Below are 260,518 nucleotides of genomic sequence, written 5' to 3'. Positions count from 1 at the left end.
GCGGGAGCAGAAGGTGGTGGCAGAGGGTGAGATGGTTGGATGGCATTGCCGACTGGATGGACATGAGTCTGAGCAAGCTCCGGGAGTTGGTGATGGACAGGGAGGCCTGGCGTGCTGCAGTCCATGGTGTCGCAAAGAGTCGGACACGACTGAGCGACTGAACTGAACTGATGTTTAGTAAACGTTGAGGTCGTTGCTGTTACGTTACGGTCTAGGTAGTGAGGCTTACTGAGTGTCTGATAATACCTGCCAAGCGTATAACATATTCCAGAAACGCTGTAGAGTGTTAACCAATGAGGAAATTGAAACATATTAAAGGATTTGTCCAAGAACAAGTAGCAGTGAGTACAGGAGTCTGTAGGAAAGGCTTCCCAGGCGGCTTGGTGGTAAAGAATCGGCCTGTCAGTGCAGGAGACAAGGATTCGATCCCTGGGTGGGGAAGATCCCCTAGAGAAGGAAATAACAACTAACTCCAGTATTCCTGCCTGGGAAATCCCATGGAGAGAGGAGCCTGGCGGACTACAGTCCATGGGGTCGCAAAAGAGTCGGACACCACTTAATGACTAAAGGGCAACAGGAGCGAAGCCAGGAGTCAGTCAATCATAAAAACTCTTGCTTTATGTCTTGAACTTTTTCTAGGACACTAAAGTGTAAGAGGCTAACAATTTTTCCAACTTATTCAAACAAGGAAGATTTTATGTGTTTAATATCTACTGCTTCCTCTTTGCTTGCTCTTTTATTTTATAGCCCTTCCACTTTCAGTCAGTTGTGCATTCTTGTAAAAGGACATAGGTATTTATTTCACATCTAAGACTTCATTTTGGCAACTGTTCATTAAGGTTTCTATAATAGGATGTAAGATTTATGTAATAAGTTGGTCATTAGGTAATGATGAGTAAGAATTTTTCTGCCAGTGACTCCTCTTGTATATCCATTTGCTGGTACTATGGATTTCCAATCATGGAGAATAGCATAGAGAAAAGAAATTGAGGTTATTCAGTTAAAGGTGTTTAAAAAATAGCTCGTTTATGTATCTGTTCTGGTTTAGATGTGGTACTTCCTACCGAAATATAGTGATGAGTGTGATAAATCAGTTCCTAAAGCGCCTTTCAGTTATATATCCACCCATGTGTGCTTAGTCAATTCAGTCATGTTGAACTCTGCAACCCTATGGACTGTAGCCAGCCAGGCTCCTCTGTCGGTGGGATACTCCAGGCAAGTATACTTGAGTGGGTTGCCATGCCCTCCTTCAGGGGCTCTTACCAACCCAGGGATCAAACCAGTGGTGTGTCTCCTGCATTGCAGGTGGATTCTTTACCACTGAGCCACTGTGGAAGCCCTATATAATCCTGTAATTCTAGCTAAAATGTATTTCATGGAACACTAATGCCTTTCAGAACTTTCAGTATAGTGACTAATATGAAGCATTCTTTTTTTGAGATATATTGACATACAACAGTCTATTAGTTCCAGGTGTACAATATAATGGTTTGAGCTTTGGATACATTATAAAATGATCACTGCAGTAAATAAAGCATTTTTGATCGTGTCTGTCTACAGATATTTAATTAATAATTAAGACTGGGCCCACTTCTTATACATGACCATAAGCAAGGTAAAATAGTACATTTAAGGGTTTGAAGAAACATAAAGGAGTAAATATTAAAATAAGTTAAAAAGGATTCTTCTAGATGCTCCTGCCTTTACAATTATAGGGAAGCCCCTGGGGGCTCAGATGGTAAAGAATCAACCTGCAATGCAAGAGACCCAGGTTCGATTGCTAGGTCAGAAAGACCCCACCCCCACCCCCGCCCCGAAGAAGAGAATGGCAGCGCACTCCAGTGTTCTTCCCTGGAGAATTCCATGGATAGAGAAGCATGCAGGCTACAGTCCATGGGGTCACCAAAAGTTGGCTAACACTTAACTTGCAAATATTTTAAAAGTCCTTACTGTCATGTCATGTAATTGACACTGATGTTACAGAGCATTTTTAAGCTACTCAGTCTAGTGTGGTAAACAGATATGTCAATTATACTCAGTAAAACTGAAAGAAAAAAAAACCTGAAACAGTACACTGTATATGATCAGCAGCAAGTTTGTTCATATAATGGGACCATCGATATGAGGGAAGGGAGTCACAGCACTGGATGAAAGGTGAAAGCGATGATTGAGGCCAACTTGAAGGTCACATCTGCCGTGCAAAGGAGTTTGTACTTTGTTTTGAACCCACAAAAACCATTTTTGTATCAGCTACAGTTTGATTCCACAGCTTCCCTGGTGGCTCAGACGGTAAAGAATCCACCTGCAATGCAGGGGACCTGGGTTCAATCCCTGGGTTGGGAAGGTCCCCTGGAGAAGGGAACAGCTACCCACTCCAGTATTCTTGCCTGGAGAATTCCACGGACAGAGGAGCCTGTAGGCTACAGTCCATGAGGTTGCAGAGTCAGACATGACTGAACGACTTTCACAGTTTGATTGCAAAAGCAAAACTACTAAGATTGATACAGTATAAGAGATTAATTGTGGGGATTAGAGTTTCCATGACTGTGGGAGGCCTCTGGAACACTTCACCTCTGTTACTGGACCTGATGCTAAAACGGTTCTAGATCAGCATATCTTTATAGTCAGGAACTCATGTGAAAGACAAAAACAAACTGAAACCCCCCCCTAAGCACAATCTGGAACCAATGAGGACAAATTGAATCCAACATGACCTCTTACTGCTTCTAAACTCAGTGACATGCACAACCTTCAGAACAAAATGGTACCAGTCTCCGTGGAGATGAACTCACCCCTGACCTAAGACTCAGAGCAGTTGTGTGTCAGCTGCTACTCCAGCCTGGTGTCTTTCAGAGCTGCTTCACTTCTACCTGCCAAACATCACATAAGTTCATCTGGGAGACACAGTTCTAGCCTCTCTAAGAGTAATGGCCCAAAACAAATTCACCACAATTATTATTATTCTTTGAGTGGCCAGTTTCTACTCCAGAAATATATAGAAAGATAAACATTAAAAACTTTAACATAAATCAAAAGAGAAAATGAAAAGACAAAAATCCGATCTTGGCTGTTATTCGGAAATACTATCTTATGGACTGCATGTTTGTGTCCCCCAACTTCACATGTTGAAGCCCTAACCCCTAGTGTGACTGAATCTGGGGAGAGGACCTATGATAAAGGTTAAATGAGGTCATGGGGTGGACCCCTAATCCAATAGGCTAGTGCCATTATAAGAAGAGGAGGAGACAGCAGCTCTCTTTCTCTCCCATAAGCTAGCATCTTGATCTTGGGCTTTTGCAAGAACCAAAAGAAATAAATTTATTTTGTTTAAGCTGCCCAGTCTATGGTATTTGTTTATTACGGCAGACTAAGTTGCAAAGAGCTGGACACGACTGAGCGACTGAACTGAACTGAACTGAAGTGAACAAAGGCACCACGACTACTTGTGAAAGACAGCCAAAGAGGAAGAAGAAATGAGGCATAAATATGAGACAAAATTATTTTTGGATAATAGAATTGTCGATCTAGAAAAGTTATATTGAATAGGCTAAAATGCTATTAAAATTGAGTTTAGGAAGATGAACAATTTGGGACAAATATACAAAATCTATAGCTTTCTAATGTTGAAATGCAAAAATTAAGCCCAGATAGAGACTTAAATATAAAAAGCAAAACTACAGATTCTTAGAGGATAAGGCAGACCTAGCTAATACAACAAGAAAGAAAAGTATGAATGAGATACAATGATCAGGAAAGAAAAAGTAAATATTTCATTATTTGCAGATGAGATGTTTGTCCACATAGAAAATCTAGGGCAATTATTACAATGAAGAAAGTGTCCAGCAAGCTTGTTGAACATAAAGTCAATCAATAATGATCCCTTAAACCAACAATAATCAATTAGAAAGTGTAATAGAAAAATACTGACAATAGCAATAAAATTCAAAATACTCTGAACAAAGAAAAATATGTAATACCTTTATGGAGAAAAATTATAAAATTTATCAATGGGCATGAAAGACCTGAATAAATTGACACATGATGGTTCTACTCAAAGCTACAAAGATGAAAACTCTTCTCAAATTAATGCGTAGATACAATGTAAAGTCAGTTATAATCCTCATAGGACTCTGTGGCACTTTATAACCCAACTCTTAAAAACCCTACAAGAAAGTCTAGAACAGGCAAGATGATTCCAGAAAGAACACAATGGAAGGTTATATTAATCAGAGTGGGCTATCTGCTACAATCAACTCCCGCAGTATCTCAGAGGCCTAACACAATGAAGTTTATCTCTCTGGTAGGTTGGACTCTGCTCCATTTAGTCATCCAGGAAGGTAGGATTATCAGCCTCCATCATCCCAAAGACCTCTGAGTCCTCCGCTGGATCTGCGGCCTCAAGCCAGAAGAAGACACTCAGAAAGAAGACACAGTCTCAGGGGAGATTTTTAGGCGCCAGCTCTAGAAATGGTGAATATCACCTTGCCGCTCTGAAAGTGGCAAATATGGTCCCACTTCACACAATACTAAAAATTTTTAGTCTACTTAAATGTCTACCTAAAAGAAAACTGGGCTTACTGAACAAAGAGCCATCTATACCACAAAATATTGGCACTGCCAAATAGCATGCTTAAGAATAATTGATAATTAATGAGTGTGATATTGACTGAGGAAAGCTAGTTTAATAGGACAGAATAGAGAAGCCAGAGATAGACAGGAATTAAAAATTAGTGGAGAAAGAATGAACTATTAAGTAGCAATGAAACAATCCCACATGGAAAACAAAAATATTAAGATCCTTACTTCAGAAACACACATAATAAATTCCACACAGATTAAGGATCTAATGTATAAAATGTATCTTTAAAGTCCTTAGAAGAGAAATAAAACAGCTGCTGTGTCTCACAACCCCAGAGGGTACCATTCATGTTGTGATTAATTGATGTTAGCTGATGCCCCCTAAAGTCATGCAGCACAGTGGTCTTGCTTATGATTAAGTGTTAAGGAAAAGTTTACATAACAAACCCTCAAAATAGAATTGTAAAAAGAAAATACGGGGACTTTCCTGGTGGTCCAATGGTTAAGACTCCATGCTCCCAATGCAAAGGGTGCAAGTTCGATCACTGGTCAGGGCACTAGGATCCCACATGCTGGGTGGAACAGCCAAAAATAAATAACTTTTTTAAAAAAAGAAAATATCGATACTTATCTTAGGCTTGTATTAACTACCTACCATACACTGAGTGACTTAAACGGCAGACATTTATTTCTCACAATTATGAAAGCTGAGAAATCCAAGATCAGCATACCAGCAGCCTAGGGGTCTTGGTGAGAGCCCCTTTTCCTTGGCTTGCAGGTGGCTACTCTTGCTGTCCTTTCCTCAATGTGATGCACGCTCATAGAGAAGTCTCTTTCCCGTCATCTTCTTATAAGGACACTAATCCCATCATGAGAGTCCCAAGTTCATGAACTAATCTAAACCTAATTACATTTCAAAGTCCACACCTCCAGAGCCATCACTTTGAGAGATTAGAGTTTCAGGTTTCAGCAATGAAAAAACAATGGAGCATATTCGACTCTGAAGCCTAAGAATTTAATGTGAAGTGGAAAAAAATCAATTTGAAGAATATATAAAATACAAAAACAGAATTGTGAATTATTTATACAAGCTTAATATGTAAAATTAGTTTTCAATAGAAAGATAAACACAAAATTCATGCTACTGATTGACGGGTGGAGGGACTGGATATGGTGCACCAAAGGTCTACATTCTTATCTGAACATTTTATTTCCCTTTACAAAGCAAATACTAATATGAAAAGTGTAATAATATATAGTTTTACAGAATTTTACCCAGTTGCCCCACATTGCTTATTGAATAATTCATCTCTTTCCACTTTCTATTTGAAATAACCCCCTTTAAAATACTAGTTCCCACAACTCAGCAGCAGCAAAAGGAAACAGATTTTAAAAGAGACAAAGGAGTTGAAGAGACATTTATCCAAAGCAGACATGCAAGTGGCCAATGAGCACTTGAACCGATGTTCAACATCACTAATCAATAAGGGAATGCAAATCAAGATCACAATGAGATACCCCTTGACATCTATTAGAATGGCTATTATCAAAAAACAGAAGATAGCAATTTTGGGAGGATGTTGAGAAGTTGGAACCATTGTGCATTGCTGATAGAAATGCAAAATAGTGCACCAGCTCTGGAAAACAGTATGGCAGTTCCTCAAGAAATTAAATATAAAATTGTCAGGACTTCTCTGGTGGTCTGGTTCAACACTGCACATTCATTGCTAAGGTCTGGGTTCAGTTCCTGGTCAGGGAACTAAGACCCTGAAAGACGTGTGTGTGTTTAGTCGCTCAGTTAAGTCTGACTTTGCGACCCTTCAAGCTATAATCCACCAAGTTCCTCTGTCCACAGGATTTTTCAGGCAAGAATACTGGAGTGGGTTGCCGTTTCCTCCTCCAGGAGATCTTCCCGACCCAGGGATCAAACATCTCCTGTGTCTTCTGCATTGTAGGTAGATCCTTTACCCACTGAGCCATCTGGGAAGCCCAGAAATTGAGTCCAAATCTCTCTCTCTCTCTTTATATTAGAACACACATATATATTAGAATTATCATATGACCTAGCATTTCACTTCTGGGCATCTATTCAAAAGTATCAAAAGCAGAAACTCAATCGTGTTTATAACAAAACTAGGCAATAACTGAAAGGTGGATCCAAGTGTCCATGAACAGATAAGTGGACAAATAATATGTGGAATATACATATAGTGGAATATGATAAATAAAGGAATTTCTGATGCATGCTACATGGACAAATGTTGAATATGTTGTGGTAAATGAAAATAGCCAGTCACAGAAGGAAAAATGTTATACATCCATGAGGTAGAACAGTCAAATTCATTTAGACAGTAAGTAGACTGCTGCTTGCCCGGGGCTGGGTGGAGAGGTGAATGGGGAGCTATTATTTAATGGGAACAGAATTTCACTTTGGAAGAATGAAACAGTTCTGGAGATGCATGAAGGTGATGGTTGTACATTAGCGTTGTGAATATACTTAACAGTACTAAATTGTATACTTAAACTGGTAAATTTTGTGTTATTTATATATTTTGTCACAATAAAAACTCAACTCTATAAGTTATACACCCTTGGAAATTCTGAAAATACTGAGAAAATGGAGAAATCCTACTTTACAGAAATGAATTTTGCAATGCAAATCTTTTTTTTTTTTTGGAAAATTCAAGGCTTTGTATTTATTTCAGCAAAGCCAAATCCAGTAAACTGTTTTTATCCAGGATTAATCAGAACTAAAAGGTTGGACTGTTTTTCTCTCCATAATAGGCCAGTGTGTTTTAGATGAGTAAATGGATCCCGTGGAGGAAGAAATGACAACCCACTCCAGTCTTCTTGCCAAGGTAATCCTGTGGACAGAGCAGTTTGGTGAGACTGTAGTGTGCATGCTTAGTCACAAAAAGAGTTGGACATGACTGAGCACGCACCCATGTGTGTACATAAGCAAACAGAGCAAACAACAAGCAAATACAAAGTTTCATTATATTTGAGGGCTTCTTTCTGGACTTTCTATTCTTTTTGTCTCTTCATGTGCCATTACCAAACCATTTAAATTACAGCAGCATCTAAATATGTTTTAATAATATATAGGGCTAGATTTCCTTATGTAAAATAAAAACTGTTCACTGCAGGATTGTGGTGATAAAGTTTGAAGACACTTTAAATGTCCTTCCACTTGGAACTGAGTGAATAATTATGGCCCATCCATTCAGTGAAATACCATAAAGTACGATGGGACAGTTTTAATGTATAATATAGAAAGATCTCTATGATATGGTTAAATGAACAAAAAAGCAGGAAGACAGAACACCATGTACAATTTAGGTAACAAAAAAAATTGTTTTTATGTGCATAGAAGATCTACAAGGTCTATAAGAAATTTATAACAACTGTTGCCTCGGAGGCTGGTTGCTAGAAGTCAGGTGTGATTCTTAGTGCATAATTTTTTAAAATATTTCTTTATTTGGCTGCACTGGGTCTTAGTTGTGGCACATGGGCTCTTCGATCTTTGTTGCAGCATGCAAACTCTTAGTTTCAGCATGCAGAATCTAGTTCCATGACCAGGGATGGAATACAGCCCTCCTGCATCGGGAGCATGGAATCCTAGCCACAGGATCACCAGGGAAGTCCCATGTGAGATTTTTTATTTTTATTTTTTGGCGGGGTTTTTTTTGAGATTTTTTAAAAATTATTTTTCTCTATACACTTTTAAAATAAAATATAAGATGCTTAGTGCTTAGTCACTCAGCTCAGTCATGTCCGACTCTTTGCAACCCCATGGACTGTAGCCCACCAGGCTCCTCTCTCTATGGGGATTATCCAGGCAAGAATACTGGAGTGGGTTGCCATGCCCTCCTCCAGGGGATCTTCCCAACCCAGGGATTGAACCCAGGTCTCCTGTGTTGCAGGTAGATTCTTTACCATCTGAGCCACCAGGGAAGCCCAAAATAAAATATACGAGCAGTAAATTGTGCAAAGCACACCACTTTTAAGAGTAAGTTTGAGCTTCCCTGGTGTCTCAGTGGTACTGGGTTTGCCTGCCAATGCAAGAGACACAGGTTCGATCCCTGATTTGGGAAGATCCCACATGCTGCTCAGCAACTAAGCCTGTGGCCAGAACTATTGAGCCTGTGCCCTAGAGCCCAGGAGCCATGGGTACTGATCCCATGTGCCCTGGAGCCTGTGCTCTGCAACAAGAGAAGTCACCACAATGAGAAGCCTGCACAGCACGGCTGGAGAGTAGCCCCTGCTCACTGGAACTAGAGAAAAGCCTGGGCAGTAATGAAGACTTAGTGCAACCAAAAATAAACAAATTAATTAAATCAGGAGTATAGTTGGATGATTTTTATTTCCATATGCACCCCTGTAACTTCCAACCAGATGGTGAATAGATGTAGAATATTCCTGGTGCCCCAGATTTCTTCATGTTCCTTTCTAGCCCATCCCTTATAACAACTAACTACAATTCTGAATGTTGCCATCATCCATGACTTTAGCCTGTTTTTGAACTTCATAGAAATGAAATCATACCCAATGTACTCTTTTTTTTTTTTTTGGCAGCACTGTGGGGCATGTGAGATCTTAGGTCCCCGACCGGGAATCGAGCCCATGCCCCCTGCCTTGGAAGCATGAAGTCTTAACCACTGAACCACCAGGGAAGTCCCACCACAATGTACTCTTTATGTCTGATTAATTTTACTTGATAAAACATCTTTCATCTCTGAGAGTACACCTAGTGAATCAGGCATCCGTGTTCCTGCATTTATCAGTAGTTTGGTCCTTTTACTGCTGCATGTATTCATTACATGAATATACCACCATTTATTTCTCCTTTCTCTTATTTATAGGCTTTTGGTTTCCATTTTTTGGCTATTATGAATGAAGTTGCTTTGAACATTTTTGTACAGGTCCTTTTGTGAATATACATATATATATGTGTGTATATATATATACACCGATTTTTCTTAAATAAAAACCTAGAAGTGAATTGGTGGGCCTTAAGGAGGTATTTATTTAGGTTTAACAGGTATTGCCAAACAGTTTTCCAAAGTGACAGTGCCTTTTTACACTTGTATATTCATATATACCCGTGTGTGTGTGTGTATGTGTGTGTGTGTGTAATATGCCACCGCTGGGTACTGTTGGTCTTTTTTGGGCGGGGGGGGCAACATCTGACCTCTTTCACTTAGGAAAAGGCATCTGAGATTCGTCTATGACTTTGTGTGTATAGTATTACATGTTACATCATTACATATTACTCATAAACTGGTTTGTTTATCCAATAACTGAAGGACATTTGAGTTGTTACCAGCTTTTTTTTTTTTTTTAACTATAAACATTCATATGGTTTTTGTGCAAACATAAGTTTTTGTTTCTCTTGGGTAAATATCTAGGAGTTGGCTTGCTAGGTTATTTATTAAGTATATATATATTTGGCTTTATAAAACTTTGTATGTCTTCCAAAGTGGATGCACCATTTTGAATATATGAGAGCCCAGTTGTTCTACATTGTGAGTAGCAGTTGCTATTGTCAGGATTTTTTATTTTAGCTTTTCTAATGGGTGTGTAGTACAGTCTTTTAAATTTTACACTACATTCTGGTGGTTTTCCTTATTATGGTTTTAAGCTGTGTTTCCTTGGTAAATATTGAGTTGAGTGCCTTTTCATATATTTATTGGAGTGCAGTTGTCTTTTTTTTTCCAGTTGCCCTCTTTTATCCACTTCTTTTTTTGCGTTGTCTTTTTTTTTCTTCATTGACTTGGAGGAGTTTTCTTGTTTTGTTTTAATATAGTTCAAATATAAGTCCTCTGTCAAATGTATGTGTTGTAGCTTAGCTTTTCACTTTTAATGGTATCTTTTCATGAGCAGTGTATTAATTTTAATGGTGGCTCTAGTAGGTTCAATGATGGCCCACTCAAAGATGTCCGTGTCCTAATCCCTGAAAACCGTGACTGTATTATTAAGGAAATATATTTTATTACCACCTAAGCATGGCAAAAGGGACTTTGCCTATGTTATCAAGTCAAGAATCTTGAAAAGAGAAGATTATCTTGGATTATCTATGTGGGATGTCTGTAGTCACAGGGTCTTTACAGGAGGCAGGTTGATGGTCAGAGTCAGAGAGAAGGGGTTGTGATGACAGAAGCAGAGTCAGAGAGAGCTTTGAGGATGCTGTGCTGCTGACTTGAAGATGGAAGAAGTAGCCATAGCCTAGGGAGGCAGGTAGCCTCCTGGAGCTGGAAAAGGCAAGGTAATCCATTCTCCTCTAGTGCCTCTGGAAGGAAAAAAGCCTACTACTATCTTAATTTGAAACAAACAAGACCTCTGATCTCCAGGGCTTTAAAGATGATAAAATAGTGTTGTTTTAAGTCACTAAATTTGTTGTAATTTTTTTTACAGCAGCAATAGGAAATGAGTACAATGACTTAGCTTTTCATTTTATTAAAAAGCAGTTATGCACAAAATAAAACAAAACCGTAAAACAAGTGATTTATCTTTTCTTTTTTTTCCTTTTTGTTAGTGCTTATTGTATTCTGGTTAAGAAATCTTTGCCTGCCCCAAGCTTGTGAAGTTACTCTGTGTTTTCTTGAAGAAGCACATTGCTTTACCTTTTACATTTGGAAAGTGATATATCCTAAATACTGTTCATGGGGTTCTCAAGGTAAGAATACTGAAGTGGTTTGCCATTCCCTTATTTGTCATTTCCACAGTATAATCGTAAGGGATTTGATTTAGGTCATGCCTGAATGGTCTAGTGGTTTTCCCTACTTTCTTCAATTTAAGTCTGAATTTGGCAATAAGGAGTTCATGATCTGAGCCACAGTCAGCTCCCGGTCTTGTTTTTTCTGAATGTATAGAGCTTCTCCATCTTTGGCTTGGAAGAAAAGTTATGACCAACCTAGACAGCATATTAAAAAGCAGAGTCATTGTTTTGCCAACAAAGGTCCGTCTAGTCAAAGCTATGGTTTTTCCAGTAGTCATGTATGGATGTGAGAGTTGGACTATAAAGAAAGCTGAGCACCAAAGAATTGATGCTTTTGAACTGTGGTGTTGGAGAAGACTCTTGAGAGTCCCTTGAACTGCAAGGAGATCCAACCAATTCATCCTAAAGGAAATCAGTCCTGAATATTGATTGGAAGGACTGATGCTGAAGCTGAAACTCCAATACTTTGATGAAAAACTGACTCATTTGAAAAGACCCTGATGCTGGGAAAGATTGAAGGCGGGGATTGAAGGGGATGACAGAGAATGAGATGGTTGGATGGCACCACCAGCTCAATGGACATGAGTTTGAGTAAACTCTGGGAGTTGGTGATGGACAGAGAGGCCTGGTGTGCTGCACTCCATGGGGTCACAGAGAGTCGGACACGACTGAGTGACTGAACTGAAGTGAACTGATATCCTAAATAAATTTTGGAGTATTGTATGTAGATTCAGTGTTCATTTGAGAAAAAATATCCAATGGCTCCAGCACATTTATTGAGAAAAAAAGAATCCTTTCTCCCTTTGAATTTCATTGGCACTTTTGTCATAAATTAAGTTTCTGTGTATGTTAGTGTCTGTTCCAAAGAACTATTTGTAATTTCTTCACCAAGTCCGCTTTGACCTAATTTCTGTAGTTTTTAAGTAAATCTTGAAATTTGATAGTGTATGTCCTCTAACTTCATTCTTCTTTTATCTCGGTTGTACTAGGGCCTTTGCACTAAGATAAGTTTTAGAATCACCTTGTCAATCTTTACAAAAAACCTGTAGGATTTTAATTAGGATTGCACAGGTTTAATTGCTTTGATATAGCAATTCAGATTATTTACTTTACTTTAGCTAAATTTATTCTATTAAATCTTTGAATAAATTTTTTCTGCTCTGTTAATAACTGTGATTTTTAAAAATTTATGACAAGAAATTTATGATAATAATACATGCTTAGTAAAGAATCATATTTGTTTAATTTAGTGGAAGGAAAAAATTATTTTCAAACTGTGGGTTATGATTCAGTAATGGATCATGAAATCAATTTAATAGTCCTTACCACCATTAAATAAATTGAATTAGAATAGGAAAAATCAGAATACCATAATTAGTTTGGTGAAACTTTTATACCAGCATGTATATATATATATATATATATATATATATATATCTTGATTCACTTTATATAATATTATTTTTTATTTTGAGTTGTGTCAAAAGATATTGAAAACCCATGACTACAGTATGGTGCTGTGTTTTACAGTTTTATCCCCACAAATCCTATTTTAGTGTTAAAGGAAATATTGCTTTATTACAGACTATCATTATAAGGAAGACTAATTTTTTTAAATAAAAATACAAGGTTAGTATACTTACTTACCCTATGAGGGATCACTTCATTGATTAGACTTTATATGAACCATAAATATTCTAAGAGATGGTTTTAACTGGAAAGTAGAAAGACCTCTAATCTAAAAGTCAGAGAACTTGACTACTATTTTCAAGGCCGTTAGCTAAATCTCTAAAGCAGTTTAGCTAAACCTGCATAAACTTGAATTTACTTTTTTGGTAGCGACAGAAAAAAGCTTTAGGTCATTTATCTCTCAGAGTTGTAAGCATTAAAGAAATCTTACAGGATTTTGAAAACAGTAAAGCAGCATCACCTGCCCAATCATTCTCCAGTGTTTTTGAAATGTTGCAGTGTATGGAAATGCTTAGTGATTTCCTTGGTTAAATCTGGCTCATGTAGAGACCAAATTAAAGAATATAAAATTTCAATAACTTGGACTAAATGATGTGTGGATTAATGATAAGTAGTAAAGAAAGACTATTACATCTACCTTGGATTATTATGTAGAGTATTTCATTTATTGATTTATGGACCTTAGAATCCTTGATTCGGGGAATTCCCTGGTGGTGCATTGGTTAGGACTCAGCACTTCCAGTACTGACCTGAGTTCAGTCTGGTTGGGGAACTAACATCCTGCAAGCCGCATGGTCAAAACAAAAAAAAAAGAAAATCTGGTGACTGGGAGTAGTTACCTCTTTCAGGTAGGAGACATGAATTTTCCTTGTAGAGGGCTGAATGTGTTATGGCCCCTAGGAAAGGAAATATCCAATAAATAGCTACTGATGGGTCAATTTTTAAACATTCGGTTGTCAGGTTATTATTCTTATAGTTACTGTGGTTCTAAATGACTTCACACAGAGATGAAAAGATGGAATTTTAAGTGACTTTTAGTTTGTTTTTCAGTGTTTGGACAAAATTTTTCATAGTCCATTATATTAAAAGCATTTAATGTTTCTCTTGAAATATGTTCTTTAAGACTATTTTAAAGCAGCTGATGATTTTTGAAAAAGCAAAATGATCTTACACGATGTAGAGAACCTGTACAAAACTTCAAAAGCATAGGGACATACACACACATTCTCCTAAAGAATGAGCGATTAGGACGTGATAGCAGTAAAAAAAAAATGTTTGTTTTTATTTTAAAAAATTAAAAAAAATTTAATTGAAATATTGTTGATTTACGGCTTCCCTGCTGGCTCAGTGCTAAAGAATCTGCCTGCAATGCAGAAGACCCGGGTTAGATCCCTGATTTGGGAAGATCCTGTGGAGGGCATGGCAACCCACTCCAGTATTTTTGCCTGGAGAATCCCCATGGACAGAGGAGCCTGACAGGTTATGTCCACAGAGTTGCAGAGCATTGGACACGACTGAAGCCACTTAGCAGAAGTAGCAAAGCTGATTTGCAGTATTATCTTAGTTTTGTAACCAAGCAAAGGGTTTGTGTGCTCATGGCTCAGAAAGTCAAACTTTGACAGTGGAAGTTTGCAGCAAAGCAAGGATTTATTGCAGGGCACCAAGCAGGTGAATGGGAGATGAGCCTCAGATCTACTCCAGCTTAATCTTTGAGTTACAGGTGTTCTAAAGGGGAGGAACGAAGAAACTGGGGTTACTCATTGCTCTGTGACATTTCTGTATCTGTGATTTTAGGAGTCAGAATCTCTAGTTTGAGTTTCTGACCAGGTGACTCCATAGTCTGTGAGCTCAACTTGCCCTAGTGAAACAACCTGAGTTTGTACCTTAATAGTGACCATGTAGCAGTGATTTTAGTGCATCGTTAAGAATGTTATCAAAAGCTTTTGCACAGCAAAGGAAACTATAAGTAAGGTGAAAAGACAACCCTCAGAATAGGAGAAAATAATAGCAAATGAAATAACTGACAAAGAATTAATTTCGAAAATATACAAGCAGCTCATACAACTCAATAGCAGAAAAACAAACAACCCAATCAAAAAGTGGGGAAAAGACCTAAACAGACATTTCTCCAAAGAAGACATACAGATGGCTAACAAACACATGAAAAGATGCTCATCATCGCTCATTATTGGAGAAATGCAAATCAAAACTACAATGAGATATCACCTCACACCAGTCAGAATGGTCCTCATCAAAAAATCTACAAACAACAACAACAACAACAACAACAAAAGTCTACAAACAACAAATGCTGGAGAGGGTGTAGAGAAAAGGGGAAACTCTTGCACTGTTGGTGGGAATGTAAATTGATACAGCCACTATGGAAGACGGTATGGAGATTCCTTAAAAAACTAGTAATAAAACTACCATATGACCCAGTAATCCCACTGCTAGGCATATACCCTGAGGAAACAAAAATTGAAAGAGACACATGTATCTCATTGTTCATTGCAGCACTATTTACAATAGCTAGAACATGGACACAACCTAGATGTCCATCTATAGATGAATGGATAAAAAAGTTGTGGCATATATACACACAATGGAATATTACTCAGCCATAAAAAGGAACGCCTCTGAGTCAGTTCTAATCAGGTGGATGAACCTAGAACCTATTATATAGAGTGAAGTGAGTCTGAAGGAGAAAGATAAATACTGTATTCTAACACACATATACGGAATCTAGAAAAGTGGTACTGAAGAATTTACTTACAGGGCAACAACGGAGAAACAGACACAGAGAATAGACTTATGGACATGGGGAGAGGGGAGGAGAGGGTGAGATGTAGGGAAAGAGTAACATGGAAACTTAACATTCAGTTCACTTCAGTTTAGTTGCTCAGTCGTGTCCGACTCTTTGCAGCCCCATGAACTGCAGCACGCCAGGCCTCCCTGTCCATCACCAACTCCCGGAGTCCACCCAAACCCATGTCCATTGTGTCAGTGATGCCATCTAACCATCTCATCCTCTGTCGTCCCCTTCACCTCCTTCCCTCTATCTTTCTCAGCATCAGGGTGTTTTCAAATGAGTCGGCTCTCCACATCAGGTGGCCAAGGTATTGGAGTTACATAGACAGCCAATGGGAATTTGCTGTGTGGCTCAGGAAACTCAAACAGGGGCTCTGTATCAACCTAGAGGGGTGGGATGGGGAGGGAGATGGGAGGGAGGCTCAAAAGAGAGGGGAGATACCTATACCTATGGCTGATTCATGTTGAGGTTTGACAGAAAACAACAAAATTTTGTAAAGCAATTATCCTTCAATAAAAAATTAATTAATTAAAAAAATGTTATCAACAGCAGTAACTTTAGTTATCTGATGCTGGTTGATTAGTGTTGTTAGCACAGGATTGAAGTCAAAGGGGAGGAAAAAATGAATAAAGTTTTGGGGAGAGAAATTAATCATAAACTCAATAAGAGAGCTTGGTTTTAAGGGGACTCCTTTTCAGTTTCACGTGTACAACATAGTGAATATTTTTTAATAGATTATATGTATCTGTTTGCTTTTAAATTGTGGGTCTTTAAAGGTACAGAGTGGGCCTCCCAGTTGGCACCAGTGATAAAGATCCCGCCTGCCAATGCCGGAGCTGTAAGAGATGGAGGTTGGATCCATGGATAGGGAAAATCCCTGGAGGAGGGCATGGCAATCCACTCAAATATTCTTGTCCGAACAATCCCATGGACTGAGGAACCTGGGGGAGGACTAAGCACGCATGCAAAGGTACAGATTATCCTTACTCAACTTGTACCCGCAATGTTTACTTCATGGCTTGGTATAGAGCTGGCAATGTCAAGTATTGACTAAATTTTAATTGAATTGAAGGCAGCAGAAGTCTAGACAGTAAAGCCTGAGTCGCGTTATCTCTAAAAAGATAGAGGAAGTAAAGGTTTGGAGTTCTCCATATTTAGTCCCTTTTAATCCTTGTCAGGATTAACTCAGCAGTGGCCACAGGACTGGAAAAGTTCAGTTTTCATTACAATCCCAAAGAAAGGCAATCCCAAAGAATGCTTAAACTACCGCACAATTGCACTCATCTCACACGCTAGTAAAGTAATGCTCAAAATTCTCCAAGCCAGGCTTCAGCAATACGTGAACCATGAACTTCCAGATGTTCAAGCTGGTTTTAGAAAAGGCAGAGGAAGCAGAAATCAAATTGCCAACATCTGCTGTATCATCGAAAAAGCAAGAGAGTTCCAGAAAAACATCTGTTTCTGCTTTATTGACTATGCCAAAGCTTTTGACTGTGTGGATAACAATAAACTGTGGAAAATTGTGAAAGAGATGGGAATACCAGACCACCTGACCTGCCTCTTGAGGAAGCAACAGTTAGAACTGGATATGGAACAACAGACTGGTTCCAAATAGGAAAAGGAGTACGTCAAGGCTGTATATTGTCATCCTGCTGATTTAACGTATATGCAGAGTACATCATGAGAAACGCTGGTCTGGAAGAAGCACAAACTGGAATCAAGATTGCAGGGAGAAATATCAATAACCTCAGATACGCAGATGATACCACCCTTATGGCAGAAAGTGAAGAGGAACTAAAAAGCCTCTTGATGAAAGTGAAAGAGGAGAGTGAAAAAGTTGGTTTAAAGCTCAACATTCAGGAAACTAAGGTCCTGGCATCTGGTCCCATCACTTCATGGGAAATAGATGGGGAGACAGTGGAAACAGTGTCAGACTTTATTTTTGGGGGCTCCAAAATCACTGCAGATGGTGATTGCAGCCATGAAATTAAAAGATGCTTAATCCTTGGAAGGAAAGTTATGACCAACCTTGATAGCATATTAAAAAGCAGAGACATTACTTTGCCAACAAAGGTCCGTCTAGTCAAGGCTATGGTTTTTCCAGTGGTCATGTATGGATGTGAGAGCTGGACTGTGAAGAAAGCTGAGTGCCGAAAAATTGATGCTTTTGAACTGTGGTGTTGGAGAAGACTCTTGAGAGTCCCTTGGACTGCAAGGAGATCCAACCAGTCCATCCCGAAGGAGATCAGTCCTGGGTGTTCATTGGAAGGACTGATGTTGAAGCTGAAACTCCAATACTTTGGCCACCTCATGCGAAGAGTTGACTCATTGGAAAAGACCCTGATGCTGGGAGGGATTGAGGGCAGGAGGAGAAGGGGACGACAGAGGATGAGATGGCTGGATGGCATCACCGACTTGATGGACATGGGTTTGAGTAAACTCCGGGAGTTTGTGATGGACAGGGAGGCCTGGCGTGCTGCGATTCATGGGGTCGCAAAGAGTCGGACACGACTGAGCGACTGAACTGAATCCTTGTCAGAATGAAATCTGATTGCTAGAGAACCAAATTCTCCCAAGCTTCACAGCCTTCTCGGGGATCCCGGTTCATTCTCTAGAATCACCCTGTAGCGCCATCTCCCGGAGCTGTTAAGAAACTTCGGATTTAAACCTCCACCCTCTTTCCAAGCTCTTGTATTACTCTCCTCCCGGGTCTTTATCGGAGGCTCCCTGGACGCATGCGCTTTTGATGGGCAGCAAGCCAGTGAGAGACTACAATTCCCAGAAGGCCATGCCAAAGCGGGGGGTGGAAATCCTATGGTCCGGGGAAGCGGGAGGGAAAAGCAGGAAAGCTCGCGAGAGGACGAGCTTGCCGCGCCTGCGCGAAGTGCGTGGAGGCGGGTGGAGAAAGTGAAGAGGAAGAGAAGGAGGTGCTGTCCCACAATACCAGGCGGGAGGGCGGGCAGGCGGTTTGTATCCGGGCTGTGAGGTGCTCGGAGCCGCCGCGGACCTTGCTGTTGCCTCTGTCTCTTTAACGCGAGAGGAAGCGATGCGGAGGGGTGGAAAATGGCAGAGCTGCAGATGTTACTAGAGGAGGAAATCCCGTCCGGCAAGAGGGCGCTGATTGAGAGTTACCAGAACCTGACCCGAGTAGCGGACTACTGTGAAAACAACTACATACAGGTGAGCCGCGCGGGCGGGCGGCCGGGCGCTGCCGCCTGGGCCAAGGACCCGCCACCGGCCGACCGAGTGACCAGCCCACTGGGCGGGGTGGGGAACTGCCTAACCCCAGCGGCAACCCCAAAGCCCAAACCCAACCCCAAGCTCAGCCGGGGCAGATAGCGAGCGGCCGGGCTCGGGGAAGTCGGGCTGTGATACAGGAAGTGGCTGCGGTGGTTGAAACCCCGAGAAGCCGAGAGAGAAAATGGGCGAGGGATCCCGGATCCGCGGGCGCCGCAGACCGGCGCCCCGCTGCCGTCCCCCTCCCGCGCGGGCTCGGCCCCCAGGACCGCGCTGCCCTCCAGCCGCCTTCCACCCGCTGGGCTTCCGTCCCGGAGTCCTCCGCCGCCGGCCGAGGGTCTCGGAGCGGCCGACCGAGCGGAGAGCCGAGGGCCGGGACGAGGAGAGGCAGGAGCCGGAGGGGAAGCGGGGGTGCATCGGGGGAGGGTGGGGTGGGGGCGATTATGTCAGTTTCAGCCCAGAGGGTGTGTCTTTTATTTATTTATTTTTTTAAAAAAATTGGTCATGAGTCACATCACATAGACCTCCCCGAGGAGAGGAGGAAGCGGGTGGGGAGCGAGGGAGGGCGTAGAGAAGTTAACCTCCGAATTCCCTTTAATTGAAGGTTTGTAAATCTGCCTGCCTGTCGGTTTTCAAGTCGGGTGTTTTTCCCTTCTCATCAATTTCACTTCCGCCCCCACCACTAATATGCTAGAGATTGTTAGGGCGGTCGTTAGTGTAAAACACAAATTATCCTTAACTACTGGGAAAAATGGCTTGAATATTCTCTTCCCTAAAAGTTCTTGAACTGGTGGCTTCTTAAGTAAAAATAGAACGGTATAATCTCCGGTTGCTTTTTTTTCTTGAGGTTTGCCTCTTTCCACCCTAAGTGCATGTATAGAATGAATCTCCGAACTAGAACTGTAACGTCAATTATGTTACTGTAAATTTATTAGAAAACTCTTGTCACTTTTCTATGACAGGGGTTGGTTGTTTGCTTTTATTTTAATGATTGAAAGTGAATTATGTTGTGTGATAGTTTAATTTGTAGATCTTTAACTGCGTGAACTTAACAGTTTGCAGTAGAAGCAAATAAAAGTAGCAGAGTCCTTTGTATCTATGTAATGGCACCAAAAACTCGCTTGTTAGTGGAAAGGCATGACCCAAACGTGCTTTGAAAGGTTGGGGTTATTGCAATTGAGAACTAAAGTATTTATAGAAATGCATCCCATGTGATCATCATTCTTAAGAACCAATCGTCTCTGTGTTGGCAAATACTTTTCCTCTTTATTTTTAGAAGGAGATACTGTTTTCAGAATATTTTGAATATTTCTCAATTCCCATATTAGTAACATTGTATTTTCAGTAGCACTACTAGGAATTTATCTCATAAATTTTTTCAGGCTTTTTTTTTTTTTACAGGCTTTTATTTTAGAAATTCCACTGATAAACTTGTTGAGTGCCTGCCACAACCACTGTATTACTTGTTTTTGCAAGCTTTATATTTGGCTTTTAAGAAAATATTCTTAAATCTAGTAGGAATGTGAATATAGTTTTCAAATAGAAACACTGACAGTTTATCGATATTAAAAATAAACACGTTTTATTCAATTTCACATGAAGAACCTTAAAATTGAGGTCAATCTCAGTTTGCTGCAGATATTAAAGATTTTGAAAGCCAAAGGAAGAGCGCAGGAAGTTAAATTACCCACATTCTAGAGAAGTCATTTCTTTGTGGAAGTCAGCAGACAGGCGCTTCATAAAGGGGTGGTTTCTTTTTGTTTTGCATGTTGGGAAATCTGACAAATATATGGTGTGGTAACTGCTACGTGTTGGCCAACGCAAACGTGTTTTAACCTGTCTGTTGACTATTTCTTGTTCAGGTAGTTGTGTGCTGTTTTTTTGTTTTTTCTTCCTTGACCCCTTTTGTTTTCCCTTCTTGCTACCATCATGTAATTTTGAAGCACTAAAATTTCGTTATAAATAAATAAGTCATTCTGTTTCTCTTGTAGTCTTTTAAGCATGTTAGTACCATGGTGCTCAGATGCCCTGTCACTGGCCCCAAGTTGTTTATTTTTGGTGATCCTCAACACCAGTGAGATACTCAGAAGTACCCGGGGGAAGAGGGGAAGGATGAAATTCACCCACAGCAGTGTTTATCTTTGTAGCTGTGGGCTCATGAAGCTGGTCACTAGCTGCTTTCCCAGGAGGCTCAGACAGGCTCCAAAGACGATGTGCACTTTGTGGGAGCTGATGTGGTGGTAGCTGGTTTTGTGATCTGCCATGGTGCTGTGGAGAGGGGACAGATAGTACTGGAAATATCTGTTTGGATGTCTTTTGAGATCTCTCTTTATCCTTTCTGTGACTGTTTGGGTAATGGCCAACACCCTGTGTAAACATAGCTTCACTTGGAGAAAGTATATGGTCACTTGTGTTTTGAGAATTTTTTTACACCCAAGGTGAGTTAAATTACTGCCTGAGTGATTTTTATCCTGAGAATTTAGTTTTGATTTTGTTTCTTTCCTACACTTTGGAAGTACAGTTCTGGTAAGGTGTTTAGCTGGCAAGTTCTTTTGGCTGTAGTGCAGTTGAGTCCTTGAGCACTTTGTTAGCTCTTTTGGTCCTGTTGACTTTATTAAATTTTATTATTAATAGCAAAACTCCTCAGAAGAGTCCTCTGTCTTTTAAAAAGGACAGGGCTTTTGAATTTCTTAAGGGAAATTAGTATTCAAAATAGAAAGTGTATTTTACTTAGACATAAGAAAAATCTTTGCCTTTTTCTAGCTTTAGTTTGAATTTTCTAGTGGTTATGTCAAAGACAGTCACTGTTCAACTCGAATTCATTTGTTCTGGCCAGTTCTCTGCACTCCACTTCAGGGTCCATACTGCGTTTGTCATAGGGACTCCGGGGGAGTAGGAAGGAGATATAAGTGAAAAGGAGCAGAAACTGCTTACGAGAGATTTCTCAGCATAGGTTGAGTTAGTAAGGACAGAAAAGTCTTTCTTACACTTAACTTTTTAATTTTTTCCTCTGGAATCGCCCCATAGGGGCTTCTTTTGGGTCAACAAGTATATCCTGACGTCTGGGAGGATGAGGGGATACCATCAGTGAGCTACTTAGTTTAGCTTGATTTCCTCTACCTGTGATGTTAGTTTGTATTCATTTGCTCATTAGACTCTTGGAAGGCAGGTAATTTTTTGAGTGGGAGCACTCTGGAGTAGGTAAAAACTGACTCTTTTGGTACTCTATAGTTTATTCCAGTTTATAAAGTGATGTCACTTAGGTATTACAGTAATTCTATGATCTTTTTCTTTCTCCTTTCCTTTTCTTTTTTAAACAAATGGGCAATCTGAGGTTCTGAGACATTGAATACCTAGCTTAAAGTTCCATATCCTGTATGGGATAGTGCCTGGAATCGAACCCAGATTTTCTGATTCTGTATCCTAAGTGGATAAAAAGAATGTGTGAAGAGGGTAATAGAAAAGGGAAGAGTCAAACACCTGTTTCTGCTTATTGAGTACCTACTCTGTCACAGTCTTTGCTGGTTGATTTGTATTATCTTTAATCCTTGCAAAAACTCTGTGATAGACAGTATTCTCTTACAGATGAAGAAATTAGGACTTGGAAAATGTAAATCAATTTTTATTTTATCATACAGTTAGGGATTGGCAGTCTAACTCTGACAGGCTCTAAAAGCCATACTCTTTCAATATCACACTGTCTAGAGATGCGAATGAGTCCAGAAATATGAAATAAACAGACTCTTGTGGGTTGTGTCTGGGATCCTCACAACTATTTTACTGTTGTTTCCTCTGAGTTCCAAGTTGTTATATAAGAACAGGTATGTTTGTAATTTGGGAACTTGCCTGAATCACAAAATATAGTAGCTTTGGCACTTGAAGTATTGAATTACAGGAATTGTAGGCTAGTTTTTCACTGAGCTCACTGGTCCCTTTTCCTTTCTTGTGTGTTTTTGCCTTTTTTTCCTCTTCTGAATCGGCTTTGCGATTGTGATAAGGAAATTTGTAGAAAAATTAGTAAGTAAGTGAGGTAAGTGAAGTTGCTTAGTCGTGTCCGACTCTTTGCGACCCCATGGACTGTAGCCTACCAGGCTCCTCCCTCCATGGGATTCTCCAGGCAAGAATACTGGAGTGGGTTGCCATTTCCTTCTCCAGGGGATTTCCTGACTCAGGGATCGAACCCGGGTCTCCTGCACTGCAGGCAGATGCTTTAACCTCTGAGCCTAACAAAACAAAAAACTTCTTGAAATATTTGGAATAGTTCTGATTTCCACACAAATTGTGTTCAGGTAAAGACAGTCAGAATGATTGCAGAGATGAGGACAGGTTAGAAATGGTAAAAATCTTAATTGCACTTGAAAGTTTGAGTAAAACAGTGGTTTGAAAAATTAGAGATGTGCTTTGGAAATCTATAATATGTGAATTAAACAAGGTTTAGTAATGCACAACATGGTGATTCTAGTTAATAATATTGTGTAATTGCTAGGAGTGCAAATCTTAAAGGTTCTCACTGTAAGAAAGAAAAAAAAATTGTAAAGTTGTGTGGTGATGGTTAACTGGACTTGCTGTGGTGATCATTTTGCAGTATATACAAATAATAGTGAATTTTTTTTTAATAGTGAGTTTTTATATTGTACACCTGAAACTAGTGTGTTTTTTTTTTTTTTTTGGAACTAGTGTTATAAGTCAGTTATATCTCAATAAACAAAATAAAATGGAATTTTAGGTAATTTTATGGAAGATCCTCAGTTATTTGCTAGATTGACCTATATTGTGTCATAACATTAATTGAACAGTAACGGCAACCCTCTGCAGTATTCTTGCTTTGAGAATCCCATGGATGGAGGAGTCCATGAGGTCTCAAAGAGTGAACATGACCGAGCAACTAACGCAGTGCTGCCATTAAACAGGCAGAATCTGACCTTGCATATTGGGTCTTAATGAAAGTCCATTCATAAGAGTGGAGTTTTATAGCAGTTCTTACTAATGTTCTCAAGAGTACTGAGTATTCTTTAGGGCTGTATATCATTTGAATGTTTGTATTAAAACAAACATCTTTTTTTCATTTTGTAACTACAGTACCACTAAGAACTTACATGTGATTCTGTGATCTAGTTCTGGTCTGTGATTAGATCTTCAGTTTTAGCTTCCTTTTGTCTTTTGGAGAGAAGTTTTTTTTTTTTTTTTTTAGAAAATTGTTGAAATAATCCCTTCAAATAAGAACACTTTTCTAATTCCTCTTCTATGTGTCTGCTTTCTCCAGTTGGTTCTGATAGGTGAAGAATGCTAATACTCCTTAAAGTAGAAGGATGTTTGGGCCGTTTGAGTCCTGATCAGTGCTATTTATTTATTTATTGACATGTAGGATCTTAGTTCCCTGAAGAGAGATCTGCAGTGGAAGCATAGTCTTAAGCACTGGATGGCCGGGGCAGTCCCTCTATGGCTATTTAGGATAACCCTTTATCTTAGGTTAAATTATATTTTAGGAATTAGACATTTGTGAGTTAACAGACAAGAATGTGTTAGCCAGAGAGGAAGATGCTAATGTTGGGATAAGAGGTTGAGTCAAATATTAGGAGAGATGTATGTAGACTGCAATTCCATGAAAGTAGTGGTAGTAGAGAAAGTGAGGTGAAGTCATAGTTAAACGCGAAGTTTGGAGCATTTAAAGTTTGAATTTGGGGGGAGCTGTGTATTTTTTCTAATGCCTTTTAGTGTTGATTATAATTTTTACTGAAGTTATGACTTGGTTTTTGAAGAATAATAGTCAAGCCCTGGGACTAAAAACTTTTTAGACCTTAATATTTATTTAATAAGACATCATGCTAAAAATAAGGGATTTTTTTAAAAAGTACAAAATTAAGAGGATAAGGCACTTGGAAAATGGTGATTACTGGATTTTGTTTTTAAAGCAAATAGCTGACATATACCTTAATTCCATAGAAAGGAGACTTGAAGTTTTTTAATGTACCCAAATAGGTATGCTTAACTAATTTACCAATTTTCTTCATTTACAAAATGAAATTTTCTGAGATACAGTTGGTAGTGAACTAGTATTTGTGAAAAAAACCTGAAACCAAAACATCCTAAGGAATGTTATGTGTGTTTGGCGCATGGGCTTAGTTGTTCCATGGCATGTGGGATCTTCCTGAATCGGGGTTCAAACTCACATCTCCTGCATTGGCAGGTGGAGTCTTTACCACTGAGCCACCAGGGAAGCCCCGAAGTCTATTTTACTAATTTTTAGTGTAGTAATTAAAACTCATTATGGAAAATTTCAAATGTACTCAAAAATAAAGAGAATAATGTAATGATACCCCCACATGTTCATCATCTGGCTTTAACGACTGCCAACTCATGGCCATCTATCATCTTCTCCTGTCTCTTTATTGTTCTTGTGAAGTCCATCTTTGACATATCATCTCATCCATAAATATTTTAGTATGTATCTCTACAAGATAAAAGTCTTACTAAATCCACTGCACAACTGCTATATGTGGGGGAAAAGATAATGAATGTTACTATAATTTATTTATGACAGTAAGGAGTAGAGAGCTTTAAAATAGTTAATATATTTTAAATTTACAACCAGTTTTGTTAGTAACTCCTGCCATAGATTGATTCTATATTATTTGCTTCATAATGCAGTTTTAGAGATTGAGCTATAAGTCATATAAAACCAGCAATTTTAAGGTATACAGTTTAGTGGTATTTAGTACATTCAGTGTTATGCAACCACTGCCTCAGTGTATTCTAAAACATTTTCATTGCTCCTCAGAAAAGCCTGAGGCTGTTACGCAGTTTGTCCCCATCTCAACCACCCTGCCCCCAGCACTTGGGATCCACCAATTTGCCTTGTCTCTATTAATTTACTTATTCTATATATTTCATATGAACAGAATTACACAGTATGTGGCCCTTTGTGTCTGTTTGACTTGTATTAGGCATAATGTTTTCAAGCTTGGTTCATTCACTTGGTAGCATGTGTTAGCACTGTATTCCTTTTCATGGCTGAATAATACTCTAGTGTATATATATTATACCACATTTTGTTTATTCATCTCTTGGCTCCTCCATTATGCTTCCCTGGCACCTCCTTACCCAGCTACCACTACTGACTGATCTGTACCACGTCCTGTTGATTCTTTCTCTTAAATATCTCTTTAAATTAGTCTATTCTGTCTCCATTGTACTACCCTACTGTAAAGCTTAGACACCTGCTCTAACTTCTGTCTTTACATTACCACATATCCCCTCTGATCACATCCCCATTATTCCACACTGTGGCTTGACTGGCACTTTGAAAATGGAAATCTGATCATGTCACTCTCCTGCTTAAAAGTTAGTCAGTGATTCTTCATAAATATGCAGTCTCACAGTGAGGCCTCTCAGGCCATATATGGTATGTATCCTGTCTTTCTAGTCTTGCTACATTCATCCCGTTGGTCTAGTCTTACCAGTCATAACGTCCGTTCAGTTTTTTGAAATTTCATTCTTCTCTACCTTTGCAAATGGTGTTCTCTAACTAGAAAACTTGTTCCTTTTGGTCTAAATATCACTTATGTGTCAGGTCTTGTAGTTCAGGTGAAAAATTACTGCATTCATTCATCATTCTTCATTTGATCAAAATCTTTTGAGTACCTTCCAGGTACCACAGATAAAATAGTGAGGCCAAGTTCCTCCTCTTAGGAAGTTTTCATTATAGAGGAGAGGGGACAGAGGATTCTCCCCCCTTCCCACAAAACAAAGACTTTCACATGAGGAGGAGTGCTGTTTGGAAAGTTAAATAGGGTGACAGGATGCAGAAAACTGGGATTGGGCAGGAGGAAGTGATACCCTCTGGAGATGACCTTTGAAATGAGACCTGGAGGATAGGGCGTCTTCCCTGTGAGGACCTAGGAAAAAGGCAAGTTCAGAGGCTCAGAGATGGGAAAAATCTTTCTAAGGGTTATGTCTACAGGGTAATGAGAAGGAGACTGGTGAGAGAGAGGTCAGAGAGATTGTCAGGTGTCAGACCACGTGTAGGCCTTGAAAAGTGGTTGGATTAAAAAAAAAAAAAAGAAAAGTGGTTGGATTTTATTGCAGGTGTGATGCGGTTATCATTGCAGTACTTAATTTACTTTTTGAAAGAATCATTCAGGCTACTGAGTGGAAAACATCCTGAAGGGAAAGCAAGAGCAAAATTTCCAGGAGGAAGGGTATTATTGTACTAGTCCGGGCAGAGAATGAAAATTGCTTGTATTTTGTTAGGGGGTGAGGAATTCAGGGGAGAGGTTGGCTTTTTTTAAGGCAGAGCTGAACAGGGCTTACTGGTGGATTGACTATGGGGTATGAGGGAAAGAGGGATTGAAGGATGACTCCTAGTAGGAATTATTTCCTAACTGTCAGTGGATGGCTGCACATGGGCGGGGGGCTGTCAAGAGTGCTCTTTGTGGGTGTGTGTTCGGTCCACATTAGATTAGACAATGAAGTAGATAGGCTAGGTAGATAGTCCTTCTCGAGTTTAAGGAGGAATCAGAGGTAGAGATCCATATTTAGGAGTCATCACAGAATAGATTACCACTGCCTCATAGAAATACAATGTGAGCCACATATCTAATTTAAAATTTTTATAATAGCCATATTAAAGTATAAAGAAATAGGTTGAAATTAATTTTAATAACATTTTATTTACTCAGTGCATCCAAAATATAATTATTTCAATAAGTAATCAACACAGTTTGTTAATGAGATATTTATATTCTTTTTAAAGTACCAAGTCTTTGGAATTTTATGTGTTTTTTATACTTGGAGCACGTCTTAGTTGCGAAACAGATAGTGAAAAACTGGGATGATTAGTGAATGGGAAGTCCTGTGAAATCTAAGGATTGTTGAAATTGAGGTGTTAGAGCAAGTGAACTGCAGAGATAGAAGAAGAAATTGGATGTTCAGAATACAGGATTTTTAAAAATCTAGATTTTTGAAAATGGTGTAAATAGTAGTGATGACCATGGGAGGTTTTGACAGTGATGAAGAAGAAAATGTTTTAGTTCAGGAAGTCTGGAGACTGCGAGGCCACGGTTTGGGGTGGGTTATCTGAGTGAGCGTTGACATCACTAAGAATAATGACAGGAATGGTGATGAATTAATGAGTCCTTAGCGAAGGAGGGAGTGATGAGGATGTTGGTAGATGACAGTAACAAGGTTACTTTCTTAGAGACCTCTTCCCTATTAGCTCAGTTTATACTCCGTTCAGTGCTCCCTTAGAATCCAGTGTGTTTCCTCTGTGCACTCATTACATTTGTTTGACACGATGCTGATCTCCATCTAAGAAAGCAGGTTTACCAGGTTTGCCTTGTTCATTCCCACATCTCCAGTGCCTGCCCATTGCCTGGTATATAAGCTCTGGAAAGTTTACATGGACTATTCAAGGAGTCTGGAAGGTTAGTTCTCATCCTCATTCTATCACGAATTAGTTGTATTTTAACCAACCTTTAACTCTTTTGTTGTTGTTATTTAGTCACTAAGTCCTGTTTGACTCTCTGCAATCCCATGGACTGTAACCCACCAGGCTCCTCTGTCCATGGGATTTCCCAGGCAAGAATACTGGAGTGGATTGCCATTTTCTTCTCCTCCTAACTCTTATCTTCTGTAAAAGGATGAGTTTAAACTAGATAATGTCCAAAGTTACAGTTCTGATGGTTTTTATTAGTTTGCTTCTGACTTTTTAGTCTTGTAAATCCGGTGCTTTTCATTAGTTTGTTTCTGAGTTATTTCTTCAATTTCCTCTAAAAAACCCTTCGATTTACTTCCACTTACTCCTTTTGTTTTGTATGTTGAAATGTTTACTTTGTCATAACTAAGATATCAAGACATTGAATAAATAGGTTCAGTCTTGGCTGAAGAGAGAAAATACAAGTGACATTGTGTTAAATTAGAACGTCTTTGTCTTTATCTCTTCACAGTATAGATCAACCGGACCAAAACGTAAAGGTCTCAGGAATCCTTTATACTCCTAAAAGAAGCCAAGGACCCCAGAGAACGTTTTTTAGAGGGGTTATATTTATCAGTATGTACTGTATCAAAAATTAAAATGGAGAAATTTAAAACATTTATTAATTCGTTTAAAATGACATGTGATAGGTTTTAACATAAATAATATAAATAGTAATTTTTTGAAAAATATCCATAGGTTTCCAAAACAAAAAAAAGTTTGAAAAGAGTGGCATAGTTTTATGACTCCAAATCTCTTTAGTGTGTGGCTGGAAGACAACTGAATTCTCATATCTACTTCCGCATTCAACCTATTGTGATACTTTATTTTGGTTGAAATATATGGGAAAAATCTGGCTTCATACAGTTAGGTAGTTTGAAAGAGAGAAGTATTTCAATAGTCCATGTATAGAACTATGGATAATTTTGTTTGATACTGTATCGAAACTCAGATAGTAGTTCTTAACGATTTGTTGCAGTGTGGACTCTGAAACAGTGTCAACATTTTATACTCCAGTACGTTAAAAATCATTGCATGGGTCATTTTGATGGAAAATATTTTTTCACTTAGTTATGTGGATCCTTCTGAGTGTTGACCCATCCCATTACAGGATACTAAAAAAAAAAATCACATTCATTAATATCACTGCAGATCTTCATGAGTCTTAAGTATTGAAAAGCTTCCAAGCTCACATTGGTGGATTAAAGGTTTCCAAAATTCTAATGTTTACTTGAAAGTTCGAATTTTACTGTTGGCAACAAACATTGCCAAACAAAACAAACAAAAATTTTCCTTGAAATGATAGGCTTACTTCATTCACTTTAAGGAAGGTGTCTGCCAAATGTCCAATATGATTAACCATAGTTTGTCAGTTGTTTTTTGAGGTAACACGTAGTTTGAAAGTTGTTTTTTGAAGTTCCATGGAAAAATGACTTATTTAGCTTGCACAAGTGCTTTTTCCTATTATACTTAGAATGCAGCAGAATTATTTGAAAGTATTTTTCCTTTTGTCACACAGAATATTAAAAGACATCATGTCAGAAGAAAAAAAAAAGACATCATGTCAGAAGAAAAGGCAAATAGCATTAGTATTATCATGAAAACAATAGTTTTGACCTTGTGAATCTCCTGAAATGGTGTGAGGGGTCCTCAGTAGCCTGCAGACCACACTTGGAGAAACTTCAATATGAATGTTTGGTTTAGTAGGCTTAACATCTTCCATTTAAGGTTATGCTGGGAGTCTGAATTTTAAATATCATTGTATAGCACTGTCTGTAGTGGGCATCTCTGACTAAAAGCTTGTGCAATACCTCATAAAAAATTTAAAGTTCCTTCTCTAGGAATTCTATTAATACAGCATATACTCTGTTAATCATTTTTGATAGTTTCTTATATTCTGGGTGTTATTCTTTCCTCTGTATATTTTACCTTTCAGCACTAATTTTCAAATAGTTTTAGTTTCATATATCTGTTTTCTCCAAATCTTACCCATGCCAAAAGTTTGGTAATTTGTTCGAATAAATTTATTCGATTAATAGGAAGTTGTTTACATTATATGATTTTTATGAAGTAATATGAAACACTGATCTTAAATTGTTTATAGTAACCATTTAATTTTTTTCTAATTTGAGTATGTTCCAAATTCGATTTGAAGAAATCTGTTGTTGATATTACCTATGGTACATATATCCCTTTTCTGTACTAATTTATTTATGTTTTAAAAAAAAGGAACCCAACTAGAGCAGGAGAAAAAGCTAAAAAAAAACCCAAAAACTGGCTTTTTGTTTCAGCTCTTTCTCTGGCATTTTTCCTCTTAGGTTTTTTTTTATACTTTTAATAAAAAAATTCTTTCGGGGGTTAATCCATTTCTTTTTCATAAAGGTTGAGAAATCTTTTTGTTTTCAGCTCCACGTTTCATTAAAATTAATTATCAATCATATTCAGAGTTTGCTTAGGGAGACAGACTGGTGATACTCCCATTCTTTCAGAATAATCAGAGAATGCCATAAAAATCCTAAAGAAAATAGGCAGATTTTTACAAGTTTCTAAGTTTGGAACCATAGGAATGCCCAGTAAAATGAAACATGCATAATTATAATATGTAATGTACTTCATTGTATTACAGAATATATTAGTTTGTCCTCTATTCACTTACTCAGCAATTTTTGACTGCCTGTTATGCCCTGAGTGTATTGTGCAAATCAGCTATAATTTCTGCCTCCCTCACTAATCAAATCACATACTGTAATAAATTTTATCTGGGGAAACTCATGTTGACATGAGAGTGTCCTGTCAAGTGGTTCCACCTAGCCTGGAATATCACCGAGGTAATGCTGGGGTTGAGATCTGAAGGGTGACTATATTGATAGTTAACCAAGAAATTGTGAGGGAAGGAACAGCGCTGTCCCTACCAGAGGGAACCAGGAGCATTGTATGTGCAGGCCCAAAGGTGAGGGAAAGCAGAATGATTTTGAATGAGTTATTAATATAAACCCTTGTGCTCTAGAGTATAGTGAGCAAAGAGGGGATAGTGATCTGAGAGGAGTTAGGTGAGGACCAGATCCTTAAGGTTTTATAGGCTGTGTTAAGGGTGTTGGTCTTTTTTTCTGAAGCTGATAAGACATTGAGAATTTTAAGCAATGGGATGACATTATCATTTTTACTTTTTAAAGATGACTCGTGTTTAGAGTGGAGAACATTGGAAGGAGGCTGGAGTACGTATGGATTGGAAGGAGCTCAAGAGGAGATGGGGGGGCTGGTCTTGCGCGATGGTAGTGAGGGGTGGTGAATTATCTGAACTTTCTAGTGCCTAGAATCATTGTGATAGGCTGTGACTATTTATTTTTCTTTGCTAGAAGGAAGAGTGTTTGAGGCTGTAGAGCTGTATTAAAAGTAACTCAACAAATAGTTATTTCATGCTCAACAAATAGTTACTAATTGCATACTCTGTAAAAGACTCTTTGCTAGGTGTTGTGATGTCAATATTATATGTAGTATAGTTATATGAAAAATCATTGAAGGTTATAAAGCCTTAAATTTAGGGAAGAGGAAACATTCTGTATAGAAGAAAATTGTTGCTTTCGAAAGATTTTTGATTTTAGTTTTGGCAGTCAGTAGCATCTTGCGTATGGAAAGAACAAATGTCAGGCAGCATTTTTTTTTTTTTTTAAGGAGCATCTAGGTAATGAAAAGATTCCTGTAAGAGTCTGATAATTCAGTTGCAGTCAAAGCAGAACCTAAAGTTCCCCTTCCTCCTCCTTCCCATATGCCTGCTCACCCCTCCTCCCAACCGCTGTCAGTTTTTGTGTCCTTCCACTTTTTCTCAGAGGAGGAGGATGCAGGGTGACCAGGTAGAGGACAGTTGCATCTGTCCACACATAAAGGGTATTTCTTGAATTGAGATAGCTGTAGTTAAGAGAGAAAAGGAGGGAACAGGTGCCAGAGGAATCAGGAAGCTTGGTAAAGGGGATACGGTGGATAGGAAAGGGAGAACTCAGAGATGACTTATTTTACCTGGAACTGTTCTCCAGCATAAAGCTGGCACGCCCACAGAAACTAATTTGCAGTCACAGAAGTGAATCTATAGACCTTCTCTTTTTCAGTCGTTAGTACACAGTTGATTCCAACACACTCCAGCTTTTCCTCCTCCACAATTGAATTGATTGGCAGAGCAGTGGGTTGGAGAATAGGAATAAGGCTTGATGTTAGCTGGCAGTGTGGGCAACAGTGGGGAGCAGGAGAGAGGAAAGGGAGGGACCCTGAGTTCTCTCTGGCTGTGTACTATTGTGTCAGGAGGCGAGGGGCAAGTTTCTCCCTCTAATGTTAACTTTGATGTTCTGTCATAATCTCCTGTTACAGATCGCTGCATTTTTAGACACTTAGAATCTTTTTATGTGTGTGTGTATAAATATCTTCAAAATATGTGTGACTTACACGTGGATTAAGAACTGTCCTTTTTAGAAAGGATCCTTTAGAGAGTATTTTAAGGAACAGTGCATTGTTTGGGGGTTTCAGGGAAGTTTGAAATGCCTCATAGCGTGAGTTTGTCTGAGTCATGAGTAACACGGAAGGGGAGGTTAAGAAGCAAGGGATCTAGGTAGTAAGTACAACATGCACACCAGGGCACATTTGAAAGAGCTGAAAGTTGTTTGATTTTGATAGTGTCAGTTGCCAGGGAGGGTAGTGGGGGAGATAGAAGGCTCGGTCAAAAATATCCCTGAACTACTGTCCTTAAACTGTAGAAAACCAGTGTAGTATTTCCCACCTTGGAAAACAGAGAAACCACATTTTAAATGTACCGCAACATTGTTAAGGTGAAATTATGCTTTTGCTGTGTCCTGATATATACTCTGTTCTTTTGTGTGAACACATTTGGTGTAATCAACAGATGCCATTCAAAAGTGGTTGTAAATGCAGGAGAAATGAATTATAGGTCTGAATAAATCACTTTTGTATCAACCATGTGTCATAACTTGGGGACTGCTTGCATTAGTGGGTTTATTATTTGTATTTAATAATGTGGACTATAGAGTCACCTTATCTCCAGTTTAGTGGTGCATTTCTTACACTCATCCTTATTCCCCCTCCTCCTCCTGCCTCACTCTCCACCCCACCACACCCAACCCCAAACCTCCTCAAAAAGAGAAGAAAGGCAGGCAGGGAGCATGGTACTGTCTGTATGAAATCCTGCCACTCTTAGGATTTTTGTTTGTTTTTTGGGGCTAAGAGGTATATAAGGTGTATAAGGTGAGAGGGATAAATGATATGTTTACATCACAGAGAAAAATTATAATAAAGCTTTCCTTTTACAGTCAGGCTGAAGTCTTAGGAAAAAAATTGAGTTTCACTAAAATGTTTTGACCTCATGGTTACGGTAGATCATGTAGTGACCTTGTTTCTTTATCTTTGCAGACTCTTTGTGGAGGTCAGAGCCAGACTTACGGCTCCAGTTTATCATGCAGTTCTCTGTGGTCTCTGTGTTAGGCTCCTGCCTTTATCTTCTGTATTACTGGGCATCCTGATTTTTATCTTGTATATTTTCCTGTTTTATTGTACAGATTTTTTCTGTTGGTATAGTAATAGCTAATGGTCCTACCCCTAGGCCAAGTAAATTATAATCTTTTTAGAGGGGAGGTAAGGATTAGGTTGGGTCTGGGGCTCTGGAATTTTTTAAAAAGCTCACTAGGGATGTCAATATCCACTTCAGGTTGGAAATCACTGTTTCAGAGCAAGAGTGGTCAGTGTTTTCCCAAAGGGCCAGGTAATATCATATTTTAGGCATTGCAGGCCAAGGGACCTGTCACAACTACTGAACTCTGTCACTGTAGTAAGCAAACCGGAGAGGCATGTAAATTAATAGGTGTGAAGGTGTTCTCGTAACACTTTGTCTGCAGAAGGTAAGTGTTTGGCCTGAGGGTCATAGTTTGTTGGGCTCTGTTCCACAGCCTGCACCAGTTACACTGCTGATGCATCCGAACTGTGCTTGAGCTAACATACTGAGTGAACGGATTTATTGTCTTCTCTTTCACTCTTTTTCCCCCAGTAGACTTTCTAAGAGCAAGTTTAGCTTCACAGCAAAATTGAATGGAGGGCACAGAGATTTCCATATACTGTCTGCCCCTGCATATGGACAGCCTCCCACATTATCAACATCAATATCAAATGTATCAGGATGGTATATTTATTACAATTGATGAACCTACATGGACACATCATTATCACCCAGAGTCTAGAGTTTGTTTACATAGTTTAGGATTCACTCTTGGTGTTGTATATTCTTTGTTTTTTATTTTATTTTTTTCATCCTCTGCGTTTTGACAAACGTAGAATGACGTGTGTCCACCACTATGCTATAGTACGGGGTAGTTTCACTGCCTTGAAATCCTTTGTTCTTCACTTATTCATCTCTCCCTCTTTCCTGACTCTTGGCAATAAGTGATCTTTTTACTGTCTCTTAAGGTTTGCTTTTTAAAGACTGTTATATAGGTGGAATCATACAGTTTGTAGCCTTTTCGGATTGGCTTCTTTCACTTAGTAATATTCATCTAAGGTTTCTCTGAGTCCTTTCATGGTTTGATAGCTCATTTATTTTTGGCTTTGAATAGTATTCCATTGTGTGGGTATACCACAGTTTATCTGTTCACCCAGTGAAGGACACCTTGGCTGCTTCTGCAGCGGCTGCTGCTAAGTCGTTTCAGTCATGTCTGACTCTGTGCGACCCCGTAGACAGCAGCCCATCAGGTTTCCCTGTCCCTGGGATTCTCCAGGCAAGAACACTGGAGTGTGTTGCCATTTCCTTCTCCAATGCGTGAAAGTGAAAAGTGAAAGTGAAGTTGCTCAGTCGTGTCCGACTCTTAGTGACCCCATGGACTGCAGCCTACCAGGCTCCTCCATCCATGGGATTTTCCAGGCAAGAGTAGTGGAGTGGGGTGCCATTGCCTTCTCTGTAGTTGCTTCTAGGTTTTGGCAATTATAAATAAAAGCTGCTATAAACATTCGTGTACTGGTTTGTGTACGTACCTTTGTTTTCACCTCTAAAGTGACTGTACAGTTTTGCATTCACATCATCAGTGAATGAAAGTTTAGTTGCCCCGTATCCTCACCAGCATTTGGTGCTGTCAGTATTCTGGATTTTGGCCATTCTGATAGATGTGTAGTGATAACTCATTTTGATTTGGGTTCCCCTAAAGATGTGGAGCATCTTTCCCTGTGTGTATTTGCTATCTGTGGCTCTTCTTTGATGATGTGTCTGTTAGGTCTTTGTTCCATTAACTTGGGTGTCCAAACCTCTCTCCAGATTTGGGAAGTCCTATGCTATTATTTCTTTAAAAATACTTTATGCCCTCTTCTCCATCTCTTCTTCCTGTGGGACTCCACTAATACACAAATTGTTTCTTTTAATCATATCCCCCAAATCATGTAGTCATTTTTCACTCTTTTTCATTCTTTTTTTTTTCTCCTGTGTTTGAAGTTTCTGTCTCCTGTTTCACAGATTCTTTCTCCTATTTGATCCATGCTGCTGTTGATGGTCTCTTGCATTTTTTATTTCATTGATTGCATTTTTTAGCTCCAGAACCTGTTTCTTTATTAGGATTTTTATCTCTTTGTTAAACACATTTTGTTCATGTGTTTACTGATTTCATTAAATGATCTTTCTGATTTCTTGTAGCTCATAGCGTTTCCTTGAAACACTATTTTGAATTCTTTATTGGGTAAATCACAGAACTCCTTGTCCTTGGGATTGGTTACTGGAATATTGTGAGCCTTTGATGGTGTCCTTTTTTCTTGAATTTTCATATTCTTTTTTTTTTTTTTAATTAGTTGGAGGCTAATTACTTTACAATATTGTAGTGGTTTTTGCGATACATTGACATGAATCAGCCATGGATTTACATGTGTTCCCCATCCTGATCCCCCCTCCCACTTCCCTCCCCATCCCATCCCTCTGGGTCTTCCCAGTGCACCAGCCCTGAGCACTTGTCTCATGCATCCAACCTGGGCTGGCGATCTGTTTCACCCTTGATAATATACATGATTCGATGGTGTTCTAGAAGAATACAGGACCTGACAGCCTTCAGGGCATTTTGATTCAAGTTCACAATGGACCCCAACACAGCAAGATTTCCCATAGCAACAACAGAAGTCCAGCCCGTCTCCCTCTGGCAGTGTCTCTTCATATTCTTTGAATTCTTGTGTTGCTGTCTTCACATTGAAGTAGAGCTGTCACCTCTTTCCGTCTTTACTAATTGACTGCAGGAGAGAAATATCTTGTCACATCTGCTAGGAATTTCAAGGCTTTGATAGATCTTCTAAGGATATGCCTGCTCTACATTTCTTGCTCCTCCTTGTGACAGAATTTTTAAGCTTGCTTGCATTCTTTTGATCCTGCAAAGTAACAGGCATCCTTTTTTGCTTTTCTGAGGGTGGTGCTTATGGCTCAAGTTTATGGTCTTTCCCAGGCCGCAGGTCCAGTCTGCCTCTCTATGCGTGCACACTGATCTTTTGCAAAAGCTCACTCTGCCACTGTCAGGAGCACTCACTGAGCCAGTTATGAGGTGGGGATATGGAAGGTTGGGCACGCGGGGCACTGTGGGCAAAGCATCTTCAGAAGCTTGTGGTTGGGTTTCCTAGTGGAATCTTTGACATGCTCAGCAGGATCCACATCCCATTTGTTGTGTACCAGCCACTCACCACCTCCTAGAGGTGCTGTTCACGCTTCAGTATTCTGGATGGGGCGAGAAGGAAATGGGCTTTGGCAGTGTGTCCCACAGCTGGGAAGCCAGGGGCTCCCTCATCTGCTCTCACTTGACCCGGCGGAGAAGTCATTGGTTGAGAAGGGCTCTCTTGGCACTGAGCTGTGCTGCCTTGGAGGGATGTGTGAAGTGGGTGAAATCAGACTGTTCTTCTTACCCTTTCCAGTGCATCTTATCTCACATTTCATTCGCTCCAGTGGTGGGCTGGAACTTCTCCGCAGGACTCCTGGACTTTCACAGAGATTCTCTCCTCTCTGGGTGATTGTCTAAATTAGTGTTCTCTAGGGGCTCCTGAACTGCAGCTGCAAGGAACTGGAGCTGGTTCACAGGTCAGTGCATGGTTCACCCCTGAGACTGGTGTCTGTATGTGTATTACCTGGTTACAGGTGGGTAAGAGTCCTCCTATGCCGCTGGCATCTGGTGCTGGTGTCAGAACCAAAGCTAAGTGGGGCTATAGCAATGGCTTCTGGGATAGAGCTAGTTTTAAATCCGGCTGAGACCATGGGTACAAGTCTGTTTTAAAACAGCTCTCCTTGATCTTGTACTACACCTGAGTTTTACAGTTTGTTCTCTGGATCCCACAGCTCCCTTTTGTCCAAGGATGGATGCAAAATTTTTGAAGGTAGATGTGATGAAGGACATCATATTCAGTTGTCTGACATCATCTTTCCCTATATACTTCATAATCACTTTGTCGGTATTCACAAAGTAACTTCCTCAGATTTTGATTGGAGTTCCGTTGAATCTCTAGATCAAGGTGGGGAGAAGTGATGTCTTGATAGTATCAGGTCTTCTTAGGCATGACCATGGATTCTGTGTTTAGTTTTTTTATTTCTTTCATCAGAGTTTTGTCGTTTTCCTCATATAGATCTTGTACATATCTTGTTAGATGGCTTTCTTTTTAATATTATTGTGTTTCCTTAATTGGTTTTTAGATTCCTAAATGGTTAACTTATTTGGTTTGTATTCAGTATGTGGTATTTTGTTAATAAAGTGTCTTTCTTTTATCTCTTTTTGTTTTATAACTGATGGATGGGAACAGAATATCCCTCTGTCCATGTCTCAGGTTTTTTTTTTAATTTCTTTGGTTTTTTTTCTTTTATTTATTTATTTATTTTTAGTTTTTTTGGGGGGGTTTAATACTTGTAAAAATGACTCTATGTCTCACATTTTTTGGGAATAGCTATAATTTAGAAAATTTAGCTGCTTTCAATAAGACTTGTTAACTGATTCTTAATACCACTGTAATTCTTACACTTTTATATAATAGATGAAAATTAGGGGAAAATATAGTTTGTCACATTATGTCATGCTAGTTGTGATTTTTTGGTTTGGCAACTGTGGTCAGTGAATCAGTCTAGGATGGAGACCGCCAGTACTGATTCTATGAGGCTGTTTTGTGAGCTGGTGTGAGGAAATAGGCAGTCAGTGGTAGCACAAGTTACTTTTGTTGATATTTACAGAACCTTGATTTTTGTTTGTTTGTTTTTTTTAAAGCAGGAGTGCTTTGTTTTCTCCACTCAGTTAGTTAATTAAGGGTGGTACTGATCGTGACAGTGTTAACTACCACCTTACCTTGTGGTTTGTGAAAAGATGCATTGTACTCCTTAAGTAATTACCTCGAAAAGTCACATTTATTTGCGTATGAATTAAAGATACGAATTTGTTCCTATATGAAGAATAACTTAGAAAAGTGTTAAAAAATTTTTTTTTCTTCTCCATTTATAGATCCCTTATGTAGAGCTTTAATTGTTCATTGGTCAAAAATGAACTATCTGGAGGAACTATTTCTCCTCAACTATCTGCAGAAAACTTTATCACTCTATTCCTTTTTTCCTTCCAGTTAATTAAAATTCATGTGGTGTTCAAATCTTGGAGGAAACACTTCAGTGGATTCACTGACGTTTTAAAACTGTACTTCGTTCACTCTTAGAATCATAGGCTGGGAGGCAGTGGTCTCCCCCATGCCATTTCTTTTTTTTTTTTTAATTAATTTATTTTTTATTGAAGGATAATTGCTTTACATATGCCATTTCTTTTTAAAAAGCAGGCACACAGTCATTTTATAACTTGCTTTTATTACTGAGTATTTTATGGACCTTCTCCTGTGATGCACACTCCACAAGGTGTATACTTAAGCTCCTGTTTCTTTGCTTCTTCCCTCTCAGTCCACACTTACGGCCTCACGAGGAGTCCCAGTTAACTGAGGAAGAAACAACTTAGGTCTAGTTTACAAATGGTTCTACACTAATATGCTGGTGCCAGCATGGACATCTGTGGCCCTATAGCCACAGTTAGCCGTGACCCAGAGCGCAGTGGTGAAGGGGAATTCCCTCTGTGGGCAGACCTTTCTGTTTTAATTGATGTATAGCTGATTCACAGTGTTGTGTTAGTTTCAGGTATACAGCAAAATGATTATATATGTATATATATATTTTTTTTCTTTCAGATTAGTTTCCATCATAGGTTATTACAAGATACTGAATATAGTTACCTGTGCTATATGGTAAATCCTTGTTGCAACTCACTGGTGCGTCTTTGAGCAGTGCACCTAGTTGTTTCGTTTTGAAAGATGGTTAGAGATGTGGACCCACTCAATTCATGGCAGTAGCTAATCGTTTGGCTAATTGATTACGGGCTTGGAAGGAACATAATTGGAAGTTTGGGGAATAGATATACAGACATACTTCCAAATGGACACGAAGTAATATTTGGGTTCATTGTGAATGCCCATCAAGGAGCAGCCTCAGCAGAGAAGGATCTTAATGACCAGGTGGATGGGATATCACATCTGCATTTCAGCCTTTCCCCATCTACCTCAGTCCTTGCCCAAAGTGCTGATGAAAAAGACAACACAGTGGCAGGCATTGAGATGGTGTGTATCCTCAGAAACATCACGACTGGCCTGGAGCCCACTACCGCTGAATGACCGCCTTGCTAATGGTAGAGTGCCACCACTGTGACCCCCTAGGATGACGCCATTCCTCTGAAGGGACCAGCCAGATATCTGGTGGCAAGTGGTTTGCATTGGACTACTTCCATAACAAAGAGGACAACACTTTGTTCTCCTTGAAAAAGCTGCTTGCTCTGGGCATGGATTTGCTTTCCCTCCCTGCACTGTTTCTGCCAGAACTCCTCATTGACTTTCAGAATGCCTTAATTATGGCTTAGTATTCTGTATCACATTGCTTCTGACCAGGCAGTTGATTTACAGCAAGTGAAATGTGGCACTGGGCTCATGTTCACGGAATCCCTGGTCTTACCATTTTCCCCATTAACTTGAAGCAGCTGAATTGATAGAACAGTGGAATGTCCTTCTGAAGACTCACTGCACCTGTTGGTGGCAGTTCTTTGCAGTGCTGGTGTAATGTTCTCTGAGAAGGGGTCTGGTCTCTGAATCAGTCACAGGTGTGTGGTGGGGTTTCTCCTGTAGCCAGCATTCATAGGTCTGAGGCTCAAGAGGTGGAAATAAAGTGACCTTTTCTCACTATCACCCCTAATGATCTGCTGGCAAAATTTTTCTTCTTTATCTTCAACTCTGGGGCATGCCAGTGTAGAGTTCTGAGTTCCAAAGAGGAATGCTTTTACTGGGAAATGCAGCATTGGTTTTGTTAAACTGGAAATTGAACACCTGGCCACTTTGCCTTCCTTGTGGAAGGGCAAAGCAGGAGATTACTGTTTTGGCTACGGTGATTGATCCCTTCCGTCGGTGATTGATCCCGTCCGTCGAGTGGAAATTGGGTTGCTACTACACAGTGGGGGTGGAGAGGAGTATGTCTGGAGTGCACAAGGTCCCTGGAGTGCCTCTTAACCACTCCCGAGTCTATACTATAAAAGTTGATGGAAAGCTAATGCAACACAATACAAGTAGGGCTGCTGATGGTAAAAGAGGTTTAGGTCACTGGACTTCCTTCCTCAGTGGCTCAGCAGGTAAAGAATCTGCCAGCAATGCAGGAGACACAGGAGATCGCTGGGTCCCGAACATCTCCTGGAGAAGGGAATGGCAACCCACTCCAATATTCTTGCCTGAAAAATTACATTAACAGAGGAGCCTGGCGGGCTGCAGTCCATGGGGTCGCAAAGATGCAGACACAGCTGAGCAACTAAGCACAGACACAGCAGGCAAGGAACAGTGACCGGATGAGATGAGTGCAGAGGGCAGACAAAACTGTGATTAATAGTGGGAGAAGAAAATTATAATAAACACTAGCTGCTCTTGGTCACCTCATGACCAGTTGTAGAATGAAAACTAGTAGCTATGAATATTCTGTATCTTTCTTAATATTTATGTATATAGTAACCACTTCTTCCCTGCACCGCCCCCCCCCCCCCATTCTTCTTAAGATTTTTATTACTGGTTAACCTTGTATTTCAGTATTTAAGTCACAGGATATCAAAGGGGAAGTACAACTCAGGAAAGGAAAGAACTTTACTTGAAGAGAAGATAGACTTTGTATTCTGTTTTGAGGAGATATCATCTTTTGAGTTGTGTAAGGGATGGTTACATCATGTTACACTGGAGTGTGATTTTGCTGTTGTTTTAATTCAGGAGTTGAATATGATGACAGAGGTGTGTGTGTACCATATTGACTGGGGGTGCCATGTAGTTAGTACTGTATCAGTTTACTTAAGCTGAAGCTGGGTATGGCTGCTGCTGCTGCTAGGTCGCTTCATTCATGTCCGACTCTGTGCGACCCCATAGACGGCAGCCCACCAGGCTCCCCCGTCCCTGGGTTTCTCCAGGGAAGAACACTGGAGTGGGTTGCCGTTTCCTTCTCCAATGCATGAAAGTGAAAAGTGAAAGTGAAGTCGCTCAGTTGTGTTCGACTCGTCTCGACCCCATGGACTGCCGCCTACCAGGCTCCTCCGTCCTTGGGATTTTCCAGGCAAGAGTACTGGAGTGGGTTGCCATTGCCTTCTCCGTGGGTATGGCTAGAATTGGCCAAAAGAGAATTTGTGTAAGCAGCCCTCACTAAACCTCTGAAGGTTTTTGTGGTGATATGCAGTGAGAGACATGGAGGTGTTGGTGAGGTCCAGCCAGATCGTGATCTCCTTTGCTCTGCCTCCAGCTCTTTTCTTCTGGTTGCTGATAGTTTGGTTACCAGCTGCGTCAGGCCCACTCACTTGGTGGGAGACCTGCAGCTTCTCAGATCTCCCCAGGAGTCTTTCCTTCGCAGCCACGTTTTTGTAGCTGAATGTGTCAGATGTCTCAAATAGACTCTCGTTGATGACTGTCTGATCTTCCTACTTCCCTTTGGGACCTTCACAGTTTTCCCAGCTACTTCTATAATTGTGTAAGGTGAAATTCTATAATTATTCTGTAACTCATAGTGGTTCTACTTCTCAGTTTGAATTCTAACTTAATGCATTTTCCTTGTTGGTAAATATCTAGATTACTTTTATTGACTACATGGTACTCTAATACATGAATATTTTAAACACCAATCATTGGCCACTTAGGTTGTTTCTAGTTTTTTTGTTTTTTCTTTTTTGCTGTTTTAAACAACGGTGTGGACATTCTTGAACATACAGTTTCTTTACCCTTTGCCTTTTATTTCTTTTGAGTAAGTTCCTAGAAGTGAAGAATATATACATTTTAAAGAACTGTGATACTTATTGTCTAATTGCACCCTCCAGCAGAATGTGAACGTGTTCAGGCTGTAGTCTTCATCATGGCTCTTTCAGTTTAATTCCTTTTAAGAAGAAATAAGATTATATGAGAAGATAATTAGTTAACATGGAAGGAGTTGATGGAACGAACCCAGTGTCTTGGACTCCTATGGAATATATTCTGTCAATAGTACGTTTAACTAATTTTGTGTTTAAATGTAGTTGCTCTTTCTAAAATTGGATTTTTGCAGGTTTTGCCTGTTTTTAATAAATATAATTCATTGATTGAGGCTATAATTAGGGTAAAACCTAAAATTTCAGAACCTAATTATCTAGTTATTGGAAGTGCCCTGGAGATATAAATTGACCTGTGAAGGTTTGAAAACATAATCTACGTTAGAGTTTAATTTGGAATGTTATTTAATGAGGATACTAGCTGTTGATTGTTTAGTATTCATTCTTCAGTTAAAGAAGAGCATGCGCCACAACTCGCATTCCTGTCCATCAGCGGCTGTGTGACTCAGTAGGCAGCAGAGGTTTTCCCTGGATTCTGCTGGGAATGAAAGGATCATAGGCCTGTTAGCAGCTGCTTAAGTGGGAGGTGGTGGGGAGGAGCTGTGCTTTGGTTACAGTGTCTAGGTTTCAACCTGAATTGTTCTGCAAAAAATTTATTCTTTTTGCTGGATATTTGCTGTAACCTGGTAGGGTTTCTTTTTATTTCCTTTTTACTTGTATTGGAATGGAAATTGTGTTGGAGAAAATTAGATCCTTTCAGTGTTAGCTAGGTATTGAGCGTATTCATAGCCTAAGCCCCATGGCTCCAGCCAGGATTGGGCCTGTGTGCTCTTTTGTCCCGACTCCTCTCATCCCTCCCACAAGGGATTCTGGATTCCCTCTGAAAATACTCTCAAGCCAGACCTTTCAGTGGCCTTCATTCACCAAGATAGACGTTTTGTGTATTTGTGTTGTGTTTTCTGTACTCTTCCTTATACGTATTGAAAGTTGACATTTTAAATCCTTCCTAATTGACAGAAACCTTAACCTTATAGAGTAAATTTTAGCAGTTCTAAGAAACTTCTTCCTCACCCCTACATTTTAAAATTTCTGTTCTTGGGATGCATTTTCAATTAATGTTGTCCTTAGAAAGCTATCAGCCAGGCAGCAGTTGTCATTGTTCCCACTTGTATGAATTTGGATGGTTTTACTGTTGGGGTAACTGGATTATTGCAACCTGTCATCAAACCATTTGAGAAAGGACTAGAGTCAAAACGTTTAAAGACCATTTCAGGAAAGAAAAGAGTCTCGGGTTTTGTCTTTAAAAAATTTTTTTTTTTTTTGGTTATCCCCTTGTAAGATAGCACCAGCGTCAAAGTTTGCAGAATTGGTGTCAGGAGTTTGGAAGAAAATTGTGGAAATAAAAGTGGAGCCTTATTTTAAAAGATGTATTGCTTATAGTGGGAAGTTTATAGCATCACCTATTATTATTGTAGCCACTCTGCTTAATCTGAATCTAATCATGAGGAAACAAACAATCAGACGAATCCAGATTGTAGGACTTCCTATAAGACAACTGGCCTGGAATTTTAAAACAAACTCTGTGTTTTGAAAGAAAAAAAAAAAAAAAGGTCAGGGTTGAAGGGGATTTTGTAGATTTAAAAAATGAATAGACATGACTGTCAAGAGTTGTGAGCGTGTTCGGTTGGATCTTGAATCATACAAAATAAAAGATATAAAGGGTTTCTTTTGGAAGTTGGATAAATCTGAAAATGAATCTATAGCTGGTATTACTGTATAATTAAGAGTGACATATAAAGCTCACCATCTAAATAAATCCCAAAGAGCATTTTCTGTTGAGTATAAAATAAAATTTCTTCATAAGAAAGCATTCTGACATAATGGAGTTGGCCGGTTTTTCCCTGAGTGGTACATAAAAATGGTGCATCTGACATAGCTGTTTTGTTGGAGTCATTGAAATATGGTGTGTTTTGGTAGATGTGGGTAATTTTTTAATGAATTACCATGAAATTGCTTTCATTCTATTAATATAATTGGAAAAACCTTATTTAAATATTTGAAATATTCTGTGGGAAAAATAACTTACTTTGGAAAAGTTGCTGGCAAGTTTGGATTAGAGTTAAGCTAAAAGTTGTTAAAAAGATATGATGTGGTGTCATTTCTACAAAGAGCGGGAGGAAAAGTAAAGACAGAAGCAAAATGGAGAAACTTTTTTTTTTAAAATGTGTGAGACCCCTGTTTTGTTACCTGAGCAGGATCATTAAATCACTTGCAGTTAAAAGTGCAAGTCGCTCAGTCGTGTGGATTTTTTGCGACCCTGCGGGCTATACACATACAGTCCGTGAAATTCTCCAGGCCAGGATACTGGAGTCGGTAGCCTTTCCCTTCTTCAGGGGATCTTGCCAACCCAGGGATTGAACCCAGGTCCACATTGCAGGCGGATTACCAACTGAGCCACACGGGAAGCCCTATGTCTTGCAGTTAAAACATGGAGAAAGATTGTTCCTCAGAGCAGACATAATTTTCTGATCTTCCTGTCAGACTTTAGGGAAGGGTTCAGGTGAGTGAGAAAAAGAACACTGTAATTTAACTTAAACTGTTTCTCTGAAATGTTATTAGACAGGCTAGTGCTATAGGACATGTGCCGGGTCTTTTCAGTAGTCGGGCCCTAACTTAGAAATGGTGTTCTTAACGTTGGCTTAGAGGTTAATGTTTGAAAATAATGCCACCTCTTGTTTGGTTATTTAGAGGAAGTTGGATTTGAATCTGCACACGTTGATGTCCTGATTAAAATCAGGGTCTTAACATTAGAGGAATTAAAAGGAGAACTGTCAGCTAATAGTTACTGCCATTATTATGTAGTTTTTGAAAAAGAATAGGAATAGAAGAATATCACATGGGGAAATGCTCATTATACATTTTTAAGTGAAAAGAGCAGGGTTAGTTTTACATTCTTGTTAGATTAAACAGATGTACTTGAGAGACTTGAAGAACTTATACTAAAATGTTAGTAAGGTCCAATGACAATGCATTTTTTTGTAAATTTCTCTCTCTGTTTAAGAAAAGGCAAAAATTAAACCATGTAATTTGTTTTCACCTAGAATGTATTACTTTTTAAGCGTACTTATGGCGAGGCTGTTCTTGTTTCTTTTGGGCTTCACGTACTTAGCTGTAATAGAGGGAGAGAGGTTTTTCTTCTGGTCATAGGTGGAAGTTGAGAATGAGGGCAAGGCGATGGGGATAAAGATAAACATATGGGTATGAGAGAGATTGCTTATGGCATTGTCATTTCCATTTTAAACAGTGAAAAATAAGAGATTACTTTGCCTATGTAGTCACCTTGAGGGGCAAGAAAAGGATGTAATAGGAGTAGGTACTGCTAGGAGTAGGAAAATGTTCTTTCCTCCAGCAAGCAGATCTTAACTCAGTAAAACTTGGTTTCCACAGGTGGATATGGGAGGAAGAAGACAGTTTTATATATGGGCTGTTGAGAAAATTCAGTTATCTAAGGAATTTCCTGTTAAGTTCTTGGCCTACATTATTTATTTCGAGTTTAGCTCTTTTAAATAATTACTTTTCTTTTAAAGCCATATGTTTATTTCCATTTTAAGCAAACTTCGTCAGTGGCATAAGACAGGGATGGCAGATTGGTTACAATCACATGTCAGCTCCTAGAGTGATTAGTTAAGAGTGTTTAGACTTTTGTAGGAAGACTGTTGTAATTGATTAACGATGTCTGTTTTAGCTCTGTGGAGAAGTCTTCTGGTTTATAATCCATTTTGTGTGATCCTTTGGATGTATTAAGGCTGCTTGGTAGTTAATACAGCAAAAGTATCAAAGAATGAGGGAGACCAACTATTGGATACTAAACTTAAGTGAAATAAGTGAAAACAGTAATTCTTGTGCAGGCTTAACTTTTAAATCCATGGTTTATAGAGGAAATTAACTGTGACTAGAACTGCACTCTCTCCAGTAAGGCCACAATCCATATATAACTCTTTAAAATGTGGCTAGTTTGAGAATATGAATTTTAAAATTTTATTTAATTTTAATTATTTTAAATTTAAAAATGGAAGCCATGTACAATGGTTTCTGTTAAATACAGCTTAATTTTTTTGATTCAGTTCAGTTGCTCAGTTGTGTCCAACTCTTTTCGACCCCACGAGCACGCCAGGCCTCCCTGTCCATCACCAACTCCCGGAGCTTGTTCAAACTCATGTCCATCCAGTTGGTGATACCATCATACCAATCATCATACCAGTTTTTTTGGTAGGACTGCATTTTACTTTAACCATTGCATCCAAACATGAGTGGGAGGCTTTTATGTCTAGGCCTGGAAGTGGCACGTGTATCTGCTATTGACAGTACTTAGTTAACACACGCATCACTTCATGTGTGTATTACCTCCCCCCGCCTCCTTGCTGAGGACATGTCAGGTCTGTCCTTAGCAAATTCCAATTTTACAGTACAGTGTTACCGACTACAGTCACCATTTAGGCTTTTTTGGTTAGATATTGATAAATGTGATACAATAATAATTAAGTTCAGATTAATGTTTTCAGCTTAAATGCAGAACCACAGGTTTTTTCTTCTTACATCAGAATGTCTTTTGAATTATGCCCCAAATCTCAGCTCTCAATGACCTGAACATATTTAATGACTTGCTTTATTCCACACCACACAAACAGCAGTCTCCGGGTAATAATTCCAAAACTACCATCAGCAATAAAGTAACTGAAAACAGATTCAGTATTTTTCTTCCTTCTTTTAATTGTTTTGTCCTAAGGATAAACCCCATTAGAGATGTACAATCAAATTACTGTGCTTTGAAGCCACTTGTAGGATATTTCCTCTCTGGTTAAGCCACTAATTGGATGCACAGTTAGGCCCATTTGATTAATTTGACATTTAATTTTGGGGAATTCCTTTTTAAATTTTAATTTTGTTTTATAATTGTGTAAATTGTTTGCATAGTTGCAAAAAGCAAATCTAAAAAACAAGGTATGTTTAAAAAATCTTATCCATATTCTTGCTAACTTATTGACCCGTGGGCCCATATGCAGTTATTTTTTAAAGATGTTATGTTTTATCCTTTTTTCTTAAAAAGTAAAAAAATATATTTTTGTATCTTTGCTCATTTCCTAAGTGGTAGCATTCTATAAACATTTTTTTTTTCTTTTTCACCTTACCACTATTCTGGAGATTGGGTGTGGTGGTAATAACAGTATCTCTCAACATTACTTCTTACTGCAGTGTAGTACCCTAATGTTTGGAGATCCCATAATTTGTATGACCAGTCCCCCATTGGTGGTTGTATTGGTTGTTTCTAGTCTTTTCCTATTGTAAATAGTGCTGTAATGAATAATTACATATATATTTTTGCCAGTGATTCTTTGAGATTCCTAAAAGTGAGATTATTGGGACAAAATATAAGCCTGTATGTAATTTTGCTGGATATCACCAGCAGTGAGTGTATCAGTCTTCCTCTGCAACTTTGCAGAGTACCTTGTCCTGCTTTTGGATTTTCGCTGGGTGGATAGATGAGAATATTATCTCATATTAGTTTGCATCTGCATTTCTTTTCTATGACGAGCAAGGTTGAATGTTATTAAATATTAAACATGGTTAAGAGTGGTTGCATTGCCTTTTTTTTTTTTGAACTCTTAGATCTGTTTCATTTTTTCTATCCCTGGCCTTTTTGTTTTTAGATTATATATTATAAGTTGCTGGCTACCCTGCTTGCTCCCCACCCATCACCTCCCTCACCCTCCCAGAGTTTATCACTTGTCTTTGAATTTTTCTCTGAACTTAGCTTTGAAATTGGTTTCTGAACATTTCTCACTGTCTGACTGAGTTGTGCACTGGAGTTTGGGGAAAATGGATGGGTAAAGGATGGGGTCATAAGATTACAGTAGTTTTTGTGGTGATGAGAAGCTTGGTTGTAATGGTTAACAGGTTGTTTGGATTTCTGATGTTCATTGATGTAAACAGAATTGTAAGGTAGAATGGATTTAGTCCATGTCATTGTACTAGTGGATGTTGTGATTTTTTTTGTTGTTGTTAAGTTACCGTTTGTTAAGTAGAGCCCTGGGGTATCATGGATGGTGACCTCAAAGTTCAACAAAAGACTGTAAGGGAAAGTGAAATGGAGAAATTTATGACTCACAGGTCCTGGAGGAGGTCATAGCTTGCCTTGAGGGGACACATGGGGAGGTCAGTGCAGGCAGAGAGTAAGTCAGTGGACTCGAGGCACCTGCCTTTATTAGGGTCGGAGGGTGGCGTGCTCTGTGGTTCATCAAACTGGTCAGGTAAGTTCTTTGATTCAGTTGGGCTTTTCTATTAAAAAAATATAATTCTAATGCTGCCTTTCTATAGAACAGATGTTTAATGAATGTTAACCAAAATAAATATTGGGCTTTTTTGTTCTTATTTCAGGCTACAGACAAGAGAAAAGCTTTAGAAGAGACCAAAGCCTATACAACCCAATCCCTAGCTAGTGTCGCTTATCAGATAAATGCGTTGGCTAACAATGTGCTCCAACTGCTGGACATCCAGGCCTCTCAGCTCCGGAGAATGGAGTCCTCCATCAATCACATCTCACAGGTAACAGCGTGTGGAAGGCTTCAAAGTCAGGTTTAGTTAACTAGCAGCATGGCAGGTGGCTTGGAGATGAGGATTCCTCACTCTTCTTACTGACTAGTCATCGTCACTTTCAGCTTCAGCTTTGAGTTTAGTGAGACTATTCTGTGTGTGTGTGTGGTAAGATACACACCCCAGCAGTTACTGCTCTGTGGCTTTGTGTTAGTACAACGCTGACCTTACCAAGTAACGTTAGATGGTGTTCCCACCTCTTCAGTTTTAAGCAAAGTGTGTGTAGAATTAATTGACTTTCATCTATTAAATTGATTTTCATTCTGGTCTTAATTATTTCTTTCTTTGTTCTTACCCATTTACCCTAAATGCTACATTTATTATGTATGTTGTTTTTTTTTTTACTGTATTAAGGGAGTTTTTGAAAAGCAGTAGATTGTATTGTTATTGGATTAAAAAATTTCTAGAATTTAGCACTAAACCTGTCATATTCTAAGCATTCAGTAGTGTTTGTTAAAATTTTTCTTTAGGAAGGATTGGTCTGTATACTATTCAGTATACCTGGAAATATTTAATGAACATTTGAATGGAGAAATAAGTCCTGTGAGCATGTCTTTTGGGTGGCATTGAAGGAGTGATGTTTAAGTTGGGGTTTGATGGGAGCCTGCTCATTTGATCATACGGACATGGAGTGCAAATGTGTTCCAGTCTGAGATAATGGTCTTACATAATAAAGTCATGATGACTTGTTCAGGGTGACTAGGATGTTTGTTTTGTTTAGAATGAGGAATGTACCTGGAGGTTAGTTTTGAAAGTTAAATCTGAAGTTCTAATTCATTTCTCTCTGATTTGTTTTCATTGATGAAGCTGAATAATGGCTTGCATTATGCTAGGGGAGTGGGTGTATCCTTTTGCTGCTTTCCGTATCTGCTTGGTGGGAAATACACAACTCCTGAATCAGAGCAGCATGCTGAGCAGAAAAAGAGAATATCCATCTTCCCTCACCATTGCCAGATGGCAGACTGATGTGATTCAGCCCTGAAGCAAGGATGGGCGTATCCTTCCGAAACTGAAGACTCTGTTCTTTACTTTCAAGGCAGACAGCAGGCTATCCTGCCTCTGTTCAATATGCTTTTTTGGAGAAATGAATCACCCAAGTCCACATTCTGCCTCAAATAATCTATTTGGGGTGTTGAGGAAGCAAACCTTCAGACTTCTCCCTACTAATCACAAAGTTTGAGCTAAACCATATTTTTATTGTTGTTTAGTCACTAAGTTGTGTCCAACTCTTTTTGACCCCATGGACTTGAGCCCACCAGGCTCCTCTGTCACTGGAATTCTCCAGACAAGAATATGGAGTGGGTTACCATTTCCTTTTCCAGGGAATCTTCCCCACCCAGGGATTGAATCTGAGTCTCCTGTATTGGCAGGTGGATTCTTTCCCAGCCATCTGGGAAGCCCAAACCATATTTTAGTTCTGTCCTGATTAATAGTAATAACTGAAGAGTGCTCTCATTTCACTTAGAATAAAGGCTACATTTTTCTAAAAAGGGGCTAGAGCCTTCCTTTCTTTGGTCTGATAATAAGAGGTGAGTTTGGGAATCTCTTTGCAGATCTTCTCACCTTTTGGTTGTCTGTTAAGCCGTGCCCCAGGCTACAGCTTGAACCTCCTAGTCAGTTGCTGAGTCTTTACAGTTGCCAGTCTTGTTTCAAAGCCTGGAAATGGTTTTTTGCTTCCTATGGTTTTAAACCTCAGATATCTTAGTGTGGTATAAAAGGCCCTTTGGTCTGGTCTCTTCCAACTCGCATCACATTCCTGCCATGCTCAACTTGTTGAAGTCTTCTAAACATAGCATGCAATTTTGTGCCTCTTTTCTGTAATCTGTTTGTCTTACTTGGCATGAACTTTGTCTGTCTCTGTTCTGCTTGACATAAGCACCATCTGAAGTCTTCACTGATCATTAGCACAGGGCAGATACTGCTGCTCTCCTTGTGCTATGCCATCTTACTTGTTCCCCCTGGTCAGTGACTTGAGCTCCATGTCTGTCTCCCCCTCCTCTCTTTAAAGGTAAAGACCATCCTGTGTAAGCACCATGTACTGACTGATTGTGCCCCAGGCGTTGTTCATCTTTTTATCCTCAGTACATAGTTAACTGGCATGTAAGAGATGATTTAAAAAGTATTTTTTGAATGAGACAGTGTGGTATAGACTGCTTTGAACACATAAAGATCTCAGTTTGAATCCTAGTTCTGTCTGCATGTGATCTGTTCAAATTACCTAACTTTTTTGTGTTTCGTTTTCTCATATGCAGAATTGGCCCATTAGTGCTGATATTAAAAGATGAAATAAGGAATTGCATGTAAAGAACTTAGCCTAATACCTGGATATAAAATGTTGGCATTATTAGTCATCATAGCTAATCATCTGTTCTCTCCCTTTAACATTTGACCTCTCTTTTATTAGCCCTCTAATCAACATTCAGCATTTTCCCTCCATCTTATAAAGAAGCTTTCCTTACCATACCTTTTGAGAGACTGCCTTTTCTCTCTTGACAGTTCACAGACTAAGTTCTCGAATCTGTCATCTTGTGGCAGTCTTCTCCCTCGAAACATATATATGTATCAGTCTATTGTGGTTTGATTTTGTCTCCTATCCTTGGATGTTGCTTTTACAAAAAGGAACAAGGATATTTTTGTTCTAATTCTAGAAATGCTTTTTCAGCACCTCTTCCTTGTTGCTCTTATTTGTGGCATGTGACAAATTTGTGATTGTGTTTGTGTGTTTACCTATTTAATGCCTGTTTCTTCTCTGAGAGGTAAATTTAGTGATGAAGAAACCTCATTTGTTGGGTTCATCACTGTGTCTTGTCCCTAGTGTCTCCTTTAGGGTCTGACAAGGAGTAGATCCTTGAAACTTTAAGTTACCCTGTGGCACTTCTAAAAATCTAGTCTTTTGTGAATGAGGACTAATTGTTTGTGAAATAGAGGAGAACAATAGAATGGAAAGACTAGCGATCTCTTCAGGAAAATTAGAGATACCGAGGGAACATTTCATGCAAAGATGGGCACAGTAAAGGACAGAAATGGTACGGACCTCACAGAAGCAGAAGATATTAAGAAGAGGTAGCAAGAATACACAGAAGAACTATCCAAAAAAGGTATACACAACCCAGATAACCACGATGGTGTGATCACTCACCTAGAGCCAGACATCCTGGAATGTGACGTCAAGTGGGGCCTTAGGAAGCATCACTATGAACAAAGCTAGTGGAGGTGACGGAATTCCTGTTGAGCTATTTCAGATCCTAAAAAATGATGCTGTGAAAGTGCTGCAGTCAATATGCCAGCAAATTTGGAAAATGCAGCAGTGGCCACAGAACTGGAAAAGGTCAGTTTTCATTCCAGTCCCAAAGAGAGGTAATGCCAAAGAATGCTCAGACAACCACACGGTTGTATTCATCTCACACTTTAGTAAAGTAATGCTCAAAATTCTCCAAGCCAGGCTTCAACAGTACGTAAACCATGAACTTCCAGATGTTCAAGCTGGTTTTAGAAAAGGCAGAGGAACCAGAGATCAAATTGCCAACATCTGTTGGATCATTGAAAAAGAAAGAGTTCCAGAAAAACAAGTATTTCTGCTTTATTGACTACACCAAAGCATCTGACTGTGTGGATCACAATAAACTGTGGAAAATTCTGAAAGATGGGAATACCAGACCACCCGATCTGCCTCTTGAAAAATCTGTGTGCAGGTCAAGAAGCAGCAGTGAGATCTGGACATGGAACAACAGGCTGGTTCCAAACAGGAAAAGGAGTACGTCAAGGCTGTATATTGTCACCCTGCTTATTTAACTTATATGCAGAGTACAACATGAGAAACGCTGGGCTGGATGAAGCAGAAGCTGGGATCAAGATTGCCGGGAGGAATATCAATAACCTCAGATATGCAGATGACACCACTCTTATGGCAGAAAGTGAAGAAGAACTAAAGAGCCTCTTGATGAAAGTGAAAGAGGAGAGTGAAAAAGTTGGCTTAAAGCTCAACATTCAGAAAACTAAGATCGTGGCATCCAGTCTCATCACTTCATGGCAAATAGATGGGTAAACAGTGGAGATAGTGGCAGAGTTTATTTTTGGGGGCTCCAAAATCACTGCAGATGGTGACTGCAGCCGTGAAATTAAAAGATGCTTACTCCTTGGAAGGAAAGTTATGACCAACCTAGAGAGCATATTAAAAAGCAGAGACATTCCTTTGCCAGCAAAGGTCCGTCTAGTAAAAGCTATGGTTTTTCCGGTAGTCATGTATGAATGTGAGAGTTAGACTGTGAAGAAAGCTGAGTGCCGAAAAATTGACGCTTTTGAACTGTGGTGTTGGAGAAGACTCTTGAGGGTCCCTTGGACTGCAAGGAGATCCAAGCAGTCCATCCTAAAGGAAATCAGTCCTGAATATTGATTGGAAGGACTGATGCTGAAGCTGAAACTCCAATACTTTAGCCACCTGATGTGAAGAACTGACTCATTTGAAAAGACCCTGATGCTGGGAAAGATTGAAGGCAGGAGGAGAAGGGGACGACAGAGGATGAGATGGTTGGGTGGCATCACCGACTCAGTGGACATGAGTTTGAGTATACTCTGGGTGTTTGTGATGGACAGGGAGGCCTGGAGTGCTGCAGTCCATGGGGCCGCAGAGTCAGACACAACTGAGTGACTGAACTGAACTAACTACTGTTGTTTTTAGAAAGTTCTCCATTTCAAAGGAAAATGAACAAACCCTAATGTAAATTTTGAATTATCAGTTATTTGATGCAGAATCTTAAATGTAGTACTCAGTGTGGTCACTGAATATATTTTTGCCTGCTTGTTCCTTGAGAAAGTCCAAGTATGAAGACGTAAGAGGCTGACGTGGGTGAGGCCCTGTAGTTAGATGTTATCAGCGTCTGCATTCATCTCCACACCTGCACTCCGCCTTGCAGTTCTTGTGAAACAGCTAGGCGGGAGCCGGTCAGTAAGTTAGAGCAAGAATTGCCTTTTACCATTAAGAGGAAAATTTCTTTGCCTGTTACTTTCATTAAAAACCCACCCATACCTCTTTGAAGTGATATCATGTCAGTCCTTACACTTTGCCTGCAGGACAAAGGCTGGTTGGTTAGTGTGGTATGGACATAAGCACGGTCTTGTCTCCCTTTGCCTGTCTAGCTTCGTTCTGTCCCTCCGTCCCTCCCTCCGCACTTTGGGCTTCACACATCCTCATTCACACAGTGCTTTAGCAGTGTGCCTTTGTTGTGGCCAGTCCCTTTGCTTGGAATGGGTACCTACTCGACTTCCTCTGCCTAATTCCTGGTCACTCTTCAGCTTCAGTTTAATTGCCTTGGCCTCATGGAAAGCATTTCCTTGGTTCCAGAAGAGTAGATTTGATCTTTCCTAATACTTCTGTGCCTGCTGCTGTATGACAGGTAACTTCTGTTTGATCTTCCTTGATTTTTGTCTCCCCTCTGGTCTTTGTCCTGGGAGGCTTACCGTATGGATTATGTCCATGGGCATCTGTGACTTCTGGCTTCAGAAAGAGTGCAGCCAGTGTGGACATGGACAGGTCTGCAGCAGTGAGGAAGGGAAGCTCAGAACGTTTATTTCCCTGGTTTCTTCCCAGTGGACTGGCTGTGTCCAGGCCAAGTCCCTGTTCCTCTCAAGGTGGCCTTGTCTGGGTGACTTCGTCCTCCTCATTCTAGTGATCCTCCTGCCCTTGTCCTTTTGGATTTAGGATTTTAGCTCTTCCTGCTGAGAACATTGGCTCCGATACCTCCTGTTCCCCTATCCCTTCCCATTCATTGTGTTTAGTCCCTCTGTTATAAATGCTCTTTGAATTCTTCTAATTAGAGTATCTCACTAGTTTCTGATTGGAAGTCTGGCTAAAGCAGCCCAGCTTATGTTATTTCTCATACTGGCCCCATCTCTTTTCTCCTGTTTTTGCCTTTGCTCTCACTTAGGGAAGCAGGAGGCTCAGCTGATGAAGTTCTAGAGCACTCTCTTTACACTTTAGCCAGGTTAGTGCTGCTTTTGTTTATATTACATATTGAGATTCTTTGTAAGAGTTGACTTGAAATTAGGATGAACAATAAAAAAGGTTTGGAAGTCAGTGACTGGACTGCAAGAATAAAAACCCTAAAATCTTTTTAACAGCATTTAAGTTTCTTTAAGAGGCCTGGCACCTGCCTTTATTTTTGGCTTTATTCCTTATTACTAACCCATCTAGGATTTTTAAGTTCTAGGGATAAAAATCTGTCTGCATACCTGACTTATATTGTTACAGGCTTGTTTCATCTGGTCAAGTCCCTCCCGTTCATCCTTGAGGTCTTACTCTGAATTTTATTACAGGGTGGTTTTCCCCAATGCCCTTTTCTGTCCTGTCTCCTACCTGTGCGCATATTATTAGAATTCTCTGCTGATTGTTTTTTTACAGCATCCTATAGTTCCCTTTCAAAGCATTTATTATTAGAATTATCTAGTTAATTTGTCCTGTTCTCTTTGCCTTCCGCAGGGTTCTGCTGTGATCATCCCAGTGCCTAGCATGCGTGCATCTGTTAATTTCAACAAATAAAAGGGAAGGAAATTATAGTGGAAGGTCTCAGAATCCCTTAGAGAAGCTCAATGCAAGAGACTTTAGAGCCATTGGAATTCATTATAGCTTTGAATGGGGCTGTCCCCTTTTAATTTCAGTTGATGGGGAAAAAAATCATTGTATCCTTATCTTAGAGAAATTTTTCTTGGTTGTGTTCCTTCATAGGTTAATGGAACATTGATTGCTAAATACCTCCGAATCAGTGAACTTAAGAAAAAAAAAATCTTGCTCTCATTTTTGTGAGTAAGTAGTAAAGATGACATCAAATATTTTTTTGGAGGGGAATGCATGACAATTTTAAACTCACAGAAAATTGCAAGTATAGGACAAAGAACTTTTTTGTTTCGAACTGTTTGAGAATAACCTGCTGCTATGGTGCCCCATCAGTCCTGAAATCTTGGGTGTGTATTTTCTAGACACAAGTACATGCTACTGCATAGCTGTTATACAAGCATCAAAATCAGGTGATTAACATGGATATATTACTACTCTCTACTCAAATTTCTACTGCAGTCTGCCGGTTTGTTCAGTAGCTTTATGGGAAATTGAGCCAGTTCAGAAGTCGTTTTGTGGAGTTTGCTCAGCGTTCAAATGATCTTTTGATGAATTTGTGGGGGAGAAAGTGGTCTTTCCGTCCTATTCCTCCGCCATCTTAGCTCCTCCCTCTGAGCCAGTTCAGAAGCGTTTAGTTATCCTGTCTCCTCAGCCTTCTTCAGTCTGCCACTGTTCCTCAGCCTACACTGGACTTTTCCTGACCTTGATACTTTTGAAAACTATAGACCAGTTAATTTGTAGAATGTCAGTGTGGATATGTTTAATGTTTCTTCATGAGTAAATTCATGTGATAAAGAGACTTTTTGGAGGCAGTAGCTTCCTATTTAAAAACCACTTTCATTGTTTTAATTTTGTTAAGAAAACTTTTTTGTTTACTTTTAAGTCTTTTTCTAAGTGTTTCTAGCATTAGGGCTTGTAAATTCATAATAATATCTAAAGATGTAGGAATTCTATTAAAGAATCTGGCATGACACACATCAAGGCATAACACCCCTAAGAATGTTTTGTTAGAGATCCAACAAATTTGCTGTCATAGGAATTTTTATTTCAACTTGTAAAAATAATTAATTGTGCTATATTTTGCCATTAAGATCATTGCACATTTAAAAATCCTTTGGTCTCTGAGTTATAAGTGGTACTTGAGAACTTCTGAGACATAAATAAATATATTTAATTATGGCAGAAATTATTTCTAAAATAACCCTCCTGGTTAAAAACAAATTGTGTGCATTTTAGCTCTGAAATAATTGGAAAATCCAAATGAAGGCAGTAGAACCACTGTTCTAAGCCTATTTTTAGTTATATTTCCTTTGAGCTGATTTCCTTTCTAGCCACCTGCAGTTTTATGTGCAGTCACACATACTTATTTTTTCTAAAATTGTCCCCTCCCTTCTCCAAGCTTGGCATGAAAGTAGCTTCTCTAATGATTTTAGTTTGTTCTTTTCAAAGAGCAAAGTATAAATTATAAAATCTCCATTGAGTAAATTCATGTAAATCTATTTTTGATGAAAGACAGCATTAGTATGGAATAAAATATTCTCTGGCCTAGAGTTTCTAAAAATTATAGCCTATTTTGTCTTGATACCATTAATATTACTACATGTTAACATACAGAATATACCCTTCCCTTTCTTTTGCTTTCAACTTTTTCCTTTTAAGATTTGTCTCTTCTAGGAATAACTGGATTTTATAAAAAAAATACAGTGTGGGAGTTCACTTGTAGACTAGTGGTTAGCGTTCTCCCAGCTTTCCCTGCCATGGCCCAGGTTCAATCCCTCGTTGGGGAGCTGAGATTCCACAAGCCAACAATAAAAAATTAAAAACAAAAATAGTGTGACATTTCTTTTAACTGGGGCGTTTATTGCATATGCACTTAATGTAGTTATTGAACTATTTGGTTTCAGATGAACCACCATTATTTTGTACCTTTTATTCATGTCATCTATTCTGTTACTTTCCTTTCTTCTGGATTAACATTCTCTTTCAGATTAACATTCTCTGGAGGCCTTACTGTGTAAGTGTGCACATGTATGTATGTGCATATGTGTGTGTATGCTGCCTCCCGCTTATGGTGAATTATTTCCTTATATGTTTTATAAATTTTGGTTGTGAGCCCGTCTTAAGATACCATCTTTGAGTTCTCTCTGCATGCTGAGGGTGATACATTGGTAAGATAAATTGAAGATGTATTCCTAGACAGTTTTGTTCTGTTACTCTGCCAAATGTTCTTGGGGTATGATCAATTCAGGACTATTGAGAATTTTGTACCTGAAAACATGGGAACTTGTTATACTTTCTTGGATAACTGCCCTCCCCTTCCCCCTCAGGGGTGTATGTGTGTGTGTGTATTAGTTTCCTAAACACTCTTGTGATGACATGAGCTCATATCAGTAATCCTGAATAATCTTTCTATCTCAAGATTCTTAATCACATCTGCAGAGATCCTTTTGCCATGTCACTTCTACCTTCCCACATTGAGCAAACCAAGACCTTCTATTTTGTTGCCATTTGAAAGTGAAAGTGTTAGTTGCAAAGTTGTGTCCTACTCTTTGCAACCCCATGGACTGTAGCCTGCCAGGCTCCTCTGTCCTTGGAATTCTCCAGGCAAGAATATTAGAGTGGGTAGCCATTTCCTTCTCCAGGGGATCTTCTTGATCCAGGAATTGAACCGGAGTCTTCTGTATTGCAGGCAGATTCTTTACCAGCTCAGCTACTAGGGAAGCCCTTGTTCCCATTTGGTGTAAGTCTTAAGTCTGTTAGTGGCCAGCAAACCTCTATGGAGTAACTTCTTTGATGTTTTCTGCTCTGATCTTTACTTCCCCCTTCTCCCTCCTCCCTGAATTTTGTTTGCTGTATTTAATATTGGACTCTGAATTTTTAAAGAGTCTATCAAGTATGTTTAGGCAGTTCATAAGTGAGAGTTTTCAGGTGTCTAATCTGCCAAATTGCCTCAGTTGGTATTCCTTTTTGTTTTCCTGTTATCTTTTAATTTTAAATGCTTTTAATTTAGCCTTGAAAAAAAAAACCCAACCCCAAAAACCTTAGTGAATCTCATCTTTGAACAAGCTTGTCTTTAACTGTGGTTAAAGTCAGTTTCTCTTCTTTGAGTACTCTGTTTTGCTCTTATCGACAAACTGCCTTTTTTCTTTTAATCTGACTCCACCTGTCCTGGGTTACTCTGTTTCTGATGCTCAACCAGACCAAGACTCTCTCTTATTACTTCCTGTTTCCATTCTTGACTGTCTGGTCAGGTGGTTCTCTTTCAGTACGAATTTCTGTTTTCTATTTTTCTGTCTCATTTGAGCTAAAGGCATATAGATAATTCTCTACTGAGCAGTTATCATTGGACTTCGTTTCACAGTTCCCTCCTCCTGTCTGATCGTATGTGAGTGTGCCCAGGCCAGCCAGAATCTACCAAAGGGATTATAGTGAAAAGCTGAGATCTGTTTTGCCCCTTTCTATACTCAGCCTTGTTCTCTAGAGCACTTTAATAGTAACTACTGTGTATCAGGCCTGCAATGCAGGAGACCCTGGGTTCGATCCCTGGGTTGGGAAGATCCCCTGGAGAAGGGAATGGCAACCCACTCCAGTATTCTTGCCTGGAGAATCCCATGGACAGAGGAGCCTGGTGAGCTACAGTCCATGGGGTCGCAAAGAGTTGGACACGACTGAGCGACTAAGACACTGCTGTGTATCAGATGTTTTACACATGTGAACACCTGTGAGTTAATTCACCCTCACAACAACTCCACTTCACAGATGAAGAAACTGATACTCAAAGAGGTTGTTTGACTTGTTCAGAATCATACATCTATTAAATGGCATTATTTGAACCAGGAAGTCTGGCTTTAGAATCTGCTTTGTTATCACTATGCTGGACCGCTTTGGTTTTAGAATGAAAATTATTTTCCCTCCATACTTTGAAAGGCAGTCTAGTCCATTTCTTCTAGCTTCCAGGATTGTCACTGAGATGCCTGATGTATCTGATTCTTTGTATGTAACTTGCCTTTTTCTCTCTGAAAACTTTGGAATATTTATTCTTGTTAGCTGTGATATTTTGAAATTTCACAGGGCTATAACTTGGTCTTTTGAAAGTATATTATGCTGGCATTTGGGGGATATGCTGCTGTATTTTGGGGTGCTATGTGTTATTTCTTTGTTTTCCCATATATTCTGGGAATATTCATAGATTCATGTATTCCCACTTTTTCTAGATTCAGATATTAGACCTTTTAAATTAATATTTTAGTGCTGTTCTCCTATCTTGTTTCTTTACCTTTGGAAGACATCTCAAAAATAAATTCCAGTGTATCAGTTACTGTTCTTCATAATTTTTCAGAATGTTTGTTTCTTTTTCACAGGTTGGATTTTTGTCAATGAATTCTCTTTTACGCTTCATATAATGCATACATATATATTTCATGTAATGTAAATCCTTTTCAGAAAAGGATTCCTCTAATCTATGCAAAATTTGGGGGGGGGTTCTTTTTTTTAGTTTCTGTTCTGTTTTAGGTCTTCCCTCACCCTGCCATGCTGTGTTGTCTCAGATGATCTGGTGGTTCTAGTCTTCTGTTTAAGGATGAGGAACTAAAATGCTTAAGTAGAAACTATAAATGTGTGACGGAGACTGTCACTTGATGGGGTGAACAGGCCTTACCCAAATCTAATAGACAGTTAATTCTCCAGCTTTCAGCTCTGTTCCTCACTTTTTTTTTTAATTTATTTTATTTTTTTAATTTATTTTTTTATTGAAGGATAATTGCTTTACAGAATTTGTTTTCTGTCCAACCCCAACATGAATCAGCCATAGGTATACATATCTCCCCTCCCCTCTGAGCCTCCCTCCCGTCTCCCTCCCCATCCCACCCCCTAGGCTGACACAGAGCCCCTGTGTGAGTTTCCTGAGCCACACAGCAAATTCCCGCTGGCTGTCTATTTTACATATGGTATGTAAGTTTCCGTGTTGCTGTTTCCCTACATCTCACCCTCTCCTCCCCTCTCCCCACGTCCATAGGTCTATTCTCCATGTCTCTTTCTCCACTGCTGCCCTGCACATAAATTCTTCTGTACCATTTTTCTAGATTCCATATATATGTGTTAGAATACGATATTTATCTTTCTCTTTCTGACTTACTTCACTCTGCATAATAGGTTCTAGGTTCATCCACCTAATTAGAACTGACTCAAAGGCCTTCCTTTTTATGGCTGAGTAATATTCCATTGTGTGTATGTCCACAACTTCTTTATCCATTCATCTGTTGATGGCCATCTACGTTGCTTCCATGTTCTAGCTATTGTAAATAGTGCTACAATGAACAATGAGATACAATGGAATGTCTCTCCATTTGTTTATGTCATCTTTGATTTTTTCATTAGTGCCTTGTAATTTTCTGTGTACAGTTCTTTTGTCGTCTTAGGTGAGTTTATTCCTAGATATTTAATTCTTTTTGTTGAAGTGTGAATGGAATTGGTTCCTTAATTTCCCTTTCTGATTTTTCATTGTTGGTATATGGAAATGCAAGTGATTTCTGTGTATTGATTTTGTATCCTGCAACTTTGCTAAATTCACTGTTTAGCTCTAGTAATTTTCTGATACTACCTTTAAGGTTTTCTGTGTCCAGTATCATGTCATCTGTAAACAGTGACAGCTTTACTTTTCTGGTCTGGATTCCTTGTATATCTTTTTCTTCCGATTGGTGTAGCTAGGACTTCCAGAACTATGTTGAGTAATAGTGGTGAAAGTGGACACCCTTGTCTTGTTCCTAATCTTAGAGGGAATGCTTTCAGTTTTTCACTATTGAGAATAATGTTTGCTGTAGGCTTATCATATATGGTGTTTACTATATTGAAGGTAGGTTCCTTCTATGCCCATTTTTTTGAAGAGTTTTCATCATAAATGGGTGCTGACTTTTGTCAAAGGTTTTTTCTGTATCTATTGAGATGATCATATCGTTTTTATCTTTTAATTTGTTAATATGGTATATCACATTGATTTGTGTATGCTGAAGAGTCCTTGTATTCCTGGAATAAACCCAACTTGTTCATGGTATATGAGCTTTTTGATGTGCTGTTGGATTCTGTTTGCTAAAATTTTGTTGAGGATTTTTGCATCTGTGTTCATCAATGATATTGGCCTGTAGTTTTCTTTTTTGTGGGTGTTGTCTTTGTCTGGTTTTGGTATCAGGGTGATGGTGGCCTCATAGAATGAGTTTGGAAGTGTTCCTTCCTCTGCAATTTTTTTGAAAGCATTTTCGAAGGATAGGCATTAGCTCTTCTCTAAATGTTTGGTAGAATTCTCCTGTGAAGCCATCTGGTCCTGGGCTTTTGTTTTTTGGGAGATTTTTTATCACAGCTTCAATTTCAGTGCTTGTAATTGGGTTGTTCATAATTTCTATTTCTTCCTGGTTCAGTCTTGGAAGATTGAACTTTTCTAAGAATCTGTCCATTTCTTCCAGATTATCCATTTTATTGCCATATAGTTGTTCATAATAGTCTCTTATAATCCTTTGTATTTCTGCATTGTCTGTTGTAACCTTTCCTTTGTTCCTCACTTTTAAAAGAAAAACAGTTGTATTGAGATAGAATTCACATACCATACAGTTTACCAACTTAAAGTGTATAGTTCAGTGGCTTTTGTTATATTCATGGAGTTGCACATGCATCACCACAGAAATTTTAGAATATTGTCATTACGTCAAAAGAAACCTCCATCCTCCTTAGCTCTCACTCCTCAGTCCCTGCCTTCTCTTTCCACCTAGCCCTCAGCAACTGGCCGTTTACTTTTTATCCCTATAGATTTGCCTGTTCTGGGTATTTCATATAAATGGTATCATGTAGTAAGTGGTCGTTTGTAATGTCTTCTTTCACTTAGCGTGATGTTTTCAAAGCTCATCCATATTGGAGCATGTGCCAGTGCTTATTCCTTTTTACTTCCAAATAGTATTCTGTTTTGTGGATATATCAAATGTATCCATTTATTAGTTAATGAGTATTTGTATTTTTTCCAGTTGGGGGTATTACGAATAGCACTGCTATGAACATCTGTGTACCAGTTTCTGTATGGACATACGTTTTCAGTTGCGTTGGTTATATACCTATGAGAGGAATTGCTGGGTCCTGTGGTAGCTCTGTGTTTAACCCTTCACGGGACTGCCGACTGTCATCCAAAGTGGATGCACCGTTTTACATTCCTGCTGGCAGTGTGTCCCGGTTTCGGTTTCTCCACATGCTCAGCTCTGTTTTATCTGTTTTTTTTTTAATAGCCATCCTAGTGAATATCAAGTAGTATCTCATTGTGATTTTGATTTTTTTCCTCACTTTTGTAGTCTAAAGAACCTGTTGCTTCCAAATTCTCAGCCTCTCAGGGGTCATTGTTTTTCTTTTAGAATAAATTGCCTTGCCATCTGTGGGTGTTTGGGGTTTTAGCTTCTCCTGTTGTTCTGCTCAGTTAGTTAACGTTGCCTCCATTTGCTTTCTGATATTTAATGATTTGTTGGATGTTCTTGTCCACTGATTTTCTCCTCTTATATCCCTTTGTCATTCTGGAGAAGAAAAAAAAAAACGTGTGTGTGTGGCAGGTGGTACGTACCTGCCAGGTGCAGGAGGCGCAGGTTCAGTCTCTGGGTCAGGAAGATCCCCAGAGAAGGAAATGGCAGCCCACTCTAGTATTCTTGCCTGGGAAATCCCATGAAAATCCATGGACAGAGGAGCCTGGCAGGCTGTAGTCCATGGAATCTCAAAGAGTCGGACACAACTGAGCACCTAAATAGCACAGCAGCATGATGTGTGTGTGTGTATAAATATATAAAACCAGTGTAATCAATTCTTTTAATCTACCAACTTGTACCTTAAAGAATTATTCTTTCTTTATGAATATCCCCAAATGATGCCCTTTCTTGTAAGAATTACAGGATCAAAAATATTCCTGTGATGAATATGAAAGAAATGAGGCTCGGAAGGGGTTATTATTAAGTACACGCCAAATCCCTTTGAAGTGTTGGGTTTAACCCTTGTGATCACACTGGTTCAATTTGCACTCCTTAGTATATGTTTAATATAGCTGGAATGTCTTAAATGAACTCAGTAACAATTTTTAATTTCTAAGATTGCTTGTAACAGTTGTATTTGGTATTGGCTGTAAACTTTAACTGGTTTAACACCATCTGATAAACTCAGTTAAACACTTGAGTATGGATTGGGGAACAAAGAATAATAACAATAAAAGCTAACATTAGTTTTTTCCAGATGATAGGCACTGTTGAAAATCCTTTATCCATATTAGCTCATTTAAACCTTCATATTAACTGTGTGAAATTGATAAAATTATTTGTTTTTAAATTGTCTGTTTGATAAGAAAACTGAGGGCATGGAATAATTAAGTAATTGCTCCAGTCTACACAACTAGTAAATGGTAGAGTTTACTTTTAGATCTATGCAGTTTGGTTCTTGAGTCTGTGCTCTTAAAGCCATTATATTACAACACCTGACATTTCTACAGAATTTTTAATGTATTATCTTTTTGAGAGGATAGGGACACTCCTGAAATATTAAGACATTTTTCTGGGCTCCAAAATCACTGCAGATAGTGATTGCAGCCATGAAATTAGAAGACACTTACTCCTTGGAAGGAAAGTTATGACCAACCTAGACAGCATATTGAAAAGCAGAGACATTACTCTGTCAACAAAGGTCCGTCTAGTCAAGGCTATGGTTTTTCCAGTGGTCATGTGTGGATGTGAGAGTTGGACCATAAAGAAAGCTGAGCGCTGAAGAATTGATGCTTTTGAACTGTGGTGTTGGAGAAGACTCTTGAGAGTCCCTTGGAGAGCAAGGCGATCCAACCAGTCCATCCTAAAGGAGATCAGCCCTGGGTGTTCATTGGTAGGACTCATGTTGAAGCTGAAACTCCAGTACTTTGGCCACCTGATGCGAAGAGCTGACTCATTTGAAGAGACCCTGATGCTGGGGAAGATTGAGGGCAGGAGGAGAAGGGTACGACAGGATGAGATGGTTGGAGGGCATCACCGACTCGATGGACATAGGTTTGGGTGAACTCCGGGAGTTGGTGATGGACAGAGAGGCCTGGCGTGCTGCAATTCATGGGGTCACAAAGAGTCAGACACGACTGAGCAACTGAACTGAACAACAGCAAGGAGTAGTAGTTGGGAATAAGTACAAGTTCATGACCTGATGTGTAGAAGATGAAGTGTGACCTAATGTTCTTTTTTTTTTTTTTTTTTCAATGTTTTGGGGGGAGAAAATTTTTTTACAGTGTTGTGTCAGTTTCTGCCATACAACACAAATCAGCCATAATTATATGTATATCACCACCCCCTTGAGGCTCCCCTTCCCCCCTAATGTCCTCTTAAAAGTTCATATTTACTTTAAATCCTGGTTTGGATAAAATGATTAAATCCAGCACATAACAAAAAATATATATTTTTGAGGTGGACACATAATTGCCATGTAGAGTGTTATAAAGTGTGCATTATATTCTTAAGCAGGAGGTTAGCGGACAGAAAAATGTCCTTGGGTTGTACTGAAAAATTGGGTGTAGGCCAGGGTGTTAATGACAGATTCAGTCTTTCCCAGGATAAAATATTTTGGAATAATTCTGAGTGTTTTATTATATTATGTTTTTCCACCAGAGTCTTATTTTGTAGCTCATCTTTTCTAAATAGATCTTTTTTATAGTGTGTGTATATATAGGTCATTCTGAATCAAGTTAACTTCACAGTTGATTGGGACCTTGTTTCAGGCTTATTGAACAAAGGCCTGTAACACAGAATTTTGGGCAGAGGGCCATTTCCAAAGTCTGCTCCAAAAGAAGCTGTAACAGACAAAGATTGTCTCTTTCTTGGCTGAAGGCTTTCTGTGTGTGGCTTGTCTCAGGCCTCTTTTACACTTTTTCTACCCCTTTCATACTCCTCCTCTTTCTATTCAGGGCAAAAGTGTTTTGGTTTTCATTCTGTAGTTACTCTTTCAATGAGCATTTATTGTGATTTTACTTACATACAAGTTTCTTTGGTTGAAACCTATAATGCCTCCCTGTATGGGCACTGGCATTTATGGGGACGGTACAATATGATAGTGTAGAAAATATGTGAAATATTAAGTAGTTTTGCTGTGTCATATTCTTCCCCACCTGTCTTTCGATAATTAAAAAGGATTTTTTTTCTGGAGAATATATTTAAAAGGAGCATATGCTTTCTTTCCTTCCTTCCCAACTTTACCCCCTACCCCCTTTACCACCTTGGAACTTCCTAAAGTGATAAGGGGGAGTATAGTTAAAACAATGTATTTCTGTACAATGACTTTAAATAATCATGTCTTAAAAGGGAACAAGACAAAATGATAATCTGTATTTAATCCGAGTGGTGTGTATATGGATGTTTGTTTTATCATCATACGTTTGAAGCATTTCATAATTTAAAATAGTTAAACCTGAAAAAAGGGCAATTTAAAAATCTTGTCTATTTGTGAAATTTTTCTTTTTTATTTCAACATTCATTTTAAAAAAACTTTTTCTTTCTAGATAGAATCACTCCTGGAATACTGTGCATGTTCTTTTCTTTGAACCTTTGCTTTCTACACAAGTTATTTTACCTATTCCTATTTACTTCCCCTTCCCATATTATTAAGGGCTCACTCGACCCTTTAAAAAGAAACCATCAAATTTGGTTTTCCAATTTTTTAGTCTTTCTTTAGTAACTCCTTAATGTGAGTACAGTTCAACCTATTTTTATTCATGCTCTTTTAAATTGTCTCTTATCTCTAGGCAGATGTTGTGTTTTCATGCCCCTTGGCCTTTTTTTGTTTTGTTTCTTTTTCTTGTTATCGTGTTCACCTCCACCTCCACCCCCACCCCCCACAGTCTGCTTTCTTCTGTTTGGCCTGCCAAATACAGCTGGCTAAAGTGAGGTTTCTTTTATGGAGTCTTACAATGGTGCTCCAGGAATATTAGTCATTTTTTTCCTCCCTGCTTTGTTTGTGCTTTTTGTGCAATTAAATACTTCAAAAAGTTATACTTAATAACATTCCAAAGAATAAATGTGATGTAACATAAAATTTATAACAATAAACATGTTAAACAATAAACGTGATTCTACCACCAAAGTTTACTAGAAAATGGTCAGTTCTACTGTGTGCTTCGGTCTACTCCCAAGGAGTGTTGTTATTTTCTTGCCCTTTTAAAGTTTATCACATGTATGTGTATCCTTAAATAGTTATTGTTTAGTTTTGTTTGGGTTTGAGTTTTATAAAAATAGATTCAGCCTATATGTAGTCAAAATCAAAACTCTGTATATAACTTGCTTTTTTAAATTCAGCATTATGTTTCTACATTCATTTATCTGTAATTTCATTTATCTGTAATTCATATATTTCATTCATAGTAGTTCATTCTCACTAATGTAATAGTTCAAATATAAATTTGCCACTTATTTGCATGTATATTTAATTAATCTGGAATTGGCTTTTCCTTCTAGTGAGTGTGAGGTAGGGGTCCATTTTCTGTGCTTCTTTCTATCTGGCAAACTAGTTGCCCTATTTAAGTAATGCATTCTTTGGCCCTGTGCAGTCACTGTAAGGTAACAAGGTTCCTTATGATCATGAGTTTGTTTCTGAGCTCTGTCTTCTGTTGAATTGGTCCATTTATTTACTCTATCTAAGAACTCCGCTGTCTTATTTACTTTGGCTTCATAATAAATCTGGTTTATTGTAGTGGTTTCACCTGAGCTTCATGGGGCCAGAGATTGCTGTAAGGGTGCTGCAACCTGGTAGTTCCTCTCAACTTGGGAGACTCTTGAATTTTATGTTTATTAGAATTGAAAATTAATTTTCTTTATATCAGGCTGCTTCTTTTGACATCTAAATATAAAGTGTGAAAGTAAGGAAATTCAAGTGTGAGAGGGAACCAGTCTCCCTGGGAAAGCTAACTTTGGCTTGGTGAACATAATCATGCTGACATACAGATGTTTCAGGCCTGTTCCCCTTCTGCTGCTGCCGTATTCACTCATCCTGCCATTTGGAGGGTTGTATGCCACTGATCAGGTAATGATGTGGACTTTCCTGATTCCCAGTTAGGAGACTGGTAAGGGAGTAAACTCAGAAAAATTTTTCAGATAATTGGAAATAGTGTCCTGAATAGTTCTACAGTGTTTGAGGGAAATAAGGATTTAAAAAAAGAGATGATTTTAAAGGGATTTGTGGACACCGTGATATTTGAGCCATTTTGAATTTTTTTTTCCCCATGAAGACTGGAAACTGTATGGGATGTTCTTTTAAGTAGGACTAAGCAGATAGCTTCAGGTTTTGTCATTTTGTCTGCAAGTTTAGTTTTTTTGGTGAAGATCACTGTGGTTATACTATGGAGAACAGTTGGAAAGAGGCTAGATTGGCTGCAAACGGACCTGTTAGAAGACAGATGCAGTAGCTAGGGTGAGAGATGATAGTAGATTGAGTAAATTGAAGTGTTGGAAACAGAAGGAAAGAAATTTCTGTTGCTTAAAGGAAAATGTGACAAGATTTGATGATACTGGATATGAAGTGAGTTGTAGATGTCTGAACTGTTTAACTTGATAGAGAACTGAAGGAGGAAGTGGGGTTAAGTCAACTCTGTATATTTTGTATATTTTGGGCACATGCATTTTGAGGTACCATTGAAATATTCAAGAGGAACATCACAGGTGTTCTTATGATTCTGTAGTGCAGAAGAGAGGTCTGAAATGGAGAAGAGCTTATGGATGTGTAGTAGTAATTTAGACCTGAGTGTGGATGAATTTGTCAGGGGCAGGTTGTAAAGGGGAAGAACCTATGACTAAACCTGGAGGCACCTTATCTGTCAGGTGACCTTGTAAAGGAGACAAAGAATGAGCGTTTATGGGATTAGGAGCAAACCGAGGTGATCTATCTTTTTTAATATTTTGATGAACTCTCAATATTTTCCCTTCTGTGGAGTAATAAGTAGCAAAACTTTAATTCCATGTCAAGCAAAATTTAGTTAAAATTTGTACTGGTTAATCTTGTGCTGGACCTGCTAGAAAAGAAAAGTGTTGAAGAGATGTGTAGGGGTACGTGCAGATGTGTGCACACACACACACACACACACACACACAAATTTAGCTAATTCCAGTTTAACAAGTTAGCTCCCTCCACAGTTTCATGGATGTTGGTAGAAGACGCAGACTTCTCAGTCAGAGACATAAGACTTGATGACTCATGACAGGGGCAGGAGCCAGAGTTGTTGGCATCCATGCTGCTTTTCCCAACCCTGAGCTCCATAGACTGTGAGGAGGGTGGGTGATGCTTCTGGATGTGTAGTATAATGTCTTACAGGAGAGGAGCTCCCCAGACTTGCATAATGGGCAGAAAGCCTGCCTGACCTTAATCCTGGTGGGAGATGACATCTTTTTGCACGAGACAGTGAGCAAACCTGCCTGTTGTTCCTGAGGGTGACATTTCTGTCCTTCCTGGCTGTTTACTATGTAGATGTACTTAAAATAGTCTGGAACAAAGAGTGCCTCTACCTACAAGATGTATAGAAATGTGATGGGTCCAAGGGTAATTGCCTTCCAACAATATTCATCCCTCATTTCTCTACCTTCTTGGCTTTTGGCACAATTTCCTATGATTGACCACCCTGAGTAATCTGTCTGACAGAACCTAGGACCAGAGCCATTCAGTTTATCTCATAAAACATGTAATACAGTTTACGTACTATCAGCATGGTAGCAGAATGAGGCCAAACTGCAATATTGACCTCAGTTTGGCTCCCCAGGGTCCTCGACCAGCCAGCTGAACAAACACCATAACCCTTCAGGGTCTGCTCTAGAGAGCCAAGTGGCTTTCTCTTCAAGTTTCTGCACTGACTTGCTACCTGATGCGAGTACTTCAGGAGGATGCTGGAGTGCACAGCCTCGGCTGGGTCTGCGGAAGGAAGTCTGGGGCGGTTCTGTCACCCGTAACAATACTGGCCTGACCCAAGTAGTTGACCCTGACCCGAATGGCTCCAGGGCTGGTATGATGTCATTGTTCACCTCAGCTTAAGTCAGGGACAGTTCAAACCACCCTTTCTAATTGGATACCTCCCATTTTAGGGTTAAGTAGTTTGGAGCAGACTGCACATAATTAACAAATCAGTTATCCCTCTGGGGAGCCCCTCCTACTAGTCAAGAATAGCTATACTTTGGAGAGGTCATAGCTGTCTGCAGGTACAGGATCTACTGGTGGTGCTTGCTTAAATGCTTGAGGGTCTCTTAGAACCACCCGTAAAGTACAAGTCACCACATTTCTGGAGGTAGGTAAGTTAATGCCTGACTTCCGTATAAGTACTTCTGTAAAGAATGTGTGTCCCGTCCTCCCCCACCCCCTGCAGCACAGGTGGGACCTACTTACGCAGCACAGACCAGCTGTTTCTCCAGTGTCCTCTCCTGCACAGATGGTAGGCATCAGGGCTCCCAGTTCAGTATAAATAACTGAATCTAGTACTTGTTTTTATTTTGGGAGGATTACCTGAAGGTGGTCAGTCAAATCTGTCTTACTTGCCTATGCCACCAGTCAGGTGGCATTCATCTGCCCCTTGGGGTGACTGAATGAAAAGCTACAGGAATTGGGGGTGGCAGTTGGAAAGACACCTGGAGGAATTGGCAGGTGGTTTGGCTGGAGTCAGCAGATTGCATCGGAATTGTAATACCATAACATGAAAGAGTGCCTTTGATGGAGAGGCACCACTGATGGTCTGAAGATGGGTTAAAGGTCAGATGTAGCTAGTTTGCCAGTGGTGGGAGATGTGGCGTCTCTCACCAGGAGACAGATAGGTCTTTCTCCTGGACTCACAGTGTGGGATGCAGTGGTTACCTCTGCGTAGTGATGGTCCACGTGTTGGCGCATCTGGAATGGTGATGGATCTGCTGGCAGTGATGGCGGCCTGGGCAGTGCAGGCTTCATCAGCAGCTGGACTGCAGCTGGCCTCGTCAGACCGTAGGCCCTTACCATGGCCATGTGTTAATGACCCACATGGTCTGATCAGCAACTACAATTTGTCTCCACAATTTATATGGCCCATGTTTAAGATGTCAGTCTGTCATTTTCCAAGTAGCAGACCCAAACAGCTATTCCCAATGGGTAACTGCCTCAGATTAGTAAAAATCTAACAAGGTTTATCATGGAATATCGGCCAAATCTGTGAGAACATCCTTGAGCTCCGCCCACGGAGCATAGCAGCCATACCCACTTCTCAATTCTGTGTAGCTGGCACTGAGGTCAAAACAGCACAACGGTCCATAGAACACCACAGGGTGTCAGCTTAGGTGAATTATTAATGTACCAGGCCCAGGCACTTAGAGGATCCTCTGTGTATCAATGGCATTGGTTTAGGTGGCAGTATGGAAGAGACATTTTCCCTAAAGATGTAGCTGCCACTCTTTCATGTAAAGCTGGGATGTCATAGGAGCTGGGCTGGCTGCATTCTTGAATACACCAAACCCAAGGGGCACCTCCAATGGAGGCTGCTCCTCTTGCCAGAGGCTCCAGTCCGTAAAATCATCCATGCACAGACACTTGTACTCAGAGGGGTCCTAAGGATGATGGGCCCTGGGACCACTAGTGCTCTTCTACATGCCACTCTTCCCAGTTGGCGTCATCTCCTCTGGCTCTTAAGAGCATTCACTGTGCAAGCATGAAAAATATCGATACCAATTATACATTGATTGGTGGAAGCACAACAGTAATCCATCGAGTTGGTCCCAAGAACTCCACCCAGAAGGACGCATTAGCTTCTGTTTCCCACTGTGAACCACGCCCAAACCTCATAGCTGAAAGCAGATACCCTCTCCCTCCACAGGATGGGGACGTGGGCTCCAATATGTATATATCAGCCAGCTATAAAATGTCCTGCCCAGGTATGATGTCAGACACCCAGGTATGCTTGGTCTTCAGTTTCCCTTGGGGACCCGGAGAACTTGGCCCAACCCTTAATCATCTTTCTCTTAAGGGTATATGGGGAGGTTGGGAGAGAGTGACTCTGCTCCCGTAAACAAGGTCAATTTATTTGTTTTGAGCAGTGCTGTGGCTGCAAGCATTTCTGGCCCACCTAAAGGCCTGCATTCTGTTTTCTGTGGCAAGGTCATCATTGCTGATGGACATCATCCATTTCTGTTGGGAACACCTTTATTCAGCAGCTACAGCCATATTACTTCTTGGCGGGGGCCATGAGTTTGTACTCTCTCATTGGCTTGGGCTTGATCTGCACGGTGGCATCATTGTTTTTAGGAGCTCGCCTTGTGTGGGCTCTTGGCTGCTCCTTTGTCAAAAAACCAGCTCTGTGATTCTTGCTTGATTTCAGCGTAGGACTGGGAGTTTCCTGAAGCTGGCAGGGGTGACAGAATTTAATCTTTGGGTGAGTTTCTCCTTCTCTGGTGAACTACCGTCATCATCCTTTAAAACCCAATTTAGGATGGAAGAGCCTGCAGGACGAATCAGTGCCCTTGGGAGATTGTTTCGGAGAGAGTTTCCCCAAAGGGCCAAAGCTGTCTCACAGCAGACAGGGCCCACTGTCAAAAATGCCGAGGTCTTTGCCGCATCTCGAATGAATAGAAGGTTGAGAAGACAAACTGCAGGAGGGACTGAGCAGGAATATAGCCAGCTGTTGCCTTTCTTCTTTAACAAGCATTATGCATCCCCTCCGACCCCTCAGTCTCCCAAGCAAACTAGCCAGAGTTCGAGGTTCTCCTGGTTCTGCTTAGAGTGGTTACAGTTTTCCTTCTTTCATGCTCAGTATAGATATACTGAAAGAACCTTATGTGCCCTTGCCTCCCTCTGCCGATAAATATTACTAGTTGTTTTCAGGGTCCATCAGGTGAGCTTAGTGAGTAGCTGGCAGTAGCCAGGGCATCATTCAGGCTGCTGCTTTTGAAACTACTTCCTGGTACTTGGCCTGAAGCTAACGCCCCAGTTCAGCCTCATTACTCAGCTGTGAGATAGAGGACCACATACTGCGTGGGGGACCACACGACTTGATCATGTTCACTCACAATTCCCATGGACTTCTCTCAATTTTCATTAGCTATCCTTTCATTCCAACTCTAAAAAGCTTTGTCTTTGTCAGCACTCCATCTTCATTACTGAAGCTTCAAACACTGTGAAGGGTTTGAGATTTTACCCTTCGCAGACGCTCACAAGTTGAGCCAGCCACAATTCCATAGATGTGAGGAGAAGACGTGAGACTCCAGGTGAGAGACCAAGGTCATTATTGTGGTCATAGTCAACACTGTCAGACACCGGCCCCACTTTCTACAGAATATGTCCCAGCCAGCCAGGTGGTGCCTGTACAGTCAGGTGTGTTCCCCGAAAGGAGCTCCCAGCTTAGGGGACCAGCTCTTTTCTAATGGGCAGTAAGCCTTCTGACGTTATCTTTGTTATACTGAACAGTAAGCCTGCCTTTTGTGATTTGAGGAGACACTGTATCTTCTAAGGCTGGGGAATCGGCACCTCTTCTCAGAGGGTGTGCAGAAATACACATAGCAGTAACCTTTATTTCCTGACAATACCCCCACCTCCAGCCGCTTTCAGTTCATTTCACGTGCTTCTGTTTTCTCACTGCTTTCTAACTCGTCTCATCCCAGTAGTCTTCCCTCTGTCCTCCTGTGCAAGAGGGATCTTTTAGAATGCAAACCTGATGATATTGCTCAATTTGAATTTTTTATTGGTTTTTTATTACTATTGGGACTTCACTGGTGGCTCAGATGGTAAAGAATCTGCCTGCAATGCAGGAGACCCGAGTTCCATCCCTGGGTCAGGAAAGTCCCCTAGAGAAAGGAATGGCTACCCACTCATTACTATTAGGCCAAAGCTTAAACTGTTGAGTGGTTGTGTAACTATTTCTTATGTGCTGACTGCTATCCAGTTTTTTTTAAAATACTGACAGTTAAATAAGAAAAACAAAAACCCACCTTTTTTAAAGCTATAAAGACCAGTACTAGGTAGGCTGCAGATGTGTGGGCTCCTTGGTGCTAAATCGTAACCCCTGGTCTTTTCTTTCCTTCTTAAACCTTTGTCTGTAATATGCTGTTCTTTTCGCCTTAAATAATTTCCATAATTTGCCTCTAATATTTCTGTTTATTTTTTTTAAATGTACTTACTCTATTAAAGCCTTCTCAACCTAGTTGGATATCTTGCTCTGAACACCTTTAGAGTAATTGCAAATAAATTGTGTGTGTGTGTCACTATAGTAGTTACTTCATCTAGTTGTAATTACTGATTTATCTGGTCTGTATCGCCACAAAACAAAGTGTAAGCAACGCAGAGTAGGAGTTCTCCCTTTCCACACATACCAGCTCTTTGGGAGAGAAAATCGCTTCCCTCAGAATCACTTTGGAATCAAAACCAATAGTTTAGTTGGTGCTTTTAATCAGCTTTAGAGATTCCATGTTTTGACGTCAAAGATATTAATTTGCTTAATTTTGAAGGGGAGCATGTAGTAGTATTCACTGGAAAATAGACATGTGATACAGTCTTAATATGCAGACATATATATTATTTACTCTGCCAAACAACATTTTCTTGCTTTGTTCAAATTTAATTTATAGACTGTGGACATTCATAAAGAGAAAGTGGCTCGAAGAGAGATTGGTATTTTGACGACAAATAAGAATACATCAAGAACTCACAAAATAATAGCACCTGCGAACATGGAGCGACCTGTAAGGTATATTCGGAAACCTATTGACTATACGGTTCTGGATGATGTGGGCCACGGTGTCAAGGTAAGTGTCTTAAAGGTTTGCAGGCTATACAGTTTCAGAGTAAACTTGAATACATAGTAGAAACAGTTAAAATTATTTGTTAATAATAATAGCTACAGAGCCTGGTTCATAACTGTGAAGGATTTTCCACATGTCTTTTTTTTCAAGCCTTGAAAAGATCATGTGATCTAAGGGTTGTTCCGTTTTATTAATGGAAACACTGAAGTTTTATAATACATAAGAATGGTGTTTTTAAAGGTTTCAATTTTATTAGAGGAATGAGCTGATGAATCATTTCAAAGAGGAGTTGGCATCTTACAGAGTTTCCTTCCTGTAGTATGCGAAGTTTATGATCTACTTAGGGCCTAAAGACAGGGTGGAATAAGAGAGTTCTATTGTTTTCAACCTTAGATTCCAGGGAGATGGTAAACGGACTCATCCATAAATGTAAATGTTAAGGAAATGAAGTGAGATCTTAAGGAAATGAAAAGCCTACTTTTATTTCCTTAAGATGTTTTATTTCTAAAACGTGCTTGGGGGACATTGAAGTGGAAGTTTTTAAGTTGCTAACCAATTACATTTTGAGTTGTAAGATATAGAGATCATTTCCTCCAACACTCCCAACATCTTTGTGTAAATTTACACACACTTAACAGAGGAAGCTGTGCTCCATAACAGGTTAAAGGTTACACCATTACACAGTAGCAGAATTCAAGTAAAATTTTTATTCCCAAATAAGTTGTCCTTTCACCCTTTCATTTGGGATTAGTTTATACTTGAATGCTATTTTTTGGTTTTCTCTTTTACTTGAAACATCATATGAGGGAAGATGTATGGTCATATTTAGAATATTTCTAAGTTACTTTAGTATTTAGTGTATTATAATGGTATCACATTAATATGTCTTTTCTTCAAAGATAATGAGGCTATTCAAATTTAATTTCTAAATCCAGGTGTGAAATGTAGTGGCAAGGTAGGATTCCAGACATTGTTTAATCTAGATAATAATGAGCCGTGTTATTCTAAACAAATGTTAAAGAATACCAAAGTTCTGGCACGGTTTCTAGCCATAAGAATATGGGTCCAGGTATATTCCATTTTTGGATGCTTTCCTTAATGTTGCTTTTACGGTCACTTGAAAAATGATAAGATACAAATTTAGAATGGCAGATGAGATGGAAAGAACTTGAGGGAATCCTTTTTTCTCCAGTGTAGAAAAAGACTGCAATCTGAAGATAATTTTCCTTAAGTGGCATGTTGCAAGTAGGCTGCCTTGGACATATTAGTTCGTATATATAAGCTGGCCAGGTTTCAAAGATGTAGCCTTTAGGATCAAAGCAGCTTTTTTTCAGTTTTGAATTTTGGTCAGACTTGTTCAGAAGGAAATTTAGAGCTAAAACAAACTCTATCTACTAGTGCTGGCCTCTTAGGATTTGGTTCTTAAGCTACAAGTGAGACGGTTTCCAGACCCTATTTGTTTGTTTGTTTGTTTGTTCCTTAATTAGAATTTGGCTAAGATGTTATGGTGCATTGTAATTTTGTTTTAAACCCTGAGTTGCTAGGTCCTTTTCTGCATTTGGAAGCAACCTGTAATTTTGGATTTTAACATTTACAGTTGATCACTCTTTAAAATTCTGTACTACCATTCAAATAATGAAGCGTGAGCATTCATTATCCAGTAGTCTTAAGGTCTGTGGACTGATGTATTAAAATAGCCATACATTTAATGAGGTATGCTGTTTGTATTTAAATCAAAGTTTGTTTTTTATCATCCATAATTCAGTTGAATTAGTTTGATAGGATAAAATACTGACCTAAGAAATTACATAATTTGCATGAGATTGGCATAATTAAGTGGTAATTTTCTTATGAATTATATTACTTTGAATAAATATGTGATACCTATGAATATTTCCCTACTGCTTGTGGATGACTTTTCTTTATAAAATACTTGAAATATGACTGGGTAAAAGCTTATTAACATGAATCAAGTAACTGTCCTATCAGATAAGATACCTAGAATTAATTTCTACTTTTTCCCCCCTTTTTTGCCAACGTAAAGTGGCTAAAAGCCAAGGTAAGAGATACTACTTATCATTTGATCCACAGTATTCCTTCTGTATTGATAGAGGCTGCAGAGCCACTAAAACTTGAAAACTTCTCCTATGTCTGTCTGCTTTTTTCCCCGTAGGATTTATATGGGTTAAATATACTCAAACCCAGTTCAAATCAGCAACATTTAGCTTGGATGTGTTAATATATCAAAGATATATTGACATCTGCATTTATATAGGAACATTAATTTTGCTAACATTTATTGCTTTGCTCATTTTTTGATAGTTGCCTTGCTTTTATTGACTTACAATTAGGAGGTTTCCCAGACATTACATGTGACTTTGTTACTGAGTTGTTGGGATAGAGATGATTTTTCAGATGAATATTTTATCAAGTTGACACTGAGATCTGTAGTTTATATTCATGCACACATTTTGAAAATTTCAGGAAACCGTATATTTGAATTGCAGATAAATTAGATCTCAGTGAACATGTATAACAATAAAATAATATATAAAATTCAGTAATCTCACCTGTATTTTGCAATTAATTGGCATGAAGGGTGCAAAATAATATGAAAAGCCAAGTGCAAGTGGTATCTTGACTTTTTAAAATATAGTACCAAAGTCTGTTATTAAAGCTGTCTGGGAATCCTTATTTCACATTCTGATATTTAAAAAATAATAATACATGGTGTCAAAACACCAAGAGAACATTTTGATATAAAAATAAAAGCATTTCTTTCCACATTTTAGCATGGAAATAACCAGCCTGCAAGAACTGGCACACTGTCGAGAACAAATCCTCCTACTCAGAAACCACCGAGTCCTCCCATGTCAGGCCGGGGAACGCTGGGGTAAGGACTCAGTTACATCTGTGTTCTTCAGATCCAATGAAGGAAATCCAAAATGAATCTGCCTGTTCTGTAATTTCTCTGAGGAACTCTGTACTAGAAAAGTTTTTTGTATGTGTATAAGTGAGCATTGTCTATTATTTTCCAATTCATTAAAAATTTTATATACATGTATATAAATCTGACCTTAAAATGAAATAACCAGAGGTTTCCGTATATATTGTCTTCACATGTATTTGCAATATTTATATTACAGAACTTTGAATAAGTGGCCTGTTTTGCATACTTTGGTTTGGTACCTTGCAGTTCTTCCATAATCCCCATTTCTGTTTCACCTGAGACTTGGAAATCTTTACTGGGAATCCTTCTAACTGTGCTTCTGCTGGTCATTTTGGGGCCCTTCATTCTAGAGTAGCTTTGTGAGAAGGCCAGTGCAGAAGTAGAAAAGATAACAGTTTGTGCCTTCTTCGTTCCCAATTTTCAATGCAATGCAAATACTGAATACTTGGTAAGACAGTCCTGAAAGATCATTCACGTTATTGTAGGCTATAGACTCCTAGTTTTTGGTGGAGGGGTGGTAGAATCGTTAACTTAATAGCAACCAACTTTTTTTGTAGGCTCTTAGTTTCTATTTTCATTTTGTGAACCCCTTGCCCCTGAAAAAAAACATGAAGTTGTTAAATAGAAAAGTTAAAATCATTTATTGAGAAATTAATGGCATCACAACTGGGACCAGAATGTACTTGCCCATATATTAATATTTCCATGTTGAGGTAGGAATAAATTGCAGAGGAGATATTCAGCTACCACAATATATAAGGAAAGTGCCTTGTGGGCTACTGAGTTGGGAATCATACATATTTCAGAGTTTCATATTACTGAGCATTTAAAAAGTTATAGCTATTATTTTTAGAAATAAGATTAGTTAGAACTTTTACCTTTCTCAGTGGTTTTCCTAAGAAAAGGTAACAGATTTTAGCTTTTGTTAAAGTAACAAAATTCATGTGTTTCAATTAAAGCATTTTTTAAAAACAAACTTTATTATTTAAAAAAATTGTGTTATACTTGGTAATAAAGGGATAGTCACAGATTTGGGGGAAAATACCATTTTCTCTTTCTCATCCATTACTCCTTTCTCTATTATGCTTCCTTAGACGAAATACTCCTTACAAAACCCTTGAGCCTGTTAAACCTCCAACAGTTCCTAATGACTACATGACAAGCCCTGCAAGGCTGGGAAGTCAGCATAGTCCAGGCAGGACGGCTTCTTTAAATCAGAGACCGAGGACACACAGGTAAATTTTTAGGTTGAGCCTTTGAACAGCTGAGAATGTATGTTATTGGTTGGTGACAAACTCCTGTAGAATTATAGGTAAAGTGCTCCTCTGATGCTAACATAGATGGTAAGGTTGAGGATGATACTACTGTATACGTTTCTGTACATTTATATCATGAACTTGTACTCTTTTAGATTTTTTAGTATCTATACTGCTTAGCAGATTGCTAGTATTTCCTCTTTTTGACAGAGATACATATGTACATTTGGATAAAGCCTAAAGAATTTTTTTTATGGTCATTTAGGAAAAAATGATCAAGATAACCACTGTGAAGTTTTTTGGGTAAATGGTTGAATATCAGAAACTATACAATGAGATTTAAACTTGAAGCTCTGAGGAAGAATTTCTTAGGAGAGTTGATAGACTATAGAATATGTTATTATATAAATTGGTTTTTTAAAAAGTTCTAGAAATAACTACCCAGTGAATTTCTTTTCCCCTTTATTTTTTAAACATGTGTTTTATTAGTTTTTGGCTGTGCTGGTTGCTCGTTGCTGTGCGGGCTTCTCTCTGGGGGAGGTGAGCAGGGGCTCCTCTCCAGTTGCAGTGCACAAGCTTTTCATTGTGGTGGCTTCTCTCGTTGCAGAGCATGAGCTCAGGAGTGCGTGGGCTTCAGCACTGATGGTGCGGGACTTAGTCGTTGTGGTTCTCAGATGCTCCAGCACGGGCTCGGTAGCTGTGGCGCCGTGGGCTTTTAGTTGCCCTGCCGCATGTGGGATCTTCCCAGATCAGGGATCGAACCTTTGTCTCCTGCAGTGGCAGGTGGATTATTTACCACTGAGCCACCAGGGGATCTACCCAGTGGATTTTTAAAAACTTGGTATGGAACATAACATGCATTTCAGAAAAGGAGATAATTTATTAATATAAAACTTGATGTATTAGTACAAACTGAATATAGTCATGTAACCATCACGCAGATGAGAAAATGGAATAGTACCAACAACCCAGAAATCCGCCTCAGGCCTTTCCCAATGATTGCTTCTACCTCCCTCCCCCTAAAGTAACTACTTTATTTGGGGAGTACTTTATTGTATAGTTTAATTTTTTAATTTAATTTTTACCTCTCACTTAATAACTTGGGCAGGAAACTGCTCTTTACCTTGATTTTTGGTTGGTTTTATTAGAGATATAACTAGGTAAAATTATTTTGAAGGATTCAGTTAACATAGGGCATACCAGGCTCTCAAATGCTAGGTAATTGTTATTTGTTGTTATTATTTCTGTTAGTAAATAAATTGTCATATTGATATCTGCAGTTACAGTATCAGTTACAGTATGAGTTCAGTGAGGACCAAAATTGTTTTTTAAATTGTTTCTTTATATGTTTATTATTGAATTATTACATCAAAGCATGATTTTTCTCTGTAGTGGTTGTAGTAATAGTTTAATCATATTCAACAACTAAGTTACTTCATTATACTAGGGATATACCAGTGAGATATGGTTCTTTTTTTCAGGAACTTGTTCTACTAGAATAGGGATCAACAAACTTTTTTATCAAGGGCCAGATCGTCAATACTTCAGGATTTGTGGTCCATATGGTCTCTGCTGCAGTTACTCAGCTGTGTCATGAGAGCAGCCATCAGCAGCACGTAAATGAGTGAGCATGGCTGTGTTCCAACAAAACTTAATATATGGCACTGAAATTTGAATTTCACGTAATTTTAATGTGTCATATTATTCTTTTGGTTTTTTCCCAACTAATTAAAATATAAAAAAGTGTTCTTAGCCCATGGGTTATAAAAATCACACTATGGGACAAATTTGGCTTGCAAGCTGTAACTTGCCAACCTTCATGTTAGAAAAAGGCATACAGATTAGTTAATCATACAGGCACATAGTGCATCTGTCTGTTATATGGTGGTGGCCCAAAGCAGAGTATTGACGAGCTTGGGAGGAGGGAGGCCTTCACACCAGAGCTATTTTTGTTATATAAATATTTTTTCCCCTTCTGTTAGTATGTGACAGTGTAATTATAGAGGGATCATATTGAAGAAAATAAATCAATCTAGACAGTGCAGATTATTACTCTGCTGGGTTTCTGGGCCTGTTGAACCAATGATGTTGAGTTTTAGAAATATAATATGGAGCTTCAGGATACATGGGTACATATGTATATTTGCATATATGTACATGTGCACTCCTAAAAGGAATCAACCCTGAATATTCATTGGAAGGACTGAAGCTGAAGCTCCAATACTTTGGCCACCTGATGCAAAGAACGGACTCATTGGAAAAGACTTTGCTGCTGGGAAAGATTGAGGACAAAAGAAGGAGGTGGTGGCAGAGGATGAGATGGCTAGATAGCATCACTGACTCAGTGGACATGACTTTGAGCAAATTCAGGGAAATAGTGGAGGACAGGGAAGCCTGGCATGCTTCAGTCCATGGGGTCACAAAGAGTCGGACATGGTTTAGCGACTGAACAACAACATGTCCACTTCACGTTACTGAAACTGGTCAGTGTGAGGTTGTATGCCTAAAGACAGTGAGTCCATAGAAGTTAAAATTTAATAGTATCCACTATTCTAGAATGTTCCTTGGTGAAATTTCATTATTGTCTTTCTTTTTCATTTGCTCATTTTTCCAAAAATTTCCCTGTCTTATTACTGTTCTTTGAGATTAATTAGAGGTGTGCATACCAATTTCACACTAAAGTTGGTTACCGTTTTTATTAACTTCCATAGCATCTTTTGTGACTTCCGTCCCACTATTTTTTAATGTCTGTTTTCCCATTCTCAGCCAAGAGTCCCATGACACTGTAGTTCATGTCTGCTTTGTTTACTGCTGTTTATACTAGGTTTTAAATAAATCCTTGCTGATACATTGTATATTAGATTGTATTGGTCATTTGTTTCTCAGTGATCTCTTACAGTTCTGAGTACTCTATGATTATATTGGTTTTTCAGTAGATGGAGAAACATAGTGAAACACACGGACTACTCTGTAGCTCAAATGGTTAAGAACCTGCCTGCGATGCAGGAGACCAGGGTTCAGTCCCTGGGTTGGGAAGTTCCTCTGGAGAAGGGAATGGTAATCTACTCCAGTATTCTTGCCTGGAGAATTCCATGGAGAGAGAAGCCTGGCAGGCTACAGTCCATGGGGTCGCAAAGAGTCGGACACAACTGAGCAACTAACACACACAGTGAAACACAAAAATCACTTCAGGTATTAGAGTTAAAATTTGTATTGGACAGTTAAAACGTTTCTTTCTGTGTAAGCGTATGTGTACGTATGCACACACACATCCATCAAAGTAGTATCTGGTGGCTTTGAGTTGATTATGTTTTTTGAAGGAATCCCTAGAATTGCTGTTTTCATGATTTTTCTCTCTCGCAGTGGAAGCAGTGGAGGAAGCGGCAGCCGAGAGAACAGTGGCAGCAGCAGTATTGGCATCCCCATCGCCGTGCCTACACCCTCGCCACCCACCATTGGGCCAGGTGTGTCATCAGCTGTCATACATGCTGGTATTTATGAGCTTTATTATGGACGTCTGAGGCAATTTAGTTACATTAGATAAAACTACTAATTAGATTTATCTGATTGTTGCCAGAATGAAAGCTAACAAATTTAAAAACCATTTTTTATTGGTTCTCAGAATCTTTAGAGTTTTGCAGCTGTTTCTCCTTACTTATTAAAAAAAATAACTTTTGGGCCATTTTGCTTTAGAAGTACTTGGGCACTAGTCAGAAATGATGATTATTATTTCAAGAGCAAACCAATATTGTTGATAATTCAACTGAAAGATCAGTGTCTTTAATGTGAATTATGTATCACTGAACTTTGATGTTGCCTTGTAGGCTGGTAGGTGTATCAACTCTGGTGATAGCTGGTTGTGACTTTCCTGTTTTTATGTATGATATTCGATACATATGTCAGTAAAACGCTGTGAATGTAACATGGAATTAAACTAGGAAAAGCTCTTTTACTTTTTAGATTATAAAAATGTAAGAAATCATAGCAGAGCTATGATTAGTCCCTTGATTGTTTAGTAAATGAAAGGAAGACTTTTTGGTGTTAAAATATACATTTGAAAAATGAGTTTGATAATTAAAACTGGGAAAAATTCTTAGTTTCTCAAGGATGTTGTTGAAAAAGGAGAAAAAGCTACTTATAAAAATAGGCGTATTTTATAGTTAACGAAAGTGTGGACTCAGTGACCTTTTTACCTTGTGAAATTCTTATTCTTTGGAACATGCTTTGCATATGGGTGTCTTTCTTTTTTTCTTCTTTCCAAAGCATTGTACTTTCTTACTGTTTCAGAATGATTAGTTCTCTTTCTTGCACTCTGACCTGAATTATAAACTATTTTATTAGAAAACATTTCTGTCCTTCCTCCTTCTGGAGCTCCACCAGCACCACCTCTTCCACCACCCCTCCCCACGAACACTGTGTTAGGTGAGACTGCATAGCCACTGGAGTGGGTTAACTGACTGGCCTCGGTCATAGTCAGCCCCTGTTACACGGGTAGCTTTTGTGGTTACTAGCTTGTAGGTGGTAGTACAAAGTTTTAAGTATTAAATCTAATTTACACTAATTTCTCCTTGTGAAAGGCCTCTGAAGTTACGCAGAAACTTCTCTGTGATGTCAAATGTGTCTCTGCCTTGTTTATAACCAATTTAATGTGGTTTAGCTTTTGTTTTGTTTAGATCTTTCAAGGAATATTATAGCAGTGATTGTTCAAAAAAAAATTTTTCATTAGTGATGCAGTATTTTTTTAAAGTGAGACTTGATTTGGAACTCCCTGGTGTATACAACAGTCAAAGGAGTGGGGTGAAGGTGGAGGACAGGAGGAAGAAAAATGGAAAAGAGAATGATGTGTGGGGTGCTCTGAGGCTTTCCTGTGGCTCACAGTTGAAAAGCTCGGATACAGTTGAGGATTTATGGCATCTGAGGGGGCCATGAAAACAGTTTTTATCAATAAAATACATTTAAATTGTTCCCAGGTTGATGGAGACTGGATTGAGCATATAAGAATTCCAAATATAGACTATATAAAACCATTCAGCCTAGAAATGCACAGTAGCATTTGGGTGGAAATGGATAAAGAACTGTCTCAAATAATGGAGCTTAGGTGAAATAAAACCATCTAGCATCTTCTTTTAAAAACATTGGCACTTGTACTCAAAAGAAAAGGGGAACGGAAGTAAGAAAAAAAAGGCCCTAGTAAAGAAGTTGTTGGCAGAAAGTTCATGTGGAAAAAATAATGCCCTCAACCTAATTAATAATCAGGAAGACAGAAAATGAAAACCAGTGGATACTATTTTATAGCTACTAGATAGGTAAACATGTCCCAGTCCCCTAGTACCAAATGTCATTGAGGAGGTGCAGTAACAGAAAGGCAAGGTACATTGCTGGTGGGAGTTCATTAGTTAATATGCTCCCTTTAGAAAGTAATTTGTTGTTACTCAGCCAGGTTGAACCAGGTTTCTTACCTTAGAATTATCAATTTCATTTCCAGATATTTCCCCTAGAGTACTGGTTCTCAAAATATAGGTATGTGACTGCTGGGTGTTGCCAAAATTCTTTCTTCGCATTTTTGAGGTTAGAACTATCTCCATAATAATACTAAGACTTGTTTCCATTTTCATTCTCATTCTGATGAATGAGGACACAGTGGAATTTTCCAGAGGCTACATAACAGTTGAAAGCATCATTTTTTGACAGCTAAAGGAATGTGTACGTGTATTCATGTGTTTTAAAGATAAATCAGATTTAATTTCTAATATGGTAATTACCTATTCCTGTAACTCACTTCAATAAAAATTTTTTGAGGTTCTCTAATTTTAGAGTGGACCCTAAGACCAAAAAGTTTAACCACCATTGTATTAGAGCAGTGGCTTTTGAAATATGATTTCCAGATCAACAGAATCATTGTTGTGGGAGCTAGTTAGGAATGTAAATTCTCAGGTCCCATTCCAGACCTCCTCATTCAGAAACAGAGACGAGCCAAGCAGCTTGTATCACAGTAGGCCCTTAAGATGAAATTCTGATCAGTGTTTGAGAACCACTGTTTCAGAGAAACTGAGGAACCATATTTAGGAATGTTCATAATGTGGTATAATAATAATAGCAAAAATCTGGATGCAATTCAGATGTCTAACAGTGGAATGGATAAGTAATTGTAATTGTGGCATGTTTGTATGTAAATAAAGCAAAAAAATGAATGATATATCGATATACTTACCAACATGAATGAATCTTAAAAAATATAAAAGGAAAACAGCAAACCAACAGAATATATAATCCTATATAACCAAATATACAAATAATATTTATATATGTAAACAGATTATATATAACCATTGTAAATAGTTATATAATATACATTAGTATATGTATTATATGTACATAGCATATATAATTATATATACATCAGTCACATACCCTTTAACATTATGACTTATTTCATAATAAAATACTAAAATGAATTCTAAAATTGGCCTGGTTTGGAACTATATAAATAGCTCGATTTGGTTTTCAATCACCAAAAAAAGTAACCTGGATTTTGTATAGTTTTTATATAAGTTAAAGAAATATAAAAAATCATTTTAGGATTTCTATTAAAAATGGTTAAAGGATTACCTCTTAGCTCCTTGGAAAACTTAGCTGTCCAGAATTACTCATTCTCAAAGGCATTTGAATAGACAGTTATTTTAAAAGTGTGTCTCTGTTTAGAAAATGAGTGTGTGGATGATTTAATTAGTGACTGCCTATGGCTTGGGAGCTCCAAAATGTTGAATATCAGCACTTCTTTTAATGAACAACCTCTGCTGTATGATTTTTCTAATAATTTGTATGGCCTCTAGGAGAGGTTAAATGAAACGACTAAATGAAAGCAAACCAGGATTCTGCCTTTTTATTTCTTCAGTCGTGGTTAGATGTTTGGGAGAATGATGTAAATCCTGAAGTTGCCTGGAAGGTATAGTTAACTTTAGAGGCTTTGAACTTTATATTAACCTTTAAAATTTTAAACTTTGAAGATGTTGATAAAGATGACATTGAATAAAATTTTAAGTATTGTTAATACTTTAGTTTTATTTATTTTTTTTTGAAAAATTTATTTTATTGACGTATAGTTGACTTACAATGTTAGATTAATTTCTGCTGTTTAGCAAAGTGATTCAGCTATATTTATTACATTCTTTTTCATATTCTTTTCCATTATGGTATCACAAGATATGTAATATAGTGTCCTGTGCTATACAGGAGGACCATGTAGTTGTTATCCATTCTATTAAAAACATTATTTCTTAATCTTTCACCCCTATAGCAGAAGATTTTATCTTCTAGACATAAAGAAGTTTCATATTCTTAGAATCAGTTCCCCCAATTTATGAGGACTTTTGCTAATCTAAAATTGTGAATTGGATACGATTATGGGCAAGAACCAGTGCTCTCAAAGAATCTTAATGATTCTATACCTGCTGCTGCTGCTGCTGCTAAGTCACTTCAGTCGTGTCCGACTCTGTGCAACCCCATAGACGGCAGCCCACCAGGCTCCCCGGTCCATGGGATTCTCCAGGCAAGAGTACTGGAGTGGGGTGCCATTTCCTTCTTCAATGCATGAAAGTGAAAAGTGAAAGTGAAGTGGCTCAGTCGTGTCTGACTCTTTGCGACCCCATGGACTGCAGCCCACCAGGCTCCTCCGTACATGGGATTTTCCAGGCAAGAGTACTGGAGTGGGGTGCCACTGCCTTCTCCAGATTTAGTTAGTTTTAAATATGCTTGAAATTAGAAAAGATTGCTTTGGGTGTACTAAGGGGAAAAAAAAGCCCTCCAAATATGTGGGAAAAGATAGTGGATTTTCTACCCAAAGCTGCCCTAAAATGTCCATATTTTACAGTCTTAAAGTTTTTTTCAGTTTTATCAATCACAGAAATTTCAGTGATAGGGTAAAGTGTATAATTCTTAAAAGTTTGGAGATATACAACAAATCTGACATAGGTGCTTTGAAGCTAGAAAGTGTGCTTCTCTAAAAAAATGATTTTACTATAATAGATATTGATAATAACTGCTAATACAATAAACAGTCAAATAAATATACTAGTAAATGTGGAAAATAAGCTTAACTGTGTAAACTTTATAATTTAAGCGTGTTTGGCTGGCTAGATTCTTAGACTGCATTTCTGTAGACTTGCCAGTGAAAAGGAAGAAGTGTACAATCCAGATACTAAGGTATTCACATCTAAAAACTAATGCTTTTCACCTCAGACTGTCATTTGGTACTTATCTTGTTGGAGAGACACAGTTGACATATAAAAACTATACGTTCTAAAATAACAAAAAGATTATACATTTTATTAGCAAAATACCACTTGGGATTATGCTAAATTAAAAGGTTGAAGAATGTTTCATACTTAACTTTTGCACTTTCCACACAGTATCTGTTTTTTCTGCTTTTTTGTAAGTTTTTGTAAGTTCAGAGATGGAGCTATTTGTGTTGTATCTTTACTTTTCTCTTTATTTTGTGCTGTGGACTTTAAAAAGTGATAAAAAACGTTTCTCGCTGAGAGTCTGCTTCTCTCTGTGCTGCCGTTGGAGGTTACTGCAGTGCTCAAGTTCTTTGTTGGTTGCCTTTGACTCATGCTTTCCAGCAGCCCCGGGCTCAGCTCCTGGCTCCCAGTATGGCACAATGACCAGGCAGATTTCTCGGCACAACTCTACCACCTCCTCGACATCTTCTGGTGGATACAGACGGACCCCCTCTGTGACGGCTCAGTTTTCTGCTCAGCCTCATGTTAATGGAGGGCCACTTTATTCTCAGAATTCAAGTAAGCTTGTGCTTAGCAGGCGCACACAGCAGTGGAGCTCCTTTTGAAGGAAATTATTTTAAATTGTTCTTGCCAGTGATAGACAACAATTGAAACCATGTTATTTCATGTTTATTTTTGTTTTAAGAAGTGAGACCTTGAATCTTATCATTTTAAGAATAATTGCTTATCACTTTCAAAAACTTCCGACTCACTGAGTATACTATAAATAAAACTAAAGAGGAAATACTCTGAAATTAATTAAGCTGAATTTTTAAATATTGGCATGTTTGATACAGTTTGATAACAGTAAAATTAAAAATATTGTGACAATTTTTCTTTTCAATAATATAACAAAATTGCTGGCTATCACTTTTAAGCTTGTTAACCTATACTGAAATGAGTTCCAAACCATTAAAAACCATTCTTGATGCCTGCTTATTCTGTCTCTAATAATTATAACAGTGGGGAGGACTTTTCTTTTGACAAATCCTTTCTGTTCACCTCAGATTGCACATCTCAACACTAACTGCAATCAGTGTTTAAAGGCTAATAAGATTAGAAAATAACTTTGGCATAAAATGTGAAAAAGTTCCACTTGCTTAGAGTGAGTAGTCAGTAATTTCACTTTCTTCCATATCAGGATGCTCAATTCCAACCAAGAGAAATCTGAAATGAGCCAGTTGTTCAGTATTTGTTATTGGCTTGAAACAGTGATCACCAGACATAGACTGAAACACACTTTCTCGTGTGGTTTTTCTAGCTACTTTCTGGAGCTGCATGTTATTTTATGTAACCTAAAAAATATTGAATACTTCATATTTACACAGGAAGTTGGTTTTAAATTCTTTTTATTTATGATGCATGTTTTAAACAAGTGTTTTAAAGTAGACCTAAATTCTCTCTCTTTTGGGGGGCATTAAATTTTAAAGACTTAATTGTGGTTATAAGCAAAAAACCTTCTAAGAATTGAAAATCACTTTAGCAGAAATATCATAATTCACAAGTAATCCCAAAATTTATATTATTAGAACCCTTTTCCAGACTGAAATTTTCATCCAAGCTCCTGAGAAACTTTGCCAATTAGAATTTTACCTCACATTTCCCCTAGTCTCCTTTTGGTAAAGAAAAGTAGCTGGTGGCTGAGAATCCCACCATCAGAGCAGTTGATCTGATCATTAGTCTCACTAGTTTCATGAACCTTTAATTTTTTTTTTTTTTCATATTATGCTGCATTTTTAGATCTCATCTTTGTGTTATTTTTCTTTTCCGCACTTAGACATTTATTTAGTTTACTCCGCAAATAGGACTTCTGGTGACTCTTCACCTGATACATGTTTGTGTAGTTCTGTTTTAACACTGCTTGGGTTGGTTGCTTATCCTCAAAGAAGACATTGTCATTACTGAATGTCCATATTTTTGGATATGTAAAGCAAATTTGCCTCACATTTTAAACATTATTATGTGTTGTCAAATCAGTTATCCTTCAACCTGAGTTACCGTTGGTGTTGTAGTGGTAGCATGTGAGTGTTTTTAGTGTTTTGATGTGCATATTCTGTGCATATGGCTAGTATTGTTGCAGCATAACCTTTCTTTTCTTTATGTACTAACCAGCATGGCTAGTTACTAAGGGTTATTTTTTTAAATTTTTAGGTTTGTGGAAGTTTAAAAAAATTTTTTTTACATTGAAAAGGTATATAATCTTTTATTTATTAAAGCTGTCATATATAAATGTGTATATACCGGAACATTATATACACACATGTATATACAAGTATATACACACATGTATATACTTCTGTATACAGAGTGTCAGAATGAACCAGGACTAATTTCATAGTGAATTGAATGTTGTTTTTAGCCATACAATGAATATAAATACACATACATTGCTTTGTTGTTTATTTGTACACTGAACCTCTTTCAGATTTTTATGCTTACCAAACAATTTTTTTTTAACCAAACAATTTTTAGATTGGATTAATGGAAACAATCTTTCAATTAAATGATCTTTGGGAGTCAATAAATTTTCCCTGTCAATTTAGTGTCATTTCTTGGTGACGACCAATAAACAGAATTTTGTGATATAAAAGGAAGAAGGTCCCTTGAAATATCCTTGAAATTCAGTGAACAATTAACATGGTGTATGGACCACTCTTATTCCCTAGTAAATTTAAGAGTGATGTATTTAAAATTGTCAACTTAAAAATAATAGTAACCTTTTTTTTTTTATAAACAAGGATTTTTCCTAGAGAGATGATATAGATATATAGAAAATATTTAGCTACATAATGAGATTATATTACTGTATATAATAAGATTATATTATATAATCAATCATACTGTTATATAATTGTATAATATATAAGTATTATAATTTATGTGTTTATTATTAAATCATGTAATTTACATGGTGAATCATATTTTATACTATCATGTAATTATATAACATACATTATATAATTAATCTTCTTATAACATACATGCATGTTATATATAATAAGATTATATATAATTTAGATGTATGCTATAGATACATAAGAACTGTTTTTAAAGGAAACCTATAACTAATGCATTTATTTATACATGGAATAAACAGCTATTCCATAACATTTTTGTTTTGTTTATTTGAATTCTGATTTACAGCATTATCCTTAAGCTAGACATACTTGTTAGGATTAGAGAGGTAAGGTGAACTAACAGTATCCTGGAAACCTTTATTGGTATTTCATTCTTACCTGTTTTGTTAAAGTCTTTCCCTAGAATTTAAAATTCTCATTGCATGGAAGTGAAGGTGATGGTAAATCTAAATCTTCCCCAAACAATGTAACAGTAGGATTAAAATAGATGTATTTGTTTTTTAATAAAATTACCAGTTGGCTAAGCACAGCTCAGCTTTAGGTTTGTTTGTGGGAAATGAAGGTTCTGCAGGTTTTTGTTTTGTTTCTTGTTTTGTTTTGTTTCATTTACAAACTGTTCTTTGCATACTTATGTTTGTGGTCCTTGTAACTGACTTCTGCTTTTTGTTTGTTCCTTTTCTTTCCTTTATCTGTTTTACTTCCCCCATTCTATGTTGTCACCGCCAGTTTCTATTGCTCCACCCCCTCCCCCTATGCCTCAATTGACTCCACAGATACCTCTCACAGGCTTCGTGGCCAGGGTGCAGGAAAACAGTAAGTTTGGAAAACCTGAGCTGTCCAAGAGTAGAGGCTGTCTCCTTATAGCATGCATGGCTGATGAGTCATCATTTTCCTTACTTTTGTTGAGAAGCTAATCTTACCTTGAAAATAGGTGCAGATCCGTTATTGAAACTGAAGAGCACGATCTTCAGTTTTCTTCTGTGTGCATGGTTACTGACTCAGATGAATGTCACAACTGCAATTTCCTTATGTATTCACATGCTCTAAAACATGAAATCAGATCTTTGCAGATTCTTAAGGAAAGCATAATCAAAGCCTCAAATTAAAATTGTGTGGAAACTACTAGCTTTCAATAGTTTTTAGGGGAATTAGTTTTCTGTTGCCAGCAAACTCATCAAGATGCATAGTTACACTGTGAGATTAAATAAGTAAATTACATCCATGCACCCATTTAAGTGATGATCTGTGTAGAGCCCTCTTTATGTTTTGGCCCATGAGGATGATTTCTGAACAGGCAGACTTGTCACATTTTTTAGGTCTTTTTGAAGGAAGGTCAGATTGACTAGGAAATTCTTTTGAATATATGAATTAGGATAGAGGTGTTTTTTTTTTTAATTACCACCTGATTACTTTGACATTCTGGAAGATACATAATCCTAACTACATGATCATAGTGAATGTTATTTGGCAAAATGGAAAATATTACTATTATTGAATTATGCCAAAAATGCTGAAGATGGTAAGGTGGTCTAGTACTAATTCACTTCATTTGGCTTCACCACCATGCAGATAAATCTCAGAACGGTTTGAACAAGATGTGTAACTCAAATGACCAGCCCATCTTCCAGGAGAAAACATTGTGGCAAATTCCGTCCTGCAGCTGCTCCTGACCTTGTTGTGTTATTCTCCACGTTTCCTCCCTTCGTCCAGTCAAGTATTTGTTTATTCAGTGTTATGTCCTAGGCTCTGGGAGGAATATACATAGTCTAAGACAAAGTCCCCATCTTTAAGAAATGTGTGATTTAATAGACCTTCTATAAAACAGTTTCACAATGCTAAAATTTCTGAGCCTAAACCAACCTTACCATTTACATTTGGTTGGAAACTTATGTGTTTAAACATGTAAAAATAAGTGAATCTTCGTTTAAAAAATCAGTGAATAAAGGTAAATTGCTGGTTCTTGGTGCTCTAAGAGTTTAAAAACAAAGCCAATTCAACCTTTGAACTGCCTAATAGCTGAGAATTTTTAGGAAATGTTTTAAAATAGCCATAATAAACATCCATTTAGTGAGTCCAAAGCTCATTGATTAGATTTTTGGTAATCCTTTTTTTAAATAGACATTCAGTGTAATGTACATGTATGGTCTTCGTTCTAGAGGCCATGGTACTATTTCAGTTCTTCTCCCTAACTTGTGATCTTGAGTCAGTAATTCTCCTGGTGCCACAGAATGCCTCACTTTATTTGGCATCTGTTTTCTTTGAAAGCATGTTAGGAAGATTGTTGATAAATTGGTATCAGTATACTAAATGCTTTATGAATTACAAATTTTCTGTGTTCTTTAACGTTCACTTTCTTTTACAAAGTGGTGATAATGAATGCACAGAGCAGTTAACCTATTAATAAATGTGTTTCAGTTTAAGACATGAGCGTCTAAAAAAGCAGTGTGTTTACATCTGTTTATGATTAACATCAGAAAGCGTTTTTGAACTAATTATACCTGGTGCTAGACATAGTATTATGCACAGGGAATTAGATGACAAGACTCTTGCCCCAGTGTATGCAGTTTGAAGATAAGCCAATGTAAATTAACCAGCAGTTGGGTATAAAGACAGTTGAATGAAAAATTAGACTAGTAAGTTGTCTATAAATCAAGAGTAAATATACTTTAAGAATTCAGGTAAACATACATAATTTATTCATTAAGCCATATTAAGGATATGAGCTATGACTCTTTAATGTCAGAATGAATTCATATGCATTTTCTTCTCATCCCAATAATAATATTTTATGTAATATAAAAATAATAATTTATGGAAAAGGAATTGGCAGAAATAAAATGGATCCTAGCATTTGTAGGAAGAATAAACTACACACCTGTGTGAGCGCTGTCCAAATGAGCATCAGCGCACAGGACTTGTTTCCTGGTGGTCTTCTTTCTCACCCCAAATAGGATAAAACGGAGATCACAGAACTAAGGTGGTTGTCAGTAGGGCTCTTATGTGCGTGTGTTTTAAATCTGGGTTCTTTGGTTATATTCTCAGCTCATTACTGCAAATAGGGTGTTGATAACTTTAACACTACCTTAGAATAGATGATAACCATTTTCTTTGATCATATAAATAGCCCTGGAAATTGGCACGTGAGATAGTATGTTGGAATTATTAGTATGTTGGAATTCTGAATTACTTATCTCAGATACTGGAGACTATATTATTCTTTGTATCAAAAAATTTTTTTTTTTTTTTAAGAAATTTGTGGATCAGAAATTTAAGAATTAGCTGTGCTTCAGCTCTGAATTCGTTAATATTGGGAGCATTTGTTACCTGGTATCATAATAATTCATTGAAACAACTCTAGCATGACATTTTTTCCATTTCACTGTTTACCTCTTTATTTAAATCACACATAGACATACCATAGCCATCTAGAATTTGAGGTATGAATCATTTTTATCGTTTTACATGATTTGAGTTCTTCTTTTGTTTTTTTTTTTTAAACATCTTCCTGCAGTACTTTATTTTTAAAATCTTTATTGAGGATGTATTCTTAGGAAATTGGATCTTTAGGATCGAGTCTTCCTCATTCCATTCTTAGTTTTACAAACAATAATACAGAAATCTTAGCTTGCTTTCTACATTTAAGAAGCTGATTATCTTTTTTTAAAGTTGATTGTGAATACAAACATTTAAAAAATATTTAATGAGATTTTCTGCTAGCTTAGAATTATTTAAACTTATTTTCTCTTGTTAAAATTTAAATAATAGAAAATCTACACACATAGAAGCATACCTAACACCACAGCTTTTTTTTCCCCTTGCATAAAACAAATAAAAATAAACACATATCCACCCACTAGAGATTTCTTTGCAACTAAAGGTAACTAAAAACCAAAATTGGGGACATGAATGTGCATAATAAATGGTTATCAAACCATTAAACTAACATTCATGTTTACTATAGTCCAAATGACAGGTGTGACATAAGGCTTATTTAAGGAGAGAGGCTAACTAAAGCGTGACATTTGTTGTGACCTGAACCTTGGAATAAGGGAACTTCTTTACTCCTGTAGTCTTATTTAAAAAAAAAAGACATATTGTCTCCTAACCTCTGCATTCATTAATTTGTAGTACTTCCTAATACCTTTAATTTTAGCTCATTTTATTATTTTGCAAAATTACTCTTAAAAGTAGTAGAAGCTTTAACACACCAAGCTTTTATTTCTAATCTTGCATGTATTATTATAGTGCATGCTGTATATGAGATAGAGCTTCCTTAAATTCTATTAACTTAGCAATTCCCATCTCGTCTGATTTCTGATTTCAATTAAGTATCTGAATTTTTTAGTTGCTGATAGTCCAACTCCACCTCCACCACCTCCACCAGATGACATCCCCTTGTTTGACGACTCGCCACCTCCGCCACCTCCACCACCAGTGGATTATGAAGATGAGGAGGCCGCGGTAGTTCAGTATAACGACCCATACGCAGATGGGGATCCTGCTTGGGCCCCCAAGAATTATATTGAGAAAGGTAAGGTACAGTCATCACTGAATTGCTGTAATGGGAAGGAACTAGCGATGATCTTATTTTAGAGCTGTAAAGAACACCTAGTCCAGTGTGTCTCTGCCTTTTGAACACGCTTATTCAGCCAAGATGGTTTAGTTCCTAAACATTTCCCAATATTTTAATTTTTTCTAAACAGTAAATATTCTACATCGTACTGAGAAAGTCTTGAATGTTCTACTTCATATTTAGATTTTCATGTACCTTCAAACAGATATGCTGTGGTTATTATGAGAGTGATAAACATGAGCAATCTTGAATTGTGTTTTGACCCATATTTTCTGGTTTGGAAAAGCAAATTTAAGTAACTATGAAAATGGGACAGTTATATTTACATAACAGATTTGGAATGATATAATGGTTAATATAGGGCTTCCCTTGTGGTTCAGACGGTAAAGTGTCTGCCTGCAGTACAGGAGACGTGGGTTCGATCCCTGGGTTGGGAAGATCCCCTGGAGAAGGAAATGGCAACCCACTCCAGTACTCTTGCCTGGAGAATCCCATGGATGGAGGAGCCTGGTAGGCTACAGTCCACGGGGTCGCAAAGCGTCGGACACGACTGAGCGACTTCACTTTCAATAGTTAATATACTTGGTAATAGAGCAGGATTAAAGAAATCTCTTCACAAGTTGAAGGAAATAATGAGTCTTAAATCAGGAGTCACCAAATTTTTTGGAAAAGACCAAATAATACACTTTTTAAGAAATCAAGGTATATTGACATATTAGTTTCAGGTGTACAACATAATTCTTTGATATTTGTATATATTGGCAAAATGAAATATCTTAAACTTTGCTGGTCATTCAGGCTTGTCACAACTTCTCAACCCCACTGTTGTAGCACAAAAGCAGTCGTTGAGAATCCCCTGGCGGTCCAGTGGTTAGGACTTCACGCTTCCACTGCTGAGGGCCCGGGTTCAATCCCTGGTTGGGGAACTGAGATCCCACAAGCCATGCAGTGCAACCAAAGTGGGAAAAAACAAAACAAGCAGTCATAGACAAGTGAGGATGTCGCTGTGCCCCAGTAAAATTTATTGACAGAAAGGCTTTGGTTTGAATTTGGTCATGGGCCATTGTTTATGGACCCCTGGTCTTAATCAGAAAGTTGGTATTTAGTAGGGTTATATTTAAAGCCTTTAATGTGTGTGTGTGTGTGAAGTCGCTCAGTTGTGTCCGACTCTTTGCGACCCCATGGACTGTAGCCCAGCAGGGTCCTCCGTCCATGGGATTCTCCAGGCCAGAATACTGGAGTGGGTTGCCATTTCCTTCTCCAGGGGATCTTCCCGACCCAGGGATCGAACACAGGTCTCCCACACTGCAGGCAGACGCTTTAACCTCTGAGCCACCAGGGAAGCCCAGTCACCTTTATAAGTCACAAGATGATTAAAACTAGGTTTAATAGGATTTCAATTGAATATGTTAATCCAACAGTATGACATGACTATTGCAGAAGCCAAATTCAGTCATTTATATTAGGCTAATAGTATGTTTAATTTTGAGGATGATATTCAGGAGGTTGAAATATTTAAGACAGTGTATCTATAATGAGTTAAAAGCATTGTTTCTAAGTTGAGGAAAAGAAGATTTCAGAGGGACTAGATAGCTATCTTCAAATTTTCATCATGTAGAGAGATGTAGGGGTTTCCCTGGAGGCTCACATCCACCTGCAATGCAGGGGATGCACGTTTGATCCCTGGGTCTGGAGGAGGCATGGCAACCCACTCCAGTATTCTTGGCTGGGAAATCCCATGGACAGAGGAGCCTGGCAGGCTGCAAAGCGTCCATAGTGTCACATAGAGTCGGACACAACTGAAGTGACTTAGTACGCATGCATTCATGACAGATGTAGATAAGAATATTAAATTTCTAGTCCCACAGAACCCTACAGTGAGTATATAGAGAAGGGAGAGTTCAGAACTTTATGTGGACTAGGATACTACAGACTAGGGTGGACACGCATTGTTAATGGTTAAATACTCAGCAGTGAGAATTGTTATATGAGAATATATGCATTGGGGAAGGGGAGGGGAGGGGCAACTAAGTTTCATTTACAGAGGGGATTTGGCAAATAGAAACAATTAGTTGGGTGCAGTGTTCTTATTAGCTCTTAGTATAAGTGGAACTAAGAAGGTGAGGAAATACTGTTTTAATTTTGCTGAATGACTTTGAGGATATCAGGCATTGTCATGATCAGTTTAAAACTCATCTATACCACTGAAAATGTGACAAAAGAAAATGTTTCTTTCTAGCAGTCACTTGGTTTTCTTGGGTGTTTATTTAGCCAAAATTACCAGGATAATTAATGTTATTTATTGTGTATGTTTTGGTGTTTTGAAACTGGGCATGTTTAACTGAGCCTGTGATTACCACACTGTGATTTCACTGCAGGATTAAAATGGAGGAAAATGTACTTGCTGAGTTTACTTTCATATACTGTTTTGTATAGGGAAAAAAGATTGCCTCTTTTACTTTATCAAATGATGCTGTGGATCAGTACTTCGGGTCTCTTGCTTATTGTAATTTATTGATTCAGAATAATTATGGAGCATAGCCACCTTTCTTAAGGAAAAAATGAGTTCCAGAATATCTTAAATGTCTTAAAAATCCTCTTTTAAGAAAAAGATTACATGAGGTAATGAAAAAAATTTTGTATGACATACTCTTTCACATATACTGGAAAATTGCATATTCCAGAATGATCATGTTATGAAGCCAGAAGGAAGGAATACTTAAAATAATAAACCAGTGGTTTGTAAAGCTAGTGATTTTTTGATGCCTTTCCTTTCCACAACCGTTTGCAAAGGAAATGGGTATTTTGTACTCAGCATAATCACAGATAACACAATAAATAGCAAAAATGTTCTCTTAAGTCTTATGTGAGTCTTTACTTACCTATTCTTTACTTACCTATTTTTCCTTTAAAAATAAAGAAAAATTTTTGCTGACTTCTAAGGTATATAAATATATATATATATATATATTTAAATCTAGGTATAGCCCCATAAATTATATGAACACATGAGTATTTTTCTGGGATGAGTAGGATGAAATTTACTTCACAATATATGTATATTTTTAAATTAGATAGCTCGGGTTGTTACCTGGTTTACTGATTGGCTCTGCAGGTTTACTCAATAGTTACTTTGATAAATGGTGCTTTGCATATGGTTGGCACTTAGTAGATATTTGAACAAGTGAATTGAAACATGTAATAAAACCTAAAATCCAGAGACCTTTCCTAAATAGGTTGGTAGACACTCTTGACTTCTCGAGTTATTTGTTGGTTTGGCCTGAAGATCAAGCTAGTGGTTTAGGCACACAGCTGGCTACCTGACCTACCTGGATGTAGAGATTTAAGAAGTACAAGTATTCATAAAGAGGTTGGGTTTGCTATACTATTGGTTGGCATTACATTTAAAAAGTCAATTAAACGTTGGCTATCATGCACTCACATGATCTTCCAATTCTTCTCCACAGTTGTGGCAATATACGATTATACAAAAGACAAGGATGATGAGCTGTCATTTATGGAGGGTGCAATCATCTATGTAATAAAGAAAAACGACGATGGCTGGTATGAAGGAGTCTGCAATCGAGTGACTGGTCTGTTCCCAGGAAACTATGTGGAGTCAATCATGCACTATACTGATTAAATTTTTGCTTTTAAAGTAGGTTCTTATTATCACTCAGTCATACTGTGGGACTATTATGGTTAACAGAATTGTCTTAAAATGTTTTAAAATGTGCCCATATTTTCAGAACATGCTGTTTTATTGGTATAATTGAATGTCTACCTGTAAGCATAAATCTCTGAGGCAGTTTGCGGATTGCTGAACAGCATTCTGCACGAGGCTGCCTGTCACGGACTGTGCTCACGTCCTTCCTTATGCATTGTTAACCTGATGACCAGCCTAAACGCTCTGGGGGTGTGGGATCTGCCTGACAGATGGTGACTCAGATCGCACCATCACGTGTCAGTGCAGCACGGTCACTAACGCTCTGTCAGACTAATGCTGAAAATCAGAAACTTAAACGCTGGTGCTGGTCATACTTTTTGTGTAGACGCGCTCATTCTTGAAATATACTGTTTGTTTAAAGCATGCATACAAATTTATGTACTGAAATATAGTTTTAAAAAATCCAAGATGCTTCCAATTTGTGTAATACTAGTTGGAGTACTCGTACTTAGGTCTCTTGAAACGAACTGAGTCTCTAAGTTCTCCACGTGAAACAAAAACAAAGGGTTACCTGTAATGTTGTAATTTGTACCTAAGTTTTTTAATCAGTGAATTTGCATTATAAATCTTTTCCATTCATAAATACATAAGTGAACCAAAGGTTTTTGTCCTTTCCTTCACTGGTTTGCTTTAAAAATAATGATAAATAAAAGATACCAATTTATTGCAGAATTATGGTTCTATTTTCTCAATATATTAACTTGGAAAAAAATTTAGCCTTATCTCAACCTATCCCAATATAGCAGTGGCTGATTTTTGCAGAATTTAAAATCAGAGATGGTTATTTACAAGTCAGTCTACTGAATTCCTTTTCTAAAGTAACTTTTTCAAAGCTAAGATAATGTGTCAAAGTGCACATGCTGTAGGTGAGATTCTTAAGGACTGCCCCAAGTCCTCTGGTTTTCCAGTGGACTGTCATATACTGATTCAATGATAGGAAATGCTAATTATCTTTTACATTTTTTTTTTGGTAGAAGTAAATGCAGTGGATTTTTGAATAGGCACTGTTTAACCCGTTACCTGGCACTTGCAACATAAAAAGACTTTAAATATAAAGTAAATGGGGGGAAAAGGTGCGCCATGTATTAATCACTGAACAGGGATGTACCTGACCAACAGAGTTGTACTGTCTTTGATGTAATTGAAATGCAACATGTGCACTTTGTGCGTCTCCCCTTAAGGGAGGGCTCGAGGGGTGTTTTCTCATCGTGTATAATTCTCTGTTGCCTAGGACATTAAAGTAGAGCACTCAATTGTGGGTTTCTGTGTTTCAATGATTTGTTTGGATTTCAAGTTAGTTATGTACTACTGGGCGTTTCAGACTTAAAACAGTATAGTAAATGGTAAGACTAGTGCAAGATGTTTATTTCTGAAAATTAAAGGCCATTATTGCTACCAAATCAATGTGACTGCTGCATCCGCATTTTGCCTTTGTTAATGTTAAACATGATTTCAGTATCACTGGTGATCAGCTACCTTCTTCATTTCCTTTTTTCAAGTGGACTGTTCTCTTAATTTTGTATATAACCTGTTGTCTAAATTTTATGTACAGTCTTTTATAATAAACCATTCTCCTATATGAAATTTTGGATACTGTTAAAATCTAACTAATGTGGACTGAAATGTAGACTTCAGTTTTATGATCTTTACGCCTATGGTGAAACAAGATAAACCATATGAATTTTAACATTGATTATTTATTTGTGTAATGGCTTTACATGTGGCTACTATAACTGTGTAAACAATACCACATATAACCATCAAGATACCTCGGTTAGCGTTTACAGGAAGAATGACAGATTCAGATGATTTAAATACATTTAAAAAGTTTTCTGAAAAACTTCGCCAATAAAAAAAAAGTCCCATTAATAAGGAAATGATCTTTTTAAATGATTTGTTTGGTTATCTGCACATGAAGCAAAGTATATTCCACAGAATTCTTGAGGCACAATCTGGTAAAATAGCTGCCAGAAATACCGGAAAGAGGTGTCATTTGTCTCTTGTGAGCACAATCTCTGAAAGCTGTATGAGGGCCTCTCTTTCTGGGGATGGTCGAAGTTTACTGATCTCTCTCACCGCTTCGTGGCAGTACCGCTGGGCGAGGTAGGTTGTCTGCTGCACACCGTCACTCTACCGGACGTGTAACAAAATACAACAGAACAGATGCATGTCAGCCACTGGGATCAGCTCTTTAGATTCCTGCTACAATGAGTTAAAACATACTCTTGAGATCTGATTAACAGCCGGATGTTGTTTCTAATGTTTTCTGTCTCCTCCTTTCTCAGACTGAAGCACATTTTTATTCTGTTACCATGCCAAGCAGTAAACTCATTAATACCAAGTAGCCATCTATTCCCCCTATTTTTCATTTAAGTATTAGTTTTTAAGTTACACATACATTAAAATTTATATAGTAAAATTCTAAGTACAACTTAACATAATACATTCATAATACAGAAGAGCTTACGATGAAAATCAACAGTTCCTTCTTCCAAAGGCACCAGTTTTGTTTTAATTATCTCTTGCCTTTCTGTTAAGACAGGGGTTTAAGCCCAGCCATACTGTCTCCCAGCTTGACCACTGACTCTGTGTTCAGTTCCTCTATTGATCACTGTTGTCATCATGCAGCATCAACTTCTGACTTCATCTCGTCTGAGATGAAGAAACCACTGCTCCTTCTCTTTCCTCTATCTTTACACTATAGAGATCTGCAATCCATTTTGTAACTGCGTTTTTATGTTGGTTCTTTCAAAAAGCTAAATACTAATAAAATAATTATATTTACTATTTCCATTATGTCAAAATGTTTATGGCAGAATCAAGACATATAGTTGATTTTATTTTCTTCTGCATGGTTCTCGCTGTCATTCAGAACAAGATACCTGTAGTATCATGACTGAAAGGACTCTGATTTTCTTTACCAAGTGACTCAAAATATGACACATTTTACACACAAAAATTCTCAACAAGATACTACCAAACCGAATTTGACAACACATTAACAGGCTTATACACCATGACCAAGTGAGATTTATCCAAGGGATGCAAGGATTCTTCAGTATATGCAGTTCAATCAGTGGGACACCAACATTAACAAACTGAAGAGTGAAAACCATATGATCATCTCTAACAGATGCAGGAAAAGCTTTTCACAAAACTGATAGACAAAAACTGCAGGAAGTGGGCATGGAGGGAACCTACCTCAACACAAAGGCCACCTATGATAAACCACCAGCAAACAACATTCTCCTTGGTGAAAAACAAAGCATTTCTGCCAAGATCAGGAACAAGTCAAGGATGTCCACTCTCAGTGCTGTTACTCAACAGTGACTGCCTCACCATGGCAATCAGAAAAAATAGGAATTGAAATTAGAAAAGAAGTAAAACTGTCATTGGCCATAGATGATATACTATACATCAGTCAGTTCAGTTCATTCACTCAGTCTTGTCCAACTCTGTGTAGCCCCAAGGACTGCAGCAGGCTTCCCTGTCCATCACCAACTCAAGGAGCTTACTCAAACTCATGTCCATCGAGTTGGTGATGCCATCCAACCATCTCATCCTCTGTCGTCCCCTTCTCCTCCTGCCTTCAATCTTGCCCAGCATCAGGATCTTTTCAAATGAGTCAGTTCTTCAACATCAGGTGGCCAAAGTATTGGAGTTTCAGCTTTAGCATCAGTCCTTCCAGTGAATATTCAGGACTGATTTCCTTTAGGATGGACTGCTTGGATCTCCTTGTTGTTCAAGGGACTCTCAAGAGTCTTCTCCACCATCACAGTTCAAAAGCATCAATTCGTCAGTGCTCAGCTTCCTTTACAGTCCAACTCTCACATTTATACATGACTACTGGAAAACCCATAGCTTTGCCTAGACAGACCTCTGTTGGTAAAGTAATGTCTCTGCTTTTTAATATGTTGTCTAGGTTGGTCATAACTTTTCTTCCAAGGGGCAGGCGTCTTTTAATTTCATGGCTATAGCCACCATCTGCAGTGATTTTGGAGCCCAAAAAAATAAAAGTCTGTCACTGTTTCCATTGTTTCTCCATCTATTTGCCATGAAGTGATGGGACCAGATGCTATGATCTTAGTTTTCTGAATGTTGAGTTTGAAGCCAACTTTTTCACTCTATTTCATCAAGAGGCTCTTTAGTTCTTCTTCACTTTGTGCCATAAGGGTGGTATCATCTGTATATCTGAGGTTATTGATATTTCTCCCAGCAATCTTGATTCCAGCTTGTGCTTCCTCCAGCCCAGCGTTTCTCATGAGGTACTCTGCATATAAGTTAAATAAGCAGCGTGACAACATACACCCTTGACGTACTCCTTTCCCGATTTGGAACCAGTCAGTTGTTCCATGTCTGGTTCTAACTGTTGCTTCTTGACCTGCATACAGATTTCTCAGGAGGCAGATCAGGTGGTCTGGTATTCCAATCTCTAAGAATTTTCCACCGTTTGTTGTGATCCACACAGTCAAAGGCTTTGGCATAGTCAATAAAGCAGAAGTAGATGTTTTTCTGGAACTCTCTTGCTTTTTCGATGATACTATACATAGAAAATCCTAAATATGCCACCAGAAAATTGCTGAGCTAATCAATGAAGTGTAGTAAAGTTGTACAATACAAAATACACAGAAATCTCTTGCATTCCTATACACTAACAATGAAAGATCAGAAAGAGAAATTAAGGAAACAGTCCCATTTACCACTGGAACGAAAGGGATAAAATGCCTAGGAATAAACCTACATAAGAAGGCAAAAGAACTGTATGCAGAAAACGAAGATACTCACGAAAGGCAACATGAACAGAGGGAGAGACATACCATGTTCTCAAAAGAATATTGTCAAAAGGACTATTACCCAAGGCAAGCTACAGATTCAGTGCAATCCTTATCAAATTACCAACAATGGCGTTTTTCATAAAATTGGAACAAAAAATTTTACAATTTGTATGGAAACACACAAGACCCTGAATAACCAAAACTATCTTAAGGAAAATGAAGCTGGAGGAATCAGGCTCCCTGACTTCAGACTGTACCTACTCCAAAGCTATAGTAATCAAGACAGAACGATACCGGCACAAAAGCAAATGCAGGTCAGTGGTAAAGGGTGGAAAGCCCAGGCACCTATGGTCACCTCATCTGACAAAAGAGATACGACTATACAGTGGTTTCCAGTCTCCTCAGTAAGCTGCTGGGAGAACTGGACATAATCATGTAAAACGAAATCAGGAGGGACACTCCCTAACACCACACACAAGAATAAACTCAGAATGGATTAAAGACCTGAACATAGGCCAGACACAATAAAACTCTTGGAGGAAAACACAGAACACTCCCTGACCAAACTTGGTCTTGTGTCTAAAATTCCTTAATGTGGTTACCAAAGAACTCCTCTACAGCACCATGCCTGCCGCTGCCGCTCTTCCTTTTGAAATCGTCTCACCTGTAATACGTACTGTCGCGCTCTGTCCACGTCGCCTGGTGAACTGAACCGTCTCATTATCATAGCATTCATTTCTGGGAACTAACCAGAAAGAAAACCTATTTAGAGCTCTTGGGAGAAATCAAATGTTAAAGCATCAGTTTGTAAGAACAGATTAAAAAAAAACAAAGGCGATCAAAGGTTTAAATGACGGGGGTGGGGGAGCAGCGAGCTGTAGCAATCACAGCAGAGTGAAGAGGACGCCTCCTTCCAGGCACCTGAGACGCACCGCTCTGCCGCGTGTTCTGTCCTGCGTCCAACGCTGAGAGGGGAGGAGCCGGCGTGCACCCCGACACCTGCTGGCTTCCCTCGGGGTCCCAAGCTCTCGGCTGCCCAGGTCACTGGGGGCCCACTGGGCCTCTCCCCTGAGGTTTCTGACTCAGCAGCCGTGGGGCCTGAGGGTGCCCTGGTGCTTTCCCAGGGGATGCCGGTCCTGCTGCTCTCTGCCTGCAAACTACAAAAATCAAATCACCGGCCTAAGACGAGGGTGAGCCTTCTGCTTTTACTCCTAAGCTGCATCTTACTTGAGAGAGACGCCAAGGTCTCTGAGCAGAGGGAATGCTGGGAAAAGCTCAGCTCGTGGACGGGACCGGGGCAGCACTGCTAGACGCCCGCCGGCCCTGCAGCCAGCTGGGGAGGCTTCCGGTGCAGCTGCCTGGATCTGCTCCCTAAGGTTCTGACTCAGCTGGCTTGGGGTTTGGCCCCAGCGTCATATTTTAAAAACTCTTCGGGCATTTCTAATATGCAACCAAGGTTGAGAACCATGGAGTTAGAGGAGACTGAGACAGAAGCAGCCATCAGGTTACTGGAGTGAAATTTTTTTCTTTTTTTACTGGAGTGAATTCTAAACAGCAGTTTAAGCCAATGGCAGTTAAGAGGAAAACAGAAAACAGGTCCAAGGTGCAATGAAGAGAAAATCTGTCCTGTAGTACTTAGCAACCAGGTAGGGGAACTGCCACCATGAACAGAACCTGGAAGCCAAGACACCAAATCATTTCCTCCTCGAGACTTGAGCTCGAGGCCTGCTGCTGCCACAGCCAAGCTCCTCCGCCTCCTTGTCTATGTTAGGAAGGAGCCGAGCTACATTCAGAAATCTGTTCTAACAGCTTAGTCTGTGAAATGAGGTTACAAGGTGTGTGTTCGGCCAGGCAGTGCTCAGGGCAGCGGCCAGTGCTCCCCTGGCAGGGCGCCTGGGGGATGAAGTCAGCTTTGTCCTGGAACCACCATGGCGTTAGTAATCCTGGAAGGGAAAATAGGTCATACAGAAAAATCTCAACTAGATGGCAGCAAATGACAAATGAAGATTGTTCCTTTCAGAACAAAGTACATGTCCAGATAAAGGAGAGGTGCTGATAACCTGCTTATGAAATGTAAAGAGCAGCAACTAGTTAGTTCTTCAATGAAAACCAGTGATTAGGTTCAGGTACTGGTCTTTTAAGAACAAAAAATTTTAAGTTTCATAGGAAAGCTCCCATCAGTCAATTTTAGCGGTAAGAGTCAAACCAAGTAGGCATGGGTCTTAGTTACTTAACACCATATTTCACAACTGGATTTCTAGAAGGCTGTGTATCCTCAAAGCTAATGTCATACTGGTCCAGCAACTGGTAAAACTACCTTTTTTAGGGGAGATGAGCATTTTCCTGCAATTCCAACAACTGGAGTAAAATGTGCTGACTGGGTGGTTTCTCTTGATTCCTTTTACTATAAAAAGCACTGAGAAAGCAAAATTTGGGGGAAATTTTTTTTTCCATTGAGTGTTGACTACATCTTTCCTTTGAAGCATGAAGTATGTGCAGTTTTAGTATGCAAATATCAAACTCTTCCCCTAGGCGTTCCTGTTCCAGAAACTTGTGAGAAGAAATGAGAAATGCACCAGGCGGGAGGAGGGCTGGCCTGCCTGCAGAGGTACTGAGAAGTAGCAAAGTTCTTGTTGCCTAGGCTCTGATTTTAAGAGGGAAGTCACCTGAGTCTGACTGTGAAGTCTGTCCATAAACTAATGACAAAGGGTGGTCGGGAAACTGTGGTGAGCTTGTTACCAAGGGAAACTTGGGGGTGACTCTAAGGCGGCGACACTCACAATAGCAGAAGCCGTGCAGCTGGTGCGGGGCTGGTGGTGGCGGGGTCGGCAGTTGGAAGCATGACTACAGGCTGACATTTAGGTCTGCTGACTGATCACAGAAGGAAGAGGTGCAGAAGAAGGAAGGAGAGAGCTTTTCAAGGGTATTTGGGAACAAATATAATCTCACCAAAAAGGAAAACAACCTCCATTTGATTTCTGAAGATCTTGAAATCCAACCTCTGTTCTTAAAGGTTTATTTGAATGTTAAGGTCTGTGTTTCCTATAGACAGACAGTATATGTACACATACCCATGGGAGCGTGCTGCATCTCTGGGACTTCCCCAGAAATGTGGACGTTTTCCTTAAATCCCCAGTTGACCAAAAAACCCCTTCAGAGAGATTTCAAAAATAGTTCCAAACAGAAGGGGTTTCTATCAACAAACTCCAATTTTAAGACAAGTCAGCACGCTAAATGAAAGGAAAAGTGGTCTCTCAAGGTTGCTTGTCTTGGTGCAATGAAACTCAGTGTTCTTAAGTGGAAAAATTCAAAGACTAATTAACCTGCAAACAAAACACACCTACCTATGGAAAAAGATGACAGGCATCCTGGAATTACTCCACTAAATGGGCAAACGACAAAGGCCGACACAGACTCCTGAGTGTCTTCAAAGCCTTTCCAGCATGGGAGAAGCCAGTCCCCTGCTCTGGGTGGTCTCTGGGGGCTCAGACGGGCCCTTTGGACACCAGCGCTGATCCCCACAGGCAGCAGCAGTGATTCTGAGCGTGTGGGGACACGACACTGGTCTAAGAAGATGCAAAGCGTTTAACTGCCCGCTGTACCATTTACCCGAGGTTTCATTCTGGCCAAGTTTGAGCATCACTTTCTTATCTGTAGAAGGGACATACTACCTACCCAGGGAAGAGCTGTGAGATCAGAGGTAATCCTTTACAAGCTCTAAAAGCAATGCATTTTCCTTCAGTGGAGATTCTGCACAGTCTCATGTTATTTTATGGAACTTATTTTAACCCAAATCAATTTTAGCCTCACAAATCTTGAAAATTTCTGACCAGAAATCTTAATTTTTGACAGTGTGAACTAGGAGAGTCTAGACGTGATGTTTTATTTGAAAAGAACTGAAACATTTGACTAACTGTAGGCCCATGCACCACAAGACAGAACAATCAGTCTGCTTGGGAAACAAGTCCTGTCTGGAGCGTCACCCTGCTCGGCCTCACTGCAAAGGCTGTGCCTTTTAACTCCTTTTCCAGGCAGGTGGGAGAAGCCTGTCCAGTGAGGGAGCGTGCGCCTCGTGAAGCTGGGCTGTCCCAGTGATACAGAACTGTGGTTTCGCACACTGCATGCTTTTGTTTGTTCCTTTTCCTTTTTTTTTTTTTTAAACCATCACTTCTTAATCTCTTGTAGATAACTGACAAGTCAATCTGTGGGAGTGGTCCACTGCCCCCCGACTTCACCCCCTCCATATCTGCAGGCAGAATCAGTAATACTCCTTTGAGTAGAGGAAAGTAAACGTGTTTCTTCTGAAATACATTCATGGTCAAACACAATCAGAAGAGGCAAACATTCTCCATCCTAAGGCTGAAGCGGGACCCTGCTGTTACCTGAGTCCCAGGGGCTCAGGACAGTTACATAGACCTGGGGAGACTTCTGACAGCACAGTCCCCCAAGGCTTTCAGCAGACTGCAGGCCTCTTCAGGGAGAGGCGCGTTCCCCAGGCATCCTGATAACCTGGGGGCCGGGGGCAGCAGCTCAGAGCGCCAGGCCCAGCTTGGGGCTTCTCACCCACATTTCCTCACCGGGGCCAGGGAAGGAGACTCGTGTCTGCAGCAAAGGCCTCCTCTTTCTAATCTCAGAGGCCTTACAGGGACATGGCTCATGAATCCTCTGCTTTTTTGTGAGCTCATGGTTAAAAAAAAAAAAAAAAATCCCTCACTCACGCTTGAATGCACACAAGGTGATCTGACAGATTTTTGTCAGAACGTGTCACTTTGAGTTGTGGCTGGGCAAGTCAGAAGAATGGAGCCACTCCTAGCAGACCTCACACTTCTCACCTCTGCCTCAACATCCCGAGAGGCCACCCAGAGCCTGTCCCCATCACCTCTGTCCCCAGCCTTGCTCCTCCGTCCCCTGCTGCCCTCAGGCATCTGCCTTCTCTGAGTACCACCCCCCCCTCCCCCCACCCCCTTTTACAGCTAAAAGATAACTTCTGTTTTCTTGCACCAGAAACTGAGTGAAAGCAAGGTCACTGGTTTTTGGGATATCAAAATGGATCCAATTTTTAAAAATTTGACCATAAGAAAAGAATGAAATCACGGAGGTCTATGGAAAACATGATTTATCTTTGTAAATTCTGGGGAAATAGAGGCAAAATCTTCAGCAGACTATAAGTTACAGCATTTTGGACCAAAGAGCTAATTCTAAATTTCACAGCCTGGTGATGAACATTTAGCTTTGCTAAATAATGAATTAAATACGAAGATGAAAATCTATTAGAAAGAAGTCCAAATACCAGCTAATGTCCTACTTCTTTTAAAGAGCATTTGGCAAACCAGAAGCAGCGTGGCCGGGAGCCAGAGCAGGATCTGGAAGGGTCCGCCCTGCGAGTCACCGAGGCCTCTCTGAAGCTTCTGCAGTTTTTTATCCATATTAAGGGGAAGATGATGATAGCTTTACTTCCTTCCTTAATTAACAGCCCCTCAATCTGGACAAAGAAGAAACTATATGGGCCCAGTGCATCCCTCTGTTCTTGACATTTTTGAGGCAATGGCAGAGGCTCGCTGAGAGCAGCCCACAGTCCTGTTAAATTTCTAGAACTGGAGAGTTACTCCTGCCGGGAGCCTTCCTGTGCCTATTTAAGGGGCTCTGATGCACAAAGTCTCCCTACAAGGTAGATGTGGAAACTACCCACCCTGTCAGTGCCCAAGACACACAGAAATGATCGCAGTGCTTCCTTAAATGCACACGGCACTTAATGCACACAGTATCTCCATGAATATCATCTCAGGTAATCCTTACAGCGGCCCTGGAAGGAAGCTTATAATCTTCATGTTACAAACAAGGAAACAGACTTCAGAGGCAAAAACGACTGGCTTGGATGCTTCAGTCCTGGACTTGGGATCACATCTAGAACTCTGGTCTGTTAGAAATGCTCCCATCTCATCTAACCTTCCCATCAGCTGTGCCCGGCAGGTACTGGTCCCACAGGGCCTCCCGGAAGTATGTCCCAGGGAAGGGCATAAAACCTACCTGCTGACAAGCAAATAAGACGGGGCCAGTGGCTAACCCGAGCTTCAGGTCAGCCGAGGTCGGTTTGCCCATCTGGTCAGAACACGAGGTGAAGTCCAGGACATCATCTATCAGCTGGAGAGGAAGAAAGGGCTGTCACAGCCCCGCCACACCAGTGACCCCCCCGCCCTGCCTGCTGGACCGCACCCTTCCAGAGCAGCAGACCAACCTGAAAAGCGATGCCCACGTTCTTCCCGTACTGATAGGCAATCTCATGCACCGCTGGGTCAGGGCATCCCAGGACAGAGACCTGAAACAGAGGATCCGGAGGTAAGCTGCTGGAGGGCAGAGGCAGGGTGGCGGGGACACTGGTCCCCACAGGGAGGGGATTCACACCTCCTCCTCCTTAGAAAAGGGCCGTGAGGCTGGGTGTGCCGCCTCTGACCGCTCTCAGACCAGTCACAGACAGAGCACCTGTATGTCTGACCTGTGGAATAAAGGACTTCAGTCTCAGACTGCTTTCTTAAATTTCAAGAAAACTCGCCTTTCCCACTTCCTTTCACTAGACAGGCCATCTTTCCCACCACTTAGGGAAAAATGAGACAGGACTAGACCAGTTCTGCAATGCGGGAGACCTGGGTTCAATCCCTGGGTTGGGAAGATCCCCTGGAGGAGGGAAAGGCTACCTGCTCCAGTATTCTGGCCTGGAGAATTCCATGGATAGTCCATGGGGTCGCAAAGAGTCAGACATGACTGAGCAACTTCCAAAAGAAAAAAAAAAAGACCAGTTCTGCTAGTCAGCCTTTCTGACGTGCAAACCAAACAGACTACAGTATCTGAAATGCTGTCTTCCAGCGCCTGGCAAACCTGGCCCAACTGTTGGAATTATTTTTATTTTTCTACTGACTTACCCTTATTTTAGGGGTAGAGATCTGATCTGATTTAATCGTACACAGGATGTGGCCATCGTTCATTTCCCCATTTGTAGTCCTTATAATCATTTTCAGTGATTTCACTTGATTCTGAAAAGCTGTTTTCTCTTGGTGTCTGTAACAGCCTCAAGCCTCATGCTTCAGACACAGGTACAGTTCTTCCGTTACCTAAGGACAGTCCCTGATCCTACTGTTTCCATGTTTCTCTCACAAGAAGTCATGTACTGTCTAAAAGCTTTTTCCTCTGTTCGGTGAGGGAACAGGACTTCTAAGTCTTCTGTAAAACTTGAAAAACCCAGCTGGCACTGGCCACTCCGCACTTTTCCCGCCGCTCTGCTAAGCACGCAGAGCAGGCCCGGCCACACGTCAGAGACGGGGGTGGGCTGGGGTGGGGGAGAACACTCCTCTAGGGGAGAGAGGGCCTGGACTGGTCCCGAGAGCCAGACAGAGCTCTTCTGGGGCTCCTGTCTGACCTCAGCCCTCACCTTTGTCAGCCTCGGGGGACGCGGGGGACCCTGCTGGGCACAGGCAGGTGGGCGCCACAGCGAGCCTGGGGGCTGGCTTCTGCCCCTCAGTTCCCACGTGACCTTCGTGATCCTCTGTCTGCGCGTCAGTTTCCTCCTCTGTGAACCCAAGGCTCACAAGCACCTACAGCAGAGGCTGGAAGGAGGACACGTGATGCTACCCATGCCCCCCGCACCGTGCGGGCGTCTAGCTGTGACCCCGAGTGTGTGCCGAGACTGTGACCAGCCCGCCTCCACTGCTGTGCCAACAGGAGCCCGGGGGGTGTCCCGGCCTGCTGCAGCCAGAACACAGAACCTGCTCAGCCCTGAGCAGGTTTTCAGGGACTGAGTGAAGCCCGGGCCCGGGTCACGTTTGGTTACATGCTCTCGATAAAAACGCACACGTGGTAAAAGGCCAGGCAGCTGCTTACTTGAGTGAATAATAAACTCAACTGCTCTCAACAGCAAAGACCTTACCACCGGCAGGCACTGGCCCACGGTGGGCCGCAGGGAGGGATCCGGGAGGCCCCCGGGGGAGACGGTGCAGAGATTCTGAAAGAAGTCAAGAGATGCATCAACCTGGCTGAGAGAATGAGTGAGTAGCCAGGCTCGGGCAGCCTGGGACATGCTGAGCCCAGAAAACAAAGACATCCCCTTTCTAGACAGAAATAACTTGTAAAGCAGTTCTGTAGAGGGTGATGCTATTTCCTATGCACAAAGCAGCACAGAAATACAGACTTCCTTCCTGAGAAGTCGAAGATCTTTAAAAACGCCATTCTATTTCTAAACTCAATGGGTTAAAATGTATGGAGTACATACAATAAGCACTGTGCATTACCTTAGATCTCACGACAGCCTATAAATATCTCTTCTGTGCTTGACGAGGATAAAAGCTAACAACCACTGAGCACTCTGTGCTGGGCGCTCTCCTGAGGTTTCTCACGTTGCCACTCACTGAGGAGGTCGGCGCTGAGACACAGCGGGGACCAGGCGTCGCAGGACGAGGAGATGGCGAAATCAGGACCGAACCCGGGCGGTCTGCCTCAGAGACAGGTCCCTATCACGTGGGGCCTTTAATGGGCCTCAAAGTCGAGGCTCAGAGAGGCCAGTCACGGCGCTCAGGAAGCAGAAAGCCCCGAGTCCACCTCACCGTCCCCCCTCAAAGCCAGGCAGTAAAGGGACATTCCTGCTCAGATTTCCCCACTACAACGTGAAGAGCACCCCTCCCCACGGCATAGTCCTGCTCCCCCTGCCCCTCGAGGACTGTCTGAACCAGGAAAGTCAGAAGCGACACAACGCAGAACAGAAAGAAAGGAGGTACGCTGACATGCACACTTCTTGTCCTCAGCCTCAGAGAGACGCCCCCCATCTGATTCCTGGAGGAGGGTGGAGGGGAGAAGGTAGAAGAAAGCAGAGCTTAGCTAACCGTTCTGTTTGAAGCAGGTTTGCAGCCAGGCCATGGGGCGCACAAGTCGAGGGTGGGGGTAAGACCCACACCTCTCGGGAGACTCATCTACGCCTTTCCTCAAAACCATCAGAAAGATCACATTGACAGGGGCACAGCCCTTGACATCTACCGAGCATCTCTGTCTTTAAAGGGTGTGTTTACATCACTATGAGAGTTAATATACGTACTGTGGTCTTATTTATTAAAAATAATGGAGATTATTGGAAAAAAAAATTTTTAAAAATAAAAATAATGGAGATTATTGGAGCTCCACCATTATATTAAAAAAATACCAAAACAGGTGATCGTCAGAAACCAATGGAAAACAGTGGGAGAAAACTTTTTCAACATAAAATCACAGATAAAGGGTTAATATTCTTCATATATAAAGAACTCTTTAAAACTGAGAAGGGAAAAAGACCAACCACCCATCAGTAAAATGGGCTAAAGACATGAATATACAATTCACAAAAATTAAAGAACTGAAAACAGACCTTCAGCATCTTAAAAGGAGTTCTACTTCACTGAGAAAAGAGAAATGTAAATTTGAACTCCATTGTAACACCACGTCTCATCTATCAGGCTGTCAAACACTCGAGTCTAAGGCTACATTTGGTTAGCGTGGCTGTAGGAAAACAGGCAACCATGTTGACCGTGGGGCTCAGGCAGACAGCCCCGGGGAGGAGCACACAGTCGTTCATTCCCAGCCAACAGCCCTGGTTTGCCCGCCCCACACCCCCACTTGGAGCTGGATCTGGGCCAACAGGTCCTGGGACAGGCCGGCCACAGAGGCAGCCCAGGTCCCAGGCCACAGCCCAAGCACCGCAGCCCAGCACCACGTCTGCGCCCCACCCCACACACACACACACACACCCCCGTGTGCAAGGCGGCAGTCATACAAAGCCCAGACACGGAAGCAACCCAAGTGGCCAGCAACAGACAACTGGTTTAAGAAGACATGTATGTGTGTGTACACACACACACAATGGAATATTACTCAGTAACAAAAAGGAATAAAATACTGCTACTTGCAGCAATATGGATGGAACTTGAGAATACTATACTAAGTGAAGTAAGTCAGAGAAAGACAAATATGATATCACTTATATGTGAAATCTCAAAAATAATAAGAATTATTGACTACAAACCAGAGAGTCACAGCAAAAAAACTTATGTTTACCATAGGGTGCAGGGATAAATTAGGAATATGGGATTAACAGACAGAAACTACTATAAGTAAAACAGATAAACAACAAGGGTTTACTATATAGCACAGAGAATTATATTCAATACCTTATAATAACCTATAGTGGAAATAATCTTGTATCTATCTATCTATCTATATATCACTGAATCACTTTGCTATATGCCTAAAAATACAACTATATTTCAAATTAAAAAAAAAAAAAAAAAAGATTCTTGACAACTAAATGCAACATGAGATCCTAGACTAGATCCTGGGCCAGAAAACAACGTTCCTATTTGTTCTAACAATATTATGAGAACTATTAAAATTTGAATAAGGACTATGTGTAGATTAGATAAGAATACCATAATTAAAAAAATAGGCATTCTACAGCTATGACCCACAAACCAAGGTTCTGGGGCGGCCCTCTGTAGCTTTGACAATAAGGCACCAGGAAGACAGTCCACTGATTCCAGGCCACATGCAGCGCTCAAGAGAACAGAAATTCAGGGGGAAAAACACGAGAAAATAAATGAATACATGAATCTGCAGGGTTATCATACCCAGTTCTGGGTTCAGATCTCCGCTCAGCTACTGCCTGACTGAAAAACACTGGATGGGCCACCAGATCCCTCTGGTCTCATTCCCGTGAGGCTTTCCGGGGAACAAGGCAGTGTTCACTGGTAAACTACACAATGTATTTTCGTGACTACGTACAGAAACAAACAGCCAATCACCTTTTAAGATTACTTCTATTTTAACATCAATCAGTGTCCCAAAACAATCCTGAACAGCCCTCTCTTAGATTTAATACCATTTTTCATTAAACAGTCCTCAGGACAATGAATTGTAAGCTGAGAGGTTTCCTTCAAATTCCCATGACATCCTGAATTCCATCAGTTCTTCTCTAATGATTCTGATGTTTAAATTCTCACCCCTTCTTTTTGGTGTCTCTAATTTGCTTTGCATGTGTTCAGAGGCCACGTGTCTGCGTTTTAAATACCAAAATCACATAAAAATAGCAGTTTTGAATATATAACACCTCTGGAACATCTCTCCCCATAGCCACTTACATATAGAAACTTTTATTCAGGGAGCTCACACTAGCATTCTGCTTTATTATTCTGACAGCTCTGGAGCTCAGGAATAAATCACAAGAAAAGTGGGCAGTTCAGGGCTGATGTCAGCCTGCCTCCTAGTGGACAGCCTGAGACATTTCATTTTTAATGAGGGTGGAGCCCTGTTAACATGCAGGTCCACTTGCACTTGCCTACCTGTGACGGACGAGGTCCTCTTTATGAACCAATGCACGTGCGACCCTGTCTTTGGCTTCCTAAGCAGAGGACAGCGAATGCATGTCCCCCGATGACATGGCTCGCTGAGCGCAAGAGCTCCCGGTCAGGCTCCGGGCAGCCGGCTCTGCGCCCTGTGGAATGTCCACTCTGTGGACAATGGCCCGCAGTGTTTCAGATCCAACTGCCCCGCTAACGGCTGTGCTCCTCTCTGCAGCCTCAGACTGTGAAGATTTCACTGTCACCTAACACACTAGCTGGGTCTCCAGCTTCATGGAGACGTTGGCCATCAAGGGTATGATGAGCAATGAAACATCAATGTTCTTAAGATTAATTAAGATTGAAGGCCACCACTTTAAATCTTTGTTTTTTTTAATTTAGCATTCTCCAGCCTATTCTATTTTTATCTGTCTTTTTTTAGAAAACCACACTCACAATTTCTGGGAAATTAAGAAAAAAAATGCTCTTTCAATAAAAAGACAAAAATGGCTGAGATTGTGGCCATCATGTTCTGCATAATTCACATTCCTTTGGGTTTCAATTGGGTCTTTTTAGGAAGAAATGTTGTCCTCATTCTTTTTTGGCTCAATTACGACACATTTCTTGACACTTTCCCAAACAGAGACATTACTGGCAAGGGGCTTTTTCACCTGAGAGGCCTGAGAAAAAGCTCTCTTCAACTGTAATTATGTTAAGAGTGTATCGTGGCAGCAACTGACACTTGCCCCTTAGGAGTCTCCCTTTCTTGTTGTTTTAATCACAGGGACTCTTACTTGGCCCAGTTTTCATCCTGTGTATCTGCTAGGCTGAAAGACGGTCAGATGAATAATTCTAGGCAGGGAACTGTCTCTCATTCATGGGCTAGCACTGAATGATTAAAGACAATATTGATTTTTAAAAAGGAAACTATGTGAAGAGTGGAGGGAAGGCCACAGAGAAAGCAAGGGGTACGGAAAAGTTATGGCTCATGCTCAGCTTATACTTGGAAGTAGAAGGGCTTTTTTATATTCCATATAACTGGGAGGGATTTACTACTCATAGAAGAGGACACAGAACACTGGTACAATCTATTAGTTGGATATTTCTGCCCAGGTCAATATTTAAGAACACAGCATAGCACTTTTACACGTTTTACATGTAAATTGTACAAGACTGTGTGGTAACCATGAGGGAGACCATTTATGATTAGTTGTTCAAAATGTTGCACCCATTTGGAAATTAGATTGGGGAATATATTAAAAAGCTTGTTTTGATTTGACTCCTAGGAGGAAAGTTGATGCCTAAACAGCAAAAATGAAAATCACAGCAGAAGTTCTCTCTGCTGTCTGGGGATGCAATTCTCTTCTCAATTACTCTTGGGATTTTGGTCACTATTTTAAGATTCTCCAGTGCAACTTTTTCTATGAGAATTAGCTCCCAAGAAAGAGTTAGGAGGCCTTTTTTTTTTTTAACTTGAAAAGAAACAGAACGTACATACTGCTTTACAACTGTTGGCGATCAGACTTGCAGTCTTCTTGAAAGTCTTTTCAAGGTAGTGTGCAAATCTTTCATTTTCATTTTCTTTTGACCCGAGCTGAAGAAATTCACCTACAAAGAAGAAAAGGGGTCAGGTGAGGGTTTTGGAAATTTTTTTTGGCGGGGGGGGGGGGGGGGTTGTTGCTGGTAAAATACTAAGAATGAATAAAGAAGAAAAGTCAGAATTAACCTACCACGCACCAAATCTTCAATCACTTGGGTTAAAATAGATATAACAGTTGTATTTCCAATTCGTGCCAGAGCTATTGATGCTGCAGAAAGAATTAAGTCGCCAGCAAGGACAGCCTAGAAAAGAACAAAAACCTTTAAAGTGTCTGAGCACTGGAGCCAACAGTGAAGTTTCTCAGGAGAGAAGTCGGAATGGGAGGAGGGAGGGTTCATCCTGGGTCTCTGCTTTTCCTCTTCCTCGGTGGGATTATTTTACACATTTGGGACCCTGTTCGGAATCTCTGGGCTCTCAGACATTACCCAGTCTGTCTCTTCAGTTGAGAGCTGAAGAAATGAACGCCTGGAGATGGGAAGTGCCTGACCCCCTGGTTTCATCCTTGGCTGCAGCGAAATGCATCCCACTGCCTTCATTTAGTTCTGGGTCATTCGTTCTCCCCTCAAATCATGTGGCTGCACCTCTGCACTTACTGTTTCTTCTCCTCAAAAAGCCCCTCCCCTCCACCTGGCGACTCCCCTGCAGGATTAGCTCAGGCGGTACCTGCAGGAGGTCCGCTGAGACCCCTCAGTCTGACCTGTGAGCACAGTGCCCTTTGGGTACTGCTGTCTTCCCACTTTTTTCTTATTTGCCAAACCCCTAAGGGCACAGACTGTGAATCACCCAGCTAGTACTTGGCACACACCATGGCCTCACGCACTTTGCTCAATGAAAACTAAGCCATGGAAGCTTGGCTCTAAGTTCCAAGCTCTTAGTACACTATTACACTGCCTCTCATTCCAGAACAAAATATTTTTTTCACTGAACATGCATCAATATTTTTTCAATTTTCTTTAGATGATGAGTTAAACATTTGCACTGTATTTGCAACTAATTAGAAATCATAAAAAAAAAAATCATATGATTGAATTATATGCTATAATCAAGTATACTAATTTGCATACTTAAAGATATGCATAAGTGTTAAAGTGTAGTTATCAATGATAAGAGTTCATGGAAATTTTAATCCCTAGAATATGCAACATAACGACATTTTAAGTCTTTATTCCACACAGCATGTGGGACCTAAGTCCCTCAACTAGGGATTGAACCCATGCCCCCTGTAGTGGAGGCTTGGAGTCTTGACTGCTGGACCACCAGAGAAGTCCCAAGCTTTTATTGTCTATTAGTTCTCCAGCATTTAAAAATTAGTGATGTTCAGTTTGTTTACCAACTAAACATCATTTTATACAACATGTACTGTACGAGGTACTGTAAACACACACTGATGAAGTCACTGTATACATCGTGACTTAGAGGCACACACATCCACCTCTGCCCTACTGCCCGAGACGCTGAAGCTCAGGACCCCCGAGCTTCTGCCTCTCTCCTCTCTCGGCCCCGGGGATCCCCGAGGCCCAAAGGGAAGTGAAGCTGCCAGACTGGGGATGGCCGGGATGAGGGGTGAAAGGAAAGCAGGGCTCGTGCGGAGGTACTGTGTGAAGGGATCTTTCCTGGTCACACAGCAGGCTTGTCTGGGGGGCAGACAAGGGGAGGAGACTCGCAGGTGGCCCCGGGCAGGGCGGGCCAGCCTCGCAGCTGAAGGAGGCAGCGAGGCCCCCAACAGCAGAGGCACTCACGAGAGGGGGCCAGTCAGGAGCAAATGTCGACTTGTTCACTTCAGCCTCCACTGCCCAAAGCGTTCAAGTATTAACGGCTTTAGAGCAGGCCCTGAAAACGGACAGAGCAAACCGCAAGCCATGTCAGAGGACACAAAACCTTTTCCTCTAAAATTGGTGATAAGAGGCTTACAATTGAAACTGCAGGACTAGATTATACAACAGAATTATGTATACTAAAGCAAAACCAGCATGTAAACATGGTAATTAAGGTATTATTTCTTCTCTGAATACAGTTAGCAAACAGGTGGGAACCAGGTACTACAGACATGTGAGGGACAGGAAGGAATGGAGACGGAATACGTCTGTGTGTGCGCGCGCGCGCACCTTTGTGTATTTATACTTTTTTTTTGTTTTATTTACTTGCCCTGACACTCTCACATGTGGTGGTTGAGTAATTCAGGTGAATCTGAGTAATCTGAGCCCTAGAGTAAAAGGTGTGATTCCTCATAAGACACTTTTTGGATAACTACAAATATGCTTTCCTTAACCAAATTCTATGTAAAACTGTGATTAAACAGAAATAGTAAGTTTATCTTTCTATGGTGTTATCTACGATCAAACATCTGTATATAGATGAAAACTATATACAAGGAACTATTTTTGAAAGCTAGAAGACCACATTTGATGAAACATATTTTCAACATTTGAGACAAATCTGAAAAATAAACACAATCCAAAGAGTGTGGCATTTAATATGAAAGATGAAAAAACCCAAAAAGTCGCACGTACCTTCTTTTCACCCCAGATCTTATTAACGGTGTGTTTTCCTCTCCGGGAACTTGCATCATCAATGACATCGTCATGGACCAGACTGGCAGTGTGGATCATTTCTGCAATTAAGGCAATGGCACGCTGGCTTGCTTGCACATTTCTAGTTAACAGAAAGCAATGCTTTTTAACAGAGATGCCGCCTATAACCTTCTCAGCAATCATCTTGTGAAAAGTGGACATTGGATCTAGGATAAAGAATTTTATTTCTCTAATAGAAATTGTATAAAAACTTTGGCTTCCCTACACAGCCAATTCTATCATTTGGAGAACATTTAAAAACACAGGAGATACTGTGAATCAAGATTATGCTTTCGGGACACCACATTAAGAAGCAGAATTTGTATAATGAACAACAAAAGAAGGATAAACAGCTTATAAGTCTGGGCACTGGACTGAAAATAATCGTCTTTTGATGTCCTGTAACAGTGGTCTTGGTCAGTTGATCAAGTTTACAATTAGATTACAACTAAATTTCAGGAGTTGATGGGGAAGATAGGTGAAAAGCAATCTAGAAAATCGTGTGTTGAAGAACCACCAATCACTGTTCAAGCCTTTTAATACCGTCTTACACGTTTAGTATGGAGAAGGAAGTGGCAACCTACCCCAGTATTCTTGCCTGGAGAATCCCATGGACAGAGGAGCCTGGCGGGCTACAGTCCATGCGGGTCCAAGAGTCGGACACGACTTAGTGACTAAACCACCACCACCACATGTTTAGTAAGAAGACCTCCATAACCAAGATAGCTGGAATTCATAATTCCACTTGGCCACTGACACTGGTTATCAGTATGAATTGGTAATTCATTCATACTGGAGTTTGAGTTCCAATTCATGTCTAACTTGTGCATTAGAAATTTAAACTTTCATTTCCCACATTTAACACAAAATACAGGAAAAGCACTCCAAGAAGATACATGGATATGAGTTCTACAGCTAAAAGGGGGCTTCAATTTCTTTTTAATCATGATTATTATCACCATCAATCTTCTACGGGAATTTTAAAAAGCTGAATTTTGAGAAAATCAAACTGGGAAAATAACCAACTGAATTTTCTTAATGTAAAAACAGAAGCCTGGATCAAACACATGCTAACCAAATGTTTCACTTATTCCTCTAGCTTACTTTTCAAATATCACGTTCTCTCAGGAGAAAAGTGAAGGGGATCCTGAAATGTGATATTATCTTTAAAAATCTAACCTGAATGTCTACAAAAGCCAGTGCTCCTTCTAATGCCTCAGTTCTAGCAGAAAGCCATGAAAAATGATGTACAGCTACAGTACAGATGCTGGAATTTAACTACTAAATCAGCCTGAAGACTATCTTCCCATTTTGCTTTAAATATAATTTTAAAATATAGTGCTTTGCCAGCAACTCTTACCTAAGATTTTTAGAACTAAATCTCAGAACCTTCCAACTGCTTTTAGCTTGGAAATAAACTGTAAAGTGCCACTTATTATTTATTAATGTCACAATTATACCTGCTCTAAATACTTCTGGATCACAGCCTCCTTTGCAGTAGGGAGGGACAAATGATCTGGTAAGACCACTTTTAGTGACTGAGAAAATGGAGCTTCAGAGGGCTTCTAGGAGCTTGCTCCAAATCTCTCAGTGAGACACTCACAGACCCTACAGGAAGAAGCTTGGACCTTAAATATTTTCCAGGTACATTTACTGGGTCCTATCTTTTTTTGAGTTGAATGCACAAGAAAAGATGTAGACTTTTATAGACATTTTAAAAATAGACTATTTCTTTTTTTTAGAATATTTTCTCAATGAATTTCAGTCTGATGAAACATATACTTGCTATTGGTAACAGCAGACTCACCTTCAAACAACTGGGAAGATGTCATCTAGCCTTTCTCTGGAATTTCTAGGTCGGGCACCATTTCCATTATCACAGCAGCAGGCAAGGGCCCTGCTGAGAAACTGCAGTAAAGTGGCAGTGCTCAGTGAGACACTGGGGTGGTTTTTTTTTTTTTTTGTAATTTTAAGATATTAAAATACAAAGATTTCTTGAAATAATTTGAAATTTAATAGACTCGGTATGTATGTAAAAATGCCATTTCGTATGCCTAAATTGATGAAACCAGGATTCTTGCTTAGAACATTCTTTGGCATCATGACACAGCCCCTACATAGGACAGCATCACATTTTCGACGCTTCCTCATTTTATCTGATGTACTTTTTCCTGCACACTTAGGCTTTCACGCGTGTGAGATTCTGTCTGGAAGATGCTGCCACTGCATACCCAAGCACAGCACAGTGGTCTGGAAGCCAAATTTACAGATTCCGGAAACAACTCACACTGTGTGAAGATGAAATCTTCCAAGTACTGAACCGAATCATGCCTTCAAAAAAATGGGCACCGTTTCTACTTCCTGCTGTGAAAGAGCGGCCACACTTTCCCAGCTCCTGGGAGAGGAGCCAGGAAAAGCCAGCCAGGCGAGACAGCGGGAGAAAGGAGGCTCCGAACCTCAGAGAGCAGAGGTTCTTGTCCCCTGCGCGTCACACCTGCAAGAGTGAGCGATGAGGCAGCCAGCCCCTCACCACGTCAGGGGTTCCCCCTCATCAGATTCACAACATTATTAGAATGAAGAATTAGAAGCACAGATGGGCATAGATGGAATAATATAATGACCTCTCCACATACCCTTCACCAAGCTGACATGTGACTGAAGTAAAACACTTTTTCCTCCTATTCACGCGGATGTACAACGCTGTCTTTAAATGACAAGCAAACCCCGAGAGTGAGAAAGTTGTCTCCAAAAAGAAAATCAAACCTTGTCAATGGATTACTCTGACTTGCAACAAGTGAAGGAGGCAGATAAATTTAAATAGTAAATGTGGTTGTCACTTTAACAGGGTCAGAGGCATATCTATTCCTAAAACTACAGGGATTGTAAGACCAGAGAGTTCTCAGGTGGGTTACAGGAGGCTCTACTTACAAATATTTCATTATGTTCTTCCGTTTCTCTCTTCTGACAATTCTAAAGAGAAGCGTTTCATTTTGCTTGTTAGCACTAGCTTCAGTTCAGTTCAGTCGCTTAGTCGTGTCCGACTCTTTGCGACCCCATGAATCGCAGCACGCCAGGCCTCCCTATACATTACAAACGGATGCCCAGAGTTTACTCAAACTCATGCCCATCGAGTCGGTGATGCCATCCAGCCATCTCATCCTCTGTCGTCTGCTTCTCCTCCTGCCCCCCAACCCCTCCCAGCATCAGGGTCTTTTCCAATGAGTCAACCCTTTGCATGAGATGGCCAAAGTACTGGAGTTTCAGCTTCAGCATCAGTCCTTCCAATGAACACCCAGGACTGATTTCCTTTAGGATGGACTGGTTGGATCTCCCTGCAGTCCAAGGGACTCTCGAGAGTCTTCTCCAACACCTCAGTTCAAAAGCATCAATTTTTCGGCACTCAGCTTTCTTCACAGTCCAACTCTCACATCCATACATGACCACTGGAAAAACCATAGCCTTGACTAGACAGACCTTTGTTGGCAAAGTAATGTCTCTCTGCTTTTTAATATGCTATCTTAGGTTGGTCATAACTTTCCTTCCAAGAAGTAAGCGTCTTTTAATTTCACGGCTGCAGTCACCATCCACAGTGATTCTGGAGCCCAAAAAAATGAAGTCTGACACTGTTTCCACTGTCTCCCCATCTATTTCCCATGAGGTGATGGGACCAGATGCCATGATCTTAGTTTTCTGAATGTTAAGTTTTAAGCCAACTTTTTCACTCTCCTCTTTCACTTTCATCAAGTGGCTTTTTAGTTCCTCTTCACACATTGCCACAAGGGTGGTGTCATCTGCATATCTGAGGTTATTAATATTTCTCCCGGCAATCTTGATTCCAGTTTGTGCTTCTTCCAGCCCAGCGTCTCTCATGATGTACTCTGTATATTAGTTAAATAAGCAGGGTGACAATACACAGCCTCGACGTACTCCTTTTCCTATTGGGAACCAGTCTGTTGTTCCATGTCCAATTCTAACTGTTGCTTCCTGACCTGCATACAGGTTTCTCAAAAGGCAGGTCAGGTGGTCTGGTATTCTAGTATTCCTTAAATCTCACCTCTTGCACACCTTGTCAAAAACCAATATTCTTGAAAATGCAGACTGAAAGTTCCTCAGACACAGAAATTGGGATCTCTCATGACGGGGCTCAGGAACTGGGATTCTGAAGCGGCAGGCCCACTGAGTCTGACGCACAAAGTCAGGGAAATGCTGATCTGTGAGTGGGGGGCATTCACCTGCCTTACCGCAAGCCCCAAAAGGAAGCAGCTCCTGAGGAGGAGTTTGACAGAAGTGTGGTCTCTGCTGCCCCCCTGTGGCCAAGCTTCGAAACTGCAGGCATGAGAAGTCTGCCTGAAAGGTGACCTGAACTTGGCAGCTCAGTTCCAGCAAGGTCTTGGGCCAGCTTCTCTCCAAGGCTCTTCACAGCTTGCGGGCAGGCCATGTCCCCTGCTCTGAAGGGCGCAGTCACAGGAGGGTGAGCTCTTCTCTGACACTCCACGTCATCTCGAGTTTTCAAGGATAGGAATGGACACGATCAGTTTGGTACTGAAGAAATTCTCTATTTATAAGGCAAACAAAGTCTCTGTCTCCAAGTTTTCAGTTCACTGAACAATATATCCGCAGAGATGCACTTTAGATTCTATCTTATCTGCCACTGAGCCGGGTGGCAGGCTGCTGCAAGTGTGGGCCCGTCAACGACCGACACCATGGAAGGGGTTCTGCTTCCTGCTGGGGTGCATCCCGAAGAAAGGCCTCCAGAGGGAGCGAGAAGCCCGCCGGGCACACGGCCCGCATGGACACGACACAACGCTAACAACGGCATTTGTACTAGCTTCCTGTGGCTCTGTGACAGGTCACCACAAACGTGCTGGTTTAAATTGACAGCAATTCTCCCACCGTTCTGGAGACCACAAGTCCAAAAACTTGCCCTGAACTGAAACCAAGGTGTTGGCAAGGCTGGGCTCCCTGCAGGGGCTCAAGGGCAGGGTCCTCTCCTCACTCCTTCCAGTTCTGCTGGCTGCTGGGGACCTTTGCTTGTGGCCACAAGCTGGAAGGCGCCCCCTTCAAGCCCCTCCATTTCATCTTCACATGCCCTTCTGTGTGAGGTGGTCTCCTCCGCACCCTCTTTAGGGATACCAGTGACTACATTTAGGGCCCATCAGAAAATCCAGGATGACGCCTCCAATTCACAATTAGCTCCAATTAGCTGAAAGCACACCTGCAAAGACCATCTTCTTGCCACAAAATGCAACACATAGGTCCCAAGGCTTAGGACGTGGATACCTTTTGAGGAGCCATTTTTCAGCTGAACAGTTTCTTGCTTTCCCCAGCCTCTTCTGTTGATGCTCAAATGTTTCCTTTTCAGTGATCTCATCCCTAAAATGACTTGATTTTACTGCTTCTGTCTAAAAGCTTGTTTTTCTACATTATTGATACAACTTTGAAGTGTCTCCCCTTCTGCAGTGGCATGCAGGGTTCAGGTTGAACTTGGGGTGAGGGGGCCATGGAAGGGGTTCCTCACCGTCTCTCACTCGCCGCATCTCTTCCTCTACCCCAGTTTGCTGTGTCCTGGCCTTGGTCTCTGGCCTCTGCAATCTGCTGTTCCGCTGTACTCTTCACTGGCACGCTGGGGACGCCATTGCCATGAACGTCAGCAGTGCCCCCCACATCTCAGGGACAGCAGAGACGCCTGCGAGCTCCGACTCGCTCTGCGGGCCACCCTCCTCTGAAAACTCAAACAAGCGCACCAGACTAGTGTGAAGACTATCTTTCTCTGAAGGGAGTGGCAGTTTTAAGCTTGACCCTACAGTCATGAATCCATTAACAGTTCTAATATCAGGAGAAAAGAACTGACATCCCAGAGCAGCAGCTCTTGAATATTTCAGACTGATCTCCAGATAAAAACAGATGCCTGCAAAGCTGCCTTGTGAACGATGCAGGGCTCATGCTCTTGGCAGTTTTCTTGCCTCTGAAGCACTGCATTCAGAGTCCTGAGACGTGTGGAGAGGGACCCCCATGGTGACATCTCAGACCTGCAGCTTGTCCACGATGGCTTGCTCCACAGGACCCATGGTGACATCGAATGATGCACTTGGGTTTTGCAAACTGGACCCAGCTGATGAAAGTGCAGAAGGTGATTCCTTCAGTGATGGACTCAGCCTCCCCTGGGGGCCAGGAGCCAGAAGAGCAAGCTCTACAGTCGTCCTGATTTCAGGGATGTTCCTTGAGGTTGGAGCTTGACCTCACCCATGAAATGGACAAACCTCTGTTTACTAAAGCCTTCTCTACCTCAGTAGGCATCCTCTGTTACAGACTTTACTTGTCAGTCAGTCAGTTCAGCCGCTCAGTCGTGTCCGACTCTTTGCGACCCCATGAATCGCAGCACGCCAGGCCTCCCTGTCCATCACCAACTCCTGGAGTTTACTCAAACTCATGTGCATTGAATCGGTGATGCCATCCAACCATCTCATCCTCTGTCGTCTGCTTCTCCTCCTGCCCCCCAACCCCTCCCAGCATCAGGGTCTTTTCCAATGAGTCAACTCTTCGTATGAGGTGGCCAAAGTACTGGAGTTTCAGCTTCAGCATCAGTCCTTCCAATGAACACCCAGGACTGATCTCCTTTAGGATGGACTGGTTGGATCTCCCTGCAGTCCAAGGGACTCTCGAGAGTCTTCTCCAACACCTCAGTTCAAAAGCATCAATTTTTCGGCACTCAGCTTTCTTCACAGTCCAACTCTCACGTCCATACATGACCACTGGAAAAACCATCGCCTTGACCAGATGGACCTTTGTTGACAAAGTAATGTCTCTGCTTTTTATTATTCTCTCTAGGTTGGTCATAACCTTCCTTCCAAGGAGTAAGCGTCTTTTAATTTCATGGCTGCAATCACCATCTGCAGTGATTTTGGAGCCCAAAAAATTAAAGTCTGACACTGTTTCCACTGTCTCCCCATCCATTTCCCATGAAGTGATGGGACCAGATGCCATGATCTTAGTTTTCTGAATGTTAAGCTTTAAGCCAACTTTTTCACTCTGCTCTTTCACTTTCATCAAGAGGCTTGTTAGTTCCTCTTCACTCTCTGCCATAAGGGTGGTGTCATCTGCATATCTGAGGTTACTGATATTTACTTGTAGATCCATGTTAATAATGAGTATGGACACATCAAAAGTGTCATCTCTTGGCTTAAAGACAAAAATATTTCCTGGGGCACCAAACTTCCTAACCCACAAACAGCCACAGCAGTAGCTGGCTCAATGATTCAAAAGACACACATTCTAGACCAGGAATGGGTCTAGAATCTTTAGCAGCCTGACCCTAGGAATCATTCAAGTGAGCTGGTGCTGTTATGACTATTTTGTTACAGCTTTCCTACAGTAAGCTTTCGTAATTTCTGTTGCTGTCATGAGAATCACAAAAGTTACCTCCACTGAATTTAAGACTTTTTTCAGGAGAAGGAAATGGCAATCCACTCCAGTATTCTTGCCTGGAAAAGTCCATGGACAGAGGAGCCTGGCGGGCTGCAGGCCATGGGGTTACATGACTGAGCCTGTGTGCACGAGGGTGGAGCGAGATGGGTTGGTAGCAATAAAGTGGTAGGACTAAAAAAAGACTTTTATCACATTTGGAAACTTGACCTGTTAACTACTGTGAAGACTGCGTTATTAAACAAAAACAAAAAGAAAACAACTGCACCACAGATCCGTTCTGTCTAATCAAATGTCTGGCTTTGCAAAGTGCACTGCAGGATTCGGTGGCACTTGACCGCCTGTACAGTCGCGAGCCATAGACCCGTGCCCTCAGTACCTGGAGGAGGCCTGTTACCTCAGTCACTGGTACTGGTATCCACTCTCCAGGGCTGGAAGACTTCCAAGAGAAACAGGTGACGTCAACACCAATGGTAAGAACAGGTACCTTTAAATTTAAGGAGGTCAGCTTTGGCTTGTTGGAGAGGAGACACTAATCGTGCTATTGTCAGTAAGCAGAGCATTTCACAGAAATCTTATTTCTCACAGAGCTTGTTTTTCAACTGGGTTCTCTGTTAAAGTGAGCTCTGACTCACAGGTAGCTAGCTGGGTTCTGCTGAACCCGTTGGAGGGCGTGGTGCTCCAGGAAGCACTCTCTCAGGTTCAGAGCACAGGCTGTCTCCTCTGGACCCCCGGGATGAACGCGTGAGGTGGGGGAGGGATTTCTGCAAGGCAGGCCTGTCCGAAGCTGCTGCCATTTCACCGTGTGTCCCGGCGCTAGCATGGCCCTTCATCGACCAGTCCCTGGATGTGAATGGGCTCAGGTGAGAGGACTCTCGGCTGCTGGGACAGCCCTCGAGGAGCCTGAGAAGCAAAGGCTTTCCAGCGGCGTGGGCAGAAGGTCCTTCATTTAAGGCAGGCTCTGGGCACATGGCTCGGAGTCCACCACGGCTCTGTGTTCTGGACTCAAGTCTCCTTATCTGCACCTGGCCAGGTGCTGCGGTTGCCAGGATACACAGAAGAAAACAAAAGGTTAAGTCTTAAGCTTCTGGGGCCACACCACCCTTTGACAATATAAGCCATGTATACTTTCCCTTAGAAAAGGTTTATATTTAGAAAAGGCAGAGGAACCAGAAACCAAACTGCCAACATCTGTTGGATCACAGATAAAGCAAGAAAATTCCAGAAAAACATCTACTTCTGCTTTAGTGACTATGCCAAAGCCTTTGACTGTGTGGATCACAACAAAACTGTGGAAAATTCTTCAAGAGATGGGAATACCAGACCACCTGACCTGCCTCCTGAGAAATCTGTATGCAGGTCAAGAAGCAACAGTTAGAACCGGACTTGGAACAGCAGACTGGTTCCATACTGGGAAAGAAGTATGTCAAGGAGTACATCACCCTGTTTAACTTATGTGCCAAATACATCATGTGAAATGCTGGGGTGGTTGAAGCACAAGCTGGAATCAAGATTTCTGGGAGAAATATCAATAACTTCAGATATGCAGATACCACCACCCTTATGGCAGAAAGTGAAGAACTAAAGAAGCTCTTGATGAAAATGAAAGAGGAGAGTGAAAAAGCTGGCTTGAAACTCAACATTCAAAAAACGAATATCATGGCATCTGATCCTGTCACTTCATGGCAATAGATAGGGAAACAGTGGAAACAGTGACAGACTTTATTTTCTTGGGCTCCAAAATCACTGCAGATGGTGACTGCAGCTACAAAATTAAAAGATGCTTGCTCCTTGAAGAAAAGCTATGGCCAACCTAGACAGCATATTAAAAAGTAGAGACATTAAAAAAAAAAAAAAAAGTAGAGACATTACTTTGCCAACAAAGGTCCATCTAGTCAAAGCTATGGTTTTTCCAGTAGTCATGTATGGATGTGAGAGTTGGACCATAAAGAAAGCTGAGCACTTAAGAATTGACGCTTTTGAACTGTGGTGTTGGAGAAGACTCTTGAGAGTTCCTTGGACTGCAAGGAGATCAAACCAGTCCACCCTAAAGGAAATCAGTTCTGAATATTCTTTGGAAGGACTGACCTGAAGCTCCAATACTGTGGCCACCTGATGTGAAGAACTGATTCCTTGGAAAAGACCACGATGCTGGGAAAGACTGAAGGCAGGAGGAGAAGCAGACGACAGAGGATGAGATGGTTGGATGGCATCACCGACTTAATGGACATGAGTTTGAGCAGGCTCCGGGAGTCGTGGATGGACACGGAGGCCTGGCGTGCTGCAGTCCATGAGGTTGCAAAGAGATGGACGTGACTGAGCAACTGAACTGATAACTTTCCCCAGAAAAATGCAAACGTACAAATTTTGCATACGATTTCCAGGGGCTCACAGACCCCCCCCCCCCAACTTCCATGGACCTCAGGTTAAGAATTCTCAACAATCTAGTAGGGAATGTATAATGGACAAGTGAAAAAGCTTAATGAAGGAAAAAAAATAAAGCAATAGAAGGTCATTTTCCCCCCTATTTCTTAAGGTTTCTATTTTGTTTTCTAAAGTCCCCTCCAGGATTACCCTTAACTTATTTAATACACAGAAGTAGGCTAAAGATGTCTGACAAGCCTTAGAGGAGCCATTCAACTTCAACTGTCAAATGATGAAGCAATTCTGCCGACACTGACAAGGAGGTAGTTCAAGAGGTGAATAGGTTCTGAGGCCTCCGCTGCAAACAGGCGTGTGGGGCCCCGCCTGGATCTTCAGCCACCTTTGCTCACGTTGTTCTAATAAACCTCTTACAGCAAAACCACAGATGGCCCTGGCTCTCCAGAAGCTCTCCCGCTGCTCCCAACCTGCTCCTGCTTTAAGTGGGAAGACACCCGGTCCATTAAGTGCCTGATCCACAGGAGTCCTTAGGAAGTGAGTATTCCCAAGAAGTTGGGACTTGGAGGGTAATCGTGCTAGGCGACTGTGCCAGCAGAATGCACACCAGTCACGACGCACATCTCAATGCTGGACACAGCTCTGTGCTGAGTCTTCAGTCAGCCCTGCTCCCACCATGGGGAGAACGAAGCTGGAGCCAGGATATCCCCAGGGAAGGCAGAACGGAACTTAACTTTTTAAACCAGCAATGCCTTTTCTGTATCATAGTTTCCCATTTATTCCTGCAAATCAACAATTCTACAGTTTCAATGACATAAACTGAAGGCTCTGACAATGGGGATAACAGCTGACAGGATTTAAAGCAAGCAACACAGAACGCTTTCCTTCCCATGTCATCTCTGAGGGTGATGAGCTGTATCAGAAGTTAATCTGAGGAATTAAAGATATAAGCACTATCTCTAGACCAGAGGTTCTCAACCAGGGATGATTCTGCTCCTCAAGGGACACCTGGCATTGTCTGGAGACATTTTTCAGTTGTCACCGACTGGGGAAGGGGTACCACTGGTATCTAATGGATGGAGGCCAGGTACAGCTGCCAAATGCCCTACAAGACCCAGAACAGTCCCCATAGCAAAGGACTGCTGCTGCTGCTGCTAAGTCGCCTCATTCGTGTCCGACTCTGTGCTGGCCCCAAATGTCAGCAGAGGCAAGGCTGAGGAACCCAGTTCCAGACCTCATGAGAGGAATTTCAAGTATGGTGCAGAGGGAGCATTTCTGCTGCTCTGCCTCCTAGGAGAAGTGGTCCTGATGATGGGAAAACAGCCGCCCCAGAGGTCCCGCTGCTTGTTCAGCCTCACCTGTGAACACTTAGAAAGTCTCAGGGCAAACGGGAGGCACCCTGGGCAGAGTCCCGTCCTGGAGCTGGGGCGGCACAGCGTGTGCTAAGCAGCAGCACCTGACGCCCGCTCTTACAACGTCCTTAAATTTGGTGCTGGCAAAGCTTTGCTGCTGCTGTTCAGCTGTCAAGTCTTGAACGACTCTTCATGACCCTATGGACTGCATCACGCCAGGCCTCCCTGTCCCTCACCACCTCCCAGAGTTTGCCCAAGTTCATACCCATTGAACTCTGGGTGATAACATCCAACCACTCACCGTCCGTCATCCTCTTCTCCTGCCTTTGGTCTTTCCCAGCATGGCAAACCTTAGGCCCTCCCTAAGGTCTACATCTTTTCTTGAGCTATCTACAGATAAAAGGGAGCAGAATGCAAACACTCAACACCAGGAAAACGTGCCAGCACATTATGGTCCACTGGAGTGTCCATCAGTAGATTGCATGATGCAACAATAAACACAGTGAAGACACTCCAGTTAGCAAAGAGTTTTAAGAATAATGGCAATAGGTAAGTCCTCTGTCATTTCAAGGTTTCCTTTAATATTAAAACATGGCAGTTGTTTTAATAGTTGAAAATTTTACATATATTTGCAACACAGAAATTGAAGACCAAAAGTCAAAATGCCTTCTTTTAAGAAAAATTTTCTTTCGCATGTTTCTGAAGGCCACAGGAAGTCAGGTCCTGCAGGGGTGTGGTGGCCAGAATCTGGGCCTAACTCATGACTTTATAACCATCAACCTTCGGAATAAGGGCCCCGTGTGTACCACAGTTACAAGTATGCATACATGCTGGCATTCTTTACTTCTGCATGAGAAAACTCAATGTAGCTTTGAAAATTCTTTCTAAAATGTTTATTTGCTGAAGTTGTTCTTCCATGGATATTAAAAAGTGTGGAAAAGGAAGATGCCCAGACTAGACTCCAGGGTGACCTTGGGAACACAAAGCTGGAAATTACCCACCACAAAGCGAGTTCGCAGACACAAGGTATTAGTTAAACAAGAAAATAAATGGTAACCTTGGGAAGGAAGGTTTGCCGAACAGAGAACAGAGGAGAGAAAGTAAATAACCCACCGGGAGTTATTATGATGAATGTTACAGGCTCGGGCCATTAGCACCACGATAATTGGTCGAAAGGCTTTTCCTTTTCCATCAAAGTAGTATTCAGACATTTCCTTGAGTTCTGCTGTAGAGATGAAGAGTTCCTGAAACAAAGTTTCTCTGCGTCAACAGGGCGGCATAACTACACAAAACATCAGTGGAATTTCTTTCACACAGCTTTGATTTTACTCATTCATGTCAACGGGGAAATCCAACACTTGGTGGGAAGAGGTGCCAACACTGTGTGGCCACAAAGCTGGCTCCTGCGGCTGGGCCGCAAGCAGCGTTTGGCCGCCCCCCGCCAGAGGCCGGGGTGCTGGGGGGGCCTGCCGCTGGTGGAGACCCTGAGTGACAGCGGCGGAGGGGGAATGCCAGATGGCTGGTGACAGCTGGAGCGGGAGAGAAACAGGGCTGCTTGCAGCCTGGAGGACAGAGGCAGGAGGACAAAGAGGCGGAGTGTGGGAGCCAGTGAAGCAGAAGGTCAGGGGGTGGCAGACGAGATGAGAAGAGACAAGGGCAGCGTCAGAGTCTGGTTCAGGCATTTCTCAGCCACACAAGCCAAAGGCTCACAGGGAAAGTGTACAACAAAAGCTATACATGATTGCAAGGAGCTTACGATGGCATTGTTGCTGCTGCTGCTGCTAAGTCGCTTCAGTCGTGTCCGACTCTGTGCGACCCCATAGACGGCAGCCCACCGGGCTCCCCTGTCCCTGGGATTCTCCAGGCAAGAACACTGGAGTGGGTTGCCATTTCCTTCTCCAATGCATGAAAGTGAAAAGTGAGAGTGAAGTCGCTCAGTTGTGTCCGACTCTTAGCGACCCCATGGACTGCAGCCTACCAGGCTCCTCCATCCATGGGATTTTCCAGGCAAGAGTACTGGAGTGGGGTGCCACTGCCTTCTCCTACGATGGCATTAGGGAAGCAAAATTTTTTAAAATATGAAATATTCAGTGAATGATATGGTGGCAACTTGAATAATGGCCGTATGTTAAATGCATTAAGGTTCAAAGAATGGAGCGATCAGTGTGGACGAGAAAAACCGAGCACTTCATGGAGGAGACAAGCTATGCCTGGGAACAGAGGCTAAGAAGGATTTTGCTTCCTGAAGAGGAGGGAGAGCTGTCCTGGGGATGGGCACGTGGGTCTCCTGTCTCTGTCCCTCAGGGACTTCCTGGGAAGAATCAGAGCTTGTGTCCCAGGAGCAACAAACGGGCCTGGCAGCCCCTCACAGGGCTCAAGCGCACTCCCTCCTCGGGGCCAAGGGAGATAATAAACACAGAGGCTTCTGAGATAAACGGGACAACCCCCGGTCTACAGGGAGCTCAGAGTCTAGGCCGGGGAAGGGAAACAGGACCGCAGTGGAGCGTGGCAGGGTGAGGACTCCTGTCCTGGAGGTGAGGGCTGCTGCTGGGAGCGCACAGGAGGCACCTCTGGCTCAGCCTGAGGCCGGCGGGGCAAGGGCAGGGGCAGCGGGGTGACGGAAACCCAGGGCTGGTGACTGAAGGCCAGACACCGACGCGGGACTTCCCTGAGGGTCCGGTGGGTAGGAACCTGCCTGCCAGTGCAAGCGACACCGGTCCGATCCCTGGGCCGGGAAGGTCCCACGTGCCGCAGAGCAGCTAAGCCGGAGAGCCACAGCTACTGGAGCCTGTGCACCTAGAGCCCAGGCTCTGCAAGAGAAATCACCACGGTGAAAAGCCTGGGCGCTCCAACTCGAGAGTAGCACCCCGCTTGCCGCAACTAGAGACAAACCCTCATGCAGCAACAAAGATCCAGCACAACCAAAAATAAATAAAAACAACTTTCAAAAGAGAGAGAGAGAGATGAGATGAGGAGGGTGTGGAGGGGAAGGAGAGGGCCGAGTCGAGGGTCCTCCCCAAGGTCCGGGGTGACAACCTCGCATCAACAGGATAAATGAGAGAAAAAAACAATTCGTAGGAAGAAGCGGAGCTTCGGATCTGCCCGTGTGAGCCAGTGATGGACAACTCCATAGCGCTGCCCAGGGAGCAGGCAGAGTTTAGGAGAGAACGTTCATTCTAGGCCAGGGCCTTTACACGGGAGTCTTGAGCACGGAAATGGGTAAACTGAAGACGGAGCAGAGGAGCAAACGACCCCAGGGAACGGCAACATCAAAGGGGGTGGGGAGGGGACAGAGAGGAGCCCTGGAAGCCGACTGAGGGATGGCCTGAGGAGCACAGGGACAGTGCAGGAGCCAAGGGCCGGTTTCACAGAAGGGCTGTGGTGAACACGGTCCAGCATTCAGAGAGTCTGGAAGATACAAGCCAGCAGGGCCTGTTGGATTTAGCAGAAGTGGGCAAAGGCAGTTTCAGGTGAGAGGCTGGATAGGAAGGCAAAGGGCGGTGGTGGAGCCGTGGTGAAGGGGTAGAACAGACAGAGAAAGGCTGGGAATACTGGAACGGAACCGGGAGGACACAGGGTGATGGGATGGTCCTTTACAAGATGAACAGGAAGAAGCTGGAGCATCTGAAATGGATCCAGAAGAGAATAAGGAGGGCAAGTCTGCAGACAAACATGGAGAACAGGGACTTGGGGGAGAAAACGTTGGGCCCCAAGGGGGAGGTAAAGGGCATGGCATTTAACCAGAGGCACAGGGACGATGCTGGAGGAGGCGAGGAGGCAGGCTACAGCCGTGGCGGGGACTGTAACGGGCCCAGAGCGGGCGTTCAGGGAGCTCCTCCTCCACAGCTTCTGCATGGTTCCTCGGACTGGAAGCGGTGGAGGCGTGGAGACAGGAGAGTGGGGCGGGGGCTGGAGGGGGTAAATGCAGAACCTTGAAAGGGGGAGGAAGCTGACCAGGGGCACCTGAGCATCTTGGGCAGCAGAGGAGACTCCACGTGAGGCTCTGGGCCACTGAAAGCTTGGGGAACAGAATGCTCGATGAAGAAAGCCCTGTCTGGGGCACTGATATTCAGAACCAGAGGGGAGGACAGTGGCAGGAGGCGCGGGAGGCTTCAGAGCTGCCCCAGGCCCGGTGCAGGCGACCGACCTGGGGGGAAAGAGGCAGAGGACTCTGTGGACATGCACTTGTGGCCTGAACCTTCTTTTTTTCAAGTTTCCCATTCCTGCCTCTGGGTGGTGACGTGTATCGCATCTTCCATACCGCCCCATACTCACTGCTCAAGAAACATTTAAAACCAGACATTTGGGAATCAGGTCTGCAATGGCATGCCACCCATGGGGAAACCTGCACTGTTTTTTCGTAATTCAAAGAAATCAACCTAACTTCAGAGTATCATCAAAAATCTCTTACCTTCCTGATGTCCTCATAGAGACCTTTCAAGTCTCTCCAGCCAAGCTTAAAAGGGTCGGCGTATCTCTCACCGCTCTGTGTCTTACTGCAGCAGCAAGCTACCGGCGTCACGTGATGGAACCTAAGCAGAAACGCACACAATGGAAGGCTGGTCGCTGTTTTACCGAGTTACTTCATTTTTAAGTAAGAATTATACAGACCTATGCATATACACATATATGTAACAGAGCTGGAGGATGGAAAATTTAAGCCTAGATACTTGCTGGGAATTAAGCATGAATGCAAAAAGCTCATTATAATTTCAAAGATCATATAGAATTCTGATCCTGCTCAACACTACACCAATTTTCATAACCAGGACCTAGGGAGCCACAAAATCAAAAGAAATATAAACCACGTTCACTGTGTTCTGAGTGTAAACATTTTTTTAAAGGTCAGATTTTTTTATTTTTTTGGGGCTGTGCTGGGTCTTCAATTGCTGTAAGGGCTTTTCTCTAGTTGCAATGTATGCGGTTCTCATTGCAGTGGCTTCTCTTGCTGCAGAGCATGAGCTCTAGGGTACACGGGCTTCAGCAGCTGCAGCACAAAGGTTCATTAGTTTTAGCTTCTGGTCTCCAGGGCACTGGCTCAAAACTTCTGGTGCATGGCTTAGTTGCTCTGAGGCATATGGGATCTTCCCCAATCAGGGATCAAATCAGGCGGATTCTTTACCCTGAGCTACCAGAGAAGTCCAAGTTTACATTTTATTATACAGTTGGGCCTCTGTATCTACAGGTTCTACATCTTTGGATTCAAACAACCTCATATTGAAAAATATATGTGTGTGTGTGTGTGTGTATTTGAATTCCAGAAAGTTTCAAAAAGCAAAATTTGAATTTACCATGCTCAGGCAACTGTTTGCATAGCATTTATATTAGGTATTATAAGTCATCTAAAAATAACAAAGTATAAAAGATGATGTGTGTAGCTTATATGCAAATATTATGCCATTTTATATAAAGGACTTTCTGCTGCTGCTGCTGCTGCTAAGTCGCTTCAGTCGTATCCGACTCTGGGCAACCCCATAGATGGCAGCCCACCAGGCTCCACCATCCCTGGGATTCTTCAGGCAAGAACACTGGAGTAGGTTGCCATTTCCTTCTGCAGTGCATGAAAGTGAAAAGTGAAAGTGAAATCGCTCAGTCGTGTCCGACTCTTCCAGACCCCATAGACTGTAGCCTACCAGGCTCCTCCATCCATGGGATTTTCCAGGCAAGAGTACTGGAGTGGGGTGCCTTCTTCAATAAAGAACTTGAGCATCCCTAATTTTGGTATCTGAGGTGAGAGTGCTCTAGAACCAATGTTCCCTCCTCCCCCCGCCCCACCAATGGATGACTGTTTTTTTTTTTAAGAAGACCAAGATCACATAAAGCAGGTATTATGACACTTAAATAGCACATTCAATTTCCTGAAGTGAATAGGCCACCACAATTTAGAATAGACATTTACTGGCAACATATATGACTAATAATTTTAGCTGCAATACGGATAATAAACTTACCGTGATACACGATACATATTTGGAAAGGCAGATGTTAAACTCTTCATAAGATTACAATAGGACATCTATAAAATAAAACATTAAGAAACTTCTAAGAGAATATTCATGAAAAACTTTTATAACACTAAATAAGAATTCCTGTAATTTATAAAAAATAGTAATATTTTATCTTTTAGTTGTCCATTTAGAGACTGCAAACTTCAGAAAAAATGATGTTTCCCCTCCATATTACAAAAGCAGTATCTGTCATTACAGAAAATATAAATATGAAAAAAAGCAGGAAATAGAAAACATCTATAATCTATCCCTTCTCCCAAAGACTGCTCCACATTTATACCTATCTTTCCAGATCTGAAATTCCCTTCCATTTAACTAACACTGGGCAGAGAGTAGTAAGGATTAGTGTGGCTTACACTCTTAAAATCTTAAATTGGTTTAAGACAATAATCAAGATCCCCAAAGCACCTGCCCAGACAGTGAAAGAGGATTTCAGTGTTGAGAAATTTAGTTACACAAACACTGCCTATGTCAAGCCACCGTTCCTGAATATACTTGGGAATGGTACTTCTTGAAAAGTAGTATTAACAAACAAGCTCGGCAGCACATTTTGATAATACTAACTTAATCAGAGATCAAGAACAACAGAAGATGGCTTCAAGGAGACTGAGGTTGTGGTGACAACAGACAACAATTGCTGAGCACTATTACGGGCCAGCAAATATGACAGGCACTAGTGACCCAGGGGTAGAGCAGCCAAACTTGAAGAATTCAGGGACACAGGCATTTCAAAAACTACTAATCTGGTGTAGGAAGGACTCTTATAGGATATTTAAAGAAAATATTTTGACCAAGGACAGACTTAGCACTAGCAAGAAGAAAATGAATCCACTGTATTGGTCTTACAACCAAGACTTTCTAATAACGTCCTACGATGTGGGCTCAACTCGACAGCTACGTGTTATACAGCCAGGGAAGTTGAAATTCAGAGAAGTCTGAAAAACTGATAATACGGATATGTTTACAACACATCAAAAGAAAAAAGCACCTACAGAACACTGTGCGCTATGTGATTCCACTAAAAATTTTGTATAACTATACAAATAAAACCCAGGGTTTGGAAGCATATGGGGGGGTATTAAAAATGGTTATTTTGGAATAAATCAGATCATGGGAGGTTTTTTGCTTTTCGTTTTTAATTCATATTTTCTGAGTTTTCTCTAGTGAACACACACTGCTTTACATATTAAAATGACAATAGGGACTTCCTTGGTGGACAAGTGGGGGAGAATCCACCTGGCAATGCAGGGCATGTGGGTTGGATCCCTCATCAGGGAACCAGGATCCAACATACCTTGAAGCAAGGCATCCTGCCTATGTTGCAAGGAAGGATCCAATGTGTTTCAACTAAGACCCAAGGCAGTCAAATAATTTTTTAAATGGCCCACTATTTTAAAAAATAAATAAAATAAAATGACAATAAATGCTGACTTTGCCTGGCAGGCAGTGGTCGAAGAAGGTGGCCCAGAGTTGTATTCCCCATGGCACTACAAATCCATTAATGACGTCCCAGGCATTACAATGTCCTAAAGAAAAAAACTAACAAACCTCCTCTGAATTCAACCCAACGTGACACTTAACCTACTTCTTCAGCCTTCGCACGTAAATAATTCACATGAATTTAGTATTTATTATAATACTTATTCAATTTGAAACCTAATCTCTAAGTGCGGTGAAGAGTTAAAATTACACAGCTAGCACAGAGGGCTCTTAATCACTGAGCAACGTGTAACTTGTTCAAAGCCTAGGAGGTGGATTTTGGCTCAAATCCCAACATTTCCTACTAGTTACCTTGAGACAGCTTTCTGATAAAATCTATGGCAAAGATGCTGGGACTAATTGAGCAATTACACGTAAAGCTCCTAGCTATGAACATTTATAGGATGTACTCAGCCAAGCTATCAGCCAAGCTATCTTCGGCTGAGGTTTTGTGAAGTGAGGTTAGAGATAACACAGAAGAGCTGTATTAAAAGGGTGTTGTGGCACCGGGGCCACCTAGGGACCATGACTAGCGCAAACATCAACCATCTCCCAAATCTGATTGTCTATCTTTCCATCTCATACTTTCCCCTGAAATTCAACTTGCCTCCCATGAAGTTACTTTAAAAAAAAAAAGGCTGAGTAAGAATCAAGACATACCAGTGATTTGGCACAATCAGACAAACCCTGGTTTTTGTCCTATCACAAGATATGCGAACACTCCCAGTGAAGAGGTTGAGAGAATGTACAAACAGGAGTTAAGAGTGGAGTTTTGCTGGGAGAGCCCGGCGTGGCTTTACTGTTGCTGAACTTTGTCCCTAAGGGCCTTTAGGCCCTGTGAGACTTGAACTGGCCAAAACACACCCTCTCCTAAGGCAGACACCAGAAGTAATTTACAGTGAAAAATACCACTGACACAAAACTCAGAAACAGACGGTATTGGGGTTTCCCTGGTGGCTCGGAGTTAAAAGAATTTGCCTGCCAATGCAGGAGACACGAGTTTGATCCCTGGTCCCAAAGATCCCAAATGCTGGGCAGCAACGAAGCCCACGTGCTACAATTATTGAGCCTGTGCTCTAGAGCCAGGGAGACCAACTACTGAGCCCATGTGACAGAACTACCGAAGCCTTCACGCCCTAGAGCCCATGCTCCGCAACAAGAGAAGCCAATGCACTACAACTGGAGAGTGGTCCCCACTCGCTGCAATTAGAGAAAAGCCCACGCAGCAAGATCCAGCACAGCCAATAAGCAAATAAATAAAATGAATAAAAAAGAGAGATATACAGAACTGGCATTATCGGCAAAGCTCCTCCAACAATTCTCTCCAGGAAAGCACCCTTTATGTAGCTAAGATAATTGCTTAATGGGCATGGATTGTTTTTTTTAAAACAGGAGCGTCAAAGAAGAATCTATGTCATCAGTGGTGGGTGCATCCCTCTCTGCAAGTAACATCCTCATTTGCAGTACTAGGAATATCTGAAGCCTGGCTAGGACAGCACCTACACGGATCCCAGTCTCTCTATTCCCCATATTCTCTCTTTACTGTCTCTTCTGTAGACCAGCCCAACTGCCATTCTCTCTTCAAGTGTCTGTTCTGAATAAGTTGTGATTTATGTACCCATATGCATCCAAAAGCAGGCACTTAGAAATGCTATGTATTTCATATTGGGAGATAAACTTTAAAAAAAAAAAAAAAAGAGCCTTGCAGATGAGAAGCAAACACATAACAATTACTATGTGACGGGAGAAGTCTCCAAAAGACAGTGAGTCCATCGATCTTGCGTGATTATACTATCCAATACCAGCTTAGCCTACAGCAAGTTAATCACCAGAGTGCAGAACAGGATTCACAGAGCCAGAAACTTGTCAATACACAGAAGCTAAACTGACTACAAAGGGAGAAAAAAAGAGATGGAGTCCAAAGGCAACAGGAGAGAACACCAGAGTCCACAGTTAGCACTCAGACTCTGACTCTACTTCAAGAAGTCAGACTTAAACATCAAGGTTTCTCCACTTCGGCGACACCCTTGGGCCTCTTCTTCCAGCCCGTTCAGTTGTGCCCTCCCTCCGAAGCAACTACCGCACAGCCGATCTCCTGTTCACTCTGAGCAGCAGCCCCGCGTTCTCCACGAGACCTATTCCGAGGCTACCCCGGCCTTCCGCACCTCTGAGCGCTCAGAGCACCTTTGGCCCTAAAATCCCAATTAAATTCGGTTGCCCCCGAAGCCTTGACTGTTAACTCGAAAGGAAACACCTGCAGACGCTCTCCACGCGTTACACAGACTCCAGGAGAAAATTGGGCCACACCTGCGTTGCCCTGGACCCGGCTCCTCGTTGCCCCTCCCTGACACCCAAGACGCTCCCCGGTCCCAGAACACCACTCTGCAGCCGCGCGCGGGGCACCCCCCATTTCAGGCGGACGCCGGGCGCCCACCCCTCTGCTCGGTCCCATCCTCGGAGCCCCGCCAACCCAGGGTTGCATCCCAGCGCGGCCCCACGGTCCCCGGCCGCCGCGCGCGCAGCTTGTGCCCCATTCATTCCGCGGCGCCGCTGTCATTGGCGCCGTGACCTCTGCGGCCGGCCGCGGCGTGCGCTCCCCGACCTCACCTGCGCGCGGGCGACGGCGACAGTGGCAGCGGCGGCGGCAGCCCGCGGCGCAGAGAGTGCCGCGCGGCCTGCGGAGTTGGGCCCGGGGCTCCGCGCCGCCGGCCTCCAAGAGCAGCCGCGCCGCCACCGCCACCGCCACCGCCACCAGCACGAGGCCATGGTCCGAGTCTGAAAGTCGCGGCAGGGCGGCGGCTCCGCCTCTGGCCCGGCGGCCCCTCCTCCCATGACCCGGAGCCGGAAGTCCGGCACCGGAAGAGCTTGGCGTCGCACGCCCCGCTTCTTCGCTCTCCTCATGGAGGACTGTCTAGCTGGGGAGCTGGAGGGGCGGCCACAAAGTTTACTCCGCGGCGGCTGGACCCTTCGTACCTTCGCCGGCCGCCGGCCCGGGAGAAGCCAGCGGGATCTTCCTCCCGGGAAGTGGCCTCTCCCGACCCTGTCCAGCCCGTGCCTCCGGCAGTCACCGCCAAAATCTACCCCTGGCGGAAACCAGCTGTCACCTGGAAATGCTACAGGGGGCCCGACGAACACTCCTTAACTTTCCTTCTGCGTTTTTAGGCGGAAATAGGACGCAGAGCATCGGGTTCCCGTTTTGCTGCCTAATTTGCAGGCTCCAGTTTCCGCCGCTGCTTCTCTTGGGCGTCACTTGCCACGCCGTTGTCGGTTCTTTATGGAGACCTAGCTTGCAAGGAAATGCCAACCTTTTGCGTCTTTCCAGGAACAGGTCAAACCCCGAGCAGGGCTGTTGTGAAAGAGGAGCTAGATTAGCTTCGTCTCTCGACTTCTGGACTCTCTCCTCTGAAAACTTCATAGATATATCGTGGTCTAGTTTGGAGGTCTTGCTCACATCTGGATGTGTGAGTCCCGCGCGTGCGTGTACTGAGCTGTGTGGAGTTGTTTCCTACTTGATAATGTTGAAGCTGCTTGTAACCAGCCCAGGGGATACTGGAGAATGGACAAGACTAATACCCGAGAAGGGTTAGAAAGTCCTTTCCTTAATCATATGTCCACATCTATTCTTGTCATGGTACTGACAGGGCGTCTTTGGACTGTAGACCTCCAGGTTCTTCTGTCCATGGAATTCTCCAGACAAGAATACTGGAGTAGGTAGCCATTCTCTTCTCCTGAGGATCTTCCCCACCCAGGGATCGAACCCAGGTCTCCCGCATAGGCAGGTTCTTTACCGTCTGAGCCTTTATAACGGAAGTTGTGATATAATTAATCAATCAATACAAGCACATAAACGCACAAAGTTGATCAGAGACAGTGTAAGCATCAGGGATACAGAAATAGAAACTTGCTGTGTCTTCCTCAAAAAGAAACAAAAAACAACTCTCCGATGAGAAAACAGACCAGCAAGCAGACAACTGTGATTCTGATATTTTTTTCTTGTTCTTGTCACCCATGCATTTTGCACTTAAAAAAACATAAGTACCCAAATAGCTGAGCACAGTATTTTTAGATTTATCTTCAAAGTGTTTTTTCAACTGAATAAAAGAATATAATACAATTTTTTAATGTCCATTTTGTTGAGGTGTTCCCCCACTCCAATATTGAAAATTATGTAAAAAAAATGTGTCAGGTGCTTTAGATTAAGGTTGTTACTATGCATCTGGTGGCTCATCTTGATCTAGGTTTACATATTAAGAAATAACCAACAGGTAGAATTTGCGAAAATAGAATTGCAGTAAACCTTTGAACTTGCAACAATCCTGTGACTTCAAACAGTATCCTTTGCCCTTTTTTCTAGATAGGGAGAAATATTAAGTGTCTTGCCCAAGCTCACATAGTTGGTAAAACAGGGCTCTGCATGATTCTGTTAAGCCATTTTCATTGAGACATTGTTTGCCAGATTAAAGCAACAACCTGGCTCTTACAAAGATGTAGTAATGGCAAGGCTAAGTAGGGAAAGCAGCTGAAATTAGTCAAGGCCTCCAACATTATAAATAAACTTCTGATGAACAATAACCCACCAACTGGACACCAGAGAATACAAAGTAATTCTTCTGACCCAACTAAGTCAAGCATGACTCTAGGAAGTTAACACACTGTCTATGCTGAGCAATTAACTGCCAAAGAAGAGACTCCTTTTGTGCAGTCTTTTTCACTGCATTTAAACAAAAGAAACAACTAGCAACACTGATAAAAATGGAATAAGTGTATTGCTAAAAACATTTTCAAAGTTATTTTGATATTGCAGAATTGGCTACATTTCCATCATGAAGATACTGTTCATAACACTAGGTAGGACTAGGTTTTACAGCCAAGGAAGGATTATATATAAAATGTTATATATGTATTAACCATGTCTTATTTCATAGTACTGCATAGAAATACCTCATTTTGAGGTTATTTGATAGCTGATAAAATTATCAATATAACTGTGATAAGAACATTTACTGAGAGAAGCAGTTCAAACATAGTTGCACTGAAAGGTTAGCAATATTTGTGCATTTAATATTCCAAGGCCCCACTGAATTCTGAAGAATTGGAATGATACCCTTACTTCTATTACCAATTTCTCTGAAAAGGGTTAACATATATTTGGAATTTTTGCTGGGGTCTTGGTCTCTGACTGATGAGTTGGCTAAATGTAATAAGGGTGAGGACTGGGTGCCTGTGAAACAGTCTTTTTTATTCCATGGTCAATGATCACAGGTATTAGCTGAACTACCTTGCCAAAGTATGAGTCCATCAGTACAAAATCATAACTATCAGTTAAATATCATATACTTGCCATGTGCTACTGAAAGTGTATAGCACCATAAAAGAAAATGCCTTTATTATATAATTTAGCCTATTTCCACACAGTGGCTCTCCTAGCAGGAACAATGGATCATCTACTACTAATCAGAGGTTTTCTTGGTGGATAATTCCCCACGATGCTGCCTTATTCACCATGTACTTAGAGAAAACTATGAAGACCTAAATCTGACCCACGTTTGCCTGTTTTTTATTTCCATGGAGGAGATATAAGAATTCTCTTGTTTCTATTATAACTGGTATTTAGTCCACCTAGGCTTGGGTGGAATAAATAGGAGGTATTCCAAACAGTTTAGCAAATCAACCTGATGCCACCTTTCTCCACAGATTCAAAATAATCATTTTCATTATACAGGGAACTCTTACATTACTTTTTCTGTGCTTTTGGAGTCCCATTGATTTTTGCATCTATTTTGAGGATAGCAATATTTTTATAAGTTTGAAAATGATAAGCTCCTCTCTTATTTTAAAAAAAGGTTATTTTCCTATATTTACACTTTGTTTCTTCAAAAAAGAAATTCTACTAGGATTTTGATTGTATTTCCATTATGTTTGGTAAATAATTTGGTGACAGTGACAACTTGATAATATCTTTATCCAGAAACATAGATTTTTGTGTTTCTTATATCTTTTAGTAATACACCTGGTCTCTTTTATATTTTTGTTTTAATTGCTTTAGATTAGGAAAACATTAAGGTTTTAAGAATTATACTTAAAAGTAAACATGTTCAAAGCTCTCCTTTTTCCTCTACAACTTTTAAAATATGTACTTTAGTGTATGGACTTTATGAAACATATCTCTTTAGAGGCAATTTTTAAATTTCTAGCATTGTGAACAGGCATGTATCAAATGTTTTGAAGTTTCTCATGAGATTGGAATCAGAAAATGGTTGAAAATAATAGGGTAGCTTTAAATAGCAAAGTGTGAACAAAATAGTAGTTTAAGTCGATTTTCTTGAAGAGCTGTAGCCTTTCTAAGGATTATTAATGCTGTATATGCAACAAATGAGAACATTAAGAAGGTCTTTTTTTTAATCAGCTGTGTTGCCAACTGATCCTGTTAAAATAATGTGCATAACGTGAAAAACTGTGTTTTCTCAATTGCCTTCCCCACTTCTTTTCAATCAGGAGTACGTCTTGTAGCAGTTTCAAAGGTTAGGCTTTACTTTTTCACAACACAAATACTTAACTCACTATAATTTTGTCTAAAAAATTAGTAACTTTTTTCAGAGTTAACTTGTTAGTCTATTGATAAATGATTTGTGTTTAAACTTTATAACTTGGAGAATGTCATTCTTAGAAATCACTTTTTTATACTTAGGACTAGAACTCAGTTTCATTTTAAAATTATCTTACAAGGAAAACACACTTTTGTGGGAAAAAAAAAAGAGGTAAATGAGTTAAATTCTTAGAAAGGGGCTCTAATAACAAATTCTAAATTGTTCTCTCAAGATATAAATGAATTTGAGATTAAAAAAGATAGGACATTTACTTTTTTCTACTTCCTTGAAAGGATATGTGCTAGGAAGAATATTATTTTACCATGCATAATAAGAAATCCACAAAAATTTTAGAACTATCTAATAGAACTAATTTTCCCAAGTAGCATAAATAATCTTAGAAAGTATGGTACGTCTCTTCTGGTAGGATATTAATGTAATTCTGTAAAAAGTTTATTCTTTTAATTTTCCTTCTTCCATAAAGTTTATTTTCTCAAAAACTATCAAAGGATTACTTAAGTTTGTAAGAAGTTTTTTGTTGTTTGTTTTTTTCCCTGCCTCAGGAAGTGCTGGAAGATATTTTGGACCTTGATTTATCTGTCTCAGAAACAGATGATTTTATCCAGCTTGTAAGTGGTAGAAAGATAGTATTTGGATCCACTCCATTGGCTCACAGATATGGCGGCCACCAGGTAAGAATAATACCAGGACTCTCCTGGTTGTCCACTGGCTAAGACTCAGCACTCCCAATGCAGGGGGCCCGTGTTCGAAGCCTTCTCAGGGAACTAGATCCCACATGCCACAACTAAAAGATTCCGCATGCCACAACACATTGAATATCCCGAGTGCCTAAGACCTGGCACAGCTAAATAAATTAATTAATTTAAAAAAATAGCACCAGTATCACTTCCTTATGCAAATATAAGCAGCTGGTGGAAATGCTATCCCATTACAGAAGTGCATGCATGCTAAGTCACTTCAGTCGTGTCCGACTCTCTCCAACCTCATGAACTATAGCCCACCAGGCTTCTCCATCCATGGGATTCTCCCAGCAAGAATACTGGAATGGGTTGTCATTTCCTTCTTCTTGCATTAATTTCTCTAATATTAGTATATTGAAACTTCACCAAGATGTTTCTAGAAGAATGTGTCATGAAATGTTTATATGCATTAGCTGATGTGATTTTTTTAAGTTTCTCTGATGGAACTCAGGAAACTCAGGCAGCACAATATAATAGCTCTGTGAATTACTGCTAAAAAAAATCATTCTGTGGAGTTTTTGGCAAGAGATTTAAGCAAAGTCAGGTCGCCTGATGCATCAATATAAAAGCCTCAGAAGGACAAATATAATTTTGCCAGAATAGCTGTAGAGCAAAGTTTTAGAACTGCTTTTAATAGAAACTGGTAGAAATTAAATCAGGATTAATTGGGGATGTTGTACATGAGAAAGCAATTAGAAATAAAGCAAACATGTTGCTTTATATCTAATGTTGCCTTCTAGAAGTAAAGCAAGATGTTGAAGCAAGTTCTGTGGAATCTGTGGAATCTGACTGATCTAAAAAAAAAAAAAAAAGGAATCAGAACCAATTGTTGAAATTGCTGTGACTTTCTTGTGAGTTTGATTAATTTAAGAAAATAGGGTGATCTTTAACTTAGCAAGTAGCCATTAGCAATAATAATAATTACCATCTTTTGAGCACTTGGGTGTGTTGGACATGTTGCAAGGCATTTTTCATATATTAACATTCATTCTTACAACAATCTGGCAAGGGTTTTCCCATTTTATGTAAGTGAAAAGTCAGTCTCACCGAGATGAAGTAACAAACAAATTTCCACAACTAGTAAGTGGCATAGCCGGGAGTTGAACAACCACAAACAAATCTGAATGCAAAAATCTGGAAACAGTTAATCATGTCCATTCAAAAGCAGTTTTTTCCAGGTACAGTATGTTCCTGGTTTTATATTGTATATGTATAGTACAGGTAAATTTTCTACTGACAGTTGTTCCTAGTTCACATTCTGGAATTAAATAGGTCAGTTGTCAGTATTCTACCCCAAACAAGCTTGAGCTCAGCTATAAAATGATGAAGAAATTAATTATATGTCTTAAATTTATATTTTTTCAATGAGTTTAACTTATGGATTGAATTTTATTTTCACCTTTGTTCAGGTTGTTGATTATTATAATCTTAAAAATACACTGTTCCAGTATCATTTGACAAATTTTGAATATAAGATTACAGTAAACACTAAAGTTTAATAAACATGAATAATTTTCTCTTTTCCCTTTTAGTTTGGGATATGGTCAGATCAGTTTGGGGATGGAAGAGCCCATCTTACTGCAATTTACATGAACAGGGACTACATGTTTTCTTGTAGAATACCTTTTCTGCTAAATATTAACACAAATCTTCTAATATTTAGTTGTTTTTTTTTTTTTCCTAAGGCAAGGTGAAAAATGGGAGCTCCAGTTAAAAGGCTCAGGAAAGACCCCATACTCCCGGTACATTTTGGGTTCTTTTTTTTTTTTAATTTTAGTCATCTAAGTAGAAATTAATGTTATCTGAATTATAACTGAAAATCTTTTTTATCATTTTACCCATAGAAATGGCAACGGCAGAGCCATCCTTCGTTCCTCTGTAAGAGAATTTCTGTGTAGTGAGGCTCTGCATTATCTTGGAATTCCCACCAGCAGAGCTGCAAGGTAATAACTTTCCTGTAAGCTAGCTTTTAGGACTGCGTCCCATTACCTTCAGAAACACATCAGTGAAGTGAGCAGATACACCCACAAGAGCGTGACTTCTCATTATTTCTTACAGTTTTCAGTTCAGTTCAGATGCTCAGTCGTGTCCAACTCTTTGCAACCCCATGGACTGCAGCACGCTAGGCTTCCCTGTCCACCACCAAGTCCCAGAGCTTGCTCAAACTCATGTCCATTGAGTTGGTGATGCTATCCAACCATCTCCTCCTGCCTTCAACATTTCCCAGCATCAGGGTCTTTTCCAATGAATCAGTTCTTCGCATCAGGTGGCAAAAGTATTGGAGCTTCAGCTTCAGCATCAGTCCTGCCAATGAATATTTAGGATTGATTTCCTTTAGGATGGACTGGTTGGATCTCCTTGCAGTCTAAGGGACTCTCAAGAGTCTTCTCCAACATCACAGTTCAAAGGCATCAATTCTTCAGTGCTCAGCTTTATGGTCCATCTCTCACATCCATACATAATTAGGTATAGCTTATAACTTCTTGATAGCCTGCTAGCAGTTAAAAGTACAACTTGGATGGTTCTCTTACCTTTCGGTCTGGTTGTGAGTGATGTTGTGGTATGGAGAGATCAATTCTACAGTGGAAACCTTGCAAAAGAACAAGGTAATGACAGTTCTTAGAATGCTTACATAAAATCAGACTAACTTCTTCGGGAATAACAGATATTGGGCATCTCAGCAGTCTTCGTAAAACATGGCCTGTGGGGACTTCCCTGATGATTTAGTGGTTAAAACTTCACTTTCCAGTGCAAGGGGTGCAGGTTCAACCCCTAGTCAGGGAGCTAGGCTCCCACATGGCTTGTAGCCAAAAAGCCAAAATATGAAAAGCAATATTGTAACAAATTCAGTAAAGACTTTAAAATACTAAAAACCAAAAGATCAAAAATGTGACCTGTGGATCTTCATGATGTAAGTTCAGCATTATGATATGATAATAGAATATCCTTTCTCATATGCTTATATCACTAAGCCATCCTTTGAAATAGCAAAACATCTGGGAAGTGAACATGGGAAATTCATGGACAACCAATGCAAAACATCCCAAAATGTCATGAAACCAGTGCACCAACATTCATACACTTCCTTCCCAGGAGACCACCCCTCAACACCCCCCTCCCCGCCCCAAGACCTTTCCTCAGATCCTAATTGCTCTTACTTCCTGTTTACGTCCAGTAAGTTTGGTTACCTTTCCCCTCAGCTGTTAGTAGGCCAGAAGTAAAACATCAGAAAGTAGAGTAGTAGAGTAGTAAAAAGAGAAAGAGCGAGGGAAACCTGTCTCTAAATCTCTGGTGAGGGAGAAGACCTGAAAGTCAATAATATTTAACTACTTATAAAGCAGAGCTATTGAGAATGGCCGACAGCCTTACATGCTTTACTAGGTAAAGAAAGAGATAAAAGCCTTGGCCCTTTGTAGGATGTAAATTAATTATTTTTCTGATAAATTCAATCACTCTATTCTTTTTTATTAAAATAATTTCATTTTTAAGAAGAGCATGTTATGCTGTTTTTGCACAGTTTAAAATAGTTTATGCTAAAATAAATGTTTCTTTTCCAGATGCAGTAGTGCTGTGTGTTGCAAAATCCTGGTTTAGAATTGGATCGTTAGAAATTTTGACTCATTATGGTGAACTGGATTTACTAAGGTTAGAAAACCAGTGTTTTTTTTTCATGGTAGAAGACAGTGGGAAGAAACACTTGTTTATGTGCTATGAAGTTAAAATATTTTTGGTTTTCTTGTAAGTAAGACCTGAAATTTCAATTAATAGATATTTTTAACATCTATTAGATATGCTGTGTGTCTACCATCGTGTGGGTTTCTAGGAGGTTGAAAAAGATGTGTTTAGACTCAGTAGACTGCCGGGGTCCAGCCCCAGCAGGATCCAGGGGAGCCCTCAGGATCACCGGCGTCGGCGAGAGAGAGACACGTAGGACCGGCCTTGATGGGGCCAAGTCTGCTAGGGAAAGAGAGAGAAAGAGAGAGAGAGAGAGAGACCAGACCAGGATATGCTGCAGAGTCTGGCAGTTGCTTTATTTTTCACCGTAGCCTTTATACCCTAAGTTGGTACATTTCTAAGGGGCAGATAAGCACACAGACTTAGTTTAACATTATATCAGCTTGTCCTTCATGAAGCCAGGTGTTCTCTGTATATTTTTTGTTTATGAGAGTCTTTTCCCATAGATTTTTTGTACATTATCTTCTGGCCTTGAGGTTAGCAGAAAACAGAAAATTGGCAGTTTCATGGTATAGCAAGTCGCAACATAATAGCAATACAATCCTGTTAACATAAAAGTCAGTCTTTTTGCAGAAATTCTCAGCTAAGTTTATCTAAAAAGTTTAACACACAAAGACTCTGCGGCTCTGGTGAGGCAGCCCCTGTTTAGCACTCCTGGTTAAAATTAACAGTTATCTTGTTGTTTTTACACTAGGGCTAAACTCGTATTTTACTATATCTTTAACTATATTAACAATAGTTTCCACTGCACAACCTCAGCACATTAACATCAATCAAACGTTGATCTAATAACCACTTTTAAAACAATATTTTTTGTATTTTCTAATAGGGCTTCCTCGTCCCCCAAAGGGCTCTGTGCCTATATAGGGCCTTTTTAATGGTTAATCTCTATGTATAATATCTTTTGGCTTTCAGGCCTGTTGACAATTTATGGCTTGCACCTGGTGCAACTTTAAGCAACTTCAGTAGCCGACCCTGTCTTTTTTGTGGTTAATCTATTTTCTTTCTATTAGGTGTCATCTCCATGGGAACTAGATAGGATTACATTTTTACAGAACAGAAATGCAAAGGATTGCAAAAACAGCAGATATGGCACAAAACAGGCTCTTAGTCTAAAAGTTAATTACCTGCAAGAAGTCACCAGCTAATCTCTATCTAAACTATTTTCTATTAGGCACATTTGTGGCTATAATATTTGTGGAGCTTTTCTCACCCCACAAAGGGGCTTAATAGTTTCTTTTGTTAGCGTCCTGTGCTTAGGATGTTTAGAACAATTATGAGCATTTTGTGCAATGAGAGCACACATTTATCAAACAAGCCAGAATGCCAGCAAAAGGGTTTGAATTGAAGCATTTCCTTCACCCCTGGCCCCTTCATAGGGTACCATAGGGTCCAGGAGATTTATTAATTAGGGTTTTAAGTTGGTCCTCATTCAGTGAAAGAGGAGCAGGAGAGGTCTCAGCAGGCAACACAAGAATCCGCAGCAGGGCAAACAAGAACAACAGCAGAAAAGGGGGGAGGATATAGGGTAGGGTAGAGGCCGAGGCCAACCTGGAGGGTCCCTTATCCTAGATGGCCTTGCCTGTCAGGTATTTTCCTCATGACCTCGTCATGGATGGGGTCCCGGACGGCCTTGCCTGCCCGGTATTTTCTTCATGACCTCGTCATGGGTGGGACCCCCCATAATGGCTCCCGACAGTAGACCCTCTTCTCAAGGAGTGTTTTTTTCTAGTATGAAACCCAGTTGGAACTGAGGGCTTCTGTGCCACCCAGACACCGGGTGGAAGCAACTCGAACTCCCGAATTCTTCAGCCTCACGAGGTTCCAGAGCTCTCCTCCAACATTTGGAGTTCCCAGGATGTGTGCTCTGGCTCATGTGTCTTCTTTCCAGGACTCCGGTTTTGACATGTGTGATGCCTGTTTCATACTGGGTTGACCCAGTCCCTTCAACAGGGCAAAAGCAAACAAACGACAGACTGAAACTGCACAAAGCATTTATGAACAAATCTTACTGAAGATTTCTTCAGGTGAGACAGAGGAACAACTCCCTTAAAAGATCAAAAGCTCTTCCCCTTGTGTCACGCAGTGTAGCTTCCACCAAACTCCGATGTCTTGGGGCCTACGGAATCAACCCTCACAAAATTCTGTCTTCCTCAAAGCTGACTTAGCAAGATGTTTCTTCAAACAAAAATGTTTCCTCCTTTAAGAGGAATTCTGTTTCCATTTGTTAAAAAGCCACTTAGAAATAATATAAGAAAATTCTCTTGGACAAACTAGAATCATTTGGATCATGGATCCTCACTGTAGTTATCAGCTTGAAAGTGAAAGTGAAGAGAAAGTCACTCAGTTGTGTCCAACTCTTTGCAACCCTGTGGACTATACAGTCCATGGAATTCTCCAGACCAGAATACTGGAGTGGGTAGCCTTTCCCTTCTTCAGGGAATCTTCCCAATCCAAGGATCGAACCCAGGTCTCCTGCATTGCAGGCGGATTCTTTACCAACTGAGCTATCAGGGAAGTTACCAGCTTAGTAAATCCAAATTCCTGGTCCACGAAGAGTATGGAGAGAGAGAAAAGCAGAGAAGTCATCACCGTTGTCATGACTTTTCTCCCAAGTCTCTTTAGCAAGTGTTTACTGGACTCGGTGGTGCTGGAGAAGACTCTTGACAGCCCCTTGGACAGCAAGAAGATCAAACCAGTCAATCCTAAAGGAAATCAGTCCTGAATATTCATTAGAAGGACTGATGCTGAAGCTGAAGCTCCAATACTCTGGCCATCTGATGCAAAGAACTGACTCATTGGAAAAGAACCTGATGCTGGGAAAGATTGAAGGCAAAAGAGGGGGACAGTAGAGGAGGAGATGGTTAGATAGCAGCACTGACTTGGTAGACGTGAATTTGAGCAAATCCCAAGAGACAGTGAAGGACAGGGCATACCTCAGTCCATGGGGTCTCAAAGAGTCAGACTCGACTTGGCGACTGAACAACAGCAACACTGAACTAAGGTCATCCGAGCTTATGGAGAGAGGAGTCTCCTCTCAAAGGGCGCTGCTTCTAACTTCTCATTGTTCTGGGGGGTGGTCATTCCACTCAAATTTACCGGATCACTGAAATTGTTCCATCTGGTGGTCATCCTTCAATTATATTTCACTTCTCTCTCTGACATTTGATATATATTGGTGACCTGTTTATCCTGAAAATGCCTATGTTGGCTACCACAACCATGTATATATTCCTTTTTGTTTCCCAAGTGCCTGAAACAGGTCTCTAATCCACTCTAAATAAACTCTAATCCATTCCTATTGTTCTGAATGGGTTTAAATAATTCCCAAATCATATCTGCAATCCCCAGCTTTTTTTCAGGGTTCTCTCTCATCCAATGCAAGAAACACTAGTAGTCGACTAACCAGGGTAGTCACTTAAAGTAGGGAATGGAACATGATACACAACTTCAATATTTTAACTTCAAACATTGACCAATTTCTTTGAAACCTTATTTGTGAAACCTTACATGACCTTCTACACATAGATAATCGTTCCTTGCTCTGTTATCTTTGTCCTTTTTATATATTTCTATGATTGCATGTATTAGACATTGAGGTCATTATTTCTTTAGATGTTTTTCTCCCCAATAGACTCTATACTCTTTAATGTCTGGTTTTGGGTTTTGTCATTCTTTTTCCTAGCACTTGGAGGTTCTCTGTAGATGTTTGTTGAACCAATCTGAGTTGCATTATAATAAGATGGCATCTAATATGATCTTAGAAACATATTGCCAGTTGTGATTGGTATTGAAGAAATATTTCTCTGTGGCTGGGCGTAAAATCTTATTTTATTTTTTAAAATGATAAGCATGCATTATAATGAATTCATGAATGTCAGGAGTGGACTGAGATGATTGATATTCGATATTGTATTCTGAGGAACACTGATGGCTATCTCCCCTTTATCTCTAGGATGTTATTAGACTTCGTCATACAGGAGTACTTCCCCTTAGTAGATGGTAAGTTTTTTTTTAAAACAAAGGGCAATACTCTCCTTTCTCTATTGGCTGGCCACCATCAATGGTTACAACCTAGTGCTTAAAAAACTAAAGTTAAAAAGGGAAAAGTAGAGCACTTTGAACATGTTCTGAAAGGAAAAGATGATGAACCACCTCGCAAACAAGACATGGATGAGGAAGTTGTTCTGTTTGAAAGGTGTCTAGAAAAAGAGAACAGATGTGACTACATCCTGACTACGTATGTTGTGTTTTGTAACTTGGTCACACATATTCTTTTCTCACACATTTGATATATAGATATTTCTACAGTAGTGGTTGTAAAAAAAAAATACATACATCATAAGCAAATGTGATTTTCTATTCTTATGGAAATTTTTTGATATGCATAACCTTTTTCTTTCTTGTAACAGCCCCAAAGAAAGAAATTCCATTATTTTTCTTGGTGACTCATTTCAAAGTTTAATAACTCATTTTGTTTACATTTAACTCCTTTATGCTGAATTCTAATGTTTTTTCCTTTTCTTACTGTACATGGAGAAAATCTGATCATAATACTGTGCCTGAGTCTTTTATATGTTATTTCTGGGTCAATAATTCTATATTCTTCTGTTGTTTTCTTACATGTACTAATTTCCATCCCTTTAATCATCTTTTGGCCCACTTTTGAGAGGATCTTTTCATGTTGGAAACAGAAAGATCCTAAAATCATATTACACTACTGAGAAATCTGAAAATCTTCTTAATTTTATTTTAGGATTTTTTTTTTCTATTGTGATGTTTGAGACGGCACAGCTCATTGCCTTGTGGATGTCTGTTGGTTTTGCTCATGGTAAGTTATCTACTGATGTTTCAGTCTTCTGATAAGAAAGTAGAATCAATCTGTTGAAGCCAGAAGACTTCTTTTTTGTGTGTATTTTAAAATATTCCCACCAGTGAGCAGGAATAACATTTATAATATATGAATTTGTTTTTAGGAAGAGAAACAATTCTCTCATGTTTAAAATGATTTTGAATGGAACAGATACACAAAATAGAATAAGCATCCTTGATTTGATGAGGATGTTGTTACCTGTAAAACTTTTTAACCTTGTGAGTATATATTAGGTCTTTTAAAAGCCTTTTTAAAAAAACTTTAATCATAAAAGCACTATCTGCTTATGGTAAAGAATTTAAAATATACAGAAGTGCCTGTGAGTTCTGTCTTCCAGGATATTCTTGATCTTCCAGGATCATTAGTAACGATTTCATCTCAATTCTCCTAAACTTTTTTCGGATGGTATTCATACATCTATAAAAATAGGGCTGGCTTGTGTGTGTAGGGTTACACTGGAAGGAATATCTGCCTGAACTGAGAATACTGAAAAGCAAATCATATATATACTAAGATCTATGACTAAATACCAAAGAGGGTTCTCACACTGCAAAACCTCTTGAACTCTGCCTTAATTACATACTCACTGTGTCTCACTTGGGATGGGTTGGGGTGGTGAGCAGGGAGTTTTTGCTTTTATGAACTGTGCTGCAGTGACCACCATACAGCTGTATTTGAAGGTGAGTTTCTGAGGATAAACTCCTAAAAGTGGAATGACTGGATTAGAGAGTCTATATATATATATATATATATATATATATATATATATATATATATATATATATATATATATACTGAACACTTTGACAAGCAGAGTCATCCTGCTCTGAAAAAGGGTGAAACTGTCTACCCTGGGCACTGCCGCCACCACATCCAATTCTCCGACATTAGGCTGGTGTATGCACGCCCAGCCTCCCTCCTTCTCCACACTCTGCCACAACCCCCTCCCCTAGGAGGCCACACTCCCTCCCCACACTGCTGGTGGTCTGCAGCTAAGGACTGTTAGTTATGGGGTATATGGATATGTACCAATATGGATATTTTACCTTTCCCCCACTCTCACAACCTTTGAAAATTAATGTTACTTCTTTAGTAGTCTCAGTTCCATTCCAAACTACATATATTTTGAAATAATGCTAGAAATTCAGGACAAATGAAAAGAACTTTTATTTCTTGGGGCTTTTGTCTCTGTAGTATTTGAAATCTTTGGGGAGGGGAAGTATACAACAAAAGGCTAAATTTAATTTTAAAATACAGTTTTAATATATATTAAGCTACTTGACTTCACCAGTTAAAACTTTCAGTTGGTAAACTAATTTTTTTCATTTCTAAAACAAATGCATCTTCATGATCTTTCCTATTCTGCATAGTTTTATATAGTTAAAAATGCTTTATTACTTTATTATCATGCTTTTGGCATTTTGTTGTAATTAGGTGTTTGTAATACTGATAACTTCAGTTTGTTATCCATTACAATGGACTATGGTCCATTTGGTTTTATGGAGGCCTATAATCCAGGTATGTATGATTTACATGTATATTCTTTATTTCACTAAAAAAAATTATCACTGGTTTATTTTAGATAAACCATTATGGCTAACACAATGCTGAGGTAGTAGAAAGAATTGGGTTCATTGATTAAACAGGAGTATTATGTGCTACTCAATCTTCCAGCTGCCACAGGGATACAATATTGAGTACTCAAAGATGGGAATTCCCATCCATGGGTGGTCCAGAGATTAGGACTCCGAGCTTTCACTGCCAAGGGCACAGGTTCAATCCCTGGTCTGGGAACTAAGATCCTGAAAGCCCCTAGGAGTGGCAAAAAAACCAGAAAGCCAAAGAATTACTTATTAAGAGAAGATGCCATGAAGGGAAGAAGGGCCTTTGTTGTCAGACAGACATGAGTCTGAGCTCTGACATCTGATGGATCCTTAATCTGTGCCCTTGGTCAAGTAATTTAACCTCACCCCTTACTGATCTGTTATAGGATCAAGGTGAGGGAACATGCTGTTGAGTTGGTGAGTGAAGTACACGTGATAACCTGGAAATTCTTGTAGGTTAGAAATATGTGCCTCTATTAGGCAAATATTCATATTTTAAAAGATTTTCATGAGCATGGGTATTAAGTATTTACATTACTCTTGAGTTAAATGTTTAAATGTCAGAAATGTTTTTATCTAATAAATATAAATTCATTAAGTTTAAATGTGAACTTAAAAATGAAGAAAGAACTATTATAATTGTCATCATTGTAAAACGGTTGTATTTTTGTTCTAAACAGATTTTGTACCAAACGCATCTGATGATGAAAGAAGATATAAAATAGGAAATCAGGCCAATATTGGGATGTTTAATTTAAACAAGTTGTTACAAGTGCTAAACCCATTATTGAATCCTAGGCAAAAGCAGCTGTGAGTAAACCTAAAATCCACTAATTAAATCAGTGTGAAAATATATCTGTATAGTGATCACTTTTTGAAAACGAAGAAACATTTTAAAAACAATCTTTAGTATTTAATAATGAAGACTTCCAAACTACATATATGTTTATATATATATTTTTGAGGGGGAGAGGGTACAGTGTTGGCCTTTTTCCATAGTTATAAGGATTAAGTGTTCTCCTATTTATTGTTTTTTAGGTGTTGTGAAATCATAGTTTATTTCTTATTTGATCCATAGGTTGTTACTGTTTTTCTGAATTTCTAAGTAGCGGGCTTCTTATTTAACAGACATATATAGGCTATTCACATTGATTATAGTAACTGACATATTTTATTCCTTCTGTTTTACATTGTGCATTATCTTTGATTTAACTCTCCCCCTACTTTCCTTACCTTTTAATGATTTGAGCAACTCACTCATCCCCCCACCCTACCCTACCCGCTTTGATTTGGAAACTACTGCATTTCCGACCCCCCACAGTTATCTTCCCTTCTCTGCCACCTTCTCTATTGTTAAAAGAGAACAAGTTTTTCAGGTATTTTCCGTCACTAAGCATCTATTTGCACATTATGTTCCCCTCCATCCCATTCAGGCAAATAAAATATCATTGTACTGGGTGAGGTATCTCATGCATTGTTTTGGGTCAAATACGCCAAATTCTTTTGGTATTATGGAGAGACATCCTCTAAGCTAATTGTATATAGTGATATTTCAGGAGTGACATGATTTGACCTGTACTGTTTTCAAATCTTTGAGACAGTAAATTTATATGGACAATTTTCTCTAAGATATGATATATAATTAAATCACTAAATAGAATCAGTAGCACATAATCAAACATTATTTAATATATGAGAAGGTTCACTTTGTTCACATAAAATGTAATTCAAGAATGTGAATATTAAATTAAGGTTTACCTATGCTCTCTTTTTTTCTCCCTACAGTGCCACTCAGATTCTTAAGGAGTATCCCATTCCTTATTATACAAGGTTTGTTTGTTTGAACACATTAAAGCATCCTGCTTGGTTTGAGGGCAATTCTTAAAATAGCAAGAATTTTAATAACAAATTGAATTGGCATTTTTCCTTTTAGATTTAGAGAACTGTTCAAAGTCAAATTGGGATTACTTGGAAAAAGCGAGGGTGATGATGATTTAATTGCATTTCTCTTACATGTGAGTTTATTATCATTTTATCTTATTTCCTGATTAACATTTGACTGAATACACTGTATATTCTTGGAATGGCTGAGGCTGCTAAATGTAATTATTTTCATTAGCTCATGGAAAAGACAGAAGCTGACTTTACAATGACATTTCGGCAGCTCAGTGAGATCACTCAAAGCCAATTACAGGAACTAGTCATTCCTCAGGTATTTATTCATGCCTTTTGGCTTTTTTCTTAACTCACTTTTCTTTAACAGGTTTGTTAAGGCATAATTTACATACCCTAAAATTCCACTCATTTTAAGTGTATAATTCAATGATTTTTAAATAATGTGCAGATTTGTGCAGCTGTGCCACAGTTTGATTTTAGAGCAATTCCATCACTCTAAAAGACCCTTTGTGCCCATTTGCAGTGAATTCCTTTTTTCTGCTTCTGTCCTCAAGCAACTACTAATCTTTCTGTCTCTTAAGGTTTCCCTTTCTAGACATTCTCTATAAATGGAATCATATGATATGTAGTCTTTAGTATCTGGCTTCTTCACTTAGCATATTTTTGAGGTTCACCCATGTTGTAACCTATATCAGTGGTTCTTTCCTCTTTATTACTTTTAAGATCTCTTAAGTAGATATTAAAATATTATTTCCTCTTCATTACTTTATAACTCCCTTATAAGGATAGACCATGTTTTGTTTATCCAGTTACTAGTTGATGGACATTTGGATCATTTCCATTTTCTGGCTCTTGTGAATAAATACTGCTATGAACATTCATGTACAAGTTTTTGTGTGAACATGTTTTCATTTCTCTTGGGTAGATATGAGGAGTAGAAGTGCTGGATTGTTTAGTAAATGTATGTTTAATTTTTAAAGAAACTGCTGAACTGTTACCAAAGTGGCTGTTCTTAATTTAGTTTTAAGAATATGTGTCATCTTTTTATTTCAATACTAATCCATTGCATTTATGGAATAATATGGATATTAACCAGAAGTAATGCTGAAAATTCTCCAAGCAAGACTTCAACAGTACGTGAACTATGAACTTCCAGATGTTCAAGCTAGGTTTAGAAAAGGCAGAGGAACCAGAGATCAGATTGCCAACATCTGCTGGGTCATTGAGAGATCCAAAAGCAAGAGAGTCCCCAAAAAACATCTACTTTTGCTTTATTGACTATGCCAAAGCCTTTGACTAGGTGGGTCACAACAAACTGAAAAATTCCTCAAGAGATGAGAATACCAGACCACCTGACCTGCCTCCTGAGAAATCTGTATGCAGGTCAAGAAGCAACAGGTAGAACTGGACTTGGAACAGCAGACTGGTTCCAAATTGGGAAAGGAGTGCAATGTACAAGGCTGTATATTATCACCCTGCTTGTTTAACTTATATGCAGAGTACATCTTGCAAAATGCTGGGCTGGATGAAGCACAAGCTGAAATCAAGATTGGTGGGAGAAATATCAATAACCTCAGGTATGCAGATGACACCACCCTTATGGCAGAAAGTGAAGAAGAACTAAAGAGCCTCTTGATGAAAGTGAAAGACGAGAGTAAAAAAGTTGGCTTAAAACTCAACATTCAGAAAACTAAGATCATGGCATTTGGTCCCATCACTTCATGGCAAATAGATGGTGAAACAATGGAGACAGTGACAGACTTTATTTTTTGGGGCTCCAAAATCACTGCAGATGGTGACTGCAGCCATGAAATAAAAAGATGCTTGCCTCTTGGAAGAAAAGTTATGACCAAGCTAGACAGCATATTAAAAAGCAGAGACATTACTTTGCCAACAAAGGTCCATCTAGTCAAAGCTATGGTTTTTCCAGTAGTCATGTATGGATGTGAGAGTTGGACTGTAAAGAAAGCTGAGCACTGATGAATTGATGCTTTTGAACTGTGGTGTTCGAGAAGACTCTTGAAAGTCCCTTGGACTGCAAGGAGATCCAACCAGTCCATCCTAAAGGAAATCAATCCTAAATATTCATTGGCAGGACTGATGCTGAAGCTGAAACTCCAATACTTGGATGCGAAGAACCGATTCATTGGAAAAGACCGTGATACTGGGAAAGATTGAAGGCAGGAGGAAAAGGTGACAACAGAGGATGAGATGGTTGGATGGCATCATCTACATGATGGACATGAGTTTGAGTAAACTCCGGGAGTTGGTGATGGACAGGGAGGCCTGGTGTCTTGCTGTCCATGGGGTTGCAAAGAGTCGGACACAACTGAGCAACTGAACTGAACTAACCAGAAGACTCCTACTTATTATAGATTTTTATAAATATAGATCTACTTATAGGGTGTGAATCTTTTATGTTGATCATTGTTTTTATTATTTCAGATAAAAACATAGCCATATTTTTAAAAATCTCAGTTTCTTCATTATATTTTATGATCTTTTCTGTGTTAACTAAAGAAATATATACATGTATATATCTACATAAAATTATATATATATATATATATAGTTCTCCCAGGTGTGAAATAGCCATAAATTATGTTTTTAGGAGTGATTTGAATAAAAGACTGTCTACTTATTCAGCAAAATGTTAACTATTAAGCATCTTGGATATAATTTTAAAATTAGTAATGATTTGCCTATCAGAACTAATTATCATTTAATGTGTAGAAAACTGAGACAAAGTAATGTTAACGTGATCTGAACAAGTTCTTGACAAGTGTTAATATTTAAATTACTGAATATTGGGAAAATCTAGGAGAGGAGATCATATGCCTTTATTTATTTTAATAGTTCATTTCTGTGTCTTCTGAATTTGAAACTTTCTCAACCCCGTAACACTTAGCTAGAGCTAATAGCTTATTTCTGTTCCTTTAACCATTATGCATATTTCTATAACACTTCTCAAATGGCACTGAATTATTTGTTTACACAAAAAAAAAATTTTAAAAAGTAGAGGCTATGTCCTATTAATTTTTATATCCTTCTCAACTAACAGTTCCTAGCACGTAGCTGACATAATGAATTAGTAGATAACTAAATAAAAGTTACAAATTAAGTTTTCAAAGTAAATTATAAATTAAGCAAGTTCCCTATTTAAAGGAAGGGTTTTGATATGTATTCACATGTAATGTCTATTTATAAGAACTTTGTATATTTTTTTATTTCTCTTAAATCATTCTATTACATGGATTTCCATGAATTAGAATTTGAGTTGAATGTTTTATAAAGAAAAGTAAAACATTATTCGTTTTTACTGCCTCTGCTTGAAATAGAGAACCTTAAAAGAAATCTGGATGTTATAAATTATTAATATTGGAACATACAATTTAAGGAACATACAGTTAAAATAAACTGAACAAATATTAATAAGCAGTCTATTACTATATTTTCTTCTAGGAATTCTGGGCACTGAAAATGATCTCAAAGCACAAACTCTTTCCTGCCTGGGTGTCCCAGTACCTTTCGAGACTGAAGAGGTAAAGTGACCTAATCAGTTCTTGAAAGAGCATGTAATGTGTTACTTTAGCATCATCAACCCATCAGATTCCTCACTTCCTTTCCATTTTCCAACATTTCCTTCTAACTCCCGGGAAGTCTGCTCTGGATGAGGTGTGTGTGCTAACATCTCACCCACACAGAGAGTACCCTTCTGTTCACCTCAACTCTGATAACACAGCCCAAGGACCCACCCCCTCAAAGCCTTGAAGCTCTGGAAAGAGAGCGTGTCCTGGGCTTTCTTCCAGTGTCTGTTAACTGTCCTCACATCTTACACAACTGTCAGAAGTTACTCTGCTTCATAACCGTCACAATGAATCTGAAGCAACAAACATGACAGAGTATGAAGTTGTAGGTAGGACACGAAAAGTTGAAGAAGGAGACCACAGCCTGCACAGGAGCAAACAGCCTTTCACAGTTTAATGGCAGCTGAGGGTTTTCATAAAGCTGTCCATGAGTAACAAAGAACAAGTTATTTTCAGAAAACTGTGTTTGAGATAAAAATAGGTGCCAGGGAGTTTAAATTTTTTAAGACAGAATTATTTAATTGGTAAAAGTAAAAGTTTGGGGCTTATCTCAAATAACTAAATGGGCTTCCCTGGTGGCTCACAGAGTAAAAAATTTGTGGGCAATGCGGGAGTCCTAGGTTCAATCCCTGGGTTGGGAAGATTCCCTGGAGACAGGAATGGCAACCCACTCCAGTATTCTTGCCTGGAGAATCCCATGGACAGAGGAGCCTGGCAGGCTACAGACCATGGGGTTGCAAAGAGTAGGACATAACTGAATGACTTAGCACAGCACAGCACAAATAACTAAATAAGGCATTATTTTATGTATTGTTTAATCAAACAGTATTTTCTGTCTTCCTTTCAGATACTGATTCAGTGTAATTAAAAAAATTTTTTCAATATTTGTCTTAAGAAATAATATTCACCCTTTTGGAAAAAAGATATGATTTGGGGAGACTGATTAATTATGTCCTTTGTTTTGTTCATTTTTTTAGTAACATCAATGATTCAGATTCTGAAAGAAGAAAAAGAATGACAGGTAAGTAATCCTTTTGATTTTTTTATCTTTAAAGATTTCTACATAAAAGTGTTAGGTTTTGAAACCTGGAAGTAAATACTTGAAGGAACTGAATTTGTTGTTTTGTTTTTAACTACAGTAACTCTAGATGAATATATTTTAGTGGAGTTGAAGTGTCAAATAGAAGCCTTTCTAGTTTCAGCAGGTGACTTTTAATTTGAGTATGATACCCATGCTTTCAATATATTTGCCAATTGATGTTTAAATAATATGGTCTTCAAAGATGGTGGAGAGAAAAGGAAGATTATGTGGTTTATGGTGCAAAGAACATGAGTTTTGGAATCTGACAGATGAATCTCATCTTGCCATTTTTTTGCTATATAATATAGTTTCAAGGTTCTCAGCTGTTTGAAAAGGGGGCATATTTTGCAGGAATGTTGTGATCGTGAGCAATAATATTTGTAAGTTATCTTGTTACAGTGCCTGGGCCAAGGTACACATCCACTAAATGATAGAGCTAAAAAAAAAAAAAAAAAACACCTTTATATACTGCTTTCAGTTTACCATGCGACATCATGCTTGGTAAGAGAAATGGAAGAAAAAAAATGGAAGTTAGTTCTTTTTGCACTGTGGGATCTAACAGATCAAATAAGTTAAGACAGAAGGACTCAAGTCCTGGAGTTCTCCTGCCTTACTGAGGACTCTTGAGGAGAGCTAGTAGGTTGGTATCATCAGCGTGGCTGATCCATGTGGATGAAATAAGGGTGATGCAAATATCCCACACTAAGTTAGTGGATGAGATTGCTTTTTGACTCAGGACATCATTGTAGAAATAAAAGCAAGCGGAGTTTTTACAAGGAAGTGAATAATCTATCTGGGGCTCAGCATGGGTTCAGTTGCCAGCCACTTACGTACATTGATGTAGTCATACAGAATTTATAGGGCAGCTCAATATGGATAGTCTCAGCAATTAAGAGGAAAAAAAATTGAAGAAAATATGATGCCTGTCTTTAGGATTTGGATTTGTTTGGTCATGAGAGGATGGATGAGATGGAAAAATGAAAGATATTTAAGTGAATTCAAGGCTGCAGCTTTGAGTTAAAGAAATAATAAGTGCTGAACAGTGTACTCAATTTCCACAATGAGCAATGGGAAAGTTCCAGACCAGATTGAAAAACTGTATGGAATTAGGTAACTTGTCAAAGAATTCTATAAGCAGATCTACAATTTTCTGATTTCAAATAGTTTGTATATGTGTAATTTGATCCAAGGTACTTCTGTCTGCAGCTGCCAGTCCCAGCATATTTTCACAGCATTCCACTGCCAGGTCTCTCTAATGTGTTAAGATTGTCAAACTTTAAATTGGGTGACTATACTCCCTCTGCCTAATCTGACTGCTTCCACAGTTTTCTTTGCATGCCAATTTCTTTTTCATCTAAGGACTGTATATATTTATTGTCTGTATGTGTTTTTATTTTAAAAGAGTTCTCTATGCATTCTTTAAAATTTGGAAAATGCAAATTTGTGGAAAGACTAAAAAGACTCCCATACTCAAACACAATTGCTATCACTCTTTGATGCATTTCCTTCTGGCCTCTCTTTTTCTGTGTGTATTGATAATGAGAAAATATTGTAGTAATCATTGTGGTATAATTTTAGAGCTTTTTTTTAAAAATTTTAGAGCTTTTTTAACTAAAAATAAACATTTTTCCTACTTCATCCTTTATAATGTAACATTTTTAGTGACTGCATAATATATCTTTGAAAGTGTCAGGCGAGTGTATGCTTCTCGGTTCTTTGTCTCGTCACAACAAAATTTGGAGTGACGGGGGCTTTACCCTTGGCGGGTCACAGCTCTCGGAGGACAGACCGTGTTATAGCTCTTAAATAAATCGGTGTTACAGCTCAGTGTTACAGCTCTATTTATTTAAATAGCAGGAAAATCCATCTTCGAGGCATGAGGGCACATTGACCCAAAGACGCGAAGAGAAGAGCACCCCATGGCGCTGGAGAGAGAGAGAAGAGGGCTTTGGCTCCTCTTTTTATACGTTTCTCTGTCCCTGGGCCTGTCTTATGTAAATTGGGCCAGCCAGGAGTGTTGTTTGTTTTACCTGAGGTTCTCATTCTGGTCCTCAGACCTTCCATTGTTCTATTTTTGCGGGCTTTCCCTTCCAGGTCTTTTAGCCACCGCCATTCTGGACTCCTTTTCCCTATTCTAACTACCTAACATTCCCCTCTCAAGAGATGGGAGGCCCAATTCTTTGGGAACAGGGGCATCGAGGTCTCTCTGGCTACTTCCTGCTGACCTGGGATGGTGAGGGGCATTGGGCCTCTCCCTCTTGCTAGTCTCAGGCCTCAGAGTCCTCGTAGTGGTGTCCACCTCAGGGTGAGTGATGTTTTCCGTGGTCGGCTGTAGTTTTGTGTCTTTGTTGAACTGGCGCTGCATGTTGCAGCTTGACCTGGGCAGAGACAGGACAGGTGAGACCACTGACAGTACATGGAGCAATCACAAGCAGCGTCAGTGTGGCATGACAAGGACTAGTAGGGGCACTAGCCAATTTCAAATTTACATCACCAGGATGGCTCAAGTCTCTCCTTGTTCAAAGATCAGAAGATTTATCTCCTGTCTGTTTTGGAGTATTATTTGTGCCAAGCTGTGTTGGCTCTTTAGAGCTGTCTTGAGAAATCTTATCCCCAGAGACCAGATTTTGGGGGTGTTCATTAGAATGGCACTCATTTGTAGTTCTGAATAGGTATCTGAGATCTCCCAGGGCTCACAGGTGTATTGAGTGTCCTCTTCTGTTTTCTTCCACGGCTTGACTCATGAGTAGTGAATCCAGGAGTCATGTCCTGGTACCTTGACCGCTGTGGGAGTAGAAAGTATTACAGGGTAGGGGCCCTTCCATGTGGGCTGGAGTGGAGCCTTTGGGGACCCATCTTTCCAGACTTTAGTTAGGACTTGAGTCCCTGGAGCATATAGTGGTGACTCCTTGGAATCTTTTGGGTCCGGGTTCATATCCCACAATTGTACATCCTGTTGAAATTGCCCAATGGCCATGGTATAAGACTGGAGGGTCTGAACCTCTGGATCTAGGAAGAGGTCATTGACATAAACAAAAGGTCTCCCATATAGCGTCTCATAAGGACTAAAACCAACCTGTTCCTTAGGGGCAATACGGGTATGGAGGAGAGCTATTGGTAAAGCCTCCTTCCATCCCAGGGAGGTCTCTTGGGTTATCTTCTTTATTGTTGATTTTAAGAATTGGTTGGCTCTTTCTACTTTTCCTGAAGACTGAGGCCTCCAGGCACAATGGAGATGCTTTAGAGACCCCTTGGGTGACCTTAGAAGTAAATGACATCCCATTGTCACTTTGTAATGACCTGGGCAGACCAAATCTTGGAATGAGTTCATGGAGTAGTTTTTTTACTACCTCCTCAGACTTCTCAGTCTGGGTGGGAAAGCCTTCAATCCATCCTGTGAATGTATCTGACTAATAGGTATTTATACCCTTGAGAAACTGGCATCTGGGTGAAGTCCATCTGCCAGTCCTCTCCTGGATAGGCCCCACGTCGTTGGACGGACTGGGCCAGCTGGGGTCTTTGAGCTCCTTGGGGGTTGTTTAATTGGCAAGTGGGACAAGAGGAGACCACTTGTCTTATAGTTGTTTGGAAGCCTGTTCCTCTGAAGGACCTTTCTAGTAATCTTTGGAGGACCTTTTCTCCTAAATGAGTGGTGGCGTGTAAGGAGTTAACCAACTTTCATTGGAGGTTCCCAGGCAGAAAAAGGAGCCCCTCCTTTTGAAACCACTCCATACGATCTTCTTGAAAGCCCTCACTCTTAGCTTTAAGAGTTTCACCTTCAGTATATGAAGGAGTTTCTGGCAAGTTAGTCTGTGGAACTAAGGTGGCAACCCCTATTAGGTCATGGTTCTGTAACGCTGCTCTCTTAGCTGCCTGGTCAGCTGCTTGGTTCCTTCGTGCCACTTCAGTGCTCCCTTTTTGGTGTCCTTTACAGTGGGAGACTGAAGCCTCAGTGGGCAGATGGACTGCCTCCAAGAGTCTAAGAATTTGATCATCATATTTGATTGGGGACCCTCCGGTGGTCAAATGGCTCCTTTCTTTCCAAACAGCTGCATGTGCATGTAGCACCAGAAAGGCATACTTGGAGTCAGTGTAAATGGCTATTCTTTTTTCTTTTCCCAGCTCTAAAGCTCGAGTCAGGGCTATGAGCTCAGCTAATTGGGCTGAAGTACCTGACGGCAGAGGTTTAGCCTCTATGATCTCAAAATTGGAGACTACTGCATATCCGGCTCTTCTTTTTCCATCCAAGACAAAGCTGCTTCCATCAGTGTGCCAGATTTCCTCAGGATTGGTCAGAAGATCTTCTGACAATCCCTCTTGGGGTTTTGTCCAATGGTCCAAGGTTTCTAGACAGGAGTGAAAGGGGAGAGAGCCCTTGGGGGTAGGCAGGAGGGTGGCTGGGTTAAGAACCTCACAAGGGTAGTGAGGCCTGGATTTTCCATCAGTATTACTTGATATCTGAGGATTTTCTGATCAGACATCCATAAATGGCCTCTCCGATTTAGGAGTTGTTTTACTTGGTGGCTGGTAAAAACAGTTAGTTTGCCCCCAAAGGAGAGTTTTAAAGCATCTTCTATCATGATTGCAATAGCTGCAAGATTTTAAAGGCAGGGGGGCCAGCCTTGGGCGGTTGGATCAAGTCTCTTGGATAAGTAAGCTACAGGCTGGGGCTCAGATCCCGACCTTTGAGTTAACACGCCCAAGGCTATTCCTTCTCTTTCATGGACATAAAGTTGGAATGCTTTTTTTGGATCTGGCAACCTCAAGGCAGGTGCCTGAGTTAAGGCCTGTTTTAGTGTAGCCTCTGCCTTCTTTTGAGGAGTTCCCCACATTAGTGGGATTGAATCATCTTGTCCCTTTAAGCTTTTATATAAGGGCTGGGCAATTCGACCATAGCTGGATATCCAGATTCTGCAATACCCAGTTAGCCCCAGGAAAGCTCGCAATTGTTTTCGAGTCGTGGGGTAGGGCAACTGGAGGATTCCTTGTACCCGATCAGAGGACAGCCTCCTAGACCCATGTGTAATCTGAACTCCCAGGTAAGTGACCTTTGTCTCGACCATCTGTGCCTTAGCATGGGAGACTTTATATCCCCTTTCTGCCAAAAAGTTTAGAACCTGAATTGCATGTTGTTGGGCACTTTTCTCATCTGGAGAGCAGATTAGTAGGTCATCTACATATTGTAATATTTTCCCATTAGGTCCCAGGTCCAGATCTAGGAGATCCCGGCTAAGGGCCTGTCCAAACAAGTGGGGGCTATCTTTGAACCCCTGAGGTCTTGGTGGGCTTGTCCAAGAATCCCCTTGTCCCACACCTGGGGGTTAATTTTGTCCTCCCATAGTTTTTGGTCCCTCTCTATTGAAGAAGGTGTAATGGGTTCTTTAATAGTAACCAGAAGCTGTAGGGCCCCAGGGGCTGAAAAGCTTCCCATCACAAGGGTGGTCCCCAGTTTAGTGAGTATGTCTCTTCCCATTAAGGGAGCAGGACACTCAGGGACCACCAGAAACTCGTGGGAAAATATCTGTCCATCCCAGCAACAAAGAAGTACTTGGGTGAATCTTTTAGTAGTTGCTTTTCCTGTAGCACCCAAAATGGTACAGGTTTGGGAGGAGAAGGCTCCGGAGTAGGAGATCAAGACAGAGTAGGTAGCCCCTGTGTCAACCAAGAAGTTCTCGGCCCTACCTGCCACATGCAGTCGCACCCTTGGCTCCAGCCCCGTGATGGTTATCTGTGACAGGCGGGCTGGCTGGGGCGGGCCGCTTCAGTCCTCGTGAACCACCGTGAGGGAAGGCTTGGCGCTTGACCTTCAGGCTCTTGGGTCCCCAGGGCAGAGTGCCGCCCAATGTCCCAGTTGATGGCATTTGTGGCAAACCACAATAGGCTTTTTGAAGCTTATCCTACCCAGTACTGTCGCAACCTGAGAGCCAGGTGTCCCCAGGCCAGGATACAGATATCCAGGCAGGCTGAGGCATGACAGCCTCCTAGAGATCAAATCCCCGGGCAGGTCGAGGCATGACAACCTCCTGGGACCCGTGGGACTGGCAGATCCCTGAGCAGATTGAGGCGTGACAACCTTTTGAGGACCAGATCCCTAGGCAGATCAAGGCGTGATGACCTCCTGGGACCCCCGGGCTGGAGTTTGGGCGTCCCCAAGATCTCCAGCGTGACCAGTGCTGGGTAGAATTAAGGGGTTGTAACTCATTGCTGGTTTGTCCTCTGTGGGTGGGAATAGATACCATGATGTAAGCTCATCCTACTTAGTACTGTCGCAACCTGAGAGCCAAGCGTCCCTGGGTCAGGGTGCAGATCCCCAAGCAGGCTGAGGCGTGACAGCCTCCTAGAGACTGAATCCCTGGGCAGGTCGAGGCGTGACGGCCTCCCAAGAATTGGGTCCCTGGGCAGATTGAGGCATGATGACCTCCTGGGACTCTTGGGAATAGCGGATCCCCGAGCAGGTTGAGGCGTGACAACTTTTTGAGGACCAGATCCCTAGGCAGGTCAAGGCGTGATGATCTCCTGGGACCCCCGGACTGGAGTTTAGGCGTCCCCAAGATCTCCAGTGTGACCAGTGCTAGGTAGGATTAAGGGGTTGGATATTATACAGTACTTACCTCCCAAGACCAGCTATTTTCTGGCTATCCCTCTAGTAGATTGTAGAGGCAACATTGTGGGCCTGGATGGGGCTGAGGAAAGGAGCATGAAACAGGAGGGAAAGAGCACAACCTTTGAAAGAATGACATAGCACATGGGCATAACGCATCACGATTAAAATCAATTGGGTCCAAGATGACATGTCAAATTCAAGTAACCTTAATCCCCAATCCATAAGGCAAAAGATACACCCAGAGGTGGCAGAACTCTAAGGCACTGTTGAAAGAGGGAGGCGTGGGTGGTTCTCCAATGGCTGGGATGATCCTCCCACTCATTGGCATATGAATTCACCCCACTCGCAAAACCTAGCCGGGCCACATTCCATGGCCCATAACCTGTAGAATGGGCATGGGCGCTTCTCTCTGAATCCTAGCAAATCCACCTCCCACTTATCGCTTTGTCTCTCACTGAATTTTTGCAATAAGACCTCAGAGCCTGAGCCGGGCATCCTGGGTTTTGGTCGGGCTCGAGTCCCAGGAAAAAGAGCTGAAGGAAAAGAGGAAAAAGCAGTGGGACAAACGTGCCAAGGAATCCCCTTCATAGCCTACTGGAAAATTTGCTAGATATCTGACTGGTGCTCACAGTTTTCATTGGCCTGATTCTCGGCACAGAGAAGAGTAGGGACAGAAGAACCCCCACCGGCTTGGGTAACCGCTACTGGGGCCCAGCAGAGAGTGCCTTTGGGACATGCCGAAGGGTAGCCTGGCCAGAGTCCCTCAATTGCGCCCACTGCCGCCCGCCTGTGCGCAGGGGGGGTGGGGGGTGGGGTGGGGTTGGTTCAAGGAAACAAGAAACGAGAGATTGCAAAGGAATTAAGATTTTGTTAGGCATGTCCCTCCAGCCACAGGAGCGAGGACCTCCTACCTTAACCGGAGGTCTTCTGGAATCTGAGCCGCCTGGGCTTTCTGCTGAGTTCGTTTTTCCGCTGCCCTGGTTTCCAGCACGACGGGCCTTCCCCTGCGCTGGGTTTTCCTCGTGTTCCCGCTACCGCGCGGAGGTTGTTTCAGCCAGGTTAAACCCGAGTCACGGCACCATAGACGTCAGGCGAGTGTGTGCTCCTCGGTTCTTTGTCCCGTCACAACAAAAATTTGGAGTGACGGACATTAAAGCCCCTTGGCGGGTCACAGCTCACGGAGGACAGACCGTGTTATAGCTCTTAAATAAATCAGTGTTACAGCTCAATTTATTTAGATAATAGCAGGAAAATCCATCTTCGAGGCGTGAGGGCACGTCTACCCAAAGACGCGAGGAGAAGAGCGCCCCATCGTGCGGGAGAGAGAGAAGAGGGCTTTGGCTCCTCTTTTTATGTGTTTCTGTGTCCCTGGGCCTGTCTTATGTAAATTGGGCCAGCCAGGAGTGTTGTTTTACCTGAGGTTCTCACTCCAGTCCTCGGACCTTCCTTTGTTCTATTTTCGCAGGCTTTTCCCTTCCAGGTCTTTTAGCCGCTGCCATTCTGGACTCCTTTTCCCTATTCTACCTAACAAAAGGGTGTATAATGTTTCACTTAGTCCCCTGTTAATAGGTATTTATGTTGTTTCTAATTTTCCATACTATAAATAATGCTTTTGAATTTGTTTAAATTTGTTTCCATAGACTATGTTCCTAGAGAAATAGGATTACTTGGGTCACAGGGAAATTCTGTTTTAGAAGTTGTATTTCAGATTATCTGTCATGTCTCTGCAGATCTTTAAAACCAAGTTGAAATGGAATTTGTATGTTCTGTCCATTCAAGTAACTCAGAAGAATGCTGGTGAGAATCACAAAATGGTGATATTGGGAGTCCTCTCTGAATTCCTGTTATGCCACTGGGGATAAACTTGCCTCCTCTCCACCCACTTGATAAATTATTTTGGAAAAGGTTCATCTCAAATAAAGACATAGTTTCTGCAATGTCCCATTATTATAATACTTTTTATTATGAAAAAAATGCATGGTTACTGTAAAAAATATAAATTTACAGAGAGTTTTGCTTGCATGTAACCCTTCCTGTTTGCCCTTGGCAACATCATCATTGAACAGTCTTAGAGTCAGACCTTAATTCTGTTTGAAGATAAAAGCAGCAACTTTTTTCCTCTCTTCACGTGGGCTACAGGATGAATTTGCTACTTTCTCTGCACTTGATAAAATGCTTAGTGAACTGAACATGGTGAAAAACCAAATCAATGAAACACTGAAAAGATAAACCATAATATTGCTCATAATGCTAAACAAAGTTTTTTCTGTGCCACAAGGTCAGAATACTGTAGTACATTGTTTGTAAACAGTCAGAATTGACTGATGTTGATCATTGTTCTCATTTGGGCCTTCCAGCAAAGTTCTTAAAGGTTATCTCATTTCAGTGGTAATTTCATATGGCCTGTGTCAACCTAGTAATCATTGTCCCACGACACACCTCCCCCTCTTTATTTAAGCTGTTATTCCTAGATACGTGCTGAAGAACTGGATGGCAGAATCTGCAGTGCAAAAAGCAGAAAGGAACGATTTTTCAGAGGTAAGGTCGTTGACTTTTCTGGACTTATTTTTATTCATTTTTAAATGTATCATCTTTTAAACACACTTATTTTTCTTCTTTGCAGACTTACTAAACCACATCATTGCTAGCACTAGCTTCCCAGGATTCTCACTGCCTGTTCTTTCTTTTTTTTAAATCAGTGGAGCATTTTCTTCTATTTCAAAATTTATTCTTTAATGTGTTTAAAAGTTTAAGTATTCATTTGATATCACATACTTACATTATTTGAACTCCTGAGGGTCTGGTTCTGCTATTCACTGTTCATGTTGGGGGTTTTGGAATTTAGTCTCAGAAATCTGGTGAAACCTGATTTGAGCATCTCTCCAGAGGGAGCTAGGTTTTATTTTCACCAGGCTTCCATGGCTCTAGTGACCTGGGTCCACTGAAATGAGTCTTGACATCCATGAAAATGAAGGCACCATCTACACTCTTCAGCTTGGATGAATCTCACATATAATGTTAGCAAAATAAACAAAGGAATACATACAATGTGTCACCACCCCAATTTCATGTAACACATGTAAAATCTTGTTTTTAGGGATATATGCACATATAATAAAAGTAACAAAAATGAACAGAGATGATAACATCATCTTTGGACGGTGGTTGCTTAGCAACAAGGAGGAAGTTTGGGTTAGGAAGCTGAGTAGAGGGTACACAGGTGTTTGTTTTAATTATTCTGTATACCTTCTGCATCTCAAATATTTCCTAATTGTTTAAAAATGCATTACACTCAGTATATTTCTTAGAAGAGGAATGATCCCGGCACTCGTGCTGTCCCTCTTCAGTCCTGCAGATGTTATCGATAATCACGGCCCTCTTTCTGTCCCACATGGGTCACAGCCTCAGAATCTTCTTCATCACAGCATACTGTGTAGTCACCACAACCCACCAGAGCGGGCATGACAGAGAAACTGTTCTTGCCATTTCTAATGTGGAGCTTGCATTAACTTTTCATTTCAGTAGTTCAATTAGCCTGACAAAATCCAGCCTTTCATCTTAGAAAATAAAATATTTTAAAGTGTAACCTTCTTAGAGTATTAAGGAAAACCAAAGAGAAAGGAGTTGTCAGTATTTAGATAAATCAGTCTAAGCCGGGGAACTAAACAGTGTGTAATAAGGTGTTTTGTTGGCTTGTTTTGCCTTCCTTCCCTCTTTTGTTCATTCCCTGTTTTCTCCTCAAAATTATATTTAAGTAAGGATGCAGTGTCCAGCGTGGGTGGGGAGGTATCTTCCTCGGTTCAAGTAAACATTCAGCTTCCTAAGATGACTACAGGCTGCTCTTGGCCCCACTTGATTCAGAAAGACATAGGACAGAAGCACAGCTTAGCAGCAGGCACCGTCAGGTTCCTCCTTTGCAGTTCTTGCAGTGTTCACACAGGCAGGAAGGGGCAGCGGTAAAGCTCGGGTGCGGGAGGACATGATCCACACTGGGAAGGCGCAGGGGTGGCCCTGGCTGAAGGGCTGAATGTTCCACACAAACCAGGGGCTCCCATAACAACTCCATGGGCGTAGTTTCCAATATCCCCGCAAGAGACCTGCCTTATCCCACGAGTCCTCACAGGAAAGGAACCCCGGCGTTCTCAGGTGTTTACAGTTATCCCAGGCCAAGTGTTATTTGTCAGTCATGAGCCATGTTGTATGGTGATACAGTGGACAAAACACTCATCAGGTTATCAGGGGACCAGACCCAGAAAGTTAGCCAGGGGTTAAATTCTTATTGCAGGAAAAGAAAAAGATTTTGTCAAACCTTCAGACCTATAACCCTTGACACATACCTCTTGTGTTTACTTTGCTGCATCAAACATTTCTTGAGAATCCACTTTCTGCAAGGTGCTGTGGAAAAGTATAAAAATATATTCAGGGAGCTCTTAAACTAGCAGGTGAGATAGACAGGTTTACTATGTGTTATCCTTACTTTTTAAATTGAGGTATAGTTGGCATGTAACATTTTGTTAATTTCAGATGTACAGCATAATGATTTGATACTTGTGTATTTTGTGAAATGCTTACCACAGTAAGTCGAGTTGACATCCGTCCCCATACATAGCTACTTTTTTCTTGTGATGAGGACTTTAGAGAGCTATTCTTTTTTTGAGATTCTCTTAGCAACTTTCAAGTATACAGTAAAGTATTATTAACTATAGTCACCATGCAGTATATCCCCATGACTTAATTATAACTAAATGAAAATACACATTTCGATCTTAGAATTTATTGTTGAAAGAGGTGAGTTCTTTGATGCCTCAGTTTACGTCACAGGGCAAAATTGCAAATGAGGAAGCAGCATCAGTTGGAATCCATACCCTTGATCTGGAAATAGTGTAAATCACTGACATCCTCTTATTTTTATAACTATTTTAGAAAATTATAATTCTCTTAATGCTGTGAAGGAGTTAAGAAATGATCAGGATATATACATATTCTTCGTGACACTGTACATATTCACTCTCCTGTTTTAGCAAAAAAACTAGTACCTAAGGAACTTTCTGTGGAAGAACAGAAATCTTAAGTAACAGCCATAGTTGAAGTTGTAATGAAACAGAAAATGTTTAAGCAGCTTCATATATATTTAAAATTTACCTAGTTGTTTGAAAAATTTAGAACATTCATAAGGGTCCTAGTAAGAGAATCTGTATTTATCTAGTTTAAATTGTTTCCCAGGTCCACCTCCTCCAGCAAGCTCTCTGCCATCCTTTCCAGAAGCATTCTGCAGCTGAGAGAGCAGGCTATTCCTCCCCAACTCCTTCCTGGGCCAGAGATCTCAGAGTTAGCTGCTCATCTTAATTTGGGGCAAATCAATTAAGGAATACTTCTGTCATCAAATCCAGGATAGAACAATCTATTTGATAAATTCTTAATAATCACCTATATTTTCTTGACAATACTGCACTCTATAATAATGGTAATGTATTTTTTTTAACCAAATAAACTTGGCCAACTCTCTGGAACATCTTTGTGATCATTTTTGTTTTAATTAATAAATAAATAAACCACCTGAGTTATTCTCAATAACTAAAAAAAAAAATTTATGACAATCTTTTAATGAATTTATAAGTTTTTATCTAATACTAGCAATCTGACACCATGTACCTAGAAATTTGGGTCATATCAAGTAATATAATTTAATTGTACTCCTCAAGCTTTCTTTGTCTATTATGGTAATTTTCAATCATTTACCAAAATAAAGAGAATAGTTTAATGAACCTGATTTGCCATTCAACCAATTTGTTATCAATACATGATCAGTCTTGCTTCATTTATACCCTTACACACTTTCCATTTCTAGTTATTGTTTTCACTGAAGTATAATTTACATATCCCCAAGTATTTTAAAGGAATTCTGACATAGTTTCAATTAATCTATGAATATTTCTGTATCTCCAAACATTAATGACTTGACACATATGTATAATACCTTATCACCTTAAGACACTTTTCTGTCTGTACGTAAACTGAATAACAAATAATTCAGTGATCAATCCCTAACAGGCATTGAAAGAAGGGATGTAACTGGTCACTGATCATCATACGTATCTGTTACTTATATAGTGATTTGTGGGTTGAAAAGCTAACAGCAAAGTTTGTGCTCCATATAATTACTTACTAGTTAAAACTAATTACTGGTTAAAATACCATGGCAGCATATACGAACCATGTTGGGGAGTCTAGTGTTATTTAACGACATTGTGCTAACTGGAACTTGTGCAGGCCGAACTCTGCAAAGCAAGGGCTGTCTGGACCATCTGCTGCCTAGTGTCTTCATTTGTATCCTGTAACAAAGGCAGGGATAGACAGAAACAGTGCATTCAGCCTTTCGGTCCACTAAAACTGCATCAATATTTTGACCACAAAATCAGCTAATTCTCTTCTGTAGTTTCTCTAAAATATGTATCATCGAATGCTAAAACTCAAGAACATTTTAAAGTTTGCACTTTTATATTTCTATATGTTTGAATTGATGGTTTGGGGGTCACCACTGGAGCCTATAATAAACACATCTCTCCCTTTCCCTTTCTCAGTCCCCTGGTCCTGGTCTCTGAGCCCTTCCTTTCCATGGCCATTGGTCCCAGTGTTTAGGAAAAATTGCGTGCACCTTACCAGGTTTAATGATTAAATATTTTGGTTTTAAAATCTGAAATTGCTTTTTGTCTTAAATGTCAATTTAGAGATTACTTTTGATTTTGAGGTGTTTTACATTTAAAAAGAAAATAAAACAGAACCATGGAAATAAAACTAAAAAAATCTAAAAGGATTCGCAGTCAATTAGAGAAGAGAGATAAGGGTAACAGGAACTTAGGATAAACTGGTTGTTAAAATTGAGCATTAAGTTTATCTGAGGGAAAACATACCAGATTGAAGAATATGATTGCCTTTTCCTGTCTAAATTTTTATAGCAATTTGTAGCATCATAACAACTTATAGCAAATAAAAGTATATAATAACAGAGAATCCAAAAACTATCTAAAATGCTTCCCCACCCCACCCCCAATTACTATGTTATTCAGCCACTAGAAAACCAAAACCAAGTTAGGGTATGTCCAGGACTTCAACCAAACAATGAAATGAAATCTCAAAGAAACTAAATTCACTCTACATCTCCTGGTTTTTTCTTTGTCCTCTTTCGACTTCTCTGAAAATTCTGGAGGTTACTGAGACAGAGATGGAACATATTTCGAAGATCAACAAGACTTTAGAAGGCCTAGGATTTGTAAAAGGTCAATTATATATTATAAAATAGGACTGATATTGCACTAGATTTATACTGATATTTCTAGAAATACCATTTTCAGATAAAACATTTTAAACTTTTATTAATTTGATGGTTCAGAACATAATAAAATAAATGAACAAAAACATTATTTTAGTTAACCTGAAAGGGAAAATAAAAATCCATGGAAATGGGAATACACAGAAAAAATACGTACATTGACGCAGATAGCCTGAATTCTGTGCAGGTTAAGGATTACTAATGTACTTGGGCAACAGGGCGAAGTTTACATTTGCATATTCTACTTCAATACTGTATCTAAAATGAACGAGATGTCATGGAAACAAAGTAGCAAAAATACACGTCAGGCTAGCAATGTTACGCCCATCACCAAAAGGTATTTCTAAGCTTCCCTTTAGGACACGTTGCCTCTCTTCTTCTGCAAAGCTTTCATGAGATCCGACATGAAATCTTGCTCCCCGCCTCCCCCGCCCGGCGGTCCTGGGTTTTCCTGCCTCTTCGGCGGAGGCGGCGGCCTTTTGACGACCACCGGGGGCGTCCTCGCGGGTTCGGGGGCGAGGGCGGGTGGGGGTGGCGGCGGTGGCGGCAGAGAGAACCCCACATCCCCCGCAAACGATGGCGGCGGGGGAGGCACGAAGTCTGGGGGCGCGTCGTTAAAGTCGGGGGGTGGCGGGGGGAGTTCGTCGTCCTCCAGGGGCGGCGGCGGCGGCGGGGGCGGTGGCAGGAGGTCGTCGGGCTGGGCTGGGAAGCTAGCGGCCGCGCTCTTGGCCTTGGGGGGCGTCCCCGGGCTGCCGCCGCCCACGTCCGAGGACCGGCGCACCGGAGGAGGCGGCGGAGGCAGGCTGGACTTGGGAGGGGGCTGGGCCCTGGGCGCTCCGGGGTCGTGGCTGCCGAGGCCGGGCTTCTTGTCCTTTAACAAAGCGACAACAGCGTTATGCTTGTGACCACACGGCCGTGCGGCCAAGACATTTACCTGGACAGGTGAGTCTGCGGATTTAGGAAGCATCTGTCCCTGCCCCCCAACCCCCGCCAGGGTTGGCCCCTATCTCTCAGTCCTGAGACTCCAGGTTGTTCCTGAATTAGCCCTTCTGTGCTCGAGGACAGAGAACGACTCCAAATGCCCTTCAACAGGATCATCAATAATATTATTATTTAACGTTATCACCTGGTGCTAATCTTCCTTGTATTCCGTAAATGGAAGACTTTGCCCTATTTCACGAGGTTATTTATTATAATACTAATAATGTATCTTCTAGGAACTGCTTGATACAAGGTTGCTAGTGTCTTAGAGCTCTAGTGGTACAGAGTTTAGTTTGGGGTTACCTCAGTCTTTACCCTTGTTGTTTTTTAAGCCGCTAAGTCGTGTCCAGCTCTTCTGGGACCCCCTGGACTGTAGCCTTCCAGGCTCCTCCGTCCATGGGATTTCCCAGGCAAGAATACTGGAGTGGGTTGCCATGCCCTTCTCCAGGGGATCTTCCCCACCCAGGGATCCAACTGAAGCCTCCTGCTTGGCAGTCGATTCTTTACCACTGTGCCCCCAGAGAAGCCCTACGAGGGTTGTAGGCATACACAGATACAACATTTTTCTTGGTCTGAGTTGAGCTGGTTGTGAAATGCAGTTGTCAGGAGCAGGTGTCTGAAATTATTTTGCTACTGTACATACATAAGGACTTCCCAGGTGGCCCTTTTAATGACCTAAATTTTTTTTCAAAAATTATAAGCAGCTCAGTAACTATATGACTTGTTTCCACCACTGGCTGATGGGACAAAGTAACAGGGGAGTGTGAGGTGGAAAACTTCTGAAGGTATATTTAGAGTTGGTTTGAGTCACATATGAGAAATATTCAGTGGAACTTGTATAGTCAATTGAGATGTTAGCAACTGGACTAGTAACTATAATTTTTAGCTAAATTTTAGATTTAAATAACTTCATTATATCTCCTCTACTGAAAAAAAAAAAGTTATGGAGAATGTTATACCAATTTGGCTATTATTTTCAAATGTGTTTTATTCTCCATTAGCCTGAGGATGTATGTAGAACATTAACAGAAAAATACAAAATGCATATTTTACAGTGGAACCTTATCAGTATTCTTCTAATTTGGTTTGGGGCCCAGTTAGCATTTAATAAAGGGCTTCTGACCATCACACTGCTTTAAGTTATTCAGAAAAAAATAATTTAAAATCCCAAGGGTTTAAAATGTAGGTGCCACTTTCAGAGAGGGCTAAAACCACTTGAATTAAACAAACAAAAATCACTTCAGTCAAAATAAGTGTAGCTAAAAAAAAAAAAGTGTAGCTAAACTAAAAATAGTCACCAATCCTCAGAATTAAAAAAGATTCTTACATTTTCCTGAAGCTGTGTTGGTAGCAGTTGGTTTTAATTTTCCCTTCTAGCCTATGTAACTTTAAGATAATATATATACATATGGAGTAATTATCTAAATGAAATTATAGTGACTTGAATTGTTGGAACTGTATTTTTTCTTTTTTAAAGGAGCAGTTACTTGAACACAGTTTAGAATATGGGCTTACAAGTGACAGTCTGATAGAAGTAGGTCAGGTACCCCCAGTCTTACCTTGGTTGTTTCAAGGTGTCTCCGGTCTTCTCCGAGAGCAGTATTCATAGACTGTGTTGCCTGGGGGATCTGACCATTGGCTTGGGTGGTGCTTGTTTTAACTCCTAAGAGGCAGAGACAGAGAAGAGTAGATAAGGGTGGAGGGAAAATTAGGAGTATGGAATCAACAGAGACAAACTATTGTACATAAAATAGGTGAGCAACAAGGAGTTACTGTATAACATAGGGAACTCTATTCAGTGTCTCACATTATAGGAACCTATAATGGAAAATAATCTGAATAGAAAACTGAATCCCTTTGCTGTACGCCTGAAACTAACACAATATTGTAAATCAACTATACTTCACTAAAAACAAGAAGAGTCGGTGAGGTATTTTCAACATTCTTGAGAGTTAATCTGAAAAGATAAAGCAGTTTGTCTCCAAAGTGAAAGGATTTACAGGTACACAGGGTTTACAAAAAAATCTGAGTTTCTATAACAATACTTCATAAGGTTCCACAAAACATTCAGGGAAGTGAATGCTTTATCCAAGCCACAGGATCTGGATTAACTTGGGTCCCAAGCAATAGTATGCTCTGCTTTTAAAAACCTTTTGGTAACTGAGGAATAAATCTCGAAAACCTCCCTTCTAAAAGAATTCTTCCTGTGGATGATTTTTTCTGAAATGGATGTATCTGGGTTCGCATCATGCTGTGTACAGAAACAACTTTTGAACATTATCCTCAACAAAAAAATACTTTGGGCACAAAAACAGCAGACAGAGGGGACTGAGCAAAATGTACAAACCTTGAATATACCCTGGAATTATATTTATTTTCCCCAGAAAGTCCTGATATATGCTGCTTTTCCTGTCTTTTTATTTGCCCTTTTGCACAAGTGTGCCTAGCTGAGGTTTCACAGTTCTGAGAGAGTCAGAAGCTGTGTGTTGATCTCTGGGTCCTAAGAGGGCATCCTCGGGGTGGGGTGGGGGGAGGTGGGATAGGGGGATGTGGGGTGGGAGAAGTGGGGTGGGGGGAGGTGGGGTGGGTGGAGGCGGGGTGGGGATGGGACTGTTGCGGGTGGCTGCTCCTCCCACAACTGAACTACCTCCCAGCCCCGGACATGAGGTCTCCCTTTTGAGTGCATCTGAGCTTGCCTTAGCTCTCTGCTCAGGACCAGCTCTTCTGTCAATCATTTATGAAATGACTGTGTGCTTGCTTCTTCAGATATTTTCCCAATATTTTGAAAAGCCCATAAATCTACAGAACAACTCAAAGAAGGTTATTAAGCACTCCAGGAAAAGCGGAAGAAGGGAAAGTTTGATAAGGACTCGGACACTTCTGTTGTCTCCAAGTATCTCTGTACAAATTATTAAATACAACATGAAAAAGCTTCACAGGAGAGAAACCGGATAGCACCTTAGCTAAGTGGTCAGAGTGAATGTTTCCAGCGAAGGGCCACAGACACCATAGGCTTCCGAAGGGGGTACCCCGAAAAGGACACATCAGCTTAGTCCTGCCCCAAACGCATTACTTGAGATGAATTATCAGGAAACATCAGACACATCCAAACTGAGGGACATTCTATAAAATAAATGGCCCTTATTCTTTAAAAAATGTTAATGTCCTGATAGACAAAGAAAGGCTGAGGAAATGTCCCAAATGAAAGAGGAAGAAAGAGATACGATGCCTAAATGCAATTCTGGAGGGAACCCGTGCTAGGAGGGAGCACTGCTGCAATGGCATCACCGAGACACCTGGCAAACTGCAATACAGGCTGTGGTTTACCTAAAAATACTCGCTCAACATGAAAAGTTAAATTCCCAAAATTTGATAACTGCATTGTTGTTAGTAAGAAAATGGCCTTATTTTACTTTTTATTCTTTTAGAAGATACAAAGGGAAGATTTAATGGGCAAAGGGACACGATAGTCAATCTACTTACTCTCAAGAGGCTCCAAAAAAATAATAAGCAGGAACACTCCCAGTATGGTTTAACATCTCAGCACATTTGTTCTCTGTAGGGCTTATTTTTGATAAAACTCTACAGCAGAACCAACATGGGTTAATTTACCGTTTACTAACGGATTTTCCATTACAGGAAAGATCTTCTTTTTTGATCAATGGACATCTCATCTGACTGCTGTGATAGTGTTCTTCAAAAATTGGATTTAAGCATTTCATTTAGGAAAATGGATTGAGCATGTATTGAACATTTAGTATTAAGAGTGTTTATATTACTTCACTTTGAGAGAAACCCTACAAGGTATTAATTTATTGTCATCCCAACCATCTTCAAATTCTAGCCTATTATCTGCCAAGCATTCTGCTTCCTTCTGGAAAAACTACCATTTACCAAGCTGGCTTTAAACTAAACATTCAAAAAGCTAAGATCATGGCACCCGGTCCCATCACTTCATGGCAAATAGATGGGAAAACAATAGAAACAGTGACAGATTTATTTTCTTGGGCTCCAAAATCACTGCAGATAGTGACTGCAGCCATGAAATTAACAGATGCTTGCTCCTTGGAGGAAAAGCTATGACCAACCTAGACAGCAAATTAAAAAGCAGAGACATTACTTTGCCAACAAAGGTCCATCTGGTCACAGCTATGGATTTTCCAGTAGTCATGTATGGATGTGAGAGTTGGACTATAAAGAAAGCTGAGTGCCAAAGAACTGATGCTTTCAAATTGTGGTGCTGGAGAAGACTCTTGAGTGTCCTTTGGACTGCAAGGAGATCAATCACTCCTTTAGGAAATTAACCCTGAATATTCATCAGAAGGACTGATGCTGAAGTTGAAGCTCCAATACTTTGGCCACCTGATGTGAAGAGCAGACTCACTGGAAAAGACCCTGAGGCTGGGAAAGATTGAAGGAAGGAGGAGAAGGGGATGACAGAGGACGAGATGATTATATAGCATCATCGATTCAATGGACATAAATTTGAGCAAACTGTGGGAAATAGTGAAGGACAGGTAAGCTTGGCATGCTGTAGTCCATGGGGTTGCGAAGAGTCAGACACAACTTGACAACAATGAGCTTTTCTTGCGTGTTTCCTGCAGGAATAATTGGGCAGATGGTGATGTTATTTGTGGAAACAGAACAATCATGGGGGAGTAAGTCAGGAGAGGAAGAGGATGGGCTCGGTTTTACAGATGTTGAGTTTGTGGTCTAGGGTGCATTCAGATGAAGCCACTGAGCAGACAGTTGGATACACGGGTTTGAAGGTCAACAGAGAAGCCTTGATTGGATTTATGCAGTTATAGGTGATGAGCCTGTAGACAGTGCTGGGGGTGGATCAGATCACTTAGGGAGATAGTATGAGAGTAGGGTTAGGATTGACTCGGCCTTGGGTAATTTAAGTTGGGGTAGAAGAAGAATTATTAGAGCAGGTTGAAAAAGAGTGGCTAGAGAAGTTAAGGTTGGGTGTAGGTGGAGTGTGTGATACCCCAGAAAAGGGGTTGGCTCCAGGAGTGGTCAGTTGTGCTGGGGTTGTTGAAAGGTCAACTAGAAAGAAGGGTTTATGGGACATCCTTGGTAGTCCAGTGGTTAAGACTCTACACTGCCAATGCAGGGGACTGGGGTTTGATCCCTGGTCGGGGAACTGAGATCCCCATGCTGTGGGGTATAGCTGGAAAGTTTAAATTAAAAAAAAAAAGAGAGAAGTCTATAGTAGTTTGATTTCGCAAGAGCATTTTCCATGATGTGCTAGAGGCAGGAACCTGACTGAAATGGTTATGAAGAGTGAAGAGACATTGCTGTTTACACACTAAGTCGTGTCTGACTCTTTTGCGACCCCATGGACTGTAGCCTGCCAGCCTCCTCTGTCCAGAGGATTTCCCTGGCAAGAATACTGGAGTGGGTTGCCATTTCCTTCTCTACGGGATCTTCCCAGGCCAGTGATTGAACCCAGGTCTCCTGCATTGGCAGGCAGATTCTTTACCACTGAGCCACCTGGGAAGCCCTGGGGAGTGAACAGGAAGTAGAATAACAGAGACAGCAAATACAGTCCACCCTTTAGAATAGTCTGCTTGTCAGATGGAGCAGTAAGAGGGGGATTTGGAGTCATAAGAGGGTTTTAAATTTGTTTCTTTGAAGAAGGGAGCAGTGTTGATGAGAAGGACACAGGAGAGCAGGAGAGAAAGTGGAAGAAAATGGTGTAATAATACATCCAGGTCTGGTCTTTGTCCTGGGATCCTGGCATAGAACTGCATATTTTTCAAGCTAGATACTAGCTTCTCACAGCTTCAGTTTTCTCAGCTGTGAAGTGAATGATAATAATGTATACCTTGCTATAAGGACCAAAAATTATATATATGTGTGTGTGTGTGTGTGTATACATATATATGTATATATATAGATCTATTTGTGTGTATATGTATATGCAAATTTGTATATATATAAACAGCAGTAACATAGTACCCACTCCATCTCTCAGTGTCTTAAAATACAAACTAGTAGCTGTCACATTCAGATGTGACATCCAGAATTGGGTACAAGGACTTAGGTGTGATGTTACTGAGGCAAAACACCAAGGAATGCTCTCACCCTTGGTGTGGGCAGTCTGCTGGGCATTAATGGAGCCTTGGACAATCATCACACTTATACTCTGAGGAGACACAGCTTCCTACAAGCTCACCCTAAGCTGGTGACCACCATCTTCTCCATAAGCATATCATGAATAAAAGGGTCAGAGCTTTGCTAAAAGTCACTTATAAAGAGATACAAGCATGTGGGGGGTAGGTATTGGGGGATCTTACATTTGACCATCAGGACGGAAGAGTATTCAGTACAGCGTCTACAGAGTCCTGTTTCTATGAAATACATTAGGTAAGTTTGAGAACAAGCTCTGAGCTTGGAACAGGTGTCAGAATCTCCCCCCTGCATGGTACCTGTGGGAGGCGGGGCTGGTGGCACTGCGTTGACTGTGCCCAGGTTTGTCCACCGAGAGGCAAGCCCTGCCCTGGCCATGGCCCGCTGATAGTTATCGTAGAGCGTCTTCCCATACTAGAGAGAGAACACAAAAGAAGCAACAGAGCAATCCATTTATCCCAAATTCTGCACTCCATTGCAATCCACAAATTCAGGGAAAAGAGGACCTCATGACTATTCTTTTTACTCCTTTTCTGACATACTTTTAGAAGTATTTCCATTAAAAAAAAATCCACAAACCATGTTTTCATATGTGAAATAATATTCCAGATTAGCAAAATCAGGTAATATTTGTACCTCCCCATGAGAAGGGAGCTTTAGCTATGCAATGTGATGACATATGTCTCTATGTAATTTTGCCATAGCTTGTATCTCATGTTTCTTAATTACGCATAACACTTGCAAAGCTATCCATAAACTCAATATCTGCAATGGCTCATATGAAAATAAATCCCTGCTTCTCAGGTCATGGGAGAGGTCCATGTGTCAACCACTCCCACTTAACTCAATAAAAAACCAATGGGCAAATAAACAAGGTGATAGTTGTGGCATTGATCCATTAATGGCATTGACTTAGTGAGAATGGATCAGGTGTTGGGACTTTCCCCGTGGTCCAGACTCTGAGCTCCCAATTCAGGGGGCCTGGGTTTGATCCCCGGTCAGGGAACTAGATCCCACAGGCCACAACTGAGATCTTCTGCAGCCAAATAAATTAATTAAAAAAAGAAAAGAATGAATCAGCTGTTTCCAAGTAGCACAAAGATTGGACCCATGTCAGGATGCTAGCTGGCAGATTCAAGGTGGGGTGAGTCCACCCATTCCCTCACCTTGGCGATCCTGATTCCCGTGACCCACTGGCTTAGCGCTCTGGCGTCATCACAGCACAGATACTTGATATACTGGGACTCCTTCTGAATCTGGGGATGCTGGAAAAAAGTCATTCCAAAGACCATTTGTAAACTCTTCACAAATTAACACCTTTCAAAAAAATGTTTAGAAAATTCTCACACTGTCTGAAATTTCCTGAGATGGTGGCGAAAATCACTGGTAGCAATTTTAGAATTAGGAATAGGGGTACTTTTTTATAGAGGCTAAATTTGGAAAGAATTGACATGATTTATCACAAGCACTTTTTACTATATTATCAATAGTCATCTCCATTCCTGCTTTTCGAACATCTGGAAACCACGTCTATTATGTTTCTAGCCCTACAAGAAATCCAAATCACTTCTCCATTTATCTGATAAGGGAATTTACCTGATGTAATTCTCATGTCAAGGAATTAATGCTTTTGTGATTCTCATGCAGGCCTAGGGTTATTTCTGCTATGAGGAATTCAGGGTTTTGCCCTGTATTCTGTCATCTCTTACCCACATGCATAGCCCAGAGGAGTATTTCTGTCTAATTTTAAGTGGCGGTGAGCTGGGTGCTGCACTAGGGGGTCACCTGGGCCTTCCAGGAGCTCCTGGTCAAAGAGAACAGTGATGGGCAGGTGCGAAGGGGACGGAGTGTTACAGGTCCAAGGTCATATAGAACATCCCTGTCTTTCAGCACCAGAAACACGGCTTCCTAACTTCCAACCAAACTTTCCAACTGAACCAGAACAGAACTTTCTGGTCTGGTCCTTGTGTAAGACGGGCAAAACATGGGTGACCCCTGCAATCTGGGTTTATAATTGTTCTTAGAAAACAGCTTTTTTTTTTTTTTTCCTGGAGGAATTAAAAATTTTGATTTTTGTTACCTTGGGCTTGGTATATTAAAATTTCTTTTCTTTTTTTTTTGTGCATGCCATGTGATGGGAAAGCCGGGTTCCCAGGAGCAGACTGTAAATCATATTGTGTTTGGAGTGAAAGGCAGGAAGCAACTGTCTGGGCAGAGGGATCCATTTGAACAGCCCAATCAACAATTTCTTAAGTATGTTCATCCAGAGTAAAATGTGGTTCTTCCTTTAAACACAGTGGCTGCTGAGCACAAAACACAGGCAAGAACACTTGACCATGAGTTCTAACCACAGCTCCTCCTGTGATGAAGAGGTTGATGTCCAGACTTTGGCTCATTCTCCCCAACATTAATGGGGTGCATCTCACCAACTTCCTCATATCACAAGTGTACCAGGACTGGACACAGGAGAATTAAACATTGGATGATCTTGAAGATGACCTCAAAGATCACTCGTGAGCCTCGGATTTTATGATTCTAAGATGAGCTGCCTGGTGGGCACAAGGTTCCTTTCTGGCTCGCCCATCGAGGCAGGAACCCTACAGGCTCCCGGGACGTCACTCGGCAAGTCCCTAAGCTTAGTCTGCTGTCATGGCTTGGGACCTTGCCAAGGCGTTTACTCCCTTGAGCTTTTAGCTGGAAAAATGTTTGCAAAGAAGTTTAAGGAAAAATGCTAGCTCCGTGCCACTGGCCAGCCTTTTCTGCCGTTGGTTTGGTTGCTCCTGACCACAGAAAGGGAGAAGCTCCCAGAGACATGCCGCGCAGCACACAAAGGTCAGGGCAACTGCAGACCCTTGTCCAAAGGGATCTTAGAGATCCTCGAAACAGTGGCAGACCAGAGAGGTGAAGCTATTTATCCAAGGTCACACTGAGTGGCAGAACCCTGATGAGAAGCGAGGGCTCGTGCATTCGGTAGATACCTCTGAGTGGTTAGCTAGAGATGAGGAAAAGTGACTCACACCATCCTAAAGAAGTGGTGGCTGGGGTGTTGCTGAGGGAGACGTATGTAAACAAATGTATGATCACTTGATGGCATGGTAAAGTCTGCAGCAAAAGTTGGAAAACAGAGAAAGGTTCTTTGGAAGAGGTGACAGCTGGGAAGGAAGAGGCAGATAAGCACCTGGAAGCTTGGTGGACGTGCAAATTCCTGGGCCAGATCCCAGACCCACAGCATCAGAAGCTCTGGGGGCCCAACCACCTGTCTTAACAGCTCTCCTGGCGAGTCCCATGTACTCTCAAGTTTGAGAAATGCCAGTCAACAGACATGTTTAACTGTACTAGAGCGCAGTAAGAATGACTTCAATTCTTGCTCACTGGTTATGCCTGTCAACATTGCACTAATGGTCTTACGGGCATAGATGGTTTAATCTGCACGGGAAGGGTTATTTCAGCTTCATAGCAGAGGGCAGTGAAGCTTAGCGAGTCTTGACACTGTGCCATGAGACAGAGCCAGGACTCAAACTCCCATCTTCCTGGCAGCACCCTCCATGGACGGTCATAATCCATGGGTTCATCCTGAGTAAGAAGCTCCCGGGTTGAACTTCTCAGCCTGTGCATGTCTGTGGACTCACATGCTCTCTTAACACGCTAGTCTAATCCTGAGCCCTTTCTGCAGTGTATGTGCATTCTCTTTGAATTCTATCAATCTGCTCACCCTCATGAAATATTTGCATATCAAGAGTGTTCCACCCTCCAGCGTGGACACAAAGGGAAATAAGTGACCAAAATGTTTGTAAAAAAATTAAGTTCTCCAAAGGATGACTGACCCTTTTACTCAGCAAATGAATAAAAATTCCTAGCACTGGGGGAAGGAACTGAGAAGTGTGCCTAAGTGCAAAACAAGCAGGGTGACTGCCCATAAGGAACCTGGCTTGAGTACAGAATCGGTCATCATTTTGAGAAAAGGGAAATGCATGTTCCTGTTGGGTTGTTTGTTTGTTCTGATTCCTGTTTGTTCTCTGATCGTCAGGCCTGCATTTTTCTCCACCTCAGAGCCCTCGTCCCTGTCCGTGGGAGGTCCTCCCCTGGGTCTCAGCATCGCCATTCTTGGTACAGCCCAGGGTGACCTGCGTCCCAGGCCAGATAGTTCAACCCATGATCCTGGGACCTAGTCTCAAGCTTGTGAGTCAGCACTAGGAACCTGGAGACCTCTAGGTCTGAGGTCTCTGCTTTCTCTTGCTGAACATCTCTGCTCCAGTCACTGGCCATGGGTTTATGGGCCCTTACCCGCTTCTGACAACTTTTATTATATTTGTCTGCTCTGAAGCGCATTTCATCACCAGCAGAGAAGCCCCGACTGTTGACTCTTAGAGCCAGAAGACATTTTTATGCCGTGCAGGCATCGGGATGCCTGTGTGCAAAGGAGGGCCTCTGTGTTCATAAGTTCTGAGTCTCAGGATTGCAAACGAGGGCCACGAGGGCAGAGAGCAACACCATGAAGACACAGTTCAAGAGTGGCTGGGGCTGGGGTTAGGGAAGGCAGAGAAGAGATTTTGTGTGCCGGCAAACAGCATCTGAGAGAACAGCCTCCCCACCCCACCCTCCCCCTCCTTGGCTTCTTATCCTGGTCCAGCTACTTCCTGGCTGAGAGTCTCTGTGCCCAGATTCCACATCTACAAACTTCAGAGAAGGCTTGCCCGGTGGCTCAGTGGTGAAGAATCCACCTGCCGTTGCAGGAGACACAGGTTCGATCCCTGGTCCGGGAAGATCCCACATGCCATGGAGCAACTAAGCCTGTGCGCCAGAACTACGGAGCCCGTGCTCTAGAACCTGGGAGCCGCAGCAAGAGAAGTCACCACAAGAAGAAGCCCACGCGCCTCAACGAGAGAGCAGCTTTTGCTCTCTGCAACTAGAGAGAGCCTGTGCACAGCAACGAAGACCCAGCACAGCCAAAAACAAAGAAAGCAAACGAGGGAGGACTGTGGCTCTTACCGTAGAAGGCTGATGAAGGATTAAATGAATCAATCTATTAACTAACGTATGAAAAGTGCTTAACTCACTGCATTGCAGATGCAATATATAATGTGTCTGCCATTGTTCTCATGGCCCTTTCTATGCCAGTATTTTATTACTATAAATGGCGTATAAACTTTAAAAATGGTGAATCACTATACTGAACACCTGTAATTTATATAACATTGCACAGCAATGTTTATAATTGAATAAAAAATAATAAAGTATATTTGCAGGAAATTCTGCACACAGCCTTGCACCCGAGCTGAATGGAATGAGATAACCTGGGTTCTTCTGGTGTGAACTTGTGAAGGGGAATTTGTGGTGCTGGAGGCAATGTCAGGGCCAGAAGGGCTCCATAAATTCCTCGAGTCCATTTCTAGGAATCAGTTGTTATATTTGGCAGAGAAAAGTTACTTCTGCCCAACCTTCCAAAATCTGGTGCTAAGGTCAACCTTACCAGACACCTGATAATATATACTCTCTTTTGATAATGTGCACTTTAAAAAGTTTCAAGACCCACTAATACTATTTTTGAAAAAGATTTTTTTTCTATTTTCTGTATTTTTCTAGGAAGTCTTGTCAACTTCCTAATTTCTCAAAATATCTTACAATGGAATAAGGAAGGACCTGGTAAAGAACTGAACAATCATTTTGTCAATAAAATCTGTCCAAAATGTAGAGCTTTTATTCTCATAAAGTGATGAATAAATCCAGACAGGCTAACTTGAAAGTTTTAGACCCAGTAACAGACTTTGGGGGAAATGATCTGAATTGGGTAGAAATGTTTTCTCCTCTCCTATTTTGCTTTACAATAAAAAGTTTATTATGTTATGCTTGTAGTTAACTATTTAACACTGAACATTTCTTTTCTTTTTTTTTGATTTTTATTTATTTTTGATTTTCTTTTTTTTTCATTTATTTTTATTAGTTGGAGGCTAATTACTTTACAATAGTGTAGTGGTTTTTGCCATACATTGACATGAATCAGCCATGGATTTACATGTGTTCCCCATCCTGAACCCCTCTCCCTGAACATTTCTTTTCTTAAAAGGAAATAACTAATTCAAACTGCTCACACATCTAAGGTAGGGACTTAAAACCTACCTTTAAAACAAAGCAGTAGTCAGTGGGTGCTTTGTATTTCATTTTACACTGAATCCCATAGTAAATGTTGACATTTTCAAACTGTATAAAACAGGCCAGATCTCGAGATGTCTGAAAGAGAAGGAAAAAATAACCTCAACCTAGCTGACAGGTCATATTTTCCCAAGGTTGTTCACGGCACAATGAAGGGTTACATTTTAGTAGGAAAATACAGAATTTCAAGTGTTACTTAACCATTTACCATGTAGTCTTCTAAAAGCCAGGCCTACATTTTAAGTGAAAGGGCACATCTAAGGCAAAACAGCATGCCACAGGTGGAGCAGAAGATCACAGTGCTGTCCTAGCTCCTGCACACGGACCCCTAGAGATGACCGGCTCACCTCGAGACATCGTTACTATATTGATGTGGTCCAGACAAGGTGACTGAGCACCTTGTCAGACGTTTTATTTTGGCTTTAGCCATTCTAAGTCACTGATGGATTTCATGACTGAGCATTTAGGAGAAAAATCCCTCGTGGATGAACAATGAGTGGTATCTGATGCTCAGAAAATCAGCACACACCTCATGCACCTCTTCTTGAGATTCCTTTCATGCCATCTCTTTAGGGCTGGCAGTGTTGCTATGGAAACAGAATCCTCTCCTTACGTATAATATACATTGTGAAGACTTCTAATCTACATATTTGGTGACACATCAACTACAAATTTGTTCTATTACTTTTTGCCCCTCTCACATTCTGTTTTTTAAAGAATAAAAAATAAAGGGCAGAATTACTACATCTCAATGCACCATTATTCCTTTATATATGGTAGTACATGTTTTTCTTGTGAAATCCTTTTTTCTGGATTTTTAAAGTTATAGTCTTTTTAATTAGAAAAATAATTCATCATAATTTAAAAATAATTATATATTTATATTTAAATATAAATTAAATATAAATATATATTTAAAAGAAAAATGAAAATCTTCCTTCATTCTTCTTTTCTCCTTTCATTTCTTTTCTCCAGAGAAGAGATTCTTCCAAATGTTTTTGGGGATATATTTATATGCCTATGTATGTGTAGACATATTCACATGTAAAATTTTAAAAATATAAATGAGATTTTACTCTTAATATTTTGTCATTAATTTATTCTTTTTCTTAACATTATATCTTGGGGTCTTTCTATGTCAGGATGTATGAAAGGCTATATCACATTATATAGCTAGATAACATTACACTGTACAGATGTAATTATTTCTTTAACCATCCTACTATAGATAACTAGAGGTTATTTTAATATCTTGCTATTACAAAAAATACTCTGTGGGGTAGATTGCTAAACATGAAGCCGGCCTTTGAAGGGGTATTCCCTTTTACATTTGCCTAGATCTTGCTAAACTGTCCCCCAATTTGGCTATACCCAGATGTATGATTCCAGATAAAAGATGTCATACTTTTATGCCTACAGAACAATAGAGTAAAAAGGAAGGGAAAAAAGTCCTCTGAAATCAATATGTAAAAAAGTGAATGAATCTTTAGAGAAATGCTTTGGCCATAATTTCTGAGACCTGACTTTTAAAGTAGATAGATTTCTTCACCTTTAAAAGAAAGCAACTGAAAGATTCAGAAGGATTTCTGTAATTCTGTCCTAAAAGTATATTTATTTGAATAAACCCTGTCATCACATGAATCTCACAGCAAAAGGTAGAGTACTGACATTTCCACCTGAGGATTTCTTTAGTTTTTCCCTGGTAGCTCAGCTGGTAAAGTATGCACCTTCAATGCAGGAGACCCCAGTTCAATTCCTGGGTTGGGAAGATCCGCTGGAGAAGGGATAGGCTACCCACTCCAGTGTTCTTGGGCTTCCCTTGTGGCTCAGCTGGAAAACAATCTGCCTGCAACGCAGGAGACCTGGGTTTGATCCCTGGGTTGGGAAGATCCCCTGGAGAAGGGAAAGGCTACCCATTCCAGTATTGGGAAAGGCTACCCACTGCAGTATTCTGGCCTAGAGAATTCCATGGATGGTGTAAGTCCATGGGGTTGCAAAGAGTTGGACACGACTAAGTGACTCGCACTTTCATGAAATGCCGTTTTTATAAGCATATTTTTTTTTCTTTCTGACCTTAGTCTTTCCTTTGGGGACATAATAAATTCCAGAAGCTCGTAAAAGAAAATAGCGCCTTTTCCAGGATTTCTTCCCATCTTCTTTCAAATAAAGAGCTCCCTCGAGTTCTGGCACAATGACGGATGTTCCGCAGAAACTCTCCTGAAATTGAGATTCCAATGATATAAAACCCATCAGAGATAAAACATATATTTTGTTCACATTGAAATAAACTGTGGCAAGCTAGCCTGCAAGCTAAAAATCATTTTGTCTACAGCTCTAATTGAATGCATATATTGACACTGCGTACTATTTGCCAAAAGACAGGAAGAACATGTTGACTGAATTTCAGCTCCAGAGTTCGACTTCCAGGCTTCTTGACCACTTAGCTCTGTGATTCTGAGCAAGTGATTCAACCTCAGTGCCTTTACCTGCAAAATAAGAATGCTGATAGCCCCAACTTCATAAGGAAGGTAGTGAGAGCAATCTTGGTACGTATTGTAGAAGTATTACATAAAATCTATTTCTGTTACTGTAGGTTGATAAATATATAATTTATTCCTTTACCTGTAAGTGGAAAAGTTATGATTTCACTGCTAGTAAATAGAAAAATTCTATCATTAATTCTGGACATAAAATATGTATAAATCAGTATTTTATTTTTGGTATACTTTTAAATTGAGATACAGTTGACATAGAATATTGCATTAGATTTAGGTATACGACCTAATAATTTGATGCATGTATATATTGCAAAATGATCACCATTATAAGTGTAGTTAACATCTATCACCCCACACAGTTATACATTTTTTTCCTCATGATGAGCATCAGTGAACTGGCTCCAGGGGGGAATGTGGGCCCAGGTGTCACCAGGTCTTCTGACTTTTCAAGAGAAGCCGAAAATCTCCTAATTCAAAAGGTCATCATGTTGTTGCGACAACAACAATCTGGGGCTCCCATGCCCATTTGTGACCTGTGACCTGGCAGGCATCTGCATTATAGGTGGGGACCAAAGCCTCAATTTTTAGCAAAGTTGCAAGGTGAAAGTCATTCAGAAGTTTCAAAAAAATCAACCATCAAACGAACTTCAGCAATACAGCCTTGAGTGATAATCAGACATGTGTACCATACTTTACACATGGTGCTTCCACTCTTTTCCTAAATCTTTGTAATAATGCAATACGATACAGGAAACCAAGGTTCTGGGACTTACCCAATAACACATGAACCTCAGCAGGCAGAACCAAACTTGGATCAGATTCCCAACTGCCATCTCACACTTTCTACCACACCCGCCTGCCGGAGGGGCATCGGAGAATTCACTGCAAAGAAGTCACGCCTGACTTCTGTTAAGAGCATGTAAGCAATGAAATCTATGGAATGTTAGAGATGAGTTTCATATGGATTGTTGTCTTTTAGTCAAGAATTACCAATCCAACTTCATGAAGAGTAAACTATGTTGTCCAAAACAATACTTTTGAACAACCAACTCCAAGAACCAGTTTAATGATCTAAATAGCTATAATTTAGTAATGATTTGATCTTAAACCCCAAGCTAAAATTTCAGTGTCTCTCTGAATTGCCCATTATTCTGAGAAGCAAATAGTTTAAAAAGATACAGCTAATATTCCTCTCTTTTCTACTGCTCTGCAAAATTAATCTTACCTCAAGCAAGGATTCCTTGTTCTTCGCATTCATTTTCTCATTTGTTTCTTTGTTTTCTTTTTTTCCTTTGTTATCCAGGTAAAAATTCTAAATAAAACAGTAAAAGATAGGATCAGTAAGGGTTTGTCACCATGGTAGGCCCTGCACAGAACCTGCGGTCTTGCCAGAGAGGGACACATACCTGGAGGAGGTAAACTGAGGACCACAGCGTATGGTCTCTGTCAACCAAGTGCTTACCGAGGGGCTTACCCAGCGCTGAGCACTGCCCCATGGGCCAGAAGTGACACCTGCCCTTCCCCGCACAGTTAAAATCAATGAGGAAGCAACCACAAGAGGGAAAACACCAGCAAAGGATACAACTGCCATTTAATTTAACCACGGTCTAGAATTCCGTGTCAAATGGGGGAGGCCTGGAGACCCCAGGGCCCTTGGAAAAGCCCAGAACTGGAGGACAGTGGAGCATCCCAGATCCCAGGCCTTTCGTGACCATGTAGGGTCCCTGAGGACTAGAGATTCTGGCTTCTCCAGAGAAGCGTGAAATCTGGACTTTTATCAGTGTGGGCAACCAATTTTAATTTTCTAAAACTACATGAGTCAGTCACAACACAGAGTTCGCTACTTGGCAACTTCCAGGGACAAAGAGAAGCAGAAAGGACATTTCTGGAAAGAGAACCAGCTTAGCAAAGGCAAGGAAGACCACCATTTAGAAGCACTCACGATTTGGAGGGAGCACATACTACATGGCAGATTCTCAGCCAGGTACTTTGCAAACATCACCTCCAATCCTAATGACAAAGCTTCGAGGTGACAGTCCCCTCCACTTTACAGGTTAGGAGACTGAAGCTCAGCCAGGTTAAACAGCTAGGGCACTGCAGTGTGAATGAACACCAAAGCTAAGTGTGTCTGACGTGTGGGCTCTTACCACTACACCCACTACCCCTGAAACTGGAGGTCAGTGCAGTTCAAGGGCAGAGAGACTAAACCTACTCTGATTCCAGCAGCCCCTGACTCACGGAGGAGCCAGGGTCCTCGCCTTCCCCATGATTATCCTTTTGGAACATCTGCTTGTAGACTATGTCAGGCAGAAGCACCACCATAGTTGAAGCATTTAACGACTTACAGGTGGAAACAAGGTTTATAAAACAATGCCTGAAAAAAAATGTATTAAAACTACAATATATAACCCTGGAGGGTAGTGACTAAGTTAAGGAGCCTCCTGAGTCTAGACGCAAATGTTTATTTACATGATGGGAGTGTTTCCCCAAGTGTGACCCCCAGAACACCCTAAATCTCTTAAATGCATGTTCCCAGGGCCCCCAACCTACTGAAGTGGAATCTCAGGGGACCTGAGAATCTGCATTCCAGCACACTTCCTGGATGATTTCTACTTACACTGAAGTTTGAGAATAAAGAGGAAGCAAACTGCAAAGCAAACTTTGTAAAATTAGGAGATCTCCTAGAAATAGAATGCGTCACGATGACAAATTGTTAACTTAAATAGAGGAAATAAGTCAGGTACAACTCCTTCCATAAATACTGAATTACTTTTCTATTGTTGTTCAGTCACACAGTCATGTCCGACTCTTTGTGACCCCATGAATTGCAGCACACCAGGCTTCCCTGCCCTTCACTATCTCCCCAAGTTTGCTCAAACTCATGTCCATCAAGTCGGTGATGCCATCCAACCATCTCATCCTCTGTCGTCCCCTTCTCCTCCTGCCCTCAGTCTTTCCCAGCATCAGGATCTTTTCCAGTGAGTCAGCTCTTCTCGTCAGGTGGCCAGAGTACTGGAGCTTCAGCTTCAGCATCAGTCCTTCCAGTGAATATTCAAGGTTGATATCCTTGAATTATCTTTTAATGCATTTTTAAAGACAAACTTTTATGTATTATTTGAAAGGACAGCATATTGTGAATTAGTGTGGTTATTCTATAGGGTTTGGAAATTATTCTAATTTTATGTATTTGGCTTGCAGACTGTGACTAATATAATATGGAACGTATACCACCTGCCTGAACTCTATACTAAGGCCTTACAGGTACACTTTTCATTTCACCCTCACAGCAACCCCACAATGTAGGTGTGGTTGCTATTTCACAGATAAGGAAACAGGTTAAGTGACTGCCCAAGAACAATTAGGGTCAGAGCTTTGAATTTCTCATAATCTCTCAGTATTAAACTGCTCTAAACACCACAGGAAAGAACCCAGTATGATTGTGTGGATGGATTTAATATCACTGAACTGCACACTAAAAAGTGAATAAAATGCTAAATTCTATGTTATGTTTATTTTACCAAAATTTAAAAAAATGTGATAACTTAGTCCTGACAATGAATACACAGTGTGCTGCTAGCAAGCACACGTGCTTTAGGGCCCTGGGAAAATGTGATAGTGTCTGTGTTGAAATAAGGGAGAGGAACATGAAGACTGCAGAGCGTGTGCGGATCATCATCATTTGAGAAAAGGAGGGCATGTGTCGCCCTCTGCAGGACAGACAGGGCAAGAGCCTTTCTAAACTATGAAGGGTCTCATTTTATGAGGGTATTGTGAAGCCATTATCTTTTCAGAGACCCCTCTCACTTTTTCAGCTTCTGAATACCCCTTTCCCCTTCCAGGTGGTAGTACTATACTGTGCTTTTGCTTTAATGAAATTCCAAGCTGGAGATCACGCAGGGCAATCCTTAGAGGGACTGATTGCTCTTGGGTGAGAATTTGGAGGGCTCTGTAGCAAGCGGCAGAATTTAACAGTTCATCCATTATCTGGTAGGGACAATCTGAGCTGAAAAATAAAGGAACTTTAAAATGGGAAATGAGACTTTCAGCTGCAGTCCACCCCTCTTTCTCACAGCTTCTGAAAATGCAAACTTTGAGAGCAGCAGGGTAGGAAAGAAACAGCAAATCCATTTTTTAAAATCACCTTGTTGGGATAATGAATAAATCAAGCAAACACTTATCAGTCCATGAATAAATATTTCTGAGTACCCTTCACATGTAAAATATCACTGTTTTAAGAATCATTTTATCACACTGAGAAGATAAATGTAAGTAGATGGCTATATATCTATAGATGGGGGAACCGTATAAGACTGCACAAATTAAAAATGAGCCAAGTTCTGTAGGTTGGCAGGGAGGAAGAAATTACAGTGGGGTGAGATGATCAAGGAAGACTTCACAAAGCAGGTCAAAGTTGTAACTGTGCCTTGAAAGGTGTTCATATTCAGACAGAGGAAAATAAATAAAGAGAGCAGCAGGGCAGGAGGAACAGCATGGACAAAGGCCCAGAGGTGGTTAAAAACTGGGGCTCTTTGAAGCAAACTAAACATCCATTGACAGATGAACAGATAAAGAAGGTGTGGAACATAAATACAATGGAATACCACTCAGCCATAAAAAGAATGAGATAATGCCATTTGCAGCAACATGAATGGACCTAGAGATCATCATATTAAGTCAGACGAGAAAGAACTATCATATGGTATCACTTATATGTGGAATCTAAAATAATGATACAAATGAACTTATCTACAAAACAGAAATATTAATAGATTCACGGACACAGAAAACCAACTTATGGCTACCAAGGGGATAGTGGGGGCGAGGGGAAAGAGAAAGCAGGAGCCTGGGATTAACATACACACTCTACTATATATAAAAGAAAAACAACAAGGACCTACTGTATAGCTCAGGGAGCTCTACTCAATATCTTGTATTAAACTGTAATGGCAAATGATCTGAAAAAGAATATATACGTGTGTGTGTGTGTGTATGACCAAATCACTTTCCTGTACACTTGAATCTAACACAAAAGTTATAAACCAACATACTTCAATTAAAAAAATTACTGGGTATCTCTGGGGCCCTGGTGAACAAGCAGCTGATGCAGCCCAGACCATCACCCCAAGTCCTCTCTTCCGTCCTGTGTCAGAATTCACCGATGCGTCAGCTACTGACTGTGCGGTGCCTGCCCGCCGGGATGGCTGGAGCGCATGTCCTTGCCACCTTATGCTCGGTTTGGCCACACGACTTGCTTGGGCCAGCAGAATGTGGGTGGGAGAACAGAATGTGGGTCCATGGGAGCAGAGGGCCTGAGAGGTGGCATGGTGTTTTTCCACGGTCTCTCCGGCACGCTTGCCCTTCACCAGGAGGACAGTTTCACAGGTGGCTGCTGGTCTGAGGACAGTTAGAGGCACGTGGCACTCCCTTGCTCTGACTTACACTGTGGAGCCGGGGACAGAGGACCTGATGACCTGCCGGCCCGAGGAGAGAGGAAATACCTGCTGCTGGAAGCCACTGAGATCCTCAGGGTGTGTTCACGCCTCCACCCCTGACGGATACACAGGCCCACGCTGGCCAGTCAGGGGCTCTGGGCACTGAAGTCAAGAGACGACTTTGTTTTAAAGGAGAAGCCCCTCCCAGGGACTTCCCTGGTGCTCGAGAAGTTAAGATTCCACCCTTCCAAAGCAGGAGGCCCGGGTTTGATCCCTGGTCAGGGATAATGCACATGCCTCAACAAAAAGCCTGCATGTCACAACTAAAGATCTTGCTGCAACTAAGATCCTTAGTGCTGCAACTAAGGCCGAGTGTCGCCAAATAAGTAAAATCAACCAATAAAAAATAAAATAAAAGCCCCTTCTGGAGGTTGTAAATGGGATGCCTGTATGACTTTCCTTCCAGCTGGGCCTGGTCCCGGATGCTCAGAGATGAACCTTGGCAGGAGAGGGAGGTTGGAAAGGAGGGCAGAGACCATGAGGTCATTTTCCCCCATGGTGGCTGGTGCCCTTCTGCACCCAAGGGGAAGCATGCCACTGTGGTTCCGTCCATGCAACTAAATAAACTACCACCACTACCAAATTTCGGTTAAGAAACAGAACAGTGGAACAAAAATTGCCTTAAGTATCAACAGTGATGATCACTGAACTGTGGGAATATTTAAATTTCCTTTCTTCTACTTTTCAGGTTTTTTTTCCAATAAATTGATATTAATTTTGAAGTCAGAGACATAAAAGATGTTTATAAAAAGAAACGAACAGCAAGACAGCAAGCAGGTGACCTTAATTTGTTTTCACCATACATTCTCCGAAAAAAGACATTCTTCGGGGCTCCAGGCAAGAAGGTCGGCTAATGTTAATACCAAGGTGGGTCACCCTCTCCACAGACCCCAGGCCTCACACTTCTTATTTTGGTTTTGGGCCCCACTGGTCTTTGCACAGTGGGGGCTACATGTTAGCACAGCTGGGAAAACAAAACTCTTTGGGTTACAGCTGAGGTTCCTGTGTTCATCTGAACACCTGGCACTTTTTTAGGATGAGCAGACCACTCTGTGACCACAGTTAACTGGGAAGAGGAACTTTCCCAACGCCAACCGGCCTGAGAAACTGAGAGGGACTCAGCTGCTTCGTCAACAAAGTTGCTTTAATTAGGACAGCAAGGTTCTACTGCCCCAACCACTTTACCCCAAAGAGACAGGACCACGTGGGCATGAGGGGCCCCTGTCCTGACCCCTAAGCGTTGAGTTCGTATTTCTTTGAAAGGAATACATTTGTGATATTTTGTGAGATAATGAATAATGTGAAATTTTGTGAGCTATCTTGTGAGGACACAAGTTGACATTACAGAATGGATATTTTATATGGTTTAACAATATATAAATTATCTTACCTGGGGGTTTTTAAATACAGCATATTTTTCCTCTTTCTCCAAAAATAACAGTTTATTTTCTGTGTCTCTTGTCCAGTCTGATAAGATTTCAACAACATTTTCATGGTCTTCAAAAAACCTTTCTGATGTAACAAGAGAAAGCATTTTTTCAGACCCAAGACATCGGGGTTTCCAACACAGAAATAAGTTGGTACTGAGCTAACACAATGTTTCATACTTCTCATTGGTTTTAGAAATTCCTAATTCTTACATGATGTCATACTGTAACATCCCTATTATGTCTATTCTTCAGTCTCAGATCTTCAACTTACTTCCCATAAAAAACATGGCAGATGAACCTACAATATAGTGGTAGTGCTCAGCCATTGCTCTTTTTTTGTATTTGGGTTTTTCACTACTTTAAATAGCCCTCCACCCTGGAAGGAGGACAAGTAGGCAGTAATTGGGTAAATAACTTTGAATGAAATTGTGAGATAACTAATAAGCACTTATACAAAGGTCCTCAACCTTTCTGGCATCAGGGACCAGTTTCATGGAAGACAATTTTTCCACTGACCGGGGATGGGAGATGGTTTCAGGATGATTCAAGGGCATTACATTTATTGTGCACTTTATTTCTATTATTATTATTACGTCAGCTCCACCTCAGATCATCAGGAATTAGATCCTAGAGGTTGTGGGCCCCACAAAACATTGCTCCCTAAACACATATAAAATACATATAAAACACAAAGTATTATATGAATATCAAAACCAACCCTAAACCTTCCTTTCTGTCTTCTCTCTATTTGACTCTAAGAATTGAAGAAAACTTGGAGGATTATTTTCTTGTAGATCATTTCCTCCAGTAAGACATATACCTAAAGCTTCTAAAACAGGCAATCTTGTATCCCAACCATTCTGTATCCCAGCTCTCCCAGGAGACAACTGTTTTGTGAGTGGATTAAAAATGAGAAGTAACAGAATCTTTCTTTAACTGCTTTTAGTTCATCAACTTCTATCAACTGTCCTTTGCTCTTCGGGGCTGAGCCTCTTCCACTAGACAAAGTATCAGATACTAAGTGAGTGAGGCATGGAGGAAGAGAAGTGGACAGTGACGTGAGGCCCATGGCAGAGTTACCCAAGAGCAGGGGTCAGCAACTCCTGGGCCACAGACCGGTATTGGTCCGTGGCCTGTTAGGAACCCCAGCTGAGCGGCAGGAGGTGAGCGGCGGGCGAGTGAGTGAAGCAGCTTCATCTGTATTTACAGCTGCTCCCCATCGCTCGTATTGCTGCCAGAGATCCACCTTCTCCTGTTCAATGAACTCAGTAAATGTAACATGCTTGAAATATCCCAACACTACCCCTGACCAGGTCTGTGGGAAAACTGAGTTGCATGAAACTGGCCCCTGGTATCAAAAAGGTGTGGGATGACTGCCTTAGAGTATAAAGAAGCAAACTTTAAAGAGACACTGGCTGGTCCGTACCCAGGCCCATCTGTTCAGCTGGCTAAGCAGGAAGAAGCATCATCTTGTCACTCACTCTCCTTTTGGATCTGCTAGAGAAGTAGCTGCAATAATGCACACACTCCCCCGGGTCTGGCCACCTGCTTCCATCTGAGTCTTCACCACACATCAAGCCAAGAGACAAGCACCGAATCTGACATGAGGCAAGTGATGGATGGGGAGGTCTTCACAGCCTTGAACAAAACTCTTCTTCGTAATTAGATCAAAACCCATAATATAATAAAGCAAACCACAGGTTTCTGGAGTACAGCCTGCCATTAGGACTGGGACTTACCAATTTGTAGTTCTGGATATATTTCATAAAGACACCAATCCACGTTACAGTCACAGTGGGTTTTCTCAAAAAGGTTGTCGAGAACGTCTCGGGCTAACTGCCGTTCATCCACCATCAGTGACTTCGAGCTGTTATCATTCATGTGTATCTTGACAACGAGCTGAGGATAAAGCCACAGGACAGCCAGTAAATTCCAGCAACTGGAGAAGGCCACTAAGAAAGGTTCAGGTTTCACCTGCTATTGCTTCTGCAAATTTAGGTAAGAAGGTATCCCACAGACTCTTCCATATGCCAAGCATTTGTTTAAGGTGCAGGAATACAGACAGGTGCTAGAGAAACCAATTCACAAAAACAGAAATGATACACAATAAGCAAAGTGCTTGCTCCGTGGTCAGAGACTCTGCATTCTGATACTTACAGATATACTGACTCTCTGTAACCCTATGGACTGTTGCCCACCAGGCTCCTCTGTCCATGGATTTCTCCAGACAAGAATACTAGGGTGGGTTGCCATGCCCTTCTCCAGGGAATCTTCTCGACCCAAGGACTGAACCTGGGTCTCCTGCATCGCAGGCAGATTCTTTACCGTCTGAGCCACCAAGGAAGCCCACCAAAATCACTGGTCCTCCCTAATTCAGAGTCCATCTCTGCCACATGGGACTGTCTTTCCCGTTCCAGACCATCCCCATCCAACCTCCAGCCTGCAGTGCTTGAAGCTACTCCACACACCACCAGCAGAGAATTCCCAAAGCAACATCATCACCCAGAACCCCCAAACACTCTTGCTTAAATCTCTATTCTTGCTTGAAAAGAGAAGTGTGAGATAGAGACAAGTTCTGCCTATTGTTTGTCTAAGGTTGGTCCTGGTTACTCACATAGGAAGTGTGTCATTATTTAAAAAGTATTAGGACTTCGCTGCTGGGCCAGTGGCTGGGACTCCACGCTCCTGATGCAGGGGGCACAGGTTTGATCCCTGGTTGGGGAACCAGATCCCACGTGCCACAACAGGAGTTCTCACGCCACAGCTAAAGATGCCCTCATGCCTCAACAAAGACTGAAGATCCTGTGTGTGGCAACGAACATCCAGTGCAGCCAAATAAATAAATACTTTTTAAAAATAAATAAATAAAAAGTATTTAGACGGAATGGAAAGAGAAGTCATGCAATTGGCAACATTTCTTCCTCCCCTAAAGTCTGGGCCATATTCTGAGCAGCTGGTAAACTGCCTCGCTGGACCCTCCATCACCCAGTCAGATCCTGAAGACACTACAGTGGATGGTGAAGGGCACACACAGTTCCTGCGGACTGCTATGCAGAGTGACTGAGAGCAACCAAGGGTGTGGGTGGTGATAAGAATCTGGGTGAGGAGCAGGCAAGGACCACGTGTCAAACACTCCCTAGTATCTTCCCTTCCCCCAGTTGCACTCTTGAGACTCAAATGCAAACACTAGGGCAGTAAAGTACATTTCCTCCTCCTGAGTCCATTCGAATTAGGCTTTTATTCCAGGCGTGGCCAAAGAATACTTTCTTTCCTTTGAAACCTGAAGCCCAGACACTTCTAGTTGGACACTTTGTTGTGTGTTCAACTTTTGGTGTATTTAACACAACAGGCTCAAGTAATACCACAGTGTCAAAGACATTCATCTGGGGATTTTCCTGGCAGTTCAGTGCTTAAGACTCCACCCTTCCACTGCAGGGTACCAGGGTTCAATCCTGGTCGGCGAAGTAAGATCCCATATGCCATACCACATGGCCAAAAAACCCAACAAAAACATTCATCTGACCTGAGAAATCACGCTTGGAGGGGTGCATGGAAAAACAGAAATTCCTCAAATATCGGCATGACCATGGCTTATTTTCCATAGAAGGCATACCCATTTTTCTCTGCTGAGGATTATTGCTATAAAGTAGCTACGGGTCCTAAGAAACCCTACCAATGTTAGGATTTAGAGGACAATGTTCCCGATGGGAAAATCAATGACTTTTGACCACATTTTTTCTTGCTTAGGAATTCTTGAGAAAATAAAACATAGTTTGGTGTTATCTTTTGTTTTTAAAGAGAGAAAAAAAAAGCAAACCGCATAGTTTGACAATGATGCAATAATGGAAAGGGCTGGGTTTTGGTTTTTCTTTTGGCAGAAACTGCAAACTAAATTTAACCCACATGTAGTTACGAATGTCCACAATTATGAAACTTAGGGAAAAAAACAAGAGAAGGCAGGTGATGTTGAGCGAGAAGAAGCCACGTTGACTCTTCTTCACGGCTTTCTTCCCGTTTCCAAGCTGAAGGGTAGCTCTATACCACCACATGACACCCTAAAGCACGGTTACGTGATGCAGCAAGCTGAGTACTTTTCACATCAGTCAGTTTAGTTCAGTCGCTCAGTCATGTCTGACTCCTTGCGACCCCATTTCACGTCAATACCATATGATATAGGGCAAAATGATTCCAGAATGAAAAGATTTCCCCTTTCTAATCCATTGTAGTAAAGACCATGGGATTTTCCAGGCAAGAATACTGGAGTGGGCTGCCATCTTCTCCTCCAGGGGCTCTTTCCCACCCAGGGATCAAACTGACACCTCTTGTTTCTCCTGCATTGGTAGGCCGATTCTTTACCACAAAGAAACAAATACAGTCAATGAATGAGCCTGATACTCGATTTCCAGTTCTAAAAACTTTTTGCACCACAAACCATGTACATCATTCATCATCCAAAAAGATGACAACACCCAGCAGAATATTTGAGGACAGAGTACTTCAGGTCAACTTGATTTCCAGCCTTTATAAAACATGCTGTAGATTATGTGTTAGTATACCTTATTTATTAACAGATGAGTATGATTCAGTTTTTTTTTAAGTTATCTGTTTTTTATTTATCAGCTTTTTATTTTTAGAAATAAGTCTCAAGTACCTCAAGTCAGAAAAAATATACACCTAGGCTTCTTAATTTTCTTTTCTCTGCCCCCGATCAGAGCAGCTTGTTTCACACACACTTTGTTGACCAGAGGCAGGTGATGCTTTTGCTGCTGCTACAATTCACCTCAGCTGAATTATGGCAACCTTCTCTGGCTTCCGGTCTCCAGTGGGAAATACCGCTCACTTGTCCCTGTCCTCTTCATCTCCAGTTAAGCACACGAAGGAGACTGGTTTTAGAAACATCACAGTCCATCCACAGGGACAAGACTATGGACCAGCCGCCGGAGGTGCAGGCGGGCAGGAGGCCAATGTGTTAGAAGCCTGTGGAACCTTTCTTTGGATCGCTTCTACTTCTCTGCAATGGATGGCAACATCGTGAGGAAGAGGGAGGAGGCACTGGAGGTTTTCAGGGGGAGGACAAGGTGGAAGCAGCTCTCTGGGTTCGTGAGACAGAGACTGGAGTGGGGAGCTCCGGCAGCACTGAGGGCCCGGGCTGAGCAGGAGGAGAGCTGGATTTAACCGGGGATTCACAGAGTATGAGGCAGGGAAGGAAATGGCCCTCTCAGATGCATCAGCTCAGTAACCGACCCCAGAAAGTAATTACACATAGAGAATAGGAAGGAAAATAGTAAGAAGGTGCATGCGTGCTTGAAATGAAAGGAACCAGGTTGATCTGGAAACTCACAGATGAACCTTGACTGTCTGGATCCCGGGGAAATGAAGGAATATTTATTAAACATCAATCAGCATGTGTTGAACTCCTTCATTCAAAGAACCATGAGAGGGGCTGCAGGAACATAAAATCGAACACCCTCTATGAAAAGAATAATTCACTCAACTGTAAGTAAAAAGCTCTTAATGAGTCTCAGTCATGGCGTATGCCTCAGGGGTCGAGGTGAAACTGTTTATCCTTCCCTTAATTTACCAAATTAACTATTATTAACACTTTATTATTAGGCAGATGCTTTTATTGAGGTTAAATATGTCTGTTTCTGATACAATATAATTAATGTGTCTCTGGAAAAGGCTACGGAAAATGCACAATAAATTACACGCTTATTGGGACCACAGGGTTGGGGCAGGTCACTCAAAACCTACACAACTTTGAACACACAGCACCAGTCAGAAGAACATTTGGAACTGCAGGGGAGAACTCAGACACCCAGGGCAGGCTAGAGGTTGCACCAGGGGGTATATGACATGCACAAAAGCAACTGTGGAAATGAGGTGATGCCAGTGGAAGCTGAACTCTAACCAAATTGAGGTGGGCCCAGAAGAGGATGCCACCTGCTATTACCCAAGAGGGAGCAGAACCCAGAGGGCATCCTCAGGGGAGCGAGCCCTGGTGGTAGAAACCTGGAAACTTCCACACTGACACTAACATAGGTTCCCTATTTATCAATCACAAATGAGCAATTGGTGTCATGGAAAGAATAATTTATCTTTGTCCTTAAGTCAAAAAAAAATACAACTCATTGGAAAATCCCACTTGAATGTAAACTGTACACCCTTAAGTGTATGAAGAAGCTGTTAATTTGACGGCCCCATGCAAGTGATTCATAGTTTACCTTCTTGACCTTGGCCTCCTTCAGTTTTTCCAATGCCAGTTTTATTTTATCAGCCTTGGCTTGAGCTTCTTCTTCTTCCTGTAAAATGTAAGACGTCAACACAGTCCATTAATCACACTAGCGAGTAAGTATTCCCACCACCGCTAGTGTCTTAGCCACTTTCTGTTGATAAAAGGCTGTACTGGTACTTGCATAGCTGTCCAGTGGTTAAGACTCATCATGCTGTACAACTTAAACTTGAATAGTCGTGCTTGCGCTCAGCTGCTAAGTCGTGTCTGACTCTTTGTGATCCCAAGGACTGTAGCCCGCCAGGCTCCTCTGTCCATGGGATTTCCCAGGCAAGAACACTGGAGTGGGTTGCCATGTCCTTCAGGGAATATTCCCAACCCAGGGATCGAACCTGCATCTCCTGCATTGGCAGCTGGATTCTTTACCACTGAGCCACCAGGGAAGTCTTATGTTACTGCATAGGTGCATGCTAAGTCTCTTCAGTCATGTCCAACTCTTTGCGACCCTATGGACTGTAGCCCACCAGGCTCCGTTGTCCATGGGATTCTCCAGGCAAGAATACTGGAGTGGGTTGCCTTGCCCTCCTCCAGGGGATCTTCCCAACCCAGGGACGGAACCCGTGTCTCCTGCGGCTCCTGACTTGCAGGCAGATTCTTTACTGCAGAGCCACTGGGGAAGCCCCTATGTTACTGCATCTTGCTGTAAATAATATAAATGTACAAAATTCTCTCTTAAAAGTTTTTTGGACTCAACCAGGCCCTTTGAAACTTCTATAATATTATACGTCAATTATATCTCAATAAACTGGAGGAAAAAAGAGCCTCTGTTCTAAATGGATCACCAATTTTCAAATAATTTTTATACAAGAATCACACAATACAGCAATGAGTAGTATTTGATATTTGTTTATATTTCATATATATTCATCCAAAAGATACTGTAGGGGTTTTCAGGGTTACTAGTGTTGTATTTATAAGTACTGATCAGCATACAGTACAATGAATGTGACAGCCACAGGAGATAGAGCTAGGTTATTCCTCTAAAATATTTTTAAAGTGGCTTACCCTAGCAAAATCCTTAAAGCACCCTTTTTGCATTGATGAGGGACATAAACTGACATCCCAAATAATGACAATATGAACTCCCCAGAAATCTATTAATATCAAACACTTATCACCTGCTTGCCCATAACACCCCTTCCAACTTTGACCTTAAAAGTGGTATCTTTGCCAATGAACAAGGCTGTCAAATTCAGCAAAATTCCATTTAGTTCAATCTAGAAACATGTAAGGAATGCCTTCTATTCTTTATGTACTGGGCGAGGACCAGGGACACAGCAATGTGTAAATCATTTCCATAGCTCATACCAAGTTAATCACATATGACCCTCAAAGTTTGAGTAGTATCAGGAAAAGCCACATACAAATGTAGACTTTAGCCAAACTGTAGTAATTCCTGAATATGGCTGTAATAAGTTCCTTATACTCACCAACATGTCCTTTCACGGGCATTTTATGTCTGACTTTGCAATGAATATATCTGGAATCCTTTTTTTTTTTGAATCTTAGAGCTCTGGGCATACAAATTTATGAATGGAATTGTCACTTTGAAGAAAGTCAGAGATCATGGGTGGCAGAGGTCCAGAGTCCTGACCCCACGGACTCACCTGAGAGATGGGTTCTGGAGGGGGTGGTGGCAGCGGAAGGTCTAACACTGGATCAGCTGGTGGCGGTGGTAAGTCATCAAACTGACTCGTTGCAGCAACATGTGCCCCATAACCAGGAGAGGCTGCACCATGGAAACTTGGCACATACACGGCTGCTGAGTGAGGCTGTTTCTGAGGGGACTCTTTCTGAGCCTGGATTGTCCTCTGCTCAGCTTCACTTATGTCTGCTACCAGATCTGCCATGAGAGCATCTAAATCTTGGTCTTCCAGTGCATTTAAGGACTCTGATAGGGAAAATCACATTCATGAACAAGATAATGATGTGTACCTGGAAAAACTAAATCAAAGTCATTTTAAAGAGTCAGCTTTTCTGTAAAGCAATTACCCTTCAATTAAAAAATAAATCAATTTTTAAAAAAAGAGTAAGTTTGAGTATAGGTTGCCAGGGGCTGGGGTTGGGGAAATAGGATGAGGTTGGTGAAAGAATATGAACTTTTATAAGGCAAATAAGGTCTGAGGATCTAAGTATACCATGATGACTCTAGTTGCTAACACTGTATGGTATAATTGAAATCTGCTGAAAGAGTAGAACTTAAACGTTCTCACTAAAAAAAGAAGTAAATATGTGAGGTGATGGATAGGTTAACTATCGTGATGGGGACAATCTTTTCACAATGTATATGCACACCAAATCTGCACATTGTACACTTTAGGTATCATACAGTTTTATTCATCAATTAAACCTCAATAAAGCTAAAAATATCTTTTCCTTCCAAAAAAAGAAATGAAAGGGAGGCAAATGCCTTCCCTACACTGAGCATCCTCGCAGGCCACCTATAAAGTCAAATCCAAATGCTGACTGGAGGAATTCTTGTGCATTCTGGTGCAAGATCTTAGAGTTTTACAAAGTAGGGGATGGGAGAGGCTGGAAACAGATGGAAAGTTCTCCCAGGTCTTTGGACAATGGCAAACAGAGCAACACTAATGAATATACTTGGAAGAGAGTCGGTCTCCACCAACTGGGATTTATTTAATATGCCTTGAGATTTGGGGTGAGGATAGAGTTTCTGTGGGCACACCATCCAATTATAGTAACTCGCACATCTCAAAAAGAGCCACTAATGACAAACAGCAGGAAACAAAGCACAAAGGGCATTAAGGAGTGAAAAAAACGTTATTGAAAAATTGGGATTAACTGGTAAAGACTTCATAAGACAGTGAGCTGGAAGTTAATTCTCTCTTTTTTTTAGAATTTTCTCTTGTTTTCAAGACTTTCTATACATTAATACTAGTAGTTAAGTACTGTTTTGTTTTTTTGACTGCGCCACACGGCTTGTGGGATCTTAGTTCCCTGACCAGGGATCAAACCTGGGCCTGTTGCACTGGGAGCACAGAGGAATCTTAACCACTCCACCACCAGGGAGGTCCTGGGAGTTAACTCTTAAAGGAAAGGGCAGACCCGGATTTTCAGATTGAGGGTGAGGGAGGATGGTTTCTCTGGAATTTCTTCCACGTGTGAGATTACTGTGGTGATCAGACATGGGATACTGAAAACTAACGAGACCACGTGCATCCAGGGAGCCTCGGCTGTGAATCAAGTTGGGACAGCACTTGGCTGATCAGGCAGTCACCAGATGGTGACTGTAATGAACAAAGGGTGAGCAGGGTGGAAGTGATGATGAGGAAGAGAAATCTAGCTGCTGTGTGCAACGTGAACAAGATTGAGGAAATGGGAATGGGGGAAATACAGCCTTCTCAGGAACAAAGGAGCAGAAAGCATGGGGAAATCATTTACTGCCAAATGTCATGAGCACAAACACCATGTAGCATATTATTACATTAATGCTAATGGTTCAACCCTGAATATTCATTGGAAGGACTGTTGCTGCAGCTGAAGCTCTGATACCTTGGCCACCTGATGCAAAGAGCTGACTCATTGGAAAAGACTCTGATGCTGGAAAAGATTGAAGGGAAAAGGAGAAGCGGGTGGCAGAGGATGAGATGGTTAGATCTCATGGACACCAACCCAATGGACATGAATTTGAGCAAACTCCAGGTGATAGTGGAAAACTGAGGAGCCTGGCATGCTGGAATCCATGGGGTCGCTGAGCTGGACATGACTTAGTCACTGAACAACAACGGTTCTATGTACAGCATTGGACTGAAGTTTGGATCTCCTATGTAAAAAGGGTTTATTTCCTCCTAAGCCAGTGCTATTTTGCACATAACTTCTTCATAAAATTAAGTGAAGTGAATTTTAAAAACCTCAGAAAGAATATATGTAGAACTAAGGAAGTGTATTCCTAGTTTTCTAGTGCTACCAATTACACTCTGACAGATTTTAGTCATTGCTATGATTTCAAATTACTCAAGAAAAGAAATGATGAGGCTTACCATTTAAATCCTTAAACCCCACAGTGTAGTTAAATTCAGCTCTAGGTGGTTTGGGTTCTGGAGGAGGGAGAATGTCGACTCCTAAACTCTGTGAAAACAGATCCCCAGCCCCAAAGTTATTCAGGATACTCACATTTTTGCAGGGCAAATTAATCATTAAGTAAAGAATCATATCTGTTTACCCATGTTCTCTCTAAACATGTTCTCTTAAAACTGTATTCTTATTTGCACGTTTTAGGTGATTTTTTTCCCTACAGAAAATGACAGGTTAAAAATTATTCTAGAAAGTACCTTTGAAACAAAACAGATCAACTGAGACTGATGAGAATGAAGTTGTTTGTTTTTGTAAACAACAGAAAAAATTTCTGGTAATGGTGCACTTGTGACACATTCGCTGTAAATAATTCACAAAGACTTAAGTTATGACATCAAAGAAAGGAATATTTAGTCACTTGAAGAAAATAACTGTTCAGGATGCAATCTTTTATTATACAGTAAAATGTTAATGCTGTTTCTCTTATTTAATAAAACTCTTGTTAAAAAGAAATGAAGACATAGTAAGTTACTAATTTTGTAAATAACATTATTTTTTAAGTGAAAAAGTGACTTCTTGTATGATTTAAAAGCTAATATTTAAAAATATTTTTAAATCCATAGTTTGAGAAATGATTTCACTGGTTCCTACTCATGAATGTTTTCATGACAGTAAGTGTATTTTTTGATGTTAATTTGATGTAGTAATATCCTTGTTCATGTTTTAAATTTATGAAAGAAGCAATCATTATATTTTTGAGAATAAATTAAATGAGATACTATCAGTTATAAGTAGGAAAAAAAAGACCATTAATCAAGAAGCTTAAAAAAATGAACCAGACAGTTAGAATCAAGGATAAAATGTAGGGAAGAGTGACTGCAACCCCAGAATTCATTCTAAAAACCAGAATAAGCTTGCAAAAATTGCCAAGAAAAGGAAGGCTGATGGAGAAACTATGGGGCAGATACTGGAGCAAAAAAAATTAGTGGAAGGAAGTGTACACACACACACACACAAATACTCATTAAGTAGTTGCTTTTTAAACACTATAATTAGGAAGTATAACATTGCAATCAGCAGGGCCAACTCATTTTTTCCTCAGGAATATATCAGGCTACTTAAAGAAACTAGAAATAGTTCTCTATCAAAATATGTATCCATGAATGTGTGATGTAACAGGCTTTGAGTAAAATAGAGAGGGAAAGAAGAGAAAGGAAACTAGTTTTAGGAAGGAATTCCTTTAATCAGTTTTAGCCAAACAAACCCCGTGACTGGACTCACTTCAGCATAGTAAAGATCAAAACTCAGAGTGGCTCTCAGTAAAGGCAGATCCAGGACACTCTGAGGGGTCCCCGCCTTACTCTGGAGGTCACAGGAACAACACTAACTGTGAAAATCCCAAACGGACCGAACAGGATAGTCATTCCTCTACGGAGCAGAAGTGAGTGGACAGAGACACGTATTCATTCATCAAACTCTCCCCCTTCACAGGCGGAAAGAAGCCCTCAGACCTACAGAAATGTGGCTACCATCCTAACACCCTCCCTCTGGTTTTTAGTCAGCACCCCTTTTCTCTAAGCCTATTGTCTCATCTTTTGTCTCTTCCTTCATAGAATCTGAACCTCCTTGAATTTCATATAGAATATAAAGTAGATGCTAACTAGTATTGATTTATTTTTCTAAAGTAAACATAAAAAATAGATTAGTCTTCATTTATTTTGTAGAAAACTTTGGGATCCCTGTCTTATTTAGGAATATTGGATGATTCTTATTTTAGTGCTTTATGCAGAAAGTCATGAGCTGATTAGCCTTTACATAAAGGTAACTACCAGGGAAATTGTTCATTGACGGTGGTGGTTGCAGAGGGTTTGCCTGGGGACCAATACCATGAGCATGAGAACAGCCATAACAGAATGTGTGTGTGACCCAGGTATTCAGTTAACTCAACTCAGAAGGGTAATAGTCAGGAAAAAAGCTTTATTTTTTTCCCCTACTACAGTTAGAGCAGGACTATATAACATTGTCAATTTCCAGTCTTTAGAAAGATAGCTCTCTTGTCATATTAGAATCAAATTTGGTAACACCGTTTTTTTTTTCCCCCCTAATTTGAAAGTTAAGAAGGAGAATTTACCTGAGTCAGGAGATCCATCTCTCCCAGCAAATTGCTGAACATTTGGTCTATATCTTCGTTTGACTCACCCATCTGAAAAAGGAAGAAATCCAGATATAAACAGTCTAATAAAAGCCTGGTCCTTGGGGATAACCATCCCATCTCTTTCTTTTCCTCCAAAAGGCCCATCAATGGGCAAATAAGTTGAGAAGAGAAGCTTGTGGAGAGGAAGGTTCATTTCAGCCTGCACTTCCATGCCTGACCTCTTCGCAATTTGCTTGGTCCAAGATTGAGCCGAACTCTAGGGACTGTCTCAGAGTGACAACAGGACTGTTTTCCCAGACAGAACTAGTCTCCTCGGGGCCAAGTGGACATGTGGGTGACCTTCAGGAACTCACAACCATGTAGGACACCCTGATCGGAAAAAGAGAATGCCTCAGGTCATGGGTGATGGCACCAGAGCCACAAAGAACTTCATTTCCACTTGAAAACGAACACAAAAATGATGTCAGGTGTGAGTAAGCAAATTTACCAAGTAAGTCCTTGCTTTACAAGTTTATCTCTGAAACAGCAGTTTTCAGCACATTTATTTGGAAATATTAGGGTGACACACACTTAAAACTAAAACGGCCACATGATCAAGTGATAAGAGATGGAAATAAAATGTATTTTACATTATAACCTTTCTCTACCTAAACCAAGTCAAGGAAGAGGCCACGGGAGAAAAAGTGCTTCCGTAAAGTATGAGGAGGGACGCCCTGGGAGGTATAACTAGTTGCTCTGGTCCTGACATTGTTGGTGAGGCTGGATTAGGACATTAGGAGACATGGTCACAAGGCATAATTAGTAATGTGTTGTTTGCCAATAAAGACTCAACTGCTGTCCTCATCGTCTGTAAGATGAGGACTTTGTTGCAGATAATTTCTAAGGGTCGCAAATGCTCTGAAACACTGGAAAATTAGTGCTCATTACAGTTCAAGCTAAGAAGTCTGGTGAATGGATGAGATCAGCATGGATTATTTAAACCAAACAATATGTATGTGTGTGTATGCATGTGTTTGGGTTTCCATCATTTTACATGAAACTTAAATACATGCAAAAGTTGAGAAAATAATGTAATTATCTTCATGCACCCATTGTCCAGCTTTAACAATGACCAACTCATGACTGATCTTTTTTATGTAGATATCATATATGTAACACTAAAGGATTTTTCTTCTCACATAACCATAATAATAATATCTCTGCACAAACACCTGTGTATATTTGTAGTTAAAATAAATTATTTGAAGTGCCAAGATACAGAAGCAACCTAAGTGTCTATCAAAAGATGAATGGATAAAGAAGATGTGGTAAACATACACAGTGGAATATTACTCAGCCATAAAAAGGGGTGAGATCTTGCCATTTGCAGCAACACAGATGGACTGGGTGGGCATTATGCTAAGAGAAATAAGTCAGACAGAGAAAGACAAATACTATATGATATCACTTATATGTAGAATTAAAAAAATACAATAATTAGTGGATAAAACAAAAAAGAAGCAGGTTCACAGGTGCTGAGAACAAATGAGTGGTTGCCAGTGGGGAAAGAGGAGAGGGGAGGGGCAATATAGGGGTGCAGGGTAAGCAGGACAAACAATTTGGTATGAAGTAAACTACAAGGATGTATTGCATGACACAAGAATATAGCCACTATTTTATAATAGCTATAAATGAGGTATAACCTTTAAAAATTGTGAATCACTATACTATATACCTGTAACTTACATAATACCATACAGCAACTATACGTCAATAAAAAATATTTGGCTAAAACAGGCAAAGTCAAGGTGGACTTATCTTTCCTTGAATAAATTATCATGAAAACTTATAGTTGTCCCTTTACTATAACCTCAAACTAATACTTAAGCAATAATGCCTTTTCATATTTAATAGCTTTAGTTAATGACTTATTTATCTATTTATATGTAGCTAAAAGACCTCTGTCATACTGACTCTGCTTATTTAAAACTGACCCAAATGATTAAAAAAATCAGTTCTTGAAAGTACAGAGATGTAATGATGACAATGATGAAGACATTATCTAGCACTTAACCTTGTTCTAGGAACTGATCTATAAGCCGGGTTGATATTAAGAGTAAAGAGCTAGAAGGGCACTGACACTGAGAAATCAGAATGGATGAGGGCTGCAAAAACCATCTGGAGTCCATCAGTGCATATCTTCCAGACATCCACCCTGCGGACTTCCTGGTGGCCCAGTGGCTAAGATGTGGCATCGATGGGTCAGAAATACCCATTGAGCCCAAACACCTCCGATTCTCAGACTGTATACACCACTGATACAGAATGGGTTGAGGCATACACACACTGCTATTTATAAAATAGATAACCAACAAGAACCTACTGTACAGCACAGAAACTCCACCCAATATTCTGTAATAGCCCACATGGGAAAAGAATCTGAAAAAGAATGAGTATGTGTATAACTGAATCACTTTGCTGTATACTGAAACTAACACAACATTGTAAATCAACTATACTCCAATACACAATAAAAATTAAAAATTTAAAAAACCAGAACAAGTTGAGGACATGCCAGAGTGAATCATACACCTAATGTGGAAATAACTCGAAACAGCAGCACATTCTTGTGACCTCTGTTGACTCCCCCTATGTTCATCAAAATAGAAAAATCTTCCCCCTGCCCTTTCTTTTCCCTAGAGTCTGTTGATATTGAATTATTTAAAGGAGTTAACGTCAAAATTCTTCTGTAAATCTTGTTGTAAGTAAAGTAGGTTGCTGAAAGGATCACAGTTTAAAAGCATTGCTATCCTTGGTGAAAATCCTGAAACATTTAGTTAAGAGCTATTAATAACATAAATGTGAATTAATGTGTAAATTCAAACTATCTTACATATTTCTCTTCCCTACAAGAAAACCTTGCTTTTGGAATGAACAGAACCAGAGTTCCATGGATATATTCAGTGTCCATACACACACACACACACACACACACACACACACACAAGAAAATAGGGCTGTGTCTATTTGTATGTGCGTTATTTCCTGAAGGTTTAAATCAAGAGTAAAAAGAGAGAAAGAGAGAAAGGAAACACCCAGCCCTGAGCACTCAAAGTGTTGTATGGGTTAACAGCCAAAAGAGAAGGGGTGGAGGAGCCTTAGTGAAGCAATGGATTGTGAAACAAGCAACATGCACAAAGTGACTGGGTGGAATTAACATCTTTTTGTGAGTATGTCATCTCTGAACTCCTTTTGTGTGAGTATCTCATCTCTGAACTCCTTTTGTGTCTTGGGAAGAACAACCCATTGTTGATTAAAAACATTTGGAATCATTCTTTATCAGATACATTTTGCTGGGTTTTTTTGGAGGGTGCAGAGAGTTGGATAGGAGTAGCATGGGGTGGTTGAGGCTGTACATTTAAGGCCGAAATTCTGCCTTAGAGTCCCTGCATGGCGGTGGGATTTTCCCTAATGCTCTGTCTTTCCCTAAGGCTCAAACTTCTAAGCCTGTTTTTATCTACAGATAATTTTTCTTCTCCACATATACACATTTCCTATATAAGCTTTAAATATGCATATTTTTAAAAATCTGCCTGTAAGAGAAAACATGGTGACTATCAATTCAGTTCAGTCGCTCAGCCGTGTCTGACTCTTTGTAACCCCATGAACCACAGCATGCCAGGCCTCCCTGTCCATTACCAACTCCCAGAGTCCATCCAAACCCATGTCCATTGAGTCCGTGATGCCATCCAACCATCTTATCCTCTATCGTCCCCTTCTCCTCCTGCCCTCAATCTTTCCCAGCATCATAGGAGGTGTTAATGCAACTTGTGATGACTGTTTCACAATATATACACATACCATATCATTATGTTGGATGCCTTAGTGTTAGATGTCAGTCAGATCCCCAGAGTGCAGGAAAAAGTGTATCCTGATAGTATTCTAATATATATTTATGTTATGTATTGTATGTCACATAATCTAAATATATTTATCTATAACATATATTATGTAAATATATATCTATATATTGCTTAACAGGACATCTGTTTACATCTACGGCAAAGTTAACCTTGCCTATTTAACTCAGTTTGGACGCAGGTTTCATTGCCACTTGGATGAGCAATTCCAGCCATGGTTTTGGACCTGAGTGGCTCATCTAAAACAGCCCATTCAATATTCCACAAGCCTTTCCCTCATTCTTCCCCCTCTGGTGCATTCTCCTCCTATACGCCCTAACTTGGCTATTGGTCATTATCCACTTATGAGTCTAATTTAGAAACCCTGGCATAGTCCCCAGACTCTTCCCATTTTCCCACCCCCATCAGTCAAAAAAATCCTGTCGGTGGTTCCTGCAGAGAGCTTTCCTTTCCTTTATCCTCACTGTTCAGACTCTCATCAGCTCATCAGGACTCCCAGATTCCTCATCAAGTCCCATCACTATCATTTCGAATTTGAAATGGGACTCTGAAAGTTTCAATCTCCTGTCCTGTGGCTGATCACGATGAAGCGGGGAGAGTTCAAGTCTCGCCACATCTTTTAAAGTCCTTCATAATTTGCCCCTACCTACTCTTCAGGGTTCAACTCTTACACATCAGGGCTCTTAACACTGTCTGAACAGGCTTTGAAACATTCTCTTTGTCTTGGTACACACTATTCCCTTCAAGTAGCATCCTCCTCTGTCCATTCATCCTTCATATAATCCTACTGATTTTTGGAATCCAGCTTTCATGGATGTCAGCATACCTTGTGGAGAGAGACTTGCTGTCCACTGCACTTGGCAACCCTATCAGTAAATCCAGATGCTAACAACAACAACCTGGATAAGGTTTTTAAACCTCCCTGGGTTAGTTTCCTTATCCGTAAAATGAAGAGATTAAGATGTAATTGGTAGATTGCTGTGACATTCATATTGGTGTGCAACCATGACCACTATTCATTTCCGGAACCTTTTCATCTTCCTCAACCAAAATTTCATACCCATTAAATAGTAACTCCCCATCCCTCCCACCCCCAGCCCCGAATCCCAGGATCCATCACCCTACTTTCTCTGTTTATGAATCTGGCTACTAGACATCTCAGGTAAGTGGGCTGAAATATTTGTCCTCAAGATTCACCCTGGCTGTAGCACTATCGTGTATCACGCACTATTGTGCAAGCGAAGCGGTGTTTGAGTCTATAGCTAGATTGCGAGAATTAAACTATAACTATTAACAGAATTCATGAGAAAGAAGGTTGGGGCCTTGCAGACGCCGCCACCCCGGAGCCTTCCTTGCTGTCTAGCCATGGTCAACCCCACCGTCTTCTTCGACATCGCTGTCGACGGCGAGCCCTTGGGCCGCGTCTCTTTTGAGCTGTTTGCAGACAAAGTTCCAAAGACAGCAGAAAACTTCCGTGCTTTGAGCACTGGGGAGAAAGGATTTGGTTATAAAGGTTCCTGCTTTCACAGAATAATTCCGGGATTTATGTGCCAGGGTGGTGACTTCACACGCCATAATGGTACTGGTGGCAAGTCCATCTATGGCGAGAAATTTGACGATGAGAATTTCATCCTGAAGCATACAGGTCCTGGCATCTTGTCCATGGCAAATGCTGGCCCCAACACAAACGGTTCCCAGTTTTTCATCTGCACTGCCAAGACTGAGTGGTTGGATGGCAAGCATGTGGTCTTTGGCAAGGTGAAAGAGGGCATGAATATTGTGGAAGCCATGGAGCGCTTTGGGTCCAGGAATGGCAAGACCAGCAAGAAGATCACCATTGCTGACTGTGGACAAATCTAATAAATTTGACTTGTGTTTTACTTAACCACCAGACCATTCCTTCTGTAGCCCAGGAGAGCACCCCTTCACCCCCATCTGCTCGAAATATCCCATAATCTTTGTGCTCTCGCTACAGTTCTTTGGGTTCCATATTTTCCTTATCCCCCTCCAAGTTTAGCTGGATTGCAAAGTTAAATTTATGATTATGAAATAAAAACTAAACAATTAAAAAAAAAAAAAAGAAGGTTGGAAAAATCTGAGGTTCTTTCAGTATCAATTTGCTTTGATATTTTTATTATTTTTAAATTGAAAAAAAAAAAAAACCCAACTGGCTGTGTTTATTTTTTCAAGGGAAAAAAAATCAGCCCACACATTGTTGCTGTTTGGCCACTCAGCCTGTCCAGCTCTTTTGTGACTCCATGGTCTGTAGCCTGCCTGGTTCCTCTGTCCATGGGATTTCCCAGGCAAGAATACTGGAGTGGGTTGCCATTTCCTTCTCCAGGGGATCTTCCTAACCCAGGGATCGAGCCATTTGGTCCATGGATTATTTATCACTGAGCCACCAGGGAAGCTCCAGCCCACATACTACAACTATAGATACAAAAGAGGAGATAATTTTAAAAAACTCTGTTGGCGATAGGAATCACACTTGGTATGGAATATGGAGTAGTGTAGAATCCAGGTGATCACAAATGCTGGCGGAGATCGTGAAGTAGCCAGTGTAAGGTACAACTGGAAAATAACAGACGATATTGCATTTTACCCAATTCCTGCTGTGTGGTTTTTTTTCAAAATGCAATGAAAGCCCTCCTCAAGAGGAAGTGGTTCATGGAACAACACAGCCCGTGGTTAAAGGTTCTCGCAATGTGTGGGGGAGGCGGGAGGTAAAACTTCTGTGTAACGTAAAACAGGAAGCAGAAACATCTCTAAAATTACACCCAGGGCCAAATAATACTCAGCAAAGAACTACAAGAAATCTCTTGGGTCAACTAAACTGGCTTTGCACAGTATACTTGAGATCAGTGAAAAAAATGTTTTTATTGGAGTATAATTGCTTTAAAATGTTGTGTTTCTGCTGTACAACATCATGAATCTATATGTACACATATACCCCTTCATCTGGAGTCTCCCTCCCAACCCCCACTTCCCACCCCTCTAGGTCATCACAGGGCACCGAACTGAGTTCTCTATGGTATACGGCAGCTTCCCACTAACTATCTATTTTATACATGGTAGTGTGTGTGTGTGTGTGTGTGTGTGTCTGTGTGTGTATCAATGCTACTTTCACAGCTCGTCCCACTTTTCCCTTCCCCTTCCCTCTCTATGTCCACGTCAGTTCTCTATATCTGCATTTCTATTCTTGCCCTGCAAACAGATTCACCTGTACCATTTTTCTAGATTCCATATATTCTCCTTAACGTACAATATTTTTCTTTCTGACTTACTTTACTCTGTATGACAGGCTCTAGGTTCATCCACATCACTACAAATGATCCAATCCCATTCCTTTTTATGTCTGAGTAATATTGCATTGTATATATGTACCATATCTTCTTTATCCATTCATGGGTGGAAATCAGTGAAAATTTTAAGAACTAGGCTAACAAATAGTTATGAAGTTAACAGGATAATCATTACGGTCATATGAACAACACAGACCAATACAACAATTAATCACAAAGGAAATTCATGGGGATGTCGTTAAGTGTGTGTATGTATGACCATGCAAAAGGAACAGCCAAGGCAACAGGAATCTATGGTAGGCAGTATTGTGATGGCAAAAGTTTGATGGAAAAAACATTTGTAAATGGAAGAGTGATCATGAAATGACATAGTTTATTTAATAATTTTAAAAAAACCAAAGGGGTATTTGAAAAAGTCTTAGAATTTCTTAAGTGTAGACACACACACACATACATAACATGAAATGGATTACCATATTTTTAAAAAGAGATTATTTTTTAAATATTTGTATTTATTTATTTGGCTGCACTGGGTCTCAGTGGTGGCAGGCAATCTCATAGTTGTGGCATGTGGGATCTAGTTCCTGACCAGGGATTGAAGCCAGGCCCCCTGCATTAGAAGTGTGGTGTCCTCGTCATTGGACCACCAGGCAAGCACCAAAAGTATGATTTTTAAATGGACTTATTTCCAGATTGTTTTGGTTTTGAGTGAATGCAGGGTGGAGTGGGCAGAGTAATAATGTACTCTGCTAAGTCAAGCTCCAGGGAGGTGAAAAGTGAGACGGCAGAAAGAGACCCCAAAATATTCAACAGCATCAAAAGTTAACCACATGTGACATGGGGGAAGGGCGGCTTATATGAATGCAAATTCTCACTTGCATCTGTCCTATTGACTTTTCTATATCTTTAGAAGACAAGAAGTAGTGTTACTTGTATATACTTGGGCTGAAAAGAGATCTTGAGATTTTCTTAAGTTCCCTTTTTATTCTATTTTGAGCATTTACATAAAGTATGGGGAACTGCTTTCGTATTTAGGATCTACAGTGGCATCAAACAAAAGTGACAACATAATTTAGGGCTTTTTGAAGAGATAAAAATAGAAAAATATATTATTCACTCATTTGTAAATAAGAACAATGGGAACTAATTTTCATACACACAACGCCTACAAATGGTTATATATATTCACTGTTTCCTACTTGTCCCCGTTTTCTCTTGAATTTACCCTGCTATGGCTGAATGTTTGTGTCCTACCTACCCCTGCCCCGGCCACCAAATTAATTTGTTGCAACCCTAGTCTTCAATGTGACAGTATCTGTAGATGGAGCCTTTGAGAGGAAATTAGGTCATGAGAGTGGAGCCTTCATGTTGGGATTACTGCTTGTATAAGAAGAGATTTGAGGGACTTCCCCAGTAGTCCAGTGGCTAAGACTGTTCGCTCCCAATACAGGGGGCCTGGGTTCAATCCCTGGTCAGGGAACTAGATCTTACATGCCACAGCTAAGACCTGGTGCAGTCAGATAAATAAATAAAGAGACATGAGAGAGCTTGCTTCTCTCTCTCTCTGCCATGTGAGGACACAGCAAGAAGATGGCTATTGCAAACCAGGAAGACCCTCACCAGTCCCCAGATCTAGTCATGCCTTGGTCTCTGACTTTCCAGCTTCCAGAACTGTTGAGACATAAATGTCTGTTGCTTAAGCTGCTCAGTCTACGGTATTTTTGTTATAGCATATCAAACTGATGAAATGAAAAGTATTCGTTGCTCAGTCGTGTCTGACTCTTTGCAACACCATGGACTGAGGCCTGCCAGGCTTCTCTGTCCATGGCATTCTCCAGCCAAGAATACAGGAGTGGCTAGCCATTCCCTTCTGCAGGGGATATTCCCAGGAATCAAACCCCGGTCTCCTGCATTGCAGGCATCTTCTTTACCATCTGAGCCACCATGAACTTTTGTTTCCACCATGTCACCAAACTGTGTCAAGATCACCAACAACCATCACATTTCTAAGTCCAGTAGTTAATTCTCAGCCTCTTAAGCAGTATTTAACACCATTCACCGATCACCTTGTTTTGGAAATACTTTCTTCACTTGGCTTCCATGAAAGCTTTCCTTCCTGCTTTTCCTCCTAACAGAGACCAACTGAACTTGAAGCTAGTAAAACTTAAGTTTCAGGGATTCAGGGACTTCCCTGCTGGTCCACTGGTTTAGAATCCATCTTGCAATACAGGCGACTCGGATTCAACCCCTGGTCTGGGAACTAGGATCCCACATGCTGCAGAGCGACTAAGCCCATGCACCACAGCTAGGCCTGTGTGCCAGTGAAGGTCCCACGTGCCGCAACTGAGAGCTGATGCAGCCAAATAAATAAACTTTTTATTTTTTTAAAGTTTCAGGGATCCTCACTTACAGGCTCTTTATAAGACTGCACTTCTCTTCTGGGCCCCAAGCCACAGCGTGGAACAATGCTTTCTTGCTGGGAGATCACCCTGGTAGTGGTCTCAGGACTTGGGAGTGGGGCTAGTGGGCTGCCAGCATCAGCATCACTTCCACTTCACCTGGACTCCAGCAAGAACTGGACCTAAGGTAAATCTCACAGACTGTGGATGTCATCTTCTAGTCCAAGGAGAACGTCTGAAGGAAACACTGTTCTGCTCTGTTACTTGCCTGGAGTCACCTTGACGCAGGCTTCATGGCCACCTGACCTCACCCACAGGGCCAGCTTAGCAGTTGGGAGGGGCAGGAGCTGTGTGGTCCTAGCTAAACTGGACCAGCTGCTTCTTGAGCCATTGGGAGCCATGGGTACCATGTCATATCTAGCGAAAGCAAGTGACTCAGTTCTCTGAGATCTTGCTCCTAGGCAAGAAGCACCTCCAGTGGAAGAAACCACAGAGGAAGTTACAGACAAGGCCTGACCATGGAGAGTTATGCGACTGAAGGAAAACTTTTTCTAAATTACCAGTAACACAATTAATGATGAGTAACCAGGCTGGAGGAAAGGCTCCAGCTATTAGTGAAAATTAGCTATTTCCACTACAGAAGATTGTATTTCAAATCCATCCTCATACGGAGAGCTGATTAGAGAATATGCAGTCTAAAATGCAGGAAGACATATGTCAGGCAGTTAGTAATAATAAAAATAAAAATGTGCTTTGGGAATATTATGATATTTGTGGCACGTATGTTCTTTTAATGGAGAAGGAAGTGGCAACCCACTCCAGTATTCTTGCCTGGAGAATCCCATGAACAAAGGAGCCTGGTGGGCTACAGTCCACAGGGTCACAAAGAGTAGGACACGACTGAGCAACTAACACACAAACACATGTTCTTTTAAAATTGAAATACAAAAAATTAAAAAAATAAATAAATAAAATTGAAATACAGTTGATTTACTAATATTTCAGGTGTACTGCACAGTGATTCAGCTTATACATATATATGTATAGTATATATACATCATATTATATATAATGCACATATGTATGTATTGTTTTTCAGATTATTTTCCATTATAGGTTAAGGTATTTAATATTGTTCCCCGTGCTATACAGTAGGTCCTTGCTGTTTTATCTGTTTCATATATAGTAGTGTGTATCTGTTAATCCCAAATTTCTGATTCATCCTCCCCTTCCCCTTTCCCCTTTGGTAACCATGGTTTCTTTATTTTTTAAAATTTTGATATATTTAATTAAAAAAACTTTAATTGGAGTATAAGTGCTTTAAAATGAAATGAATCAGCCATATGTGTGTATATATATATACATATGTATATATATATATATATATATCTCCCCTCCTACTCCGCCCCAGCCCCATCCCATCCATCTAGGTCATCACAAAGCACAGAGCTGAGGTTCCTGTACTTTATAGCAGGCTCCCACTAGCTCTCTATTTTACCCATCATGATCAGTCACTTAGTCGTGTCTGACTCTGCAACCCCATGAACTCTAACCCGCCAGGCTTCTCTGTCCATGGTATTTTCCAGGCAAGAATACTGGAGTGGGTTGCCATTTCCTCCTTCAGCTGATCTTCCCGACCCAGGGATCGAACCCGAGTCTCCTGCATCTCCTGCTTGGCAGGATTCTTGACCACACTGAGCCACCTCGGAAGCCCCTGTTTCACACATGGCAATGTATAAATGTCAATTCTAATCTCCCAACTCCTCCCACCCTCCCCTTTCCGCCCTGTGACCACAGGTCTGTTCCCTACATCTGTGTCAGTATTCCTGCCCTGCAAATAGGTTCATCTGTACCATTTTTCTAGATTCCACCATAGGTTTGTTTCCTATGTCTGTGAGTCTATTTCTGTTTTGTATCATTTGTATCATTTTTTTTTTTTAGATTTGTGGTAAGTACTTTAAAAAATTAACCATTTGTTGTGACTCCTTTCTCACTCTAAATATTTACTTTCTATTTTAAATTTTATTCATCATTTTGTACTTTTTTTTAAAAAAGGGAATGTCCTCAAAATGTGTAAGATTCAGGAACCTTACTGGCTTCTCCTTTCAGCCTCTCCCATCAGTCCCTCTTCATTTCCCAGATCTCCTGGTCTTCCCTCTGATCTCTGTCTACACTCACTCTGGGCTGATCTCATGCGGTCTTGTGGCTTTATTTATTTATTTTTCATTTAATTTTATTAGTTGGAGGCTAATTACTTTACAATATTGCAGTGGGTTTTGTCATACATTGACATGAATCAGCCATGGATTTACATGTATTCCCCATCCCGATTCCCCCTCCCACCTCCCTCTCCACCCGATTCCTCTGGGTCTTCCCAGTGCACCAGGCCCGAGCACTTGCCTCACGCATCCAACCTGGGCTGGTGATCTGTTTCACCATAGATAATATACATATTTCGATGCTGTTCTCTCGAAACATCCCACCCTCGCCTTCTCCCACAGAGTCTAAACGTCTGTTCTGTACATCTGTGTCTCTTTTTCTGTTTTGCATATAGGGTTATCGTTACCATCTTTCTAAATTCCATATATATGTGTTAGTATGCTGTAATGTTCTTTATCTTTCTGGCTTACTTCACTCTGTATAATGGGCTCCAGTTTCATCCATCTCATTAGAACTGATTCAAATGAATTCTTTTTAACGGCTGAGTAATATTCCATGGTGTATATGTACCACAGCTTCCTTATCCATTCATCTGCTGATGGGCATCTAGGTTGCTTCCATGTCCTGGCTATTATAAACAGTGCTGTGATGAACACTGGGGTGCACGTGTCTCTTTCAGGTCTGGTTTCCTCAGTGTGTATGCCCAGAAGTGGTATTGCTGGGTCATATGGCAGTTCTATTTCCAGTTTTTCAAGAAATCTCCACACTGTTCTCCATAGCGGCTGTACTAGTTTGCATTCCCACCAACAGTGTAAGAGGGTTCCCTTTTCTCCACACCCAAACACTGCATACAAGTGTGCATCTCCAGCCCAAAATTCCCTCTTATTTCACATATTCAACTACTACATAGCCTCACCCCAACCCTCGAGTGTCTGATTTTATCTTCTTTACTTCTTCTGCTCCCCGGAGCCCCCCAGCTGCTCTTGAGGACCCTGCGAGCGTGTATCTGCACACGTTTTTCTCTTTGTCTGGAACATCTGTTTCCTGCTGACCTAAATGGCCTGCTCCCCACAGCCTTAAGGTGGTTGCTTAAATGTTCCCTCAGTGTTCCCCTAACTCTTTCAAAATCAACTCTTTACCACAAGCCCACTTCTCCCTGTTTACTTTCTCTTTCTACTTATCAACCAGAATGTAAGCTCCGTGAGGGCACGGATTTTACTGTTTTTGTTTCTTGATGGGTTCCCAGGAAGCTGAGCAATGCAGATACATGATAGACACTGAGTGAATATCTGTCGCATGAATGAATGAATAAAAAATATAAAATGCAATACATTCATTTAAGTTTCACGAGGGCAAGGATTGCTTATGCGTTCCTAGTGCCAAACATGGTGCCTGTCTTGGTCATAGAAGACCCGCAAAAGTCTTCCACAAATGGATGAAAGGCTTCAGGGGGAAGCAGTAGAAAAGAAATGATGAGAAGGGGAGACGGATAAGAAAAGGGAAATGGGGACTTACCTGATGGTCCAGTTGTTAAGACTCTGTGCTTCCATTTCAGGGAATGAGGTTCGATCCCTGGTCAAGGAACTAACCTCCCAAATGCCACACAGTGTGGCCAAAAATATTTTAAAAAAGAAAAGAGAAGGGAAATGTTTCTACAGCCACCATAGTGGGTGGTAAGAATGAACAGTAGAGAATTCCCTGGGGGTCCAGTGGTTAGGACTCTGAACTTTCATTGCCAATGCACCAGGTCTGGGGAACTAAGATCCCATAAGCCTTGAGGTATAGTCAAGAAAAGAAAGAGAAAAAAAGAGAAGGAAAGGAAAGAAAAAAGATGAAGCTCTGCTAAGTCAAGCTCCAGGTAGGTGAGAGGTGAGATGCATGAATAAGACCCCAAAACATTCAACAGAACTCAGAAATAGTAAGTGACACAAGAGTATTCTTTAATGCTTTCAAAGGGAATACCTTTAAATGGAAAAATCTGATGAACACACTTTTAACCAAATAATCAAAGACTTAGGATCATCACTGGTGGGACAACCTGACATCACTGCCCCGTGGTAATGCCCCCAGAACGTGGCATTACCTCTACACTAACGCACCAGGGTGTTTCGCTGGAGTCTAGTCTGGAGGGGTCAATCCAGCAAATCTCCATTGAGGGACTTTCTGCAGAACAAAGAAAATGACTTGTTTAGACTCTTCGGAAAAAAAAGGTGTTATTGGGATAATCTGGAAAATGTGAATATGAACTGTATATCAGAAAATTATTAAATCAATTAAACTTCCTGGGTGTGATAACTGTGGTTTGTGTTTGAGAAGGTCTTTGTTCTTAAGAGATAAATGGTGAAAAACATCAAGCACAAACTGTAAAATGTAAACAGTGAGTGAGTCTGGGTGATGGGAATACGGCTGTCTGTTGCAGTATTCTTACTTTTTTGTTGTTGTGGAAGTATTGAAACTTTTCAAGAGAAAAAGTTGGGGGGAAATAAAGAACCAAAATCTTTTAAGTCCGGTGAATCTGAATTTTAAAAAGCAAAGCAGGGACTTCCCTGGTGGTACAGAGAAGAATCCGCCTGCCAAGGCAGGGGACATAGGTTCGATCCCTGGTCTGGGAAGGTTCCACATGCCTCGGAGCAACTAAAGCCCATGTGCCACAACTACTGAGCCCAAGGACTGCAACTACTGAAGCCTGTGTGCCTAGGGCCTGTGCTCCACAGGAGAAACCACTGCAATGAGAAGCCCATGCACTGCAATGAAGAGTAGCCCCAGCTTACTGCAACTAGAGAAAGCCTGTGTGCGGCAACAAAGACCCAGAGCAAGAAAAAAAATAAACGAAATAAATTAAAAAATGGTACTCCTTAAAAAAAAAAAAGCCAAGCCAAAAAGAAAGAAAGAAAGAGGAACAGGGGGAGAATGAAATGCGAGATGCTGGCAAAGACGATACAAAAGAAAAAAAAATCTATTCTGAGCAGAGCTGATGTGTTATCTCATCTAATTCTTATATAACCCTGTGGGGGTGGATAACACTACTCCCATCTTCATAGACGAGGAGCCTGTGGTTAGGAGTCTGAGTGTCAGGCCCGAGATCACACAGGACAGGACTCAAACTCGAGTCCTGTCTCTTTCATCCTACTGCTTGCTCCTGCCTTATGCAGAAAACAAGCCACATAGTCAAAAAGTCACAGCAGGGGAGTCGTAGTGAAAGAAAAATGTAGGTGCAAAGTACACCTGGACACTCACAGCACATCTGCCTAGAGATGACACACGGTCATTGGGAGCAAGAAAATATAAGAGGAGAAAAAGGCACACACAGTATAGGAAGCCAAACTGAAACAGGATTTCACGCAGTAACATCTCAGCTCCAAGGGAGGCTCTTTCACATCAGAGCTTCTAAAGACTCCAGAACGGGGTTGTGTCTTCATAGACATGACCGTGGGTGCTATGTCATAGCATCTCCCCGCTCTAGAACAGCTATGCTAAGCTAGGGTCCCTATCTGGCCATGGTCCTGACATCCACCCCTAGGCTATGTGGAAAGGGAGGGGCCACGTGGGTCTTAATGCTGTGTGCAACAAACAGATGGAAACAGAAATTACCTGGTAATCATAGGATTTTGATGCATGATTTTAAAACAGTAATCTTCCCTTCTTCCAACTCCTAGTTGAAAGCGGAAAAGGATGAAGGGAAAGAGGTCAAAACACTTTGGCTTCAATTTCTCATTTTTGCTTTGGCAGTGAAGACCAATGTGTTCTAGTGCAAGGAGGATTTCCCTGAAGGATTGCTGAAATTCTTAAATATCCAAGCATGAGAATATTAGTGTCAGATGGCTTTTTAATTTGCAGAAGGGCAGAGGGGATATTTCCTAAAGATTCTTAAGAATGAAGAGTCGTGACCTTAGCCATCACTGGAGTAAAAAGGACTAGACATGTCCACTGAGATGTGTGGAATAGCCCCCCGCAGAGCACATGTTCCAGGCTTTGCTTAGAAAGCAAGAAACAGCTCCCCAGGGCTGAATCTGCCACAATACCACCCTAAGACTGCTGGCCAGCTTTGTGAGTTGTTTCTTATAGCAAAATAGACCCACAGGTTACTGCACACCATAAAAAAATCACTGAAGCCAGGAGAAAAATGAAAGGCAAACTTATTTCCTCAATTCAAAAACATATTTTGACATTAAAATACTTCTGAAGCCACGATTCATAGCATCAAATATGAAACCTGGCTACCACCAGTAGGAATCAGCTATGACACAGTATTCCTTAACCACACACGTGTCAACCGAGTGGAACAGAAAAGGTGTCTTTTTATCTTATCGTCATTTTATTTGTTATCTGCATCGGTAGTAGAAGACACAGTTCATTTAAAAAATTATCAGGGATTTCCCTGGTGGTCCAGTGCTTAAGAATCCACACTTCCATTTTGAGTTTATTTTTGTGTACGGTGTTAGGAAGTGTTCTAGTTTCATTCTTTTACATGTAGCCGTCCAGTTTTCCCAGCACGACTTATTGAAGAGGCTGTTTTCTTCTCCATTGTATATTCTTGTCTCCTTTGTCAAAGATAAGGTGCCCATATGTGTGTGGGTTTATCTCTGGGCTTTCTATCTTGTTCCACTGGTCTTTATTTCTGTTTTTGTGCCAGTATCATCCTGTCTTGATGACTATAGCAATTTGAGTCTGTTCTAGTGAGGTGGATGAAGCTAGAACCTGTTATACAGAGTGAAGTTAAGTCAGAAAGAGAAAAACAAACCTCGTATATTAATGCATATATATGGAATCTAGAAAAATAGTATTAATGAACCTATTTGCAGGGAAGGAATGAAGATGCAGATACAGAGAACAGCCTTGGGGACACAGTGAGGGAAGGAAAAAGTGCGACAGAGAAAGTAGCATCGACGTATGTACACTACCACGTGTAAAACAGACAGCTGGTGAGAAGCTGCTATATAACATAGGGAGCTCAGCTTGGCGCTCTGTGATGACCTAGAAGGCTGGGATGGAGGGAGGGAAGGAAGGCTGATTGGCACTGTCATAGGGCAGAAACCAACACAACATTGTAAAGCAATTTTCCTCCAAATAAAAAATAAATTAAAAAAAAAAAAAGAATCCATGCTTCCATTGCACTGGGTTCAATCTCTGGTTGGGAAACTAAGATCCTGCATGCCACACAACCAAAAAATAAATAAATAAAAATAAAATTGAAAATAAATAAAAAGCTTTAAAAAAAACTCACAGTGATGCAGCACTGAAATGTAAAGTTAAAGTCTGGTGAAGACTGACATTCATAGACCAGGACATGCAATTCATGGCAGCAGAAATTACTAGAGTGCTCAGACTGTAATTTTCAAACTCAAGAGAGATGGATTTCACAGATATATGTATCATGAAGAATTACTGTTTAGGTACCAAAGGCCTACCTATTAAACACTTGTAATTGGAATTCAAAAGTTGTTTTGCTTCCAAAAATATTCAAGACAATAAAGAAAAAGAAATCTTCGTATTTAAGCAAATAAGAAATATTTTTAAAATTCATGACTTTTTTCAGTTCAGTCGCTCAGTTGTGTCTGACTCTTTGCGACCCCATGGACTACAGCATGCCAGGCCTCCCTGTCCATCATCAACTCCTGAAGTTCACTCAAACTCACGTCCGTTGAGTCAGTGATGCCATCCAACCCTCTCATCCTCTGTCGTCCCCGTCTCCTCCTGCCTTCAATCTTTCCCAGCATCAGGGTCTTTTCACATGAGTCAATTCTTCACATCAGGTGGCCAAAGTGTTGGAGTTTCAGCTTCAGCATCAGTCCTTCCAATGAATATTCAGGACTGATTTCCTTTAGGATGGACTGACTTTTTTGGAAGAGCCTAAAAATTACACTGTGAACTCTAAAGGTTGAAAGGAACAGGCTTGGCTGAGTGTCTGGCACGCTCAGCCTGTCTTAGAATCTTAAGATTCCCAATGTGAAGAGGTAAAGGCTCACATTTTATTTGTAATACCAAGAAGAAACATGAAATTCTACAAGCAACTGTATGCTGTTATGTCCTAAAATGTCCCTGAACATTTGATGCAGTGTCTTCCACCTCCAAAAAGAAACTGTTAAGGAACTGATCAATGAAATAGGATAACGATGCTGAATGTTCTCAAGATGAGAAGTGAACAATGACCTTTGGCTTTAACCACATAAAAGTCACTGGCTATCTCTGGAGAAGCGTTGAGGGTGGAAACCAAATGGAGCCCCTTCAGAAGGGAGTGGGGAAGAGAGATAAGACAAGACAACCTATCTGAGAAGGTGAGTCCATTCAGTCAGTAGCAATTATAACATGCGTTCTGTCTGTCACGCACAGTTCTTCCAATTTCATGGCTCCAAACATCTTTCTTTTAAACTGAATTTTTATTTTTATCTACTTATTTTTTTCTTTCGGCTGCACCACACAGCACGTGGATCTTAGTTCCCCAACCAGGGCTCGAACCCAAGGCCCCTGCAATGGAAGTATGAAGTCTTAACCACCAGACCCCCAAGGAAGTCCCCTGCAGATGTGCTGTGCCATCATTTAACCACTTCTCTATTGCTGGAAATGGATTATTTGCCCTTCTTTTCAAGAAATAATGTTATGAGCCAGATGTTTTCCTTTGCTGAAAAATTATATGCAGCAAGGCTTAAGGATAAAACTGGAAATATCAATTAATTCTTGTTGCCTTTCTATGGGGTAAGAAAATCTCTGGTTTTGGGTCTTGGTCAGTATTCTGCACCTGGCACCAAAACCCCCAAAGGACTGGGGCTGTTGGTAAAAATAAGTCAAGAGTGGTAAACTCTGCATTAATGAGCTCAAGCAGCATGTGTCCCCACCATGCCCTGGCCTTCTCTCTATTTTCAAGTATTTATGGCCATTTCTGTGAGCGCATGTGTCCAAAACATGATATACCACGTGCCACGGAAAAGATATCAGAAAAATCTGAGGTGCATTTAAGAGTTTTCAGCAGCAACCCAGTTCTAATTCTTTTTCTATAAATTTTACTAAAACTTTTTAGTAAATTCTAATGTATTTTACTAAAATTTTGGTAAATGAGTAAATTTCTAGTAAATTTTAAAATTAGTAAATTTTCTCTCTTTCTCCTCAAAGATGCACTGACAATGTTTTCTACTCTACTTTGAAGTTAGAACTGAAGTTAGAATTATTTTCAAGATAGGAACTGAATTTTTACTCCCACAGATTCGCGATGATTCATCCCTTAAAAAAAAAAGCAAAAAACATCTATTAACAATATTTTTCTCCCAAATCATCTTCCATAAGTAGCTGGGGTGCAGTGTGTGTGGGGGGCACTCCTATTTTGCTCACATTTGCCTTGTGACACGTGGGCCCACCCACGGCTGGGGGACCACTGAGCCACCTGGGGCAGACAAGACCCTTCCCCAGGGACGGAGCAGAGTCCAGAACTCAGAGATAAAACTCAGCACTGTCACTTATTGGCTGGGGAACCTTGGGCAAGTTACTCAAACCTCTCGGCACTTCAGTTTTCTCATCTTCGAAAGATGTGATAACTAGCTACCTCACGGGGTCCAGGTGAGAGCCTATAAGTGAATGCATGTACAGTCTGTACAACAGGCCTGGCTGAGCTCTGAGCACTCAGTAACTGTAGCCCCAATACCATAAGCAACTGGAACTGAAGCCTTCTTTAGCCTCTGAAAGGCCTGGAAGGCTGAAGACATCCCGACAATAATCCTTTAGAAGCTGGCATTATTTTTCCTACTTTACAAAGTTTAACTTATCCTAGATCAGAAAATTAGTGAGCTGTAATAGTATGGAATCACTAATTACTTTACTTAAAATAAGTGCCACTTTGAATCACTGCCTTAGATCCATTATTTAGAGTCTGATTAGCAGCTTAGGGTTTGAGGAGAGAGATTTTGGGTGAATGCAGTAGCTTTGGTGCTTGAGACTCAGCTTAAATGTCACCTCCTCAAAGAAAAGCATGCCCCCTCAAGATCTCCACCAAATCATATCGGATGCTCCAATGCTCAAGGATTCGGGCTGATTGGATATTCTGATCACGGTTGTGGAGAGAAGGGTGACAGTGAGCAGTGCAAGTCACTCTGTTCCAGCCAGCAGTCTCCTGACGAGGAACCTAACGCTCAGCCCATCCTTTCCCCACAAGGAGAACCAACTGGCTCCGCAGGCATTCTTGGTTGTAACTGGCAGGGGTGGGAATGTCATGAATGGATAGAAAAGGGAGAGTGTTTTAAAATATATACATATCTTTTTTTTTTTTTACAATAGCTTCTTTAACAATTTTTTTAAATTGGAGTATTGTTTGTTTACAATGTTGTGTGAGTCTCAAGTGTACAGCAAACTGGTTCAGTTATACGTATACAAATTATTTTTCAGATTCTTTCCCATATAGGTTATTACAAGGTACTGAGTATAGTTCCCTGTGCTATACAGCAGGACCTAAAGAGACATTTCTCCAAAGAAGACACAAAGATGGCCAACAGGCATGTGAAAAGATGCTCAATATCACTAACTGTTAGATAAAAAGTGCAAGAGAAACCGTCAGCCACTCAGTCGTGTCCAACACTTTGCAGTCCCATAGACTGTAGCCTGCCAAGTTTCTCTGTACATGGAATTCTCCAGGCAAGAATACTGAAGTGGGTAGCCATTTCTTTCTCCAGCGGATCTTCCCAACCCAGGGATCGAACCTGGGTCTCCTGCGTTGCAGGCAGATTCTTTACCATCTGAGTCACCAGGGAAATGGAAAGCAAAACTACAAATCCAAACAGTCAGAATGGCCATCATTAAAAAGCCCACAAATAATAAACACTATAGAGGGTGTGGAGAAAAAGGAACCCTCCTTCACTGTTGGTGGGAATATAAGTTGGTGCAGCCTCTGTGGTTATCAGTAATTCATGCTAAGTTGCTTCAGTAGTGTCTGCCTCTATGCAACTGCAGCCCACCAGGCTTTGGGGATTCTCCAGGCAAGAATACTGGAGAGGGTTGCCACGCCCCCTCCAGGGGATCTTCCCAACCCAGGGATTGAACACGCATCCTTTGTGTCTCTTGCGTTGGCAGCTGGGTTCTTTACCACTAGCACCACCTGGGAAGCCCATGGATACCAGTATGGAGGCTCTTTAAAAAAATAAACCTAGAGTTACTGTATGATCCTTCAATCCCACTACCAGGCATATATCCAGAGCAAATTCTAATTTAAAAATATACATGCACACCCCAATGTTAATAGCTGCACTATGTACAATAGCCAAGATACAGAAGCAACCTACATGTCTATTGACAGATGAATGGATAAAAAAGATGTGATATGTATGTATGTATTTATGTAGGTATCTATATATACACATACACATGATGGAATATTACTAAGCCAAAAAAGAATGAAATAATGCCATTTGCAGCAATATGGATGGACCTAGAGATGATCATATTAAGTGAAGTAAGTCAGACAAAGACAAATATCATATAATAGCACTTAATTGTGGAATCTTAAAAAATGACACAAATGGACTTACTTATAAAACAGAAACAGACTTACAGACATAGAAAATAAACTTTTGGTTACCAAAGCGGAGAGCAGGGCAGGGACTAGGAGAGATATAAATTGGAAGTTTGGGACTGACATATACTCACCACGATATACAAAATGGGTAAAAAAACAAAAAGAAAACAGACCATCTCTTGTTTTCCTAAAGGAAACCGAGAACATAGGTCTGCTGTATGGGGCCACTAAGTAGTTGCTGTTATAATAACCATGTTTCTTACTTCTTCACTTAGGTTGGGAGGACCTAGAGAAATGGGTGATTCAAAACCAAATATACCTAGAGACCACGTGTTTATTTTCACAGGAACTCATTTAACTACACAGCGATAGGTCATAGTTTTAGACCATGATTCTTTACTTCTCAACTCATTCATTATCTCAAGAAGCAATAATGGGATGCAAGCTCTCTGCCAGACTTTATAGTAATGCTAGAATCCATACCTTGAATATTTGGTGAATGGATGAATAAAGGTCAAAGTCTAAACAGGATGGCAGACATGAAAATAATTTAACATCACATAACAATAATTTAAGGGCTCCCCCTCAGGAGTAAAGAATTCGCCTGCAATGGAAGAACCACAGGAGATGCAGGTTTGATCCCTGCGTAGGGAAGATCCCCTGAAGTACGAGATGCCAACCCGCTCCAGTATTCTTGCCTAGAGAATCCCATGGACTGAGGAGCCTGGTGAGCTATAGTCCACAGAGCCGCAAACAATCAAACACAACTGAGCGACTGAGCACACACAAACAATAATATGAAAGATATAAAATAATGAGGGATCAGAGGAGAGAGATCACTCATTCTCTAGGGGTGAGAAGTTGTTCTCTGCAGCCTGAGACGATGGTGGGATGCACAGAAGCTGAGATCATGGGCCAGCACATTGGATGCTAGAAGACCTGGGGTTCAGCCCTGCCCTCACTGTGGTAAAATGTTGAGAAACTTGGCCTGAACACTGTTGGCTTCTCGATCTATAAAACGAGGATATTTCACTGAATTTTTGCAAGGATTAGATAACACCGAATGCCTCATACACATGAGATGCTGAGAAAGTGCTAAGACTGATCGATCATGTCACCATTGTCCTTGTTGAGTCAGTACATATATCCTACGACAAGAATGCCAGACTCTGGAAGCACATGGTGGGTTGACAGAGTTGGGAAATCTAGTGAGGCCCAAGCTAATCTCTGGACTTGGATCTGCACTTTCTTTGCAGCCTGCCTGCTGCCCTCTTAGTCACTCAGTCGTGTCTGACTCTTTGCAACCCTGCAGACTGTAGCCCTCCAGGCTCCTCTGTCCACGGGGTTTTTCAGGCAAGAATACTGGAGTCCGTTGCCATTTCCTCCTCCAGGGGATCTTCCTGAATCAGGGATCGAACCCAAGTCTCCTTCACTGCAGGTGGATTCTTTACTGCTGAGTCATCAGGGAAGCCCCTTTTTTGCAACAGTGGGTCTCAAAGTATGAGTCTCAGACCAACAGCCACAGCATCACCCAGATATTTGGAAATGCAAATTCTTCAGCCCCACTCCAAAACTGTTGAATCAGAAACTCTGGGGGTGAGGACCAACAATCTGTATTTTATTTTTTTTCTTTTTTTAATCTTTTTTTTCCATTTATTTTTATCAGTTGGAGCCCATTATACAATCTGTATTTTAAAAAGCCTCCCACGTGATTTGTTTGCATGCTAAAGATTGATAACCACTGGTCTACAAATAGATGGTGAAATTTTTAAAAAAGTGTGCGAGAGAGGTTCCAGATGGAGGGGACAGGTGTATAACAATGGCTGATTCATGTTGATATATGGCAGAAACCAACACAATATTGTAATTATCTCCAATTAAAAACAAGTAAATTTTTTAAAATGTCATAGGCAAGTACAGGGTATATGAAGATTATGAGAATCAAAAGTTTCAGTCAAGACAAAAATGGCTTGTGCTTTACGTCAAACGCAAGGAAAGAAGGCACTCACCATGTGCCATGCCCTGTATTATTTCTGTGTTGAAAATGCATAGGAAACTGTCTATTTACTGTTTAAAAGTATAGAATGAGGGAACTCCCTGGCGGTCAAGTGGTTTAGACTGCGCTAACACTGCCCAAGAGCCCAGGTGCGATCCCTGGTTGGGGAACTAAGTTCTCACAAGCTTTGTGGCATGGCTAAAAAAAAAAGATTAAAAAAAAAAAAACAACAGTATGGAATGAAAAAAGAATCAGGTTAGATATTGGATCTAACCTGGTTAGATACTGGAAAATCCAGCTTATCTTTATCACTAATGTTCCTTTCCTGGGCAATGTGTAACCTCTTGAGGAAAATGTTCACTCAATTGCTATGGGACTTGAAAGCACTTCCTTTCCTTATTCATACGGAAGAAGCAGATTCACAGTGTAAAGATGGTGATGATGATGATGGTTAAACAAGGCTTCCCGTTCTTTGATGTGGGGTCTCTGTCCCCTGTCCTTGACTTGAGCAGTCTCTGGCTGCTATGACGGATGCAGTATTAAGGAAGTGACGCTCTGTGTGCAGGGCAGGCCAGGAGAGGCCATCACAGGTGGTTTAGAACTCCCTCCATACACTCCCTGTGGAAGCCCAGCTGTCTCCCTGTGAGAAGCCAGAGCCACCTGGAGGGGCCACAGGAGACACTCCGGTTACCTGGCCCGGCCCAGCTCAGCGGCCAGGCTGGCGAGTGAAAAATCCTCCAGGTGAGCCCAGTCTCCAGCAGTCTGCACCACCTCCAGCTGTCCAAGTCTCCCCACCCGAGGTCACAGATCATGGAGCTGAGGCCAGCGAGCCCTGCGGGGGCGAGTCCTGACCCACACAATCCGTGATCTGTTGCACAGATCTGTTATGGTCTGTTATGCAGCTGTTGACAGGAGAGCAAATGATCACTGCAGCTACCACTCCAGGGTACCTTCTACAAGTCCAGCATGGTACTATGCTCTTACGCTAGACTCTGCCTCGTCGCACCTGCTCTGCAAAATATGTTAGTCCCAACTGCAAGTCAAGAAGTGGAGGCTGTGAGCAGAAAAGTGTCATGCAAAGGCACACGCGGTAAACGACTATTTATGTCAATATTCAGTGCATTAAAAAAAAGCCAAAATGTCAGGCTTTATCCAAAAATAATAATGAGAAAACGGCACAAATTGTGATGATCATTTTGTAATGAATAGAAAGATCAAATCACTATGTCGTGCACCAGGAACTAATGCAGTGGTTGCAGAACTATACTTCAAAAACAAAGAAATTCATAGAAAAAGATATCAGATTTGTGGTTACTGGGGGGTGGGGTGGGGATTGGAAAAAGGTGATCAAAAGGTACGAACTTCTGCTTATAGGATAAATAAGCATTAGGGATGTAGTGTACATCATGATGCCTATAATTAACACTGCTCTATGTTATATATGAAGGATGTTAAGAGAGCAAATCCTAAGAGTTCTCATCACAAGGAAAAAAAATTATTACCTAGATTTTATATCTATATGAGATGATGGATATTCACCAAACTTATTGTAGTGACTGTTTCATGATCTACATAATTCAAATCACTTAAATACACTGATAGGGGCTTCCCTGGTGGCTCAGTAGCGAAGAATCCGCCTGCCAATGCAGCAGACACAGTTTCTACCCCTGATCCGAGAAGATCCCACAACTAAGCCCATGCATCACAACTACTGAGCCTGTGCTCTAGGGCCCAACAGCTCTAGAACTACTGAAGCCAGTGTGCCCTAGAGTCCATGCTCCACAACAAGAGAAGCCACTGCGGTGAGAAATCTGCCCACTGCAACTAGAGTAGCCCCTGCTCCCTGCAACTAGAGAAAAAGCCCACATAGCAACGAAGACCCAGCACAGCCAAAAATATATAAATACATAAAATTATTTTCTTAAAAATAAGTGCACTGATAACTTCTGTTTAGTGGGCAGTGCATACACATCCTTTCCTAAGATTCAAGTGAAATCACCCCAGAGCAGCCTGGAAAGCAAGGAAGGATGCCGCTGCTAGATGAAAAACCTTGAAGAATTTCTGGAAGATGTTAAGGAGAAGGGATCGTACAGAAAACCACTAGAGCGAGGGAAGCAGTGGTCCAATGTGGGTCTGGAGGAGGGCTGTCAAACACAGAGCCAAGGAAAACGCCCAAACTCGGGGTCAGCAAAGATGGAAGTCCACGGACAAACTCGAGTAATTAAGGACTGATGCTATGGGCCATTCGACTCCTCTGTCACAATGAACAAAGAGAAACTGCAACTGCCCTGGGTCTAGAATCAGCAAGAACCCTTGCCCTATACACTATGGGAGAACTGGCTCACAGGTACTTAATGTGGGACTTGAGCCAAGAAAACAAAAACAAATAATGCAGTTTGGGACTCAGAAAGTTTGGGACTCTGTAACAGACATGAGATCCCAGTCCAATCAGCCAACCATTCATCCATCCTTCCATCCATTAGAAGGGGTTCAGAAAAGAAATGTCCACATTCAGTGAAATGCACTAAGAACTTTTAGGAGCTCCACTTTCAGCATAAGGCATTGCTGATCTCAGCAAACAGTCCCCAAGGAGGGCTGAAACTTACACATCTGATCTTTATCCAAACCAAACAGGAAAGCTGCCTTCTGTCAATCACCACATCCATCTGTGGAACCCATCAGCCTCATAGTCAAGAAAGAGGTTTGTTCGGCTGCCAAGTAAATCATACCACCTTCTTATGTTATTCTAGCCTTTCAATAAAAGTATGAATCAACAACCAAGATTTCAAAAAATCTTTTCAGCTATGCTGAGAGGGGCAGCATTTTATTTGTATTATATTTGTATAGGACAGGGCTCCAGAGAACCACAGTCTTCTGTTTTTACAAGTGCCTAAGCATTTTGACTCAACTCTCCCAGTAGCTGGCACAGCACTATGGTTGGATGACAGTTCAACTATTGGAACTCAATGGATAACAGTTCATGTTAATATGTATTAGCACCTTTAAAAAAGAATAGTAGGAGTTATAAATATGGGACAATTACTATAGATCAGACACATATAGTATCTCATTTAATTCTCAAAGCAATCTTAGGATGTAGTGACATTATTCTAATTTTATGGGTTATAAAACTTAGGGCTGGAGAAACAATAATTTACACAAGCTCATGTGAGTGGAGGACTGGACTGTGCCCAGGTCTCGGTCGAAAGCTCATGTTCGCAATCATGCCACACAGCCTTCTGAAGACACAGACCGACGGTGATCATTAAGAGGTAGAGTTTGGCAGCTATTTTGCTAATGCTGCTGTCACAGTATCTATTTGTCCAGTTTGAATGCAACTGAGTTCGTGTCTGTCTTTCACAGCACACTGAGGTCAGGCAGAAAATCTTGTATTTTCATCCAAGCCTGTGACACACATCACGTACTCAGTAAATACATTCAGCTGTTGGGAGATCCTGGCTAAGGGACTTAACCTGAGTCCATGGTATAGTGTCTGATATACTATACTAAGCCATTATTTTTATCACCACCATCATCATTTTTGTTACTGTATCTCCCTCTAAAACCACCGTGTGCTAAAAACTGTGTGCTAAATCGCTTCAGTTGTGTCTGACTCTTTGCAACCCTACGGACCGTGGCCCGCCAGGCTCCTCTGTCCATGGGGTTTCTCTAGGCAAGAAAACTGGAGTGGGGTGCCATTTCCTTCTCCACGGGATCTAAAACCACTAGTGGAAACAAATGTCCGTCACTTACTCACACACCACATACAGGTTCCCAAGTCCCAAGCAGGATTTGTTTACTTCTGCCTGTTGCATTACTGTGTTCCTGAACTGCCATTTTTCCACAGACCAGGCACAGCTTTAAAATACAAAGCTGCTGAAAAGGACATCTGTCAGTTGTGTTTCTAGGACAGAGATTGTTGTGTTTTTTTTTTTTTTTTGGTCACGCCACACAACATGTGAGTTCTTAGTTCCTCACTAGACCGCCAGGGAAATCCCTAGGACAGATTCTTAACCATTCTGAACTAGAGAGGAACTGCACTGGAATCTCCCTAAAGCTTTTTCGAACTGTCCCCATGGCACTTTACAATTCCACAATCCAAATCTTACCACTTATCTTCCGCCCTGGAAGGGAGGTGTATTTTTGGAGTTGAAGACCATCACAAAGACAGCTGCTGTTGTGAGGGTGTGTTATGCTGCTGTGAGCTAGCAGATGAAAACTAAAGAGAAAAAAAAAGAGTTGACAACCACCGTTGCCTAGGGCAACCAATCACATTAGCCGGATGTGGGTTTACGGTATCCTGCTCTACGTTTTACTTCCACCCTTTTTTCAGTCCCTGTTACTTTTAAGAAGAATCCAAAAACATAAGGGTGAGGATGGGAGGGTGGACAGAGGGGAAGATAAAGAATAAAAAGTAAACAGTGGCAATTTGTTGTTGTTTTTGTTGCTTAGGGGGCTAATAAAGCATTTTGGGTGTAGGCTGAGCTATGCATTAAAATCTGGTTTCAAGGACACACCCCACAGTAATAGAAAATGCTTTTTGTTTCTTTTTCCCCTTAGTTTTCTTCATAAGGCATCTAGTATCCTCCATACAGCTGAACAGCCAACACTTGGTTAGGGTACAGTATTCGTGCAATTACCTAGAGCTGCACCGGCCAGTTCAGTAGCCACTAGCCATAGGTGGCCACGGGGCACTTGAATTGTGGCTCGTCCAAACTGAAATGTGCTGTAAGTGTAAGACATGCTGGATTTGGAAGATTTAGTATGAAAAAAGAAAAAGAATTCATCCACAATTTCAATATGACTTACATTTACTGTAATTTAGTATAATTAATATTAACTCATTAAATGGTCATTTTGGATATACATGTACTAAATAAAATAGATTACTAAATTAACATCCCGTGTTTCTCTTTGACTGTTTCTAGGGTGGCTTCTTGAAAATGTAAAGTGATTTATATGGGGACTTTCCCAGCAGTCCAATGGTTAGGATGCTGTACTTCCATTGCAGGGGCATGGGTTTGATCCCTGGTCACAGAACTAAGATCCTTCATGCCGCATGGCATGGCAAAATAAATAAATAAATAAAAATAATCTATGTTGCTTGCATTATACTTGTGTTGGACAGGGCTCCAGAGAACCAGAGTTTTCTGTTTTTTCAAGTGCTAAGCATTTTGACTCAAAGGTGGTAGGCCATGGGGACTGTACCACATAAACGTAATCTGAGTATTATACACTAAGAGTTAAAACAGAAATCTCCCCATTTCCTTTCCCGCCACCCTGTATGCTCCAGCTCTGCCGAACAATTTCATGCATGTAGTGCTTAAGGTAGCTTTTTTCCACTGGGCCTCCTGGAAATATCTTTATCCTTCAAAATGCCTTTGGTTCCCCCACTACAATGTCTTCCCTACAATCACTCCCATCACTGTCTTATGCTCATCACAAACTGTTATATGTTTATTTGCAGGCCTGGGTCTCCCACTAGACCAGAAGCTTCTGGAGGTTCGGTGCCATATCTTATTTTGTTTCACACCTTCTACTCTGGCACATGGTCAGCCCTTGACAGATATGTGATAAGACTGGAGAAAAAGTTCCAGTGTCAGCATCTTCAGCAGAGTGTCATTCAACTTGAGTGTCCATGTAAGCACAGAAGTCCCTTCTGTGAATCTCAAATGAGGGGCGCTTTTCTGCTCTGATGGTCCGGGCAGTGAGCTCCCTGGACGTTTCAGCTTTTCTCTTCTACAGCAATCTTGGGAGCATTTGCTCACAGCATCACACTGCACTTACCCACGTGCCGGGCCCAAGCCACTTCATCTCTGTTTGCCACATACAATGGCGGAAATTTAAGCACCACGTCAGTCAACATATAGTCTTGATTTGCTAAGAAACAGTCTTGACTTGCTACGCCATATCATTTAGGAATTTAACTAGAAGGGAGTCATTTCCCTTAAAAAATAATAAAATAAATGACTTTTTTAATGCTACATCCCAAACCTCATCAGTTCATTGACCCATCAACTATGAACTTGATGTTATCAGCAGAGATGAAAGAGTTCATTAATACCATAGTCAGTCACTGAATTGAGATCATTCTGTAAATTGCCTGAAAAAGATTCTGTGGTATTTTTTTCTGCCACATAATTGATTTGTTCATTCTTTTCTTTTTGAGACGAAATTCTAATAATGCACTTAACTGAAAAACAAACTTTCGCCTGTGGGCAAAAAACAGTCTACAACATGAACTATGATGCAGACAATGAAGTAAGCAGAATTCTGCTAAGTGCTACTCTCTCATAATTACACTGCCCTGACACCTACTGTAGCCAAAACAAATGAAATGTCAGCTATCTTGATCTCAGTAGTTACTTCCCAGAAGCCACTTCCAGCTTTCCAAATGTCACAGCTGTGTTACCTACCATTCTTCAACAGCTGCTAGTGAACTCTTAGTCCTGCTTTAACTCATGCATCCATTTAAAATCCATCTGGTCTTAGATTTTGAAAATATAAGTATCTTAACCTCAGGGCACAAAAACCTCCTTTGTGGAAAAGGCCGTTGTCTTCCCTTTCTCAGAATCCTGATGTTAAACTCATAATCTTAGAGGGGACTTCCCTGATGGTACAGTGGTGAAAAATCCACTTTTCAGAGCAGGAGACATGGGTTCAATCCCTGGTCTGAAAACTAAGATCCCACATGGCACAGGGCAACTAAGCCTGCAGGCCACAATTAGAGAGAAGCCCGTGTGCCCCAGTGAAGATCTAACGTGCCCCAGTGAAGATCCGACGTGCCGCGACGAAGACCCAACACAGCCAAACAAATAAATAAATTCCCAAAACCCTCACAATCACAGAAACCTTTTATAAGGCCCATGTCACTGGTTGTGAATTCATGTACAAATATGGGGCTTTTCAATATTCATTTCTTGCTCTCTCATTTATTAAAAAGAACTCTCACTGTCTTGAGTTTCAAGCATGAAATATTACTGATTAGCTGACTATATTCTTATTTCATTTATATGATAAAGACTGTTGGTCAATTCTTTCAGCAAGTTTCAAAAGAAGAGTTTAAAGCACTAGGATCCTAAAGATCTAGTTTTACATCCCAGTTCTTAGACTGTAATCTTGGGTAAAATTCTTAAAACTCTCTAAACTGTCATTTCTAATCTGTACAATGAGAATTAATGACAGTACCTTCCCCAAAAGTTACTTAGGCTGAAAGACTTTAGCCATTTATATAATAAGCACATAGTTATTACCAGTTGACATTTCATATCCATGTCCAAAACTTCTTTTTTTTCCAGATTTCTCTTTCAATTTATTTTTAATTGGAGTATAAGTCCTTTACAATGTTGTAGTTTCTGCTGTACCACAACATGAATCAGCTATATGTATACATATGCCCCCTCCCTCTGAAGCCTCCCTCCCCAAAACTCAACTTCTCACAGCTTCCCCTCTAAACTGCCCACGTGGTTGATGCCAGTTCCATCCTTCCCATTGTTTGGGTCAAGAACTTTCAAGTCATCTTTGGTTCCTCTTTCTCTTAAATCCCATATCCGCTTTGTCAGGAAATCCTGTTGGCTCTACCATTAAAATATATGCCGATTCCCAAAGCTTCCTAATAGATTTCTGATTTTATCCAGCTTTTTCTCAAGCAATCACAGTGAGCCTTTGACATGTAAGTCAGATCACATTACTCTTTTTCTCAGAATCCTGTAATGGCCCCTCAATTTAACTCAGTGTAAAAGTCAATGTTTTCATGATGGGTTACAAGACCCTATGTGATCTGTCATCTCTTCACCCTCCTCTTCCATCTCCAACCACACCTCCTATTACTCTCGCCCTCCAGGCCACACAGGTGCCTTTTTCCTCGAACGCACCAGGCTTACTTGTGCCTTATGGCCTCAGCACTAGCTGTGCCCTCTGTTCAGAACACTGGTCCCTCAGACAGTCAACTCCTTCAAACCCTGGCTCAGGTCTTACCTTCCCAAGGAGGCCAGGCCTGACCATCTTATTTAACACTGCAATTTTACTTCGCTCAACTTTACCTTTTCAAATGGGACTTTTTACTCACCTATATTATTTACTTATTTATGATGCTTACTGATGATTGTCTGTGTCTCCTCATTGGAATATAGCTCCCCAAATGCAGAGATCTCCGTCTCTTCCATTCACCTGGAATAGGGCTTGGCAAATATTTTTTGGAATGACTGAATTCTATTTAAAGTAGAAATTGCAGTTCCTAACTTATGTATGCTTTACCACACTTAAAAGTTATAGTTTTCCCATGATGAATCTTGGTTACTTCATTAGTGACTAAGATTCTACTACTTCCATGGTACTCCCTCTTAACCATTGGTAATCCACTTTGTTTTCATGCTATTTAAATTAAAATAAATTGTCTTTACTTTATAGGACACTCTATTTATGACCATGCTTTGAGTCAGTGAAGATTCTAATTTCAGCTTCCCAAGGGACTTCTCTGGTGGTCCAGTAGCTAAGATTCTGCGCTCGCAATGCAGGGAGCTCAAGTTACATCCCTGGTCAGGGAAGTAGATCCCGGATGCTGCAACTAAGACCCAGTGCAGCCAAATAAATAAACTAATAATAAATAAATATTTAAAAAATAATTTCAGTTTCCCAAGTGCCAATATACTCTAATTCCCAGTTTGACATCTTTGTAAATGCATGTACCTGCTTTCTAAATCCTTTTCAAAAAAATCAGCACATTCAGAATAATGATGACCTCTATCAAGAAAAAGTGAAGTGAAGTTGCTCAGTCATGTCTGACTCTTTGTGACCCCATGGACTGTAGCCTACCAGGCTCCTCCGTCCATGAGATTTCCCAGGCCAGAATACTGGAGTGGGTTGCCATTTCCTTCTCCAGGAAATCTTCCCCACCCAGGGATTGAATCCAGGTCTCCCGCATTGTAGACAGACGCTTTACCATCTGACCCACCAGGGAAGTCCATCATGAAAAAAGCGTAATGCTATTGAGAGGAAGTCAGAGGTACTGGAATTATTTTCCTTCTTAAGCTAGGTGATATGTATCTTGACAGAGGATGAGATGGCTGGATGGCATCACCGACTCGATGGGCATGAGTTTGAGTGAACTCTGGGAATTTGTGATGGACAGGGAGGCCTGGCGTGCTGCGATTCATGGGGTCGCAAAGAGTCGGACACGACTGAGCAACTGAACTGAACTGAACTGATGTATCTTGATGTTGGCTTTTATTATTATTTGCTATAATTAATGGGCTTGCCTTGTGGCTCAGCTGGTGAAGAATCCACCTGCTATGCAGAAGACCTGGGTTCGATCCCTGGGTTGGGAAGATCCCCTGGAGAAAGGAAAGGCTACCCACTCCAGTATTCTGGCCTGCAGAATTCCATGGACTGTATTAGCACATGGGGTCGCAAAGAGTTAGACACGACTAAGGCACTTTCACACACTCACGTATATATCTTACACCATCTGCTGTATGTATGAAATATTTCATAGTGAAAAAGGGAAAATAAATATAGTGTTTGCTTGTTCTACTATCACTCTGTATTTTCCCTCCAGTTTGATATGATATAGATCTATGGACATAAATCTCCCGGCCAGTTTGTAGAAACAACTATTGTGTGATTTAGCATTTATCCCTGCTCCCAGCCTACAGCCATTTCACTGATGAGTCTGTGATATGAGATCAAATCAGAAGGATCCCCAGCAGAAATAGGAAAAAAAAAAAAAAGCTACTCACTGTCCACTGATTTAATTAACACAGTCCATTATCAAGAGGATTGGAAATATAATAAAGCTAAAAATGAAATCACATGGGGGCTTCCCTGGAGGTCTAGTGGTTAAGACTCCGCGGTTCCAATGCAGAGGGTGTGGGTTCGATCCCTGGTCAGGGAACTAAGACCCCACATACTGTGCAACACAGCCAAAAATTAAATCACATGGTTGCTGCTAAAGAAGATTATTTTTTCAAAAGACATGTTTTCCCACTCTAAAAAGGCATGTTCTTTGCTGGCCTACCTTCACTCCATCCTCCCTGACCCCCATGTGGTGTAGGAATCTGATGGGTGCTCCCACAGCACAGGGCCTTGGTCATGTGTGGGGCTATAACTGCTCATTTATGTCTCCCCTATTAAACTCGAACTTCACCGAGAAAAGGCCTCCTGTTCTTTTTCACCATTTAAACCCTTGCCCTTGGTATAGCACCTCGAGTGCTGGTGTTATACTGACTCAGTTCAAAGGTCAGCTAAGCTTCTCACTCCCTGGGTAAGCTTCTTAACCTCTCTGCCCTTTCATTTCCTCAACGATAAAAGGGGTTAATAGGAGTATAAGCCCAGGTGTGTGTGTGCATGTATGCTAAGTTGCTTCAGTTATGTCCAACTCTTTGCAACCCTAAGGACCGTAGCCCGCCAGGCTCCTCTAGTCCATGTGATTCTCCAGGCAAGAATACTGGAGTGGGTTGCCATGCCCTCCTCCAGGAGATCTTCCTGACCCAGAGATAGAACCCAAGCCTCATTATGTTTCCTGCACTGGCAGGTGGGTTTTTACCACCAGCACCACCAGGGAAGCTCCATAAACCCAGAATGAATGAAACAACACATCCAAGTTAGTTAACACAGGGTCTGGTACAAAATATAAGCTAAATAAATATAATAACTGTTTGCGATGACCATTTGGTGATAAAGAGGAAACTGAGTTGACAGAGAAGAAAGACTAGCTCTCATAATATGATTCTTAGTGATTCAAGTGCATAGATGATGTTTAGAAAATATTTGAAAAAAAAAAGAAAGAAAATATTTGGAAATGGAGTCAGGAATTCAAGCTTTAGAACAGGAGCTGAGAAGGTGTGGTGCCTTGGGGCAATGCTATAGCTCTGCCTGCTCAAGTGTCAGGGTTGGTAGGGGGCCAGCTGGGTCTCAGGGCTTAGACAGATTGAGGATACCATCCAGAAGTGGAACTAATATCGCTGGACATTTAGTAAATGTTATTTGAGTCCCAACTATGGTGCAAGGAATTTGGCTAGGTGATGGGGAAGCAGTGCAATTGTAAATGTTTTGGTGTGACAGACTATGACACACAAATAATTTATTACAAGCTTCAGCACTTACTAAAAGGTATTGAGTATAAAAATAATTAACATTGAAGAGGATTAGAAGTAAATGAAAATCATGTTTGTGAAAGTGGGATGGTTTAAATAAATTGAAAGTGGTATATCAAATATAGGCATTTACGGTGATGCATTTTTTAAAGGCTTTTTATGTGAACCATTTTTAAAGTATTGAATTTGTTACAATACTGCTTCTGTTTTATGTTTTGGTTTTTTGGCTGCAAGGCATGTGGGATCTTAGCTACCTGACCAGGAATGGAACCTGTATGCCCTGCATTGGAAAGGAAAGTCTTAATCACTGGACCACCAGGGAAGTCCCAGCAATGCATTTTATGAGCAGTTCATACTAATAGTAATATGAAGATATCTAGAACTTTTAATTTGTTATTTTAAAAAGTCAAAATAGTGGGTGATTGGTATACGTTCTCAGGATGTTAAGTTGCTCGATCATGTTCAAAAGACTGGACTCTAACAACATCTGTTATCATTTTCTCCATTCTTTTTTGTTAGTGATCAGCCATTCTTTGTCAGCATTCAAGACAGGACAGATTCAAAGAATTCTGGAAACTCCTCAATTGCTATTTTAATGATAGATATCAGGTAGGCCAATAATCTTTACTGATAAGGTTAGAGAGATCAAAGCAACTTAAATAACATCATTTTTTTTTCTACTTAAAGGCAGGTCTAGAAAAGAACCCAAGTCTCCCAAGTGCCCGGGAAAGATATAAATATCAGCAATAATGTAAAAATGACTACGAATTTGAAAGAAAGTGAAGTTGCTCAGTCATGTCCGACTCTTTGCAACCGCATGGACTGTAGCCTGCCAGGCTCCTCTGTCCATGGGATTCTCCAGGCAAGAATACTGGAGTGGGTTGCCTTTTTCTTTTCCAGGGGATCTTCCCAACCCAGGGAAGGAACCTGGGTCTCCCGCCTTGCATGCAGACTCTTTACCGTCTGATTCCCTGGTGGCTCAGAATCTGAAGATGACATTAAATTTCTTAGACCTTTCACAACACGTTGAGCAGACAGGAAATACCACCCAGAAGACATTACAGAAATTTCCTCATAGATTCTCTGTTGATTTTGCTAGCCAGTGTTACTCTAAGGCTGCCCACGGGCTGTCCCAGTACTTCAGTATTCAGGACAGAGAGAAAATTGACCCTGAGGTTTACTCAAAGAAACAAAGGCCCGGAAACCTCCATTCAGAGGCCTAGACTTTAAAATCACTAGTAGCTAGTACTCTTGCCTCAGTTTAAACCACATTACACCTCAGCAGTAATAAACCCCTGAGCTTTTTCCCTATGGTACTTCTGCTGATACTCCATTTCTTTCTATAACGATCGCATTTAAAGTTATTTGTGAACTGCTTTGCAGTGAGAGGCACCAGGAACAAACATGTTGAGCATTCCACAACGGTCCGAACGATAAGAAACACCTTCCCAGAAGGAAGATAAAGGGTGCACTGGAAGAGGTGTTCTGCGGGACCCCTGACCCGAGATCCTCCTGGATAGAACGACATCCTGGTTAATTTGCTTCGTGCTTCTAAAAGGGCGCTCTGGATACTCATCCCAAGCCAAATCACAACACCTGTGCCCGATGTCCAGCCCGTTCCTCTCTGCTATTTTCAAGCGAAAAGGACAATCATTCGGAGGCAAAGTTATTTTTAAAAAGAAGAAACAGCCGTCTGAAAGTTTTCAAGGAAAGAAACACTAAGACGCGACAGACTTGTGACCGTCACTCTCAAATTCTCACACGACCTGCACTCAATGCATGGCGCCCGGAAATGCCCCCTGAAACGACCCTGGAAGCCCTTCAGCGCCAGTCAGGCTGGGGCTCCCGGACCCGCTGGACAGGAGAGGGTGCACCGGTTCCCCGTCTGACCTTGGAGCAATTTTCTGGGCAGGAAATCAGCCAAATCTGACGAAACCCAACTCGGGGAAGGCGAGCCTCTGCCCCAAACCCCGCGGAGCTGGGTCAAGGGCAGGGGTCGGCGGAGGGGACCGCCCTCCAGGGCCCAGCGGAGCGGCGCGTTCACCGGCCCGGCCTTGGGTACGACTCTGGTCGGGGGACATCCCGGGGCGGGGAGTCGGGGGCCGGGGGCTGCCCGGGTGCCGCTGCCAGGGCCCCCGGGGCAGGCGGGCCGGCGCCACTTACCTCGACGGCTGCTCCGGGCGCGCGGACACTCGGCGGAGACTCGTGCGCGGGGGCAGCTTCGGGGCGGCGGCCGGGAGGCTTCGGGGAGCGCGGGCTGCGCCCCGGCTCGGCTCGGCGGCTCGGGAGGAAGTGGTGTCAGCCCGGCCCGGCCCTCGCGGCGCGTAGACGTGGGGCGCTCGGCGCGCGGCTCCGCATGGAGGTGCGAGGAGGACGCCTGGTGGGAGACACACCCACGGACGCGGATACAGACGCCTGAAGCCCCGGGGCTGCTTTTTCCGACTCGACGGCTCTGTGCCTCCGCGCATCTCCCCCTCCCCACCTCCCACGGCCCACCTCCCCCTTCCTCCTTCCCCTCCCTCCTCCTCTCTCCCACCTCCCTAAAGAAGACCACAACTTGGGTTGAATGCGGGGGAAAGGTGCGCCTTCCTCCCACCCTCCCCTACCTGCGTCGCGGGCCCTCCTGTCTCGGAGGCGTCCTCTGGATTGTCGCCTCGGTGTATCTATCACCGGCCAAGGGATTGGGGCCCAAACGGCGGTTCCACCAAAGCCCGAGAAGCCGGTTTCTTTTGCAGCGGTGTTCGTAAGTGTCGACTTCAGCCCTTTCGGGGCTTCTTCTTTTCGGGCCAGTTGTGCAAGGCCCTGCTTGCAGGCCGCGCGCCGCCCGCGGTTGGGCGGTCTCCGTGGTAGAGCTGGGGCGGGGAAGGTTGCGCTCCGCAGGGGCAGTGCCTTGATTATCGGGTTGGCAACACCCTAAAGACTAATGACACTCAGTTGGCGGGCGAGGCTGTGTCCTCTCCCATATAGCTGGTGGAAATCCAAAATAGCCAAAACCTTGTGCACGGGGATTCGGCCACAGAGATTTAACTTACATCTGCAGTGACCCTTTGACCCAGCGATCTAAGATCATTGGAAAAGACCCTGATGCTGGGAGGGACTGGGGGCAGGAGGAGAAGGGGACGACAGAAGATGAGATGGCTGGATGGCATCACTGACTGGATGGACAAGAGTTTGAGTAAACTCCGGGAGTTGGTTATGGACAGGGAGGCCTGGCGTGCTGCGATTCATGGGGTCGCAAGGAGTCGGACAGGACTGAGCAACTGAACTGAACTGGGAAGAACCTGGTGACTTTCGGAAGTGCAATCTCCAGAGGGAAAGTGGGTGAAATCTGAAAACACAACAGTTAAAGCCAGATTTGGAAATGTGGATGAAGTCACGTCCTCTGTCGTTCTACAGCTGGATCTGTAGGGAAGGTGGTGGAGACCTGATGGCATAAATTAGACCCATAAATTCATTAGGTAATTTCAGATAGTAAAGCCATTGAATATTTAAGAAGAAACTGTTTACCACCTACCCTTCTAAGAACAAGCAAAACAGTAGTAATGAGAGTAATTCCTGCTCTCAAGGAAGGTACATTCTAGTTGGGAGAAAACAGACAATATACAAGTTAATATTTAACATGTCAAGTAATGTCAGTATTTTGACAGCAATTAAAAGGGGAGGAATAGACTGATGGGAGTGGGGATAGAAGTGCTGTATTAATTAGCATTATCAAGGAAGATCCAGCTAAGTGACACTTTAGCCAGACCTAAATGGATGAGAGAGCAATCCATGTGGATTTTTGGATGAGAATATTCCAAGCAAAAGGAGAAGCACATTCAAAGGCCTTGGGTTAGGAGTGCACTCAAGATGTTAGAAAAACAGCAAGGAAGGGACTCTTCTGGTCTAGTAGGGATCTTGCTTTGAGTGATGGGCAGACAGTGGGAGTTTCTGAACAGTCACAGTACTATGTAAAGAGGCGGAGTCGAGCAGCAGAGTGACTTTCATGGCAAAAGAGGTTAAGGAACACCTCTGCAAAATAATGGAAAGGGGCAGCCATTCAGCAACTTGGAAAAGCATTCATAGAGAAGAAAGAGCAAGAAAAGGTCCTGAGGTAGGAACGGAGAAGGTTAAAAAGGCAGTGTAACTAGAATATGGCAAAAGAGTCAGGCAGTGGTAGAGGCTGGGGACAGAGAGGTAGGCAGGCTCCAGACCAAGCAGGACCTGGGAGTCAGCCTTGAGGACTTTGGGTTTTATTCTAATTGCAGCAGGGAGCTATTGGAAGGTTTTTAGCAAGTGATTTGATTTCTGCTATGTGCCATTGTGCTGGCCTGTGATTGGAAGATCAGTCAGACGGGACAAGAGGAAAAAGCAGTAAGAGAACATTTAGGAGGCTGTGGGGACCATCCAGATGAAGGATGATGGTAGCTTTGATCAGGATTCAAACAGTGGGGATGATGAGAAGAGTTTGGATCCAAGATACATTATGAAACCAGAACCAACAGCATTGCTAATGGGCTGGGCTGGGGGTGGGAGAGGGGCAGAAGGGATTTCCTTCTCCAGAGGATCTTCCCCATCCAGGGATTGAACCCGGGTCTTCCGCATTGTAGGCAGACGCTTTACCGTCTGAGCCACCAGGGAAGTCCTTAAGTTGTGATGGGAGTGGCCAAAACAAGCCAGCTGGAAGGATGGGTCATTGTGGTCAGAAGTGAGGCAGTTTGAAGTTTGCTTCTGGAGGCAGTGAGATTATGGATGCTGACAATGTCCAGGGTGTGACCAAGGGCCTGGGTGTTTGAGATGGTCAAAGAAGTAAGAGGCCAAAAAGTAGCAAACTGTTAAGTCACCCAGGGTTAGGGTGGTCACATGGAACTGTTGAGACTGGGACACTTTTGAGGGGACCAGAGTGCCAATTGGATGAGAAATCAGGAAATAGGTGTAATGCATGACTCTTCTGGACAAACAGAATGATAAGATTTAAGGTCATCTTAAAGGAAGATTGGGAGTCAAGTTTCAGGGTTCTGAAGTGAGAGAGCAGGAGTGATTGGAATTCAGGGAGATGGTAGTTCTGAAGAGGTAAATGGAATAGTTTACCCAAATGGCATGAACCTCAAGAGAAACATGTGTTTGCTTTTTTATTATTTTAAACAAAAAGTTGAGCCAATAGAATGTCTGCAGGTAGCAGTGGGGAGCACAGAGAACACCAAACTCACCCTCTGAACCTAAGGTACATGGAGCGTGAGAGAATAGACCACTTACCATTGAGAAAGTTGCAGTGGAAAGTCTGCAAGGGCAGAGTTAATGCCCCAGTAGAGGAACGCTCCAGAAATAGCTTCAGGACACAGGAGTGAGTGACTGAGATGGGGAAGAGAATGCCTGATGGAATTACAAGCAAGGAAGAACTGATTATCCTGGTACGATGGGGTGGAAGAAAATTCTCCGGGTAGCTTCCTTTTTGGGGAGGGCCTCCCTGGAATATCTCTGCAGAAGCTGGCTCGTGGATAGAGAATGCAGGGGAGCTCAGTTTCACTGAACTGGATTTTCACTGTGTTTCTTAGAACCTCGCTCTTTGGGCACATCCACCAAGTCCAACTTGTGTTTTAGCTCATTTCCTTCCAGCTAACGGGCACTTTCATCTTCTGGCAAGGGAGCTGGGTTGTCTTGAGGTAAGAATCCTGCTACCCTTTTTTTTTCCTCCAGTGGAGAGGGATTTTTTTTTTTTTCTTTTGGTTTAGCATTTTGTATAGTTTTGCCCATTTATTTTATTTGGCTTGCCCTTAAACATAGGAATGTTTGTTTCTGATATAAGTGTCTAACTTTTATGCCCCCTGCAGCGGACTGTATTTTCCAGAGATGGCCACAACCATCTCTCTCTTTCCCCATGAAGTAGGGGAATCCATATCTTTCCCTCCTCCTTGAATCCAGGCAGGTGCTGTGACTGTTCTGACAGATAGAGGACAGCAGAAGTGGTGGTGGGCTTAGCCCTTCACTGGCTCTTTCAGCCCGCAGGGGGGGTGAGGCCATGTGGAGAAACTCGGAGGCATCAGGGATGAGGTGAAGGCACCCAGTCCCCTTATCTAAATAAAGCTGCAGGAGAGAGACCAGGGTGGAAAAAACCACCCAGCTGAGTTCAGTCAACCCACAGATCCCTGAGAGATAATGGTGAACAGCTCTGTGAGCCTCTGGATTTCAGCGTGTTCACAGCCAGAGATGCTCAGGGTATCATCTTGGGTATCTGCTTCTCCTTTTTCTGTCCTGGTAAAGGTGTACTTACAAATTGGTAGTTAAAAAAAGATAACCCTGCTCATGATTTCTATTTTAACCATAACATGTAGGTGTAATTAGGATGCTATTACTAGGGCTTCCCAGGTGGGGCTAGTGGTAAAAAAAAAAAAAACCCACCTGCTAAAGCAGGAAATGTAAGCAACTCAGGTTCAATCCCTGGGTCGGGAAGATTCCTTGGAGGAGGGCATGGCAACCCACTCCAGTGTTCTTGCCTGGAGAATCCCATGAACGGAGGATGGGTTTTTTTTTTTTAACAAAAATTTTAGTCACACTGTGTGGAATATGGGCCCTTAGTTTCCTGACCAGGGATCAAACCCATGCCCCCTGCAGTGGAGTCTTAATCCTTGGACTGCTAGGGATATGTAGTATATATCTTTCCTCTTGCTTGTTAATAAAACCCTCCCTCTGCCTGACCACTTAGTCCTCGGACCTTTGTTCACCTCCTTCAGCCAACCCTTTCCTGCTCCACACCCTGGGGCTAGTGAATGGGAGGAAAACCAGAAGAGAAGAGATGGAAGAATAACCCCAGGAGGAGAAGGATGGGGAAGAAGACAATGCCCAAGAAAGCTTGGAGAGAATTTTTGTTGGGGAGCTGAGAGCTAAGCAGGGAGAAAGATGTCTGGGGACACTGCGGGGTGAGAGAGGCAGAAAGTGAGAAGGAAGGGAAGAAGAGGGGTTAAGAATTGTAGTCTTGGTTTAAAATTAAATGTGGTTGTTGGTTTCTTTGCATTGACACTGCACACAGACTATGCCCATGGGAGCCCAGTGTTCGTTTACTTAATAAGCATTAACATCTGTGAAGTACTGAGATACATGCATACTCTGTGCCTCCCTAGACTTTGTGACTCTGGAGCCGTTATCATTGCTACCTAGTATGACTGGCTGAAAGTATGAAACCAATGGGGAACAATTTATAAGGAACACATTCCATTCAAAGTGGCTCAGGCATAAAGAAGTTCTTGGTTGAACTTGGGAAGTATAGCTGGGTCTCTCGAGGATCTATACTAAGAACCAGAGGACTACCAGGAAGTCTCTGAATCTCTTTTTTTTTTCCAATTTTTAAAATTGTGGTAAAATACATATATATATCATAAAATTTATCATCTTAACCATTTTAAAGTGTACAGTTCAGTGGTATTAGATAGCATCACCAACTCAATGGACAGGAATTTGAGCAAACTCCAGGAGGTAATGAAGGACAGAGGAGTCTAATGGGCTGCCGTCCATGGGGTCTCAAAAGAGTCAGACACGACTTAGCAATTGAACAACAACAACAAAAATTAAATGCATTTATAATGTTGTGGGACCATCACCACCATTCATCTTCATTGCTTTTTCATTTTGTAAAAACCAAAACTTTGTACTTATTAAACACTAACTCCCTAGTCGTCCCTACCTCTAGCCCCCGGCAACCACCTTTCTGCTTTCTCTATGATTTTGACTGTTTCATATAAGTAGAATCATACAGTGTTAGTCTTTTTGAAACTGGCTTATTTCACTTACATGTTGTCCTTAAGCTCCATCCATGTGGTAGTGTAAATCAAAATTTCCTGCCTTTTAAAGGCTGAATAATATTCCATTCCTTGTGTATTCACATTTTGCTTATCTGTTCTTTTACCCATGGACACTTGGCTTACTTCTGCATCTTAGCTTTTGTGAATAAAGCTGCCTCAATATGGGTGTACCAATATCTCTTTGAACCCCTGCTTTTAATAAATTTGGGTATATACCCAGAAGTGAAATTGCTGGATCATATCTATTTTTTATTTTTGAAGAAGTGTTGTGCTGTTATCCATGGTGGCTGTACAATTTTACATTCCCATTAGCAGTGCACAAGTGTTCCAATTTCTCCACACCCTCCCTCTTTCTAGTAGCTATGTTAATAAGTGTGAGGCAGTAGGTACCTCATTGTAGCTTTAATGTACGACATGATAATTCAGTACATGTATGTGTTGTGAAATGATCACCAGGATAGTTAACATCTGTCACCACAGTTACAACTTTTTTTTATTGTGATGAGAACTTTTAAGATCTACTGTATCAGTAACTTGCAAATTGACAGTCCAATATTATTAGCTGTAGTTATGACTCTATACGTTTTTTTGCCTTCTCCATTTTTATGTGGCTTTGCTGTATTATTGTTGAGTTATGAGTTGTTTGTACATTATGAGAATATTACATTTTTGTGATTAAGTTTTTTTAAATTGAAGTATAGTCAATTTACAATATTATATTAGTTTCAGGTGTAAAATATACTGATACAGTATTTTTATAGATTATACGCCATTTAGATTTATTATAAAATATTGGCTGTATTCCCTGTGCTGTACAATATATCAGGTAGCTTATTTGTTTATTATTGAGGTATAGTTGATGAACAGTAAGTCTCAGATGTAATAGAAGTTTCACAGTTTTAAAATTTATACTCCATTTAAAGTTATTGTAAAATATTGGTCTTATCCCCTGTGCTGCACAATATATCCTTGTAGCTTATTTATTTTATCTGTTCTGGTTTGTGTCATTTAATCCTCACCCCTATATCATCTCACCCACTTCCCTCTCTCCAGTGGTAACCCTAGTTTATTCTCTATATCTGTAAGTTTGTTTCTGTTTTGTTAGATAATTTTACATTTTTAATATCCACTTTCTGCTCACTCAGTTGTTAACCCTAGCAAAACCTAAAAAGAAAACACCTGTTCTTCCACACCATTTCTTTTCACACAGTAATGGCAAATGGCAACAACCAACAGTCAGCTTTTATATGAAAGACCAAACCTGGTGACAACTGGTTTAGGGCTGTCAAAGTAAAATGTGTGAAAATGCAAGCTATAAAACCAATATTTAAAGTCTTTCCTCTGTATGTTTCATCCAGTTTGATTGCCACGCCTGGGTGTAAATGAGAACCACAAGCGGAACCCTGAAAAATACTTATGCCTTAACCAAAATCTTAAACAACTTGTTGATATCAAAACTGCTGCACTATGATACAGGATGCTTGGGGATGACCCAGAGGGGTGGGATGGGGAGGGAGTTGGGAGGGGGTTTCAGGATGGGGAGCACATGTACACCCATGGCAGATTCAAGTCAATGTATGGCAAAACCAATGCAATGTTGTAAAGTAAAATAAATAATTTAAAAAAAAACTGCTGCACTGACTAAAACCATATGAGGCACTACTACATAGCATGGCTAAAATTAAAAAAAGATCGATCGTAGTAAGTGTTGGCAAGGGTGTGGAGGAAGTGGAACTCTCAGATACTGCTTGCGGGAGTGGAAGTGGTACAACTTTAGAAAATGGTTTAGCAGGTGATTAAAAAGTTAAACACATACTTACTGCATGACCTGGCTATTCTACTCCTAGGTAACTGTCCAAGAGAAATGAAAGCATATGTCCACACAATGACTTGTACACAAATATTCATAGCACTTTATTTGTTATAATCCCAAGTTGGAGACAACCCAACTGCCCAGCATAGGTGAATGGATAAAAAAAATAGTGTTTAAAAAAGTCATACTGCAGAATATTATTCAGCCATAAAATAGAACAAACTTCTGATACAGCAGTGTGGATGAATCTCAAAATAATGCTGAGTGAAAGCAGGTTAAAAAGAAGACATGTTGAATGGTTGATCTTATTTCTTTAAATTCTTGAGAACTCGCACTAATCTGTAGTGAGTAAAAGAACAGGAAGAGGTGGGAGGAAGGAAAAAGGGAGGATTACAGAGGGGCACAGGGAATTTTAAGAAACTTTCTAGGGACGTCCCTGGTGGTTAAGACTCAGCATTTCCACTGCAGGGTACAGGTTCAACTCCTGGTCAGAGAAATAAGATCCCTCATGCCCTGCGAGGCCAAGAAAAGAAACTTTCAAGGGTAATGAACATGTTTTGTTGATGGTTTCCAAATGTATGTATATATGTCAAAAAGGGACCAAATAGTACACCTTAAATATGTGTCATTTACTATGTATCAGTTGTACATCAACAGAGCTATAGAAAATATCTTTGTATCTTGGACTGTTTTTCAATTCATGATTTCAAAAAGCAACTTAAAAAATTTAGAAAACAAACAAAAAACCTCACACATAATTTTAACTATCTACATACTACATTTTAATTAAAATCTTATCAACAATAAAGGAAAATTTTCAGTCTGTAATTTTAATATTCTTAACAAATATTGATAATTATGAAAGAATCACAGTGTTTTGCTGTAGGAAGCCTTGATCTGAAATAGAATTAGAAAATTCAAAATTGTGTGGGAAGAAATATGAAATTAAATGCTACAGGTTTTCCAGAAGCTCTGCTTGATGCCACTGTCTACAACAAGCTCTTGGAGGTTGCAGAGGAAACTTGAATGATCCTACAGCAAAGAGAGGTTTGTCCCAGAACTGAAAAGAGTACAAGATTTAAGAAACACTAGTGTTACATATTTTTTAAGTTTAGAGCACAAACTTTATTAAAGGTTTTTTGTACCCAAAGGTTTTTTTAATCTGCTTTTTAGCTGGTGTATGTGCGTGTGCTAAGTCGCGTTGGTCTGTCCGACTGTTTGTGACCCTGTGGACTGTAGCCCGCCAGGCTTCTCTGACCATGGGATTCTCCAGGCAAGAATACTGGAGTGGGTTGCCATGCCTTCCTCCAGGGGGGATCTTCCTTACCCAGGATAGCGCTCAGTCTCTTTCATCTCCTGCATGGACAGCTGGGTTCTTTACCACTAGTGCTGCCTGGGAAGATGGTAATAGAGGCCACACACTCTCAGACTATCTGGTGGGACTCCATTGATAAGAAGGGAAGAATTTCAACTGCTTCCAATTTAAATAGTTATTTTTCTGTATGTATGTTTATATGGTAAGATTATAATAGCTTGATTAAGGCAAAAAAATATGAGAATTTATTGCAATGGACTCTATTCAGTATTTTAGAACATAAAATTAAGATTTAGCACTTCTTAATGGGCACAGTTACATTTTCTATCTTTGGCCATACCTTGTGGGATCTTAGTTCCCCCATCAGGAATTAAAGCCATGCCCCTGGATTGGGAGCAGAGTCTTAGCCACTGGGCCACCAGGGCGTCCCTACAGAGTCACATTTAAATGCTGGTCTTCAACACTGAGCTGGATCTAAGATCAATACAAATTATTTCCTTAAGGCATTGGGGTTACCAACAAGGTCTTATTCAATAGAACCATTTAAATTATGCAGTGGCTAAGACTCTGTGCTCCCAAGATTCTAACAGCTTTGGCTATTACATTTACCTGGTTTTACATAACTGTTTTGTTGACCTTTCCACTTGAATCTGCAACAAGTTGCCTGAAACTTATTTTGAATAAAATAGAAATTTTTATTTTCCCTCAAACCAGTGCTCCTCTTGGTCTTTCTCATTTCAGTAAACCTGATCTCTCCCCTTCATACCTCAATCCTAAACCCCAAAACCATTATTAATTCTATCTTTTAATTATTACCCTTGTCTAATGCAGCAGATGTCCTTCTGGCTCTCCCCAAATGTATATCCCTTTGTCTCCGTCCTCACCTACTTAGTCCAAGCCCCATAAACTATCCTTTGGGCCATTTCAATAACTTCCCAACTGACCTTGTTCCTTACCCCCTGCCCCCAATCCATTCTCCAAACAGCAGCCAGAATAATTAAAAATAAAATAAAAACAAGTAATGTTTGTGGCTCCGACAGTAAAGAATCTGCCTGCAATGTGGGAGACCAGGGTTCTGTCTCTAGCTCAGGAAGACCCCTGGAGAAGGGAAAAAGGAGCCTGGTGGGCTACAGTCCATGGGTTCGCAAAGAGTCGGACATGACTGATGGCTAACACACACGTACACAATGTTTACCAATGCTTTTTAGACAAGAGGCACCATTCTAAGTGATTTACAGTGAATCGTTTCAATAGAGTCTTACGTTGTACTAGTGTTACCTTTATTTTATTAATGAGGAAACTGACATATGGAAATTAAATAATATGTCTTCATTTAATGGTAGAAATGGTGTTTGAATCTACATAGTCTGATTCTAGAGCTTGAATTATTAACCGTTATATATCACACCTCCCTGAACATGTCAGGTTTGTCATTCTTTGCTAGAGGAAATTTAAACTTGTCTTTGTACTTAGGATAAAATCTAAACTCCTTGCCATGACCTTCAAGGCTTTACAAGATCTGATGCCAGAGAATTCCAGTGGCAGTCCAGTGGTTAGGACTCTGTATTTTCACTGCCAAGGGCCTGGGTTCAATTCCCACTCAGGGGAACTAAGATCTCATAAGCTGTGTAGCTAAAAATTAAAAAAAAAAAAAAAAAGATCTGATGCCAGCTCTACCTCTCTAACCTCATCTCATAGCATCTCGTATTCTCTTCCAAAGCAAGCTGAGTTCATGCTACACTGGCGTATTCTTCTCTATTCCTGATTGAGAAACTTGGAATTCCTACCTTCTGAATTTTCTGAATGGTGTCTTCACATCCTTTCAGTCTCAGCTTAAAGGTGGCCTTCTGCCCCGTTAGGTAAGGTCCGGGAAGACATGGAGGTGTTGCTGCAGTGTGGGGAAAGGGTGGTTTGAAGGTAGGGCCTCGGGGAACTCAGGGAGCTTTGTTTCTCCTACACTGGTGCCTTTTCTAAGAGAAATAGTTTGAAGTATTCAGTTTAAATACCGTGATCAGACTGTGAAACATAAGGAGGTCAGAAGCTGGCATGTTTATGTTCTCACCCCACCCTTAGCTATAAAATGAGGCTAATAATAATGTCTTCCTGCCCAAATCACAGGGTGGGGGTGCAGATAACGTGGGCAAGTTTGCCTTGAAAAGTGTAAACAGGAACCAGTGCTTCAGGCTAATGTGGTCTTCACATCAGAGTGGTGCCTTCCTTTGTGAATTCTGCCAAGGACCGATTAGAGAAGGTCAACAGGCTAGAGGAGATGCCCTTAGGATCATTTCATCACCTGCTCTGGGGACCTCAAGGGACCCATTGCCCATCATGCAGCAGCCTTCAGACACTAAGTTAGTGATAATATGTGTGTCTTATTTCAAAGAACACAGCAAGAAATATGTTTCATTTGATGTGGACCATTTTTAAAGTCTTTATTGAATTTGTTACAATGTTGCTTCTGATCTGCTTTTTGGCCAGGAGGCTTGTGGGATCTTAGCTTCCTGACCAGGGATCAAACCCACACTCCCTGTCCTGGAAGGTGAAGTCTGAACCACTGGAATACCAGGGAGGTCCCCCCCAAAATAAATTTCAAATGAGAAAATTTTCTCTAGCTGACTTAGATCAGAATTGCCTTTTTCCCTCCCTCATTTACTGTCTCCCCTGATTCCTTCCCATCTTTGTCAAGACTGAAGCAGGGAACTGGACAAAGCAGAAAACTTCCTATGAACAAATGAATGTCAAGTACAGCAAAACAGCTGGCAGTAGATATTTTAGTGTTATCCATTTATGATATTAGGGGATGTTGGTGTAATCAGATGACCCGGGGGAGCTGCTAAAACCCCACAAAGGCTACCTTGACTCCTTCTGTTTGCTTTTGCTTCATTCAGTTTTATATCCTATCATCTAAGGTAAAAGTTTAAAAAAATCCATCACAGGATATGTAAGTTTCTAATTAGAACTGTATTGTGGGTGAAGTCTCCATCTTTTAATTGTAATTTATTCAAAATAAGGGACAAAGTCAGATTGTCTTCCTCTCCTAGAGCCATGCTTGCAGTCCGTCAATTAGATGGTATTTGGTAAAGCCACCAATGCATCTGTCAACAGGCTCCTTTATTTTTAGTTCCCATCCTCATCTTGCACGATTCTAAGTGATTTTATTCTTATATAAAAAGGAATCTTATTCAAAACAATTTCCCCAAATCTATTTCATGTTGATGTGATCTGCCTTCATTTGAATCTTGTGACGCTACTCCTGGCAGACTGCCACGGGCTGGGTCCCTGGGCCCTCTGCCCCATGAGTGAATGGTGCCTGTCTCTACTGAAAGCTCCCAGAGCCCTGACATCCCCATTCTGAGCCCTCAGGAGAAACATGTGGCTACTCCGCCTCATGCTGAGGCTTGGGGACTGTGAGCTGTATTTTCTAACCTATCTTCTTCAGCTTTTTGCCACATCGCTGTCTTTATTCTCCGAGCCATGGACATGTGGGCACACTGGCTCCCTCCACGGGCAACCAGAATGCAGTCAGGGCAGGGATCCACCTGATTCAAACGCTCCCCCCTGCAGACCAGGCCGAAAGGCTGGGCAACCCACACCAGCTCCCCGCCCTGTTCCTCTTCTCTTGGGCTCTCTCCTTCCACTCCAAGCTTTGGAAGTACAAGTAAAAAATGAGTTCTGCTCAATCCTGTGTTACTTAAAATCTTTTCTTCCTCTGTCTTTCTTATGATAAGGTGCTTTATAACTCAGGCAATGTCTTGCTCAAAACTCCTCTCTTGTTGCTGTAGATGGTATTTGAGGAAGAAAAGAATGCATGAATGCAAAGGAAAATAATTAGATCTCATCGGGCTAAATCATCCAGACACTTAATAACAAATTTATAATGTATTCCAGTACAAATAAGCAGTATTTTTAGAGTCCAAATTGCATTTGCACAGAGAAGCTACTTAGTAACATTCAATTAAACTACATCAGAAACATGTCAAAGTTAAACAAGTCACACATAGACAGGGTCACAGTTCACATAACACTTTACTGAAAATAAGCCACCTGAAGGCCACATCCTGGTCTGAATCTATCAAAAGCCTCTCACCAGCCTGTAAGAAAAGAGAGCGTACACTTTACTCTTTTTCTTGTGACGCGTGGGCCAAGGAAGCCTTCCTGTTCCCCTTGATGAGGGGCTGCTTCTGTTGTTACTCATTCCTTCGCTGGGATATTGTTTTCTCAAAAAGAGAAAAAAATCCCCCACACCGTTACTTTTGTCCCCCTCTTTTGCTCCTTACTTTCTGGGCCTCTAATTGCATGTTAAGTGTTTCTGCTATCTTACATGTATCTCATATGCTCTTTCTGTAATTTTGAATCCTATTTTTTCTTTCTGTGCTTTAATCTTCTGAGCTGTGTTCTGGTTCACCTGTTTGTGATCTACCGTTAAACAAAACCCAATTTTGTTCATCGTTTCAGTTCTAGCATTTCCATTTGGTTCTTTAAAAAAAAAAAAAGTTTCCAGTTTTCTACTGAGATTTTTCCATTGTATCATCTAATTTCTTGAACATATTAATCATAGCTATTTTTTCCCAGCGTTCTGGAAATATAATCAGCATATAACATTTGGTAAATGTAAGGTGTGCAGTATAATGATTTGATACACATATATTTGCAAAATGATTACCACACTAAGGTTAGTTACCATATCCTTTACCTCATATGGTTATCATTGTGGTGGTGTTGTGGTGAGAAATTTTAACCTCTCCTCTTATAGATATTTTCAAGTATATAATACATATTGGTAACTGCAGCAC

The 260,518-nt window shown here is 40.9% G+C and overlaps 5 protein-coding genes across 20 annotated transcripts; 3 read left to right on the top strand and 2 right to left on the bottom strand.

Annotated features, from left to right (window-relative positions):
* Positions 1–18,462: 18,462 nt before the first annotated feature.
* On the top strand, positions 18,463–99,724 carry ABI1 (abl interactor 1). Of its 13 annotated transcripts, XM_043479245.1 has the most exons (12): positions 18,465–18,755; positions 49,098–49,265; positions 74,508–74,684; positions 76,726–76,740; positions 77,474–77,574; positions 78,726–78,866; positions 82,251–82,351; positions 83,229–83,309; positions 87,509–87,685; positions 90,751–90,837; positions 94,370–94,555; positions 98,065–99,724. In XM_043479245.1, the coding sequence occupies exons 1-12, from the start codon at positions 18,639–18,641 to the stop codon at positions 98,238–98,240; spliced, it is 1,527 nt and encodes a 508-aa protein (XP_043335180.1). In that variant the 5' UTR covers positions 18,465–18,638; the 3' UTR covers positions 98,241–99,724. The 13 variants fall into 13 exon arrangements, with proteins under 13 accessions (XP_043335182.1, XP_043335180.1, XP_043335177.1 ...); XM_043479247.1 differs by lacking the exon at positions 90,751–90,837 and having other exon boundaries at positions 18,463–18,755; XM_043479234.1 differs by lacking the exon at positions 83,229–83,309 and having other exon boundaries at positions 18,466–18,755; positions 87,512–87,685.
* Positions 99,725–100,001: 277 nt separating this feature from the next.
* Positions 100,002–140,075, bottom strand: PDSS1 (decaprenyl diphosphate synthase subunit 1). 2 transcript variants are annotated; one of them, XM_043479248.1, is made up of 11 exons: positions 139,862–140,075; positions 135,719–135,783; positions 134,179–134,299; positions 130,881–131,011; positions 118,555–118,696; positions 116,175–116,286; positions 115,943–116,052; positions 109,335–109,415; positions 109,127–109,240; positions 103,764–103,844; positions 100,002–100,454 (listed from the first exon to the last, which is right to left on the bottom strand). In XM_043479248.1, exons 1-11 carry the CDS (start codon positions 140,018–140,020, stop codon positions 100,314–100,316), a joined length of 1,257 nt encoding a protein of 418 aa, XP_043335183.1. In that variant the 5' UTR covers positions 140,021–140,075; the 3' UTR covers positions 100,002–100,313. The 2 variants fall into 2 exon arrangements, with proteins under 2 accessions (XP_043335183.1, XP_043335184.1); XM_043479249.1 differs by lacking the exons at positions 130,881–131,011; positions 134,179–134,299; positions 135,719–135,783; positions 139,862–140,075 and adding an exon at positions 120,422–120,501.
* A 113-nt stretch (positions 140,076–140,188) lies between these two features.
* On the top strand, positions 140,189–173,814 carry LOC122448168 (protein adenylyltransferase SelO-like). 3 transcript variants are annotated; one of them, XR_006271530.1, is made up of 16 exons: positions 140,646–140,836; positions 144,405–144,533; positions 146,288–146,344; positions 146,447–146,545; positions 148,160–148,247; positions 152,293–152,339; positions 153,094–153,168; positions 155,495–155,624; positions 156,600–156,644; positions 156,748–156,829; positions 156,934–157,026; positions 160,173–160,252; positions 161,275–161,318; positions 169,713–169,779; positions 170,441–170,520; positions 173,206–173,250. XR_006271530.1 is itself a non-coding variant. In XM_043479250.1 (15 exons), exons 6-15 carry the CDS (start codon positions 152,294–152,296, stop codon positions 173,326–173,328), a joined length of 798 nt encoding a protein of 265 aa, XP_043335185.1. In that variant the 5' UTR covers positions 140,189–140,961; positions 144,405–144,533; positions 146,288–146,344; positions 146,447–146,545; positions 148,160–148,247; position 152,293; the 3' UTR covers positions 173,329–173,814. The 3 variants fall into 3 exon arrangements, 1 of the variants encoding a protein (XP_043335185.1); XM_043479250.1 differs by lacking the exon at positions 169,713–169,779 and having other exon boundaries at positions 140,189–140,961; positions 173,206–173,814; XR_006271529.1 differs by having other exon boundaries at positions 169,713–170,520; positions 173,206–173,271.
* Positions 173,815–175,337: 1,523 nt separating this feature from the next.
* Positions 175,338–247,112, bottom strand: LOC122448165 (amyloid beta precursor protein binding family B member 1 interacting protein). Its single transcript, XM_043479232.1, has 14 exons — positions 246,986–247,112; positions 210,457–210,528; positions 208,292–208,379; positions 205,898–206,181; positions 204,223–204,300; positions 199,738–199,897; positions 197,959–198,080; positions 192,302–192,388; positions 190,652–190,795; positions 188,546–188,656; positions 183,595–183,693; positions 182,728–182,842; positions 177,853–177,956; positions 175,338–176,183 (listed from the first exon to the last, which is right to left on the bottom strand). Exons 2-14 carry the CDS (start codon positions 210,526–210,528, stop codon positions 175,668–175,670), a joined length of 1,980 nt encoding a protein of 659 aa, XP_043335167.1. The 5' UTR covers positions 246,986–247,112; the 3' UTR covers positions 175,338–175,667.
* On the top strand, positions 215,704–216,459 carry LOC122448169 (peptidyl-prolyl cis-trans isomerase A). The gene has a single exon (XM_043479251.1). It carries the CDS (start codon positions 215,745–215,747, stop codon positions 216,237–216,239), a length of 495 nt encoding a protein of 164 aa, XP_043335186.1. The 5' UTR covers positions 215,704–215,744; the 3' UTR covers positions 216,240–216,459.
* Positions 247,113–260,518: the final 13,406 nt, after the last annotated feature.

Source organism: Cervus canadensis, chromosome 10, assembly GCF_019320065.1.
Source record: "Cervus canadensis isolate Bull #8, Minnesota chromosome 10, ASM1932006v1, whole genome shotgun sequence".
NCBI classification, from domain to species: domain Eukaryota; kingdom Metazoa; phylum Chordata; class Mammalia; order Artiodactyla; family Cervidae; genus Cervus; species Cervus canadensis.
This window is presented reverse-complemented; position numbering and strand designations above follow the sequence as displayed.

Coding starts and splice junctions, on each gene's coding strand:
- PDSS1 (XM_043479248.1), bottom strand. CDS start 140,020: ATGGCCTCGTGCTGGTGGCGGTGGCGGTGGCGGTGGCGGCGCGGCTGC. Junction 116,287..118,554: donor AGATCTGGGGTGAAAAGAAG/GTACGTGCGACT, acceptor GTTCTTTTCTAG/GCTGTCCTTGCTGGCGACTT. Junction 100,455..103,763: donor CGCGACAGTACGTATTACAG/GTGAGACGATTT, acceptor CACGTCCGGTAG/AGTGACGGTGTGCAGCAGAC.
- ABI1 (XM_043479245.1), top strand. CDS start 18,639: ATGGCAGAGCTGCAGATGTTACTAGAGGAGGAAATCCCGTCCGGCAAG. Junction 87,686..90,750: donor ACTTTATTCTCAGAATTCAA/GTAAGCTTGTGC, acceptor TGTCACCGCCAG/TTTCTATTGCTCCACCCCCT. Junction 94,556..98,064: donor CAAGAATTATATTGAGAAAG/GTAAGGTACAGT, acceptor TCTTCTCCACAG/TTGTGGCAATATACGATTAT.
- LOC122448165 (XM_043479232.1), bottom strand. CDS start 210,528: ATGGGTGAGTCAAACGAAGATATAGACCAAATGTTCAGCAATTTGCTG. Junction 208,380..210,456: donor AGATGGATCTCCTGACTCAG/GTAAATTCTCCT, acceptor CTGTTTTCACAG/AGTTTAGGAGTCGACATTCT. Junction 192,389..197,958: donor CTGTATTTAAAAACCCCCAG/GTAAGATAATTT, acceptor TGTTTTATTTAG/AATTTTTACCTGGATAACAA.
- LOC122448168 (XM_043479250.1), top strand. CDS start 152,294: ATGTTATTAGACTTCGTCATACAGGAGTACTTCCCCTTAGTAGATG. Junction 152,340..153,093: donor GTACTTCCCCTTAGTAGATG/GTAAGTTTTTTT, acceptor ATTTTATTTTAG/GATTTTTTTTTTCTATTGTG. Junction 156,645..156,747: donor CCCATTCCTTATTATACAAG/GTTTGTTTGTTT, acceptor TTTTCCTTTTAG/ATTTAGAGAACTGTTCAAAG.
- LOC122448169 (XM_043479251.1), top strand. CDS start 215,745: ATGGTCAACCCCACCGTCTTCTTCGACATCGCTGTCGACGGCGAGCCC.